Source organism: Callithrix jacchus, chromosome 10 (genome assembly GCF_049354715.1).
Source record: "Callithrix jacchus isolate 240 chromosome 10, calJac240_pri, whole genome shotgun sequence".
NCBI lineage: Eukaryota > Metazoa > Chordata > Mammalia > Primates > Cebidae > Callithrix > Callithrix jacchus.
Window position 1 is genome coordinate 124,165,323 of NC_133511.1, and position 281,956 is coordinate 124,447,278.

General features: G+C 47.7%; 7 protein-coding genes, 2 long non-coding RNA genes and 2 pseudogenes across 38 annotated transcripts in view; 6 read left to right on the top strand and 5 right to left on the bottom strand.

Moving 5' to 3' along the window:
- The first annotated feature begins 34,288 nt into the window (after positions 1 to 34,288).
- Positions 34,289 to 177,657, top strand: KDM2A (lysine demethylase 2A). Of its 9 annotated transcripts, XM_078341538.1 has the most exons (24): positions 36,264 to 36,366; positions 46,756 to 46,877; positions 96,082 to 96,237; positions 98,432 to 98,560; positions 99,061 to 99,160; positions 103,039 to 103,177; positions 103,931 to 104,009; positions 104,465 to 104,511; positions 126,348 to 126,526; positions 134,127 to 134,233; positions 134,807 to 134,900; positions 136,350 to 136,503; positions 138,247 to 138,362; positions 145,165 to 145,291; positions 149,156 to 149,550; positions 162,876 to 162,959; positions 164,816 to 165,085; positions 165,611 to 165,742; positions 167,919 to 168,008; positions 170,150 to 170,862; positions 173,037 to 173,200; positions 173,791 to 173,949; positions 175,484 to 175,699; positions 176,161 to 177,657. In XM_078341538.1, the coding sequence occupies exons 5-24, from the start codon at positions 99,158 to 99,160 to the stop codon at positions 176,340 to 176,342; spliced, it is 3,450 nt and encodes a 1,149-aa protein (XP_078197664.1). In that variant the 5' UTR covers positions 36,264 to 36,366; positions 46,756 to 46,877; positions 96,082 to 96,237; positions 98,432 to 98,560; positions 99,061 to 99,157; the 3' UTR covers positions 176,343 to 177,657. The 9 variants fall into 9 exon arrangements, with proteins under 9 accessions (XP_017833797.2, XP_035119341.1, XP_078197664.1 ...); XM_078341539.1 differs by lacking the exon at positions 98,432 to 98,560; XM_017978308.5 differs by lacking the exons at positions 46,756 to 46,877; positions 96,082 to 96,237; positions 98,432 to 98,560 and adding an exon at positions 34,289 to 35,057 and having other exon boundaries at positions 36,242 to 36,366.
- Positions 101,628 to 102,125, bottom strand: LOC118145538 (ubiquitin-ribosomal protein eS31 fusion protein pseudogene; annotated as a pseudogene).
- On the top strand, positions 140,904 to 140,999 carry LOC118146042 (small nucleolar RNA U13; annotated as a pseudogene).
- On the bottom strand, positions 156,666 to 160,511 carry LOC118145539 (uncharacterized). 2 transcript variants are annotated; one of them, XR_008474848.2, is made up of 4 exons: positions 159,852 to 160,511; positions 159,126 to 159,286; positions 158,848 to 159,033; positions 156,666 to 157,268 (listed from the first exon to the last, which is right to left on the bottom strand). It is a non-coding gene; the product is annotated as an uncharacterized LOC118145539 (long non-coding RNA). The 2 variants fall into 2 exon arrangements; XR_013523528.1 differs by having other exon boundaries at positions 156,667 to 157,268; positions 159,126 to 160,511.
- Positions 177,658 to 187,168: 9,511 nt separating the features above from the next.
- GRK2 (G protein-coupled receptor kinase 2) lies at positions 187,169 to 206,992 on the top strand. 3 transcript variants are annotated; one of them, XM_035263463.2, is made up of 21 exons: positions 187,169 to 187,590; positions 197,690 to 197,766; positions 199,416 to 199,489; positions 199,632 to 199,733; positions 199,840 to 199,914; positions 200,052 to 200,113; positions 200,907 to 200,958; positions 201,260 to 201,351; positions 201,630 to 201,729; positions 201,813 to 201,891; positions 201,985 to 202,115; positions 202,422 to 202,516; positions 202,587 to 202,694; positions 202,905 to 202,971; positions 203,602 to 203,702; positions 204,174 to 204,240; positions 204,320 to 204,415; positions 204,671 to 204,833; positions 205,290 to 205,426; positions 205,514 to 205,627; positions 205,728 to 206,992. In XM_035263463.2, exons 1-21 carry the CDS (start codon positions 187,478 to 187,480, stop codon positions 205,890 to 205,892), a joined length of 2,070 nt encoding a protein of 689 aa, XP_035119354.1. In that variant the 5' UTR covers positions 187,169 to 187,477; the 3' UTR covers positions 205,893 to 206,992. The 3 variants fall into 3 exon arrangements, with proteins under 3 accessions (XP_035119354.1, XP_078197674.1, XP_078197675.1); XM_078341548.1 differs by lacking the exon at positions 187,169 to 187,590 and adding an exon at positions 187,642 to 187,765; XM_078341549.1 differs by lacking the exon at positions 187,169 to 187,590 and adding an exon at positions 196,469 to 196,847.
- A 2,683-nt stretch (positions 206,993 to 209,675) lies between these two features.
- ANKRD13D (ankyrin repeat domain 13D) lies at positions 209,676 to 222,805 on the top strand. Of its 5 annotated transcripts, none has more exons than XM_035263470.3 (15): positions 209,676 to 209,935; positions 210,372 to 210,569; positions 210,646 to 210,801; positions 212,103 to 212,148; positions 212,226 to 212,369; positions 212,616 to 212,805; positions 219,519 to 219,585; positions 219,962 to 220,043; positions 220,259 to 220,320; positions 220,403 to 220,533; positions 221,334 to 221,491; positions 221,612 to 221,728; positions 221,818 to 221,981; positions 222,061 to 222,152; positions 222,443 to 222,805. In XM_035263470.3, the coding sequence occupies exons 1-15, from the start codon at positions 209,846 to 209,848 to the stop codon at positions 222,654 to 222,656; spliced, it is 1,911 nt and encodes a 636-aa protein (XP_035119361.1). In that variant the 5' UTR covers positions 209,676 to 209,845; the 3' UTR covers positions 222,657 to 222,805. The 5 variants fall into 5 exon arrangements, with proteins under 5 accessions (XP_035119361.1, XP_035119362.1, XP_078197685.1 ...); XM_035263471.3 differs by having other exon boundaries at positions 210,677 to 210,817; XM_078341559.1 differs by having other exon boundaries at positions 210,434 to 210,569.
- A 509-nt stretch (positions 222,806 to 223,314) lies between these two features.
- SSH3 (slingshot protein phosphatase 3) lies at positions 223,315 to 232,189 on the top strand. 10 transcript variants are annotated; one of them, XM_078341553.1, is made up of 14 exons: positions 223,315 to 223,501; positions 224,267 to 224,372; positions 225,296 to 225,530; positions 226,586 to 226,710; positions 226,786 to 226,857; positions 227,115 to 227,180; positions 227,291 to 227,479; positions 227,590 to 227,683; positions 227,910 to 228,038; positions 228,151 to 228,197; positions 229,128 to 229,274; positions 229,498 to 229,698; positions 229,781 to 230,054; positions 231,262 to 232,189. In XM_078341553.1, exons 3-14 carry the CDS (start codon positions 225,492 to 225,494, stop codon positions 231,538 to 231,540), a joined length of 1,662 nt encoding a protein of 553 aa, XP_078197679.1. In that variant the 5' UTR covers positions 223,315 to 223,501; positions 224,267 to 224,372; positions 225,296 to 225,491; the 3' UTR covers positions 231,541 to 232,189. The 10 variants fall into 10 exon arrangements, with proteins under 10 accessions (XP_078197679.1, XP_078197678.1, XP_078197677.1 ...); XM_078341552.1 differs by having other exon boundaries at positions 224,335 to 224,372; XM_078341551.1 differs by lacking the exon at positions 223,315 to 223,501 and adding an exon at positions 223,751 to 223,912.
- Positions 232,187 to 236,525, bottom strand: LOC103796408 (uncharacterized). The gene is made up of 3 exons (XR_013523534.1): positions 236,462 to 236,525; positions 232,548 to 232,646; positions 232,187 to 232,324 (listed from the first exon to the last, which is right to left on the bottom strand). It is a non-coding gene; the product is annotated as an uncharacterized LOC103796408 (long non-coding RNA).
- Positions 236,526 to 236,584: 59 nt separating this feature from the next.
- RAD9A (RAD9 checkpoint clamp component A) overlaps positions 236,585 to 281,956 on the top strand; it is a 75,072-nt gene continuing 29,700 nt past the window's right edge. For 2 of the 4 annotated variants that reach the window (XM_078341567.1, XM_054241125.2), the window contains exons 1-2: positions 236,585 to 236,952; positions 239,354 to 239,417. The gene's annotated coding sequence lies outside the window, so the exon portion shown is untranslated. The remainder of the gene's footprint in view (positions 236,953 to 239,353; positions 239,418 to 281,956) is intronic. The other 2 variants (XM_002755579.6, XM_009008554.5) reach the window with 1 other exon arrangement.
- Positions 267,146 to 268,847, bottom strand: POLD4 (DNA polymerase delta 4, accessory subunit). Of its 2 annotated transcripts, XM_035263485.3 has the most exons (4): positions 268,604 to 268,847; positions 268,275 to 268,364; positions 267,972 to 268,083; positions 267,146 to 267,610 (listed from the first exon to the last, which is right to left on the bottom strand). In XM_035263485.3, exons 1-4 carry the CDS (start codon positions 268,698 to 268,700, stop codon positions 267,586 to 267,588), a joined length of 324 nt encoding a protein of 107 aa, XP_035119376.3. In that variant the 5' UTR covers positions 268,701 to 268,847; the 3' UTR covers positions 267,146 to 267,585. The 2 variants fall into 2 exon arrangements, with proteins under 2 accessions (XP_035119376.3, XP_078197694.1); XM_078341568.1 differs by lacking the exon at positions 267,972 to 268,083.
- CLCF1 (cardiotrophin like cytokine factor 1) overlaps positions 278,366 to 281,956 on the bottom strand; it is a 9,321-nt gene continuing 5,730 nt past the window's right edge. For both annotated transcript variants that reach the window (XM_002755578.7, XM_035263484.3), the window contains exons 2-3: positions 281,644 to 281,810; positions 278,366 to 279,818 (exon numbers count right to left, since the gene is read on the bottom strand). In XM_002755578.7, coding sequence (XP_002755624.1) covers positions 279,324 to 279,818; positions 281,644 to 281,810 — 662 coding nt within the window. In that variant the 3' untranslated portion in view covers positions 278,366 to 279,323. The remainder of the gene's footprint in view (positions 279,819 to 281,643; positions 281,811 to 281,956) is intronic.

Sequence of the window (281,956 nt, forward strand, 5' to 3'; positions counted from 1 at the left end):
AGACCCCTGTTCTGAGTCACCTCTCCCCTGGACCCCCAGCCCTAGACACACACACCCCTGGACCTCTTCCCTGAACCCCTGCTTTGTACCAGAATTGCCAGGGTCCAAGGAGCTCACACTTTATAGAGACAAGAAGGCCTAAAATTGTCTTTCAGGGATTGGGAGCAACATGGTGGGTGCAAGGCTGTAAAGACACCAGCAGAGCTACAGCTCACAGGGGGGCCCGCTGGCTGTCAAAATACAAAGTAGGCTGAGCAACACCTGAGGATCCTGGCAGAAGAGGCAAGCAGTGGGACTTACTGGGTTCCCACCCCATGCCAGATGCTTGATTGACAAGATGTTAGACCCATTTCAGAGAAGAAAACAAGGCTCAGAGCTGAAGAGTGGTCTGTGCAGGGTCATGTGGCCAGAGGTAGGGCTGGAGTTCAGCTCAGCTTCTCATTGCACTTCACTGAGTACACCTGCTGGGAGGTCAAGGTCAGGGGTGAACCAGGGAGCTGAAAGATCTGGAGGTGTGCAGAAGCTGGGGAGAGGCGTCTGGGGCTACCACATGAGAGGAGGGAAGGGGGCACCTGCCTGCTGTGCTGGGGAGGGAGTTTCTGGGAGAGAGGCAGTGGGACTCCGGAGCACGCACATGGGACTTTCCCTCCCTGTCGAGGCTGCCCTTCTCTCCTTCTTTGAGAGCTCATCAGCACCTGAAATGGTCCCCTCAGTCTCCCCATGGTCATGCCAGGTCTCTCAGAGCACAGGCTGGGCTTGTTGAAATCCCATGTGCTGGCCAGGTGCGGTGGCTCAGGCCTGTAATCTCAGCAACTTGGGAGGCTGACGCAGGTGGATCACCTGAGGTCAGGAGTTCAAGACCAGCCTGGCCAACATGGGGAAACACTCTCTACTACAAGTACAGAAAATTAGCAGGGCATGGTGGTGGGCACCTACAGTCCCAGCTACTTGGGAGGCTGAGGCAAGAGAATCACTTGAACCCCAGAGGCGGAGGTTGCCAAGATCGAGGCATTGTACTCCAGCCTGAGCAACAAGAAAAAAACTCCATCTCAAAAAACAAAGAAAGAAACAAGCCACCACAAGTCAAGGTTTGGTGACTTCGGGGCTGGGAGCTGTAACATCAAGGGTGGACTTTGGGAAGGGTGGGGACTTTGAGAGGGAGGGAAGAATGCAGGCCTCTCCCACCGGGGGTGGAGTGGGGGAATGCGGGGAGGGCAAGCACTTCTCTCTGACTTGGCACTGGGAGAGGCGGGGATCTGAGTCCAGTGGCCACTTTGTCCCTTTGGCCTCTCTCCCTCTGCCCAGCCTGTGTTTCAGCCCCATACTGCCTAGTCTGCCACACATAGCTCTCCAATGTGTCCAAGGAAGCCACGGGGTGGGGGGATCCTTGGAGACGCCTGTGAGGAACCAGAGTTATTACTATTCTCCTCCTCCTTCTCCCCCCCAACAATCCCCTCTTTCAATTCGTCACAACCCGGCCTGGCAGGGCAGGCAGGACCAGACGAGTGGGAGCTGGGGAAGGCCCAGCCCGGAGGCCAGCCCGAGCCAAGAGCCACAAACCACCATCTTCCTTTCCCCATGCTGCCTCTGCCCAGCCTTGGGGTTGTCTGCTGGGAAGACAGAGGGCAGGGGTGGGGACCTCAAGTCATCTCCTCCAGGACAGGCAACTCCCTGACACCCTCAGGGCAGGGAGGAGGGCGGGTGCACACTGTATGAGTCACAGAGCTTCCCTCTCCCCTGTGCCCCAGCAGCACTCTGAGCCCCTGCCTGGACATAGGGAGAGCGTGGTGGCTAGCAGATCACCCTACTCCAGGCCACCCTCTTTGCTCTCCAGCCTCTTTTTCCTCCTGGAGGCTCGTCCTTCTGAGGATAAGCACTCACAACCCCCCAGGAAGTCATCACTCAGCTGTTGGCCAGGAAACCAACAAAGCATACGGCCAGGCTGAGGGCAGTGAGCGTCAATAGAGTGGAACAGCTGGCCGGGGCGGTGCCTCACACCTATAATCCCAGCACTTTGGGCAGGTCACAAGGTCAAGAGATCGAGACCATCCTGGCTAACACGGTGAAACCCCATCTCTACTAAAAATACAAAAATTAGCCGGGTGTGGTGGTGCACGCCCGTAATCCCAGCTACTCAGGAGGTTGAGGCAGGAGAATCGCTTGAACCCAGGAGGCAGATGTTGCAGTGATCTGAGATTGTGCCACTGCACTCCAGCCTGGGTGACAGAGCGAGACTCCATCTCAAAAAAAAAAAAAAAAAAAAGAGTGGAACAGCTGACCGCCCACCCCTGCATTCAAGGACTTAATCTCCATGGTAATGCTGCTGATTAATAGGTCAGATTGTGACAAGAAGGGGACTTTCCTAGGTTCAAATCCTGGCTCTGCAACTTACCAGCTGTGTGATCTTGAAGGAGACACTAGGGCTTTCTTATGTGTCAGTTTCCTTATTTGTCAAATGTGGGTATGAGTCGTTCTGACCTCCTAGACTGGTTGGATTCAATAAGCAGAGTGTTTATTCACTCCCTCAGTGGTGACTCCTAACTAGATGTATTAAGTGTGAAATGAGGATAATTGTTTACTGTGCAGGGTTGTTGCAGGGCCTGCAAAGCAGAAACAAGCAGGTAAGTGTTTGATGCTGGCCCCTCTTCCAAATCTGGGTCACCAAGCCTGGGAGGAGAAGAGAGGGAAGCCTCATGGAAGAGACGGAATGGAACATGAGGCCAACCGCTGTTTGCAGGCCTGCAGGAGGGTGCTGGACCTTCAGCAGAGCCAAGGAGCATGGGGCTGGAATTTCCTCCAGGGCTCCTGTTTGCACAGGACACACTGAACTGAGCAGTGCTGACAATATTAATATGTCTGATTAGGAAATATGTTGTATCAACTCCTACCAAAAATTTTTTCTTTTCCTTTTTTTTTTTTTGAGATGGAGTTTCTCTTAAAAATATATATTTTTTTCTTTTTGAGCTAGGTCTCACTGTGTCATCCAGGCTAGAGTGCAGTGGCACAGTATCTGCTCACTATAGCCTCAACCTCCTGGGCTCAAGTGATCCTCCTGCCTTAGCCCCCCAAGTAGCTGGGATCACAGGCCCATGCCTTTAAGATGGAGTCTTGCTCTGTTGCCCAGGCTAGAGTGCAGTACCAAGATCTCGGCTCACTGCAACCTCTGCCTCCCAGGTTCAAGTGATTCTCCTGCCTCAGCCTCTCAAGTAGCTAGGATTACAGGGTCCCACCACCACGCCCAGCTAATTTTTCTATTTCAGTAGAGACTGGGCTTCACCATTTGGCCAGGATGGTCTCGAACTCCTTACCTTGTGATTCGCCTGCCTCTGCCTCACAGAATGCTGGGATTACAGGCGTAAGCCACCAAGCCTGGCCTAAATTTTTAATTTTTTTGTAGAGACAAAGTCTCACTATGTTCCCAAGGCTGGTAGATTTTTTAAAAAATTAGTGGAACAGAAAAAAATAAGAAAGATAAAGGGCAGAATCAAAAGCAGTGAGTGACAGAGCTGGATGCTTGGACACAGGACCCCAACTCTCAGCCTCAGCTCCTGGCCTCCCCTGGGCAGTGTACAGGTGCTGGACCTCGACCAGCAGAGGGCAGCAGGGCCCAAGGAGAGGCACCTTCCCCACTCCCTGAGAGGCCCATGGGGGCAGGTGTAGCGATCTGCCCTATTGCTCCTGCCTGGGGCATGTTTAGCAACACATCACTGTCACCTGCCACCACCCACTGAGCCCTGCCTGCCCTACCAACTCTTTATAAAAGAAAAACTGGGGCTCAGAGAGGCTGTGTAAGTTGACCATTCAGTTAGTCTAGGCAGACCCAAAAGAGAATCGTGCTGCCCTGAATCAGTTATGATTCTAAAGTCAGAGAGACGTGGGTTTGAATCCCCGCCCTGCACCTGCCAACTGGCGGAATTCTAGTCAAGCATCAGGAGGGCCGGGCTGGAGTGAGATCAAACGTGGGAAGTGTGATAAGAGAGCTCCTGCTCTCTCCTGACCTCACCCCAGAATTTGCAACACAGTTCAGGGATCAAAATACTTAAGAGCGTTAAGGAACCCTGAGAGAGTGATCCCAGAAAGTGAGGTGCTGTGGGTAGGCACCAGGGGGCATGCCCTGCTGCATATGGCCAGAACAATCCTGGAGGGTTGTCTGAGAAGGGGAGGAGCTGGAGGACCCTGTGGGGCAGGCTGGATGGCTGGTGGGACTTTCCTGCTGGAGAACAAACCCAGGCAGAGACCCAGCCCCCATGTGGGGGGCTGGGAAAGGTTTCGGAGCTCTGAACTCCACCTTGTCCTTCTAACAGTGAAAGGCTGCTGCCTCCACAGGGCTAAGAGGTGACAGACACCTCTCAGGGGCTTCTGTCTGGCTCCGCCCAGCCACTTCAGACACCTCCAACTCTCCAGTTTTTTTTACTTCCCCACCCCAACACCTCCGGTGAGAATCAAAAAAGAAATGGCCTGACCACTGCCCGGCTATTTATTTATTTATTTATTGGGATGGAATAACGCCCGGCTATTTATTTATTTATTTATTTATTTATTGAGAAGGAATCTTGCTCTGTCACCCAGGCTGGAGTGCAATGGCGCAATCTTGGCTCACTGCAACCTCTGCCTCCCAGGTTCAAGCGGTTCTCATGCCTCAGCCTTCCCAGTAGCTGGGATTACAAGCACCCGCTACCATGCCCTGCTAATTTTTCTGTTTTTAGTAGAGATGGGATTTCCATGTCTTGGTCAGGCTGGTTTCAAACTCCTGACCTCAGGTGATCCACCTGCCTTGGCCTCCCAAAGTGTGGTGTCTGGGAGAAGTTTGCTGGGATGACAGGCGTGAGCCACCTCGCCCTCGCCGGCTTATATTTATTTCTTTGTTTGTTTGTTTGTTTACCTATTTATTCTGAGCTAGAGTCTCACTCTGTCACCCAGGCTGGTGTGCAGTGGTGTGATCTTGGCTAACTGCAACCTCCACCTGCCAGGTTCAAGCAATTCTCCTGCCTCAGCCTCCTGAATAGCTGGGACTATGGGTGTGCGCCGCCATCTCCAGATAATTTTTTGTATTTTTTTTTTTTTAGTAGACACTGGCCTTCACCATGCTGGCCAGGCGGCTGGTCTCAAACCTCTGGCCTCGAGTTGATCCGCCCACCGGAGCCTCCAAAGTGCTGGGATTGCAGGTATGAGCCACTGCTCACGGCCTTTTTTTCATATTTTGCAGAGATGGAGTCTCACTGTGTTGCCCAACCTGATCTCAAACTCTTAGACTCAAGTGATCCTTTTGCCTTGGTCTCCCGAAGGGCTGGGATTACAAGCGTGAGCTACTGCACCTGGCCAAGAATTCTTTTCTTTTTTTTTTGAGCCTGAGTCTGTCTCTGTTGCCCAGGCTGGAGTACAGTGGCACAATCTCCTCACTGCAACCTCTGCATCCTGGGTTCAAGTGATTCTCCTGCCTCAGCCTCCCTAGTAGCTGGGATTACGGGAGCCTGCCACCATGCCTGGCTAATTTTTTTTTTTTTTTTTTGAGATGGAGTTTCGCTGTTGTTACCCAGACTGGAGTGCAATGGCACGATCTCAGCTCACCGCAACCTCTGCCTTCTGGGTTCAAGCAATTCTCCTGCCTCACCCTCCCGAGTAGCTGGGATTACAGGCATGTACCACCATGCCCAGCTAATTTTTGTATTTTTAGTAGAGACGGGGTTTCACCTTGTTGACCAGGATGGTCTCGATCTCTTGACCTCGTGATCCACCCGCCTCGGCCTCCCAAAGTGCTGGGATTATAGGCATGAGTCACCACACCCGGCCTAATTTTTTGTTTTTTAGTAGAAACAGAGATTCACCATTTTGGCCAGGTTGGTCTCGAACTCCTGACTTCAGGTGATTCGCCTGACTCAGCCTCTCAAAGTGCTAGGATTACAGGCATGAGCCACTGGACCAGCCTGCCAAGAATATTTTATACCGTTGCCCCTCATCACATCCCCTAGGACCATCTCCCTGAAAGTTCCCAATCCCCTTACCTACATCCTCCCCTCCCCCCGCCCTCAGGCCCACCATCCAGGAGATAGTCAGACCACTCTGATCACATCTTGGAGGGTCTCAGCAGAGTTTAAGCACAGCCTTCACCCTAGGGCATTAACACAGCACCAAGTGCATTGTTAAACTGTATTTAACAATGGCCCCAGGGCACAGTGACGCTGGCAATTCTGATAGCCAAAAAGAAACTGTAGAGAGCTTCCTCTCACTGAAAAGGTGAAAGTTCCCAACTTAAGGAAAGAAAAACGATTGAATGCTGAAGCTGCTAAGATCTGTGGTGTGAATGAATCTCCTATGTGAAATTGTGAAGGAAAAAAAAGTTTGTGCCGGTTTTGCTACTGCACCTTAAACTGCAGAAGTTATGGCCGCAGTGCACAGTAAGTGCTTAGTTAAGATCGAAATGGTGCTGGCCGGGCGTGGTAGCTCACACCAGTAATTCCAGCCCTTTGGGAGGCCAAGGCGGGTGGATCCCTTGAGGTAAGGAATTTGAGACCAGCCTGACCAACATGGCGAAAACCCATCTCTACTAAAAATACAAAATGAGCCAGGTGTGGTGGTGCATACCTGTAATTCCAGCTACTTGGGAGGCTGAGGCAGAAGAATTGCTTGAACCTGGGAGGTGGAGGTTGCAGTGAGCCAAAATCGCCACATTGCACCCCAGACCGTGCAACAACAGCAAAAAACTCCGTCTCAAAAAAAAAAAAACAACAAAGAACCAATGAAAAAATGAAAGAAAGAAAAAAGAAAAGGCGTTGATTGGGCACAGTGGTTCACACCTGCAATCCCAGCACTTAGGTTGATCACCTAAGGTCGGGAGTTTGAAACCAGCCTGGCTAACATGGTGAAGCCCCATCTCTACTAAAAATACAAAAATTAGCGGAATGGGGGCCGGGCGCGGTGGCTCGAGTCTATAATCCCAGCACTTTGGGAGACCGAGGCGGGTGGATCACGAGGTCAAGAGATCAAGACCATCCTGGTCAACATGGTGAAACCTCGTCTCTACTAAAAATACAAAAAATTAGCTGGGCATGGTGGCACGTGCCTCTAGTCCCAGCTACTCGGGAGGCTGAGGCAGGAGAATCTCTTGAACCCAGGAGGCAGAGGTTGCAGTGAGCCGAGATTGCGCCATTGCACTCCAGTCTGGGTAACAAGAGCGAAACTCCATCTCAAAAAAAAAAATTAGCTGAATGCTGGTAAGTACCAGGAAGGAAAAAATTTAAAAAAGAAAAAAAATTAGCTGGACATGGTGGTGCGCGCCTGTAGTCCCAGCTGCTCGGGAGGCTGAGGCAGAATTGCTTGAACCTGGGAGGTGGAGGTTGCAGTGAGCCGAGATTGCGCCACTGCACTCCAGCCTGGTGCCTGGTGACAGAGCAAGACTCTGTCTCAAAAAAAAAAAAAAGAGGCTGAGGCAGGAGAATCGCTAGAACCTGAGGGGCAGAGATTACAGTGAGCTGAGATGGCACCACTGCACTGCAGTCTAGGCGACAGAGGGAGACTCTGTCTTAATAAAAGAGGGGAGGGGGCTGGGCATGGTGGCCCACTGGGAGGCCAAGGGAGGCAGATCACGAGATCAGGAGTTCAAGACCAGCTTGGCCAACATGGTGAAAACCAGTCTCTACTAAAAATACAAAAATTAGCCAAGCATGATGGGGCATGCCTATAATCCCAGCTAATTGGGAGGCTGAGGCAGGAAAACCCTTGAACCTGGGAGGCAGAGGGTCCAGTGAGCCAAGATTGTGCCATTGCGCTCCAGCCTGGGTGATGAGAGCAAAACTCCATCTTAAAAAAAACAAAACAAACGAAGACAAACTTAAGGAAATGAGAATAAAGTAAAGCCTCTTTTTTTTTAAGTTCTGGGATGCAGATTTGTTACATAGGTATACATGTGCCATGGTGGTTTGCTGCACCTATCAAACTGTCATCTAGGTTTTAAGCCTCACATGCATTAGGTATTTGTCCTAATACTCTCCCTCCTCTTGTCCCCCAGACCCCGACAGGCCCCCGCGTCTGAAGTTCCCCTCCCTATGTCATGTGTTCTCCTTGTCCAACTCCCACTTAGGAGTCACAACATGCGACATTTGGTTTTCTGTTCCTGTATTAGTTTGTAAAGTATGGTCTTCAATTAAAAATAATATATCAATATTCTAAGTATCATTACTTTTTTTTTTGAGATGGAATCTCACTCTGTCACCCAGGTTGGAGTGCAGTGGCGCGATCTCGGCTCACTACAACCTCTGCCTCCCAGTTCAAGCGATTATCCTGCCTCAGCTTCCCAATAGCTGAGACTACAGGCGCATGTCACCACAGACGGCTAAATTTTTTGTTTTGTATTTTTAATAGAGATGGGGTTTCACCGTGTTAGCCAGGATGGTCTGGATCTCCTGACCTCCTGATCCGCCCGCTTTGGCCTCCCAAAGTGCTGGGATTACAGGTATGAGCCACCACACCAGGCCTGTTTTTTTGTTTTTTGGTTATTTTTTCTTAGAGACGGGGTCTCACTATATTGCCCAGGCTGGAGTGCAGTTGTCTGTTCACAGGCGCTGAATAGCCAACTTCACTCTGATCAGCATGTGAGTTTTGACCTGTTCTGTTTCTGACCTGGGCCGGTTCACCCCTCCTTAGGCAACCTGGTGGTACCCTGCTCCCGGGAGGCCCCCATATTGATGCCGAACTTAGTGTAGACACCTGATCCACAAAGCGCACTACAGTCCAGAACTCTTGGACTCAACTGATCCTCCAGCCTCAGCCTCCTGAGTAGTTGGAACTATAGGCACTCACCACTGGCCCGGCGTTCCAGGCTTGTTTTCTTTGGACAGAGTCCAGAATTTTTTTGGAGTAGAGTGGTGCAATCTTGGCTCATGGCAAGCTCCGCCTCCCAGGTTCCAGCAGTTCTCCTGCCTCAGCCTCTTGAGTATCTGGGATTATAGGTGTGCGCCACCACGCCCACCTAATTTTTTGTATTTTTAGTAGAGACAGGATTTCACCATGTTGGCCAGGCTGGTCTAGAACTCCTGAGCTCAAGTGATTTGCCCACCTTGGCCTCCCAAAGTGCTGGGATTACAGACGTGAGCCCTTGCACCCGGCCAGGTTTCATTACTTGTAACGCATGTACCACAGCAATCTGAGATATTAATAATAAGGGAATCTGGGTGCAGGCCTATATAGAAACATACTTTTCCTATAAATCTAAAACTGCTCTGGCCGGGTGCAGTGGCTCATGCCTATAATCCCAGCACTTTGTAAGGCCGAGGCGGGTGGATCACGAGGTCAAGAGATCGAGACCATCCTGGTCAACAAGGTGAAACCCTGTCTCTACTAAAAGTATAAAAATTAGCTGGGCATGGTGGTGCACACCTGTAGTCCCAGCTACTTGGGAGACTGGGGCAGGAGAATTACTTGAATCCAGAAGGCGGAGGTTGAGGTGTCTCAAAAAAAAAAAAAAAAAAAATCTAAAACTGTTCTAAAGGAAAATGGTTATTTAAAAAATCAAAGAGGTCACCAGAAATTACAATAGTAGTCAGGTGAAATCCTGAGAGTACGTTGGAAGTCCTAGGACTTCCTTTAGCCCCCTTTTTAGGTTGTCTTCTCTATGCTGGGGTGGATCCATTAATCTTTCAGCACTGAGAGCCGCTAAAGGCCCTAATTTGTTAGGGCCTGAGTCGGGCAAGTCCTTGAGCACCTATTCCCGCCTGCTGCATTGCCCTGGCAGGTTGGGCCACCTGAGGCCTGGCTCTACTGGTACTTAGATGGCATACTGGCTGAGGGTAGGTCCCAGAGACCCAGTGGTGATCCGTATGCCTCCCTCAGTGCAGAGCAGTGTTCAATAAATGGATGTGTGCGGTGCAAGATGTGAACTGCCCCAATTCCAGGCAAGACCTATAGGACGGGTGCAACGCACACCCACTTGTGAATTCTAGTCCAGGGTGGAGCAGCAACCCAAGGAAGACCCTCCCACTTGAACCTGGGGTAACCTGAGGTTTAAACAAACCTCAGCTGGCAGCTGACAATAGAAATGTAAAAAGACAGAAGTGGTGGCATGCACCTGTAATCCCAGCACATTGGGATGCTGAGGCAGGTGGATCACTTGAGGTCAGGAGTTCGAGACCAGCCTGGGCAACATGATGAAATAAAAACACAAAACTAGTGGGACATGGTGACGTGCACCTGTAATCCCACCTACTAGGGAGACTGAGGCAGGAGAATCACCTCCGGAGGTGGAGGTTGCAGTAAGCCAAGATCATGCCACTGCACTCCAGCCTGGGCAACAGAGCAAGACTCTGTCTCAAAAATAAATACATAAACAAATAAAAACAGCCCCTGATAGGTTTGCTCCACATTTTCCCTCCTGGTGTCTGTTCACTCAAGCTTCCTTTGCCCATCCATCCTTTGTCTCTGAGCTGTAAGCAGAGCAGCTCCCAGGGCTTCTCCAAGCACACTGGCCCTTCTTCCACCTCCAAACCAGCTGCATCAGCAAAAGAGATTATGTCAGGTATTAAAAGCCTACCAGGGGGTGGGGCAGGGGGGAGTAGGGATTGCCAGGCCAGTGTGCTGGAGGCCCAGGTACCTGCAAGGACACCAAGCACAGCTGTCCACCAGCCAGAAAGGCCTCTGCTCCCCTCCACATACCCGAAACCTGACCTTGCATATGCCTCTGGCTGAAGTTTGCTCCAGTCCAGCCTCACAGGGCAGTGATCTGTGGTCAGCTGTGCATGGGGCTGGGCAGCGATGCTAGGGTTGCGGTGGAAGCAAGGGAAGGATTCGGGGCTGAGCCAGGTGAGGAAACATTGGAGAATTTTCACAGCTGGGCTGGTCATGGAGCAGGAGTGACAGCAGTGGTGGGATGTGCAGAATAGGCTGGAGGGACCGGCAGACCTGTTTGGCTCCAGCACCCGCTCAGGGTGAAGACAAGCAGGGTTCAGGATGAAGACCCATCACCTAAGCAGCAAAGGCTGAGCCTGCCCCTCTCCCTGTCCTATCCCCTGAAGCTGCTAGTTAGTTGCAGCTGAGGACTGGGGCAAAAACTGTCCTCTCCAGAGAAGTGCTCACACTGCAGGCGACATGCTGGGGCTCAGGGAAGAATGGGGACCCTTGTCCCCCACAAGTAACTAGGGAGCAGTAACTAGGGAGTAGCCTTCATGCAGCAGGGCCACCCTCTGCCCCCTGTTTCTTGGCTGCCAACCTCTGCAAGGCCCTGGCCCATATAGGTGTGACCTGTGAGGAGGTTACAGGAAAGGTATTAGCCCCTGCCTGGTGCTCTCTCTCTGAAGTGTACCTGTAGTCCCAGCTCCTCAAGAGGTTCACCTGAGCCCAAGAGTTTGAAGCTATAGTGAGCTATGGTCATTCCACTGCACTCCAGCCTGAGTGACAAAATGAGACCTTTTCTCTAAAAAAAAAAAAAAAGACTGGGCACAGTGGCTCATGCCTGTAATCTCAACACTTTGGGAGGCCGAGGCAAGCAGATCACCTGAGGTCAGGAGTTCAAGATCAGCCTGACCAACATGGAGAAACCCTATCTCTATTAAAAATATAAAAATTGGCTGGGCATGGTGGCGTATGTCTGTAATCCCAGTTACTCTGGAGGCTGAGGCAGGAGAATCGCCTGAACCTGGGAGGCGGAGGTTGTGGTGAGCCAAGATCGTGCCATTGCATTCCAGCCTGGGCAACAAGAGTGAAAAACTCTGTCTCAAAAAAAAAAAAAAGTGGGGGCTGGGCGTGGTGGCTCACACCTGTAATCCCAGCACTTTGGGAGGCCAAGGCAGGTGGATCCCTTGAGGCCAGGAGTTTGAGACTAGCCTGGCCAACATGGTGAAACACTGTCTTGAAAAAAAAAAAAAGAAAATAATAGAAAAAAGGAAGAAAAGAAGGAGGGCACATTGGCTGAGCGTGGTGGCTCACTCCTGTAATCCCAGCACTTTGGGAAGCTGATGAGAGCAGATCACCTGAAGCCAGGAGTTCAAGACCAGCATGCCCAACATGGTGAAATTCTGTCTCTACTAAAGATACAAAAATTAGCCAGGGGTCATGGCAGGTGCCTGTAATCCCAGATACTGGGGAGGCTGAGGCAGGAGAATCACTTGAACCTGGGAGGCAGAGGTTGCAGTGAGTGGAAATTGTGCCACTACACTCCAGCCTGGGTGACAGAGCGAGACTCTGTCTCAAAAGTAGTAATAATAGTAAATAAAGGGCACCTCAGGCTTTAGGTGGAGACCAGGCTGGCCTGGCTGCTGCAGGGGCCCCATGTGAGCAGGGAGGCCAGGCCAGCAGACTGCCACTGGAGGCCTCCACCCACCTGCCTCCTTCCTTCCCAACTCTGCCTTAGAGCCCAACAGGCTGCCTCCCAGCAGTCTGGCTCCTGCAGTGGGCTATGTCACAGGAGGTTTTCTTTCCAGCTGACTTTCCTTACCACATCTGCAAACTCAATGCCCATGATCCCTAGAAAGCCTTGGTAAAGGATGTCACTAAGTCTGACATTCTCTCAAACTGGTGCCCACCATGCCCTACCCTAGTTCTCTCAGAGTACCCAAAGAACTCTCCACTGCCCTCTGTAGCTCTGGATGTGATGCCTGCAATGGGCTCTTGGCAGTCCCGATTCTGTGTCTCTGCCCAGAGGTTGCTCAGGCCACTGACTCTGCAAACATGTGGGGCAGTGAGTTTGCCTGGGAGCTGACAGCCTCTGGAAGGAGCCCACAACCAATGGCAGGTGGCAGCAGGTGGGTAAGGAAAATGTTGAGACCCATTCTACACTGCCTCCCAGAGGCGTCCGGCCAGACAGCACCAGCCGCCACCGCAGTAGCCTGCTTGGCGATGCACCCTCCACTGGCTCTCTTCCTGCCCTTGTCTTGCTTTCCCACTCCTCTGTCAGTATTTCCTAGGACCATTTCCCAAATAAACTTTTTGTACTTGAATCCTCATCTCAGGGTTTGCTTCTGGGTGAATTCAAAGTAAGACACACTGGACCAGGTACAGTGGCTCATGCCTGGAATCCCATCACTTTGGGAGGCTGAGGCAGGTGATCTGAAGTCAGGAGTATGAGACCAGCCTGGCCAACAAGGCGAAACCCCTCTCTACTAAAAATACAAAGATTTGCCAGGCATGGTGGTGGGCGCCTGTAATCCCACCTACTCGTGAGGCTGAGGCAGGAGAATTGCTTGAACCTGGGAGGCGGATGTTGCAGTGAGCAGAGATCAAACCACTGCACTCCAGCCTAAGCAATACAGCAAGACAGCATCTCAAAACAAACAAACAGACAAAAAAAACTGACAACAAAAAAAAACAAAGTAAGACACACACTCATTGGCCTACATTAAGAGCAGGGTCTGGGCAGGGCACAGTGGCTCATGCTTGTAATCCCAGCATTTTGGGAGGGCAAGGTAGGTGGATCACTTGAGCTCAGGAGTTGGAAACCAGCCTGGACAACATGGCAAAACCCCGTCTCTACAAAAAATATAAAAATTAGCCAGCCGTGGTGGCATATACCTGTAATCCCAGCTACTCAGGAGGCTGAGGCAGAAGAATCTCTTGAACCCAGGAGGCAGTAGAGGTCGAAGTCAGTCGAGATAGTGCCATTGCACTCTAGCCTGGGCAACAGAGCAAGACTCCAACTAAAAAAAAAAAACAACTTAGCCAGGCTTGGTGGCATGCCTGTGGTCTCAGCCACTACTCAGGAGGTTGAGGCGGGAGGATTGCTTGAGCCCAAGAGACAGAGGTTGCAGTGAGCCAAGATGGTGCCACTACACTCCAACCTGGGTGACAGAGCAAAACCTTGTCTCAAAAAAAAGAGCAGAGTCTGTTGTATTTGTCTTTCTTTTCTTTCTTTCTTTGATGAAGTCTTGCTCTGTCACCCACGATGTTATATTTGTCTTTCTTTCTCTTTCTTTCTTTCCTTCTCTTCTCTTCTCTTCTCTTTGCTTTCACAAAGTTTTGCTCTGCATTTTTAGTAGAGACGGGTTTCACCATGTTGCCAGGATGGTCTCAATCTCCGGACCTCATGATCCGCCCGTCTTGGCCTCCCAAAGTGCTGAGATTCTAGGTGTGAACCACCATGCCTGGCCTAACAGGAATGAACTGGGTTAGAGTTCTTGGTTGCAAGCAACAGAAACTAACTCCAGCTAATCAAAGCAGAGAAGAATGTAACTGAAGCACGTGTGTGTCTATGTACATATCTGTCAGGGTGAAGGTGGCTCTCAGAATTGATTGGGGGCAGCCAGGTGCAGTGGCTCATATCTGTAATCCTGGCACTTCGGGAGGCCAATGTGGGCAGATCATGAGGTCAGAAGTTACCCTGTCTCTACAAAAAATACAAAAATTAGTTGGGTAAGGTGGCAGACAACTGTAATCTCAGCTACTCGGGAGGCTGAGGCAGAAGAATTCCTTCAACCCAGGAGGCAGAGGTTGTAGTGAGCCGAGATTGTGCCACTGCACTCCAGCCTGGGCAACAAGAGTGAAACACTGTCTCAAAAAAAAAGAATTGACTGGGGGCTGGAGGACCAGGTTCGGGATGGGCAGAAAGCCAGGGAGTCCTGTAGCCCCACCTGGAAATGACTTATTGGAACAGACTGACAGCCAGAGAGAAATGATGTCCATTTGTCCCCACTTTCTCAGGCTACCTGTTGAGGAGTCAGCACCCTAAAAGAGGAGGTCTGCTGGGCCAAACTGAAGTTGACCCATCTATACCCTGTCAAGAGAGGGAAGATGTTTCTACTCTCCCCAGGACCACCCAGGGAGCATCTTCAAGGGAGCCTGGTGTGGTGGCAGGCGCTTGTAGTCCCAGCCACTCGGGAAGCTGAGGCAGCAAAATTGCTTGAACCCAGGAGGTAGAGGTTGCAGTGAGCCGAAATCATGCCACTGCACTCCAGCCTGGGTGACAGAGCGAGACTCCATCTCAAAAAAACAAACAAAAAAAGCACACAAGTAATCATGCAGTAATTGCCAGGCTGGGTGGATGGATTTTTGGGGCTGTGGGAATTCACAAGGGGCTGCAAAGAAGGCCTATGCATGCATTTGGAGGCAGAGGAGGGAGCAGGGAAGAGAACATGTAGCCAGCGGCTGTTTGAAGGGGAGGACTGCATAGACCTCATTTCACATAGGAGGGTGCAGGGGAATCTCCAACAGCGAAGTCACTGGCCAGGTGGGGGGAAAGTTCAGGGCTGCAGCAGCCACGGAGCAGCCACAGGAGACAAACCCACAGAGAAGACATGAAGTTCTGACAATAAATGATGGCCTCAAGGGAGAGCAGAGCAGAGGGCTGAGGATTAGGTTTTGCGGAAAGCTCAAGGACAGGGGTGGGAGAGAGAGGAAGAGGGTGAGCCTGCACGAGGCAGAAACTCCTGTTTGTCAGCCTGGGCCACTGCGGCCTGTTTGGGACTCTACGCTCTCCTTCCTGTTTAGGGCACCTGTGAGCAGTGCCTGAACCTGCCTTGGTTCTCACTCACCTCTGGCATAATCAGTGTTCACAGAAAGTTGGTTTCCTGTGAGCGTCATGATGCTTCCCGAATTCACCCACTTCTCTCTCCACTTCTGTGGGGTAGAAGACTGTAGACAGAAAGTAGGAAGTTTAAAAAAGGAAAGAAAACAAGAAAGAAAGAAGGCCAGGCATAGTGGTTCATGCCTGTAACCCCAGGACTTTGTTTTGTTTGGAGATGGAGTCTCACTCTGTCACCCAGGGTGGAGCTCAGTGGCACAATGTCAGCTCACTGCAACCTCCACTTCCCAGGTTCAAGCTGTTCTCCTGAGTAGCTGAGACTATAGGAGCGCACCACCACGCCTGGCTAATTTTTTTTTTTTTGATACGGAGTTTCGCTCTTGTTACTCAGGCTGGAGTGCAATGGTGCGATCTCGGCTCACCGCAACCTCCGCCTCCTTGGTTCAAGGAATTCTCCTGCCTCAGCCTCCTGAGTAGCTGGGATTACAGGCACGCGCCACTATGCCCAACTAATTTTTTGTATTTTTAGTAGAGAGGGGGTTTCACCATGTTGACCAGGATGGTCTCGATCTCTTGACCTTATATTTTTATTAGAGACGGGATTGTACCATGTTGGCCAGCTGGTATTGAACTCCTGACCTCAGGTGATCTGCCCACCTCCTCCTCCCAAAGTGCTGGGATTACAGGCATGAACTACCATGCCTAGCCATGCCTGTAATCCCAGCACTTTGGGAGGCTGAGGTGGGAGGATCACTTGAGCCCAGGAGTTTGAGGCTGCACTGAGCCATGATCATGATGCTGCATTTCAGCCTGGTCAGCAGAGCAAGACCCAATCTCAAAAATATATATATAACATCATAAGATTTGGCTTCTGTCAGAGAGAAAGGGGTTACCTTATCCATGCCTGTCCAGTCCCTTTGTGCTGCTATAACAAAATAGCTGAGACTAGATAATTTATAAAAAATAGAAATTTATAGCCAAGAACAGTGGCAAATGCCTGTAGTCCCAGCTACTTAGGAGGCTGAGGTGGGAAGATCCCTTGAGCCTAGGAGTTGGAGACCAGCCTAGGTAACATAGTGAACTCCCACAGCTCTGGAAGCTGAGAAGTCCAAGATGAAGGCACTGGCACCTAGTAAGGGCCTTCGTACGCATCGTCGCATGGCAGTGCACCCACTTTCTTTCAGAGCAGCACCAATCCACTCCTGAGGCCCAAGCCCTCGTGACCTAAACACCTCCCATCAGGCCCCGCCTCCAAACAGTGTTGCACTGAGGATTGTTTCCAACACATAAACTGTGAGGAACACATTCAGACCATAGCAACTCCCAAGAATATTCCAGGGGTTTTCAAGCCTAAACTCTCTCAATCTCTGGTACCTACATCCTCAAAATGATCAACCTGCACACGGCCCTGGCAACCTCTCCCCAGGTTCAGAAGACGCGTCCTCAACCTCAGGGCCAGCTGGCTCTTCTGGCTGTTCCAGCACCAAGCACCTCTTGCTCTATCCCTTATCCCTTATCTCCAGCTTCTAGTCTTCCCACAAAACCCATCTCTACTGACATCTTGTTGCAGGCCACACACGAACTCTTTACGTTCCCACGACAACCCCTGATCCTGTCTTCCCTCTGCCGGAACTTCTCTCCAAAGCCAGTATTGGGGGGAATGGCAATGGAGGAAGGGCTTACAGACGTGCCTACATAAAATGGTTACAAGTACTGGAAACAGTAAACCGCAGCAAACTGCCTCAAGCCTCTGGGGAAGCAAACTTCTGTTCCCAGAGGTTGTAACCATTTTGTGCAGGCACTCTGTAAGGCCCTCCCGCATTGCTGTTCCCCCTACAGCCAGTCCTTGAAAGAAAGATGTTTGTTTGCCTTCCTTTCTTTTCATTCATTCTTGATTCATCTCATCCCGACTCCCCCAAGCCCAGCTTCACTGACACAGCTGTCAGAGGTCACTGGCAATGTCATAATGTCTGTATCCAAGGGTGGTCTTCCAGCTTCATCTTCCTCCCTGACTCCTCTCCTCGGCACGCTCCTCCCTGCTGCCTCCACTCTGCCCTTCTCTTACCCGTCTGGTCTTTCCTTCTCAGCTGCTTTCACAGGCTCTGCTTTCTCTCCTGGCTACTTTGCTTACCCATTCAGTTTTCAAGCATTTACTGGGCACCCACAGTGCAGCTGGGCACAGTTCTCTCTGATGCCTAATCCCAGGGATTCTGGCTTCCTTCTATGTGCCTTCTCTCTCTCTCTTTTTTTTTTTTTTTGAGATGGAGTCTTGCTCTGTCACCAGGCTAGAGTGCAGTGGTTCAACCTCAGTTCACTGCATCCTCTGCCTCCCAAGTTCAGGCAATTCTTTGCCTCAGCCTCCGGAATGGCTGGGATTACAGGCGCCTGCCACCACGCCCAGCTAATTTTTTGTATTTTTAGTAGTAACGGGGTTTCACCATCTTGGCTAGGCTGGTCTTGAACTCCTGACCTCATGATCCAGCCATCCACCTCGGCCTTCCAAAGTGCTGGGGTTATAGGCTCGAGCCACCAAGCCCAGCTCTTTTTTTTATTTGAGACAGAATCTCGCTCTGTCACCCAGGCTGGAATGCAGTGGCTCAATCTCGGCTCACTGTAACCTCTGCCTCCCTCGTTCAAGTGATGGTCCTGCCTTAGCCTCCCGAGTAGCTGGGACTACAGGAGCATACAATGATTGATACCCGGGTAATTGTATTTTCAGTGGAGACGAGATTTCGCCATGTTGGCCAGGCTGGTCTCGAACTCCTAACCTCAAATGATCCACCCACCTCAGCCTCCCAAAATGCTGGGATTATAGGCATGAGCCACCATGCTGGGCCATCCATGCCCTTTCCACAGGCCACCTTATTCCTCCCACAACCTGGATCTGGCACTGTGGGTGCCCATACCTCCGACTCCACTGTGTATTGCTCCCCTCCATCCCAGGCCTCCTAAAGCCAGCAGCAGATGTCTTAGAATCCCTCAGACTCAGCATGTACAAATGTGACCCTGTCATCTCAGTCTGACCCACTGCTTCTCCTGTATCCCATTTGAGGGGATGGCACAGCAAATCAGTCAAGACACACACACACGGCAAACATCCATGATCCCTTCTCCTGCACATCCAACGTATAACCACATCCTGTAGAATGCTCCTCCTATATCTCTCAGCTCTCCTCTCCATACTCTGTTTACTGCCTGAGACCATGTCCTTCTAGCATGGGGATGATAAAACGCCTTAATTTTCTCAACAGTGTCTGCTTTTTTATCAGAGTTCTTTCTGAAACATAAACTTGACCTTGTCATTTTCCTACTTCTATGATCGCCATGGGTGGCTCCTGCCTTGAGAATACACTCCTGGCTTGCCACAAGCCTTGTGTGACTTGGCCAGTGATTCTGTGACTTCATCTAACAGCATTCTCCACTTTGCCCCAGGCACTTGGGCCGCTGCTGTTTGAGTACACCGACACCCATTCCCGCGGGAGGTCTTTGGTCCAGCTGTTCCCTCTACCCGAGAGGTTCCTTTTTGCTATACAATCTCATCTCCAGTGTTACCTCCTCAGAGGAGCTGTCCCAATTTCCCATTTTTTTTTTTTAAGATGAAGTCCTGCTCTATCCCCCAGGCTGGAGTGCAGTGGCAGGATCTCAGCTCACTGCAACCTTCGCCTCCCGGTTCAAGCAATTATCATGCCTCAGCCTCCTGAGTAGCTGGGAATGCAGGCGCCTGCCACCACGCCAGGCTAACGTTTGTATTTTTAGTAGAGACAGTGACAGTGTTTTGCCATGTCGGCCAGGCTGGACTTGAACTCCTGGCCTCAAGTGATCCACCCACCTTGGCCTCCCAAATTACTGGGATTACAGATGTGAGCCACAGCACCTGGCCTGTACCCAATAATTTCTTTTTTTTTTTTTTTTCCCTGAGATGGAGTCTTGCTCTATTGCCCAGGCTGGGGTGCAATGGCACAATCTTGGTTCACTGCAACCTCCACATCCTGGGTTCCAGCGATTCTCCTGTCTCAGCCTCCTAAGTAGCTGGGATTACAGGCACCCCCCACCATGCCCAGCTAATTTTTGTATTTTTAGTAGACATGGGGTTTCACCATGTTGGCCAGGCTGGTCTCAAACTCCTGACCTCAGTGCCCATCTTGGCCTCCGAAAGTGCTGGAATTACAGGCGTGAGCCACTGTGCCCGGCCCATAACCTGTAATTTCTAAATCAGCTCAAGTGCTGCTTCCTCCATGAAGCTTTCCCTGAGTTGATACTCCTCCCAACAGCCGATGTGGCCCCTCCCACCTTTGTGCCCTCACAGATTCCTGTAGAGAGACTGTGCTTTTTTTTTTTGTTTTTTGTTTTTTTTAGGGCAGAGTCTTGCTCTTGTTGCCCAGGCTGGAGCCCAATGGCGAAATCTCGGCTCACTGCAACCTCCGCCCCCCGGGTTCAAGCAGTTCTCCTGCCTCAAGCGTCCTGAGTAGTTGGGATTACAAGCACCTGCCACCATGCCTGGCTAATTTTTTATATTTTTAGTAGTGACCAGGTTTCACCATGTTGGCCAGGCTGGTCCTGACCTCAGGTGATCCACCCACCTTGGCCTCCCAAAGTGCTGGGATTACAGACGTGAGCCCCTATGCCCTCCTTTTTTTTTTTTTTTTTTGAGATGGAGTTTCACTCTTGTTTCCCAGGCTGAAGTACAATGGAGCAATCTTGGCTCACTGCAACTTCCACCTCTCAGGTTCAAGCGATTCTCCTTGTAGCTGGGACTACAGGCACCCCTGACCACACATGGATAATTTTGTATTTTTAGTAGAGAAGAGGTTTCTCCATGTTGGTTAGGTTGGCCTCAAACTCCTGACCTTAGGTGATCCGCCCATCTTGGCCTCTCAAAGTGTTGGGATTACAGGCATGAGCCACTGCACCCGGACCCAGCCTTTTTAAATAAAAAAAAAACCAAAAAACAAAAAGCAGGGTCTCATTCTGTCACTCAGGCTGGAGTGCAGTGGCACAATCAGTTCATTGTAGCCTTGAATTCCTGCTCAGGGAATCTGCCCTCCTCAGCCTCCTGAGTAGCTAATTGTTTTGGATTTTTCGGTAAAGATGGGGTCTCACTATGTTGCCCTGACTGGGAGACTTGCCTATATCCTGTATAGAGCTGATGTCCACCGTGGCGCTCAGTCCTGGTTTACACCTGAGATGCACACATAGTGTCTCATGGTAGAGGCTAATTTCTTTTTTCACCTGACTTCCCCCCGGACAATGTGGCCTCATGTCACTCGCACTGCAATCCCAGTGCCCTGCACAAGCAGGTGTTCTTTCTGGGTAAGGAAGGAATAAATAAACATTTGATCTGATGGTTAAAAAATGCCATCAATTCCCATCTTTAAAAAAAAAGAAAGAAAAAAAAAAAAGGCTGGGCGTGGTGACTCACACCTGTAATTCTAGCACTTTGGGAGGCTGAGCTGGGTAGATCACCTGAGGTCAGGAATTCAAGACCAGCCTGGCCATCATGGTGAAACCCCATCTTTAAAAAAAAAAAAGAAAAAAAAAATGCCATCATTTTGCAGAGTAGCAGAAAGTGCACTGGACTAGCTATCAGAAGACATGGTTTATGGTTCTAATTTCATCACTAAACTAGCTGCATGACCTTGGCCAAGCTGCTTAACATCTTTGGGCCTCAGACTGCCAGTTTTTAAATGAGCAAGTTGGATTAAATGACCTCTGCCCCTCCATGCTGGCTCTAAGAGTCTGAGATTCAGAGTTAACATCCCCTTAATAGACAAGGACCTCACAGACAGTAAATGGCAGCAGCTAGCGTGGCACTGAGTATACACACCAGAAGTCCTGAAGATCCAGAGTGCTGCCGCAGCTCCTGAAGCTGTGCAGGAACCATTTTTATTTCTCCCTCTGCCAGCTCCGTCATGCTGCTGACTCTTTGGTTAATATGCATGTTGGCTGTTTTTTGTTTCTCTCTCCAACTAAACTGTGAGCTTCTTGATGACAGGTTCCAAGTCTTATGCTTCAAATCTTGAGGTCCTTTAAGTTAGAACCTGGAGCTGGGCATGGTGGCTTCCTGTAATCCCAGCACCTTAGGAGGCCAAGGCCAACAGATCACGAGTTCAGGAGATCAAGACCATCTTGGCTAACATGGTGAAACCCCGTCTCTACTAAAAATACAAAAAATTAGCCAAATGTTGTGGCATGCTCCTGTAGTCCCAGCTACTCAGGAGGCTGAGGCAAGAGAATCACTTGAACCTGGGAGATGGAGGTTGCAGTGAGCCGAGATCCTGCCAGCCAAGACTCCATTTCAAAAAAAAAAAAAAAAAGGAACAGGCATATATTTTGTGGTTGATGATAACAGTCATATAGAGATCCAATCAAATCAAATGTTAGACAGCAGGTGGCAGGTTTAATCAGAAATATACCAGAGAAGGCTGGATGCAGTGGCTCACACTTTGGGAGGCTGAGGAGGGCAGATCACTTGAGGTCAGGAGTTTGAGACCAGCCTGGCCAACATAGTGAAACTGCATCTAAAAATATGAAAATTAGCCAGGGCTGGGTGCAGTGGCTCACACCTGTAGTCCCAGCACTCTGGGAGGTTGAGGCGGGCAGATTGCGAGGTCAGGAGATGGAGATAATCCTGGCCAACACAGTGAAACCCTGACTCTACTAAAAATACAAAAAAAAATTAGCTGGGTGTGGTGGTGGGCACCTGTAATCCCAGCTACTTGGGAGGCTGAGGCAGGAGAATCGCTTGAACCTGGGAGGCAGAGGTTGCAGTGAACAGAGATAGCGCCATTGCACTCCAGCTTGGGCAACAAGAGAAGACTCTGTCTCAAAAAAAAAGGAAAAAAAAAAAAAAGAAATACACCAGAGAACAAAGAGAAAGCAGTGGAAATCACAGACATTGTTCTATCAAGAGCATCAAAGTTATATGCCTATTTGCCGTGTTTTAAGAATCAACTTAAATACACATGGAGGCCGGGCACAGTGGCTCCCACCTGTAATCCTAGCACTTTGAGAGGCTGAGGTGGGTGGATCACTTCAGGTCAAGAGTTCGAGACCAGCCTGGCCAACATGGTAAAACCCCGTCTCTACTAAAAATAGAAAAATTAGCGGGGCGTGGTGTTGCACACCTGTAATCCCAGCTACTCTGGAGGCTGAGGCAGGAGAATTGCTTGAACCCAGGAGGCAGAGGTTGCAACGGGCTGATATCATGCCACTGCACTCCAGCCTGGGCGACAGAGTGAGTGAAGCTCCATCTCAAAAAAAAAAAAAAAAGTAAAAGAAAGAAATATGGTCCCATTAAGAGGCACAATGTGGTTTCAAAAAAAGGAAGCTACTGAGGATTCCACTTTATGTTCCAGCAAGTCAGAACCACATATTCCATTTGTCCTTTTCTGAATCTGTTGACAAGAAAAATGCACAAAACATATTGTAGGATATATTACATGAGTAGTAAATAGGAAAATGAAATAGAAAATACTGCCAATGGTGGGCATGGTAGCTCATGCCTGTAATCCCAGCACTTTGGGAGTTCGAGACCAGCCCAGACAACATAGTGATACCATATCTCTACAAAAAATACAAAAACTTTGGGAGGCTGAGGCGGGTGGATCACGAGGTCAAGAGATCGAGACCATCTTGGTCAACGTGGTGAAACCCCATCTCTACTAAAAATACAAAAAATTAGCTGGGCACGGAGGCGCGTGCCTGTAATCCCAGCTACTCGGGAGGCTGAGGCAGGAGAATTGCCTGAACCCAGGAGGCGGAGGTTGTGGTGAGCCGAGATCACGCCATTGCACTCCAGCCTGGGTAACAAAAGCGAAACTCCGTCTCAAGAAAAAAAAAAAAAAAATTGCCCGGCATGGTGGCCCACACCTGTAATCCTAGCACTTTAGGAGGCCAAGGTAGGTGGTCACTTGAGGTCAGGAGTTTGAAACAAGCCTGGCCAACATGGCAAAACCCTATCTCTACTAAAAATACAAAAAAAAAAAAAAATTAGCCCGGCATGCTGGTGTATGCCTGTAATCCTAGGTACTCCGGAGGCTGAGGTGGGAGGATGGTTTGAGCCCGGAAGGCAGAGGTTTCAGTGAGCTAAAATAGTGTCACTGTACTCCAACCTGGGTGACAGAGTGAGACCCTGCCTCAAAATAAGAAAAGAAAATACGGAATACTTCTGGGCATGGTGGTGTGTACCTGTAGTCCCAGCACTTTGGGAGGATGAGCTGCGGAGGTCAGGTGGCCTCACCTGAGGCCAGGTTTTTTTATTTTTATTTTTTAAGATGGTGTTTTGCCACATTGGCCAGGGTGGTCTTAAAATCCTGACCTCAGGTGATCTGCCCGCCTCTGCCTCCCAAAGTGCTGGGATTACAGACGTGAGCCACCACACCCGGCAAAGGCCAGGGGTTTTGAGATCCAGTTGGGGCAACACAGGGAGAATCCATCTCTACAAAAATTCTAAAAAATCAGCCAGGTGTGGTGGCGCATGCCTGTAGTCCTAGCTACTGAGAAGGTTGAGGTAGAAGGATCACTTGAGCCTAGGAGGTTGAGGCTTCAGTGAGCTATGATTGTGCCACCCGGCCTGCCTGGATGACAGAAAGACCTCGTCTAAAAAAGAAAGAAATGTAAAATACTAAGACATATTATAGAAAATACCAACATTTATGCAAAGCATAAACCTTCACCCATGGAAACATATGCACTAAAAGTATATGGAGCCAGGCACAGTGGCCTACTCTTATAATCCCAAGGCAGGCTTTGGAAGGCTGAGGCAGGAGGATCCTTTGAGGCCAGGAGTTCGAGACTGCTCTAAGCAACACAGTGAGATCCCATATTTACAAAAAATTTAAAAATTAGCCAGGGGCTGGGAGCGGTGGCTCACGCCTATAATCTCAGCTGTTGAGGAGGCCAAGGTGGGTGGATCACTTGAGGTCAGGAATTAAGAGACCAGCCTAGCCAACATGGAGAAATCCTGTCTCTACTAAAAAAAAGTAGCCTAGTATGGTGGCGTGCGCCTGTAATCCCAGCTACTCAGGAGGCTGAGGCAGGAGAAACGCTTGAACCTGGGAGGCAGAGGTTGCAGTGAGTTGAGGATTGCACCACTGCACTCCAGCCTGGGCAACAAAGGGAGACTCCATTTATTTTATTATTTTATTTTTATAAACCTTATTTTGTTTTATTTTATTTTTCGAGACTCAGTCTTGTTCTGTCACCCAGGCTGATGTGTAGTGGCACGATCTCGGCTCACTGCAATCTCTGCCTCCTGGGTTTAAGCGATTATCGTGCCTCAGCCTCCGGAATAGCTGGGATTACAGGCGTGAACCATGACGCCCAGCTAATTTTTTTTTTTGTATTTTTAGTGGAAACAGGGTTTCACCATGTTGGCCAGACTGGTCTTGAATTCCTGAACTCACGCTCTGCCTGCATTGGCCTCCCAAAGTGTTGGGATTGCAGACTTGAGACACCATATCTGGCTGAGACTTCATCTTGAGGTGAGGAGATTGAGACCAGCCTGGCCAACATGGTGAAATCCTGTCTCTGCTAAAAATACAAAAATTAGCCAGGTGTGGTGATGCACGCCTGTAATCCCACCTATTAGGGAGGCTGAGGCAGGAGAATTGCATGAACCTGGGAAGCAGAGGTTGCAGTGAGCTGAGATTGTGCCTCTGCACTCTAACCTGGGTGACAAGAGTGAGAATCCGTCTAACAAAAAAATAAATAAATAAATAAACACACAGATGGGTAAATCCTGTCACCAGCTCCAGTAATAAAGGAGTAAGGTGCAGATGCAGGGTCTCCCATTTTCTTCTACCAATAACGTCATGTAGGAATAGAAAGTTAACAATATGCACCTCAACAATAAGAAGATAATTTGATCGACAGTAGAAATAGATCTAGAAATTATGACCAAATCCAAACATGAACTCTAGGCTGTGGCAAATCAAGTATAATTGCAAAAAATATATAACATGAAAATCTTACCTTAAACTCAGTCAATATTTTCTTGCAGCCCCCCCAGAGAGTGCAAAATAGCCAGAAAGAAGGTAAAGCCTAAATACACTTCAGAGTTTAAATATTTAGCAAGCATTTTTTTGGAAAAAAGAAAAAGACTGTCATTTTATTTATTTATTTATTTATTTATTTATTATTTTTTTAAGATGTGGTTTCACCATATTGGTCAGGCTGGTCTCGAACTCCTGACCTCAGGTGATCCACCCACCTCAGCCTCCCAAAGTGCTGGGATTACAGGCATGAGCCACCGCGCCCAGCCCTAAGACTGTCATTTTAAAGTTACACTCTTCAAATGCAATGTACAGTATAATTAAAGAGACCATGAAAAATACTTGATTGGCTATATTAAGCTTATAATATCACATCAAAAGCTGCACTCCTGGCTGGGCACAGTGGTTCATGTCTATAATCCCAGCACTTTGGGAGGCTGAGGCGGGCGGATCAGGGATTTGAGACCAGCCTGGTCAACATGGTGAAACCCTGTCTGTACTAAAAATACAAAAATGAGCCGGGCGTGGTGGTGGGTCCCTATAGTCCCAGCAATAAGAATCACTTGAACCTGGGAGGTGGAGGTTGCAGTGAGCCGGGAGGGTGCCACTGCACTCCAGCCTGGGCAACAGCGGGAGACTCCGTCTCAAAAAAAAAAAAAAAAGTCAGGCACCATGGCTCACACCTATAATCCCAGCACTTTGGGAGGCTGAGGTGGGCGGATCACAAGGTCAGTTCGAGACCAGCCTGGCCAACATAGTGAAACCCAGCTCTACTAAAAATACAAAAATTAGCCGGGCATGGTGTCGCGTGCCTGCAGTCCCAGTTACTCCGGGGGCTGAGGCAGGAGAATCACTTGAATCCGGGAAGCAGAAGTTGTGAGCCGAGATCGTGCCACTGCACTCCAGCCTGGGCAACAGAGCAAGACTCCATCTCAAAAAAAGAAAAAATAATCTTGTGGCCAGGTGCAGTGGCTCACACCTGTAATCCCATCACTTTGGGAGGCAGGCCAATTGCTTGAGCCCAGGATTTGGAGACCAGCCTGGGCAAAAGGGTGAAAAGTCATCTATAATATAAATCCAAATACAATAATTAGCCAGGTGTGGTGGTGTGTGCCTGTAGTCCCAGGTATTCAGGAGGCTGAGGTGGGAAGACTGATCACCTGAGCCTAGGAGGTGGAGACTGCAGTGAGCCAAGACTACACCACGGCACTCCATCCTGGTTGCCAGAGCAAGACCCTGTGTCAAAAAAAAAAAAGCTGCACTCTGACATGGACTCTAAAAATGACATCCTGAACTAGAGACAGTAGAGATAAGTGGAGCAGAAAGACTAGGTCACAAGAAGAGCCGGAATAAAAAGAGAGTTAAGAACTTGGCCTACTGGCTGGGCGTGGTGGCTCATGCCTGTAATCCCAGCACTTTGGGAGGTCGAGGCGGGTGGATCATAAGGTCAGGAGATCGAGACAATCCTGGTCAACAAGGTGAAACACTGTCTCTACTAAAAATATAAAAAATTAGCTGGGCATGGTGGTGCGCGCCTGCAGTCCCAGCTACTCGGGAGGCTGAGGCAGGAGAATTTCTTGAACCTAGAAGGCGGAGGTTGTGGTGAGCCCAGATCGTGCCATTGCACTCCAGTCTGGGTAACAACAGCGAAACTCTGTCTCAAAAAAAACAAAAGAACTTGGCCTAAGATGCACATACCTCCTGGTTTGGTTTGCAGTAGTCTTTGGTTGCTACCACTTCCATTCCAGCTGCAATGACAGCTGCAGGAACAGTTTCTCTGGAACAATTATTATTGCATCAACCTTCTCTGCTCCAGAACATATGTGCCTCTCGTACTCTCACAAAACCAAGCTTCTCTGCAAGGATTCAACACTCTCTAGCCTTCACACTCCTCCTTCCCTCAAAAGCATCACTGCACTACTTTACTGGTGATTCAATAAATATGAAGGAATGAGTGCCAACTTTGCCTGGCACTGCTCTAGGCATTGGGGATCCAGCAATGAACCAAACTTCCTGCCCCATGGGGCTTATTTCCAAATGCAATTTGAAGACTAGTTCTTATGGTCTAAATTATCTTATTGGACTGATAATTGTTTTCTGAGTATGCCACATCCTCATGGTGTCCTTTCATTGATGTGAAGTCTTCAAAGGTAAAAGCCAAGCCTTCTACTTTTTCAAGCCTCCTTTCTCTATCCAAGCACTTAATTTAGCATTGGGCACAGTGTACTCAGGAAGTACCCAAATCCTGAACGTAGAAGAAAAAGAAACTGGAGAATGTACTGTACACTTAAAACTTTGTTAAAAGGGTAAATCTCACATCAAGTGTTCTTACCGCAATAAAATAAAAATAAATTTAAAAATAGGAGAACTGGCTGGGTGCAGTGGCTCAGGCCTATAATCCTAGGCACTTTGAGAGGTCAAGGCAGGAGTATCACATGAGACTAGGAGTTCGAGACAAGCCTGGGCAACACAGTGAGACCGTTTCTATGGAAAAAATGTTAACAAGTAAAAAACTAAAAAAATAGGAAAACCAGCAATCCTTTCTAAAATAAGCTATCTTCTAGTTTCCAAAGGGTGTTCGTGTCTGTTAGTCCATTTCACTCCACAACAATCCTAGGAGGAAATAGGGCAGGAGTCACTACTTCTGTTTTATTTATTTATTTATTTTTTGAACAGAGTCTTACTCTGTCACCCAGGTTGGAGTGCAATGGCACAATCTCAGCTCACTGCAAGCTCTGCCTCCCAGGCTCAAGGGATTCTCCTGCCTCAGTCTTCCGAGTAGCTGGAATTACAGGCATGTGCCACCACGCCCATCTGATTTTTGTATTTTTAGTAGAGACAGACTGTTAAAGGCCAGTCTGGAACTCCTGACCTCAAGTGATTCACTTAGGCTGGACTGAATTCCTTAACTCAGAAGTTGCCCAGGCTGGTCTTGTACTCCTGACCTCAGGTGATCCACCCACCTCGGCCTCCCAAAGTGCTGGGATTACAGGCGTGGACCACTCCAAAGTGCTGGCCTGCTTCTGTTTTATTAAAGAGAGAATTGAAGTTCTGATGGGTTCAGAACCTCTCACAAAGTGGCTGAAGGAAAACCAGCTTTAGCAGAAACTGATGAAAGGTAGTGAATGCCCTTGAAGAAGATGAACAAAGATCAGACTCACTGGGAGGGGCTAAACAGGTCTAAGTGCTTAAGCACTTGGCCCTGTGGGCAAGTGGCTATCACCACCAACCCAAGCTGGGAACTTAGTCCAATGTTGCAAACAGATCCTGAAGCCCCGGGGTGCCAGAAACTTCTAGCAAGCACAGGTGTAGCTAAGGCATAGCCTCTGTATCTTTGAGCTCCAATCCTGGGCATGGCAGGAAGTCCCACCCTTTTAGAAGGGAGAAGTGAAGGTGGCCTGGCCCCAAAGTGAAGCTAAGGCAGCTAAAGAGCAGGTGGGTCCCAGACACTGCTGCAGTTGCCTCAACAGCCAAACTCAACCCCAACACTCAGGAGCAGTGGTTCTGTAAGCAGAAGGTAACATACCTGGAAAAAATGGCAGCAAGGAAGCACGGGGCCAGGGAGGGTCCCAAAGAAAGGTTTAGCCACATTCCACGTAATTTACAAGAACCTCATGTGATATCCATGTTTGATGATACAAGAATCTGTAGGGCATTCCTGGCTTCCTTTTTTTTTTTTTTTTAACCCTCTGATCAATTCAGATACAACTTCCAAACTTAAAAGAAAACTTTCTATCACTTAAAGCTTATATCACCCCACCCAACACCCTTTAACCATAGGAGAAGTTTTTATTCCTTCTAGAAATAAAAGTCCTTGGAAAGTCCTTTGAGGGCTACAAATGTGATCTGGCCCTTGCCTTCAAGGAACTTACAGTCTAGTGGAGGTGGGTGGAGGAGGGAGATGTTCAGTAAATTGTTAAGTAACAAAATCAGAGAGCACGGGATTGAAGTGATAAAGGGCACTGAATGGATGGTAAAGGAAAGTGGGCAAGCAGTTGAGTCAGATGATACTGGGGATAGGAGAGCGAGAATGAACATGGAGGAGGGGGTGGGCCAAATGATGGAGAGAAGGCTGGAGAGAAAGAGACTTCAGGAGGTAGGTGATGATGAGAAAGAGTCAGCTGGAGTCAGGAAAGAGGGAAAAATAGAGACCGGAGACACCAGGGTTGGAGATCTGAGAGAGAAACCAGGAGTTAGGAAAGGGAAGAGGGTGGGGTTTGGTGGCTCACACCTGTAATCCCAGCACTTTGGGAGGCCAAGGCAGGCAGATCACCTGAGGTCAAGAGTTTGAGGACAGCCTGGCCAACATGGTGAAACCCTGTCTCTACTAAAAACACAAAAATTAGCTGGGTGTGGTGGCGCATGCCTGTAATCTCAGCTACTAGGGAGGCTGAGGCAGAAGAATTGCTTGAACCCGGGAGCTGGAGGTTGCCGTGAGCCGAGATCGTGCCATTGCACTCCAGCCTGGGCAACAAAAGTGAAACTCCATCTCAAAAAAAAAAAAGAAAGAAAGTAAAAAGAAAAACCGAGGCTTTAAAGAGTTCATTAAGATCAAATAACTAGTAGGCAGCAGAGTAGCCCCAGTCTCTGATGTTAAAGCTTTTTTTTTTTCTTTTTTTTAAGTAGAGTCTTGCTCTGTCATCCAGGCTAGAATACCACTGCCAGCCTCTGCCACTGGGTTCAAGAGATTCTCTTGCCTCAGCCTCCTGAGTAGCTAGGACTACAGGCGCGTGCCACCATGTCTGACTGTTTTTTGTATTTTTAGTGGAGACCAGGTTTCACCATGTTGGCCAGACTGTTCTCGAACACCTGACCTCATGTGATTTGCCCATCTTGGCCTCCCAAAGGGCTGGGAATATAGGCATGAGCCACTGTGCCTGGCCACACCTTTTTTTTCTTTTACAGGCATGAGCCACAGTGCCTGGCCAAAGCTTTTTAACCACTGGTTATGCTACCTCCTGGGGAAACTTCATGACCAACTTCTCTATTTCAGTTTAGAGCTATACTACTTGGGACATCCTTATTTCCTCCTTAACATTTAAGGAGAAATTGGAAATAGTTTAGCTTAACCAGACTAAAGAATACTCTTCACACCCTAAAGTCTCCCAAAAGAAATGGGTAGGCTGGGTGTGGTGGCTCACACCTATAATCCCAGCACTTTGGGAGGCCAAGGCAGGTGGATCACCTAGGTCAGGAGTTTGAGATCAGCCTGGCCAACATGATGAAACCCCGTCTCTACTAAAAATACAAAACATTAGCCAGGTGTGGTGGTGGACACCTGTAATCCCAACTACTCAGGAAGCTGAGGCAGGAGAATTGCTTGAATCCGGGAGGCGGAAGTTACAGTGAGCCAACATCAGGCCACTGCACCCCAGCCTGGGTAGTAAGAGGGAAACTCCATTCCTTGCCCCCCTCAAAAAAAAAAAGAAATGGGTGACTGGAATTTGACTCTCAGTATTTGTTGGGTCTTAGCTTTGCTCAAAAAGGCAGTGATTTATTAATACCTTGTTAAGATACCAATTTATTCCAGCCAGGGACTGTTCTCAATGCCTCTAGAATGCATTTTCCTTTCCTTCTTCCCATAGGGTTGAAGCCATAGAGTTCATAGTTCTAGTGGCCTTTTTGGGGAATCCCCCAAGCTCTATTCTCCCTGAAAATGGCTCTTTTAGGACGATGCAGCGAGCCTCACAGATCTGTCCTTGCCAATCAGAGCCACTGTGATGGTGGGAGGAATCACTAGCCATCTGTCTATCTCTTATCTCACCCTGCATATCTGCTTTGGAATATTAACAAAGCCTGCCTGTGGAGAAACCATTGTGTATAACTGTTTAAATGTCCCGTTCCCCTAATGCAGACTAGTATGGTTTTCTACTGGAAAAGAGCTGGCTTCAATCTGACAAATTTTGCTCTACTTGCAGTCCCATTCGAAATAAATTCTACTACTACTATTTTAGAGCCTTTTTTTGTGCGGGGGAGGGGTGATGGAGTCTCACTCTGTAGCCCAAGCTGGAGTGCAACGGCTCAATCTCAGCTCACTGCAACCTCTACCTCCTGGGTTCAAGTGATTCTCCTGCCTCAGCCTCCCAAGTAGCTGGGATTACAGGCATGCACCACCACTCCCAGCTAATTTTTTTTTTTTTTTTAGGGGGGTAGAGAAGGGTTTTGCCATATTGGCCAGACTGGTCTAGAACTTCCGACTTCAGTTGATCCACCCGCCTTGGCCTCCCAGAATGCTGGGATTACACAAGCGTGAGCCCCCGTGTCCAGCCTGTTCTAAAACCTTCCTAGGTTTCTTCCCAGCATGACCATTGAGTTGAACTTGGAGGTATCTTTTTGTCAAGGGTGTGCAACTTCCCTCCTTGAGGGTTAATTACCTAAGGGGGTCTGGATGTGAAGCAAAAGGGCAAGGCCAAGTTGAGTTACCCCTAGAAACTTTCTCTTTGCCGCCAAGTTTGCCCTGGGTTATAAGGGAAAGTGGGAAGGAAATAAAGCTGTTATTTTGCAAATAGCAACAAGGCCCTACACTTAATCTGACAATGGCAAAAGCCTTTCTCTCCAGCTTCAAAACCAAACCAAACAAGCTGCTGGCTTTTTCTCTGCCTAGAGAGCTAGATGCCTATGGAACCATACACATCTGCTGGCACCAGTGTGAGAGACTGCAGCTTTTAGGATAGATCTTACTATAGTCGGAAAGATATAAAGAGGCTTTAGATCTGATAGAGTTTCTGTGATTATCTTCTTCGTATCAGTACTTTGAATGTCTAAGAAGTCTGTACAAAACTGGTATCAGAATAAAGAATATTTCCCAGTGACCAGAATGCAAGAGGATGATATATTACCAAACCATTTTGCTGTGTGTGAGATGTTTCAGTCGGCTGTTGGAGTAATTATGCAAGCTCCTTAACCTTTCTAAACTTCAGCTATCTTTCAGATGAATGAAGCGCTAGCAGGTACTTCAGCTTGTCTCCCAAGGATGTTGTGAAACAAAGCAGAGAAATGTCTGTAAACTCCCCAGGTTCTGCATGTGGAAAAACCTCGTGTGGTAATAAATAATAACACCCTGCATTTACGTAGTGCTTTTGCCTTAGAGTTCAAGCCTTCATAGAATTAGAAGGTATCATTATTTTAATCGTCTTTTGCCAACGTCCTCCTCAAAGAGTTGACGGCTGTTTATGCAGGGTCTATGATTCACTCCATGCCCTACCTTTCTGCTCCATTCCCTGCTCCCAGGAGTCTGAGCTTAAACCAAGGCACGGAGAAAAAGATTTGTGTGACACCTCTCAGCAAAGGCGCAGTGGAGCCAACAGTGCCAATTCCGATGTGTAACGCCCCAGTCACCGTCCTTTGTGGGATTTAGAATTTAAACGGGCCCCAGAGCAAGAGATTGGCTGGGGAAATGCCCGGATCGCCGCTGGGTTGCTCGCATGGCATTGCTCGGGTACCTCCGGCCGGGCTCCGTCGACGTTCGGAGCCTACTGGCCCGTCGGGCAGCTGTCGGGCCGCGGGAGCTGGTCCGTGGGCAGGTCCGGCGCAGCTCGGGCGGCCGCTGCCCCGTCGCTGACCCCCGCGCGAAGCTGCGCGCACCAAGAGGAGACATCTTTCCGGCCGGGCCTCCCGCGTCCGCCACGGCCCGGGGCGGCAGGGTCGGGCCGAGGGCTGGGAGCGGCCCGCGCACCTCTCCGAGGGGGGCGCCCCGACTCGTCGGGGGCGGGGTCACCTCCCACCCGGGCAGCCGGGGGCACCGGCGCGGCGGAAAGCTGAGCGTGGCCGAGGAGCGGGGGCTTCCTGGGCCACCTCCCGGGGCGCCTCCGGCCCGCGGTGGGCGCGCCGGCCGCCGCAGCCCCTGGGCCGTCGCGGAGACCGCTCCTGCGCCTGGTACCTGTGGACGTCCTTGTTAACCGCCTGCAGCTCCCCGGGGAGCCGAGCCCAGGACAGACATGCTACTGCTGTTTCCTGCCCCTTCGGAGCGGCGAGCAGTGGGTGAGGCGGGGCCAGGCCGCTGCACCGAGGAGCCCCCGGGCTCAGGGCGGATGGGCCCCGTGGAGGGGGCGCTGGGGCCTGCCCAGGGATAGCGGGCAGGCCGGCCTCGGCCCACCGGCCGGCGCGCGAAGGGAGGGCAGCCGGCCGCCATGCGACCTCTTCCCTGCAACCTCACGCCCTGGGCAGGCTGAGCCGGGAGCCCAAGTCCCGCAGGCTCAGCCCGGCGGCCTGACCCCGGGAGACCCCGCTTTGAGGCGGACATCGGCCGCCCTGGCCCAGGCCTCCCGGCCCTCAGGTTGTGTGACTGTGACGGGCCGCCTGGGGCGGAAGGCGATTGAAGGGGAAGGGGGCGCAGGTCTCCCACTGCTTGGGGGGGTGATGTGCTTTGTGGGGGGTCGGGGGTCACCACCCTCCCAGGAGGGGTGGGGGAGGGCGGCCGGCGCAGCTGGCCGCGAGGGGCGGGGTCACAGAGGCGAAGTGTGTGTGAGCCAGGGTGTGTGGGGGGAGGGCGCGCGGAGGAGGATCGGTACCCTGCGCGCAGGCGCGAGCAGCCGGCCGGGCCCGAGCCCTGGAAGAAGGCCGACTGGGAGCGGGAGAGGGGGCGACGGGCGGGCTGGCGGGCTGACGCGAGGGGGGGCGGGGAGTCGCGTCGGCGTCGCGGGGCGCGGGCGATTCGAGGCCGACTCATTCGCGCGTGCGCGCGCCGGCGGTGTATTCGCGTTAGAGGGGAGTGACGCGTGCGCGTTCGCGCGCGCCCGGGAGAGCGGTAAGAAGCGCAGGGAGGCCTGAAGGGGCTGGGGGGGTGGGAGAGGCGAGCTGGAGGAGGGGTGGGGAGGCGGCGCCTGCGCAGTGCGCCTCGGAGGAGCTGTGTGTATGTGAGAGTCTGACGGGTTCAAAATGGCGGCGGCTGCTCCAGCGGCTCCTCCTGTGTGAGGGAAACAACACCCCTCCCCGGCAGCGGCGGCGGCGGCTCGCGGACCACCTTCCCAGCGGCTGGGCCTGTCGCCGCTCTGTCTTTCCTGGGCAGGGGGCGCTCGGGGAGGAGGGGCAACACCAGGGGGCCCATCCCCCGGAATCCCTCCTGTGCGACTGGGGAGTAGCCGGGGGGCTCGTCCCGCAGCGCAGAGCCGGAGCTGAGCGGGAGACGCGAGGGGAGCTGGGGCCCCCATTCCTGCGCGCCGCGCCGCTCCCGCCCTGTCCGCCCCCCGGGGCCGGGGCCCGCGTTCCGGGGGGCCGGGGCGGCGCGGGGATCTTCGGGCCGGCCGGTCTCAGCTGATCGGCTGCCGCTCCCGGAGGCGACCAGCCGCTGCTGGCCGAGGGCACGGCGAGGAGGGCGCTCCCTGCGGCCGGGGCCGGCCCGGGGCTCGGGCCCGGGCTGCTGACCGCTGGCCCGGGGGAGGCGGGGGCGCCCCGGGCTCGGCGCCGAGGGGTCGCGCTCCCCTCTCCTGACGCCTCCGACTCCCGGTCTCCAAAGCCAGAAGAGGAGGTTTGATTCAGCAACTGTTTGCTCCCTTTTCTGGGCGCTCTGACCCTCTCCGGATACTGGGTTGATCCACGGAAAAACCGAAGACGTTTGGGATTTAATTATTCCTCAGCTTTTGGAGTCTCTTACTTCTCACTTGGACAACTCAAGAGCAGAATCTCCGGTGAGCCTCCCCCTCCCCCCTCATTTGGAAGTTTGGTTGACTGTGTTATCCAGAGACCAAATGCAAAGTTTGTATTTCTTTTTCCGATGGGTGAACCATTGAAACGCCTTTTCCTGGGGGAGTCCGGAGAGATTCGCCCTTTTTCGTCTCCGGCCGTGGCCCGGGCGGTCGTCGCCCAGGGGGTGCAAGCACGGTTTCCCTCTCGACTTCGGGCCGGGGCTTCCTTCGGGAGGGCTCTGCCACCAACTCCTCTCGCAAACTGTGTCATCGGGTCCTCTGGTCTCGTAGCAGTTTTGAAAGGATGCTGTTAACGTGGCTGTAATGTAGTGACAAAAACGGGGGGGAACCTGCGTTCTCAATGGAAGCCATTATCCATGAGAATATTTAGAAAAAAGGAAACCCTTTCTTGGTATTACGGATTGGCCGTCGCGCCGGGCGGTCTCTTATTTAATTTTTGCAAACATGTATTTTACGTGTATCCATACATGCGATCGTTTATTTTGTTAATGTATCCAAAAAGATCAGATGGAATTTTGGTCCCTGATTTGCGCCTCTGAAATTTGTTTCAGAGTTATGCACGTCTTGTGTTGGGGTCGAGGGTAGGTTTGGGAATGAAAAGATCCGGGAGTCTAGAAAGGAAGGCGACGATTGTGCACGGCCTTACAGGAGGGGCATGGGAAATTGTTTTGGGGTCATTTAAATCCTCATTTCTTGTCCTCTTTTTACATAGCCAGTCTGTCCTTCTTTTCTTTAGTTTCTGATTACCGGTGAGAGAGAACTAATTTGGTTAAGATCTGGATTAGTTCAGTGCTGCTTCACCTGGTCAGCTCTCTAGAGATAAAAGCCCTGGGCTTTTTTTTTTTTTTTTGCTAATGCTGCCACGAAGGGGACCCTTGCTAGTTGTAATCCTGTGGGGAGAAACTAATGGTGTGGCCCGTCCTCAATCAAGGAACTGAAATCAACATCTCCTTTTCGCCTAGGCCTTCGACAGTTGTAATGTGATTAATGTTGAACATGACATGGAACCACTTGCTCAAGAGCAGAAAGGTCCCAAACTCATGAAGAGGAACCTGATTTTTCAGAGAGCCTTTAACTTAACACATACCTTAAATACATCCTTCCGTGAACAGAAAACACAAGTTGGAGAATGAGTTCTCATTTCTGCTTATATCATTGTTCTTTAGTGTTGCAATCTGGTTCCTAAGGAGGAAGAGGAAGGCAGCCCTGGAGTGGTTTCTTTACAGTAATTTCAACAGAAGAGTGAGAGATGGAACCCGAAGAAGAAAGGATTCGTTACAGCCAGAGATTGGTTAGTATTTTCTCCCCCACCACACCCTCCAGTTTTGAAGTAGGGTAACTATTTTGTTTCTATTTGTGAATATACTGTGAATCTGATTAGAACTTCTCGGGCAACTTTTTTTGTGCACCATAAGAGGGGGAAAGGTGTATTAATATCGAATTTGGCTTTTGGCCAAAAATATTTAATTTTTATATATGTATCCTGTTTGGAAATGGAGTTATATGTAGCTTATTTTATTTTTTTAATTCTTTTTATTCTTTCAACAATATGTTTCTCCATGAAGGTCTATATATGTAGCTTTTATGGAAACTATTGTATATCAAAGGATTTTGTGAATTACAATGTGACAAAGATTTCTAATTTTACAATACTAACATTGTGATACATCTGATTAAGTTAGATTAGAATATAAATTTTAGGGCCAAAACTGTTTGGGGAAGGATAGTTCAATACGTTAAGATTTTGTTGTCCCAGGATTTGTGACTTTGAGCTTGGTAGTAGAACTATGGATTATTTTCTTTGATTTTATAAATTAATACTTTGGTAGCTTTGAAGGGTTGGTGGGATTGATTGAAGACAGGTAGTAGAATGCTGGATGCTGATAAAGTTCTGTGTTTTTGGAGGAATGTATGAGATAGATATTGTTGAAAGAAATTTTGGACATTTAGAAATGTATACACATACAAGGATTAGCTTACATGTGTGTACAAATACTTGGCTCCCTTAAGCCAGGCTTTCCTCTTAAGGTTTCCCTATTTGAGTTTAAGAATTCAATTTTTATTTTTCTTAGTCAAAGAGAGCTTTATTGATAGCCTCGCAATATTAATAAAAAATTTGAATTTGTGTTTGAAGAGTGTGCCATGAGGAAAGCCACAGAATTGTTTGTAGTATGTGAAATTTGCTGAACTGAAAGATCCAGAAGATTATTAAAGGAATTTATGGTGGTTTTATTTGGCTCTGCATTTTAGACTGAATTAAAGGGAAAGAAGAATGGTTCTCTAATCCATTTTCTGACGATCCTTACTCTTTTTGAGCAAATACTTCTTTATTATTTTTTATTTATTTATATTTATTTGTTTTGAGATAGAGTCTTGCTTTATTGCCCAGGCTGGAGTGCAGTGGCAAGATCTCAGCTAACTGCAACCTCCGCCTCCCAGGTTCAAGTGATTCCCCTGCTTCAGCTTCCCGAGTAGCTGGGACTACAGGTGTGCACCACCATGCCCAGCTAATTTTTGTATTTTTAGTAGAGATGGGGTTTTTACATGTTGGCCAGGATGATCTCCGTCTCCTGACCTTGTGATCCTCCTGCCTTGGCCTTCTAAAGTGCTGGGATTACAGGCGTGAGCCACTGCGCCCAGCCACGGCCTTATTTTTATTTTTTATTTTATTTTATTTTTGAGGTAGAGTGTTGCCCAGGCTGGGGTGCAATGGCTCGATCTTGGCTCCTTGCAACCTCCGCCTCCCGGGTTCAAGCGATTCTCCTGCCTTAGCCTCCCAAGTAGCTGAAATAACAGGCATGCGTCACCACACCCAGTTAAGTTTGTATTTTTAGTAGAGACGAGTTTCTCCATGTTGGTTAGGTTGGTCTCAAACTCCTGACCTCAGGTGATCTGCCCGCCCAGGCCTCCCAAAGTGCTGGGATTACAGGTGTGAGCCGCCTGGCCTGGCCGTATAAAATCCTGTTATGATCATGCCACTAAACTTTATTTATTTATTTGTGACTGCTAGAAAGGTTTGGTGCATTTTGGAAAGTATATGTTTTTATAGAGACAGGATCTTGCTCTGCCTAGGGTGAAGTTTAGTGGCATGATCATAACTCACTGTAGCCTCAAAGAGTCTTCCATTCCAGACTCCTGAGTAGCTGGGACAGACTATAGGTTCGTGCCACCATGCCAGGCTAATTTTCAGGGGTTTTTTTTGTTTGTTTTTCGCAGTCTCCCTCTGTTGCCAGGCTGGAGTGCAGTGGCATGATCTCGGCTCACTGCAACCTCTGCCTGCTGGGTTCATGTGATTCTCCTGCCTCAGCCTGCTGAGTAGCTGGGACTACAGGCACGTACCACCACTATGCCCAGCTAATTTTTGTACTTTTAGTAGAGATGGGGTTTCACCATGTTGGCCAGGATGGCCTCGATATCTTGACCTAGTGATCTGCCCGCCTCAGCCTCCCAAAATGCTGGGATTACAGGTGTGAGCCACCACACCTGGCCACCCCTGCCTTTTTTTTTTTTTGTAGTGACAGAGCCTTGCTATGTTGCCCAGGCTGCTCTTGATCTCTTGGCCTCAAGTGATCCTCCCACCTTGGCATTCCAAAGTGCTGGGATTACAAGCATGAGCCATAGTACCTGGCATTTATTTATTTATTTATTTATTTATTTGTGACTGCTAGAAAGGTTTGGTGCATTTTGGAAAGTATATTCAGCATGCATATATTCTGGTGAGCCTAGTTTCAGAGATTTGTCTCATTTCCAGTTCATGTGCTGAGATTATAATCTTTAACTTTGTAGAAATTAAGCATACTGTAGTGGAATATTGTATCTTTGGGATTTATTTTTATTTTTATATTTCTTTAATTAAACTTTCGGGAACAGAAAAAGAGAAGATGTATAAAACTTTTTTTCCCAGGTAGTTATTGCTATATGGAATTCACTTTTATCATGTCAAGTTGTTAGGTAGGTATTTAAGAGATTTTGCATTCAAGACTTCAAAGGAAGAGCCTTTCCAGCAAGCAAAAGTTTTCACTTTTTTTTTTTTTTTTTTTAATTTGAGACAGAGTTCTACTCTTGTCACCCAGGCTGGAGTGCAATGGCACTATCTCTGCTCACTGCAACCATGGCACTATCTCTGCTCACTGCAACCCCCTCTCGGGTTCATGCGATTTTCCTGTCTCAAGCCTCCCGAGTAGCTGGAATTACAGGTGCCCACCACCACACCCGGCTAATTTTTCTATTTTTAGTAAAGATGGGTTTCACCATGTTGGCCAGGCTGGTCTCGAACTCCTGACCTCAGGTGATCCACCTGCCTTGGCCTCCCAAAGTGCTGGGATTACAGGCAGGAGCAACTGTACCCGGACTTTTGGGTTTTGTTGTTGTTGTTTGTTTGTTTTGAGGCCAAGTCTTGCTCTATTGCCCAGGCTGGAGTGCAGTAGCATGATCTGGGTTCACTGCAACCTCTGCCTCCTGGGTTCAGATGATTCTCCTGCCTCAGTGTTCTGAGTAGTTGGGACTACAGGTGCCTGTCACCACACCCAGCTATTTTTATATATTTAGTAAAGACAGGGATTCACCATGTTGGCCAGGATGGTCTTGAACACCTGACTTCGAGTGGTCCACCCACACTGGCCTCCTGAAGTGCTGGGTTTACAGGTGTGAGCCATTGTGCCTGGCTTTTTTTTTTTTTTTTTTTTAACAAGTTAGGGAAGTGTAGTGGGAAGATGATTGAAGCATTTGTGATTTTTGTTTTGGTAAGGTTTTTTCTTTTTTCCTTTTTTTGAGAGGGAGTTTCACTCTTGTTACCCAGGCCGGAGTGCAATGGCATGATCTCGGCTCACCGAAACCTCTGCCTCCTGGGTTCAGGCAATTCTCCTGCCTCAGCCTCCTGAGTAGCTGGGATTACAGGCACGTGCCACCATGCCCAGCTAAATTTTTGTATTTTTAGTAGAGACGGGGTTTCACCATGTTGACCTCTTTTTTTCTTTAAATTGTGAGGCGATTGCTACCTGTTGCCTATATGAACCCCTAACTAGCATATATTTTCTTTTGCTTAATGTGCTATCTTAGCAGTGTTTGTGTAAGTGGGCACATATATTTGGAAGGATCATTCTTAGTTTTTTTGTTTTTTTTTTGAGATAGGGTCTCTTTGTTGCCCGCTTTGGGGTGCAGTGGCATGATCACAGGTCCCACCTAAGCCTCCCAAGTAGCTGGGACTACAGCCCTTTACCACCATCCCTGGCTAATTCTTGTATTTTTCGTAGAGATGGGGTTTTGTCATGTTCCCAAGGCTAGTCTCGAATTCCTGGGCTCAAATGATCTGTCCCCCTTGGCCTCCTAACAAATCCTTTTGTGGAAAAAAAAAAAATCAGAAATAACTAGTGGTGGCTCATGTGTTTAATCCCAACACTTTCGGAGGCTGAGACAGGGGGATCACCTGAGGTCAAGAGTTTGAGACCAGCCTGGCTAACATGGTGAAACCCTGTCTCTACTAAAAATACAAAAATTAGCTGGGCACTGGTTGTGGTGGTACGTGCCTGTAATCCCAGCTACTTGGTAGGCTGAGGCAGGAGAATTGCTTGAACCTGGGAGGTGGAGGTTGCAGTGAGCCGAGATCTCGTCACTCCATGCCACTGTACTCCATCCTGGGTGACAGAGTGAGACTGCATCTCAAAAAAAAAAAATTAGCCGAGTGTGGATACAGGCGCCTGTAATCCCAGCTACTCAGGAGGCAGAGGTAGGAGAATTACTTGAACCCCAGAGGTGGTTGGAGGTTGCAGTGAGCTGAGATCGTGCCACTGCACTGCAGCCTAGGGGTGACTGAGACTCTTGTCTCAAAAAAAAAAAAAAAAAAAAAAAAAAAAGGCCGGGCAGGGTGGCTCATGCCTGTAATCCCAACACTTTGGGAGTCTGAGGCGGGCAGATCACCTAAGGTCTGGCATTTGAGACCAGCGTGACCAACATGGAGAAACCCACTCTCTACTGAAAATACAAAATTAGCCAGGCGTGGTGGCACATGTCTGTAATCCCACCTACTCAGGAGACTGAGGCAGGAGAATCACTTGAACCTGGGAGGCAGAGGTTGCAGTGAGCCAAGATTGCGCCGTTGCACTCCAGCCTGGGCAACAAGAGCGAAACTCAATCCCCGGGGCGGGGAGGGGGTTTGGGTGGTGGGGGAAGGAATAACTAGTTTAAAAAAGTTGTTTTTGCCAGTTGTGGTGATTCACAACTATACTCACAGCACTTTGGGAGGCCAAGGAGGGAGGATTGCTTGAGCCCAGGAGTTCGAGACCAGTCTGGGCAACATAGATCCTTGTTTCTCACCCCAAAAAATTGTAATTTGGCTGGGCGCAGTTGCTCATGCTTGTAATTCCAGCACTTTGGGAGGCCGAGGTGGGTGGATCACTTGAGGTCAGGAGTTCGAGACCAGCCTGACCAACAAGGTGAAACCCCCCTGTCTACTAAAAATAGAAAAATTAGCCGGGTGTGGTGGCAGGTGCCTGTAGTCCCAGCTACAAAGAAGGCTGATACCAGAGAATTGCTTGAACCTGGGAAGCAGATGTTGTAGTGAGTTGAGATCGTGCAACTGCACTCCAGCCTGGGGGACAAAGTGAGACTCCGTCTCAAAAAAAAAAAAAAATTTTTTTTTTTGCCTTTTGCCCAGCTTTATTATTTATCTACTATGTGTGGAAGAAACGTGCCTTTGAAGGTGGTGTATGTATGTAGATTTGGAGCATAAGCTACACTTTCTGGAACTAGAATATTTTGCAGTGTTGGAGTTGAACAGTTAGGAAATGATGAAGATGGATAAACAATGTTTGGCTTTTCTTAAGCAAGACTTAGTTTTATTTTTTTTTAAGTAATGAAAATATTAGTACTTTTGTATACACATTCCCAGAACAAAGCCAGATCTCTGAGGCAAGTTTATATACCTGAGGAGATACTAAAGTGGGAGGGATAGAAGCTTCCTTTTGATGCTGGAGTGGGTTGTTCTGAGGTAACAATGATTTATTTCTGTATTTCTTTTTCTTTTTTTTTTTTTTTTTTTTGGTGACAGGGTCTTACTCTGTTGCCCAGGCTGGGGTGCAGTAGCATGATCATACCTCATGTAGCCTCAACTGCCTAGCTCAAGTGATCCTCCCATCTCAGCATATAGCTGGGACTACAGGCATGTGCCACCATGGCTGGCTAATTTTTAGTTTTTTCTATAAAGGTAGGCTCTCCCTATTTTGCTCAGGCTGGTCTTGAACTCCCAGACTCAAGTGATCCACCTTGGCCCCCTAAAGTGCTGGGATTACAGGTGTGAGCCACTATGCCTGGTGTGCTTGTCAATCTGATGATGAAATTAAGAGCTTTTAGTGCTTTCACTTAGCAAAAATAAATTAAAATAGAGAGCTGTTCTAAAGGATGTTATATTATCACGTACTCAATCCTGTTAACCTCTTTTACATATAATTCTCTAAGAAATAGCTAAATCATTTATCTCTTGCAAGGAACTGGGGCCACTGAAACTCTGGTAATAGTCCCGCCTTTCCTTGGGTTGCCCTTGAAATTGTCTCCCCAAATTCAGCAGCAATTACCAGATTATCTCTTTTTTTTTAGATGGGGTCTTGCTTTGTTGCCCAGACCTGAGTGCGTTGGCACTACCACTGCAGCCTCAGCCTTCCCAGGTGATCCTCTTACCTCAGCCTCCTGAGTGGCTGGGACCACAGAGGCACGCCACCACACCTGGCTTTTTTTTTGGTTGGGGGGTAATTTTAAAATTCTTTATAGAGATGTAGAGATGGGTTTTCACTGTGTTGACCAGGCTGGTCTTGGAACTCCCGGGCTTAAGTGGTCCTCTCTCCTGCCTAGAGGCCTCTCCAGCCTCCCCAGGTGCTGGGATTATAAGTGTGAGCTCCTTTGCCCAATGCCATTGTCACTCTGAGGTCTTTCTGACTGGGAATAGAGTAGGCAAAATAGCATATTTATTTTAAGACTTTTTTTTTCTAGTATGAAAGTATAATGTTAACAATTAGAAACAAGTGTAGCTGGTCTACATTGTTGAATTAGTTTATTTCTAATTATTTTATGAGATTTAGTATTGAGTCTGTTGGTAGAGAACACAGTATTCTCATTGTTGCAGCCTCCCTCCTAATGATGTAGGGAAAACTTATTATCCATTTTTGAGTGATTCAAAAATGCAGATAATGAAGGAGCTAATTTTTTTTTGAGATGGAGTCTGTCTGTTGCCCAGGCTGTAGTGTAGTGGCACAATCTTGGCTCACTGTAATCTCCATCTCCTGAGTTCAAGTGATTCTCCTGCCTCAGCCTCCTGAGTAGCTGGGATTACAGGTGCCTGCCACCACACCCAGCTTAAGTTTTTATGTTTTTAGTAGAAATGGGGTTTCAACATGCTAGCCAGGATGGTCTTGATCTCCTGACCTCGTGATCTGCCTGCCTTGACCTCCCAAAGTGTTGGAATTATAGGCGTGAGCCACCGCACCTGGCCGAATGAGGATTATATTTAAGCCCTATCATTTTCTGTTGTTTTATTTTGCTGAGCAGTAATCACTACTGTACTTTTGTGTATAGGTCTCCACTGGAGTATAAGTTCCTTGAGAATTGGTACTTTGTTTTTGTTTATACAGTGCTAGATGCTTCAGATAGGGCCTAACACATAGCAAGTGCTGAATAAGTATTTGTTGATACTGTTGAAAGCCCTGATATATGCTCTTCTTTGCTACCAATTTTCTTGAATGCTAGAAGTAAGCCACTAGAATGGAGGAGGGTCTGGATACAGTGGCTCCCACCTGTGGTCCCAGCTACTCAGGAGGTTGAGGCGAAGTATCACTGGAGCCCAGGGATTTAAGGTTGTCATGCTGTAACTGTGCTATTGCACTCCAGCTTGGGCTACAGAGCAACACCTTGTCCATAAAAAAAATTAATAAATTAGAATGGAGGACACTTTGGCATGCAGGGATGAGGAGGATATCTGGATATTAGATCTTGCAGTGTAGGATGAAACAGAAGATCTAAGCTATAACAAGTAGAAACATATGTGTAGCACATATATCAGAATACTACATTTATGGTATCTGGTATTTGGACCATTAGAACAAGTCATAAAGTATCTAGTTGACTTTAAAAGTTTAGTCTAGCTGGTTGCGGTGGCTCACACCTGTAATCCCAGCACTTTGGGAGGCTAAGGGGGATGGATTGGTTGACATCAGGAGTGTAAGACTGGCCTGACCAACATGGACAAACCCCGTTTCTACTAACAATACAAAAATTAGCTGGGTGTGGTGGCACACACCTGTAATCCCAGCTACTTCGGAGGCTGAGGCAGGAGAATCACTTGAACCTGTGAGGCGGAGGATGTTGTGAGTTGAGATTGAGCCACTGCGCTCCAGCCTGGGTGACAGAGTGAGACTCCATCTCAATAAGTAAATAAAATTAATAAAAGTTTAGTCTGGGCCCGCACGGTGGCTCACGCCTGTAATTCCAGCACTTTGGGAGGCCGAGGCACACAGATCACGAGGTCAGGAGATTGAGACCGTTTTGGTAACACCGTGAAACCTCACCTCTAAAAAAAAAAAAGAAAGAAAAAGTTCAGTCTGAATTTTTTTTTTTTTTTTGAGATGGATCCATGTTGGCCAGGCTGGTCTCGAACCTCTGACCTCCTCACCCGCCTGCTTTGGCCTCCCAAAGTGCTCGGATTGCAGGTGTGAGCCACTGGGCCTGGCCTTAAGCTCTCCTGGTCTAATCCTGTCCTAAACTGTGTCTAGGTTTTGGTGACCTTTAGTCAGCCTTAAAGCTGTGAAGCTGCAAGTAATGATGTTTGTGTTATTCTCAGGTCTTGGCTTTGGTTATTAAGTCAAGGGATTGATATGTTATGTATATCATGTCAATAGATAACCATTCTTTATATCTTTCTATTTTTGGGGGAAATGGACACTTAATTATGTTTCATTAATTTTCTCTGTTTATCTCATTTTTGGAATAGTACTTTATTTTTGCATTGCACTTTCCCATCAACAAGGGTTAAAATTCAGTAAACATTTATTATGTGCCAGGTAGTAGGCTAGGTTATTTCATATATATTACCTTATTTAATTCTTAAAACAACCCTGTAAGATAGATGGTATAGTTTTATTTTTATTATTTTATTTTATTTTACTTTATTTTTGAGTCAGAGTCTTGCTTCGTCGCCAGGCGCCAGGCTGGAGTGCAGTGGTGCAATCTCAGCTCACGGCAACTTTCGCCTCCTGGGTTCAAGCAATTCTCTTGTCTCAGCCTCCTGAGTAGCTGGGACTACAGGCGTGCACTACCACATCCAGCTAATTTTTGTATTTTTAGTAGAGACGGGGTTTCACCTTATTGGCCAGGATGGTCTCAATCTCTTGATCTCGTGATCCCCCCGCCTCAGCCTCCGAAAGTGCTGGGATTACAGGCAAGAGCCACCGCGCCCGGCCTTATTTTATTTTTTAATAGAGACAGAGTTTCTCCATGTTGGTCAGGCTGGTCTCGAACTCCTGACCTCAGGTGATCCGCCCACCTGGGCCTCTCAAAGTGCTGGGATTACAGACATGAGCCACCATGCTCAGCCAAGGTAGATGGTATAGTTTTAAACCGTAATTGCTTTTTAAATTATGGAGAGAGAGGCTCAGGGAGGGGCCGTGACTTGCCCGAGATCACAGAGTTGGTAAGAGGTGAAACCAGACCTTGCACTCAGGTGCCCTGACTCCAAACTCCAAGTTTCTTCTCTTACACCATCCAATGTCTCTTGTGTACTTTATACAGAAAACAGACTGGGTGCAGTGGCTCACGCCTGTAATCCCAGCACTTTGGGAGGCCAAGGTGGACGGATCACCTGAGGTCAGGAGTTTGAGACCAGCCTGGCCAACACGGCAAAACTGCATCTCTACTAAAAATACAGAATTAGCTGGGCATGGTGGTGCATGCCTGTTGTCCTAGCTACTTAGGACGTTGAGGCAGGAGAATCGCCTAAACCCAGAAAATGCAGGTTGCAGCTAGCTGAGATGGTGCCATCGAACTCCAGCCTGGGTGACAAGAGGGAAATTCCACCTCAAAAAAGTAAAAATAATAATAACCACTCTTACTGCACTGTGTGTAGACTGAGTATTTTCTCTTTTTTTGATGCTAGTTTCTTTTCTTTTTTTTTTTTTTTGAGATGGAGTTTCACTGTTGTCACCCAGGTTGGAGTGCAGTGGAGTGATCTGGGCTCACTGCAACCTCCACTTCCTAGGTTCAAGTGATTCTCCCACCTCAGCCTCCTGAGTAGCTGGGATTACAGGTGTGCACCACCATGCTTGGCCAATTTTTGTAATTTTAGTACAGATGGGGTTTCACCATATAGGCCAGGCTAGTCTGGAACTCCTTACCTCAGGTGATGCACCTGCCTTGGCCTCCCAAAGTGCTGGGATTACAGGCATGAGCCACCGTATCTGGCCTTCTTTAACATTTTCTTCCTAACATCTGTCTGCTTAACATCCTCAATGAAATAACTATAAATATTTGATAGCCAGTGTTTGATCATGTTTCAAAAAAGGTGGCACATTCTTTCTTTTCATGAACTTTGAACTTATTGCACTTGATCTGTTAAAACAGCAGTATTGTGCAGTTAGTGTGTATGTCAAGGCTTTTATTTATGTGTGTCACTCATATCCTTGTTTTCTGTTTTAAATTTTAGGTTCTTGGGGTTTTTCTCTGTCTGTGAGTACTTGGTAAAAAGTTAAACCCTAAAGATAAAAGGCAGCAAATAGTGACCAAACGAATGTTTTTGGCAAATACATTGGTGAAGGCCTCCTTCAGGTAGGTAGAGAGGAGGAGGGAAGAGGGTGGCCTTTCAGTTGGTAAAGACAGCATAAGCTTTATACTACTATAAGGCCTATTCTGTAGATCTTGAATAGATGAGCATTACTTGAGGGGCACTGCTGATAATGTTGGGTCGAAATTTTAAACAAAGCCAAATATGTATGGACATAGCCATTAAGTTTTGATTTGTCTTTTTTTTTTTTTTTTTTTTTGGATACAGACTCTCATGTCCAGGCTGGTGTGCAATGGCATGATCTTGGCTCACTGCAACCTACCAGCTTCAAAAGATTCCTGCCTCAGCCTCCCGAGTAGCTGGTATTATAGGCACGCGCCATCACACCCAGCTAATTGTTTGTGTTTTTAGTAGAGATGGGGTCTCACTATTATTGGCCAGGCTGGTCTGCAACTCCTGACCTCAAGTGATCTGCCCATCTCAGCCTCCCAAAGTGCTGGGATTACAGCATGAGCCACTGTGCCCAGCTGGTTTGTTTTTAATAGAACAGTGATTTGGCCAAAGTGGCATTTGGGATTAAATCTCCAGTTTCAGGTCAGGGACTGGTCTAGAAGGATATTCAGATAGCTTATCTTTTGAGGTGACAGGAACCCTAAACTCTTAAGGCAGTGGTTTTCAAAGTGTGGCTTTCTCATTAGCAGCATCAGCATTAACTGGGTGTCTAGGAACATGTTAGAATGCAAATTTTTAATCCCCCCCAAGTTACTGAACTAGAAACTCTGGAGTTGGGGCCCAGCAATCTGTGTTTTAACAAGGCAGTTGATTTTGATGCATGCGAAAGTTTGAGAACCAAGGCCGGGCGCGGTGGCTCAAGCCTGTAATTTCAGCACTTTGGGAGGCCGAGGCGGGTGGATCACGAGGTCAAGGGATCGAGACCATCTTGGTCAACATGGTGAAACCCCGTCTCTACTAAAAATACAAAAAAATTAGCTGTGCATGGTGGCGCGTGCCTGTAATCCCAGCTACTCAGGAGGCTGAGGCGGAAGAATTGCTTGAACCCAGGAGTAGGAGGTTGCGGTGAGCCGAGATCGCGCCATTGCACTCTGGCCTTGGTAACGAGCAAAACTCCGTCTCAAGAAATAAATAAATAAATAAAGTTTGAGAACCATTGCTGTAGAGTGGAAATGGAAAGGAGGAGATAAAAGTAAGACATTGCCAGAGAAGGACTGACTTAACTTGGTGACGGATGGATAGCAGCATATTATAATAGAAAAGGGTGCTTAATTGGGGATGTTGAGCCTTGAATTTTGGTATCAAGTCTATTATCAACTGTGCTTTTATTTTTCTTTCTTTTTGAGATGGAATTTTGCTCTTGTTGCTTAGGGTAGAGTGCAGTGGTGTCATCTTGGCTCACTGCAATCTCTGCCTCCTGGGTTCAAGCGATTCTCCTGCCTCAGCCTCCCGAGTGGCTGGGATCACAGGCATGCACCACCACGCCTGGCTAATTTTGTATTTTTTTTTTTTTAGTAGAGATGGTGTTTCATCGTATTGGTCAGGCTGGTCTCAAACTCCTGACCTGAAGTCATCCACCTGCCTCAGCCTCCCAAAGTGCTGGGATTACAGGTGTGAGCCACAGTGCCTGGCCTATTTTTATTTTATTTTATTTATTTATTTTTTTGAGACAGAGTCTCTCTGTTGCCGAGGCTGGAGTGCAGTAGGTGATCTTGGATCTCTGCAACCTCTACCTCCTGGGTTCAAGCAATTCTTCTGCCTTAGTCTACTGAGTAGCTGGGACTACAGGCGCGTGCCATGGATGTCCAGCTAATTTTTGTATTTTTAGTAGAGATGGGGCTTTCACCGTATTGGCCAGGTTGGTCTTGACCTCCTGACCTCGTGATCCACCGCCTTGGCCTCCCAAAGTGCTGGGATTACAGGTGTGAGCCACCGTGCCCAGCCTATTATTATTATTATTATTTTTATTTTTATTTTATTTATTTTTTTTTTTTTTTGAGACGGAGTTTCGCTCTTCTTACCCAGGCTGGAGTGCAATGGTGCAATCTCGGCTCACTGCAACCTCCGCCTCCTGGGTTCAGGCAATTCTTCTGCCTCAGACTCCTGAGTAGCTGGGATTACAGGCATGTGCCACCATGCCCAGCTAATTTTTTTGTATTTTTTAGTAGAGATGGGGTTTCACCATGTTGACCAGGATGGTCTCGATATCTTGACCTCGTGATCCACCCACCTCAGCCTCCCAAAGTGCTGGGATTACAGGCTTGAGCCACCGTGCCTGGCCTTTTTTTTTTTTTTTTTTTTTTCTTTTGAAGACACGGTTTCACCATGTTGGTCAGGCTGGTCTTGAACTCCCGACCTCAGGTCATCGGCCCGCCTTTGCCTCCAAAGTGCTTTGATTACAGCCGTGAGCCACCACTCCTGGCCTGTATTATTTTTTTTTTGAGACAGAGTCTCACTCTGTTGCCCAGGCTGGAGTGCAGTGGCTTGATCTCTGCTCACTGCAACCTCTGCTTCCTGGGTTCAAATGATTCTCCTGTCTCAGCCTTCCGAGTAGCTTGGATTACAGGTGCCTGCCACCATGCCCAGCTAATTTTTGTATTTTTAATGGAGACGGGGTGTTGCCATGTTGGCCAGGCTGGTCTTAAACTTCTGACCTCAGGCGATTTGCCTACCTCTGCTTCTCAAAGTGCCGGGTTTACAGGTGTGAGCCACTGTACCCAGCCTCCAACTGTGTGTGTGTGTGTTTGTGTGTGTGTGTGTGTAATGTTTGTGTTTTAAATGAGCTTCCGCCTCTTGGGTTCAAGTAGTTCTCTTGCCTGATCTTGGCTCACTGCAACTTTCACCTCCTGGGTTCAAGCGATTCTCGTGCTTCTGCCTCTCGAGTAGCTGGGATTGTAGGCACACACTGCCATGCCCAGCTATTTTTGTATTTTTAGTAGAGACAGGGTTTCACCATGTTGTTCAGGCTGGTCTTGAACTTCTGACCTCAAATGATGCACCCGCTTTGGCCTCCCAAAGTGTTGGGATTGCAGGTGTGAGCCACCACAGCCTGGGATTTTAAATCAAACATAAAACATCTGTAAAGTAGTCTCAGATTGTGTTTCCCACATCATGCTTTGCCAAAGTAAGCATGAATCCCTTTTTTTGTTGTTGAATTTTCACAAAACTAACTTCACGGTCATGACAACTGTCAACATAGTTGCATATTTTCTTTACTCCTTTTAACATATGCAGAGATCGACTTACTTCAGTAACATAAGCATTTACTGTCTAGACATCAGTCATTAAGTTATAGCAGATTTCCTTCTGTTATTCTCTCTCTCTCTTTTTTTTTTTTTTTTTTTTGAGATGGAATCTCACTATGTTGCCCAGGCTGGAGTGCAGTGGCATGATCTCGGCTCACTGCAGCCTCTACCTCCCAGGTTTAAGCAATTCTCCTGCCTCAGTCTCCGAGTAGCTGGGACTACAGGTGTTCGTCACCACTCCCGGGTAATTTTTTATATTTTTAGTAGAGATGGAGTTTCACCATTTTGGCCAGTTTGGTCTTGAACTCCTGACCTTGTGATCCACCCACATCGGCCTCCCAAGGTGCTGATAATACAGTCATGAGCCACCACGCCTGGCTTGATACTCTCTTTGAAGGATAGGGAAATGAGAGAAAAGTCGTGGTGCTGTTGTGAGCAAATGTTAAATTATTAATTGCCCTGTAGCTGAGGACTTTATGATCACTCTGAAAAACTATCTTCATGAGCTGGTTGTGGCCCTCAGCCTTAATCCATGTCTTTAGATTCTGGATTACAGATGTTAGGAACTTTTTTGTGTGTCAAGGCAGTAATCTGGCTAACTGACTCATGCCTGATAGTGTCCTCAAGATAATGTATATTCATAAATGTAGTCATTTTGTAGTTTCCAAAGTAATTCTGTGTCTCTTGTATCTTTTTGTCATCTTAGTCTTTTGATCATCACCATTGTTGGGTTGAGGTTGCTAGAATTTGTGGACTGTATTACATGTTGCATAATTCCAAAAGTTTCCGTTTGCATATCTTAATCTATGTGAATAAAGATGCTCTTGGAGTTCTATGGTGCACACCCACTATGCACTGATGTTTCTACTCACTGCTGAAGTCTGGATTCTAGATAGCTTACCCTTTCATATACTTTCATTGCATTCTGTGTTTACCTTTGTAGCCTTCGTGTAACTACAATTAACATTACTAGTGTAAGTATTTGTTTAATATCTGACTTTTTCACCAGACCGGAAACCTTTTTTTGGGGGATAAGGTAAAGGAAAAGTCACACTGCGTATTTGAAACTAGGAGACAAAAGCCCAGTCTCATGGATAATAATAGCACACATTGATTGAATGTTTACTGTGTGCTTGGTACTGGTGTTTTCCATATACTCAACAATTTAATTCTCAAGAACCCTTTGAAATGGATTATTTGACTCCCATTTTACAGTTTTGGAAACAGATGCAAAGTGCAATTAAATAACTTGTCTCAGGTTATCCAGTTAAGAGATAGAGCCAGAATTCAAAGTAAACAGTCTGGTGATTCCAGAGCATACTAAGTTATACTGCCTCTTCATCGACTTTGTTGGGACACAGCTTGTAAGTGTTCTGCTGATGGATTTAGGGTGTTTCCCAAGTCATCTTTTCTCATTCAGGAGATTCATTCACTTAAACAAATGTTTGTTGAGTGCTTATGTTGCACTAAGCATTTTATCTGGGTCTTCCAAATGATGTGGTTTCAGATAATGCTGATTGCTTTGAAGAAATTACGAGGATGATATACTTGTAGGTTGGAGAATTAAGTCATCAGTGAAAGGCTTCTTGAGAAAATGGCATTTTGTACTGAGATCTGAGTGATGAATAGCCAATCTTGTGATGTTCAAGGGGACGGGACCAGATCTGGGCGGAGAGAACTCTAGGTATAGGGAACAGGCAGTGCAAAACCCCAACGTAGGAATGAGAAAATAATACTAAGCATTTAACCATGTTCAGATACCATGTAGGTCTCTGGGTTACAGTAATTAATAAAACAGGTATGGTTCTTCTGTCATGGAGCTTCTGATCTGGTGGAAAAGTCAGACATTGAACAAATACTAGTAATGTTAATTATAGTTACACAGAGGGCTATAAAGGTAAACACAGGCTGCAATGAGTGTATATGATAGAGTGAGCTAATTCAGACTTCGGTGGGTAGAAACATTAGAGAACACTTTCCTGAGAAGGGCTTTGAAGTTGAGACCTGAAGAGTGACTAGGAGGTAACCAGGCAAAGATGCAGAGTGATTAGCACATGCAGAAACTGTTAAGGTTGGCAGGAATTTGCCATGTTTGAGAAACCTGCCAGCCAACTAAATAAAACACTAAAAGGCCATTGTAACTGAAGAGACATGAGTGGATGAGAGTTAAAATCTTGACAAGGTAGGCAGGTCAGATAGAATAGGGTGTTACCCTGAAGCCGTTGGGAAGGCAGAAGTTCAGCAGAGTAGTAATGCGTTTGGACTAATATCAGTGGGCAATGTAGAGAAAGGGTCAGGGAGAGGGCAAGAATAGATTTGGGGAGATTAATTAGGAGGCTACTATAATGGTTCGGATAAGATATGATTTGGTATGATTATGGCTGACAGAATTAGAGAGGAGATTGATTCTATGCTTGAGAATCTATGATTGATTCTATAATTGAGAAATATATATGAAATAGAATCATAGGACTTTTCATTGAACATTTTGAGGGTCAGTGTAAAGGTGGTAATATATGGCCTGGCCCGGTGGCTCACACCTATAATCCCAGCACTTTGGGAGGCCAAGGTGGGTAGATGACAACATCAGGAGATCAAGACCATCCTGGCCAATATGGTAAAACCCTGTCTCTACTAAAAATACAAAAATTAGCTGGGCGAGGTGGTGGGTGCCTGTAATCCCAGCTACTTGGTAGGCTGAGGCAAGAGAATCACTTGAATCAGTGAGTCAAAGGTTGCAGTGAGCAAAGATCGTAACACTGCACTCCAGCCTGGTGACAGAGCGAGACTTCATCTCAAAAAAAAAAGGGGGGGTAAATATAAGCATGACTCCTAAGTTTTCCGAGTTCTTTTATTGAAATAGAGTAGACTGAAGGAAGAGCAGGTTTGAGGACTGAGCAAAGGAGCCTAAGTTCAGTTTTGAAAACGTTTAAAAAGGTTGAATATGAAGTGCTTGTGAAATATCACAGTAGAACTGTTGAGTAGGTAATTGGGTATGATTCTGGGCCTCAGAAAGGACTTATTGGCATATGATTGGGTCTTTTTTTTTTTTTGAGAAGGGGTCTCACTCTGTCGCCCAGGCTGGAGTGCAGTGGTGCCATCTCAGCCCACTGCAGCCTCTGCCTTTCACTTTCAAGTGATTCTCCTGCCATATTCTCCTGAGTAGCTGGGCCTACAGGCACCTGCCACCACACTTAGCTAATTTTTGTAATTTTAGTAGAGACCAGGTTTCACAGTGTTGGCCAGGCTGGTCTCAAACTCCTCATCTCAAGTGATCTGCCTGCCTTGGCCTCCCAAAGTGCTGGGATTACAGGCTTGAGCCACAGCGCCTGGCCCCATGTATCTTTTCTATTATTTATTTTTTCTTAAGATGGAGTCTCACTCTATTCCCCAGGCTGGAGTGCAGTGGTGCGATTCAGCTCACCGCAACCTCCACCCTCCCCACCCCACCCCACCCCCGCAACCGGTTCAAGCAATTCTTGTGCCTCAGCCTCCTGAGTAGCTGGGACTACAGGTGCATGCCACCATACCCAGCTAATTTTTTATATTTTTAGTAGGTTTCACCCTGTTGTCCAGGCTGGTCTCGAACTCCTGAGCTCAGGCAGTCCACCCACCTTGGCCTCCCAAAGTCTAGGATTATAGTTGTGGGCACTGTGCCTGGTCTTTCTTTTTTTTTTTGAGAATGAGTTTCGCTCTTGTTACCCAGGCTGGAGTGCAATGGCAGGATCTCGGCTCACCGCAACCTCCGCCTCCTGAGTTCAGGCAGTTCTCCTGACTCACCCTCTTGAGTAGCTGGGATTACAGGCACGTGCCACCATGCCCCGCTAATTTTTTGTATTTTTAGTAGAGACGGGGTTTCACCATGTCCTGTTGACCAGGCTGATCTCGATCTCTTGACCTCGTGATCTACACGCCTCAGCCTCCCAAAGTGCTGGGATTACATACAGGCTTAAGCCCCCACCCGGCCTGGTCTTTTCTATTATTTCTTATGTTGTGTTTCCAAGGTTGTGATTATGGTGTTCTCATCTTCTGTGATTTTCCCACTCTATAAGGTCACTGATGGGTGGAATGGACACTGGACTTTGGTAATAGACCGGCTTTTGAATTTCAGCCTGTAAACTCTGTAATATTACTTAATCTTGTTGAACTTTACTTTTTCATTTGTGTAATAGTGAAAATAAAACTGTTTGGAAATAGTTGCTAAGTGCTTGGTTAACTTTAAAGGGTTTGCCATTGTAGGCCCCAACTCCTTAGCCTGATACTCAGGCCCCAGTTGACTGTTACATGTTCCAGTCAAACCAAGCTGCCCGCCTGCTTGTTTTTTTCCACATAAATGTAATATCCTGTCTCTCAGTTTCTACCCTAGCTTTCATCCTCTAAAGCCCATTTGAAGTACCGTGTGTTGAAGGAATCCCGTTTTTCTGAGTCCTAGTAGTTTTTTCTCCTTTCCTCTCTTATCTAACTGGATATAAAATAGAAAGTTGATGGCCGGGCACAGTGGCTCACACCTGTAATCCCAACACTTTGGGAAGTCAAGGCAGGTGGATCACTTGAGGTCAGGAGTTTGAGACCAGCCTGGCCAACATGGTGAAACCCCGTCTCTACTAAAAATACAAAAATTAGCAGGGTGTGGTGGTGGGCACCTATAATCCCAGCTACTCAGAAGGCTGAGGTGGGAAAATCGCTTGAACATGGGAGGTGGAGGTTGCAGTAAGCTGAGATGGGGCCACTGCACTCCAGCCTGGTCAACAGAGGGAGACCTTGTGTCTCAATTAAAAAAAAAAGAAAGCCAGGAGTGGTGGCTCACGCTTATAATCCCAGCACTTTGGGAGGCCGAGATGGGTGGATCACAAGGTCAGTAGTTCAAGGCCAGCCTGGCCAATTATGGTGAAACCCCATCTCAACTAAAATTACAGAAATTAGCTGGGCATGCTGGCAGGCACTGTAGTCCTAGCTACTCAAGAGACTGAGTCAGGAGAATCGCTTGAACCTGGGAGGTGGAGGCTGCAGTGAGCCAAGATTGTGCCACTGCACTCCAGCCTAGGCGACAACGGAGCAAGACTCCATCTCAAAAAAAAAAAAAAAAAAAAAAAAGCATGATACTATTCAAATTGTTGAGACTCTTAATTTTACTGATTGGTTAATAATGCATGGTTTCATGACAACAAAGTATAATGTAATAAAATTAATTCACTTTATTCAGTGGTTTACATGCTGATGGTAATACTGTAATTATTCGGAGGGTGTTGGTTAGTTTACAGTCAAAGAGAAGGGGAGCCAAAGACTAAGAATTTGCTATATCTAATTGCCCCACTTACTCTAGTCATTAGTGAAAAGAGGAACAGAATGTCATGTCCCTTGAAACCTTTGTCTTACTCTGCGCTCACTAGACTTCTTTTGTTTTTAAGAGATGGGGGTTTCACTGTTTTCGCAAGCTGGTCTCAAACCCCTGAGCTCAAATGATCTTCCCACTTCAGCTCCAGGCTACTTTCATAATTAGTGTTTGCTTTTTTTTTTTGAGATGGAGTCTCCTTCTGTCACCCAGGCTGGAGTGCAGTGGCACCATCTGGGCTCACTGTAGCCTCCGCCTCCTGGGTTCAGGCAATTCTTCTGCCTTAGCCTCCCAAGTAGCTGGGACTATAGGTGTGTGCCACCATGCTTGGCTAATTTTTATATTTTTTGATAGGGATGGGGTTTCACCGTGTTGGCCAGGCTGGTCTCAAACTCCTGGCCTCAAGTGATCTGCCTTGGCCTCCCAAAGTGCTGGGATTACAGGCATGAGCCACTGCGCCCAGCTTGTTAAGTGCTTACAGTAAAAAATAACTCTTATTTAAATAGCACTTACCAAAGTTGCCATTTTATATTTCTTTGGAGTATTATTTGATTATTCTACTGTTAGGGTATACACATCATTAAAGGCTGCTATCATGTCTTTTCTCACCATTTTATGACTGTTCTTGGTATAATGCCTTATTAGGTGCTTAATATTTTGTTTTGTTTTGTTTTCTGTGAATGTTCACATCTAAAATGTGCTCTTCCAGCCTCATTCTTTTTTCTTGCTAAATTCCTAATTACCCCCTAAAGCTCCCAGAGATTGACCTTTTCTTGCACTCTCCTCCGTTGTATTCCCAGAACATTTTATATGTATTTCTGTTGTGGGACCAGTCACTTTGTATTATGTGTTGGTTAATGATGTGGATATGTCCTGAGAGATGCTTCGTTAGGCGATTTTGTCATGCGAACATTGGAGATATACTTGCACAAATGTAGATGCTCACCTAGACAATGTGGTACATATAGCCTATTGCCCTTAGGCTACAAACCTGTCCAGCATGTTACTTTATATTGAATATTGTAGGGAATTGTGGCACAATTATACGTATTTGTGTTTCCTAAACATAGAAAAGACTGTGAGCCCAGCACTTTGGGAAGCTGAGGCAGGTGGATCACCTGCAATCGGGAGTTCGAGACCAGCCTGACCAACATGATGAAACTCCGTCTCTACTAAAAATGCAAAATTAGCCAGGCATGGTGGTACATGCCTGTAATCCCAGCTGCTTGGGAGGCTGAGGCAAGAGAATGCTTGAATCCGGGAAGCAGAGGTTGTGGTGAGCCGAGAAAAAAATAAGTAAATAAATAAAATAAAAAATAAGCAAAGGCACACTAAAACTATAGTTTTTTTTTTTTTTTTTTCTGGAGATGGAGTCTTGCTTTGTTGCCAGGCTGTAGTGCAATGGTATAGTCTCATCTCACTGCAACTTCTGCCTCCTGGGTTCAAGCGATTGATTCCCCTGCCTCAGCCTCCTAAGTAGCTGGAACTATAGGTGCACACCACCACGCCTGGCTAATTTTTTGTATTTTATTAGAGACAGGTTTCACCATGTTGTCCCGTATGGTTTCTATCTCCTGACTGCCAGTGATCTGCCCGCCTCGGCCTCCCAGAGTGCTTGGGATTACAGGTGTGAGCCACCATGCCCAGCCAAACTATAGTATTACAATATTACAGGACTGCTGTTTTATATATATATATATATGTGTGTGTATATATATATGGTTGTTGACTGAAATGTCATTAAGTGGCACATGTCTGTATTTGACCATGAGTCTTTTTTTACCTAGTAAAGGTAGATTTCTTTCTTTTTTTTTTGAGACAGAGTTTCGCTCTTGTTACCCAGGCTGGAGTGCAATGGTGTGATCTCGGCTCACCGCAACCTCTGCCTCCTGGGTTCAAGCAAGTCTACTCCCTCAGCGAGTAACTGGGACTACAGGCGCGTGCCACCATGCCCAGCTAATTTTTGTATTTTTAGTAGAGACGGGGTTTCACCCTATTGACCAGGATGGTCTCGATCTCTTGACCTCGTGATCCACCCGCCTCAGCCTCCCAAAGTGCTGGGATTATAGGTGTGAGCCACTGCGCCTGGCTGATAGATTTCTTTAAACAAGGAGTATGTCTCATTCAAGTGCTCAAAAAATGTGTATTGAATTGAACAAAAATGTGTTATGTCGTCCTAAAAATACATAAAATATAGAGAGAACATAACAACCAAATTTCAGCAGTGCAAAGAACCTTCTTGATTAGGTTGGTAATCAGGAAGTGTAGATTAGTTATCTAGCTTTATTTTATTCATCTACAAGTTTCTTAGTTTTAACAATTTAAGCCAGTTGTTTTCAGAATGTCCCCAGACCACATTATCTGGAAACTAGTTAGAAATGGAATTCTTGGGCCTGGCATGGTGGCTCACGCCTGTAATCCCAGCACTTTGGGAGGCTGAGGCGGACAGATCACCTGAGGTCAGGAGTTTGTGACCAGCCTGGCCAACATGGCAAAACCCCATGTCTACTAAAAATACAAAAAGATAACCAGGCGTGGTGATGTGTGCCTGCAGTTCTACCTGCTATGAAGGCTGAGGCAGAAGAATCACTTGAACCTGGGAGGCAGAGCTTGCCATGAGCCGAGATTGCACCACTGCACTCCAGCCTGGGTGACAGAGCAGGACACCATCTCAAAAGCAAAAAACGAAAAAGAAATGGAATTCTTAGATTCTATCCCAAATGTACTGAATCAGAAACTCTGGGAGTGGGGACTCAACAGCCTGTGTTTCAGCTAGTTCTCCAGGTGATTCAGATGGTAAAGTCTGAGAACCACTGGAACTGTTGTAGCAGTTTTTCTGTTTGTTTTTAAAAAAAAAAAAAAACTAGAGGTCACTACCTTAATTTGACACTTCACAGATTAAAGGGACTTTAAAATCGTTTCTTCATAATTCCTGCCAGTTGAATTTGCTGACATTTTTCTAAACCACTAATGGTATCTTAGGCACAGTATCCTTGAATCACAGGCAGTAGATTTAAGTTTTTGAAGACTGCTTCTTTCCCCCACACTCCTAAAGTCTTAAGTCTTATTTATTTATTTACTTATTTATTTAGAGATGGGGTGTCACCATGTTGGCCAGGCTGGTCTCTAACTCTTGACCTCAGGTGATCCACCCATCTTGGCCTCCCAAAGTGCTGGGATTACAGACCTGAGCCACTGGGCCTGGCAAGTCTTATTTAAATAACCTTCAGTGAGTACAGAATGCGCCCATTACTATGCCCTTCCTGGTGACACCAGTGAACCAAGCCAGGGCAAGTTTAAGTGCACCCTGCAGCCCTGCCAGTCAAAGGTTGCCTCTTCTCCCCACCTCCCCCCGCTTTCTTTCTTTTCTTTTCTTTTTTCTTTTGAGATAGTCTTGCTTTGTCACCCAGGCTGGAGTGCAGTGGTGTGATCTTGGCTCACTGCAACCTCTGCGTCCCAGGTTCAAGTGATTGTTCTGAGCCTCCCCAAGTAGCTGGGATTACAGGTATCCACCACCACGCCCAGCAGATTTTTGTATATTTGGTAGACACAGGTTTCTCCATGTTGGCCAGTCCGGTCTTGAACTCCTGACTTCAGGTGATCTGCCCACTTTGGCCTCTCAAATTGCTGAGATTACAGGTGTGAGTCACTGCGCCTGGCCTCTTTTTGTTTTTTTAAAGAGATGGATCTCTCTATGTTGGTTGCCCAGGCTGGTCTTAAACTCCTCGGCTCAAGTGATCTTTCTGCCTCAGCCTCCCAAAGTACAGGGATTACAGGCATGAGCCACTATGACTGGCCCAAAGATTGTATTGTAAGGTAGCTGCTGCTGCTGTTTTTTTTTGTTTTTTTTTTTTTAAAGACAGAGTCTTGCTCTGTCACCTAGGCTGGAGTGCAGTGTTGCGATCTTGGCTCACTGCAACCTCTGCCTCCTGAGTTCAAGTGATTCTCCTGCCTCATCTCCCTAGTAGCTGGGATTATATGTGTGCACCACCACGTCTGGCTGTTGTGTACTTTTTTTAGTAGAGTTCTGGTTTGACTGTGTTGCCCAGGCTGGTCTCCTGACCTTAAGTGATCTGTGCACCTTGGCCTCCCACAGTTTTGGGATTGCAAGTATGAGCCACCACACCTGGCCTACTCCTGGGTTCTTAGCTTGAGTTTCTGGTTGATGGGTAGTGTCACCAACTGAGAGAGAATACTGTGGTTTGGGGGTTGGGTGCAGTGGTTCACGCCTATAATCCCAACATTTTAGGAGGCTAAGGCAGAAGTGCTTGAGCATAGGAGTTCCAGACTAACCTGGGCAATAATGGCAAAATCCCTTCTCTCCAAAAAATACAAAAATTAGCCAGCTGTCATGGTACGTACCTGTAGTCCCAGGTACTTGGGAGGCTGAGGTGGAAGGATCACTTGAGCCTGGGAGGTCAAGGCTGCAGTGAGCCATGATTGCACCACTGTACTCCACCTTGGGAGACAGTGAGATCTTGTCTCCAAAAAAAAAAAAAAAAAGAGAATACCATGGTTTTATACAAAAGTATAGGCTGAAAAACCATCCTGGGCAACATGGCAAGACCGTGTCTCAAGAAAACCTTAAAAAAGTTACCAGTAGGCTGGCTTGGTGGTTCATGTCTGTAATCCCAGCACTTTGGAAGGGCAGGGCAGACAGATCACCTGAGGTCAGGAGTTTGAAACCAGCCTGGCCAACATGGTGAAACCCCACCTCTACCAAAAATACAAAATAATTAGCCGGGTGTGGTGGCGGGTGCCTGTAATCCCAGTTTCTTGGGAGGCTGAGGCAGGAGAATTGCTTGAATCTGGGAGGTGGAGGTCGCAGTTAGCTGAGATCATGCCATTGCACTCCAGCCTGGACAATGAGCGAAACTCTGTCTCAAAAAACAAAAAAAGTTACAAGTATACTTTTGATTTATTTATATTAACCTTTATGTCTCTAGTAGTGTATTTATGTCACCAATTATTTTTTGAGTCTACTTTATGAAGATACCAGAGATTCTGGATTATGATTTGGATAGATTCGGATCACTTTTTATTAGGTAGAACTAGTTTAAAAACACTATTTTAATTACTACATGGATTACTTAATTTTTCTTTAGGCCTGTTGCCTCATGCTTGCCCAAGTCAAAAGTTGATAAATACTATTCATTTAGTTTTGGGCACTTTCTCAGTTGATCCCCCTCTCTTTGGACTGTCACTCCACATTGTCCTCTATTTATTTATTTTATTTTATTTTATTTTTTCCGAGATGGAGTTTTGCTGTTGTTACCCAGATTGGAGTGCAATGGCACAATCGCTGGCTCACTGCAACCTCTGCCTCCTGGGTTCAAGCAATTCTTCCACCTCAGCCTCCTGAGTAGCTGGGATTACAGGCACGCACCACCGTGCCCAGCTAATTTGTTGTATTTTTAGTAGAGATGGGATTTTACCATGTTGACCAGGATGGTCTCGATCTCTTGACCTCGTGATCCACCCGCCTTGGCCTCCCAAAGTGCTGGGATTACAGGCGTGAGCCACCGCGCCCAGCCCAATTTTTGTTTTTTTAGTATTGATGGGGTTTCACCATGTTGGCCAGGCTGGTTTTGAACTCCTGACTCAGGTGATCCACCCACTTCAGCCTCCCAAAGTGCTGGGATTACAGGCATCAGCCACCACACCCAGCTATACTCTATTATTATTATTTTGAGAGGGAATCTTGCAGTGCCACTCGGGCTGTAGCGCAAATGGTGCAATCTCAGCTCACTGCAACCTCTGCCTCCCAGGTTCAAGCAATTCTCCTGCCTCAGCCTCCCTGGTAGCTGGGATTACAGGCACCTGCCACCATGCCCGGTTAATTTTTTGTATTTTTAGTAGAGATGGGGTTTTACTCTGTGGTCCAGGCTGGTCTTGAAGTCCTGACCTCGTGGTGTGAGCCACTATAACCAGCTATGTTGTATTATTAATTTGACATTAAAAAGACTCCTTTTGAAATTGTAAATATGGGGATATTACAAAGAACTTGACAAAAATTAAAATAGGATTTTTCCATGCATCAAGTTTTCTGTAATTTTTTTCATATTGATCAGTTTTTTGGAATGTGGGACTGATGACTCTTCCATAACTTTTTAGTATTTTTGCCTCAACTTTGATAGAATCAATATCATGGGCAAGTCAATGAGGAAGAAGCTTTAAGGGCCTAGTGATAAAAGTTATATGTGTTGGTTGTGAAAATACAAGAAAGGTAAAGAAAATGACTACTGGGTATGGTGGCTTGAACCTGTAATCCCAACACTTTGGGAGGCTAAGGTGGGTGGATCATTTGAGGTCAGGAGTTCAAGACCAGCCTGGCCAACGTGGTGAAACCCTGTCTCTACGAAAAGTACAAAAGTTAGTTGGATGTGGTGGCGGGTGCCTGTTGTCCCAGCTGCTTTGGAGGCTGACGCACAAGAATCGCTTGAACCTGGGTGGCAGAGGTTGCAGTGAGCCGAGATCACGCCACTGCACTCCAGGCAACAGAGTGAGACTCTCAAAAAAAAAAAAAAAAAAAATATATGTGTGTGTGTGTGTGTGTGTATATATATGTATGTGTGTGTGTGCGTGTATATATATATATATGTATGTATACACACACACACACACACACACGTGTGGGGAGAGAGAAAGTGTCATCTATAATGCCAGGCCTAACCATCATTACTACTTTAAGCATATTCCTTCTAGTTTTTTTCCATGCATACAGGTATTTTTTTGTAGCTGAGATTGTATTTGGTAAAGTTGTATACCTACCTTTCTAAATTTATAGTCATTTTATATGTCATTAAAAACTCTTGTAAAAGTTGTCCTGTAATTTCCTATAGTTTGTTTTTGTTTCTGTTTTTGAGATGGAGTCTCGTTCTATCTCCCAGGCTGGAGTGCGGTAGTGCAATCTCAGCTCACTGCACCTTCCGCCTTCGCCTCCTGGGTTCAAGGGATTCTCCTGCTTCAGCCGTCCTAGTAGTTGGGACTACAGGTGCGTGCCACCACATCCGGCTAATTTTTTTGTATTTTTAGTCAACGTGGGGTTTTACCAAGTTGGACAGGCTGGGATTTCCTGTAGTTTATTTGCCCATTTTTCTCTTATTAGTAAGTTAGATCTACTTTTTTAGGACATTAAAAATAAAAATACAAGGAGCCCAATTATGTATTTGTTTTTCTGTGTTTCCTATTCAGTTCTTATCATTCCTAAAAATGCAGTAATTAAAATTAGAAACGTTTTTAAAAATTACTATAAAAACTAAACGTGAAGTAAACGATGGTGTAATTAACACCTGTATACCCATTGCCAAGCTTGAACAGTCATCAAAACATAAAATTCTTCTTTTATCTCTATCTTCTACTCCCTCTCAGTTGTCTTGAAATAAATCCTAGATAGTATTATTTCATTTGTAAACACTTCAGTTATATAATAAATATTTTGTTTGTTTCTTTTTTTGAGATGGAGTCTTGTTCTTGTTGAGCAAACTGGAGTGCAATGAGGTGATCTCAGCTCACTGCAACCTCCACCTCCCAGGTTCAAGCAATTCTCCTGCCTGAGCCTCCCAAGTAGCTGGGATGACAGGCGCTTACCACTATGCCTCGCTGATTTTTATATTTTTAGTAGAGATGGGGTTGGCTTGTCTCGAACTCCTCACCTCAGGTGATCTTCCTGCCTTGGCCTCCCAAGGTGCTGGGATTATAGGCGTGAGCCACTGTGTCCGGCTTGTCTGTTCATTTCATAAGCATCTGAGAGGATATTTGTGTCTTTGCTACAGAACTTTGGGAGCACTAGCATCAATATGAAATAGTGTCTATTCAGTTTCTGAAAACTAACTTCTTGTGAAAAAGCACATGCAGAAAAGACCATAAACCATACATTTATATGGTGTAGTGAATAATCATGAAGCAAATACCTGTGTAACGACCACTCATTCAAGATTTGAAATTGCCACCACTTCAAAAGCCTTTTTACAACTTTCCCAATCAATAGTTCCTTTTTTTTAGTGGAATTATAACTTAGTTTTGCTTTTTTTCTTTCTTTTTCCTTCTTTTTTTTTTTTTTTTTTTTTTTTTTTTTTTTTTTTTTGAGACAGGGTCTCACTGTTGCCCACGTTACAGTGCAGTGGCATGATGTTGGAGCACTGCAGCCTCCGACTCCTGGATTCCATCGATTCTCCTGCCTCAGCCTCCTGAATAGCTGGGATTACAGGCATTGACCACCACGCCTGGCTAATTTTTGTATTTTTAGTAGAAATGAGGTTTCACCATGTCCAGGCTGGTCTTGAATTCTTTACCTCAAGTAATCCACCTGCCTCGGCCTCCCAAAGTGCTGGGATTACAGGCATCAGCCACTATGCCTGGCCTTAAAAAGAATTTATGTTTTTTTTGTGAGATGGAGTCTTGCTCTGTTGACTGGACTGGAGTGCAGTGGCACAATTTCGGCTTACTGCAACCTCCGCCTCCTGGGTTCAAGCGATTCTCCTGCCTTGGCCTCCTGAGTAGCTGGGACAACAGGCATGCACCCCCATGCCTGGCTGATTTTTGTTTTTGTTTTTTTTGAGACAGTGTTTTGCTCTTGTTACCCAGGCTGGAGCGCAGTGGCGTGATCTCAGTTCACTGCAACCTCTGCCTCCTAGGTTCAAGCAGTTCTCCTGCCTCAGCCTCCCGGGTAGCTGGGACTACAGGCATGCACCACCATGCCCGGCTAATTTTTGTATTTTTAGTAGAGATGGGATTTCACCATGTTGACCAGGATGGCCAAGATTTCTGGACCTTGTGATCCACCCACCTTGGCCTCCCAAAGTGCTGGGATTATAGGCATGAGCCCACTGTGCCCAGCCTAATTTTTGTATTTTTAGAAGAGATGGGGTTTCACTATGTTGATCTCAAACTCCTGACCTCATGATTCGCCTGCTTCAGCCTCCCAAAGTGGTGGGGTTACAGATCTGAGCTACCATGCCCGGCCCATTTTTGTATTTTTTTAGTAAGTCGGGGTTTCACCATGTTGCCCAGGCTGGTCTCGAACTGACCTCAAGTGATCCGCCTGCTTCCTGAAGTGTTGGGATTACCAGGGTGAGGCATTGTGCTTGGCCCTTGGCCTGTTTTTATTTTTTATTTTTTTGAGACAGAGTTTTGCTCTTATTTCCCATCCTGGAGTGCAGTGGCGCAATGTTGGCTCACTGCAACCTCAACCTCCCGGGTTCAAGCGAGTCTCTTGCCTCTGCCTCCTAATTAGCTGGGATTACAGGCATGCACCACCATGCCCAGCTAATTTTGTATTTTTGGTACAGATGAGGTTTCTCCATATTGGTCAGGCTGGTCTTGAACTTCCAACCTTAGGTGATCTCCCTACCCTGGTCTCCCAAAGTGCTGGCATTACAGGCATGAGCCATCGTGCCTAACCCCCCAATTTTTTTAATATGAAGTTTTTTGAGACAGGTGTTGCTCTGTTACCTCACCCAGGCTGGAGTGCAGTGGAACAGTACTAGCTAACTGTATCCATAGTCTCCTGGGCTCAATTGATCCTCTTGCCTCAGCCTCCTGAGTAACTGGGACTACAGGTGTACACCACCAAGACCAGCTAATATTTGGTGTTTTTTTGTTTGTTTGTTTTTTTCTGTAGAGAGAGGGTTTCTCTATGTTACCCAGGCCAGTCTTGAACTCCTTTTTTTTTTCTTTTTCTTTTTTGAGACACAGTTTCACTCTTGTTACCCAGGCTGGAGTGCAATGGCGTGATCTCAGCTCACCACACGCAACCTCCGCCTCCTGGGTTCAAACAATTCTGCCTCAGCCTCCCGAGTTGCTGGGACTACAGGCGCGCGCCACCACGCCCAGCTAATTTTTGTATTTTTTGTAGAGACGGTGTTTCACCTTGTTGACCAGGAAGGTCTCGATCTCTTGACCTCATGATATACCCGCCTCAGCCTCCCAAAGTGCTGGGATTATAGGTGTGAGCCACTGCGCCCAGCCTTGAACTCTTGACCTAAGCGATCTTCCTGCTTCAGCCTCCCAACGAACTGGGATTATAGGTGTGAGCCATTGTGCCTGACTTTTTGTTTATTTTTTTGAGAGGAAATCTTGCTCTGTCATCTAGGCTGGAGGGTAGTGGTGTGATCCCAGCTCACTGCAAGCTCTGCATCCCAGGTTCAAGTGATTTTCCTGCTTCAGTCTCCCAAGATGCTGGGTATATAGATGCTTGCCACCATGCTCAGGTAATTGTTTTGTATTTTTAGTAGGAACGGGGTTTCACCATGTTGGCCATACTGGTCTCGAACTCCTGACCTTAGGTGATCTACCCACCTCGGCCTCTCAAAGTGCTAGGATTACAGGTGTGAGCCATGGCGTCTGACCTTTCACATGGTTTTTAAAATTTGGTCCTTGAGGCTGGGTGCTGTGGCTCATTCCTGTAATCCCAGCACTTTGGGAGGCTGAGGTGGGCGGATCATCTGATATCAGGAGTTCGAGACCAGCCTGGCCAACATGGTGAAACCCTGTCTCTACTAAAAATGCAAAAAAAAAAAAAAAAAAAAAGCCAGGTATGGTGGTGTGTGCCTGTAATCCCAGCACCTTGGGAGGCTGAGACAAGAGAATAGCTTGAACCCAGGAGGCAGAGGTGTCAGTGAGCTGAGATTACACCAGTGCACTCCAGCCTTCCAGAGCAAGAGTTTGTCTCAAGAAAAAAAAAAAGAAAACTGATCCTTGAGTCATCCCTTTGAGGGGGAATATGGTAGTATTCCAGTTTTTTCATTAGGAAATAAAGGTTCATAGAGGCCAAATTACTTACCCTAACATTATACAACTAGTAAGCAGTAGAACAGAGACTGGATACCAGGTCTTTCTTCAGGTCAAATTTCTTTCCATTATACCATATTTTGCTTTCCTCTTTTCTCATTACCTGAAAATGATACTGTACTTGGCTACTTTGTCTTTTTAAGTTTTATGCCCTCTTATTTACTTTTGGACCTTTGCATATGCTGTTCTTTCTGAATCAAAGATTTTCCTTCCTTTCTAAATCCACCTTTCAGGTTTCAGCTTAAGTGTTATATCTTTTGGGAATTTTTTTTTTCTTTCAATTCCTGCTTTTGATGAGCTGTATGTATCTCTAGGAAACTTTCAATATCTTCCTCTGTTTCTGGTATGATCTCGGCTCACTACAACCTCCACCTCCCGGGTTCAAGCAGTTCTCTTGCCTCAGCCTCCTGTGTAGCTGGGACCACAGGCACCACCACGCTTAGCTAATTTTTTTGTATTTTTAGTAGAGATGGGTTTCACCATGTTGGCCAGGCTGGTCTCGATCTCCTGACCTAGTGATCCACCCACCTCAGCCTCCCAAAGTGCTGGAATTACAGGCGCAAGCCACTGCACCTGACCCCCGTTTCTTTAACATTTGATTTTCCTGCTGTTATAGGAAATAACACACTGATTGTCTTTGCATTTATTTTCTATAAATCCTGAGGGCAAGAATCATGGCAGTCTTTTTTTTTTTTTTTTTTGAGACGGAGTTTCGCACTTGTTACCCAGGCTGGAGTGCAATGGCACGATCTTGGCTCACCGCAATCTCCGCCTCCTGGGTTCAGGCAATTCTCCTGCCTCAGCCTCCCGAGTAGCTGGGACTACAGGCATGGGCCACCATGCCCAGCTAATTTTTTGTAGTTTTAGTAGAGACAGGGTTTCACCATGTTGACCAGGATGGTCTTGATCTCTTGACCTCGTGATCCACCCGCCTCCCAAAGTGCTGGGATTATAGGCGTGAGCCACTGCGCCCGGCATACTTTTGCATTCCTTTAAGAAAATTTTGGGGCCAGGTGCTATGGCTCATACATAGCACAACACTTTGGTCGACAGACCAAGTTGGGAGAGTTGTTTTTAAACTCTGGGGTTTGAGACCAGCCTGAACATAGCAAGACCTCATCTCAGCTGCTTGGGAGGTTGAGGCTGAAGGGTCACTTGACCCCTGGTGGTTGAGGCTGCAGTGAGCTGTGATTGCACCACTGCATTCCACCCTGGGCAACAGAGTGAGACCTAGTTCAAAAAAGAAAGAAAAGAAGATTATGTTTTTTTCATGGGATAAAAATCAAATCATAGCTTACAATTGTGTCCTTTTACCCCATCAGAAAAAGTAATCCAGCCAGGTGCAGTGACTCACACCTGTAATCCCAGCACTTTGGGAGGCTGAGGCAGGTGGATCACCTGAGGTTAGGAATTTGACATCAGCCTGGCTAACATGGTAAAGCCCAGTCTCTACTAAAAATACAAAAATGAGCTGGGCATGGTGGTGGGCACCTATAATCCCAGCTACTTGGGAGGCTGAGGCCGGAGAAATGGTTGAACCTGGGAGGTGGAGGTTGCAGTGAGCCAACATCATGCCATTGCACTCCTTCCTGGGCTTGTAAATTTTGTCTCAAAAACCAAAAAAGCAAAACAGACAAAAAGGATAATCTACACCCTAAAGTACAATTTAGCTGAATTGTCTATGATACGTTGCCTAGAATTAATCAAAAGAACTGGGGTAGGGGTTGGTGGCACATATCTTAGCATTGCAGATCTACCTAAATCTTGTAAACTATTTTTAGGTTTGGGCTGTTATAACATGTTTAGCATAGTTAATAAGCCAATCACTAAATATCCCGAAACATTCATTTTTGCTTCCTTTACAGATGGTGGCAGATGAAAAAGCACATTTTTCCCCCTGAAGCTCTTTAATAATGGCAAAAGTTAAAAAGTGTTTTATCTGTATTCCTGAGTTATCTGAATATTCCCTTCCTAAATAAATGGACCGTTCCCTTAGTGTAGGGCTATAATCTGGTTTTGATGGAGTCCCTTCCAGGTTCTAATATTTGTGTAACCTTGAGCAGGGTACTACTTGACCTCTCTGAGTCTCAGGTTTATTCCTTTCTAAAGTGCGGGTGGTACTGATACCTACGTTTTTGTAGTCGTTTGAGGATTTAATGGAATAATGAATGTAGACTGCTTTGCCAACAGTGAGCTTTCAAGAAAAGGTATCTGTTAGAGTTCTCAAAGCTTAATAAATTATTATATATAACAAGTTAGTTTTATGTCTTTTAAATCTGATTTTTTAGTTAAACAGGTAACATATAGCTGTATTATTGTAGAAATCAACACTTTGCAGACAAGGCTAAAGAGCCCCTTAGCCACCTCAATCCTAACCCCTTCACCAGAGGTAACCATTTTATTAGTTAATATATCCTTCCACATCTCTTTCTTTGCTTTTACACACACACACACACACACACGTGCATTTTTAATTTCATCGATGAAGAATAGAAAAGATAGTATTCTGTAATTTTATAAATATTACTAGGTATTAGAATCTGTTTTTGTTTGTTTGTTTTTGGTTTTTTTTTTTTTTAGATGGTGTTTTGCCCTTTTTGCCCAGGCTGGAGTGCAGTGGTTTAATCTCAGTTCACTGCAACCTCTGCCTCCTGGGTTCAAGTGATCCTCCTTTCTCAGCTTCCCGAATAGCTGGGATTACAGGCATGTACCACCACACCTGGCTAATTTTGTATTTTTAGTAGAAGATGGGGATTTCACTGTGTTGGCCAGGCTGGTCTCGTACTCCTGACCTCAGGTCATCGGCCCTCCTTGGCCTCCCGAAGTGGTGGGATTACAGGCGTGAACCACCGTGCCCAGCCTGGAATCTGTATTTTATATACTCAGTAACCAATCAAAGGATAGCAGAATTCAATAATTGGTTGTGTAATGGCAGATCTTGCACCAAATTACAGAATTTTTTACAACCCTAGACAAGTTTAATCAAAGGGAAGAAAGTAGAAGTAAGAAACAGCTGCAGCTGTTTAGCCCAGAAATATGCATTGGCTTTTCTAGCCAATAAATAGATCAGAACTTACAACATTCACTGCCTCTCAGTTTACCTTAAATTTTACAACCAAGGACCAGAGATCACATTTGTTAGTCTAACAAGTAAAAAATGATGTTTTCTTTGCTCAAAAAATGTGAAAAATTTAACGCTGCCTTACTGAGGCAAGGAAGAGGTTGGGGGAAGTTATTAGAGAAGAGTAATTGAAACTACTTTCTGTATATCATTGATTCTCAAGTGTATTTAAATTACTTTTGTAGTAATCTATAGTATTTTTTGGTTTTTGTTTCTTTACTATATGTACACTTGGGAAGTGGATCCCAGGCCAGTTAAGAAGATTGATTTTGAAATCATGTTAGTTCTCTGGAAACCACTTGTTTAAATAAGGGAATGTCAAGAGGAAAGGGCTGGCCATAGTTATTAATACTTTGGGAGGAGGGATCTAAGAGTTGCAGGATATGTCAGACATGGTCTCTCTTCTCTAGGGAATTAGAGGTGAGTTAGGAGAAAACTGTAGGAGGGAGGGTCAGCAGAGCAGACAAGGTAAGAGGATCACTTGAGTCCAGTAGTATGAGACCAGCCTGGGCAACAGAGCAAGACCCCATCTCTACAAAAAATAAAGGACGGGCATGGTGACTCATGCCTGTAGTCTCAGCACTTTGGGAGGCGAAGGTGGGTGGGTCATGAGGTGAAGAGATGGAGACCAGCCTGTGTAACATGGTGAAACCCTGTCTTTACTAAAAATCCAAAAAAATTAGCTGGATGTCATGGTGTGTCTCTATAGTCCCAGCTACTTGGGAGGCTGAGGCAGGAGAGTTGATTTAACCTGGGAGGTAGAGGTTGCAGTGAGCTGAGCATTCCAGCTTGGCAACAGAGCAAGGCTGCATTTCAAATAAATAAATAAAATAAAAATGCCAAGGTAAATGGTGTTAATTCTAACCATTTTGGAGGTCTGGGAAGGGTAGAGAATGGAGCATAACTTTTAGCACCTCTTATTTCATCCTAGTTTTCAGGCTGAACCTAGTGTTGAAGGCCAAAGGACAAAACTCCCATACCCAGTGTGAGTGGGAGGGAGTATGTAGTAAAGCCCCCTTGCATGGGATAGAGATGTGATATTCTCCTTTGCTTAGAGGATATCATGGAGGATATTAGACGCAGGGGTTCAGTTTAGTTTGTAAGTTATACCTTGGTAAATAATGTATTTGTCTGATTATGCTGAAAATATAGAACTGTTTCCGCATATGTTGCTTTAGGAGATTCACATACATACATTAAGTCAATTTCTTGGTGGCTAGTTTTCTCAGCTTTGGTTTTGCTGCTGCTTCCAATAGCCTAGAGTTGTGTTGTCCACTATGGTAGCCACTAGCTACAGGTTGCTAGGGAGTGTGTGAAATGTGGCTACTGTGAATTGAGATGTAGGTATAAAATATACATACCAAATATTTTATTTTTCATTTATTTTATATTTTATTTTGAGACAGAGTTTTCACTCTTGTTGCCAGGCTAGAGTGCAGTGGTGCCATCTCAGCTCACTGCAACCTCTGCCTCCAAAGCAATTCTCTTGCCTCACCCTCCCGAATAGCTGGGATTACAGGTGCCTGCAACCATGCCTAATTTTTTGTATTTTATTAGAGCCTAGGAGGTGAAGTTGCAGTGAGCTGAGATTGCACCATTGCACTCCAGCCTGGGTGGTGGAACAAGACCCTGTCTCAACAAAAAATTAATTTCCCTGGCCTGGGCACAGTGGCTTGCACTTGTTATTCTAAGCATTTTTCGAGGCCGAGTGGGAGGATCACCATGTTGTCCAGGCTGATCTTGAACTCTTGATCTCAGGTGATCTGCGCACGGTGGCCTCCCAAAGGACTGGGATTACAGGTGTAAGCCACGGTGCCTGGCCTCAAATCTTCAAAACTTGATATGAAAAGGATTAAAATAGCCCAATAATTTTTTACATTGATGACATATTGAAATGGTATTATTGTTATTTCTTATTTCTTTATGCGGACAGGGTTTCACTCTCTTGCCCCAGGCTGGAGTGTAGTGGCCTGATCTTAGTTTACTGCAGCCTTGAACTCGTGGGCTCAAGCAGTTCTTTCACCTCAACTTGCTGGGTAGCTAGGACTACAGGCATGCACCACCATACCTGGGTAATTTTTTTTATTTTTTGTAGAGACAGGGTTTCATTACTTACATAGCCCTGGACTGAAATGGCATTATTGATTACATTTGAAGTGATTTACTGGGTTGAATAAAATACATTATTAAAATTAATTTCCCACGGGTGCAGTGGCTCACACCTCTCATACCAGTATTTTGGGAGTCGGGGCAAGCAGATCGCTTAAGCCTGTGAGTTCAAGACCAGCCTGACCAACATACTGAAACCCCATGTCTACTAAAAATACCAAAAAATAACCAGGTGTGGTGATGTTCACCTATGGTCTCAGCTACTCAGGAGGCTGAGGTGGGAGGATCACTTGAGCCTAGGAGGTTGGAGTGAGTCGAGATTGCACCGCTGCACTGTAGCCTGGGTGATGGAGCGAGACCCTGTCTCAACGAAAAATTAATTTCCCTGGCCTGGGTACAGTGGCTCACACTTGTTATTCTAAGCATTTTGTGAGGCCGAGGTGGGAGGATTGCTTGAGGCCAGTAGTTCGAGACCAACCTAGACAACAGAGCGAGAGACCTCATCTCTACAAAAAATAAAATAAAGATTAGCTGGGCATGGTGGTGCACATCTGTAGTCCTTGCTACTTGCGAGGCTGAGGTGGGAAGATTGCTTGAGGCCATTAGTTCGAGACCAGCCTAGACAACAGAGCGAGAGACCTCATCTCTACAAAAAATAAAATAAAGATTAGCTGGGCATGGTGGTGCACATCTGTAGTCCTTGCTACTTGCGAGGCTGAGGTGGGAAGATTGCTTGAGCCTGGGAGGTCAAGGCTGCAGTGATCTGTGATCATGCCACTGCACTCTAGCTTCAGTGACAGAGCAAGACCGTTATCCCCCCCAAAAAAAATTCCTTAAAAAATTGTCTACTAGGAAATGTTAAATTATATATGTAGCTTACGTTTTATTTCTGCTAAGCTCCACTGTCCTGGAACAACCTGTACCAGGGTTAAGTACTTATTTTTTCTTGCTGTAGAATTTCATGTGGATCATTCCATAGATGTTTAATGATTTTAGTTCAGTAAGAATATTTAAATTAATTTTATAGAATCAGATTTTTTTTTTTTTTTGGTGAGGATCCTCTGCTTTTTAGCATCCTCTGCTCAGAAACAAAAGCATTTTTAACTTTATAAATCAGTGAGACTATAGGATTACAGTGCCAGATTGTGTGTGTGTGTGTGTGATTTTTCAGGAATTCCTCTTGTAGTGCTCATGGCATATCTTTTTGTTATTGAGACAGAGTCTCACTCTGTTGCCCTGGCTGGAGTGCAGTGGCGCAATGTCAGCTTACTGCAACCTTCGTCTCCTGGATTCAAGTGATTCACCCACCTCAGCCTCCTAAGTAGCTGGCATTACAGGCATGTGCCACTATACCTGGCTAATTTTTGTATTTTTAGTAGAGACAATGTTTCACTAAACATGTTGGTCAGGCTGGGACTACAGATGCGCGCCACCACACCTAGCTAATTTTTATATTTTAGTAGCGACGGGGTTTCACTATGTTGGCCAGGATAGTCTCTATCTCTTGCCTTCGTGATCTGCCTCCCTCGGCCTTCCAAAGTGCTGGCATTACAGGTGTGAGCCGTTGTACCCAGTCCACCTATTGTTTTAAGAGTCAGTCTCACCCTCTTGCCCAGGCTGGAATGTGAGCAGTGTCCTCACCATGGTTCATTGCAGCATCTAACTCCTGGGCTCAAGCGATCCCCCTATCTCTCACCCTCCTGAGTAGCTAGCTGGAGCTGTAGGCATGCACCACCTTGTCTGGCTAAGTTTTGAGTTGTTTTGGAGACAGGGTCTTGCTGTGTTGCACAAGCTGGTCTAGAACTCTTGACCTCAAATGACCCTTCTGTCTCAGCCTTCCAAGTTGCTGGGATCACAGGAGTGAGCCACTGCACTGGCTGGGTTTTCATTTTTTAGATGGCTTAAAAAAAAATCACAAGGGCTGGGTGCAGTGGCTTGCGCCTGTAATCCCAGCACTTTGGGAGGCCAAGACAGGCGGATAACCTGAGATCAGGAGTTTGAGACCAGCCTGACCAACATGGAGAAAATACTACTAAAAATACAAAATTAGCTGGAGGCAGTGGCCTGTAATCCCAGCTATTTAAGAGGCTGAGGCAGGAGAATCGCTTGAATCAGGGTGTCAGAGGTTGCAGTGAGTCAAGATTGCACCACTGCACTTCAGCCTGGTGACAGAGCGAGACTCCATTTCAAAAAAAAAAAAGAAAGAAAATATGAAATAGGAGCTTCAGTGCCCATAAATAAACTCACACTCATTCAACATGGTAGAGACTGTACAACTCACGAAATTTAAAATATTTACTCTCTGGCCCCTTTCAGTAAAAGTTGGCTAGTTTTGAATAGTCGTGTGTGTGTGTGTGTGTGTGTGTGTGTGTAATTGACCTTTTAAGCAGTAAACTTTATTTATTTATTTATTTATTTATTTATTTATTTATTTTGCAGAGTTTCACTCTTACTGCCCAGGCTGGAGTGCAGTGATGCGTAATTACACGCTTGTAATCCCAGCACTTTGGGAGGCCAAGGTGGTCGGATCACCGGAGGTCAGAAGTTCAAGACCAATCTGGCCAACATGGTGAAACCCTGTCTCTATTAAAAATACAAAAATTGGCTGGATGTGATGGTGCGTGCCTGTAATCTCAGCTACTCAGAAAGCTGAGGCAGGAGAATCATTTGAAACCTGGGAGGCGGAGGTTGCAATGAGCTGAGATCACACCACTGCACTCCAGCCTGGGCGACAGAGCAAGACTTCATCTCAAAAAAAGAAAATTGCATTAATGTTGTACATTTGTTACAACTTATTAACCCATAATGAGACATTATTAAAAGCTGTGGTGGGGTCATTTGAGCCTAGGAATTTGAGTTTAGCCTGGACAACCTAGTGATACCCCATCTCAAAAAGAAAGAAATGGATATGTTATTATTAACTATAACTATAACCTCATGTTTATAGTTGAAATTAGGTTTCACTGTGTTTTGCAGTTCTGAGTTTTGACAAATGTATCCACCATTACAGTATCATACAGAATAGTTACAGTATCATACAGAATAGCCTTAAAAATCTGTGCACTACTTATTCATTGCCTTTCTTTTCCCCCATACACGAGCAACTACTGATCTTTTTGTTGCCTATAGTTTTGCCTTTTCTAAAATGTCATACAGTTGGAATCATTCGGCCTTTTCAGACTGGGTTTTTTCACTTAGCAATATGCATTTATGGTTCCTCCGTGTCTCTTTGTGGCTACATATCTCGTTTCTTCGTATTGTTGAATAATATTACTTTGTATGGATGTGCCACATTTCATTTATTAATTTACCTAATGAAGGAAATCTTGGTTGCTTCCAAGTTTTGGCAATTATGTATAAAGCTGCTCTGAATATTTGTGTGTAGGTTTTTGTTTGAATATTAGTTTTGAGTTCATTTGAGTAAATACCAAGGAGCACAATCATTGTATTTTATGGTAAGTGTGTAAGAAACTGCCAAGCTGTCTTCCAAATTAGCTGTACCGTTTTGTATTCTCACCAGCAATGAATGAGAATTCTGGTTGCTTCACCTTGTCAGCATTTGGTATTGTGTTTTGAATTTTGACCATTTTAATAGGTGTGTAGTGGTATCTCATAGTTTTAATTTGCAACTCCCTAATGACATTTGATGTTGAGCATCATTTTTTTTTTCTTTTTTTGAAATACAGATGGGATCTCACTATGTTGCCAAGGCTGATCTTGAACTCAAGGGATCCTCTCATCTTGGCCTCCTAAAGTGCTGGGGTTATAGGCTTGAGCCACCGCCCCCATCCTGAGCATCTTTTCATATGCTTATTTGTCATCTGTATATCATCTCTGTTTAGATCTTTTGCCTACTGTTTTATTGGTTTTTTTTATTGTGATGTTTTAAAACTTCTTTGTATATTTTGAATACTGAGTCTTTATATAAAATACGTGTTTTGCACATTCTCCCAGTTAGTCGCTTGTCTTGTCATTCCTTTAATGGTATCTTTCACAGAGCAGAAGTTTTCAGTTTCATTGAAATCCAGTTTATTATTATTTTTTTCATGGATCATGGTTTTGGTATGGTATCTAAAAACCCATTACTGAACCCAAGGCAACTTAGGCTTTCTCCTGTTATCTTTTTTTTTTGAGACAGAGTTTCACTCTTGTTACCCAGGCTGGAGTGCAATGGCAGGATCTCGGCTCACCGCAACCTTCACCTCCTGGGTTCAAGCAATTCTCCTGCCTCAGCCTCCCGAGTAGCTGGGACTACAGGCGCACACTACCATGCCCAGCTGATTTTTGTATTTTTAGTAGAGATGGGGTTTCACCTTGTTGACCAGGATGGTCTCGATCTCTTGACCTCGTGATCCACCCGCCTCGGCCTCCCAAAGTGCTGGGATTACAGGCGTGAGCCACCATGCCTGGCTCTCCTGTTATCTTTTAGAAGTTTTATAGTTTTGTGATTTTCATTTAGGCCTGTGATCTTTTTTGAGTTAATTTTTCTGAAAGGCATAAGGTTAGTGTTTAGATTTATTTAGTTATTTTGCTTATGGATGTTCAGTTGTTCTAGCACCATTTGTTGAGAAGACCACTTTTCTACATCGAATTACCTTTGGTCCTGTGTCAGAGATAATTATCTGTAGTTACATGGGTGATACTGTCTTAAACCCTCCTTTCTGGATTGTCTGTTTTCTTGTTGTATAGATTAATTTGTTTTCCTAAGCTACATTCTTTGTAAACTGATAGTTGGGTCTAGAAGGTTAGATTCATCTTAAACATTTTGGCAAGGATGTTTCCTAGATGATTGAGCACTTCAAATTATATCATGTCAAGTGATTCTCCTGCCTCAGCCTCCCAAGTAGCTGAGATTACAGGTGTGCACTATTACACCCCGATAATTTTGTATTTTTAGTAGAGAAACACAATGATGTTTGATTGTCCCACTGGTGGTGATGGTAAAAACTGATTAAAGTGGTAACCTGAAGATTTTCCCATTGTAATGGCACATTTTGCCATTTGCAATTAGTAAATAATCTGTGGGGTCATAGTTTGGCCATGAACACATAAATATTTCAGTCAGTATTTGTCAGGCCATGTACTAGGTACTAGGAAGACAGTGGTTTAAAGAGATTTCTACTCTCACAGATGTTACCTTTTTTGCTCCAGATTTTGAAGACAGTAGTGGGAATAGATCTGTTTTTGGAGCAGAGAACATTTGTGTTTAGGGTATGTACATATCAGAAAACTAGAATCCACAAAAAAGTATATGCCAGTTAATACAGAATTGTCGCATGGGATGATGAAAAAATTTTGGAGATGGATAGTGGTATTGATTGCATAACAATATGAATGTATTTAATGCTGCTGAACTATATACTTAAATATGGCTAAAGTGGAAAACTGTGTCTCTATATTACCACACACACTAAAGTATATGCCGCTGTGATGGCATACCACTGAATTTAGCCCTGCCTCACTTCCTCTTCCCTGATAATTTTCATCAGGCTTCCTGTTGGTCTATTAGGACTCATTGGGAGAAAAACTCTTTCTGAGATAAAATTAAATAGTTCATTTCTGTTAGGAACAGGCAGTGATGTTATATTTCAACAATTGGCGTCAGTAGAGTTTGTCTTTGTAGCTTTAGGGATCATTATTGATGACTCTGGGTATCTTGGATTATACTCACTCTGTGGTGAAGCTTCAGCTGCTGTGTGCTTTTTCCATTTATTGCGGTTCACCAGATGCTGGCCTGCCTGCTATAATAGATTATAGCTGGAACCATTGTCTGAATGCTGTTTTGACCTAGTAAATCCTAGGTTCAGGTTGAGCGCAGTAACCTTAATGCCAGCAGGAAAGTGATTTTGTGACCAATTTGTTAGGGAGGAAGCCCTTCATTTAAGAAATAGATCTTTTGGGCTGGTCGTGGTGGCTCACTCCTGTAATCCCAGTGCTTTGGGAGGCTGAGGTTGGTGGATCATCTGAGATTAGAAGTTCAAGACCAGCCTGGCCAACATGGTGAAACCCTGTCTCTACTAAAAATACAAAATTAGCCAGGTGTAGTGGTACACATCTATAATCCCAGCTACTCGAGGCAGCAGAATCACTTGAACCCGGGAGGCATAGGTTGCAGTTAGCCGAGATTGCACCATTGCACTCCAGCCTAGGCAAAAAGAGGGAATGTTCCTCTAAAAAAAAAAAGAAAGAAAGAAATAGACCTTCTGATTAATAGCAAGAGGTGGCTAGACACCGAGACATGTGTTCGTAGACCCAGTTACTTGGGAAACTGAGGCCAGAGGATTGCTTGAACCCAGGAGTTCAAGTCCAATGTGGGAAACATAGCCAGAACTTGTCTCTAAAAATAAATCAGTAATGGAAAAAAATAGCAAGAGCTTTGTTTAGATGGAAGGAAAGAACACCTTTATTTGTGGCTGATGGAGCTTGGACTTCTCTTTTCTTTCCTTTTGCCTGAATTAACTGTGGACAAGGTGGTGGTAGAAAAGACTAGTGGCCAGGCACAGTAGCTCACACCTGTATTCCCTGCACTTTGGGAGGACAAGTCAGGAGGATCGCTTGAGGCTAGGAGTTTGAGGCTAGCTTGAACAACACAGTGTGATCCTGTGTCTATTAAAAAACATTTTATTGAGTCCAGGCGTGGTGGCTCATGCCTGTAATCCCAGCACTTTGGGAGACCAAGGCGGGGTGGATCATCTGAGGTCAGGAGTTTGAGACTAGCCTGACCAACATACTGAAACCCCGTCTCCACTAAAAACACAAAAAATTAGCTGGGGGTGGTGGTGGGCGCCTGTTATCCCAGCTACTTGGGATGCTGAGGCAGGACAATCACTTGAACCCGGGAGGTGGAGGTTGCGGTGAGCCAAGATCATGCCATTGCACTCCAGCCTGGGCAACAAGAGCGAGACTCTGTTTCAAAAAAACAAAAAACATTTTATTGAAACAAAAGAAAAAAACGAGACTTTAGTGATGGCTGTGATGACAGCATGATCACAGTAAACCGTGTCTTTTTCAATCTAAGAAATCGTATCCACCTGGTCACCTTTTAATTATCTTCACTTTGGAGAGTATCCAGTGCATCACAAATGTTTAGTTTTCAGTCTACAGATTACAGGTTGTATGCAAAGCTTTTGCTTATAAATTAGATGAGGAAAATTAGCATGTTGTAGTACAGTGTTTTTCACAATTTCTAACTGACCTGTAGCAGGAAATACATTTTGTATTACTACTTATTATATGCACAGATATCCGTAACTAACAAATGTTTCAGGAAATGTTATTTATTCATGCTGTGTTTTCTGATTTACTCTAACTTCATTTAAAAAATAGACACTATTATGACCTAAATTGACTTTTGTGACTCATGCTTTAAGATGGTCTGGAATAGTGATTCTCAACATGTGGTTGAGAATATACACAAGGATTCTTTTATTAGTGGCCTGTGAAGTCAAAACTATTTTCATAAAAATACTATTATTTGCCTTTTTTTGTTGTCATTCACTAATAAGTGTAGACTTTCCAGAAGTATAGTAGAGCTTTCGAGAACTATATCGTGTGATGTTCATGCTCTCGGGACTAATGGAACGTATATTTGTGTATTCTTTCTTTTCTTTTTTTTTTTCTTTCACCCCACTTCAGGGTGAGTATTCTTTACTTTTCTTCTTCTTCTTAGTATTCTTTACTTTCTGGAATTTCCTAAGGTAGTAGGTTTAATGTATAAATAGATGCTTTTGGCCTGGCATGGTGGCTGACGCCTGTAATCCCAGCACTTTTGGAGGCTGAGGCAGGCGGATCACAAGGTCAGGAGTTCGAGATCAGCCTGGTCGGTATGGTGAAACCCTGTCTCTACTTAAAATAGTGGTGGCATGCGCCTGTAGTCCCAGGTACTCAGGAGGCTGGGGCAGAAGAATGGCTTGAACCTGGGAGGCACAGGTTGTAGTGAGCTGAGATCACACCATTGCACTCCAGCCTGGGCGACAGAATGAGACTCTGTCTCACAAAAAAAAAAGGGGGGGCTTTTTCAGAGATTTAACTCAGTTTTCAGTATTTATATTATATCCTTAGTATCTGTCTTTGGTTATATCTGCTGTAATCTGTACCTCACTATAGACTGTACCTCACATGTTCTAGATTACAGTTCTGAGTCTTTACTACTGGTCTGATTCTTTGCTTTGCCTCTCAGAAATTTCCTTCCACTACTGAATAGGCTCCCTAACAAATACAATGATGGATAAATTATAGTTTGTTAAATCATTTTGGTTTATTTAGTAAATCTTCTGTTTCTCTTGGCTGTATGAAATTCTAGTGTAGTTGACATACTTTTCACCAGAGTTTCTCTTATTACATCCCAATCATACAAGAAAATCACAGCAATAGGTGCCAGATAATTCAGGTGAAGTTGATTTAATTCTTTTTGCCTGTAAATATATAATGGTTGCTTCTCCTGAAGCACCTACTGAGATTCACAGTATAGCAACACAGAAAAGTAGATATGATTTTTATTTCTTTCCAAAACAGGATCTTGCTCTTTTGCCCAGGCTAGAGTGTAGTGTGGTGTGATCATTGTTCACTGGAACCTCAAATTCCTGGGCTCAAGCAGTCTTTCCACCTCAGCTTCCCAAATAGCTGGGATTGTAGGCATATGCCACTTTGCCCAGCTAATTGAAAAAGTTTTTTAGAGATGCGGTCTGGCTTTGTGCCCAAGCTGGTGTCAAACTCCTGGCCTCAAATGATCCTCCTGCCCCAGCCTCCCAAAGTGTTGAGATTATATGCTTGAGCCAGCAAATGTGGCCATGAATTTTTTTTTTCTTGTTTTTTACATTCTTTTTTTTTTTTTTTTTTTAAAGACAGGGTTTCACCATGTTCGTCAGGCTGGTCTTGAACTCCCGACCTCAGGTGGTCCTCCCACCTTGGCCTCCAAAGTGCTTGGATTACAGGTGTGAGCCACCACACCCGGCCCCTTTTTTTCTTTTTTTTTTGAGACGTCGTCTTGCTCTGTCGCCCAGGCTGGAGTGTAATGGTACTCTTTCAGCTCACTGCAACCTTGGCCTCCCAAGTTCAAAGGATTCTCCTGTCTCAGTCTCCTGAGTAGCTGCGATTACAGGTTGCATACTACCACGACTGGCTAATTATTTTGTATTTTAGTAGAGACAGGTTTTACCATGTTGCCTAGGCTGGTCTCAAACTCCTGAGCTTAGGCAATCCACCAGCCTTGGCCTCCCAAAGTGCTAGGATTACAGGTGTGAGCTGCACTGGCCTATTGTTTTTTTTAAGTTAGTGATTGAACTGTATCCTACTTTTGTTAGTTATTCCTCTTCTCCTTTAGTTTGTTTTCAATCTTCTGCCTTAAGACTGATACCCAGAAGTGTGTTCTTGTTTTTTTTTTTTTTTATTTTTTTTTTTATTTTTTTTATTTATTTTTATTTTTTTTTTTTAGAAGTGTGTTCTTGTATAACTTCATTGCTACTCTGTCTTATAGCTCTACACTTTCGTATTCATGTTTGACCTTTCCTTAAAGCTCTCTCGAAGGATCAGCAGCTGTATAACCAAATCTACCACTTAGGGCAGGGACTTCTCAAATAATGTCTTACAGAGATGACCACTTCATATTAAATTGCTGGCAGGATACAGTTGTTGAATTTCATAAAATTTCATCTTAGGATTAGACATTTGATATGAGGAGATTTAGAGATGGAATCATAAAAAACTTAATCCCAAACAGTATGGACTTGGAAAATTCTATGACTTGGAATGTTAAAGAAGGACATTTAAAGCCTTTGGAGAAGAGGCAAGTATAACTTGTCTCTAGTCATATAGGCCATTCTTTTTGGGACATACAGTTGATTTCCAGTCCAATGTTGAATCGTGTTCAAAATCACAATTGCTGAGCCAGGCTCGGTGGCTCACACCTGTAATCCCAGCACTTTGGTGGGGCCAAGGCAGATAAATCATGAGGTCAAGAGATCTAGACCATCCTGACTAACATGGTGAAACCCTCGTCTCTACTAAACATACAAAAATTAGCCAGGTGCATGCCTGTAGTCTCAGCTACTTGGGCGGCTGAGGCAGGAGAATCGCTTGAACCCGGGAGGTGGAGGTTGCAGTGAGCTGAGATTGTGCCACTGCACTCCAGCCTGGCAACAGAGCAAGACTCCATCTCAAAAAAAAAAAAAAAATGCCAGTAACCAATCCAAAAAAAAAAAAAAAAACACAATTGCTGATAATTTTTGAGCGTGTGCTAGATACTTTACATCTTTTATTTAATCCTCATACAACCCCATGCAGTGGCTTCTGTTATTATTAGTTAAGTAGGTCAGACACAGTAAGAGGCTGAACTTAGGATTTGAACCCTAGAAACCTGGTCTGGACCCTGCCACTACTCTGTACAGTCTCTTGCCACGTTTGCATAGTATTTGTATATATGTTTTTATTCAAACATCACAGCCCTCCTGTGCATTAGGTGACATTCTTGACACTTTCACATGAGAAAATGGAAGCTTAGGGAATTTGAAGCTCAAAGTGGCAGTGCCTAGATCCAGACCCACTTCTGACCCTAATCCGCTCTTCTGATTATGCAGTTTTGCTAAACATAATAAATACAGGTTCATACCTGAAAGTGAATTTTTGATTTCGGATACGACAATTTTAGTTTGATTGAAGGTGATTTCCTAATGTTTTAGATGGGATACTTAAATCTGGAGAAATTTAGCAAAGATGTGATAATTAACTTACATTTTTAGTCTCTCTGGTGGCTTGAGTATAACTTTGGTTAAGTATTGATTTGGCTATAGGACTTTCTTTTGTTGTTGTTGTTTTATTTTACTTTACTTTTTAAATTTTTTTTATTTTTTAATTTTTTTCCCAAAAGATTTAGAAATGAGGTTATTTTTTGTAGAGGTGGGATATTTCTCTTTTACTCAGGCTTGTTCTTGAACTGCTAGTTTCAAGTGATCCTCTACCATGGCCTCCTAAAGCAGTAGGGTTGCAGGAATGAGCCATTATACTTAGCTGCTATTGGCCTTTTTAATTTTTTCTGGAGACAGAATCTCACTCTATCGCCGAGGCTGGAGTGCAGTGGTACGATCTCGACTCACTGCAACCTCCATCTCCCAGGATCAAGTGATTCTCCTGCCTCAGCCTCCCGAGTAGCTGGGACTGTTTTTTTTTTTTTTTTGTATTTTTAGTAGAGGCAGGGTTTCACCATATTAGCTGGTCTCAAACTCCTGACCTCAAGTGATCCATCCACCTTGGCCTCTCAAAGTGCTGGGATTACAGGCGTGAGCCACTACGCTGGGCCTGCTATTAGACTTTTGATGATGTGGGTCAGTTTACCACTCTTAGAGTAACTTTTCCAGCTAATTTCAGAAATGAAGACATGGTTTTCTCTGCTTTAACTTTAGTTGGTGTGGATGGGGTGACTGAACACATAGAAGAAAAGAGGTCTTGGCAGGACTATAATGTAATAGTGGTAGTGGATCGGGTAGGAATATATGTGTTTGAAGGGAGTGATTTAGGATACCAACTCTTGATCTTATGCCAGTTCCTTCTAAAGCTTCCACCCCTAGATGTGAAATTTCATAAATCTCAAGTTTGACAGTTTGAAATAGAGGTTATTTGTTGATTAAGAGGCTGACCTTTGTCTGTGAATCAAAACATTAATCACAGCTCCAGAGAGAAGGATCAGGTAGGAAAGCTTCCTGATGAGAGGAATGTAGCAAAGCTGGAAACAGGTGCATTTATCAAATATTTTCTGGTTTCAAGTGATTGCTTGGTATCTCCCTTGGTATCATCTCCCTTTAATTCACTTAAAGACTTAGGAGAAGCAGGCGTGTGTGACGAATTTTATGGGTTTTATCATTTACTGAGCAAAGGTCTACAGTTAGTGTTTTTTAAGATAAGTTGTCTTTTCAGGTTCATAGTACCTTTCTGGTCTGGCAAAAAGAATGGTCACTCTTACTTTCCCTTTAGATTTATGGTAAACTTTTAGAAACTTTTTCTTTTTCCATAAATTGTTCTTTGTGTAATAAATACTTTATTAATCCTTATCTTCTAGGAACTAAATTGGCATGACCAGTACCACGTATCATACTGATGACTTAGAGTTGCATCAGTTATAAAAAGTGGTGAAAAAACTAGGCATTATCTTTCTTTATTCTGTGTGTTTGTTGATATAGAAACAGATCAAGCAGTAAACAGAAGTAGTCACGGAGTATTTGTTTCTCAGTACGTGTTTCATTGGCTAATGAAAATCAAGTTAAAAAATCGGGTTGACTTTCAGGAGAAATAATATTATTCTTTTTTTTTTGAGACAGTCTTGCTTTATCGCCCAGCCTGGAGTGCAGTGGTGTAATCTCGGCTCACTGCAGCCTCCACCTCCTGAGTTCAAGTGATTCCAGGCCTCACCCTCCCAAGTAGCTGGGACTACAGGCACGTGCTACCATGCCCAGCTAATTTTCGTTTTAGTAGAGACGGGATTTTGCCACATTGATTGGGCTGGTCTTGAACTCCTGACCTTAAGTGATCCACCTGCCTTGATCTCCCAAAGTGCTGGGATTGCAGGAGTGAGCCACCACCCCTGGCTGAGAAACTGAATATTTCTGAGTTACATTATTGTTTCCATTTTTGGTGGGTAGTATTTGTATATGAGGGGAGAGTGGGGTTGCTTTAAAGATTATTTCTTGCTTGGCATGGTGGCATGGACCTGCAGTCCCCGTTACTTGAGAGACTAAGGCAGAAGGATCTTTTGAAGCAAGGAGTTCTGGGCTGTAATGCAGTATACTGACTCTGTGTGGTAGTACACACCTGTAATCCCAGCTACTCAGGAGTCCGAGGCAGGAGAATCACTTGAACCCTGGAGGTGAAGGTTGCTGTGAGCTGAGATTGCACTACTGTACTCCCTGCCTTGGCAAGAGCGAGACTCCATCTCAGAACAAAAAAACAAACTCCTGTGCTGATCAGTAGTGTGATTACACCTGTGAATAGCCACTGCACTCCAGCCTGAGCAACGTAGTGAGATCCTGTCTCTTAAAGTAGTATTTTAGATTATTTCTTAGTGATGAGGCCTTCTAAAATCCCCTTCTTTTCTGCTCTAGGAGGCAAATAATTAGAAAAAGCAAATATTTTATTTTCATTTTGAGTTATGATTTCATTTAGCTCAGGTTAATTTTAAAATGCCATATATTAAGAGTGCTCATTTTTAAAATTGTTTGGGGGCTATAAAAAGGAAGTGAAGATCTGGAATAGTGGGACAGAGGGAGAGTAAGGAATTATACATGTTTACTTCATAGTTACTTAAAAAAACACAACCCCATGTTGGCTTGGACACTCACAAATGCCATAACTTACCTACTTCTAGTTTCTTTGGTGGTTTGACTAGATTTTCTTTGGCGGGTACACTGAATACTACTTGCTTGTTGGTAGGAAGTTTATTGGCCAGATGTTAGTGGTTCACGCCTGTAATCCCAGCACTTTGGGAGGCTGAGGCCAGAGGATCACATGAAGTCAGGAGTTTGAAAACAGCCTGGTCAATATGGTGAAACCTCATCTCTACTAAAAATACAACAAAAATTCTCCAGGTGTGGTGGTGCACGCCTGTAATCTCAGCTACTCGGGAGGCTGAGGCATGAGAATCGCTTGAACCTGGGAGATGGAGGTTGCAATGAGCTGAGATCACACTGTTGCACTCCAGCTTGGGCAACAGAGTGAGGCTCTGCCTAAAAAAAAAAAAAGTTTAGTATCGTGAGTTACTGCTTTTGGTAGCACCCAAGGCAAAGAGTATGTACATATTCCAGTAAAAACCTTTGGAAAAACAGAAGAATGTGCTCAATTCAGATTGCTTCTCTTCAAGGTGATGTTGAGGTGACTTATCTTCATCTTGAATGGATAGCCACATTTTGTTGTTGTTGCAGAATTGTGATGATATTATAGTTAAATGCGTAGCAAGCATATGAGCGGTTGACTACACCTGATGTTGTGTAGGAAAGCAGGCAATGCCGGGAGAGATCTAGCACTTTTAACTCATTTCTTGGCTAGTTAGTTTTGTGGAGGGCATGTTTGTGGTCAGGATCATTATATATATGTAACTATTTGACACTATTCTTGAGGGAACTTTTTAGGGAATAGTTTACTTTTGTTTTATATGTTCATCTTCTCTTGAGCATTTTGCCTTCACTATCTTTTTTTTTTTCTTTAAAGGTTCTACTGACTAAATATTTTTTTTTATCAAGAGACTTAGGTATGCATGAGCTTCCTGCTGTTAAATTCTGTAGATGATGCCTTCTATTTATGGACTATACTATCTGGTTGTTGGAATTACTGCGATCTCCTAACATTTTTCTTATGTGGAAACTGTTCTGTGTGCTGTTCATCTTGTAGAAGTTGATCTAACTTTTTCCAGAATATATTTGAAGGCTGACCTTTCGATAAAAGAAAAGCAAGTTTTTCAGCCATGTTAATTTATCACTACATCTTCTTTGTAATATATTAGGCAGTTATGTTAAAACTAAACTTGTGTTCTTCCTTATTCTCTGTGCTCAGGCCACTTATCATTTAGGGGGAAAAAGAAAAAAAAAAAAAAACAAAAAAGGCCGGGCGCGGTGGCTCATGCCTGTAATCCCAGCACTTTGGAAGGCCGAGGTGGGTGAAGCACCTGCGGGCAGGAGTTCAAGACCAGCCTGGCCATCATGGTGAAACCCCATCTTATTTAAAAAAAAAAAAAAAAAAAAAAAAACACGTAGGGGGAAAACATTTCACATGGATCAAAAGATAAAAATTGGGGCCCAAGGCTTTGTCATTGTAAGGCAGTGATTCCAACTCTTTTTCTACTTCCTTAGGATATTCTCGTTAAAATCCCTCATGAGATATAATGAAAATTTTCAAACTTTGTAAACAAGTTTAATAATTTATTTCAGAGAAATGTTTTATTATTTATTTATTTATTTATTTATTTTTTTTGAGACGGAGTTTCGCTCTTGTTACCCAGGCTGGAGTGCAATGGTGCGATCTCGGCTCACCACAACCTCCGCCTCCTGGGTTCAGGCAATTCTTCTGCCTCAGCCTCCTGAGTAGCTGGGATTACAGGCACGCGCCACCATGCCCAGCTAATTTTTTGTATTTTTAGTAGAGACGGGGTTTCACCATGTTGACCAGGATGCTCTCGATCTCTTGACCTTGTGATCCACCCGCCTCGGCCTCCCAAAGTGCTGGGATTACAGGCGTGAGCCATCGCGCCCGGCCCAGAGAAATGTTTTATATACATATACATATACATATACATATACATATACATATACATATATATATGTATATGTATATACACACACACACACACACATATATATATGTATAATTAAGGAGATACTGGACTGAGCACAGTGACTCATGCCTTTAATCCCAGCACTTTGGGAGACCAAGGCAGGTGGATCACCTGAGGTTGGAAGTTCGAGACTATCCCAACCAACATGGAGAAATCCCATTTCTACTAAAAATACAAAATGAGCCAGATGCGGTGATGGGCACCTGTAATCCCGGCTACTCAGGAGGCTGAGACAGGAGAATCACTTGAACTTGGGAGGCGGCGGTTGCGGTGAGCCGTGATCACACCATTGCACTCCAGCCTGGGCAACAAGAGTGAAACTCCATCTCAGAAAAAAATAAGATTAAATAAATAAATAAATAAAAGGAGATACCGATAACTCTAGTAGGTGAAGAGAAACCAAAAAAAGGGTTTGAAGAGATCATTGCTATAGAGGAGCAACACAGTCTATCTATAGTCTTTGGAACTTGGTAGATGTCCAGTAAAGTTATATTGAATGAATCAGCATTTTTCTTACGTAACTTCTTACATGGAGCTTCCCCCAATCCCCCTGTGTTAATTGTTCTTCCTCCTGGGCTTCAATACCTGTCTTAATACATAGCACATTAGATTATAATACTATAATTTATTTACATATTTGTCATCCCCTACTGGCCAACAGTCTTCTGGAGTGCTAGGACTGTGTATTTTAATTTTTGTATGTGAATGTCGAGCTATTTTCCTTCCTTTCTTTTTTTTCTTTTCTTTCTTTTTTTTTTTTTTTGAGATGGAGTTTCTCTCTTGTTGCCCAGGCTGGAGTGCAGTTGTGCCATCTCAGCTCACTGCAACCTCTGCCTCCCACGTTCAAGTGATTCTCCTGCCTCAGCCTCCTGAGTAGCTGGGATTACAGGCACATGCCACCATGCCCAGCTAATCTTTTGTATTTTTAGTATAGATGGGGTTTTGCTGTGTTGGGCAGGCTGGTCTCGAACTCCTGACCTCAGATAATTCGCCTGCTTCAGCCTCCCAAAGCGCTGGGATTACAGGCATGAGCTACTGTACCCAGCCATGTCTGGCTATTTTTCTATATTCAGTATGGTCTTGTATGAATTATAGTGTACACATACACACGTACACAGGGTTGAGGGAAGACAGCAATGTCCCTCTTCCACATATGGCCCACTGTGTTACCTGGCAGCAGTGCTGGGTATTCAAAAGGTTGCAAAGAAAGAAAATGAGAGCAACAACATTTTGAAGTTGACTTTTTTTGGATATGTATGCATTTATATGTTGGGGGAGAACAGAATGAAAGCCTGAGCTGCTTCTTTTAAAGTTTATTTATTTAAGTACATATTAAGGCTATGAAGTGGGGATTTGGTATATGTTGCAGAGTTTCATATTTAATCCATGTAGTTTTACATAACTTTACAAAACAATGCCCCAAATATATATATTTTTAAAATGTTATCAGCTGGGCACAGTGGCTAACGCCTGTAATCCCCAGCACCTTGGGAGGCTGAGGCAGGCGGATCACAACGTCAGGAGTTTGAGACCATCATGGTCAACATGGTGAAACCCCATCTCTACTAAAAATACAAAAAATTAGCCGAGCATGGTGGTGCACGCCTGTAGTCCCACTACTCGGGAGGCTGAGGCAAGAGAAGTGCTTGAAGCCAGGAGGCGGAGGTTGCAGTGAGCCAAGATCATGCCAATGCACTCTAGCCTGGGCGACAGTGTACGACTCTGTCTCCAAAAAAAAAAAAGGGGGTATCACAGTGTGAGACATAATTCTAGTTGTCACTTGGTTCCTTCCTCCCTCCCTCCTCTGTCACCAGGCTGGAGTGCAGTGGCACGATCTTGGCTCACTGCAACCTCCGCCTCCCGGGTTCAAGCGATTCTCCTGCCTCACCCTCCTGAGTAGTTGGGACTACAGGCATGTGCCACCACGCCTGGCTAATTTTTATATTTTTAGTAGAGATGGGGTTTTACCATGTTGATTAGGCTGACCATGTAGTCAGGCTGGTCTTAAACTGCCTCTGCCTCCCAAAGTGTTGGGATTATAGAAGTGAGCCACTGTGCCTGGCCTGCCTCCCTCCCTCCCTTCCTTTCCTTTTCTTCTCCTCTCCCTCCCCCTCCCTTCCCCTCCCCCTTCTCTCCCTCTCCCTCCATCCCTTCCCCCTCCCCTCCCCCTTCCCCTCCCCATTCTTCCCCTCTCCCCTTCTCCCCTCCCCTTTCCCTTCCCCTTTCCCCTTTCCCTTGTCTCCTTTCCCTAGGGTCTCACTCCTGTTGCCTAGTCTAAAGTGCGGTGGAGTGATCATGGCTCTCCACAGCCCAGGCTCAGGTGATCATCCCACCTCAGTACCCTGAGAGCCAGGACCACAGGCACCTGCCACCATGCTAGCTAATATTTTGCATTTTTAGTAGAGATGGGGTTTCACCTTGTTGCCCATGCTGGTCTTGATTTCCTGGACTCAAGTGAACCACACATCTCAGCCTCCTAAGTTTTAGAATTATGGGCATGAGCCCCTGCACCTAGAGGTTACTTGGTTTCTTATGCCATCACCAGCAAGAGGCTATTGTAATTAAAAGTTCACTGAAAAGCAGTGGAGTAATATAGATTGGAATTTTTTGTTCCTTAGAGAAAATAGGAGATGAGAAATTATTCTTGATGGAAAATATTGGCCAACTGGACAAAGTGGCTCATGTCTATAATCCCAGCATTTTAGGAGGCCAAGGCGGGTGGGATCACCTAAGTCAGGAGTTCCAGACCAGCCTGGCCAACATAGGGAAACCCTGTGTCTACTAAAAATATCCAAATTAGCCAGGTGTGGTTGGGCATGGGGTGGGGGCTGTAATCCCAGCTGCTGGGGAGGCTGAGGCAGGAGAATCACTTGAACCCAGGAGGCAGAGATTGCAATGAGCCGAGATCATGCCACTACACTCCAGGTTGGGAACAGAGCAAGACTCCATCTCAAAAAAAAAAAAAAAAAAGCCAACCTCATCTTTTTAGAAGATCTATAATAAATTATAATTACAAATATAGGAAGCTAGAGCATATTTTCATAGCATACACACAATAAATGTACTGAGTTCAAACACTTTGTGATACAAAATGCTGATTAGAAATAGCAGTGTTTTCATTTTTGCCAGAGTAGTTCAACGACCAGTTGTCAAAGAAAAGCTAGAATTAGAAACCAGGAATGGTGGAATATTAGATAAACAATGGTATAGCTAGAAATGTGGTATCCCTTAGCAAATATCAGAAATCTCTCACTCCAGGGAAGATCCTTTGCTAATCCTTTACCTACGAAGCATGTTTTTCTCCTTTGTTGCTAACTGGTCCCACCACTGCACCTTCTCTCTGCCAGACCCATTTAAGCTGTCTGAGGTCGTCTTTGACAGTTTCTTCCAGTTGCCTTAAAAGACTGGTCTGGTTGAAGTCTCAACCTAAGTGGATTTTTGTAGTATAGAGTAGTGGTTAGGAATGTCACCTCTAGAACCAAAGTGCCTGGGTTCAGATCCCAGCCACACCAATTACTAGCTTTGTAACTTGGACAGGGTGCTTCTGTCTTTCAATTCTTTGTTTGTAAAGAGAGTATTAATATCTCATAGGGCTGTTGGATTTAAATAGATCAATACATGCATAGTGCTTGTTACAGTACCTGGCAATGGTAGGTACTCAAACACTTTGACTTCTTTGTGCCTCTTAGAATGGTAATTGCTTAGTTAAGCTGTCCAGAAAAAATAGCCTTTAACATCTGGTTGATTGAGATTTGCGATACCTAGAAGTTCAACTTTTTTGATGGTGGAATTAGGGGGTGGGTTGTGGGAGGTTGAATGGAAGATGTGGAAGGCCCTAGGAGAGTTCCCTGCCAACCCCACCACCAGGTCTCCCTCAGTGTTCCTAGTCAGGACGGTGGGGTGGCTGAGTCTGAAATCAGATATTCTCTGAATTGCTAGAGAAACAGATCAGAAGGACAGGTATATAGCAAATTTTCAACATATAATATAAATAGGAATGAGATTGAAATGATCTGAGTTGGAATCAGAGTGTAGAGGACTTTATTTTGAACACAGTGGGACCTTAAGTTGTTTACTTCCAAGGGAAAGTTGAGATCTGAGAGGTTAAATGATTTATTAAATTACCTACAGTTGCACAGCAAAGTAATAGTAGAAGCCACATTAGATATATTTTCCCTTTAGACACATTTTCTTTTTTGTTGTTTTTCTGCTATTAACCCAAAAAGGTTAACTTGGGTCAGTTTTACCTTTGTGTTCATCTGTAAAATAAATCCATCATTCATCCTAATTCTTTTTTTTTTTTTTTTTTTTTGGAGACAGAGTTTCACTGTTGTTACCCAAACTGGAGTGCAATGGCACGATCTCGACTTAGCGAAACCTCCGCCTCCTGGGTTCAAGCAATTCTCCTGCTTTCAGCCTCCCGAGTAGCGGGGACTACAGGCGCGCACCACCATGCCCAGCTAATTTTTGTATTTTTAGTAGAGATGGGATTTCACCTTGTTGACCAGGATGGTCTCGATCTCTTGACCTCGTGATCCACCCACCTCGGCCTCCCAAAGTGCTGGGATTAGAGGTGTCAGCTACCATGCCTGACCATTTTAAAATTTAATTTTTATTTTTTGTAGAGACAGAGCCTCACTATGTTGCCCAGGCTTGTCTTTAACACCTGGCCTCAAGTGGTCTTCTCACCTCAGCCACCCAGTGTTGAGATTACAGGCATGAGCCGCTGCACTTGGTTTTGCAGGAAATTTTTGAATTTTGATGAAATAGCATTCAGCTGTTTTTTTTCTTGATCATCCTGGGATCAAATAATCCTCTCATATCAGCCTCCTGAGTAGCTGGGGACTATAGGCATGTGCCACCATGCCCAGCTAATTAAAAAAAAAATTGTGTAAATACAGGGTCCTGCTATGTTGCCCAAGCCGGCCTCAAGCATTTCTCCTACCTCTGCCTTCCAAAGAGGTGGAATTTCAGGTGTGAGCCACCACACGCTGTATAGGGAGGATTTTTTGAAAATGATACTATATTGGGCAGCACAGATCCAGATGATCATGTAGTTTTTCTCCTTTAATGTGTTTAGGTGGTGAATTATAGATGGAGCTGAAATTCTTATAACAAGCTGCTTTTGCATTCCTGGCATATTATACTAGTTAATTAAATAGAGTACCTGTTTTTTTGTTTATTTGTTTGTTTAATGGCTGTGGAAATTGTCTAGAAAGATTGTGCTTTCTAAAAAAGTTTTTAAACAAGTGTGCCTTCAAGTGTGCCTTCTCTTGGTCTACATCAGCCCTTATTCTCATATTATAAAAATGCATAGCTCTTCTTAAATATATGCATCGCGGCCTGGTGTGGTGGCTCACACCTGTAATCCCAGCATTTTGGGAGGCCAAGGTGAGTGAATCACCTGAGGTCAGGAGTTCAAGACCAGTCTGACCAACATGGTGAAACCTCGACTCTACTAAAAATGTAAAATTAGCCGGGCATGGTGGCACATGCCTGTAATCCCAGCTCTTGGGAGGCTAAGGCAGGAGAGTCCCTTGAACCTGGGAGGCAGTTGTTGCAGTGAGCCGAGATCACACTGTTTCACTCCAGCCTGGACAACAAAAGTGAAATTCTGTCTCAAAAAAAAAAAAATTATATATATATAGCATTACCTTTTATTCTTTTTCAAACTGCCTATTTATGGCTGAGCACAGTGGCAAATGCCTGTAATTCATGCAGTTTGGGAAGCTGAGGCAGGCAGATCAGCTAAGTTTGGGAGTTAGAAATCAGCCTGGCCAACATGGTGAGACCCGGTCTTTACTAAAAATACAAAAATTAGGCCTGTAATCTCAGCACTTTGGGAGGCCAAAGGGTAGGTGGATCACTTGAGGTCAGAAGTTCAAGACCAGCCTGGCCAACATGGTGGAACCCCATCTCTACTAAAAATACAAAAATTAGCCGGGTATTGTGGCTGGTGCCTGTAATCCCAGCTACTCCAGAGGCTGAGGCAGGAGAATCACTTGAACCTGGCAGGCGGAGGTTGCAGTGAGCTGAGATCACACCATTGCACTCCAGCCTGAGCAACAGAGTGAGACCCAGTCTCAAAAAAAAAAAAAAAAAAGGCCAAGCGCAGTGGCTCACACTTGTAATCCCAACATTTTGGGAGGCTGAGGCGGGTGGATCATGAGGTCAAGAGATTGAGACCATTCTAGCCAACATGGTGAAGCCCCGTCTACTAAAATACAAAAAAATTAGCCGGGCATGATGGCACATGCCTCTAGTCCCAGCTGCTCGGGAGGCTAAGGCAGGGGAATCGTTTGAACTCGGGAGGTTGAGGCTGCAGTGAGTCGAGATTGCACCACTGTACTCCAGCCTGGCGACAGAGCGAGATTCCATCTCAAAAAAAAAAAAAAAAAAAAAAAGGGCCAGGCATGATGGGACACACCTGTAATCCCAGGTGTTCGGGAGGCTGAGGCACGAGAATTGCTTGAACCCAGGAGGCAGAGGTTTCAGTCAGCTGATATCATGCCATTGTACTCCAGCCTGGGTGACAGGATGAGACAGCGTCTCAAAAAAAAAAACAAAACAACAACAAATTGCCAATTTTTTACTACTACTATTATTATTACATAATGACTGAATATTTTTAAGTTGCTCAGACTGTAGTGCAGTAGCTATTCATAGTATACTACAGCCTCCAACTCCTGGGCTCAAGCGTTTCTCTTGCCTCATCCTGAATAGCTGGGTCTGCAAGTGCATGCCACTCTGCCTGGCTTGCCATTTATTTTTTGAGACAAAATTTATGTACCATGGAATTTACTTTTTTGAAAGTATGCAGTTCAGTGGTTTTTAGTATATTCATAAAGTTATGCAAACATCAGTCATCACTATCTAATTTCAGATCACTTTCATTACCCCAAAGAAACCCAGTACACATTTAGCATTTATTGCCCATCTCCCTTCCTCCTGGCTCCTGGCAACCACTGATCTACTTTCTGTATCTGTGAATATACTTATTCTGGGTATTTCATATAAATGGAATCATATAACGTGGCCTTTTGTGACTGTCTTTTTCACTAAGCATGGTGTTTTTGGTTGGAGTAGCATTTATCAGTAATTCATTCCCCTTTGTTGCTAAACACTCCACTGTGTGAATAGACTACATTTTATTTATTCATTCATCAGTTGATGGATTTTTGGGTGCTTTCTACCTTTTGGTTATTTATTTATTTTTTGCACATACTTATTTTCCATACCTTTTGGTTATTATAATTATGTTACTGTGAACGTTTATGTGCAAGTTTTTGTTTAGATGTATGTTTTCCTTCTCTTGGGTAGAGACCCAGGAGTGGAAATTGCTGGGTCATATGGCAATTTTATGTTTAAACAATCTGAGAAACTGCCAGATTATTTTCCAAAGGTATTGCTGTGCTATTTTGCATTCTCAACAGCAGCAAATGAGGGTTCCACTTTCTCTACCTCCTCACCAGCACTTATCTGACTATTAGGTATGAAGTGGTATCTTATTATGGTGTTGATTTGCATTTCTTTAATTACTAATGAGGTTGAAAAAATTATAATATTTTATATACTTATTGATCAGTGTTCTTTCAGAAATAGCTATTCAGATCTTTTGCCCATTTTTAAATTGTCCATTTTTTGGTCCTTTCTATTATTGAGGTATAAAAGTTCTTTCAATATTTTGTAGATTCTGGGTCCTTATTAGATATATGATTTGCAAATGGGAGAAAATCCTATTGTATAGATTATCTTTTTACTTTCTTGACAGTGTGTTTTGTAGCATAAAAGGTTTAAGGAAGTCAAAGTTAAATTGTGCTTTTGGAGTCATGTCTAAGAAACCGTGGCATAGGCCAGGCACAGTGGGATACACCTGTAATCCTAGTGCTTTGGGAGGCTCAGGGTGGAGGATTGCTTTAGGCCAGGAGTTCAAGACCAGCCTGAGCAACATAGTGAGACCTCCCCCTCCCCCAAAATAATTAGCCATGCATAGTGACAGGGGCTTGTAGTCCTTGCTCCTTGGGAGTTTGAGGAAGGAGGATTGCTTGAGCCCAGAAGTTTGAGGCTGCAGTGAACTATGATTGTATAACTATACTGCAGCCTGGGCAACAGAGTAAGATCCTGTCTCTTAAACAAAAATCCCAGTACTTTGGGAGGCCGAGGCAGGTGGATCACTTGAGGTCAGGAGTTCCAGACCAGCCTGGCCAACATGGCAAAATTTTTTTCTACCAAAAAATACAAAAATTAGCCAGTGGCACATGCCTGTATAGTCCCAGCTACTTGGGAGGCTGAGGCAGGAGAATTGCTTGAACCTAGGAGGCAGAGGTTGCAGTAAGCTGAGATCATGTCACTGTAGTCCAGCCAGGGCTATAGTGAGACCCTGTATCAAAAAAAAAAAAAAGGAAAGAAAGAATATAAAACCATTGCGTAATCAAAAATCATGAATATTTATAACATAAAACCTTCTAAGAGTTTTTTAGTTTTAGATCCTTCATTTAAACTTTTCATTCATCTTAAATTAATTTGTGTGTGTGTGGTTTGAGGTGGAGGTCCACTTTCATTCTTTGACATGTTCATATCTGGTTGTCCCAGCACAGTTTCTTAAAAATACTTTTGCCATTAAATTGTCTTGGCATGCTTTTTTTAAAATTTCCTTTTTCTTTTTTTGAGATGGAGTCTTGCTCTGTCGCCTAGGCTGGAGTGCAGTGGCACGATCTTGGCTCACAGCAACCTCCGCCTCCTGGATTCAAGCAATTCTCCTGCCTCAGCCTTCCGAGTAGCTGGCATTACAGACATGTGCCACCATGCCTAGCTAATTTTTGTATATTTAGTAGAGATGGGGTTTCACCATGTTGGCTAGGCTGGTCTTGAACTCCTCATCTCAAGTGATCTGCCTGCCTAGGCCTCCCAAAGTGCTGAGATGACAGGCATGAGCAGCACTCCTGGCCTTGGAGTGCTTGTTGAAAATCAATTGACCATAAGTATAAGAGTTCATGTCTGGATTCTCCTTTCTATTCTATCTGTACATCAGTCTTTAAACACCAGTACCACACAGTCTTCATTACTATAGTTTTATAGCAAGTTTTTTTTTTTTTGGAGACAGGATCTCACTCTGTTACTCAGCCTGAGTTCAATGGCGTGAACACGGCTCACAGCAACCTCAGTCACCTGGGCTCAAGCCGTCTTCCTACCTGAGCCTCCTGAGGAGTTGGGATTGCAAGCACACACCAGCATGCCTGGCTAATACTTTATTTTTTGTAGAGCCAGGGGCTGGTCTTGAACTCCTTGACTCAAGTGATCTTCTCAGCTTTCTTTTGTTCTCTTTAAGGATTGTTTTGGCTATTCTGGTTTCCTGGTATTTCCATATGCATTTTAAGATCATCTTGCTAATTTCTGCCAAAAAAAAAGAAAAAGAAAAAAAAAAAAGCTGTGATTCGGTGAAACCTCACTCTACTAAAACTACAAAAAAAAAGCTGTGATTTTGGTAAGAATTGCTTTGAATTTGAAGATCAGTTGGAGAGTATTTTATCATTTTAATAATGCCTTTCAGTTCATGAACACGGGACATTTTTCCATTTAGCTATCATTTAATTTATTTGAACAATGCTTTGTAATTTTCTGGTATATAAGTCTTGTACTTGTTAAATTTATTTCTTAGTTTTTTTATGCTATTGTAAATGGATTTTTAAAAAAATAATATTTGGATTTTTCATTGCTAGTGTATAGAAATGGAACTGATTTTATTAGCTCTTACAGTTTTGTGTATTTCTTGTAGTTTTCTGTGTACAAGATCATGTCATTTGTGAATAGAGGTAGTTTTACTTCTTTCTTTCCAAACTTTTCTTTTTCTTGCCTAATTGCCCTAGCTAGAAACTTAATACAGTGTTGATTAGAAATGGGGAACAAACATATCTTTGTCTTGTTCCTAATCTTAGGGGGAGAGCTTTCAGTCTTTCGCCATTACGTATGTTTTCTTTCCTTGTTTTTTTTTTTTTTTGAGACAGAGTGAGACCCCCATCTCAAAATAGAAAAAACAAAAATGATGCAATATTATAGGTGTAACGTCACGCATGGGTTTTTATTTTTATTTTGAGACAACGTCTCACCCTGTCACACAGGCTAGAGTGCAGTGGCGCTGTAACAATTCACTGCAGCCTCGACCTCCCAGGGCTCAGGTAACCTCCCACCACAGTTTTTGCTTATCTGTTTGTTTGTTTTTTGAGACTGAATCTGGCTTCATTGCTCAGGCTGGAGTGCAGTGGTGCAGTCTTGGTTTACTGCAACCTCCGCCTCCGGGGTTCAAGCAATTCTCCTGTCTCAGCCTCCTGAGTAGCTAGGACTACAGGCCCCTGCCACCACTTGAGGCTAATTTTTGTATTTTTAGCAGAGATGGGATTTCACCTTGTTGTTCAGGCTGGTCTTGAGCTCATGGCCTCAGGTAATCCACCTGCCTCAGCCTCCCAAAGTGCTGGGATTATGGGGCTTGTGTGAGTCGCTCTGCCCGGCCCAGTTTTTTTTGTTTTGTTTTTGTTTTTTTTGATACAGAGTCTCACTCAGTCACCCAGACTGGAGTACAGTGGTTCCCTCTCAGTCACTTCAGCCTTCATCTCCTGGTTTCAAGCGATTCTTCTGCCTCAGCTCCCAAGTGTCTGGGATTACTGTCGCCTTCCACCATGCTTTCTACCTCTCCTGGCTCCTTATTTAGTTAGTTATTTTGAGACAGAGTTTCACTCTTGCCCAGGCTGAAATGCAATGGCACAATGTATCCGCCTCCCAGGTTCAAGTGATTCTCCTGCCTCAGCCTCCCAGGTAGTTGAGATTACAGGCATGCGGCACCGTACCTGGCTAATTTTGTATTTTTAGTAGAGACAGGGTTTCTCCATGTTTGTCAGGCTGATCTCAAACTCCCGACATCAGGTGATCTGCCCATCTCGACCTTTCAAAGTGCTAGGTGGGAGCCACTGCTCCAGCCTAACTTTTTGTTTTTAGTTTTTAGTAGAGAAGTGGTTTCTGTATTGGCCAGGCTGGTTTGGAGCTCCTGACTGCAATGATCAACCTGTGTTGGCCTCCCCATGTGCTGGGATTATAGGTGTGAGCCGCTATGCCCACTCAGTTTTTGTATTTTTAATAGAGACAGGTTTTGACATGAACTAGGTTGGTCTCTAATTCCTGGGCTCAAGTGATTCACCTGAGCTAGTCTCCCAAAGTGCTAGGATTACAGGTATGAGCCTGTAATCCTAGGACTGCACCCAACCCGGTTTTATTTTTATTATTTTTATTTTTATTTAGTTATTTTGAGACAAGTTTTGGTTCTGCTGCCCAGACAGGAGTGCAGCAGCTCCATATGCTAAAAATATTTTGAATGATGATGGCATTGTTGGTGTCAGTGAAGTCTTTCAAAATTAAACCTTCTTTTGGCTTTTGAACTGTGATTTGTGGCAGCCAAGTTACTAGGTAAGAGAGTGTTCTAAGGTTTTTTTACTAAGTATGGAAAATATACCAGATTTCCCCTTTGTGTTTTTGCCTAAAACTGATGAGTTGAATCTTGCTTTCCTCTAGTGTGTAATAGATTTGTTTCTTTTGTTTTTTATGACTTATTTCTGCCCTTTCACAGACTTCTACTTCCTAAGAGACCTTTCTCCAGTGTCTCATTTTCTTATGTGTTTCTGTAACTTCAGGTGCTACATAATCTGTTCTAGACCATCAATATTTAGCTTTAAATTCCAGATTTGGTTGTTCTTAGCACAAATAAAGGTAGGGTGACTTTACCCTTACCACTACCACTGGCACATCCAATTGCCTGTTGGGTATGTATTCGAGAAATTTCGACAAATTTTAACACTGGCTAAAGTAAAATACAGTCATGCATTACTCAACAGTGGGGATATATTCTAAGAAGTGTATAGTTAGGGAGTTTCATAATTATATTAACAATATAGAGTGTACTTACACAAACCTGGGTGGCATAGTCTACTACACCCCTAGGTTATATGGTATAGCCTATAGCTCCTAGGCTACAAATCTGTACAGCATGTTATTGTACTGAATACTATAGGCAGTTATAACATGGTGGTAAATATTTTTGTATCCAAATATAGAAAAGGTACAGTGAAAATATGTTATAAAAGGTGAAAAATGGTATACGTGTATAGGGCACTTCCTGTGATGGACCCTGTAGGACTGAAAGTTGCTCTAGGTGAGTCAGTGAGTGAATAGTGAGTAAATGTGAGGCCCTAGGACACTTTTGTAGATTTTATGAACAGTGTTTTATTTTTTAATTTATAACATTTTTTTCTTCAATAATTAGGCCAGGTATTGTGGCTCATGCCTATAATCCCAGCACTTTGGGAGGCCAAGGTGGATGAATCCCCCGAGGTCAGGAGTTAAAGACCAGCCTGGCCAACATGGTGAGACCCCCTCTCTACTAAAAATATAAAAATTAGTCGGGCATGTTGGTGGGTACCTGTAATCCCAGCTACTCAGGAGGCTGAGGTGGGAGAATTGCTTGAACCCAGGAGGCAGAGGTTTCAGTGAGCCAAGATCATGCCACTGCAGTCCAGCCTGGGCAACAGAGCAGGACTCCTTTAAAAAAATAATAATAATAATAATAAACTAAGCTTAGTCTGTAACCTTTTAACTTTATATACTTTTGAATTTTTTCAAATTTTCCACTTTTGTAATAATACTTTCCTTAAAACACAGATATACCACTATACAAAAGCATTTTCTTTATATCCTTATTCTGTAAGCTTTTTTTTTTGAGACGAAGTTTCACTCTTGTTACCCAGACTGGAATGCAATGGTGCGATCTCGGCTCACCGCAACCTCCGCCTCCTGGGTTCAGGCAATTCTCCGGCCTCAGCCTCGCGAGTAGCTGGGATTACAGGCACGCGCCACCATGCCCAGCTAATTTGTTGTATTTTTAGTAGAGACGGGGTTTCACCATGTTGACCAGAATGGTCTCCATCTCCTGACCTCGTGATCCACCTGCCTCGGCCTCCCAAAGTGCTGGGATTATAGGCGTGAGCCACCACGCCCGGCCCTAAAATCTTTTTTAACTTTTTAAACTTTTTTGTTAAAAACCAAGACATAAACATACACATTAGCCTGCAGAGGGTTGGGATCATCAGTATCACAGAACATCACTATCACTGTCTTCCACCTTCACGTCTTTTCCCACTGGAAGATTTTCAGGTACAGTAACATGCATGAAGTGTTATCTCCTGTGATAACAATGCCTTCTTTTGGATACCTCCTAAAAGACCTGCCTGTGGCTGTTTTACAGTTAAAGTTAAGAAAAAAATAAGTAGAAGGAATGCATGCTAAAATAATAAGTACAGAATAATACATAAACCAGTAACACGGTCATTTATTGTGTACTATTTGTAACGGCATGTGCTACACTTTTATATGACTGGCAGCGCAGTTAGATTTACACAAGCATCACCACAAACAGAAGTAATGTGTTGTGCTATGATGTCCTGATGGCAACAGTGTCACTAAGATATAGGCATTTTTTAGTTCTACTGTAATCTTATGGGACCGCTGTCATATACATGCAGTCTATCATTGACTGAAATGTCATACTGCACGTGACTGTCTTAAAAGGTAAACTTGAAGTATAAGCAACATTTTGAAAGTAACTGCTTATTAGGTAGAATTCTCATACCATACAGTCTACTCATTTAAAGTATAAAAGTCAGCTGGGTGTGGTGACTCACAGCTATAATCCCAGCACTTTGGAAAGCTGAAGTGTGCAGATTGCTTGAGCACAGGAGTTTGAGACCAGCCTGGCTGGCATGGTGAACCCCTGTCACTACTAAAAATAAAAAAAATTAGGTGGATGTGGTGGTGGTGGGCACTGGTGGTCCCAACTATGGGAGGCTATAGGTGATCACCAGAGTCTAGGAGGTTCAGGTTGCGGTGAGCCTTAATCGAGCCACCACATTTTAGCTTGGGCGACAGAGCACAACCCCGTCTCAGAAAATAAAGTGTACAATCCGGTGGTTTTTTAGTATATTCACGGAGTTGTACAAATGTCACCATTATCTGATTCCAGAACGTTTTCATTGCTCTCAAAAAAATGCATACTATTATCAGTCACTCCTTATTCTTCTTTTTCTCCAGCCGTGGCAACTATGAATCTACTTTCTGTCTCTATGGATTTGCCTATTCTAGACATTTATTTTAATGAAGTCATACAATATGTGATCTTTTATGTCTGGCTTTTTTGTACTTGGCATAATGTTTTCAGAACATAACATAAATACTGTTATGTTATGGCACATAGCAGTATTTCATTCCTTTTTTTTTTTTTTGCTTCCACTATGTGGGAGGGGATTCCAGAGAGCTGGAAATCCCTTCATTCCTTTTTGTGGCTAAATAACATCTAATTGTGTAGGTATATCATATTTTGTTCATCCATTCATCAATTGATTGACATTTGGATTGTTTCTACCTTTAAGCCTTTTGTGAATAATGCTAGTGTGAACATGTGTGTAAGCTTTTGTTTTGCAAAGAAGAACATAGGTTTTCAGTTCTTTTGGATATATACCTAGGAGAAGAATAGTTGGGTCTTAGGATAACTTTGTTTAACTTTTTAAGGAACTTTCAAACTGTTTGCCAGTGTCTGCACCATTTTACATTTCCACCAGTAATGTATGAGGTTTCCAACTGATGTACATTCACATCAGCATGTTATTGTTTATTCCTTTGATGATAGCCATTCTGGTGGGTATAAAGTGGTATTTCATTGCGGTTTTGGTTTGCATTTCTCTGATGACTAATGAGAATTGAGCATTTTTCATGTGCTTATTGTCCATTTGTATATCTTCTTTGGAAAGACATGTTATCTTTTTTGTTGTTGTTGTTAGTTCATGTCTTTTATTAACTCAGTTACTTGTCTTCTGGTTTGTTGAAGCAGTAAGTCAGACAACATTTGCCACAATAATGTCTGTCAAAGTGGCTTGCCATAAACACTCCAGCACCACATTCATCAGAAGGGCATTCTCGAGGAAGGCGACTAATTTTGCCATTCTCATCCACCTTATAATATTTCAGGACAGCCAGCTTAACCTTTCTCTTGTGCTTATTCTTCTTGGGAGTGGTGTAAGACTTCTTCTTCCTTTTCTTAGCACCACCACGAAGTCTCAACACAAGATGAAGAGTAGACTCCTTCTGAATGTTGTAGTCAGACAAAGTACGTCCATCTTCCAGTTGCTTGCCAGCAAAGATCAGTCTTTGCTGATCAGGAGGAATTCCTATCTTATCCTGGATCTTGGCCTTTACATTTTCTATCGTATCTGAGGGTTCAACCTCGAGGGTGATGGTCTTCCCCGTAAGGGTTTTCACGAAAATCTGCATTTTGTCGGCAGCCCCACGTGAGGCGCAGATGGCGGATCCAAAAGCGACATATTATCTTTCAAGCTAAATATTGATGGTATGCTGTTTCGAATGCTGTTCATTCTTTTTTTTTTTTTTTTTTTTTTTTGAGACGAAGTTTTGCTCTTGTTGCCCAGGCTGGAGTATAGTGGCACAATCTTGGCTCACTGCAACCTCCACCTCCTGGGTTCAAGTGATTCTCCTGCCTCAGTCTCCTGACCAAGTAGCTGGGATTACAGGCATGTGCCACCATGCCTGGTTAATTTTGTATTTTGTAGAGACAGGAATTCTCCATGTTGGCCAGGTTGGTCCCAAACTTCCGACCTCAGGTGATCCGTCCACTTTGGCCTCCCATAGTGCTGGGATTACAGGCGTGAGCTACCACACCCAGCCTTGAATGCTGTTCTCTAGATTAGCTTTCTTCCTTTATCTGAGACAAGAGTTTTTGATCCATTAATTCAAATGTTTTAGTCTTTTCTTGAGATTGCTTTACAAAGCTAATTTTAAATACAGCTCTCCCCTATGAAAAAATGACATTTTGTATCCTGGCCTGAAATTTCTATGAAGACAGTTTGTCTCCACTCTGATAAACAATGATAGACAAATGAAATGAAAGAGCTACTAGACTGTCTTTGGTCCTGTTGTTATCGTGAATTTGTATATCTAGACTCAAAGAATTAGCAAAGGCAAAATGCATAAAGGACCCAGTGGCTTATTAAAATGTCATTATATACTATGCATTCTGAGAGTATCACCTATCTTGAGAGAAAGAAAGATCCATAGGCAAGGAAAGTAGCAACTGAGTTTGAAAGTAGCACTTTGCACATGTAGGGAAATCTATGACCACTTGTAGGAAGGCATGAAAAAGTGCATGATTTCATCCATATGTTCCCTTCTCTCCCAGCGTGGTACCATGCGACGGCGCTATGAAGATGACGGCATTTCAGATGATGAAATTGAAGGGAAAAGAACTTTTGACTTGGAAGAAAAACTGCATACCAACAAATATAATGCCAATTTTGTTACGTTTATGGAAGGAAAAGGTCAGTATAATTTTGGTTCCAACATAGAGTCCTTTGATGCTCAGATAGACTCTGAGCATTGGGGGTTTAGCATTTATCCAGCTAAAATATTGCCTGTTGATGTTATTTTCTCTTGTTATTCAGTGTCCCTTGTATGTACTCGCCTCCCAGTCCTCCCACCCTCTGCTATATTAGAAGTAATCTTTTATTAGGACAGGAGTATTATTGGAGTTTTTTTGCCTAATGGCTTCTTCTTCCTTCCCTTGGTTTCCAGTTTAATTAAAAACTATACAATAAAAATCATTTTATGTATTTACCTACCCCACCAAAACTGAGGATGGGATTCCATGTGTACCATGCATCTTTAATCGTTGGCAAACTGACAAGGATATCATATATATATTGTAGTGGTCAAAATTAATTTTTTTTACTCCTAAGAGATAAGATGATAATTTCTGTTTAGCATTTATGAGATGACTCATTAATAGTACTACCCCCATATTATTTAAGCTCTAAATTTCCTGTGGAAATATATAGATTTGGCAAACCCCTCAAGCTTTGTTTCTCAATGTGCTCTCCGTATTTTCTAAGAGATCATTCTTAATAAGCATATATTTTATTGTCTAACAGCACAACTGTATACACAGAATAGTGTATACACAGAACTGTATACACTATTTATACCTCAGTACTTAGGATCCTTTTTCTGATCCTTTTATCTATTTATTAACTATACTCCCTGTATTTCTAATAATTATTTTTCTATGTTGACAGATTTTAATGTAGAGTATATCCAGCGGGGTGGTTTGAGAGATCCTCTGATTTTCAAGAATTCTGATGGACTTGGAATAAAGTAAGTGTTTTCAGCCTGGCTGGATATAGTTGCAAAATGGCCTTGTTACACCCAGGACTATAAACAGTGGTGGTACTGATAACCCAAAACAGTAATAATTGAAAATAATTTCCCATTTAGTTTTAAAAGAGTATGTTTTTCTTCTTTTGATATATAGGTGATTCATATTAGAGGTAAATGAGAAAATATAGATGAACCAAAAAAAAAAAAAAACCCAGCAAATTTAAATCTCCTGAAATCTACTACCCTTAGCTAAATCATGCATTTATTTATATATTCTTTTTTCCTATGCATATATGTAAATATATACTCACCTATATTTTAAAAATAATTTTAAACCTGATTGTGAATATTGCAGTGTCTGATTGAGGAGTTCTCAGTACTTCAAGAAAAAAACCTCACATTACTTGAGAAGTTATGTTTTCCATATATACTTACTGGTGTTTGTTTCATAGAATGCCGGATCCAGACTTCACTGTGAATGATGTCAAAATGTGTGTGGGTAAGTATCGAGGTTTTGGCCTCTGTCTTTAAGGCAAAGATTTAAGACTTAGGACCGAATTAAATCTCTGAGATTTAAGACTTAAGAACATTGAAGTGTATATTTGATTAGAAACTACATTTTTGTTAAGAACTGAGAATTTTATCAGAGAGTTACAGAAGTTGCCTTATTTAATACACATTAAACATAAAACATTGGAATCTCTTTTTTCCTATCTACATACTTCCTTTTCTCCATGAAGGGTGTGCCTTCTAGGGCAGCTTATCCCAGAAACCAAAAACTTACATCTCTGAGCTAAGAATGAAGTTTCATTAATATTGTGATTCCCTTTCTTTTTCTAGAAGCAGTAGAGAAATTTTTAGGAAATGCTTACCAGTGCTACATTTGGAACCTTGCCTAAGACTTGAAACTTTACAAGCTGAGAAGTAGATACATTAAAATTTACCTTCATCAGTGACTGGTTAAATTGAGTCTTTAATTATTTTATTATGTTCAACATTTAGGAAAAAGAAAGCAAATTAGATCAATCTAAATAAAGAAGAAAATTCCTGACGTTAGTAAAGTTTCAGCTTAGTTTTCTGCAGGCAGTGGTATTCATTATGGTCCTGAGACACTCCAGCATCCTTAGGAGTTCAGGAATGGTTAGTAAAATGGAATAAAGTCTTTTTTTTTTTTTTTTGAGACAGAGTCTCTCTCTTTCTGTTGCCCAGGCTGGAGTACAGTGGTGCTATCTCAGCTCCCTGCAACCTCCGCCAGCAGTGTTAAAGCGATTCTCCCACCTCAGCCTCCTGAGTAGCTAGGATTGCAGCCACTTGCTACCACACTCGGCTAATTTTTGTATTTTTAGTAGAGATGAAGTTTTACCATGTTGGCCAAGCTGGTCTGGAACTCCTGACCTCAACCAATCCACCCGCCTCACCCTCCCACAGTGCTGGTATTACAGGCGTGAGTCACTGTATCTGGCCAGAATAAAGTCTTTTTCAAATACTTCCAACAAAACTTAAAACAAAGGGACTTTTTTGATTTTCTTCCTAGTACTAGAATTTCTATGATCTTTTGTCCTCTGTACCAGAGTTCCAGTGCCATTCCTTTGCTTTGAAAATTAAATACTGCAGTACGATCTCCTGGCCACTTGAGGGTCCTTGTTAGACTACTGACTCTTCTGTTTATGTAAAAGGTGAAAGTCACAGATACCCCACTTAGAGGAAAGTTCTCAAATCTCAGTTTTATTCATCCCATTACTGTTTCTGTGTTAGATCCTGGCCATCTGCCTATTGCCATGTATTCCCTAGAACTTAGCACAGTCTCTGGAGTATAGTAGGTGCTCAGTAAATCTGTTGAATAACTGAAATGCCCTCCCACTCTTCACAAGACAGAACATTCTGAGGGGACCTCAGAAAACCCACCTGAATACATAATAGTCTATCATTTGACCTCCTTTATTAAAGAACCTCCAGGACAGTAATTCCCTATATTTATAAGGCAATAGACCAATCACCATAGCTAGCCTCTTAATGAGAGATTCTTACAGTTTGTGGTCCACAAATGACCTGCCTCAGAATTATTTGTGATATTGTTAAAAATGTAGACTCCCAGAGAGGATTGTAGGAAGATGGCAGAGTAGCAAGTACTAGGAACTTGTCTCCTTACCTAGACAATAATTGCAGTGGCAGAATCTGTCTGATATAACTGTTTTGGAATCCAGGAGTCTATTCAAGGCTTGCAAATTCCAGGGAACAGCTTGGATGGTAAAATACAGTTAATTTCAGTCAGTTTCAGGCCTTAGCACAGTAACAGCTTCTCCACTCTTCCCTGCCAACCAAGCCCCATGACAAGCAGCTGTGCACATGTTTCTCAGAAAAACCTGTACACAGCTTATGGGAGCCAGGGTGAGCAAAGACGAACCTTTCCTTCAAATAATGGGATCCACCCTGTGATCACTGAGTGCTGCTTCTGATCACAGAAGTACAGACATAGAAGCAAGTAGGGCCAGGCACGGTGGGTCATGCCTGTAATCTTGCACTTTGGGAGGCTGAAGCAGGTGGATTGCCTGAGTCCAAGAGTTTGAGATCAGCCTGGGCCACATAGCGAAACCCTATCTCTACAAAAAATACGAAAATTAGCTGGATGTGGTGGCATGCACTGATAGGCTTAGCTACTTGGGGAACGATTTTTTGAGCCCTGGAGGTTGAGGCTGCAGTGGTCTGTGATGTGATTGTACCACTGCACTCCAGCCTGGGCAACAGAGTGAGACCCTGTACCAAAAACCAAAAAAAAGACAGGTGGGGCAATTGTTGTTGCATCTTCCCTTAATTGTTGCAGGCCCCTTCCCATCAGTTGAACTGACTTCCAGGGGATTTAAAGGGCTATTGTGGCTGGTTGCAGTGACTCATGCCTATAATCCCAACCCTTTGGGAGGCCAAGGTGGCCAGATCATGAGGTCAGTAGATTGACCATTCTGGCTAACCCAGTGAAACCCCATCTCTACTAAAAAGACAAAAAATTAGCTGGGCGTGGTGGTGCCAGCTAATTGGGAGGCTGAGGCAGGAGAATTGCTTGAACCCAGGAGGTGGAGGTTGCAGTGAGCTGAGATTACACCACTGCACTCCAGCCTTGGCAACAGAGCAAGATTCTGTCTCAAAAAAAAAAAAAAAAATTAACTGAGCATGGTCTCGGGCACCCATAATTTCAGCTACTCAAGAGGCTGAGGCAAGAAAATCCCTTGAACCCAAGAAGCAGAGGTTGCAGTGAGCCAAGATTGTGCCACTGCACTCCTGCCTGAGTGACAGAGGGAGACTCTGTCTCAAAAAAGGGTGGGGGGGCAATTTAGTTTTCTCTTTTCCCCTTTGAGAGCCAGATATTAAAGACTAGTACATTCAGAATAGGAAGTGACTGCATATGTACCTGGAAGGTGCAGGCTCAGAAAAGATGTAAGAACCTCAGATTGATCTTTGACACAGAGATAGCCTACACAAAAACAACAAAACACTCAATAATAAAACACAGAAAAGGCCAGGCGCGGTGGCTCACAACTGTAATCCCAGCACTTTGGGAGGCCAAGGTGGGTGATTCATGAGGTCAAGAGATTGAGACTATCCTGGCCAACATGGTGAAACCTCATTTCTACTAAAAATACAAAAATTAGCCGGGTGTGGTGGCACGCGCCTGTGGTCCCAGCTACTCGGGAGGCTGAGGTAGAAGAATCGCTTGAACCCAGGAGGCAAAGGTTGCAATGAGCCCAGATTGCGCCACTGCACTCCAGCCTGGCAACAGAGCAAGACTCTGTCTCAAAAAAATAAATAAATAAAAATAAAACACAGAAAACTCTGGGGAAGAGAGAGAATCAGATTTTGAGAGTTACCACATTATTAAATTCAAATGTTCAGTTTTTAACAAAAAAATCATAAGGCATGCTAAGAAAGAGGAAAGTATGGCCCATTAAAAGGAAAAAAAAAATCAACAGAAAATGTCTTTGAAAAAGTCCTGATTGTGGATCTAATAGACAAATATTTTCAAATAGCTGTCTTAAAGATGCTCAGAAAACTAAGAAATTTGTGGAGGAAGTCAAGAAAGTAATGTATGAATGAAACAGAAGTATCAATAAACAGAAAACTTTAAACCAAAAGGAAATTCTGGAGCTGAATAATACAGTAATTCAAATGAAAACCCGATTCAAAGGCAGATTTGAACAAGCAAAAGAATCAGTGAAAATAGGACAGTGGAGATTAGTAAGTCTAATGAATAGAATGACAAAAATTAAAGAAAAGTGAACATAGCCTGCCACAGTTTAAATGTTGGGCACTGTGGCTCATGCCTATAATCCCAGCACTTTGGGAGGCCAAGGTGAGTGGATCACTTGAGTTCAGGAGTTCTGGACTAGTCTGCCCAACATGGTGAAATCCAGTCTCTACTAAAGATACGAAAATTAGCTGGGCATATTGGCAGGCACCTGTAATCCCAGCTATTCATAAGGCTGAGACAGAACAATCGATTAAACCCGGGAGACGGAGGTTGCAGTGAGCTGATATTGCGCCATTGCACTCCAGCCTGGGTGGCAAGAGTGAAACTCTGTCTCAAAAAAAAAAAGCCCTTCCAATTTCATGTTGAAATTGAAGTGCCAGTTACAGTATTAAGGGGTGGAACCGGCTGGGTGCGGTGGCTCAAGCCTGTAATCCCAGCACTTTGGGAGGCCGAGGCGGGTGGATCACAAGGTCAAGAGATCGAGACCACCATGGTCAACATGGTGAAACCCCATCTCTATTAAAAATACAAAAAATTAGCTGGGCACGGTGGCGCATGCCTCTAATCCCAGCTACTCAGGAGGCTGAGGCAGGAGAATTGCCTGAACCCAGGAGGTGGAGGTTGCGGTGAGCCGAGATCGCGCCATTGCATCCCAGCCTGGGTAATGAGCGAAACTCCGTCTCAAAAAAAAAAGGAGGGGGTGGGACCTTTAAGAGATAATTAGGCTACAGGGGCTCCACTCTCACAGGTGGGATTGGTGCTGTTATAAAAGGGTGAGTTCGGCCCCTTCTTGCTTTCTCTCATTCTCTTACTGTCTTGCTTTTCGCCATGGGATAATACAGCGAAAAGGCCCTCACCAGATGCTGGCACCTTGATTTTAGACTTCCCAGCCTCCAGAACTGTGAGCTAATAAATTTCTGTTAATCATAAATTACCTATTCAGGTATTCTATTAACAGCAGCACAAAACGGACTAAGAACTAAAGGAACATTTTTGACACCATTAAGTATACCAACATATACATTACAGAAGTACTAGAAGGAAAATAGGATCAGGGATAATATGTATTTGATCAAATAATGGCTGAAAATTTCCCAAATTTGATGCAAGACATGAATATAAATATCCAAACAGCTCAATGAACTCCAAGTAAGATGAACTCAGAGACTGTCATGAAGACACATTATAATCAAACTTTAAAAAGCCAGAGACAAACTCTTGAAAGCTTCAAGAGAAAATAACTAAATTATTCATTACATAAAGGTATCCTCAGTAAAATTAGGAACCAATTTCTCATCAGAAACTTTGGAGACCAGGAGGCAGTGAGGCAATGTATTCAAAGTGCTAAAAGGAAAACAAAACAAAACTGTCAACCAAGAATTTTATATCTGGCAAAACTGTCCTTCAAAAGGGGCAAGAAATTAAGACAGTCTCAGAAAAACAAAAGCTAAGGACACTTGTTACCACTGGACCTGCCTTGTAAGAAGTGCTCAGGAGAGTCCTGCAAAGTGAAAGGAAAGGACATTAGATTGTAACTTGAAGCCATATGAAGAAATATCTCAATAAAGTTAAATACATGGGTAATTATAAGAGTTAGTATTATCTTAACAATGGCTTGTAGCTCCTTTTTGTTTTCTCCATAGTTTAAGAGATGAATGTATTTTTAAAAAGATAGTTATTAGCCTAAAAACTAACACTGAAATTTTGAGTGTAGCCCCACATTTTATTGGTACATAATTTAAGAGATTAATACATTGAAAAAAATTATTAGAACTGGGTATGACATTTTGGGCTGGATGAAAAAAAGAAAAAAAAATGGGTATAGTGGTACATGCCTGTAATCCCAGCTACTCAGTAGGCTGAGGTGGGAGGATTGCTTGAACCCAGGAATTCAAGACCAGCCTGGGCAGCATAGCAAAGATTAATTTCTCCCACTCCATGATTGAATGAAATACTAGTTTATGTTTAGGGGCATAAACTAATAATTAATAGGGGCCCAGTATATAAGATGGGTTTTGTGACATCAGTAATGAAAAAGGATAGAGGCAGCTATAAAGGAGCGAATTCTTTGAATAATAGTGAAGTCGAACTGGTATTAATTAAAAATGGAATGTTTAACTTTAAGATATTAGACATAATCTTTATGGTAACCATAAAGAAAATATCTATAATATATATACAGAAGGAAATGTGAAAGGAATTTACACATTTCACCAAAGAAATGTATCTAAAGTCTGGGCACAGTGGCTCACGCCTATAATCCTAGCACTTTGGGAGGCTGAGGTGGGGTGGATCACCTGAGGTCAGGAGTTCAAGACCAGCCTGGCCATCATGATGAAACCCCATCTTAAAAAAAAAAATTTTTTTTTAAAGAAATGTATCTAAATACAAAAGAAAACAATAATTTAGGAAAATGAGGAACAAAGCTATAAGGATACAGAAATAAAGTACCAAAATGACAGAAATTCCTTACAAGTACTCTAAATATAAATGGATTAAACTCCCCAATCAAAAGACAAGAAATTGGCAGAATGGATAAAAATGGCAAGATACAACTATATGCTATCCACAGGAGACTCACTGAAGATCCAACAGACAAAAATAGGGCCAGGCGTGGTGGCTCACGCCTGTAATTCAAGTACTTAGGAGGCCAAGGTGGGTGGATCACCTGAGGTCAGAGTTCAAGACCAGCCTAACCAACATGGTGAAACCCCATCTTTATTAAAAAAAAAAAAAAAAAAAAAAAAAGACAGAAATAGATTGAAAGTGAAAGGATGGAAACAGCTATTCCATGCAAACAGTAACCAAAAGAGCAGGGGTGGGTATACTAATATCAGTTAAAACAGACTTTTGTTTTCATTCATTTATTTATTTAGAGATGGCATCTTGCTCTGTCACCCAGGGAGTAGTGCAGTGGTGCAGTCTCGACTTATTGCAACCTCTGTCTCCTGGTTCAAGTGATTCTCCTGCCTCAGCCTCCCAAGTAGCTGGGTTTACAGGTGCCTGCCACCATGCCCAGCTAATGTTTGTATTTTTAGTAGAGAGTGGGTTTCACCATGTTTGCCAGGCTAGTCTCAAACTCCCAACTTCAAGTGAGCTGCCTGCCTCAGCCTTCTGACGTGCTGGGATTATAGGCGTGAGCCACCGTACTGGGCCCTAAAGCAGACTTTAAATCAAAGAATGGTTTCAAGAGGGACCTGGTATAATGGCTCACACCTATAATCCCAGCACCTGGGATTGCTTGAGCCCAGGATTTTGAGGCCAGCCTGGGCAGCGTACCAAGACCTTGTCTCAGCCAGGTGAGGCAGCTCACGCCTGTAATGCCAGTACTTTGGGGGGCTTAGGTGGGTGGATCACCTGAGGGTCTGGAGTTTTAGACCAGCCCAACCAACGTAGCGAAACCCTATCTCTACTAAAAATATGAAAATTAGCCAGGCATGGTGGTGCACACCTGTAGTACCAGCTACACAGGAGGCAGGAGAATCACTTAAACCTGGAAAGCAGAGGTTGTAGTGAGCCGAGATCAGGCATTGGACCTACAGCCTTAGCAACAAAGTGAGACTCCGTGTCAAAAAAAACTTTTTCAACAAAAGAAGAGAATCTTAAAACTAACACTCTAACCTTACAAATTAAATAACCAGAAAAAAAGGCAAACTAAACCTAAAGCTAAAGGAAGGAAGTAATAAAGATTAGAGCAGAGATAAATGAAATAAAAAATAGAAAAACAATAAAGTCAAAGAAGCAAAAAGTTGGTTCTTCTTTGAAAAGATAAGTAAAATTAGCAAAGCTTTAACTAGATGGACTAAGGAAAGAAAGATCAGATTACTAAAATCAGAAGTGAAAGTGAGGGCCAGGCGTGGTGGCGCACACCTGTAATCCCAGCATTTTGGGAGGGCATGGTGCTTGGATCACCTGAGGTGAGGAGTTCGAGACCAGCTTGGCCAACATGGTGAAACCCTGTCTCTACTAAAAATACAAAAATTAGCTGGACATAGTGGTGCATGCCTGTAATCCCAGCTACTCAGGAGGCTGAGGCAGGAGAATCACTTGAACCTGGGAAGTGGAGGTTGCAGTGATCCAAGGTCGCACCATTGCACTCCAGCCTGAGACAAGCGGAATTCATTTCAAAGAAAAAAAAAAGAAGTGAAAGGACATTACTTCCAATTCTGTAGAAATAAAAAGGTTATAAGGGAATACTATACACAGTGGCTCACGCCTATAATCCTAACACTTTGGGAGGCTGAGGTGGGTACATCGCCTGAGCTCAGGAGTTTGAGACCAGCCTGCGCAAGCAACATGGCGAAACTCTGTCTCTACTAAAAACAAAAAGTGAGTTGGATGTGGTGGCATGTGCCTGTAGTTGTAGCTACTCAGGAGGCTGAAGCATGAGAATTACTTGAATTGGGGAGGTGGAGGTTGCAGTGAGCCAAAATTGTGCTCCTGCACTCCAGCCTCGGCAACACAGAAGGACTGTGTCTCAAAAAAAAAAAAAAAAAGACCAATTGTTCATCAATGAATTGGTTAACCTAGATGAAGTGGACAAATTTCTAGAAACACAAAACTTAACAAGACTAAATCACTAAGAAATAGAAAATTTGAAATTTGAATAGAACTATATTGTAATTAGTGAGGAGATTAAGTCAACATTCAAAAATCTCCCAACAGAGAAAAGCCTGGGTCTGATAGCTTCAATGGTGAAGTCTACTAAACATTTAAAGAGGAAGGAACACCAATTCTGTTCAAACTTTTCCAAAGAATATAAGAGGGAACACGTAACTCATTCTGTGAGGCCTGCATTACCCTATCAAAGCAAGTAAAAGACAGTACCAGAAAACTACAAATCAATATCCTTTTTGAACAATGACGTAAAAATCCTCAACAAAATACATGCTAAATTCAGCAGCATACTAAAAAGATTATACACCATGGCCAAGTAGGATTTATTCCTGGAATAGATGCTCGACATGTGAGCATCAATCAATGAAAATTTCATTAATAGAGTGAAGGGGGAAAAAGTCAGATGATCATTTCAATTGATACAAAGAACACATTTGACAAAATTCATGATAAAAACACTTGACAAACTAGAAATAGAAGGAAACTACTTCAACGTAATAAAAGCTTTATATGAAAAACTCCCAGTAAATATACTCAATGGTGAAAGACCAAAAGCATTTAAGATCAGGAAAAAGGTAAAGATGCCTGCTTTTACTGCCTCTGTTCAGTATAGTATTGGAAGTCCTAACCAGCACAATTAGGCAAAAGAAGGAAATAAAAGGCATGCAAATTGGAAAGGAAGAAGTAAAGTCACCTCTGTTGGTAGATGACATTACCTTTTTATTTGTTATTACTAGTATTTTTTTCTTTTCTCATGTGTGTCTTAAATTACACTTAAGGTTTGCTTTTTATCAAATATTTCAAGTATACATAAAATTAGAGAATATCAGTAACAAAATGAATGCCCATCTGTGAACCCAAAATGAACATCCATTTGTGTACAACTTAGTAAGAGAGTAACCTTTTGCTATGTTTACTTCACCTCTTTTTGCCGAAGTTTATTAGAGTTGACATCCACTGTGTACCATTCTTCCCATCTTCCGTCCCTTTTCCTTCCTCCTCTGTCCAGAGATAGCCACTCCCTTGATTTTTAACACACAGTCTGTAGATAGGCATATCGTTTTGCATGTTTTTAAACATTAACCAAATGATATCATAGTGTACAAATCATTCTGCATCTTGCTTTTTTGCTCACATTGCATTCATTTTAACTGCCATATAGAATTCCATTGTATGAATATACCATCATTTATCCACAATATACCCATTCCCCCTATGATGGACATTTACATTGCTTCCATTTTTTTGGTGCCCTGAATGCAGTGGCCCAATCTTGGCTAACTGCAGCCTCCACTTCCCAGGTTCAAGTGATTCTTCTACCTCGGCCTCCCAAGTACCTGGGATTACAGTATGCGCCACCACGCCCAGCCAATTTTGTATCTTTATGGGTTTCACCATGTTGGGCAGGCTGATCTCAAACTCCTGATCTTATGTGATCCAGCCACCTTGGCCTCCCAAAGTACTGGCATGAGCTACCACACCCAGCCTCCATTTCTTTACTCTTACAAATAATGCTACAATGAAGGCTAATACATTTCTTCCTGAGTACACATCATAGAGGGTATGAGCTTAGAAGTGGGCTGAAAAGTATGTACATTTTCACCTTGTCAAATTGCTCTCCAAAGTGATTGTTCCAGTTTACACTTTGTTCAGGCAAGTATGAGAGTGTCCTTTGTTCCATATTCTCTCAAACACTTGATATTACAAGATATATACTTTTTTTATTTTTATTTTTTTTTGGTGGGGCATAGGCAGTCTCACTCCATTCCCCAGGTTGGAGGAGAGTGGCACAATCTCAGCTCGCTGCAACCTCTGTCTCGTGGGTTCAAGGGATTCTCCAGCCTCAGCCTCCCAAGTAGCTGAAATTACAGATGCCTGCCACCACGCCCAGGTCATTTTTGTATTTTTAGTAGAGACGGGGTTTTGCCACGTTGGCCAAGCTGTTCTTGAACTCTTGACCTCAGGTGATCCACCGGCCTCAGCCTCCCAAAGTGCTGGGATTACAGGCGTGAGCCATCATGCCTGGAAGAGATTTTTAAACTTTTGACAATGATGGTTATGAAAGAGAAACTTGTAGTTTTTAATCTGCATGTTCTGTAAGGATAATCATGTTCTCAGAAATGTTGATTAACTATTTGGGCCATGTATTTTAAAATTTTTTAAACTTTCCCGTTCCCTTTTATTCTGTTAACCACTTTCTCATAGTGACTAATAGCAGAAACTCTAGTTTCAAAAGTTAATACACATAAAGTGCTCAGAAGAATCACAGCCATGTTGTAGGAGATATTATTATTTTTATCCTTTTAAATACTTATATATTCATGGAGACAAGGGTGGTCTCTCTGTGTTAAAGAGGCTGGTCTCTAGCCCCAGGCCTCAAGCAGTCCTCCTGCCTTGGCCTCTCAAAGTGCAGAGATTACAGATATGATCTCACTGCACCTGTCTACCATTTAGATACTAATCTTGCCATATTAATCTTGCCATTTTGGATATTAATCTTTCTTTCTTTTCTAGTATTAGCTTAAAATGTTCCATTTCTATTCTCTTTGTATGTCTCAATTCTTGCTTCAACGACAGCAGATAGGAATCCTGGCCTTGTGGAACAGCTGAGGAGTACATCTTTGCCTAAACTAGGGGAGGGTGGTTGCTTTACCCCCAGCTGTCCCTGCAGCTGCTCAGCCAGATTCTCAGATCTAGCATCCTTCAAAACATCTCAACCTTAGTAACTCAGTTGCATAACTAATATAGCAGTATTCTCCAAGGTGGTTGGATTACTGGTGATTTTCATTTTCTTTTTAAACTCTTGTATTTTCCAAATTTTATACCATGGGACTGTGTTTTAAACTGTTCAGTGTGAAGAAAACAAAGAGCTCAGTTACTATAAAGAAAGTGGTTTTCTGGTCTCTATTCAGTGGCTCTGGTGTAATAGAGCTATATCAAGTCTTTCTTTGCAAAACTCTTCATTTCCTTTTATTTTTATTAGTCGTCTGTGCTCTGTGCAGTCTGTATAACTTTGGGTTTTACATTCATCAAGCAAATTACAGTTTTCTGTTAGAACTTCAGTTATGTTGTAATTATATTCACTAAAGAAAATACTTAACATAAGCCAACAATTGTCAGCCTATTCTAATTTAGTTAGAATTATTATAATGCCTGTGTATTTACCCAGTTCAAAGCTGCTTCCATTGCTAGTATTTTATTTTCTATTTTATAACCAGTTCTCAATAAGCCTCCAATAAGGAATGAATCATTTTTCTACCACTTACAGCAGTTTTCTTTGCCAACTCCACAGTATCTTCTATCAACTCAAGATGTTGTGATTTCTTCAGACTTATCTCAAAAGCACAATAATTGCTAAATTTCTTTTACTTAGATGTAATCTTTATATTGCATACCCACCCCATCACAGTTAAGCTGAGTCACACAAACATAATTGTTGGTCACAAATTGAGGAGCAGTGGCACAATCGTCCACCTTAGGGCCATCTTCTAACAAGACATGATCCACTACAGTGAAACCTCCTTTGGCAGAATCATTCATGGTGCATGAGCAGGGGTTTGCTGCCCATGAGCCTCAGATGCAGGCTGACTGCTGCCACCTCCATTTCTTCATGTCAGCCAGATAGCAGGAGGGAGCAAGTGGGCCTTTTATAGTTTTAAGAGATGAGGTCTCATTATGTTGTCCAGGTGTCGCTGAAATCTTGGACTCAAGCTGTCTTCCTGCCTTAGCCTCTTGCATAACTGGGACTACAGGCACGCACCACAGCGTCTGGCTCAATTAGTCATAGTAGCAAAATGTGGTAGCAACCTAAGTGTCCATCAGTGGTGAATATATGAGCATAATGTGGTATTTTCATACACTGGAATATTATTTAGCCTTAAAAAGGAAGGAAAGGCCAGCACGGTGGCTCACGCCTGTAATCCTAGCACTTTGGGAGGCTCAGGCGTGTGGATCACAAGATCAAGAGAAGTGAGACCAGCCTGGCCAACATAGTGAAACCCTGTTTCTACTAAAAATACAAAAATTAGCTGGGCGTAGTGGCACATGCCTGTAATCCCAACTACTTAGGAGGCTGAAGCAAGAAAATCTCTTGAACCCAGGAGGTGGAGGTTTCAGTGAGCCAAGATCACACCATTGTACTCCACCCTGATGTCAGAACGAGACTGTCTCCAAAAAAAAAAGGAAATGCTGATGTATACCACAAATTATATGAATCCTAAGGACTTAGGCTAAGTGAAATAAGCCAGCCATAAAAAGACAAATACTGTATAATTCCACTGACATGAATGAAGTATATAGAGTAACCAAAATCATGAAGACGAAATAGAATGGTGGTTGCTAGGGAGAAGGGCAGTGGGGACTTAATAGGGCCATAGTTTCAGTTTTATAAGATGAACCGAGTTATGGAGATGGATGGTGGGTAATGGTTTTACAACATTGTGAATATATTTAATAACACTCAACCGTACTCCTAAAAGTGGTTAAGATAGAACATTTTATGTTTTTTGTGTTTTACCACAATTTTTTACAAGTTGAAAATAAGAAACTAGACTGCTGGATACAGTATTCAAATTGCTGAGCTATACACATATATAAGATCTTATTCAGTCATCAGTCTTTCTTTGGTTTTCTTCCTACTTCCTTATCACTTTTTATCTCCTCCGTAATCTTCCTACTGCTAGTAGTGATCTTTGGATCCCTACTAGCCTTTGTAACCTTATATTTTCTAAATAAACCCAAGGATAAACACAGATATCTTTGCTGTGACTTAAAATAAAGCAGCAATTATATCTAACCTAACAGACCTTATCTGAAATGAACTTTTTTTTTTTTTTTTGAGGCAGGATCTTGCTTTGTCACCCAGGCTGGAGTCCAGTGGTAAAGTCATGGCTCACTGCAGGCTTGACTTCCTGGGCTCAAGCAGTCCTTTCACCTCAGCTTCCCAAGTAGCTGGGGCCATAGGTGGGCACCACCGTGCCCAGATAATTTTTGTATTTTTGTGTGGAGATGGGGTTTTGCCAAGTTGCCCAGGCTGGTCTTGGAACTTCTGAGCTCAAGTAGTCAACCCACTTCGGCCCACCAGAGTGTTGGGATTACAAGTGTGAGCCACTGTGCCCAGCCAGTAACTAACTTTCTACCCAGATTTTTAAAGCCTGGATTTTTTTTGTGTCTTGGATAGCTAATCACTGGCAAAATACCGTGAAAAAACTGATCCAGCTCTTTTCAGCCTGTGGTGGAATGTTACTTCTTCAGTGTTACTTTATGTCTCAGACAGAAGTAAGCCATTCTGTCATGTCAATGGCTTACTTCTGTGATAGAATGTATTGGTTGAGAATGGACTCTGGAGCAAAGTGGTCCCCAGCGACACTAATTACTATCTCTGTAATCTTGAACAAGTTACTTAAATGTGAAGTACTTAGAACACTGTCTGGCATATACAATTGACCCTTAACAACGTAAGGGCTAGAGGCACCAACCCCCAACAAGTCAAAAATCTACATGTAACTTGGAACTCCTCAGAAACTTAACTGCTGATAACCTACTGTTTACTGGAAGCCTTACGGATAATGTAAACAGTTGATTAATACATATTTTATGTTATACATATTGTATACTATATTCTTACAATAAATTAAGAGAAAATTATTAAAGTCATAAAAGAAAATATGTTTACTATCTTTTCGTCTTCATGATGAGTGGGCTAAGGAGGAGAAGGTGGGATTGCTTTTGCTGTCTCTGGAGTGGCCGGGGTGGAAGAAAATTCATGTGTAAGTGAACCCATATAGTTCAAACCTGTGCAAGGATCAACTGTGCTGAGTTCTCAGTAAATGTTAGCTATTGCTTTGACCATCACAGAATGTGCTCTGGTCCATACCCAGAGTATGAGCACACCTCATATTATTGCCCTTTGCAGATGGTGTATTTCTTTTCTTTCTTTTCTTTTTTTTTTTAACAAATAGAAGGTTCGTGGCAAACCTGCATTGAGCAAATTCATAGCCGCCCTTTTTCCAATAGAACGTTTTGGTAATTCTCGGACTATTTAAAACATTTTTATTATTATTTGTTAGTGGTGATCAGTGTCTTTTTTTTTTTTTTTTTTTTTTTTTTTGAGATGGAGTCTCACTCTGTCACCCAGGCTGGAGTGCAGTGTCACAATCTTGGCTTACTCTAACCTCCACCTCCTGGGTTCAAGCAATTCTCATGCCTCAGCCTCCCAAGTAGCTGAGATTACTGGTATGTGCCACCATGCCTGGCTATTATTGTATTTTTAGTAGAGATGGAGTTTCACCATGTTGATCAGGATGGTCTCAGACTCCTGACCTCAAGTGATTCACTCCCCTCAGCCTCCCCAAAGTGGGTCACAGGCATGACCCAGTGCACCCAGCTGATCAGTGATCTTTGACATCATTATTACACTTGTTTGGGTGCCATGAACTGCATCCACATAGAAGAGCAGACTTGAAATGTGTGTGTTCTGACTGCTTTGCCAAATTGCTATTTCCCTGTTCTCTTTCTCTCCTCAGGCCTCCCTATTCCCTGAGACACAACAATATTGAAATTAGGCCCTAGGCCCACTATTAATATTACAATCACTTTGAATCAAAAGTTAGAAATGATTAAGTTCAGTGATAAAGGATGCCAAAAGCCAAGATAGGCCTTTTACATCAGATAGTTAACTAAGATGTGAATGCAAAGGAAAGGTTCTTGAAGGAAATTAAAAGTGCTACTCCAATGAACATGGGAATGTTAAGAAAGAAAAATAGCCTTATTGCTGATATGGAGAAAGTTTGAGTGGTTTGAACAGAAAATCAAACTAGCTATAACATTCCCTTAACAAACCCTAAGCCACAGCAAAGCCCTAATTCTCCTTGATTCTGTGAAGGCTGGAGAGGTGAGGGAGCTACAGAAGAAAAGTCTGAAGTTAGGAGAGGTTGGTTTATGAAGTTTAAACCATCTTTGTAACATAAAAGTACAAGGTAAAGCAGCAGCACATGCTGATGTAGAAGCTGCAGCAAGTTATCCAGGAGATCCAGGGATCGTTAATGATGGAGGCTGCACTGACAACAGGTTTTCCATGTAGATGAAACAGCCTTCTATTGGAAGAAGATGCCATCTAGGATTTTCATAGCTAGAGAGAAGCCAACTGCTTCGAGGGACAGGCTGACTATCTTGTTAGGGGCTAATGCAGCTGGTGATTTGAATTGGAAACCAAATTTACCATTCTAGAAAACCTCATTTACCATTCTAAAATCCTAGGGCCCTTAAGAATTATGCTAAATCTACTCCGTTAATGGAACAACAAAGCCTAGATGACAGCACATCTGTTTTACAGTATGGTGTGCTGAATATATTAAGCCCACTCTGGAGATTTGCTCAGGAAAAAAAGGTTCCTTTCAAAATATTGCTGCTCATTGGCAATGTACCTGTTCACCCAAGAGCTCTGATGAGAATGTATAAGAGATTAATACTTTTTTTTGTTTTGTTGTTTTTTAAGACTGGGTCTCACTCTGTTGCCCAAGCTGGAGTACAGTGGTATGATCATGGCTCATGCCAGGCTTAGTGTCCCTGGGCTCAGGTGATCCTTCCACCTCAGCCTTTAGCTGGGCCTACAGGCAGGTGCCAACACACCCAGCTAATTTTCTTATGTTTTAGTGGAGACACGGTTTCACTGTGTTTCCCTGGCTGGTTTCGAACTCCTAGGCTCAAGGGATTTACCTGTCTTGGCCTCCTGAAGTGCTGGGATTACAAGCATGAGCTACCATGCCCTGCCTGAGATTAATATTGTTTTCATGCCAGAAAATAGTATTCATTCTGTGGCCCATGGATCAAGGAGTAATTTCAACGTTAGTCTTATTATTTAAGAAATACATTGCATGAGGCTGTAGCTGCAATAGGTAGTGATTCCTCTGATGGATCTGGACCAAATCAATGGAAAAACATCTGGAAAGGATTCACCACCGTAGATACCATTAAGAACATTTGTGGCTTGGCATGGTGGCTCATGCCTGTAATCCCAACATTTTGATAGGCCCAGGTGGGTAGATCCTTTGAGGCCAGGAGTTTGAGACCAGCCTGGGCAACAATTAGCCATTCTTGGTGATGCATACTTGTAATCCAAACTGTTTGGGAGGCCGAGATGGGAAAATCACTTGCACCCAGGAATTTGAGGCTGCAGTGAGCTCTGATCTTGCTGCTGTGATTCCAGCCTGGGCATGAGAGTGAGACCCTGTCTCTAAAAAATTAATTAAAATGAAAACATTTGTGGTACATGGGAGGAGGTCAAAATATCATCATTAACAGATGTTTCGAAGAAGTTGATTCCCACTTTTATGGATGACTTTAAGGGGATCAAGACTTCAGTAGAGGAAATAACTGCAAATGCAGTGAAAATAATGAGAGAACTAGAATTAGGGAGTTGAAGGTGTGACTGAATTGTTGCAATCTGTAATGAAACTTGAGTAGATGAGGAGTTGCTTCTTACAGATGAGCAAAGAAAGTAGTTGGTTTCTTAAGATGGAATATACTTCTGGTGAAGATGCTGTGAACATAGTTAAAATGACAGCCAGGTATTTAGCATATTACATAAGGTGAGTTTATAGAGCAGAAGTAGGGTTTGAAAGGATTGACTCCAAATTTGAAAGAAGTTCGGCTGTGGGTAAAATGCTATCAAATAGCATCGCATTCTACAGAGAAATGTTTCTGTGAAAGGAAGTATCAATCCATGTTGCAAACTTCATTGTTGTCTTATTTTAAGAAATTGTCAATCTGAGAAACACAGCTAGATCTTACATCTGCAAAAAATTAAAATATTACCCAGGCATTGTGGTGCATGCCTGTATTCCCAGCTACTCAGGAGGCTAAGGTGGGAGGATCATCTGAGCCCAGGAGTTTGTGGCTGTGGTGAGCTATGCATCAGTGTACTCCAGCCTGGGCAACAGAGCAGGACCCTGTACACTTCAGTGAAAGAAAAAGAAATTGTCATATCCACCAGCCTTCAGCAGCCACCACCCTGATCAGTCAGCAGCCCTCAATAGGGACATTGAGGCAAGTCCTCCACAAGCAAAGATTATGACTCACTGAAGGCTCAGATGATTGTTAGCATTTTTAGCAATAAAGTATTTTAAAATAAAAGTATATACCTTGTTTTTGTAGGCACAATGCTGTTGCACACTTAATAGCCTACAGTATAACCTAAATATAACTTTTATGTGCACTGTGAAACCAAAAAGTTTGTGTGTCTTGCCTATTGCAGTATTTGCTTTATTGCGGTGGTCTGGAACTGAGCCCACAGTATCTCCAAGATAGGCCTATACTAAGTATTCTAGTAATAAAAGAATATCAGCCTGGGCAACATGGCAAAACCTCATCTCTACTAAAAATACAAAAAAATTAACTGAGCATGGTGGCATGCACCAGTAGTCCCAACTACTCAGGAAGCTGAGGTGGGAGGATTCTTTAACCCGGAAGGCTTCAGAGGTTGCAGTGAACCTAGATAGTGCCACTGCACTCTAGCATGGGTGATAGAGTGAGGCCCCATCTCAAAAGGAAAAAAAGAATAAAACTTTGCTTTCCTCTACTTTGCTCTACATTCTTTTTCTTTTTGTTTTTTTTTTTTCTTTAAGACAGTCTCACTCTGTCATCTAGGCTGGAGTGCAGTGGTGCCATCTCAGCTCACTGCAACCTCTGCCTCCTGGGTTCAAACGATTCTCCTGCCTCAGCCTCCTGAATAGCTGGGACTATGGGCACGCACCACCACACCTGGCTAATTTTTGTGTTTTTAGTAGAGTTGGGGTTTCACAATGTTGGCCAACCTGATCTGGTACTCCTGACTGCAAGTGATCTGCTCACCTTGGCTTCCCCAAGTGCTGGGATTACAGGCATGAGCCACCATGCCCAGCCTCCTCTGCATTGTTGAAGGAAAGTATTTACTTGTAATTTCTTAAATTAGGGTTAAATACAGATAATATAAAATTTACCATCATAACTATTACATTGTTTCTGTTTCTGCATAAAATATTTCATTGTCATGTACCCATTTTCAAGCATGCCTGTGTCGTTAAGTTTTTTCACGATGTGCCACCATCACTATCTAGTTGTAGAATTTCATCACCCTACAGAAACTCCATACCACTGAGCAGTCATTCCCTGTTTTCTCCTCCTCTTAACTCCTGGCAGCAATGAATCTATTCCCTGTCTTGGTGAAGTTGTCTAATCTGTATATTCCATAGAAAGGGAACTATATAGTATGTAGTGAGAAAACTAGAATTAGCGAGTTGAACACCTACTTTGTGTAGGCTTCTTTGATACGTATGTTTTCTTGGTATATCTCTGTTGTAGCATGTATTAGTACTTCATTCCTTTTGATGGCCAAATATTTTCTTGAATGGATCAACCACATTTTGTTTATCTGTTCATATCATGATAAACGTTTGTGTTATTTCTTTCTGCTGCTTCAAATAGTGCTGCAGTGAATATTTATGTACAAGCTTTTGTTTGAACACTTGTTCAGTTCTTTTAGATATATGCCTAGGGGTGGAATTGCTGAGTCACGTGGTCATTCTGTGTTTAGTTTATTGAGGAACTGCCAACCATAGTGGCTGCATCATCCTGTATTCCCACCAGTAATGTTTGAGGGTTCTAATTTCTCTTCGTTGTTGCTAGCACTTGTTATCTTCCATTTTAAAAATTATAGTGATCCTAGTGGGTGTGAAGTGGTATTTCTTGGCAGTTTTGATGTGACATCCACTTTTTCTTTTAAAATATGATGGGCAGGTTCAGTCTATTGCTTTACATTATTAGTTGTTTTACTATTAATATATATATTCTGCCTTGTCTACTTTATACTGACCATATTCTTCTTCTCTAGGGTATTACCTCTTATCTTTAACTAAACTATAAATTTCTCAAAGGCAGGGAATCAGGTTCTAATGCTATGTGGTGTATCCAGCCATGACAGGTACATAGTGTTATTTATCTTACAAGGCAGTCTCTCTCTCTCTCTCTCTCTCTCTCTCTCTCTCTCTCTCTCTCTCTCTCTCTCTCTCTCCCCCTCTCTCTCCCCCCCCCTCCATCCATATATATAGTTGTTGTTTTGTTTTCAATAGTTTCATGCTGGTTGCCCAGGCTGGAGTGCAATGATGATCTCCGCTCACTCTAGCCTCAACCTCCTGGGCTCAGGTGATTCTTCCAGCTCAGCCTCCTGAGTAGCTGGGATTACAGGCACCTGCTACCATGCACAGCTAAATCTTTGTATTTTTATTTTTATTTTTTTATTTTGTGTGTATGTGTATGTTTTAATTTTTTGTATTTTTAGTAGAGATGGTGTTTTGCTGTGTTGCCCAGGCTGGTCTCAAACTCCTGGACTCGAGCAGTACTCGAGCAGTCTGCCCACCTTTATCTCCCGGAGTGCTGGGATTACAGATGTGAGCCACCATGCCCCACTAGGCAGGCAATATTGTCAACTTTTTATTCTCCCTCCCTTCCTTGACCACCATTTTCTGAATCTTTTAGTTTATGCCTTTATTTCTGCGTGGAATTGTCCCTGTTGAATCATCTCTTGTTAGAATTCTACGTATTCTTCCCCCACTTTTCCTAAAGCCTTTTCCAATCTGTCTAATAAAAGTATGATACTTTCCTTTGGTTTTTACTGCCGCTTGAGCACCTACTTTGTATTAAATATTTTACTTCATCGACTTTAAATCTTCACAGTGGCCCACAAGGTGATATTCATCCTCCACAAGATATTAATGTTCAGAGAAATTACATAACTTGTCTACGTAGTATATAGGAACTGAGATTTAAACTTAGGTCTCAGTCAGGTGCAGTGGCTCAGGCCTGTAGTCCGAACATTTTGGAAGACCAATGCGGGTGGATCACCTGAGGTCAGGAGTTCAAGACTAGCCTGGGCAACATGGCAAAATCCTGACTCTACTAAAAATATAAAAATGAGGCAGGTGTGGTGGCATGTGGCTGTAGTCCCAGCAACTCAGGAGGCTGAGGCACGAGAATTACTTGAACCTGGGAGGTAGAGATTACAGTAAACCAAGATTTCATGCCACAGCACTCCAGTCTGGGCGACAGCAAGATTGTCTCAAATAAATAGCTGAGCGTGGTGGCTCACACCTGTAATTCCAACTTGTTGGGAGATGGAGGCGGGTGGATCACGAGGTCAGGAGTTCAAGACCAGCCTGACCAATGTAGTAAAACCCCATCTCTACTAAAAATATAAAAATTAGCCAGGCGTGGTGGTGCACACCTGTAATCCCAGCTATTCAGGAGGAGGCTGAGGCAGGAGAATCACTTGAACTCAAGAGGTAGAGGTTGCAGTGAGCTGAGATCGTGCCACTGCACTCCAGCCTGGGCAACAGAATGAGACTTTGTCTCTAAATAAATAAATAAAATAAAATGAATAAATAGACCAGGCACAGTGACTCACACCTGTAATCTCAGCACTTTGGGAGGCCAAGGTGGGCAGATTGCCTAAGCTCAGGATTTTGAGACCAGCATGGGCAACACAGTGAAACCTTGTCTCTACTAAAGTACAAAAAATAGCCGGGGGTGGCAGCATGCACCTGTAGTCCCAGCTACTCAGAAGGCTGAAGTAGAATTCTTGTACCCAAGAGGTGGGGGGTTGAGTGAGCCAGGTCTTGCTACTGCACTCCAGTCTGGGTGACAGAGCGAGACTCCGTCTCCAAATAAATAAACAAGCAAACAAACAAACTTAGGTATCTTTGGCTCCAAAGCTATTGTTTTCTCTCCATTACTATTTTATGCTGACTCTCGTGGCCTTCTGCATTTTGTTGTTGTTGTTGTTGTTACAGTCAACAAGAATCTGATACAGATCTTTGTGTCCATCCTGGTATCTTTGCCATTCTATATTTGTGGAATGAATGAAAGGGGACTTTATTCTTCATGAGCTAGGATAATTATCTTTATGGACTAGGATATTATTGACAGGTTTGGGAAATAACCTTGTTTAACAAAAGAATATAAATTCAAAATCAGTCTATTACCCCCTAAATCATGGATCCTTTATTCAAATTATCGGATAGATTAGGTCAGCCTGCATCAAATCAGTATAGCTCAGTAAGTAAGAGCTTGACTCTAGAGTGAGCCTGCCTGGGTTCTTGTCCTGCTTTGTTCTGTACATTACCTAACACCTGCTTTCTCATGTATGAAATGGAGATTAGTATTTAGCATTTAGAATTGTTAGTATTAAATGAGACCTTAGATAAAAGATTCAACAACTGACTGTATAGTTAACATGCCTTAGGGAATGATTATTATTAACATTATCCATTATCTTTTCCATTCTCTGTGATTTGATTATGATTATGTTGAGTGAGAACATTTTGCTTGTCTATTATTGAAAATAAGAAAGGATAGTTTTTTTTTCCTTTCTTTAAAAATATTCTTAGTATATTTAAGGATATTAGTGAGTGGCTTGATAGAGATGATTGATGCATCTTTTATGACAGGGAGTCGTCGCATGGTGGATGTCATGGACGTGAACACGCAAAAAGGCATTGAAATGACCATGGCTCAGTGGACACGCTACTATGAGACCCCAGAGGAGGAGCGAGAGAAACTCTATAATGTCATCAGCCTTGAGTTTAGCCACACCAGACTGGAGAACATGGTGCAGAGGCCCTCCACGGTTAGTGTAATCATTTTCTTCGTATTGTCATTGTGACCAAAAAGGGTTGTTTTTGGCTGGGTGTTGGTAACTGATGCTTGTAATCCCAGCATTTTGGGAGGTCAAAGCTGGTAGATTGCTTTAGCTGAGGAGTTTGAGACCAGCTAGAGCAACATGGTGAAACCCCAAAAAGTACAGAAAAAAAAAATAGCTGGGTGTGATGGCATATGTGTGTAATCCCAGCTACTCAGGAGGCTGAGGTGGCAGGGTAACCTGAGCCCAGAAGGTTGAGGCTGCAGTGACCCATGATTAGAGACAGGGTCTTACTATTTTGCCCAGGCTGATCTTGAACTCCGGGCTCAAGCAGTCCTCCCACTTTGGCCTCCCAAAGTGCTAGGATTACAAGTGTGAGCCACTGTGCCTGGACATGAAATTACTTAATTTTACATAGGGCAGGATTATTCTCATTTGTGTCACCAGTAACTTAATGTAGGAACATTGAGCTTTGCATGTAACAGAAAGGAGTATTAAAATTCACTCTTGTGGGCAGAACGTGGTAGCTCATGCCTGGAATTCTAGCATTTTTGGAGGCCAAGGCGGATGGATCACCTGAGGTCAGGAGTTTGAGACCAGCCTGGTCAACATGACAAAATCCCATCCCTATTAAAAATACAACAATTAGCCAGGTGTGGTTGCATGCACCTTGTAATTCCAGCTACTTGGGAGGCTGAGGCACAAGAATCGCTTGAACCCAGGAGTTGGAGGTTGCAGTAAGCTGAGATCATGCCACTGTATTCCAGCCTGGGTAACACAGTGAGACTCTGTCTCAAAAAAAAAATTAACTCTTGACCAGGCATGGTAGCTCACACTTGTAATCCCAACACTTTGAGAGGCTGAGACCGGAGGATTGCTTGAGGCCAGTAGTTCAAGACTAGTCTGGAGAATGTCTTGAGACCCCAAAAATAAAAAACATTTTTATTTTTTATTTATTTTGAGACCAAGTCTTGCTTTGTCATCTAGGATATGAAGTGCAGTGACGTGATCTTCTCTCTGCCTCTCTGATTCAAGCAATTCTCCTACCTCAGCCTCCTGAGTAGCTGGGACTACAGGCCACCAGCACTGCTAATTTTTGTATTTTTTCTGGTAGAGACAGAGTTTCATCATGTTGGCCAGGCTGGTCTTAACTCCTGACCTCAAGAATCAACCTGCCTTGGTCTCCCAAAGTGCTGGGATTACAGGCATAAGCCATCGCACCCAGCCAAAAAAAACTATTTTTATATTAGTCATCATTGTCTATTTGATCATGTGGAATTAGAGGAAGACAGGTGGCTAGAATTTAGCCTTCTTATTAGCCTAATGTGGTTTGCTAAATAGAAATTTAGTGCGAGAAAAAAAAAAAAAAGAATGGGATCATAAAACGAGCATCTCCTGGCCGCGCCCCTCGGGTGGAAGGGGCTGGATGCAGCGGCTGTTCTTGCATTTCTGTTCCAAAAAAAAAGAAATTTAGTGCGAGGGATGTAAGAATTCCAATAACATTATATTTATTTGTAATTTTACTTCCTTAATATTTTTAGAATTTTTAAAATTTTTATTATTTTTTTTTTGAGACAGAGTCTTGCTCTGTTGCCCAGGCTTGAGTTCAGTGGTGTGATCTCAGCTCACTGCAGCCTCTGCTTCCTAGGTTCAAGCAATTCTCCCACCTCAGCCTCTCGAGTAACTGGGATTACAGGGGCACACCACTACGCCCAGCTAATTTTTATATTTTTAGTAGAGATGGGGTTTCATCATGTTGGCCAAGCTGGTCTCAAACTCCTAACCTCAGGTAACTCACCTCCCTCAGCCTCCCAAAGTGCTGGGATTATAGGCCTGAGCCACTGCACCCGGCCTATTTATAGAATTTTAATTTTAAAATAACAGGAATGGCCAGGCACATTGGCTCATGCCTGTAATTCCAGCACTTTGGGAGGCGGAGGTGGGAGAATCCCTTGAGCCTAGGAGTTCAAGACCAGCTTGGTTAACATAGCAAGACCTCATCTCTACAAAAAATTTTAAAAATTAGCCAGGCATGGTGACATGCACCTGTAGTCCTGGTTACTCAAGAGACTGAGGTGGGAGGATTGCTTTAGCCTGGGAGGTTGAGACTACAGTGAGCTGTGATCATACCCTCTCACTCTAGCCTAGCTGACATTCCAAGACTCTGTCTTGAAAAAATATAAATAGAAGCAAGGCATGGTGGCTCATGCCTGTAATTCTAGAACTTTGGGAGGTCAAGGTAGACAGATCACTTGAGCTCAGGAGTTTGAGACCAGCCTGGGAAACATAGTAAAACCTAGTCTCTACAGAAAAATTAGCCGGGTATGGTGGCATCCCCCCTGTAGTCCCAGCTACTAGAGGGTTGAAGCAGGAGGACTGCTTGAGCCTAGGAATTCGAGACCAGTCTGGGCACCATAATGAGACCCTGTCTTTATTTATGAAGGGGAAAAAAAACAAACAAAAGTAAGCAGCAACAACAAAAATAACATGATTGTAGCTATAAATGTAAAACTTGGCATGGTCAGTACTTTTCCATTATCAAGATTTTGAAATGTATGACTATTCCACATGAAGCCTTTTTTGTGGCATCCAGAATTTATTCACTCTGTCCCTAGTTCTAATGATAAAAATGTGACATCATTTTATAAAAATTAGAAAAACATATTACCATTAAATGGAGGAGAAGAACCTATGAGAGGGCTCAGAAATAGGAAATTATTAAGAGGACAGAGACCACATTACCAATATCTTACAGAGACCTAAAACATGACTAGAAAGATTGAATGAGTTATTACCAAGCTCATATTCTAAAATCAGGTAAGCTGTAATCCCAGCACTTTGGGAGGCCAAGGCGGGTGGATCACAAGGTCAAGAGATTGAGACCATCCTGGTCAACATGGTGAAACCCTGTCTCTACTAAAAATACAAAAAATCAGCTGGGCATGGTGGCATGTGCCTGTAATCCCAGCTACTCAGGAGGCTGAGGCAGGAGAATTGCCTGAACCCGGGAGGCGGAGGTTGCGGTGAGCCGAGATGGCGCCATTGCACTCCAGCCTGGGTAACAAGAGCGAAACTCTGTCTCAAAAAATAAAAAAGCAGGTAAGCTTTTTGTGACCTTGCTATATAAGCAATAACATGGGTATTCTGTTGGTAGAATAAAATAGGAGACTTTGTGTGGAATAGTCACACATTTCAAAATCTTAATAATGGTAAAGTATTTATTGGCCGGGCGTGGTGGCTCATGCCTGTAATCCAAGCACTTTTGGAGGCCAAGGTGGGTGGATCACCTGAGGTTGGGAGTTCAAGACCAGCCTGACCAACATGGTGAAACCCCGTCTTAAAAATAAATAAATAAATAATGATAAAGTATTGACCAGATCAAGTTTTATATTTATAAATGCTAGAGGCCTGGCCTGGTTGTTCACACCTCTAATCCCAGCACTTTTGGGGGGCCAAGGTGGGTGGATCACTTGAGCCCAGGAGTTCGAGACCACGCAGGAGGCTGTGGCACAAGAATTGCTTGAACCCAGAAAGGCAGAAGTTGCAGTGAGCCGAGATAGTGCCACGGGACTCCAGCCTGAGCAACAAAATGAGACCCTGTCTCAAAACAAACAAAAAAACATTTATAGCTATAATTAAGTTATTTTTGTTGCTGTTTCTTTTGGTAGAGTTCTTATTCCCCCCCCCCATTAGTATGTCCCTTCATTTATCTAGGTCTTTTCCAGTATATTTCACTACTGCGTGTTATTTTATTTTATTTATTTTGAGACACAGTTTTGCTCTTGCTGTCCAGCCTGGAGTGCAATGGCACGATCTCGACTCACTGCAACCTCCGCCTCCCGAGTTCCTGTGATTCTCATGCGTCAGCCTCCCGAGTAGCTGGGATTTCAGGCATACACCACCATGCCTGGCTAATTTTGTATTTTTAGTAGAGACAGGGTTTCTGCATGTTGGTCAGGCTGGTCTCGAACTCCCGACCTCCAGTGATCCGCCCACCTCTGCCTCCCAAGTGCTGGGATTATAGGCGTCAGCCACTGCACCCGGCCACACTAGTGCTTTTTAAAAAACCAACTTTATTGAGGTAAAGTTGACATTCAGTAAAGTGGACTCCCATTTTAAATGTGCATTTCAGTGAGTTTTGACAAACGTATTTATTCATGTAAGTACCACCACAATCAAAATATAGAAAATAGGCTGAGTGCAGTGGCTCACCCCTGTAATCCCAGCACTCTGGGAGGCCAAGACTGGCAGATCACTTAAGATTAGGAGTTAAAGACCAGCCTGGCTAACATGGTGAAACCATGCCACTACTAAAAATACAAAAATCAGCTCGACGTGGTAGTGCATGCCTGTGGTCCCAGCTACCTGGGAGGTTGAGGTGGGAGAGTTGCTTGAAACCAGGAGGCAGAGGTTGCAATGAGCCAAGATCAAGCCATTGCACTCCAGCCTGGGTGACAGAACGAGACTCTGTCTCAAACAAATAAAAAAAAAACTAGGTTCCAAGAGGTAAGATGGGCAGCTTTTACATGTCTGTTATAGGAGCTAGCATAACGTAGAGTTCCATGATAAGAAGAGATTACTTAGTGTTGCCATGCTAGCAGTAACTGAGAGGTAGATATAAAAATGGTACAAATAACACACATTTGTTTGGTGATAGGTAAATAAGTTCATGGAAGGCCATGAGTTGTTTATGAATAGACTAGGTTCATGATATTGGACTTCTTACCAGTTTTGACCCTAGTGTTGGTGCAGAAGAGATTGGTGATTGTTCTTACTGGAGACTTGCTCACCTATGGATCAGGGTATTTAGCATAGAATCTATCCCAAGGCTAAAGATTAACCTAAGAAGAAAAGCAGAATGTGTTACAAACTCTCTGTGTCAGAAGATACCTAATAATACCAAAGAAAGGCAGGCAAGAATGACTGATTTTATTGCTGCATTAAGAAATTCTGCTTTCTGCGAGTGAATGCATGGTAAAAAAAAAAAAAATATTCAAGTGTTCTGAACCGTTTCTCTCCCCATTCGGACATGGGGGCTTACAGTGTATTAAGCAAGTCCTTTATCCTTTATTATTCTGTTAAAGGCATTCTCACGGACAACACATGGAGATGGGAGATGGTGGCCACTATGTTAAGAAACAGTAAATTTTATTTGAAGGAAAGAGAGGCAGCCAGGGCTTATTCAATGTTCTAGGACCAGTGGATGCTTGGTTAAAATTGTTGGCTACCTGAACAGAAATTCTTTGAAATGGAGCAGCAGGTTAACCTTAACAGTTACTCCTCGTCTTGTTTGTTTCTTCCATGTCAGTGGTGATGCTTTCTAAACACTCTCCCACAGTTAACATCTGGGTGTCCTTCAGACAACTGCTTCATATCATGTACCGTTGTATGCATTAGTCTTGATTTGCATTATAAGGGAAGTAAGTGATCAAATACATAGATGTTATTACAGAGCTTTCCAGATAAGTCTTTTTTATAGCTGTAAGTTAGATGTTTACCAGGCACTGTGCTGAATTCATGGTTGTTTGGCTCTCAGGCTTTACCTACCTGGAGTTCAGTAGTTGAGTGTAGACACTTGAAGGTACAAGGACATGTTATAATTTAGTGTAAAATGTTGCAATTTGTATTGTTTTCACTTCTTTTTTTTTTTTCAGCCAATATTATTTAAAAGATTCCTGGGCAGGCGCGGTGGCTCACTCTTGTAACCTCTTTGGGAGGCCAAGGCAGGTGGATTAGGAGGTCAGGAGTTTGAGACCAGCCTGGCCAAGATGGTGAAACCCTGTCTCTATTAAAAAATACAAAAATTAGCTGGGTGCCCTGGTGGGTGCCTGTAATTCCACCTACTCAGGAGGCTGAGGCAGATTGCTTGAACCCGGAAGGCAGAGGCTGCAGTGAGCTGCACTCTAGATCACACCCCTGCACTCTAGCCTGGGCGACAGAGTGAGACTTTGTCTCAAAAAAAGAAAAAAAGGTTTCTATACTCTCACAGCATTATTTCAATATTTTAAACGTGTTTACATTTAATCCTTCCAACATATCTTTGAGGTAATTATTTTAGGTTTTTTTGTGCGTTTTTAGGTTTTTTTTTATTGAGACAGAGTCTTACTCCGTTGCCCAAGCTGGTGTGCAGTGATGATCATAGCTTACTATAGCCTCAAACTCCTGGATTTAAGCAAACCTCCCATCGTAGCCTCCTAAGTAGCTAGGACTATAGGCACATGCCACCATGCCTAGCTACTTTTTGTTTATTTTTATTTTATTATTTTTGTTTACTTATTTTATTTTTTTTGTGACGGGTTTTTTTTTTTTTTTTTTTTTTTTGAGACGGAGTTTCGCTCTTGTTACCCAGGCTGGAGTGCAATGGCGCAATCTCGGCTCACCGCAACCTCCGCCCCCTGGGTTCAGGCAATTCTCCTGCCTCAGCCTCCTGAGTAGCTGGGATTACAGGCACGCGCCACCATGCCCAGCTAATTTTTTGTAATTTTTAGTAGAGACGGGGTTTCACCATGTTGACCAGGATGGTCTCGATCTCTTGACCTCGTGATCCACCCGCCTCGGCCTCCCAAAGTGCTGGGATTACAGGCTTGAGCCACCGCGCCCGGCCTGTGACGGGTTTTGCTTTTGCTGCCCCAGCTGGAGTGCAGTCTCAGCTCACTGCAACTTTGGCCTCCTGGGTTCAAGCGAGTCTCCTTCCTCAGCCTCCCAAGTAGCTGGGATTATAGGCATGCATCACCATGCTTGGCTAATTTTGTATTTTTAGTAGAGACAGGGTTTCTCCGTGTTGGTCAGGCTGGTCTTGAACTCCTGACCTTAGGTGATCCTCCTGACTTGGCCTCCCAAAGTGCTGGGATTACAGGCATAAGCCACCACACCTGGCTATTTTATTTTGAAGGGGTGAGTTCTCACTGTGTTGCCCAGGCTGGTCTTGAACTCCTGGCTTCAAGTGATCTTCCCATCTCAGCCTCCCAAAGCTCTGGAATTACAGGTGTGAGCCGCTGTGCCTGGTCTGTCTTAGTTTTATAGATGAGTTTCAGGGCCTTATATATATAGTCTTGAAAAGACATGAAAGACCTGCAGCTTCTTATTCCTAAGCTGGTAGTTTCTATGGCACATTGTCAATGCAAGGCTACGAATCCATACTGGATATATTTATTTATATATATGTATTTTTGGTTTGCCCAACTTTTGGCATCTTAACTGTACTAAAAATGGTATATATTTTGCTGAATTTATAGATACCTTCCAGGTAACACCTTTTATTGGATTAAAAAATAAAGCAAATTATATGAGTTTTGACATAGAAGAGAGGTCATAGTTGTACACTATTGCATCATCAATTATTCCATTTTGACTAGTGCTGTCTCTACTATTATCATTTGATGGAATCATTAGTCTTTATTCTCCTTTAACAATTATTTCTAGGATGGTGTCCTGGTAACCCTAAAATTCACCAACGGATTATTTTAATTTGCTTATAATTATAGTTTTTTGGTGCGTATTTTAAGAAATTCTGTTTTTGTTGACTTTATTTATCTTTGACCCCCAACCTTTCCCTTGGAGCCCAAGTGTTTTCTTCTTCTGTTTAAAGGTGGATTTCATTGACTGGGTAGACAACATGTGGCCAAGGCACTTAAAGGAAAGCCAGACTGAATCAACAAATGCCATCTTGGAGATGCAGTACCCTAAAGTGCAGAAGTAAGTCGTGCGCCCTGCATCTTCGTCAGCATGCTATGGGAGACTAAAGTGATAGTAAGGATTGGGCCGGGCGCGGTGGCTCATGCCTGTAATCCTAGCACTTTGGGAGACCAAGGTGGGTGGAACACCTGAGGTCAGGAGTTCAAGACCAGCCTGGCCGTCATGGTGAAACCCCATCTTAAAAAGAAAAAATAAATTAAAAAACAAAAAAAATAGTAAGGATTGGCTCTTCTCGTACAGGCTTTGCTCTGTGTCTTAAATGATTCAAAAGATGAATTATTTAAAGAACAGACTTTATAATTCCACACGGAAGAGTGTATGTGAGCATACCATAGCACACAATCACATGGTTAATGTGGAAAAAAACTTACATTGTAGTCAATAGGGTAGCCAAAAAAAAATACAAAACTTTTTCTGATAATGTGATGACTTGAAAATGCATTGCTTTTTGTCCTCTGGAACTTGATTAGGTAGAGGATAAAGGGAATATACAAGAGGAGAGTATGGCATTTTGGTGGGTCAGATGCATTTTTTCCATCAGTACACTAATGCTGCTGCTTTTTATTGGGTCAGGTACTGTCTAATGAGTGTTCGAGGCTGCTATACTGACTTCCATGTGGACTTTGGTGGTACCTCTGTTTGGTATCACATCCATCAAGGGGGAAAGGTATGGTCATGGTTTTAATGGGGTTTGGAATCTATATGACTCTGTTTCAGTTCATGTATGCTTAATGTACTCTGGAAATAAATCTGTTAGGGAATTGTCCCCATTCATGTCTGGAAAGAATTATAGATTAAGTTCACCTTCTTTGGCTAGTGTTCATTAGAAAATAGTATTCATCTAGTTTACTCTCATTACACCAATATTGGCACAGTACTTAGTAAATCTCAACAGTCCTGTTCATAGATTCCTGAATCAGAGTTCTTCAAATGAAGCCAAAGAAATGATTTTAGAATGATAAAATAATTTCTGTACTTAGAAGTATAATAAAGAGTGGAAGGGAACACAAATTTTGGATGGATTCACTGTGAAATCAGGAAATTAAGATCTAAATGAACTTTTCCTCTATGTAGGCATTGGTCTGAAATGTAACCAAAGGAAACCTTTAAGTCCATTTTGAGGATGTAAATAGGTTTTGAAAGATTATCTTTATTGATTCAGAATTATATTCCAGCTTGTAAAATGCTTCTGAATGCTATATGAGAATGGAAATCTAGAATTAATATCCGAGGTTTATAGTATTACACTCTTGTTACTCTTACTTGCAGTGAATGCATTTGTAAGAAACAAGTAGCACTAGACTGAGAACAGATAATACATTGTTTAAAACATAAGGTCTTAGACGGGCGCAGTGGCTCATGCCTGTAATCAGCACTTTGAGAGGCCGAGGCAGGCGGATCACCTGAGGTCGGGAGTTTGAGAACAGCCTGACCAACATGGAGAAACCACGTCTCTACCAAAAATACAAAATTAGCCAGGCGTGGTGGCAGATGCCTGTAATACCAGCTATTTGGGAGGCTGAGGCAGGAGAATCACTTGAATCCGGAGGCAGAGGTTGCTGTGAGCTGAGATCACGCCATTGTACTCCAGCCTGGGGGACAAGAGTGAAACTTCATCTTTAAAAAAAAAAAAAAAAATGAGGTTTTAATCAGAACAACTATATCTCCAAATCCAAAAGTCATTTTGTTTACTTCAGATCCCTTTAAGCCCTGTCGATCTTCCTTATAACTAAGGACAAAACAACTTGAGCCAGTCTCTTGAAGATATTGTACCTAATTAACTGGGCTACTTAGGACTCTGGAGGCCAGAGAGTCAGGGGTGTTTAAAGGCCCTGCCTAGGTAATGAGCTGAATGACCTTCTTCTCTCATCCTGGATGGGACCTGGATTCTACAGTCAAACCCCGGGGAAGCCTTAATACTGTTGGATCAAGTGGAAGATAAGAAAGATCTACCGCCTTGAATCTTCTAGGGTTTACCAAATAGTCAACTTGTATAGGCTTGGAAAATTGCCTTTCTTCTACCTGGTGGTCTTAATTTTGTACCTGTTTATCAGTTGAGGGAGACTACTGGGTCATGTCAATGGCTGTTAACAGACTAAAGTTTTTTAACTCACAGGTCTTCTGGCTCATCCCCCCTACAGCCCACAACCTGGAGCTGTACGAGAATTGGCTGCTCTCAGGGAAACAGGGAGACATCTTTCTGGGTGACCGGGTATCAGATTGCCAGCGCATTGAGCTCAAGCAGGGCTATACCTTCGTCATTCCCTCAGGTAAGCAAAATGGGAAGAATGGGTTATTTAGCCACTTTTTTTTTTTTTTTTTTTTTTTAATGAAAAAGAAATTGGGCCAGGTGCAGTGGCTCATGCCTGTAATCCCAGCACTTTGGTAGGCCGAGGTGGGCGGATCATGAGGTCAGGAGTTCAAAGACCAGCCTGGCCAGCATTTTTAGTGAAACCCCGTCTCTACTAAAAATACAAAAATTAGCTGGGCATGGTTGTGCGTGCCTGTAATCCCAGCTACTCAGGAGGCTGAGGCAGGACAATTGCTTGAACCAGGACCCAGAAGGCGGAGTTACAGTGAGCCAAGATTGCGTCACTGCACACCAGCCTGGCTGACAGAGCGAGACCCTGTCTCAGAAAAAAAAAAAGAAAAAAGAAATTGATGGATTACCACCAAGAATCGTTATGATGCTGGGGTATCATAAGGAAGAAGCAAAAAACATTGCTTCTTCCTGTCATTTTGGAGTAGATGCTGAGGTTTTATTTTGTTTTGTTTTCAGTTTGAAAGGCAGTGGTTTTCCACTGAAGTATATCAGAATTGCCAGCTGGGCAATTCTGGCATTTAGTCAGATATACATGTTTGAGCTCTGTGTTAGCCCTAGTAATTCAGAATCTATAGAGAGGACCTGTTCAGCAAGTGATATACAACCTATGTTGAAGAGCTGCCCACTATTCTAGGGAATAGCCCTGAAGGCTAGCATGCTGAATCAAGGATGTTTTTGACCAAGTCATTAAATCAAAAGAAGTACTTATAAAGATCACAGATTTTGGAGTCACAGACCTCTTATTAGGATTCTGACTTTGCGTTTACCTGCTAGATACTACACTTTGAGCAAATATTTAAATCTGTGTCTCATTTTGTTATAAGGAATATAAATGAGGATACATGTAAACAAGCTTGTCCAACCTGCCGGCCACAGGCCTCATGCAGCCAAGAATGGCTTTGCATGTGGCCTAACATAAATTTGTAAACCTTCTTAAAACGTTATGAGATATGGTTTTTTTTTGCAGTTTTTTTTAAGTTCGCCAGCTGTTGTTAGTGTTAGCGTTTTTGTTTTTTTGTTTTTTGTTTGAGATGGAGTCTCTCTCTCTAACCCAGGCTGGAGTCCAGTGGCATAATCTCAGCTCACTGCAACCTCCACCTCTTGGGTCCTGGTTCAAGTAATTCTCCTGCCTCAGCCTCCCAAGTAGCTGGGATTGCAGGCCCATGCCACTATGCCCAGCTAATTTTTGTATTTTTTGTAGAGTCAGAGTTTCACCCTGTTGGCCAGGCTGGTCTTGAACTCATGACGTCATGATCCACTTGCCTCAGCCTCCCAAAGTGCTGGGATTACAGGCGTGAGCCACCGTGCTCAGCCGTGTTAGCATATTTTATGTGTGGCCCAAGCAATTTTTCTTCCAGTGTGGTCCAGGGAAGCCAAAAGATCGGATACTCCTGAATTATAAACTGTCTTCTACAGAGCCTGGTTTATAGTTGGTGCTCCAATAAATGTTTATTATATGCTAAGCATTTGATGTGCATTTTCTCATTTTACTCTCACAAGCAACCATAAGAAGTATTATTTAAACTGGTTTTATAGAGGAAATTGAGGCTTTGAGAGATTAAATAACTTGGCCTACCACTAAGAAGCAGAATCAGAGTAGAGTGTGATCTAGGGTTCTTGTACTAGTTCTCTGAGAGAGACTTACTGTAACATGTACTTTCAGCCACTGCCCTCTGTTCCTTTCCTCTAGGCTGGATTCATGCCGTGTATACTCCTACAGACACGTTAGTGTTTGGAGGCAATTTTTTGCATAGCTTCAACATCCCTATGCAGTTAAAAATATACAACATTGAAGATCGGACACGGGTAAGTAATCTTATGTAACAATTGGATGTGAAGAGGTTTACTCCAGTTACGATAGATGTTACAAGAGATTCATTGATGGTTTGTCAAAACTTCCATTTTTCTTTCAGTTAAAATGCAGTATTGACATTTTGAGGACACAGAAAATTTTAAATTTAATGTTTTTTTTAAAGACAGAGTCTTACTCTGTTTTCCAAGCTAGAGTGTAGTAACATGATCGTGGATGATTACAGCCTCAACCTCCCAGGCTCAAGCATCCACCTGCCTCAGCCTCTCAAGTAGCTGGGACTATGGGTGCACAACACACCTGACTAATTTTTTATTTTTTTCCGTAAAGACTTGGCCTCATTGCATTGCCCAGGCTGGTCTAGAACTCCTGGGTTCAAGCAATCCTCCCACCTCAGCCTCCCAAAGTGCTGGGATTATAGGTGTGAGCCACTGCAACTGGCCAAAACAATTAACAGGATTTACATACTTATTTTTGAGGGACTCTAGTTCTGTGAGGTTTTTGGTATCTTGGATTTCTTTCTTTCTTTTTTTCTTTTTTTTTTAGACGGAGCCTCGCAGTGGCGTGATCTCAATTCACTGCAATCTCCGCCTCCAAGGTTCAAGCAATTCTCCTGCCTCAGCCTCCCAAGTAGCTGGGATTACAGGCATATGCTCCCACCACACCCAGCTAATTTTTTTTTTTTTTTGAAAGAGTCTCACTCTGTTGCCCAGGCTGGAATGCAGTAGTGTGATCTTGGCTCACCACGACCTCTACCTCCCAAGTTCAAGCGATTCTCCTGCCTTAGCCTCCCAAGTAGCTGGGACTACAGGTGTGTGGTACTATACCCGGCTAATTTTTATTTTTTTTAAGACAGAGTCTTGCTCTGTCACCAGGTGCCAGGCTGGAATGCAGTGGCACGATCTCGGCTTACTACAGCCTCCTCCTGCCAGGTTCAAACAATTCTCCTGCCTCAGCCTCCCAAGTAGTTGGGACTACAGGCACGTGCCACCACACCCAGCTAATTTTTGTATTTTAGTAGAGACGGAGTTTCACTGTGTTGGCCAGGATGGTCTTGATCTCTTGACATCATGATCCGTCCGCCTTGGCTTCCCAAAGTGCTGGGATTACAGGCGTGAGCCACCGCACCTGGCCTTTTCTTTTTTTTTTTTTTTTTTTTTTTTGAGACAGAGTTTTGCTCTTGTTGCCCAGGCTGGAGTGCAATGGAGCAATCTCGGCTCACTGCAACCTCCGCCTCCTGGGTTCAAGTGATTCTTCTGCCTTAGCCTCCCAAGTAGCTGGAATTACAGGGATGTGCCACTATGCCCAGCTAATTTTATATTTTTAGTAGAGATGGGGTTTCTCCATGTTGGTCAGACTGGTTTTGAAGTCCTGACCTTGTGATTTGACTGCCTTAGCTTCCCAAAGTACTGGGATTACAGGTTTGAGCCACCGTGCCTGGCCTAATTTTTGTATTTTTAGTAGAGATGGGGTTTCACCATGTTGGCCAGGATGGTCTCGATTTCCTGACCTCATGATCCACCCATCTCAGCCCCCTAAAGTCCTGAAATTATAGGCATGAGCCACGCACCTGGACTCCTTTTTTATTTATTTATTTATTTATTTATTTTGCCAACACCATACTGAATGGGAAAAAGTAACATTTTTTTCTTTTAATTTTTGGGACATAGTCTCACTCTCTTGCCCTGGCTGGTATGCAATGGCATAGTCGTGGCTCGCTGCAGCCTCAACCTTCCCACACTCAGTTGATCCTCCCACCTCAGCCTCCTAAGTAGTTGGGACTGCAGGCACACATACCATACCTGACTAATTTTTTTGTATTTTTTTGGAGATGGGGTTTTTGCCATGTTGACCAGACTTGTCTTGAACCCTTGGGCTCAAGTTATCTACCTGCTTTTGCCTCCTAAAGTGCTGGTATTACAAGCATGAGCTACTGCATCCAGCAGTATCTTGGATTTTTATAAGGCCAGACATGGACATCTGGTAATCTCTTGAGCCAGGTGTTTCATTTTTTTGTGCTCACAGAATAATTTTGTTTAATGAGGTTTATCAACCCAAATTTCAGAACTTTAAATTCATGTATCTTTTCCTACACTGATGACTATACTCAGAGCATCTTGCTTTAATTATATAAATGTGTATACTGTCTTTCTCAATTGAAGTTTCAAGAGAGAATTAAACCCAAAAGAAAATAATTCGTTTATCTTATTTTCTCAGTTTTCCATGGGATGATACACAGCTGATAACTGTTCTAGACACATAGAAAAAAGTTAATTTATTATATACAGTGGATACTTTAAAGCAAGAGTTGACAGACTTTTTCTGCAAAGGACCAGATAGTAAATATTTTAGGCTTCGTGGGTGATAAAGTATCTGTTGTAACTGAAACCCTACCTTGTAGCATGAGATACTTAAATGAGTATGACTCAAATAATATAAAATTTTATTCATAGACAATGAAAGTTGAATTTCATATAACTTAACATGTCACAGAATTCTCTTAAAGTTTTTTTCAACCATTAAAAAATGTAAAAAAGATCCTTTTGTAGTTCATGAGCATGACAATTGGGTGTTCATGCAGAGATATGAAATGTGCCAGTCTTGAACCTTGTCAGCACATTACTTGTCTGACCCAGTGGGGAAAGAAAGGTAAAAAACACACTTAGTTCACAGGAATCATAAAAAGAGGCAGCAGGCCAAATCCACTAAGTGTTGTTTGCTGGCTAGCCTGTGCCTCAGAGAATGGGGGATTATTTTTTAGCAGAATTCTGATTGGTAAGGACTAAATCATATGAAAGTATAAATGACACTGGGATTAAATAGCAATTAGATATTTGGAGGTTATGATATTTACAAGTTACTCTCAAGTAGCTTAGAATACTAAGCTAATATGAAGATCAGCAAATGTGGAGAAATGTTAGCAGAGAATTGCAGAGAAGAGTATAGAAGTATTCATGGTACTGCTCTTGAAACTTTGGTAGAATTAAAAGTACTAAAAATTTTTAAATAGCAATTAGTGAAGAATTCACAACTTTTATAAGGGACGGTCACTGACCTATGTACTGTGATAATAGTCAACCATTATGGTGCCTATTTTGCAACATTTATTTTGGTGTATGAACTATGTATCACTATACACACCGTTGATATTATTGTTGGAGTTACAGGAATTGCCCTACTAGTAGAATTAAGAGAGGAAGCAGTGTTTCTTCAATACATTTTATAAAAATAAATTTCTGTTTATTTATTTATTTATTTTGCCATCAATAAGAAATTTACTTGTTTTTAAAAAATCCAAATGCTGGCATTGTCCAGAAAAATTTAACAGGTTTATTTATAATTATTATAAAGTTAAACCGCTGAAATTTGTTCACTGAAACATTTTAACTTGCATTAATGCTTTATGTCACCGCATTTATATTAAAAGTTCACACACAAATGAAAGTGGAAAAACTGCCTATACCTGATTTCTGTCCCCTATTTTTCCACTCACAATCATATACTTAGGTACCTTTTGACCCCATGGAAAAAAAATTAACGTTTATAACTACCAATAAACAGGAGGAAGAGAATTTTTTTTTTTTAAGAATGAAATGTTTCCCATCATAGTGGATGGATTCTTAAGCACGCTCTCCACGTATGCGGCGTGCTAGCTGGATGTCTTTTGGCGTACTTGTTACACGTTTGGCATGGATAGCACAAAGGTTGGTGTCTTCAAAAAGGCCAACCAGATAGGCCTCACTTGCCTCTTGCAAAGCACCGATAGCTGCGCTCTGGAAGCGCAGATCTGTTTTAGAGTCCTGAGCAATTTAGCACACCAGACGCTGGAAGGGAAGTTTGCGAATCAGAATTTCAGTGGACTTCTGATAACACCTAATTTCACGGAGTGCCACAGTACCAGGCCTGTAACGATGAGGTTTCTTTACCCCTCCAGTAGAAGGCGCACTCTTGCGAGTGGCTTTTTTAGCCAGTTGCTTCCTGGGTGCTTTACCACTGGTAAATTTGCAGGCAGTCTGCTTTGTACGAGCCATAGTATAGAGACCTCCTTACTTACCCCCCTTCTCCTTCGGCTGGAGCTCGGTGAGTGAGAGGGGGTGCTGGCGTTGGAGAGCGATGGCGGTGCGGCGGCGGCTGCGAACCTGTTTATTTGTTAAGAGTAACAAAAGTACAGGTCAGGCACAGTGGCTCACGTCTATAATCCCAACACTTTGGAAGCCCAAAGTGGGAGGATTACCTGAAGTAAGGAATTTGAGACTATCTTGAGCAACAAAGCCGGGCGTGGTGGCACATGCCTTAATCCTAGCTTGCTGGGGAGGCTGAGGTGAGAGGATTGCTAGAACTCAGAACTTCCAGGTTGCAGTGAGCTATGATGGTGCCAGTCTTGGTGGAAGAGTGAGACACAGTCTCTTAATTTTAAAAAAAGGTATATATTCTACAGTAGGTAAAATGTTTCAAAAGAGAAAAAAATGTACGATTCCACAGTAAAATACTCCTGTTTAACTCTGTCATTCTAAGAGGTAATTATGTATACGCTTTAAGATTCAGTGTGAAAATTGGTTTTTAGAGTGCATTCCCTTTTTGTGGTTAAAGATGACTCTTATGGGGCTTAACTGGTTCAGTTTCAGGGAAGAAAAGGAAAATATATATTCAGTAACATGAAGTGACCATCTTATCTCTGAGTGAAGAGTTTTCTGCATAAAGAGAAAAAAAAAAGAAAAACAAAACCAAAAACATAAGCGGGGTGCAGTGGCTCACACCTGTAATCCCATCACTTTGGGAGGCTGAGGTGGGCAGATCACCAGAGGTTGGGAGTTTGAGACCAGCCTGACCAACATGGAGAAACCCCATCTCTACCAAAAATACAAATTAGCAAGGCATGTTGGCCCATGCCTATAATCCCAGCTACTCGGGAGGCTGAGGCAGGAGAATCGGTTGAACCCAGGAGGCGGAGGTTGTAGTGAGCTGAGATCACACCATTGCATTCCAGTCTGGGCAACAAGATTGAAACTTTGTCTCAAAAAAGATAAAAATTAAAAGTAACAATTAGCCAGGTGTGGGGGCACACGTAATCCAGGCTACTTGGGAGGCTGAGGCAGGAGAAATGCTTGAACCTGGGAGGTGGAGGTTGCAGTGAGCCGAGATCTGCACTGCACTCTAGCCTCAGCAACAGAGCAAGACTCCATCTCAAAAAAAAAAAAAAAAAAAAATCATTCCTGAACAGTTGTTGGCCAAAGATTCATTTGATGAATCTGATTTTTCTGAAATAGACGATCCTAATGATTCTCAGACTATTCTGATATTAGTTTTTTGGGTTTCTCCCCCTCCCCTTTGATGTTAGTTTTGTTCAGAAATAACTCCAAGGACAGTTTTTTATATTTTATTCTCACCTTTAAGATCAGAGTTCCTTCAGCATCAAAAGCATGTTTATGTAAAATTTAATGAGCTCTGGCAGTGAGCCGCACTTTTATTTTCTAAAAGGGAAAAGGGTTAAAAAATTAGCCAGGTGTGTGATGGCACACACCCATAATCTCAGCAGCTAGGGAGGCTGAGGTGTGAGGCTCTCGATCCCAGGAGTTTGAAGCTGCAGTGTGCCATGATTGCACCGCAGCAATCTAGCCTGGAAGAAAGAGCAAGACCCTGTCTCTAAAAATAAAAGTTAAAAAAAAAAAGTTTTTAAAAAGGCAACAAAATATATTTAGGATAGTCCTCCATCATTGGTTGTCCTCGCTGATAAATCTGTGCTGATTTGGCCTTTCCTGGAATGCGACACATCTAAAGAGTACCTTTAAAAAATTAGTATCCAGCTGAAATAATAATGAAAATGCTCTTTCGGGGAGAATGGAAAGAAAATTAAAGATAGTGACTGATAGGTCATATGGAACATTAATCTGGTTTGTGAACATACCATCTTGGCAGACTACAAAGTAAGAGACAGGCAAGCTGAGCATTGATACTGGGAAAATACCCAGGCTGGTGCCCTAGTCTAGACATGGTCTCAGAATGAGTCGTTAGTCAAACTTTAGCATATGTAATGAGCTAATACAAACATATCACTTCATTTCATGTTCTGTTTTTCTATGAGATTCTTTGTTCCATAACCTTCTGATTCAGGGGAAAACAGTAAAGCAAGAGTACTTTGCGTGCCTTTTCTCAAGTGTTTTGTGGCTTACTCTTTCATTTTACTCTATCCCAAAACCCAAACTTTGATTTTGATGCTTTCCCATTCAACCAAGTCAGCTTCTTTATGGTTCTAAATGGTCTTTCCCAAGTACCTTTTGTCTTTAGTGATTGTTTCCCAAGACCAACTTTTTCTCCTTTTCTCTTTCTTTCTTTCTTTCTTTCTTTCTTTCTTTCTTTCTTTCTTTCTTTCTTTCTTTCTTTCTTTCTCTCTCTCTCTCTCTCTTCTTTCTCTCTCTCTCTTTCTTTCCCTCCCTCCCTCCCTCCCTTCCTTCCTTCCTTCCTCCCTCCCTCCCTCCCTCCCCCCTCCCCCCCCAGTAGAGATGGGGTTTCTCCATGTTGGTCAGGCTGCTGGTCTTGAACTCCCAACCTCAGGTGATCCGCCCACCTCGGCCTCCCAAAGTGCTGGGATTATAGGCATGATCCACTGCACCAGGCCTAAAACCAACATTTTCTAAGTTGATGGATCTATTTAAGTTTTTGCTTCAAATGCCAAGCTGGGTTTACAGGTTGACTGGTGAGAGTATTTCCTGGGTTAATAATTCCAATAATTTCATTTGTTGTACTCTCTTTCCTTGAAAATTGTCATTTTGCTTTTCTCATTATTGTATTCCTCTGTAGGTTCCAAATAAGTTTCGCTATCCATTCTACTATGAGATGTGTTGGTATGTGTTGGAACGCTATGTGTACTGCATAACCAACCGTTCCCACCTGACCAAGGAATTTCAGAAAGAGTCCCTCAGCATGGGTAAGTATTCTGCCTATAGAACTGAGGTAAGGCCCAAAATAGTAGTCTGTTACTCAATATGTTTTTGGTTTTTTAATTTATCTACTTGGAAGTACCAAATTTATTCATTAGAATTGAATACCAGTTACCTACCCAGATGTGAGTTAATGGCCAAATGAAATACTCTGGAGCTGGTCTTTGAGTTGCTATTAGCTCCTCAAGAAGGATGATCAAGCTGGTCAGGCTGCTGGTCTCGAACTCCCAACCTCAGGTGATCCGCCCACCTCGGCCTCCCAAAGTGCTGGGATTATAGGCATGATCCACTGCGCCAGGCCTAAAATCAACATTTTCTAAGTTGATGGATCTACTTAAGTTTTTGCTTCAAATGCCAAGCTGGGTTTACAGGTTGACTGGTGAGAGTCATGCCTGTAATCCCAGCACTTTGGGAGGCCAAGGTTGGCGAATGGCTTGAGCCCAGGAGTTCAAGACCACTCTGGGCCACATGGTGAAACCCTGTCTCTACAGAAACTACAAAAAATTAGCCAGGCATGGTGGCTTGAGTCCACCATGCTTAGGAGGCTGAGGTGGGAGGATTGCTGGAGCCCAGGAGGTTGAGGCTGCAGTGAGCCAAGATCATGCCACTGCACTCCAGCCTGGGCAACAGGCTGTCACAAAACAAAAAAAGAGAGAGAGAGAGAGAGAAAGAAAGATGATCAGTTGTCTAATATGTTTTTTGTTTTTGTTTTAGAGACAGGGCCTTGCTCTGTCATCCAAGCTGAATTGTAGTGGCATGATCATAGCTCACTATAACTTCAAACTCCTGGGCTCAAGCAATGTTCCCACCTCAGCCTCCTGAGTAGCTAGGGTTATAAACATGCACAACTATGCCCAGCTAATTCCTATTTTCTGTAGAGATGAGGTCTTGCTCTATTGCCCAGGCTGGTCTCAAACTCCTGGCCTCAAGCTGTCCTCCTGCCTCTACCTCCCAAAGCATTGGGATTACAGGTGTGAGCCACCACACCTGGCCCGGTTGTCTAAATATGTTTTATTGTATAAAGAATGGTCTTTGGCAGAATAAAAACTAGGAATATGTCATCAAAATAACCTGTTGTGTTTCAGGCACTATACTAAACAGTTTACATTTATTAAATTCTTATTACTGAAGAGGTAGGTATTATTATCCTCATTTTACAAATGAGTACATTATGGTTCAAGGATATTTAAAAACTTTTCCATGATCTTGAAGTTCATAAGTGGCAAAGCCACAGCTTTTAGTCTGAGCAGCATGGTTCAGCTTCTAAACCAGGTTGGTCAGATTCTGCAGTTTATGCTCTTAATCTTTGTGTTTTCAAGTTTCTCTAACATCCATCAGAGAAATATTTTAATTGGATGATGGAGTAGTTTCAGTATACATTTTTAGACTCTTCTATGTCTGAAATTGGAGAGGACTGAACTCTTAATATGCTGGGATCACATGTTCCTATTTTTTCTTTTCTTTTTTGAGACTTTTCTTTTCTTTTTTTTTTTTTTTTTTTTGAGACTGAGTCTAACTCTATCGACCAGGCTGGAGTGTAGTGGTGGGATCTCGGCTCACTGCAACCTCTGCCGCCCGGGTTCAAGCAGTTTTCCTGCCTCCGCCTCCTGAGTAGCTGGGATTACAGGCGCCTGCCATTGTGCCTGGCTAATTTGTGTATATTTAGTAGAGATGGGGTTTCACCATCTTGGCCAGGCTGGTCTTGAACTTCTGACCACATGGATCACATGTTCTTATGGAATCTTTAATCCAAGCAAGATATTTGCTTTAGCATTTTACTTGTATAATTTTACTCATAGTTTGTATTCTTAGTTGAAAATAAAAAATAGGCTGGGTGTGGTAGCTCACGCCTGTAATCCCAGCATTTTGGGAGACTGAGGTGGGTGGATCATGAGGTCAGGAGTTCAAGACCAGCCTGGACAATATGGTAAAATCCCATCTCTACTAAAAAATACAAAAATTAGCCAGGCATGGTGGCGCATGCCTGTATTCCCAGCTACTCGGAAGGCTGAGGCAGGAGAATTCCTTGTACCTGGGAGACAGAGGTTGCAGTGAGCTGAGATCACGTCATTGCACTCTAGCCTGGGCACCAGAGTGAGACTCCGTCTCAAAAAAGTAAAAGGAAAAATGTTAACTCAATATATTAAAGCAGGATACAGAATCGTATAAACAGCATGATTGTAATCTTGTTTAAAAATACATCTAATAGCCGGGCGCAGTGGCTCACGCCTGTAATCCCAGCACTTTGGGAGGCCGAGGCGGGAGGATCACGAGGTCAAGAGATCGAGACCATCCTGGTCAACATGGTGAAACCCCGTCTCTACTAAAAATACAAAAAATTAGCTGGGCATGGTGGCGTGTGCCTGTAATCCCAGCTACTCAGGAGGCTGAGGCAGGAGAATTGCCTGATCCCAGGAGGCGGAGGTTGTGGTGAGCCGATAGCGCCATTGCACTCCAGCCTGGGTAACAAGAGCCAAACTCCGTTTAAAAAAAAAATACATCTAATATAACCGGGCAGTATGGTGTGTACCTGTAGTCTCAGCTAGTTGGGAGCCTGAGGCAGAAGGATCACTTGAGTCCAGGAGTTCAAGACCAGCTTGGGCAACATAGTGAGACCCCCCCATCTCAAAAAATAACCAACAAAACACATCTTGGGCCAGGCCTGGTGGCTCATGCCTGTAATCTCAGCACTTTAGGAAACCAAGGTGGAAGGCTCATCTGAGCCCAGGAAGTTGAGACCAGCCTGGGTAATATGACCAGACCCAGTCTTTACAAAAATGTAAAAAATTAGCTGAGCATGGTGGCACATGCCTGTGGTCCCAGCTCTTTGGGAGGTTAATGTGGGACGATTGCTTGAGCCCAGGAGATTGAGGCTGAAGTGAGCCATGATTGCATCACTGCATTCCAACCTGGACGACAGAGTAAGACCTTTGTCTCAAAACAAACAACCAACAACAGAAAAAAAACCCCACAAATAATCATAGTTATACACATCTGTTAAGACATGGAAAGAAAATATATTGTATTGTTTGGTTGTTATCGTTAGGGTAGAGGGATAAGAAATGACTGACTTACTACTTTGCAACTTCTTGCATTTTCTAAATTATAATAGAAAAGACCAGTGAATATTATCACTGTGTTTGGACTATCAAAATCTTCCTTTTCAAAAATAGCCACTTAGTTTTGTTATTTATATTGTTAGATTTCAACTCCAAAGCTTAATTTTAAGACCAAACTTTGGACAAAAAATTGTTGTTATTTTGTTTTTTGAGACAGGGTCTCACTCTCTTGCCCAGGCTGGAGTGCAGTAGTATGATCATGGCTCACTGCAGCTTCAACCTCCCAGGCTCAAGCAATCTTCCCACCTCGGCCTTCCTAAGTATCTGAAACCACAGGCATGCACCACTATACCCAGCTAATTTTTTTAATGTAGAGAAGGGGTCTCACTATGTTACCCAGGCTAAAACTTTTTTAAACATGTGTGCTTCATACTGTCTTCTCTTTTAAAAGGTAATGAAGTCATTATCCCAGATTCAAGCTTTAACTTGAAACCAATTTACAGCCACTTTGATAAGTAACTGATTTCTAGTACACAATTCAAAGATTGGGTCCTACCCAAACTTTAAAAAAATCCAATTGACTATTACCTAGATGTCCTCCTGGATCCTGTTTCTACCTGTAACGTGATTTTCATCAGTGGACAAATGGGTTAGAATAAAGAGAGGCCAGTTTTTAAATGTGGTAACTTTGTCATTTATAGCCTCAAGGCCCCTATCATATCACCTATTTCTCTTGCTGATCACGTGGCAAAGTGAAATGTTCTTACTGCATTTTTTTCTTCATATTGGTAGATTTGGAGTTAAATGGGTTGGAGTCTGGAAATGGGGATGAGGAAGCAGTGGATCGAGAACCCCGACGCTTGAGCAGCAGGCGTTCTGTCCTCACTAGCCCTGTAGCCAATGGTGTCAACTTGGATTATGATGGACTGGGCAAAACCTGCCGAAGTCTTCCAAGTCTGAAGAAAACTTTGTCTGGGGACTCATCTTCTGACTCTAGCCGGGGTTCCCACAATGGCCAAGTGTGGGATCCCCAGTGTGGTCCCCGAAAGGACAGGCAAGTGCATCTGACCCATTTTGAGCTTGAAGGCCTTCGCTGCCTTGTAGATAAGTTGGAGTCTCTGCCACTGCACAAGAAATGTGTCCCCACAGGGATAGAAGATGAAGATGCTCTCATTGCTGATGTCAAGGTAAGGGTTTGATGTGTTACATGGCAGCTACCAATCTGGCTAGGACAGTCAGCTTCGGGATTCAGAGGGAGAAAGTATAGGAATTTGGGTAATCTCTGCTTTACCCAGAGAGAAGTTAATATGCATGTCTGTTTGTTAGTGCTGTCCAATGTTTCAGTTCCTAGAGTGAGGTTACATGTGTGTTTTGAAAATACTAACATTTGTGTGTTCATCGAGGACTTAAATTTAGTCTTTAAAACATAGGTTTCCAGCTGACCCCAAAAATAAAGGAGAGCCTTAGAAAGTGTTCATATACAAAATGTTACTTTAAACTTAAGTTACCTTCATATAAAAAGCAGGACAAAAGTGACTGATAGGAGTTTCATCCTAAGCAGAGTGAGAGAAATGAAATTGTTCTATGCTGGGTTAACATTGAGTAGCTTTAGCATCTTTAGTTTCAAATTTATCTAGCATCAAGACTTAAATACACTAGAAAAGTATCATTTTAAAATAATTCATCTCATTGCTTTATCAAGTTTTTTCATATTGTTTATTTTTCTTAAGGAATCCAGACTTGAGCTGTCTTTTTTTTTTTTTTTTTTTTTTTTTGGAGACAGAATCTCACTGTCGTTCAGGTTGGAGTGTGGTGATGAGATCTTGGCTCACTGCAACCTCTGCCTCTCGGGTTCAAGCAATTCTCATGTCTTAGCCTCCTGAGTAGCTGGAATTATGCGCCACCATGCCCAGCTAATTTTTATATTTTTGGTACAGATGGGGTTTCACTGTGTTGACCAGGCTGGTCTCGAACTTTAAGTAATCCACCCACCTCAGCCTCCCAAAGTGCTTGGATTACAGGTGTAAGCCACCATGCCCGATATATTTTAGATGGAGTTTTGCTTTGTTTCCCAGGCTGGAACACTATTGGCTCACTGCAGCCTCCACCTCCCGGGTTCAAGTGATTCTCCTGCCTCAGCCTCCTGAGTAACTGGGATTACAGGTGCATGCCACCATGCCCGGCTAATTTTTATGTTTTTTTTTTTTTTTTTTTTGAGACGGAGTTTCGCTCTTGTTACCCAGGCTGGAGTGCAATGGCGCGATCTTGGCTCACCGCAATCTCCGCCTCCTGGGTTCAGGCAATTCTCCTGCCTCAGCCTCCCGAGCAGCTGGGATTACAGGCATGCACCACCGTGCCCAGCTAATTTTTTGTAATTTTAGTAGAGACGGGGTTTCACCATGTTGACCAAGATGGTCTCGGTCTGTTGACCTCGTGATCCACCCGCCTCGGCCTCCCAAAGTGCTGGGATTATAGGCTTGAGCCACCGCGCCCGGCCAATTTTTATGTTTTTAGTAGAGACAGGGTTTCACCATGTTGACCAGGCTGGTCTTGAACTCCTGAGCTCAAGTGATTTGCCCGTCTCGGCCTCTCAAAGTGCTAGGATTACAGGTGTGAGCCACCGCTACCTGCTGCAACCTCGAGCTATCTAAACTGGAGGAAATTCTTTTAGGTTTTTCTCCTAAGTAACAATTAATGTGAACACCAAGAAGTATAAAGCTGGAAATAGCAATTTTCTTTTTAAATCAGTGTTTGGAACTATGGATATGTATATTAGAAAGCTAGTCTATAAGTTTTAGTGTTATTTTCCTTGTCACATAGATTACTTTAAATTACTTCTAAACCATTTAAAAAACTTACAGGGGGCCGGGCATGGTGGCTCACACCTGTAATCCCAGCACTTGGGAGGCCAAGGCGGGCAGATCAGCTGAGGTCAGGAGTTCGAGACCAGCCTGGCCAACATGGTGAAACCCCATCTTTACTAAAAATACAAGAAAATTAGCTGGGTGTGGTGGTGGGTACCTCCTTAGGTACTTGGGAGGCTGAGGCAGAATCACTTGAACTCGGGAGGCAGAGGTTTCAGTGAGTCAAGATCATGCCATTGTACTTCAGCCTGGGCAACAAGCAAAACGCCATCTCAAAATGATAAATAAATAAATAAATAAATACTTATAGGGAATAATTTTGTGACCTCAATGAAAATGGACCAAATGTCTCATAGTAGGTCTTTTCCATCCTTGATTCCTCATCCAGGTTTTCTGTGGCCACCATATAACCAGATGAGGTGCTCCCCAGTTTCTCCTGGCCACCTCAGGAAAGAATTCCAAAGAGTAGGATAGGACTTCATATTTTATTCGTTTTGCCATTGACATTTTCATTAGATCTGATCATCGTTTATGTATCAATGAAAAGACAAAAAATAACAGAGGCCTAAAAGAGGTGATAACCTGGTGAAGTCGGTTCTCCTTAGTAGCTATAGAAGCTGGACAGTTGGTGTTATAGTTGGTTTTATAATGTTTGCTATAGAAGATGCAGTTGCTGTCATTGTGACTTTTATTTATGGGAGGAAATGACAAAGTTCCAGATAGGTGTGGACCTACTTCTGCAATGATTCATGTGTGTAACAAAACAGATTTAGCCATACTTTCCCAGACTCACTTCATACCCTTAAGTGGACAAAGGACATTTAGATTTTTTAATTAATTAATTATTTATTTAGAGATGGATTCTCACTGTGTCGCCCAGACTGGGGTGCAGTGGCATGATCTTGGCTCCTGAATGCAACCTCCAGTTCCTGGGTTCAAGTAATTCTCCTGCCTCAGCCTCCTGACTAGCTGGGATTACAGGTGCCCGCCACCACTCCTGGCTAAGTTTTTTTGTATCTTTAGTAGAGACAGGGTTTCATCATGTTGGTCAGGCTAGTCGCGAACTTCTGATCTCGTGATCCGCCTGCCTAAGCCTCCCAGTGTGCTGGGATTACAGGTGTGAGCCACTGTGCCCGGCCCAGATTTTTTATTTCCATTGTGGTAGAACTTAAATTCCATAATGGATGCATGTGGGAAACTTTACATTGTGACATTTTTTTTTTTTTTTTTTGGTGACAGAGTTTTGCACTTGTCACCCAGGCAGGACTGCAATGGCGTGATCTCAGCTCACTGCAACCTCCACCTCCCAGGTTCAAGCAATTCTCATGCCTCAGCCTCCTGAGTAGCTGGGACTACAGGAGCATGCCATCACACCTGGCTAATTTTTGTGGTGTTAGTAGAGACGGGGTTTCACCGTGTTGGCCAGGTTGGTCTCGAACTCCTGACCTCTGGTGATCCACCCACCTGGGCCTACCAAAGTGCTGGGATTACAGGCAAGAGCCACTGCCCTCAGCCTGTATTGTGACTTTTGAGATTAGTTAATTTGTATAATTGTTTTAGGAACCCTAAGAAGAAAGACTTCTAAGGTTACACCACATAACATTCTTTTGGCCTGGGTATCTGTATTTCTAATTCATGACTTTAAAAAAAGTCTTTTCAGCCCCAGGGGATGTCTATAGATAGATTTGACTCCATTTAATCCAGTTGTAAAAAGCCATGTTATAATCCACTAATTAGTTATACAAGTGTGGTAGAAATACACAAACTCCCTTAAATGAAACTATTGGAGGCTGAGCCTGGTAGCTCACACCTGTAATCTCAGCACTTTGGGAGGCTGAGGTGGGCAGATCGCTTGAGCCCAGGAGTTTGAGACCAGCCTGGTCAACATGTTGAAACCCCCATATCTACCAAATATATACATCATGTATATATACACATATATATACATTGTGTATATATACATGATGCATATATATGTAAATTGGCTGGGCATAGTAGCACTTGCCTGTAGTTCTAGCTACTCAGGAGGCTAAGGCAGGAGAATTGCTTGAACCTAGGAGGGAAAGGTTGCAGCGAGCTGAGATTGCACCATTGCACTCCAGCCTAGGTGACAGAAGTGAAACCCTGTCTCAACAACAACAATAACAAAAACCACTGGAGTAGTTTAACTAGTTAAAGTAGCTAAATAAGGAGATTTGAGGCAACAGAATGATACAGTGGTATACCAAGGGAAAATGTAGAAAAATTTGGGTCAGATATTAAGCAGAGTCAGCACAAAGAGAGATGAGGACGCTTAGCATTATGAAAAGTGTCCAAAGAGAGCTTCCTTGTGTTTGTCAGGGACCACTGAAAAACATGGCTGCTATCACTGGCTAAGGTGCAGTGGCAAGGGCCAGAGCATGAGGAACAAGTAGCCAGTGAGATGACTACACAGGCTGACAGTGTTTGAATTCTCCCTCCAGGGACTTGTCCACACCTTCTCGTTTACCCAAAACCACAGTCAAAATGTAGTTGACGTCAGAAGAGAACGGATTTAGATTCCAGTTCTACAGGTGTTGAGATCAAATAGATTAATTATTCCTATATTTGATCAGTTATGCTAAATCTCAGGTTCAGCTATATTGAGCTTAGAGCTTGAATACCTTGAGAATCTGAGCATCACTCAAAAGAAAAAAGCATTAGATTGGGTAGGTGGTGAATTACTGCACAGCAAGGGACTGTGCAGTGATGGAGAACTTTGTGCTTATAGCACTTTAGTGGGGGATAAAGCAAGTACAGTTTTACCCTTCCTGCAGACAGAGGAATTGTTTCTTGTTTTAACCTATCTGGCTTTCAGAAATAATTAGTAGAAGAGATGAGGGAAAATGTGGTAGATGAGATATTCATAATATTCCAAGGAAAAAGAGTGCATTTCAGTGCTGTGATAAAAGGGCTTTGAAGATTCTTAAAGGTTAGGTTTTACAGTGTTGAAGAACAAGTCATAGAGTATAGAGTTGGAAGGGGATTAAGTGAAAAAATAGGGCATTAAAAAGTACCAACTTAGGCCAGGCCCAGTGACTTGCACCACTTATCCCAGTAATTTAGGTGGCAAAGGCAGGCAGATCACTTGAGACCAGACCAGCCTGGGCAACATGGCAAAATTCCATCTCTACAAAAAATACCAAATTAGCCAGGTGTGGTGGTGTGTTTGTGATCCCAACTACTTGAAAGGCTGAGGTGGGCAGGTTGAGGCTTCAGTGAGCTATGATCTCACCACTGTACTCCAGCCTGGGCAAAAGAGTGAAACCTAGCCTCAAAAAGAAAGAAAGTAAAATACTGACTTACTGGTGAAGCTATCAACATGTGTGTAAGGTTCTGTTTGGGCGGGGTTATGGGTAATGTTGACACCTGAAAGTGTACATAGGTAGAATGGGGTTCTCTTACTATGAGATATTCTTAACATTTCTAAAATTGAAAAGTTGTATTCTTGATATATGTTGAATAAAAAGGCAGGACATGGGGCTGGGTGTGGTGGCTCATGCCTGTAATTGCTGAGAAGGGCAGATCACCTGAGGTCAGGAGTTCCAGACCAGCCTGGCCAACATGGCAAAACCCCATCTCTACTAAAAATAACAAAAATTAGCCAGGGATGGTGGCGGGTGCCTGTAATTCCAGCTACTCAGGAGGCTGAAGCAGGAGAATTGCTTGAACCCAGGAGGCGGAGGTTGCAGTGAGCTGAGATTGTGCCATTGCACTCCAGCCTGGGGACAGAGCCAGACTCTGTCTCAAAAAAAAAAACAACGCTGGGTGCAGTGGCTCACGCCTGTAATCCCAACACTAGGAGGCCAAGGCGGGCGGATCATGAGGTGAAGTGATTGAGACCATCCTGGCCAACATGGCGAAACCCCGTCTCTACTAAAAATACAAAAATTAGCCAGGTGTGGTGGTGCACACCTGTAGTCTCAGCTAATTGGGAGGCTGAGGCAGGAGAATCGCTTGAACCTGGGAGGCAGAGGTTGCAGTGAGCCGCAGTCGCACGCCACTGCCCTCAGTCCTGGTGACAGAGGGAGACTCCGTCTCAAAAAAAAAAAAGAAAGACAGAACATGGAACAGTGTGTATAGTATGATCCCATTAATGCAAGAAAAATTGTATGTGTGTTTGTGCATTGCAGAGGAACCTAGAAGGGTACACCCCATCCTGTTGATAGCAGGGCACAGCAGCATGGTGGTAGTCAACTGGAAGAATTTGAGGTGTTTTTTTTTTTTGAGATGGAGTCTTGCTCTGTCACCCATGCTGAAGTGCAGTGGCATGATCTAGGCTCACTGCAGCCTCCGGCTCCCAGGTTCAGGGAATTATAGGCGTGTGCCACCAGCCTGGCTAGTTTTTGCATTTTTAGTAGAGATGGGGTTTTACCATGTTGGCTAGGCTGGTCTCAAACTCCTGACCTCAAGTGATCTGACCGTCTAGGTCTCCCAATGTGCTGGTATTTCAGGCATGAAGCCACCATGCCACCCGGCCAGAATTTGAGTTTTTAATCAAACTTGTTTTTGTTGGTATTTATTTTGGTGATAAAGGAGTTCTTATCATATATGCACATATAAAAGAAGCTTTTAATACAACATTATATCTGGCTGCCAAGCTCACTTAATAAAGTGAATTCAGTGTTGTAGAATACTTTTCTACTTTTCTGTTTTCTCTAAAACATTTTGATAAGCCTGCCAGTCATACTTTGTGACTTACAAAAACCTATATTCTCCTCTATAAAATATCTTGTGATATTGTTGTTAAATTAACAAGATTAGTAAAATACTTAATAAGCAGTGCATTATTACAGCCAGTAAAAAATTAGATGTCACAAATCTATGAAATTCACTTATTCCACTGCTCTGAATAATGCCTGCCTACTCTGTGCCAGGAATCAGATTGAGTGTTAAGGAAACTATGCAGACATGCCGTGGTCCTAGCCCTCAAGGACCTTAGAGTTCAGTGGCAAAGCAGACACTGAAGTGGGCTAAGAAACGGGAAATAAGTGCAGTCCAGATTTGCAGATGCCTAGCATGACACAAGGCACAGAGCAAATGAGTAAGGGTGACAGAGTCTATCCTGAGGGAAAGAGATGTTCTAGCCTTCTTCATCACCAGCTAATAAGCTTTCCTGTTACAGGATATAAATTTATCACTACAACATTATTTAAATGGTAAAAGCTCTCAATTTATAAATTGGAAAATTGTTATTTTTGATGTAATAGGCTACTGATACTCTTATCTAAGAATCTAACATTTTATTTTGGAACTATGATCTGAAAATTTACATTAGGCTACATCCTAGGAATATGATGAGATTGAACCAGAAAGAGTTATGGTTGCAAATAACTCCAGAAATACTAATTAGGAATTATCTTCAGCTGACAATGGGGGTGATTCTGACACTAATAAAACAACTAGTAGAAGACCCAATATAGTTAGCTCTTACTCCATTAAGCCAGATTTTAAAATGTTTTAAAATTTTTCTTTATTATTGTTTTTAGCAATGAGGTCTTGCTGTTTTCACCAGGCTGGTCTTGAATCTTGAACTCCTTGCCTTGAGCAGTCTTCCTGCCTCGACCTCCCAAAGTGCTGGGATTACAGGCCTGAGCCACCTTACCCAGCCAAGCCAGACTTTTTGTTTTCTTAAGTCCCAGGTGTCCAGGCTTACAGATTTGTTTTGTTTGTTTGTTTTGAAAAGCGGTCTTACTCTGTGTCCAGGCTGGAGTTTAGTGGTACCATCTCGACTCACTGCAACCTCCACCTCACAAGTTCAATCGACTCTTCTGCTTCTGCCTCCTGAGTAGCTGGGACTACAGGCGCGTACCACCACACCCGGCTAATTTTTGTATTTTTAGTAGAGATGGGGTTTCACCATATTGGCCAGACTGGTCTCCATCTCCTGACCTCATAATCTGCCCACCTTGGCCTCCCAAAGTGCTGGGATTATGGGTGTGAGCCACGACACTCGGCCACAGATATTTTGTTGTTGGTGGTGTTGTTTTAAGATGGACTCTTGCTCTGTTTCCAGGCTCCACCTTCAAAAAAAGATTAAGAAATTAGCTGGGCATGGTAGTGTACACCTGTAGTCCCAGCTACTCAGGAGGCTGAGGGCTAGACTGTAGTAAGCCATCATCATACCACTGCACTTTGGCCTGGGCAACAAAGCAAAACTCTGTCTCCAAAAAAACAAAGGCCAACCTATACAAATAAAACTTCATTTGCAATTTTTACTAACAAGATATTTGTAATAATTCATACATTCTTACTGAATAGAAAGTTTAATATAACTTGGTTATGAAACATATATGGTTACATTAAAGTACACATAATTATTTTAAATATTTTCATTATATTGCATTATGTAATGTCATGTTCTTAGCAGTTCTTATCTTTTTTGTCTTTTGGTTGTTTTTTTTTTTTTTTTTTAGACAAAGTCTGTCTCTGTCCCCAGGCTGGAGTACAGTGGCACAATCTCAGCTCACTGTAACCTCCGCCTCCTGGGCTCAAGCGATTCTCCTGCCTCAGCCTCCCAAGTAGCTGGGACTACAGATGCATGCCACCACGCCCAGCTAATTTCTGTATTTTTAGTAGAGATGGGGTTTCACCATGTTGGCCAAGGATGGTCTTCATCTCTTGACCTCATGATCCGCCTGTCTTGGCCTCCCAAAGTGCTGGGGTTACAGGCATGAGCCACCTCGCCCAGCCTCTTTTTTGCCTTTTGTTCTGAATTAGCAGGAGGGGGAAACGTTAGGCCTTGTTTTTTGGGAGTTTTTTGTTTGCTGATTGGTTTGTTTTTTGAGACAGAGTCTTGCTCTGCTATCCAGGCTAGAGTGCAGTGGCACAATCTCAGCTCACTGCAGCCTCTGCCTCCAGGTTTCAAGCGATTCTCCTGCCTCAGCCTCTAGAGTAGCTGGGATTACAGGCGTGAGCCACTGCCCCCTGCCAGGCCTTGTTTAATTTGTGATTTGGAAACTTACTGGGAGTGAGTTTCCTAGTGCCCTATCTGATTTTTGTCCTTTCCTGGTGGTATCTAGAATTTGCACTTGCTGCAACTTGAACTTATGTTTGTTTTAAAGTAACATGTTTTCTCTTATATATTTTCTACTTCATTATCTGTAGTATAGATAGCACCGAAGATCAAAATAAGCATTTTCCAAGAAGACCTCTCAGTAGCTAGATCACTGTTAAGGAAAGCTTTTCAAACAAAATAAGCTGATTGCACTGGTTCTTGAGCCTTAAGATACAGTGCCAGGGAGAGGTTTAGGATTAGGATGACCATATAGCATTTCCAGGAAGAGCTCAGCCAAGAGCACAAAAGTCTCTCCTTCCCCTCAAACTACCATAAAAATAACATATGTAACCCCTGGCAGCAAAGCCCCAGACTTTAGAAAGCCTGTTTAGCCACTAAATCTGTACCAGAAACAACTGTCCTGGAAATAAATAAGAATGCTTAAGAGCTGGATGTTTAAATCAAAGCACCTGCAGAAAGGCAATTTACATTTATAAGGGTCTAAAAATCACATAAATTGAAACCCAAACTTTCTGCCAAGTATTTGATTCCTACTGAAGTTTTCCCATGATGATGTTTGGTACACTGGATCGATAGAAACTCACCCAGAATGTGCTCCTTCCCTTCCTCCTATAGACTGAAAGGAGTGTGTATGCAGTTTGAGCTTCATCCGAGCCGGTGGTCTGGGGATTGGGGAATCGGTGTGCAGAGGTGTGAGCAATACTTGTTCAAGGGGCTGTCAGAAAGTGGCAGTGAGGTGTCTTGACAGGATGCAGGACTGGCTGCTTCATCTAGGGAATATCAAGAATGAGACAGGCAAACAGACTTGAATAGAAATGGAAATCCAAATGCAAATGGTATTCTGAGGGTGAGATAATCTTACAGGCAGAGGGTACTGCCGGAGTTGGGATAGAGTGTGTTGCCCTTAGGTTGTGCCTCAGTTGTTTGACTTGTTCGTGGTGGAGCGGCTGCAGGATTGCTGTGCAGATATTTCTAGTACTGTACTGTGGGGGTGGAGTCCTTGTCAGAATCAGAAGCAGGCATCTGTTTTGGATATAGTTGATGTTAGCTGTAATTTATTAAATATCTCAATATTGGCTGACATGGGCCATTTCTGAAGGTTTTTTGGAACACATATGCAGATTCTGGATTGTGGGCTGGGAGCAAGTCAGCAAGGGCAGATGAAGCAGGAAGTGTGCCAGAGAGAGACGATAACTCAAGAGGAACTCAGCTTCCTTGCCTAGTTCGTCCAGAGAGGCGGGACTTTGGGCAATCCCCTCTGCTTGCTGAGAGGGGACAGATAAGTGTGTGTGCCGTTAGCCAGAGCGTTCTGGCTTTAACAGTGAGAGGTGACCCTGAGGGGAAGGGTGTGGACTGAGACAAGGACAAATGTGGGCCAAGGTGCCTAGTGTAGTCTGCAGAATGAGTTAAAGCCTTCCGTTTGGCTGGCGCCTTCAGAAGTCTGCCACCGGGAGCCCTCAGGGGGCTGGCCCTAGGTTCTCCTATTGCAGTGGTGGTGGGAGGGAGACAGGGCGGGGGCTGTGGCTGAACTCCCCTCCCTGGCATGGCCTCTTCCAATCGCGAGGAAGAAAGCAGTTGCTGAACACACCCCCTCCCGGCTCTGCAGCAGAACGGCTGGGCCTTCTGCCTGGCTTGCTCACTCTTCGTTCGGCTCCCCCTCCTGCCATCTTCCGTTGCAAAGCATTTCTGGGAGCTGCATGTGGGTGACGCAGCAGCATTGTTCGCAGGCACAGGAAGCCGCGGCTGAGCTGAAGGGCTCGAGAAGGAGCCCAGAGCGCTGCACGCTGCTCCCTCTGGGTAGTCTGAAGGGTCAGAGCTGGACTGCCCTGCCCTATGTGCTCTGGGAGATTCCAGAATATTCAAGTAAATCCGGATTTTCTTAGAGGCAGAATATCTAACTCCTTCAGGAGAACTTCCAATACAGACAACAAAACAAAGACGCTGGGGAAACTTCAAGAGCCTCGGCAGCTCCAGAGCGACAGGAAACGAAAGGTCAGGCGGTCGATCGGCAAACCCTTTCTGGTTTGTGGGTGCGTGTAACTATAGGGACTTCTGTCTCAGTGAAGAGGCAGAAGAAACTGCCTGCCGGGCGAGTCCAGGACAATGCTGTGTTACTTCGTGTTGCTTGAGCCGTCATTGCACTTGTTCCCTCACCTGGTGGGATGTGCTTTTGAATTGGGTTGCTTGGCTTTTGAGAATCCTTTCCCTCTCTCTGCCCAGGCACCTTCTGTTCTCTTTCCCTTTCTGTGATCTGTAGGGTGTGGGCCTGTGTTTAAATGTTCTCCCGAATGCCTGGAGCCGAGATAGGCGTCAGCTTTCCCGCACTCCACCCCCGCTCTCCTACCCCAAACCCCCTCTAGTGAAGGGTGGTGGCTTCTTTATATGGTTTCTTGTAGGGCCTCAGCTTGAGTCTGCCTTTTTTGATGAAAGCAGGGCGTGCTTGGTTGAATGGCCCCAGCAAAATAAGGCTTGGAAGGAAATCTGCATTTCCCTCCACACCCACACATACCCCAGTAACTGAGTCGTGTATGTATGAACAGCTGCCGCCCCCTTCCCCCACACACACACACACCAACACAGTTTTCCGCCTATCCTTCCCTATTCCCCACAAAAATCTTGCAGGTAGAATTAGACTGCTTTTGGTGAAGAGTTAAGTTCCTTTTCTACTCTCTTAATCGCATATCTTACTGTGCAGTCTGTTTTGGTGAAAGTGGAAAGTCCCTGTTTGTGGACAGCTCAGTTCTCTTCGGCAGAGGAAATGGGCAGAGTCCTACTCTGGCAGTGCGAAGTGGGGGAGGGGAGTCATGCACTCCCTAGCACACATTTTGAATGGACCTGAATTTTTCACCCGAGGGAGATTAGGAGCCCATACCAGAGCCTTGTCCCACGTGGGGCACCACACCCCGCCTCTTCACCCCCACGCTGTATGGTGCTAACAGAAAAGGATGCCATAGCAACTTGAAGTAAATAAAACGTCCGCAAATGAAATCAGTTTGGGGGAAGGTGAGAGGCATCTGGAGACTTGGCAAAAGGGGATCTTAGTAGAGGAGTTTCTTGGCTATGAGTTAAAGGGTCTCAACTTTGGAATTTGGAGCAGAATCCTTAGGTTAAGGATGAAAATACACAAAAGTCCTCATCTCCAGGGGCAGAGCACACAGGGTATGAGAATAATTATTAGCAACCGCCCAGACTTGCTAACCTGTCCAGGATCAGAGTTTAGTATTTGCTGAAACAGTTACTATCCTGTACATACCTAAGGCAGCCAGAAAAGGAATCGTGTAACTTGTCTCTCATATTTGAGTTATTTTGCTGTTGGTGTTGCCTTAGGGCTCATTAGGTCAGAGGAAAAAGGATGTCATTATACTAGAAGACTGGGCTTCAGGAGTTTGTCTGTCTAAAACAAAAAGATTTCGCCAAGTGTGGTGGCTCACGCTGTAATCCCAACACTTTGAGGGGCCATGATGAGCAGATCACCTGAGGTCGGGAGTTCGAGACCAGCCTGGCCAACATGGCGAAACCCCGTCTCTACTAAAAATACAAAAATTAGCCGGGTGCGATGGCAGGCTGGGAGGCAGAGGCAGGAGAATGGCTTGAACCTGGGAGTTGGAGGTTGCAGTGAGCGAGATGGCAACACTGCACTCCAGCCTGGGCAACAGAGCAAGACTATGTCTTAAAAAAAAGAAAAGATTTGTTTCAAAATAATGGTCAACCAGTGTGATTTACTTAAGTGGCATTTTCTCACTATAGCATTGTTCCTAAGTCATTTAAATTTGATTGGTAAAGACCTGAGAACTGTTGCCCCTAAGATGGTTCCTTTCCCCATTTAGAGGAATAAAGGCAAACAGCAGATTCTGTATGTGGGTGGGTGGGGGTGTGTGTGTGTATGTGTGAGAGAGAAAGGGAAGAGAGAGAGAGAGATTTGAGATTGAGATTTCTGTTTCAGCCTTAGAAGAAAAGAGCCCTGGGTTGAATCAGCATATTAGTCTGTACTGTTCATCTCATTAATTCTGTATGAGCCAATCATTTTTATGCCAGTTTGCTCAGTCTGAGAAATGAAGGCACTACTTAATTACCTAATAATATTCACTAACTGGTGTAGAAAAGTGAAGAGGCAATAATAATAAAGTTTTACTGTCATGTAGAACTGTATGAGAAGTAACACTTGTCGCCACTGTAAGCTAGTTGCTTCGGTGTGTTAGTATAATGAGTACACAAGTAAGGGATTGGGTGCAAAGGTGAGTTTGAAGTCCTTTCTGCTCCCCCACTACCACCACCACCACCCGCCCCCAGTAGAGATGGGTCTTGCTGTGTTTCCCAGGCTGGTCTCAAACTCCTGGGTTCAAGTGATCTTCCCGTCTCTTACAGGCATGAGCCACTGTGCCTGACCTCAAAGTTTTGATAATACTGCGGTAGCCCAAGTTTGAGTTTTCTCTTTCATCTTTGATTTATTTGTGTTCCTGTGAGTCTCTATATGAAGGGCAAGTATAGACAGTTGCCACCTTGCCTCACTTGCCACTCAAGGGTACTGAGGCAGAGTCTAGATGCTGTTCAGAGTGGTTGGCTCTTTGTTCACCCTGCCCCGCTTTTTTCTTCTTTCCCCTCCTACACTTAGATTTTGCTGGAGGAGCTTGCCAACAGCGATCCCAAGTTAGCCCTCACTGGAGTTCCTATAGTACAGTGGCCAAAAAGGGATAAGGTAAGAAACTATTTTGCTTGATCTTCAGGCTACTTAAGCCTTTTGCTAGTTGATCATTACTATTCTGGGGGAAAAAAGAACTAGAGGCAGATGGCTTTTGGTGCATTAATACAAACTGACAGAAAATCATTACTTGGTTCTGTTTTGACTTGTAGGTCAGGGTAATTGGCTGTCTTTGGAGGTGACTCTCTTAACAGAACTATCAAACTGGGAGGCCTCCTTCCGGATTCAGATGCCAAATTGTGCATTTGTTCACCAAATGCATCAACTCCTCTTCTTCTGACCAGTTACTCTGTTATCTCCACAGATATGATAGAAAGCCAGTTAAAATAATTACATACATATCTAAAAGGAGCAGAGTTTTTCTTTGACATAGGAAGATCATGCTCTCAAAATTCCACTTAACTTGGACTTTTTAGTATAAAATTGAAAAAAGAAGAAAGGGGCCGGGTGTGGTGGCTCACGCCTGTAATCCCAGTACCTTGGGAGGCCCAGGCAGGTGGATCACCTGAGGTCAGGAGTTCAAGACCAGCCTGGCCAAACATGGTGAAACCCGTCTGTACCAAAAATACAAAAATTAGCTGGGCGTGGTGGCGGGCGCCTGTAATCCCAGCAACTCGGGAGGCTGAGGCAGGATAATCCCTCGAACCCAGGAAGTGGAGGTTGCAGTGAGCCAAGAGTATGCCATTGCACTCCAGCCTGGGTGACAAGCAAAACTCTGTCTCAAAAAAAAAAAAAAGAAAGGAATTGGTGTCAGCTAATAAATTGTCAATTATGAATTTTCATGCCCCTTCAGTTTAGATCTTGTATAATTTTTTCCCATACTGTCCTCTATCAAGGTTATATATTAATAAATGATAGCATTCTGATCCTGGCCATGAATTTGGCAAATAAATTAGGCTTCTGTTGTTCCCTAGCTGAGACTTGCAAAGCCATCACATTCCAAGGGTGTTTAGGCAGAATATAAAGGTATGGAGTTGAATAATATATTTAAAGAACCACCTCCTCGTCCCTTGAGAGAGGAATCCCACTCGGCCTCTGTTTGGCCATAGGAGCCTGCCTTAAAACAATTCAGTCATTTCTGGTTGTTGAAAAGTGTCTAAGATATGGTAAGAAATTAAAGTAGTAGAAAACATGGTTCTTGTCCTTGAAACGGTCACCAGCAGGGTAAATATGATTTTAAGAAATGCGTTCCACACTTAAATATTATTAGTGTCTGTTGTGTGTCTACCAGGTCTTATGCTTGGATTTGGAGTACTAAAGAAATGAACAAGACTAGTTTTAACCCTCAAGTAGTTTACTGTCTTCTTTAGGAGTAAAATCTGAGCAGTCAAGATGAAGAAATGTTGGAGGGTTCCTGGAGTGACTATGGTACATGGCACTTAACACAGAAAGCTCAGGGAGTGGTCGATCTTATTATTACTATTACTTTTTAATTAAAAAAAATTTTTTTATTTTGTTTTTTTGTTTTTGTCTTTTTTCTTTGTTAGGGAGTGGTCAATCTTAACAGCTCTGCAACATGAAAGAGAAAGAGCTGAATTAGTAGGCCAAAGGGCTAGGACAAAGGCTAGCAAATTTTTCTGTAAAGATCAAGATAGTAAATATTTTAGGTTTTGTATACCACACAGTCACAGCTTCTCAGTTTTACCGTGGTAGCATGAAAGCAGCCATTGATGATACATATACAAGATGAGTTGTGTGCCAATAAAATGTATTCTAAAAACAGACAGTGGGTGGCTCTGCCCATAGGCCATAGTGGGCCAAGCCCCAGGCTAGGTATGCTACCATGTAATCTTCTACCCTCTCCAGTCTTAAAGCAACCTAATATATTTGACCTCCCTGCTTTCTCTTTCCAGCTTAAATTCCCCACTCGGCCAAAGGTGCGGGTTCCTACCATCCCCATTACAAAGCCTCACACTATGAAACCAGCTCCACGGTTAACACCTGTGAGGCCAGCTGCTGCCTCTCCGATTGTGTCAGGGGCCAGACGGAGACGAGTGCGGTGTCGAAAATGCAAAGCCTGTGTACAAGGAGAGTGTGGTGTTTGCCACTACTGCAGAGACATGAAGAAGTTTGGGGGGCCTGGACGCATGAAGCAGTCCTGTGTCCTCCGACAGTGCTTGGCAGTGAGTGATCTGCTGGATAAAGAATTTGGGGGAGGGGTGATGGTGCCACAGGAACTGAAATACATATACAGTTAAAGAGACTTCAGAGTTGAAAAGAAAAGGTTTATACTCTCTTTTTGGCTTTATTTTATCCCTTTTCCCCCCAGGTTTAGATGGAAAGTATCTAGTAGTAAAAATGATCTGATTTAATCTTTCAGCTTAACCTGATTTTCAAACAAGAGACCAGGATTTGAAGGGCAAATCATTGCCTTCTTTCCCCTCTTCAAGTAGATTAGAAAGGACCCAGGAGGCCAAGGGTAGGCCAACTGAAAATAAACTAGTTTCCAGTGCCCAGGCGGTTGAGTCCTCATCTTCTTCCCCATGTTTCCTACCAAAAACCTCTCTTCTCTCCATCCTGCCTCCATTCTTCCAGGTGTTTACTAGAAAATTGTAGGACCCAAATATCTTCCATCTTCACTTTAAGGGAAACTGAAATGATAAGGATCTAAGTCAGTTCTCTTGGATTCTATCTTTGTCCTCTTATAGCCCAGACTGCCTCATTCAGTCACATGTTCCCTTTGTGGAGAGGTGGATCAGAATGAAGAGACACAAGACTTTGAGAAGAAACTCATGGAATGCTGTATCTGCAATGAGATTGTTCATCCTGGCTGCCTCCAGGTGAGGAGACGTTTAAGGGGTTCCTGAAGTCTCAGCTGATGGAGTGAGCAATGCAATAGAATGAGACACCTGTCATGGGAGTACCAGCATCCCTCCTGTAGGCCATCAGCTCTGTGGTCACATAATGCAGTGGTCTAATATCAGCCCTTGATTCATATATGTACAATGTGTCAGGTACTGCATTAGGCCCTGAGGATAGAAGAGTACACAAAATAGTCCCAATTCCTGTCCTCATGGAGCGTATAGTCTGGCATCTGGACAGTGTGTGTAGAGTCCCCAGGCCATGATGGAACTGCATAGTGTGATTTAGGATGCCTCAAGCCTTTAGGCATCACCGATACGTATACTTGAGTGTACATCTGGATATTAGTTCCTAAGGGAGAGTAAGGGTAATAGTATCAGGTAACATTTAATGAGCACTTGAGTCTGTATCAGGCTCAGTGCAGAACTGAAGAGCTTTGAAAAAAAAATAAAGTAATAAAAAAGTAACAAATTCCGATATCAGCCTCAGAGACTGAGTCCAGCATGGGCCTTGTGTTCCAAAAGCTCCCCACTGATCTGAATTTTGCAGCCTGTGTGGAGAGCCACTGTTTTACATGCATTCTGTGTTTAATTTTTTTTTAAAGCTCTTACACAGAAGAATCTGTGTTTGATTTTTAAGAAAACTATATGAAATTGAATCTACCATCTTTCTTTAAATCTAAAGTACATGGGTGCTGGTACTTCCTTGGCCTTCTCAGAAAGTATCAGCTAAAATAATGACTGTCGCCTAAGAGTGATAAGACACTGTCATTCATGAGAAGCTGCCCAATTTCAGAAAGGTTAAAATGTGAACAGTACACCTTTTATAGATGTTTGGTTTTTCTCAATACTATGTAGCAGCAAATCTATAACAGAAACAATAGTAGGTCAGTATGGAGACATTAAGCATATGTTGAATGAAGAACAGGGTTTTTTTAATTCATTTAATGATTTAAATTATTCTTACTATATTTCTTTTTTGTTTATTTTGAGACAGAGTCTTGTTTTTGTCACCCAGGCTGCAGTGCAGTGGCGCTACCTTAGCTCACTGCAATCTTCATCTCCTGGGTTTAAGTAATTCTCCTGCCTCAGTCTCCCTAGTAGTTGGGTTTACAGGCACGTGCCACTGCGCCCAGCTAATTTTTGTGTTTTTAGTAGAGATGGGTTTCACCATGTTGGCCAGCCTGGCCTTGAACTCCTCACCTCAAGTGATCCACCCAACTCGGCCTCCCAAAGTGCCGGGATTATAAGCATGAGCCACTGTGCCCAGCCCAATTCTTAAAATATTTCAGCAACATTACAATCTTTTTTTTTTTTTTTTTTTCTTTTGAGACATGGTCTCATTCTGTTGCCCAGGCTATAGAGTACAGTGGCAAGATTTTGGCTCACTGAAGCCTCCATCTCCTGGGTTCAAGCAATTCTTCTGTCTTAGCCTCCTGAGTAGCTGGGATTACGGGTATGCACCACCATACCCAGCTAGTTTTGTGTTTAGTAGAGATGGGGTTTCACCATGTTGCCCAGGTTGATCTTGAACTCCTGGCCTCAAGCGATCCACCCACCTTGGCCTCCCAAAGTGCTGGGATTATATATAGGCGTGAGCCACCATGCCCAGCCAGCATTGCAATCTTAAAAGTCCATTTTATCAATTATAACTTGAAGATTTAAATGGTACATATTAAATCTGTTAACATATCTCAAACATACAGAATTAGTGAAATCGGGTATTGATTCCATGATGATGAGAATGGCTAATACAAAGGGTTTGCTGTATGCCAGGTACTTTGTTAAATTCTTTACACAATGAATAATCTTCACCACAACCCTAGAAGGTGGGTTTTGTTGTATCCTTGGCAATTATATTATATCTCTGTGTATTAGTTCCTGAGGGGAGTGAAGGTAATAATATCAGCTAATATCTTACAGTGGAGAACACTGAGTCACAGAGACTAGATGATTAGTTTCTAAACCCAAGCTGTCAGGCCTACTGTCAGGATCAAGTTCAGCACCACTGGCTATTTGGGGCTGAATCTCTCACAGTTTTTCTTCCTTTATGGACCAGTGTGTTTAGAAGTGGGTAACTCTTCCCAACTGTGTTATTGTTTGATAAAGGAAGCTTGAGAGACGGGCTTTTAAAAATATCTCTGTCTTCCTACAGATGGATGGAGAGGGGTTGCTTAATGAGGAATTGCCAAATTGCTGGGAATGTCCAAAGTGCTACCAGGAGGACAGCTCCGAAAAAGCCCAGGTAAAGGAACCTTATCAGATTTGCACTGTGACAGAAAGGAGGCTTCAAATATAGGGGATTCTGCGCATTTGCCTTTGCATTGTTCACATGGTTTCTCTGATATAGAAGATTATTTTTGTCTTATTTGGTATCTATTTTCTTTGGTTAATTTTTAGTATTTTCTTTGTATTTAGTATTAGAGTTTGTAGTATTATCTTCTGTATTACTAAATATTGTTCCACTTGGGATCTGCAAATTCCTAAGGTCCTTTTATACTCTGGGGCCCTACAAAGAGAAGAACCGTGGCTGGGCTGTTTGAGGAGAGAAATTAGGTGAGTAGGACCTCCCCTGAGGAATGTTAACCAGAGGGGAGCCAGTGGCCTAAGGCAGCCAGTGAGTGTAACAGTGTACTTGAGCTTCCAGTTAAGCAGGTTCACATTTTTGTCATCTTCACTTTTGTGGCCTGGCAGAAAGCCCTGCCCTGCCCATCCCACATGCCCAAATGTGTCATGCGGAGGCAGCCCCTCCCCCAGAGAGGACCAGTACTATGACCTTGGCTCAGAGGAGCTGAGGTAGCTGACCAGTGGTTGCCAGTAATGTCAAAGGGCCAAAAGGACTGTAGTTACTCGGGCTGACAAGGCAAGACCTGCTGTGGATACCTACAGGAGGGGATGGCTGTCCTAGTGTCAGTCTTCCAAGGCTCCTTCTGCAGAAGCGGGGAAGGGGGCAGAAGGGAGTTTTCTTACCTTCTTTTTATTTCTGCACACTTGAACTCTAAGATAGTTGAATTTTTCAATCTATTTTTCTTTGAGGGCAAGGATTTTTGAAGTTGACTAGGGCCAACGTTCTCCTCCCAAGTTATTACACTAGTAGCTTTTACATGTGTCTTCACTAGTGATGTTGAGTGTTTGCATCTCTGCTGTAGCAGATGTGTTGGCAGATACTGTGTTTTAGTATTACCTTCTAATACATTGGAAAAGGCAGCACCCAAAGGTGGTCATTTTCTTCCAACCAGTTGTTGCTTAGAGACATAAAATGTCTCCTTGCAAAAAACCTGAACTGGTAATATGGTTCCTAATGGAACATGTTTACTGGGCTTTGTCATAGCATAGTCATAGTGGGCTCCAGGAAAGGACAAGTATCTGGAGAGCACAAATGCCACAGATAAAGTTGGGGGCTTTTGTGGGATTTCTCACCATAATCCTGACTGAATCTCTCTGTAGCAACGCAGTTTCTCAGAAAGGTTCTCGTTCTCTGCTTTATTTTTCACCTGGGGATGGAGTGGAAGATGCAGCCTGGTAGAGTCAAACTTAAGTCTCTGGTAGAACTAGAAGTCAGTGGTGTTTACTGCATCAGACTTAGGCTTCTTAGTTCAGATGGTATATGTGGGCTTTTTCCACTATGAAACAGAGATACATCTCTTGAGTGAAAGAGGTAAGTCAGAGACACTATTAAAAATGGTCAGGCTGCCCAGGTACAGTGGCTCACGCCTGTAATCCCAGCACTTTAGGAGGTGGAGGCAGGTGGATCATGAGGTCAAGAGATTGAGACCATCCTGGCCAACATGGTGAAACCTCATCTCTATTAAAAATATAAAAATTAGCCAGGTATGTTGGTGGGCGCCTGTAATCCCAGCTACTCAGGAGGCTGAGGCAGGTGAATCGCTTGAACCCAGAAGCAGAGGTTGCAGTGAGCCGAGATTGAGCCACTGCACTCCAGCCTGGCAGCAGAGCAAGCCTCTGTCTCAAAAAAAAAAAGAAAAGAAATTAGCTGGGCATCACACCTGTATTCCCAGCTCTGTGGGAGGCTGAGGCAGGAGAATTGCCTGAACCCGGGCAGCAGAGGTTGCAGTGAGCTAAGATCGGGCCACTGCATTCCAGCCTGGGTGACAGAGTGAGACTCTGTCTCAATTTAAAAAAAAAAAAAGGTCAGACCAAGTGCAGTGGCTTATGCCTATAATTCTAGCACTTTGGAAGGCCAAGGCAGGCAGATCACTTGAGCCCAGGAGTTGGAGACCAGCCTGAGCCAACTCTGAGGGAATGACCTCCTCTCCAACAGTCTCTTCTCTCTGGTCCTTGAGAGCAAGGAAGGCCCGCCTTGTCTGTTCAGAGGGTTTGGAAGAAAGGAAGCGCTGATGTTGTTTTTCTGGGCCTGTTTTGCAGAAGCGGAAAATGGAAGAGAGTGATGAAGAAGCCGTGCAAGCCAAAGTCCTGCGGCCCCTGCGGAGCTGCGATGAGCCTCTCACGCCCCCGCCTCATTCACCCACTTCCATGCTGCAGCTCATCCATGACCCGGTTTCCCCCCGGGGTGTGGTGACTCGGTCATCCCCTGGGGCTGGCCCCAGCGACCACCACAGTGCCAGCCGTGATGAGCGCTTCAAACGGCGGCAGTTGCTGCGGCTGCAGGCCACAGAGCGCACCATGGTACGGGAAAAGGAGAACAATCCCAGCGGCAAAAAGGAGCTGTCTGAAGTTGAGAAAGCCAAGATCCGGGGATCGTACCTCACTGTCACGCTACAGAGGCCCACCAAAGAGCTCCACGGGACATCCATTGTGCCCAAGCTGCAGGCCATCACGGCCTCCTCTGCCAACCTTCGCCATTCCCCCCGTGTGCTAGTGCAGCACTGCCCAGCCCGAACCCCCCAGCGTGGGGATGAGGAGGGGCTGGGGGGAGAGGAGGAGGAAGAGGAGGAGGAGGAGGAGGAAGATGACAGTGCAGAGGAGGGGGGTGCAGCCAGGCTGAATGGCCGGGGCAGTTGGGCTCAGGATGGAGACGAAAGCTGGATGCAGCGGGAGGTCTGGATGTCTGTCTTCCGCTACCTCAGCCGCAGAGAACTTTGTGAATGTATGCGAGTGTGCAAGACATGGTATAAATGGTGAGCAGGGATTCAGGGGGTCAGGAACTAGGGGTATGGGAGTAGGTGGCAGGTTTTCCATATGAGAATAGCAAGCACCTTGGCATCTGAAAGCTTGTGGAATCCTATGAGGAGTGAATTGACCCTGTTTCCCAAACTTTGGGTCCTGTTTAAAGATGTGGTTAGTTGTGCCCACAGATGTCATTAGGGAACTTTGGCCATTTGCCTCCTCGCCCTACTCTATACTTTCTCATGTCTCTTTGTTATGGGGAGGGAGACTGATCTGGGAGATAGATTTGTAGTTTGTGCTAAAACTTCAGAGTCCTGTGGGCTAAAAATTTCCTCCTCAAGTCAGCTGAACTCATCACGTATTAAGAGCCTATGATGTTCTAGTCACTCTTCTGGTGCTAATAACACAGTTGACCTCATTTAAGCCCCTGACCACTTACCTCTCCATTTAGTGAGGGTAGTGGGCATGCTTTTCAAGATGAATTTGAAGGTGCTTAGGTTTTTCTTCAGGTTTTTTTTTTTTTTTTTTTTGAGACGGAGTTTCGCTCTTGTTACCCAGGCTGGAGTGCAATGGCGCGATCTTGGCTCACCGCAACCTCCGCCTCCTGGGTTCAGGCAATTCTCCTGCCTCAGCCTCCCGAGTAGCTGGGACTACAGGCACGTGCCACCATGCCCAGCTAATTTTTGTATTTTTAGTAGAGACAGGGTTTCACCATGTTGACCAGGATGGTCTCGATCTCTTGACCTCGTGATCCACCCACCTCAGCCTCCCAAAGTGCTGGGATTACAGGCTTGAGCCACCGTGCCCGGCTTTCTTCAGTTTTAATGCTCATACCCCAAACCTGGATCAGAATTCCCTTTTCCAGTAAGCAGGATCCAGTTTTGAAGCTTCCTTAGTGAAAGCTACCATTTCTTCTTAAATTGGACAGGCACTTGAGGGGAAAAATTCCTAGTGATGATGAACAAGGAGATTCCCATTGGGTGTTGCTGATTTTTCCTTAAGGTGTGGTATACATTTACGCTAGGATATTTCCTTTTTATCTGGGTGACACACACATCCTATTACAGCAGTCTGGTGTCCTGACCAGTGGTATTCACTTGGGAACTTTTAGAAATGTCAACTGTCAGGGCCCTTATAGGCCTCTTAAATCAGAACCTCCTTAACAAGCCCTCCTCCAGGGGACTCCGATGCATGCTCAAGTTTATAGTAGCAAATCTGCTGTATTGTCAGCAGTTTGCTTCCGCCAGAGAAACTTCATGTGCCACTGGTAAAATCTTTTCAGTCTTTAAATAAAGACCCTATTCTTTGCAAACATGAATTTATTTCCCAAATCTGAATTAATGTGTGATGTAGCTAAATCCTCCTTAATATTTCTCTGTGTAGGGCCAGTAGGATTGCCTGGTTCTGCCTCTTTGTTTTCAATGCAATTTTACATCAGATTCGCATTATGTGCCTTGCTAACCAGGCTGGGGAGCCGGGGGCTATAAAATATTAAATGGAAGCCTGTATGATGTGGTTTGTAGCCTGTAGATTTGTAGACTGCAGTGGAAAGGCAGGCCTATCCCTTTCAGTTCTACTCTTGGACTGGCTAGAAAATATCAGGATAGCACTCAGGCAGAACTTGAGGGTGGGAGAGGACCTTCTAAGCCTCTTTTGATGAGATACAGTAACGGGCTGAAGGCATGGTGAATTGTGGATGTGCTGAGCAGCACCTGGCATCTCGGGCAGCTTCAAGTGACTGAAAAGGGAAAGAATGGAGCAAGCCTTCTTAGATTCAGACAGTAAGAAGTCTAGAAACTTTAAGAGGCTCCCTTATATACACTTTAGCAGGAACCATGCCATTTTAATGCAGGTGAAGGGGTTATAGACTACTGCTTGCTGTGTGTCCCTAACAACTGTTGTATTCTCAAAGATTCTAGAGTAAATCAGGGTTAAGTGGTCAAGTTATATACTACCAACATACAGGTTTGCAAAGTATCTAGTCGTAGAGTTCAAGGCAATTTTTTGCCTACTCTGTGAGGCAAAAAATGATAAGGTGTGCTCCCTGAATACTTGTAGAAGAACCTAGGGAGAATGACCCTCCAGGTGCTCTGGTTTTCCCAGAAGCCATCAGCAGCCTGTGATGGGAGCTCCACTGATGGTGTATCAAGTTAATGAAGACGAGTTGTCTTCCCTTCTGTCACAGGTGCTGCGACAAGAGACTTTGGACAAAAATTGACTTGAGTAGGTGTAAGGCCATAGTGCCCCAGGCCCTCAGTGGCATCATCAAGAGGCAGCCAGTCAGCCTTGACCTCAGTTGGACCAACATCTCTAAAAAGCAACTGACATGGCTCGTCAACAGGCTGCCAGGTAGGTGAGCAGCCCTGCCACTGTTTCTGGGGGCCCAGAAGGAGTAGGCCAGAAAAGTTGCATTGTTAGCAGTGCTTCTTAGAGTCATCTGAGGGTAATGTAGGGCAGCAGTCCCATGCCATTGTTGCTTAGCAAGAGATTTACCCAGGGCCATCTTAACTGCCAGTCTCCAAGGCGGCACTCAGCACTGGCAGGCCAGTTACTGCAGTGGACAGCAAAGAAAATGGAACTGGTGCTGCTGCCAGTGCTGCAGTTCTCCTCCACATAACCACTGAAGAAGAAACTTGAGTCAGATGTTACTTTGGTCAGCCCCTTATAAGCCCTTGAATTATCTTCAGCGTTTTGAGCTTAGAAAGAGAAATCACTCATTCTTGTATTGCTCTGGTGGGAACTAAGCAATCACTTTACCACTAAAGCTAGAAGATGTAGTACAGGATACCATGGAAATCTTTTAGCTGAATGACTGAAAGATCAGGCATAGTCCTTTTCTCCTATTAGACTGGAAGTCTGTTGACTTTGCTCAGATTGTTACAGCTCTGAGTATGCTAGGAAACAGTATATTATTATGTGGCTCATTCCATCCATTGCAGGACTGAAAGACCTCCTCCTAGCAGGCTGCTCCTGGTCTGCAGTCTCTGCCCTCAGCACCTCCAGCTGCCCCCTTCTCAGGACCCTTGATCTTCGGTGGGCAGTGGGAATCAAGGACCCTCAAATTCGGGACTTGCTCACTCCACCGGCTGATAAACCAGGTAGGCTCTGGGCCTGACTTCTCTCTGCTTGTCTTAGGGTAACCTTGTCTTCAAACACACCTTGTCCTCAAAAGCTAAGGTAGTCTCAGAAATGATGCTGTGGAAGAACAGAAGAGCACAAAATGAAACAGAATGATAGGCCAGGTGTGGTGGCTCACACCTGTAATCCCAGCACTTTGGGAGGCTGAGGCAGGCGGATCACCTGAAGTCAGGAGTTTGAGACCAGCCTGACCAACATGGAGAAACTCTGTCTCTACTAAAGCTAAAAATTAGCTGGGCATGGTGGCACATGCCTGTAATCCCAGCTACTTGGGATGCTGAGGCAGGGGAATTGCTTGAACCCAGGAGGCGGGGGTTGCGGTGAGCCAAGAGTACGCTATTGCACTCCAGCCTGGGCATCAAGAGTGAAACTCCATTTCAAAAATAAACAAATAAATAAAAATGAAATTTAAAAAAAAAAAAGGAAAAGAAAAAGAAAACAGAATGATGGTGGCCAGGCACGGTGGCTCATGCCTGTAATCCCAGCACTTTGGGAGGCCAAGCCGGGTGAATAATCTGAGGTCAGGAGCTCGAGACCAGCCTGACCAAAATGGTGAAATCCCACCTCTACTAAAAAGACAAAATTAGCCAGGCATGGTGGTACATGCCAGTAATCCCAACTACTTGGGAGGCTGAGGCAGAAGAATTGCTTGAACCCAGGAGGCAGAGGTTGCAGTGAGGCAAGATTGCACCATTGCACTCCAGCCTGGGCAACAAGACTGAAACTCTGACTCAAAAAAAACAGAATGATGGACTATGTACAAGAATAGGGTAACTATTTATAAGCAGATAAGTACCTTCAAACAACAGAGTAAGGTCGGGCACAGTGGCTAACACCTAGAATGCCAGCACTTTGGGAAGTCTAGGCGGCAGATTGCCTGAGGTCAGGAGTTCAAGACCAGCGTGACCAACATGGAGAAACTCCGTCTCTGCTAAAATACAAAATTAGCCAGGCATGGTGGTGCATACCTGTAATCCCAGTTACTTGGGAGGCAGAGGCAGGAGAATTGCTTGAACCTGGGAGGCAGAGGTTTGCAGTGAGCCAATTTGTCCCATTGCCCACCAAACTGGGCAACAGAGCAAAACTTCAACTCAAAGAAGGAGTAAGTCCATTTTGTGAGTCAGTGGAGTTTGGGGACCAGAGAGTATAAGCCTGAAAAAGTCTTGAGAAGCCATTATGGTTGAGGTGGAGTCAAAAGCTATTTACATGATCGTCTAGAAAAGTATAGTGGTATTGGGAGGAGAGGAGCATTATGCGCATAGCCTTTTGCTGTGTGTGTGAGGCATAATCTAGAAGCTTGAGAAGAAAGAAAACTTGTCTGGTTTCCTAGAAACTGCCCACACACATTGCTCACACCCTGAAGGCAGGGCTGGGTGTGGGCAGTTCTACTTAACCCCTTCAGGAGGGCCTAGCCAGCAAGTAGCTGTTGCTGCCTGGAGCCTTGGAGCTGAATTAGAGAATTGAGAGTTTTGATCTAGGCTCTTGACTGTGCAGGTCAGGACAATCGCAGCAAGCTCCGGAACATGACCGACTTCCGGCTGGCAGGCCTTGACATCACCGATGCCACACTTCGCCTCATCATTCGCCACATGCCCCTCCTGTCTCGACTCGACCTCAGTCACTGCAGCCACCTTACAGATCAGTCCTCCAATCTACTCACTGCTGTCGGGTCTTCCACTCGCTACTCCCTCACAGAGCTCAATATGGCAGGTATGCCGCTACGGTTCTTCATCATCAGCAGTGCCCCCTGCCTCCAGAATCCCTTGGAACTTGATCAGTAAACCAGAATGACCTTGGGTCTGTTGGTGGACCCACGTCAGCTCATTTCTTCACATCTGGACAAGGACATGGATTTCTATCCCTTTTTTAACTGACGGGGGACTGAGGCCTTGAGTAGTTAAGTTGGTTGCCTGTGTGCACAGCCAGCATCCAGCTGGAGTTTGGTCAGCCTTGCAGCCCTTGTGCTTTTCAGATGGTGATGGGAGTGAGGAAGCAGGGTCCCTTTAGTGGTGCTGATGGTACTGCTAGTCTCTGAGCCAGGTAGTTGTGGGACAAAGAGGGCTTTTGCTTAGCATTTTGAAGGAAAGACGGCTATGGGAATTGAATGGCTGAGGAAGGCTTTTATGGTTGTGTGTATGTGAGCATTGTCATTATGGGCACTTTCCCGACAGGTTGCAATAAATTGACAGACCAGACCCTGATCTACCTACGGCGCATTGCCAACGTCACCTTGATCGACCTTCGAGGATGCAAGCAGATCACTCGAAAAGCCTGCGAGCACTTCATCTCAGACTTGTCCATCAACAGCCTCTACTGCCTGTCTGACGAGAAGTTGATACAGAAGATCAGCTAAGACACACCCAGCCCAGACTGAACAGGAAACCGATCTTCCCCTGAATCCCCACCGAGGAGACTCTCTCCTCGACCCTGCACGGGCTCTGAGGCCAGCATCACACTCCCTCTCTGCTCTCCTGTCCCTTGAGCCCTTCCTCTACAGGCAGGGCAGAGAGGGTGGTGGACACCAGGCTTATCTGCCTGCTCCTCTCCCTCCTAAGGAAAAGGGAGTAGCAGATTGATCCGAAGGGAAAGCACAGGCTGTGCTGTCGAGGTGCCTGCTTGCTTACTTGCCTGCCAGGAGGCCGGGCTCTCAGTTTGGGGTGTTTGTGCAACCTTCATCTGCACTGGGGCCTGTGCCCTTCCTCCCCACCCATGGTCCCCAGCAGTGCCTGGTTCTGAGCAAAGTCCCAGGGAAGAAAGCAGCCCTGTCTCTACAGCCAGGCTCTCCTTGTGGTGTCCAGTGCACGTCTCTCCTCCATCACACTCTCCCGGCTTACGCAGGAGGGGCCAGCAGCCCCAGGAATCCCAGACCCGTGCCGATCACACTGGTGCTGTTGAGATGTCCCAAACCTCGCGTCCGTATCTGTGCTCTCCCTCCTTTCCTCTCCCTTGAGCTTGATTCTGCCCAGCACTCGTATTCGTTCACATAATGAGGTTTCTTACCCCAGCCTACCCAACTTACCTGCTAGTCTCTATGAGGTCCTTATTGCACTTATTGGGGTTGAAGCTCTTCAGAGGAGCTGGAACTGTCTACCCCAGGGACACACCCATTTTGTTGCTACCCAAGTAGATTCTGAGACAGGCACCATCTCCTTGTTCCCCTCTCTTTTGCCTCCCACTGGCTGCCCTTTTCCATGTGTCTTCATTCTGCCTGAAGAAGGCTTTCCCAGGATGCACGTCCTCAGAGGGAGCAGCCTATCTCCCCCAAGCTGGAGGCGGCAGAGGACTGGGCCAAGCCCCGACCTGCTTCCCAGCCAGGCTCCTCCAGGCCTCTGGTTTAGCGGAGGCCCAGAACCCAGGCCTGTGTCTCGCTCCAGTAGCTCACTGACCTTTCAGGGCATCCAGGGGGTCCTGCTTAGAAGCCAGTCACCTGCCCTCTGCCTGCAGCCATGGAAGGGGGTGTGCATGTGCCTCTGTGTGTGTGGCTGAGTGTATTCCGCGTGTGTGTGGAGGGAGGGAGGGAGGGGAGCATGGTGTCTCCCACTCCACCGCCCTTTGTCGAGCCCCATCAGCTGCCCCCTTTTACTTTGCATTGAACGGCCTGTCCAAAGATCCTCTCTCTAGGGCAGCAGAGAGCTTTTTGCACTTTAAAAAAAAAAAAAAAGAAGAAAGGTCGGAATTTCTTTTGGGTCAATATTTTTAAGTGTGTGAGGAGATGCTCAGCAGCAGCCTATGGCAAGAGCTTATAAATGATAGACGCAAATTTGCACTCTGCTCCCCCTCTGTAAGGATATTGATAGCACAACCTTGTCCCCCCCACCTCTAGTCCTCCAACCCTGTCCCTTTCTGGCCCCTTTCCTGTAGCCCAGTCTCAGGCTTTCCTCCTCCTGAAGCCCTAGAGGGGTAGGGAATGGAGCCCAGGCACCAGGGGTCTGAAATGTGAGCCACCCAGAAGAGAGACGCCAACTGCACCCTTGCCACTTCCAAAGCAATAGAGGCAGAGGGGTCCCCTCTTTGCCACCTAGCCCAGTTTTGACCCTGGCAGTAACTGGCCTTCTTAGAGCAAACTGGGTCCTGGTCAGGGGTGGCATTTTGTCTGTTTCTTCCAATCTGCTGAATCTTTTGGCTGCACCTTATAAACAGCAGTCTGCTCCCATGACCCTCTGCCCCTTCCATTGGTCTCCAGGCCCCAGTAATCTGGGGTTGAAACTTTGAGGAAATGCCAGTGACTTATTCCAGAGTGCCTCAGTTAGGGGAACTTCTCTGTAAAGAACCCTGGGTATTGAGCAAACCCTTATTATTGTTAATGATCTATAATTGGAAGCTTCCTGCCTTTTTCTTTGGTTGCTCCTGTGGAAAATACTGAAAAGATTACTTCGTTTTATTTTGTTGTCTCTTTATAAAAAGGGGAGGTGGAGAGACCCCTTCAGAGCAGGGATTGTGCCGGGAGAGTGCCTCTGACTTTGGGACATTTCATCCACAGAAATTTCCAAGCCGATGGTTTCTTTTGGGTTTTGGTTTTTATGTTTGTTTTTGGGGTTTGGAAAAACATGCATTTTTACCGTGCACATAAATTGGTCAGCAGAAAAGGGAGCCCAGGAGTGGCAGCAGATGGACCATGCCATTACTGGGTTTTACTTTTCTTTGGGACTGTGAGGGGAAATGGTTTTTAGAGGTGAGGGCTGGTCCATGTGGAGCAAAGAAGTGTCTCTGTTGGGGGACAGAGGAACCTGGGGAGTCCATCGCATGTCCTACAATCTGCTCTTAGACACGGCCTTGACAGGAGAGCCTGCCCTCAGACTGCAGGACCAGAACCCCTGCCTCCATCTTTCCAAGCATCGGGGCGAAAAACCACAAAGGAAAGGAAGAAAATTTATATATATATATACATATATATATATATATATAATATAAAATCACTTGGTGATTAAAAAATAACTGCTCCATAAATAAAACTCCTAAAGTCACTTATGTTTAAAGGGTTTGGTTGTGTTGTTTTTTGGAGAAATATTGTAAATATATATTTTTTTGTTGCTGATTTAGAGTCAATCTCCAATGTTGTGCTAAAAAGTTTAAATTAAATGTAAGCATTAAGGGGATAAGTCTTATGCTATCTCAGTTGACACGTTGAGGTTATTTTGGGCCAGGGAAGGAGGAAGCTAGTTGGACTTTGTTTTGTTTTCTAAAAGTACTCCACTATTGGTTTAGAGAGAGCAAGGACATCTTTCCTCTGACATGTGGGAGTGGGTGATATTTGTGTAATAAAATTTTTAAAAGACAAAAAAAGAAATAGCCTCCAATGGGAAATATTTTAATTTAGGTTTTGTTTTTGTTTGGGGTTTTTTTGTTTTTTTGTTTTTTTTTTTAAATAAAAAGCCTTTAAAAACAAAAACTAAACCTTTTCTGCTTTGGTGTGTGTGTGTGAGCAAGTCAGTCAGAAGGCCATGGCCAAGGCCAAGGAGCCCTTGGCTTCACCCTTCAGCAGCAGCAGCAGAACTGTGCAGCATCTGTATTTGGATTTCCTTCGCTTTTTTTTTTAAAAGACACCAAAAAGCAGCTCTTGTTTTAGAAACACAACATTTACTTCATAAAGGTAAACTTTTTTTTTTTTTTTTTTTTTTTTTTGAGATGGAGTGTCGCTCTGTCTCCCAAAATGGAGTGCAATGGCACAATCTCAGCTCACTGAGATCTCGACTCACTGCGACCTCCGCCTCCTGGGTTCAAGGAATTTTTCCACCTTAGCCTCTGGAGTATCTGGGATTAAAGGCACATGCCATTATGCTCAGCTAGTTTTTTTGTTTTTGTTTGTATTTTTGTAGAGGGGTTTCACCATGTTGGCCAGGCTGGTCTTGAACTCCTGACCTCAGGTGATCTGTCTGCCTTGGCCTCCCAAAGTGCTGGGATTATCGGCATGAGCCACTGCGTCCAGCCCCAAGGTGACGTTTTTAATGGATGTAAACAGTTTTAAGTGTGAGATTACCTGACATTTTCCCACCTAAAAAGAGCAGCCCTGCAGAGGCACCCAGTGAAGCATTCCTTAGAAGCAGCTGGGGCATCTCTAATCTTCCATCCCCACCACTGCCAAGCCATCAGCCAGGGCCAGCCTCCTTCTGCTAAAGCTGTAGAAAAGTCACTGAGCTGGGTCTGGCCCAGGCAGGCTGTGACCAGCATTTCTCCGACCTCATCCTACTGCTTATCGCCCAGCATGTTGAGTCCAAGCTTCCAGCCTTTAAATATGTGTACCAGGTGCTGCCAGAGAACTGCCTCCTCAGCTGACTGCTGAGTCTCGGGAGGGCGGCAGTCCCATCTGAGCAGGCTTTCATCACTACCTCCAAAGGAACCTGGAGATCTCTGCCCATCCTACTTCCCAAACTGACAGTAAAAGACCATCTCTGATTCTGCAGCACAGTCTAGAAATGGACAAGGGTGTTGGACAATGAGCTGATTTAATGTTTTCCCCAAGGATGGATATAGATGTGGCCATGTTTGGATGTTACCAGGGAAGGAAGAGTGTCAATTTTGCCTCCCAAATATCTCAGAAACCCATCTGCCTCTTAGCATATCTCATCCCTGCCACCCTAGTAGAAGCCACCACTGTCCAGAACCTCAACCACAGAAGAGCCTCAAGGGTCCCCACCCCAACCCCCTGTCCTCCATGTTAGTAGCCAGACATTTACCTTAAAAGACTGATCTGACGACTTCCCGCCCCTGCTTAAAACCCTTCAATGTGTTCATCTCAGGATAAAGTATGAATATGGCATGTAATGTGACCCATGAGGCTGCCAGGCCCTCAGGCTTTATTGCCCATCAGGTGTCTCTTCCTCTCCACCCATAGCCTACTTTTCAATTAACACCATCTCTGGGCCTTTGCATGTGCTGTTCACTTTACCTGGTACGCCTTATTCCATTTACCTGTTACTTTCTCTGGGAAACCATCTCCTCTACTCCAGACGATCACGACAGGCACAGTGGCTCACACCTAGTGGGAGGGTCGCTTGAGGCCAGGAGTCCAAGACCAGACTAGTCAACATGGCAAAACCCTGTCTCTACAAAAACACACAAACGGTCTGGGCATGGTGGCTCCAGACTGGATCAGGCCAGTCACAGTGGCTCACACCTATAATCCCAGCACTTTGGGAGGCTGAAGTGGGTGGATCACCTGAGGTCAGAACTTCAAGACCAGCCTGGCCAACATGATGAAACCCTGTCTCTACTAAAAATACAAAAATCAGCCAGGCATGGTGGCGTGCATGTGCCTGTAGTCCCAGCTACTGGGGAGGCTGAGGCAGGAGAATTGCTTGAACCCGGGAGGCGGATGTTGCAGTGAGCCGAGATAGCGCCACTGCACTCCAGCCTAGGAGACAGAGTGAGACTCCGTCTCGAACAAAACACACACACACACACCCACACAATTAGCCAGATAAGGTGGCATGCGCCAGTAGTCCCACTATTCAGGAGGTTGAAGCAGGAGAATCACTCAGCCTGGAACTTTGACACTGTAGTGTCACTGCACTCCAGCCTGGGCGACAGAGTTGAGACCCTGTCTCAAAAACAAGACCGGTCTGTTCACCATCTTTCCAGGCCACAACTCTCAGAGCCCAGGTTCAGAAGGAAATAGCGCTAACACCCACGCATGTGCAGGAAACTGAGGGCTGACCCCAGAGGTTGGGGACACCTGGCTTTCCCACGTCAATGCTGTCATCCAGCCTCCGCCTTCCTCTCCCCACCCACGCCAATCCAAATGGGCAGGGAGTTCCACCTCCCCAGAGCATGCCACAGGATAGCAGGCAGAGAGAGGGACAGGGAGAGAAACACACCTTCAAAGAGACCCAGAGGAGGAAAGGCAAAGAAAAAGGTAGAGAGGGACATATAGAAAAAGTGAGAATGGAGAAAGCCTGGGGGAGACATGAATGAGCCCCAGATTCTCTAGCGTGACAGTGGTCACTCAGTAGGCTGTTATCCCAGCCCAATGCTTCACACTTTTTTTTTTTTTTTTTTTTGAGAAGGAGTTTTGCTCTTGTTACCCAGGCTGGAGTGCAATGGTGTGATCTCGGCTCACTGCAACCTCCACCTCGCCGGTTCAAGCGATTCTCCAGTCTCAGCCTCCCAAGTAGCTGGGAGTCACAGGCACGCACCACCACGCCTGGCTAATTTTTGTATTTTAGGAGAGATGGGGTTTCACCATGTTGACCAGACTGGTCTCGAACTTCTGTCCTCAGGTGATCCACCCGCTTCGGCCTCCCAAAGTGCTGGGATTACAGGCCTGAGCCACAGCAACCGGTCCGCTTCACACATCTTATTTTAGTTCATCCTCAAAACAATTCAGTGAGGCCACGCGGGGGCGGGGGGACGCCCTTTGTACAGATTAAAAAGGCCGGGCTCTGAGAAGTTAAGTAACTTGCCTAGGGAACCCACCCGGGTTCCTAGAAGGTGGCACTGCGATCTGACTCCAAGTCTTTCCTACCCCACCCCCCGACACATGGCAAGTACCAGCGGCGACATTGTGGGCCCAGTGGGAGCGACAAGACCGTGCTTCGGACACTCACAGCTGGTTGCGAGCGCCCAGGCGCAAAACTGCTCGGGGAACCGGCTGATAGGCGGCGCCGGGGCGCATGCGCGCTGGGCAGAGCTCCAAGCGGGCGGGGCGGGGCTCTGGGAGGATGAGGACGGATGAGGGCGGAGCTGGGGGACAGGGCTGGGCCTGGCAGCTCGCTGGAGTCCGGCCTCGGCAAAACCTCCGAGGCGGAAAAGGAGCCTGGACACCGGGGCGGTGCGGCGAGTGTGTAAACTTTCCAGAGCGTTCCAGGAGGAGGCGCTGCTCCTGGGAGGCGAGTCGGAAGGAGCTAGGGGTCTTGAAGCCCTGATATGGTTGGTGGGCTGGCGCCTGCGGTTACGGTCCCCGCCCAAGGTCCCTGCCTACTGCAGGAAAGAGCGAAGGGCCCAGGCGTCCTGGTGATGTTGGAGCCTCCCGGATAACCAGGGCCCTTTTTCCCTCGGGGTCTTTGCGTCTCCTGCTCTTTATATGTGAAAAGCTCTTTTCCCTGCCCCTGGCACAACTGCTTCCCTCCCATCCTCTGGCTCTGACAAAAACGCCCGTCCTGAGTTTCCCTGACTTCACCTGAGGAGGCATGTTCTGGGAGCTCAACAAATACTGTCAAATAATGGAATGAATCAATCAACTCCCAGCGTCCTAGCCAGAGCCTGACACTGTCTGGGCACTCGACGTCAGAGGAGCGGCTGTCCATGTTGGGGGGGAAGTGTCCCCAGCTCAATCTGGCACTCACCTGCTGAGGCCAGGTAAGCCCCAAGCTCACCTTCCTGCTCTGTAAAGCCCAGGCTGGAGGCGAGGAAGAGAGATCTCGGCAGGACAGAACTTGCACTCCCGGGCCTTGGCACGTGCCAGGTCCCCACTGCCAGCCTGTCTCATGCTCATGCACACAATGTCATGTTCAAAACTTTTCCCAACCCTCTCCGACCCCTCCCCTGGCCTTCTTCCAAGTGCCCTCACTTCCTTAAACTATAGCTCTTGCCAGGTTAACTGGAGATATGAGTTTAGGGGTTTTCTTCCCCACCAGACTGGGCTAACACTGAGTCTGGATTCTTTGTGCAGCCTTTACTTTGTGCGAGGGGGAGGGGTGCAGCAGTGACCAGGACAAACAGGGATACCAAGGGAGAGACTGTTGAGCAGGAGCTCTTCCGCCCACAAGGTGGCAGCACGAGCAGGAGCCTGCCACTCCGGAAGTGGGGAAGGGCAGTTCAGGCCCCAGAAGTGGAAATGGACTTGGCTTGTTCTAGTGACAGCAGGAAGACCAGAGAGGCTGGAGACTAAGAGGAAGGGGAAGGATGGAGATTGCTGAGTTAGAGAGCTGGGCAGGCCCCAGACTGTGCGGGTCTTACAGGCCACAGGAAGTGGGATGGATTTTATCCTAAGTGCAGGGGCTGTCATTCAGGGTGGGTTTTGATTTAGATCGATAGAAGCTTGAGCTGCACAAGCGGCAGGGCGTGTGGAGAGGAGGCTGCTGCAGGCATGCAGGCCAGAGGTGATCGAGACTCAGACCAGGGTTTCGCAGGACACAGGATCAAGCATGTACTTGAGAGACACACACGCCAGGAATGCTGTATGAGAGCAGGGGTATACCTGGCGGGGGGGCCAGGTGAAGGAATAGAGGAATCGAGGACAGCTCCTAGGTTTGGGGAAAACGGAGGATCCACGCCTGAGATGGGGAGGCGGGAGAGGAGCAGGTTGGACAGCGGCTGGGTAGTGGGAGCAAGAGCTCAGTGTGGGCCGAGCTAACTTAGCAACATCTATTAGTCATCCAGTGGCGATGCCAAGTAATGATGTGTCTGTGCGGCTGCCAGCTGGGCGGAGACAGGGCTCCACTCCTCTTTGCACTCCTAGCATCCTGGCCAGGGCCCAGAGCAGTCTAGGCATGGGACAAAGGTTTGTTGAGAGAAGGAAGGCCTGAAGCTGGCCTGCAAAGGCAAGTTTGCAGTTGACCTTCCTAGGACCACCAGAGGGCAGCACCATCCCAAAAACCAGTCTTCGCCAGGCCTGGGGCTCATACCAACCTCTTCTGAACCTGGGGCTTCCTGAAGCCCCTTTTCCTGGGACCAGGAATCAATAAAAGGCGACCAGCCCCCCTCAAAAGACCCCAGCTTCAGGCCTGACAGGGGGGTGTGGACTGGGCTGTGGGTGGGAGGGGATGAGTTTTCAGGTGGGGGTGGGAAGGTAAGGCCACCTCCTGGAACAGGATGGCTGGCATTTCAGAACCCACACACAGACGCTGGTCCGACAGGTTCATCAGGCAGAATTTTTTAAACAGAGGCTACTCCTGAAAACTCTGGTCGACTGTGTTCACAGTCCAGAAGAGTCAGGGCAGGGCAGTGGGAGAGGAGGTTAGAGGCTTCGTGTTGTGGCATCTGGTCTTGTTCCAACCCAAACTCCATGTGCCCCAAGAGCTGATTCACTCATTCATTCACTCATCAAACATTGATGCCTTTGAGTCAGGTCCTATGGTGAGCACTGGGAGCAAGGGAAGAACTAGGGGCACCAGTGACAGTAGGAGACGGTATGTATTCTTTAAATATATATATATAGATGAGCATTTCCAACATCAGGATGCATTTTCCAATTGATGCAAACATGTAATGAGGCTTCACTCCCCACTGTCAAAACTTGCAACTGGTGTTGGATAATAGGGCCTAGAAAGTGGTAGGTGTAAAATTGGAGATGTACATTGTTGGAGTCAGGAAGTCAGGGAAGACTACCTGGAGGAGGTGAGTCTTAGCAGATGAGTAGGAGTTGGCCAGGGAGGAAGGCACACAGAAGGGCTTCCAGGCCCAGGAAACAGCAGGGGCACAGAAGTGAGAATGGGTAGGTGAGTTGGTGGGGGATGTCCAGGTGCAGAGGATGGTGGCAAAACAAACAAGCTGGAGTGTCCAAGGTCCAAGTCCTTCGAGATCTTGACTTGCAGATTAAGGAGTCTGTTCACCTACTCTGTTGAGTGGGGTGAGTCCGAGAGACCCTTCTAGGTCTCTCACTCTCAGTATCCCTAGAAGGCCTGGAGGGCTGCTTCTTGGTGTCAAGCAGGCAGCGACTCCATCAGATCTAGATCTGGGAAGGGCATCTCTGGTCAGGGCCTGCATCAGGGCAGTGGCCGGCCATGGGGACCCTGAGAAGTAAATAGATTCAAGGAGATTCATAGGAGGTCATAGGCTACAGTGATAGGTTAGAGAAGGGGAGAGAATGAAGGCGCAGTCAGGGAAAGGAAGCCTGGGGCTCTGATGTAGGTATCTGGGTGGCAGATGTCACCCACTGAGAAGAGGGCCTCACCAGCTGCGATGTGTTCCGGTTGCAGCTTCTGCTGGGGCTGATCCAAGAAGGTAGCCTAGAAGTGCACAGAGGTGGGAGTCTTGCTTTGCAAAAAGATCCTGGGTGCTAGTCTGCACACTGGTTATGAGATTTGAGCTCTATGTGCTCAGGGCTGGGAAAAGGGTCCTGTCACTTGGAAAGCAGAGAGGGAGTTGAGAGAGGGGCATGTTGAAATATGAATGCTGCCTTGAGACACTTGGCTTTCCCCACTCTGGGTGGACTCTCAGCAGGGTGGTTTTTCCCTGCCAGGTTTCCCCACAGTGAAACCTCTGTGCCCTCCACAGCTGGGAGAGGTTTTACCCCACATGTGGAACAATCATGAAGGAGCATCTGGAAGGGATTGGGTACAGGGAAGGGAGCTGCCAAGCATGCTGGCCAGGGACCTGGGTCTACGAGCCGGTTGGGGGGTGAGGTTGGGTGCAGGGTCCTTGATCCTGAGTGTGCCTCCTGGGCCAGGATTGGTTCTGGAGTAGGAGGGGTGGGACGGGGGATGGGGGAAGCCTGTAACTGGAATGCAGTTGTCAGGTTCCAGGTTCTGGGCGACCTACTAAGGATTCTGGGTCCCGTGTGGGCCCCAGGTTGGATGTCCTAGTCCTGAGTCCGTGTCCACAGTTCTGGGTGTTGGGTCTAGGACAGTGGTCTGGAGTTGGTAGTCCAAGTCTAGGTCTGAAGCCTGACCCCAAGTCTAGGTTCAGGGTCATGGTAGTGGCCTGGAGTCAGAATCAAGGTTGGGGTCAGTAACCAGGATGGGACCGAGGTCATGGTCCAAAATCTGGATCTGGGACCTGTTGGGAATCTGGAGTGAGTGTCACAGTCTGAGTATGGCGTTGGAGACCCAGGGCTGTGACATGAGGTCATGGTCGGAGTCTGAGGTGGTGGGCCAAGTTTGAGTCTGGAGTCTGGTGTTAGGTCGTGACTGCGTCCAAGGCCAGGGAGTACGGGGTTAAAGCCAGGGTCTGAGATGGAAGCCCTGGGATCGTGTTCCAAGGTCTGAATCTGTGTCTCGGTGAGCGTCCAGGGTCCTTGTGATCCACATCTGGTGTCAGGGCCACGGCCTGATTGGGGAGCCTGGAATCCAGAGATGTGACCCGAGGTTATGGTCAGGGAGTGGGTCTGGGGTCGTCTTCGGTGCCGGGTCCCTGTCGTGTTCCAGGCCCGGGTCGCCGCCCAGCATCCAGGGCCGCGGTCAAGGCCAGGGGCTGAGCCCGCGGTCTCAGGTCTGGTTCGGGGTCAGGCTCCGCGCGGCCTCCAGGGGGCGCCGCCGCCCGCCCGGCTCGGGCCCTAGCGGGCTCGCTGGCGCTGTGCGCGGCAGGCGGGGCCGGAGGCGGCAGCGGCTCCGGGGCGCGGGCGCGCGGGCGGCGGTGGCGGCGGCGCCCCGACTGCAGTCCCGGCGGGAGCGGAGCGCAAGCCGGGGCCGGGCCCGAGCCGGCGCCATGGGGCGGCGCCGCCTGTGAGCGGCGGCGAGTGGAGCCGCGGGCGCCGAGTGGGGCCAGGAGGGAGGCGGCGGCGCCCGAGGCCGAGCGAGCCGCGGCCGGGCCGGGCCGAGCGCCGAGCGAGCGGGAGCGGCGGCGGCGGCGGCGGCGGCGGCGGCGGCGGGAGGAGGCAGCGCCGCCGCCAAGATGGCGGACCTGGAGGCGGTGCTGGCCGACGTGAGCTACCTGATGGCCATGGAGAAGAGCAAGGCCACACCGGCCGCGCGCGCCAGCAAGAAGATCCTGCTGCCCGAGCCCAGGTGAGGAGAAGCCGCCCACGGCCCCAGCCGGACCCCACGGGCGCCCCGGACGCGGCCCCAGACCAGGGACCCCGCGCTCGACCCCGCGACCCGGACTCCCGAGGCCGGTCCTCGAGACCCCCTGTCGGCCTCCCAGCCCGGAGCAGCGTGGCCTTGGCGCCTGCGGATCCAGACCGTAAGCCCCAGACCCTGGCGCCTGAGCCTAGAGCGCCCCGACTCCTGAGCTCTTCTGCCCCATCGGCCCCCGGATCCCCTCGGATACCCCAGGCCGCCCTGCTGCCTCCTTATCGCGCTCCGTCGGCCCCCCGCCCCGCCGGTCGCTGTCAGCCTCTCGCTCCCGCCTTCTCCCACAGGGACCCGGTGCACCCCTTCATCCTCCTAGCAGCCCTTGGTCCCTGTGGGGTCCTCTCCCCTCCGCCGGCCACCATTTACCTCGCCTGACCATGTCATCCACCCTTTTGCTGTCCCTGTTCCCGGGCACCCGCCTTGGGGTTTCTACTACCCCCACCCGTCTCTCCTATCTACACTTATGTGAGGTGTGGGGGGACAGCCAGTCTTCCGGACTCTTCTCCCACCCTCTGGTGGGGTCGCTGTCCTGGAGTTGGGCTTGAGAGTGCTTTCAGGGCGGCGTGGTGTGCAGGACCTGGGGTGCTGCGGGCACCCACCCCCTCAGACTGCGCTCAGGTGGGGGAAACATCCCCTGTGCCCTCTCCCCCACATTCCTTCTCTGGCGGGCCCTGCATATGGTGCCCTGTGGGTGCTGTTAACCAGGGACCCTCCCAGCACACCTGCAACAGCTGGACCTTAGCTGCCACCTCTCTGTAAGTCAACTGACATCACACCTGGTATCAAAGTTTAGACTGTTCAGGATGTAGTTGCAAAAGTACACAGGATGTGGACGATTGCTGCGGTTTGTCCAGCATTTTATGGCTGATAGAGTCTCCACTGTGTGAGCCTCTCAGCAGCTCATGGGGTAGGGAGGACAGGTGTGGCTTTTGTCCCTGTGGAACAGGTGGGGAAACTGAAGATCCAGAGGTGAGTAGCCTGTCCAGAGTCACACAGGTAGTCCCAGGTAGCATCTGGCCAACAGATCAGGGCTTCAGACTTCCGGTTCTACATTTCATTGGCTCCTCTGGCCTGTGCCAGGGAGCAGATGTGCCCGCCACGATTCCTTGTGTCGTGTGGCAACTCCTTGTGCATGCTTGACAGTTAGCCTCCTGGTGCCCACTGGGGCCTGTCCACACTGCTGTGGTCTTATCGTGTGACTCTGGGTCTTATCTTATGACCTACCCTTCCCGCACTGGGCCTTGGTCTTCTCATCTGTGAAATGTGGATGGCGTGAAATAAGAGCTGTGACTCTGCGGTGTCCCTCGGCCTTTGAAGCAGCCATCTCAGCCCCAGCTGACACTGCAGGGCTGCCATGCCTATGGCCTTCACTGGCCCCCTCTGCCATGCCCTGCTCACCGGTGTTCAGATTGCCTGAACATCAAGCCTGAGAGAGGAAAATTGGTCTGCATTTTGAAAAGGCCGTTAGGGCCTTTATTTTTTTCTAAGACATTTACAATCAGATTTCTCAAAACAGGAACCAGACTGACTGTCAGCTGGGGGCTGTCCAGGGAGCAGTGACAGTTAGTACAGAAACGAGTTCAGAAATGACAGCGCCACGAGGGAGGAAACGGGGGAGTCAGCCTCTAGGGCTCGAAACGGCTCTCCTTGGTGGCCGCAGCCTCGAGATCCCCCTGCAGGATGGAGTTCTGCAACGTGTGAGGCGGGGCCTTTTCTGGAACTGTCTGCCTTCGGGTGATCTCTCCCCAGAATGCATTGCTTCAGATGGGGCGCCGCCTTGGCTTGGCTCTGCAGGTGTTGGAACCCTGAGAAATGAGATGTTCTTTCCCTGTCCCCTTGCCTGTCCATGGTAGTGATGACGGTGATAGCAATAATGATAGGAATTATTACTGACTTGCTTATTTTGACATCTGTCATCTCAATTCAGCCAACAACCAACCTGTGAAGCTGGCAAGGTGATGCCTGGCATGTGGTAGTTGCTCAAGAAATACCAGGACTGTGTGATGCCCCATGCAGTCCTGAACAGAAACAAGATCAGTTGGGATTCTAGGAGGACAGCAGGAGGCCGAGCCGGGCAGCCTAGATTTCACATTGGGTCACCATCAGCAGCATGGCTTTCGGCATATTGCCCACATCCACTAGTTCCAAATGTCAGTATGCTGAGGCCTGGGAAGGGCTGCGGGCTGCCCTGCCTGGGGCTCCAGGGCTGGGGCATTGGAGGCAGGCCACCCTTTTCGTAATGCCTTGCATACCCAGGGGTTGCAGAGGCTCCCCCACCCGGGAAGGTGATCCTGCCGTGTCTCACGTTTGCCTGGCACTTTCCTGCCTGGCACTTTCCGGTTTGCAGAGTGCTTTTTACATCATTTTGTCCGTTTGACAACTGTGGGAGGCAGACCCAGCAGGTGGGATTCTCCCCTTTAGCAATTAGAGTCATTGAGACTCAGGGATGGGAGGAGTCGTGTCCTCATCACAGAGGAAAGCTGGAATGGGGCCTTGGGTTTCTGGACCACACAGGCCAGTGCTGTTTCTCTGTTGTGCTGTACCCGCTCCACCCACACCTGCACACCACTGTTGTCGCCCCGTCTGCATTTTGTGGCGTGGGCTGACTGGCACCCCTCATCTGGGGCCATCAGCTGTCACAGTTCACCAGGCTCAGCCTCCTCTGCGTTGACGGATGGAGCTGCCCTGGCAAGGCTACTGCACTGAGGGGCAGCTCCACTTCAGGGCACTGTCAGATACAGGAGCCTGTCTTCCCCATACCCACAAGGTCAAGGGCAGAGGCAGGGAGAGGGGCTGTGGCTTCTCCCTGTGACAGGGTGCCACTGGGAATTGTTCACACCTTGGGGTGGCCCACCTTGGAAGCACCCCCATGGCTGGTGCCTGGAGATGTGGCTTGGCCAGGAGCTGGGCTGGCATCACAGCTCTGCGTTCCAAAGGCTAGGGAATGGGAGTGGTTGGGCACAGTGCTACATTGAGTTGGCACAGGGGCTTCCCCTTCTGTCACTCTATAGAATCCGAGGACTTTCTTGTGGAAGGGGCAGCGTAATGCAGCATTGTGTATCTGGAAGATGGGAGACCGGGCTTCTCCCTCTGTAATACCACCAGCTCACAGGGGACCCAGGCGAGTCCCTTAGCCCCAGTGGGCCTGCCTCAGTTTCCATCTTGGTGAAATGAGGGGCTGCCCCTTCACTCTCAGGGTCTGTGATCTGGGCCTTGCCCTGAAGGAAGTGCTGTCTCCCTTTCCCAGCAGGCAGTAGTCTTGGAATTATCATTTGCTTAATGTGACCACTGAGGCCTCACCTAATTAATCTCTGGGCTCCTAGCTGAGAGAACCCGGCCTGGGCGGTCCCAGGAGATTTCCCTGCCCTCTCCAGTGACAGTGGCAGCCCCAGCAGCAGGTCATCAGAGCTGGGTGCCTCTTGCAGCCACTTTATTTCTTGGCTGTTTCCTGGTCCCTCCCCCACAGAGAGTTTCCTCCTTCCTGCCCCTTTCTGGCTTCCCCGTCTCTCCAGACCCTGCCCCTGTTCCTCCACTGCTGCTGCATTCCTGTTAACTCTTTGCAGCCAGAACTTCCTGCCCTGGATTTGTGGGGGAGGGGGTCCAGCGGGAAGCTTTTCTCCCTCCCTCTCTCCCTCCCTCCTTCCTCCGTTCCTGCAGCACCCGCTGAAACCCTGCTGCTTCCAGCCTCTGTCCCTTACCCAGAAGTTTCCACTTCAGCGGCCGCATTCTCCCGACTCCTTTCCCTGAAAACAAGATGATCTTCCCTGCAGTCACTCCCTCTGGGCCTTTGAAGCCCTGCGGTTCCCCAGGAATGGGGCTCTGGGATGTCTTTGCCATCTGTTTTCCTTTCCAGAGCATGGGTTTCACTTATTTGCCATTAAGTCGCCCGCCCACCATTACCTGGGTAAATGGATTTGAAGGGAGTGTGAGCAATGCAGGTTGGAATCTGTGCAGGAGAATCTGGGATCTGTTCACTCAGAATGAGGTGTCCTATTAATGCACGATCAATTCCTAGTAGTAAGTTCTGGTGACGTCAGGTGAAGGCACGATCCGCAGCCAGCGTCTCCTCCCCATGCCTAGGTTGCGTCCAGGTGGGCTTGGCAGAGGGGCTGAGGGCTCAGGCTGCTGGTGGGTTTGGACTGCGCGCAGTTGCTTGTTGCTTTCGGGATATTATGCTCTTGCCTCGGAACACAGCAGAAACCAAAGCACAGGATAGCCTTTGAGGACGCACAGCCTCCCTCACACCCGTCCTTTCTCCCCGGGCCCCTTCCTGACTCTCCGCTGGCTCCCCATGGGTCAGTTTCTGCTGCTGGATGGAATTATATTCACATTATTTCTGCTCTGCTGCAAACGAAATGCTAAAAATGAGGAGTTTGGCTGCAGCTTTTTTCTGAAACAGTAACATCCCTTCTCTGCCTTGCTGCTTACTGCAAAGGGACCTGTCTATGCTGGCAGAAGTGGGTTTTTCTGGTATTAACATGTTGGCAGCTCTGTTCCATGGCGGGGACAGTTTTCTGTCTCTAGAAACCGTCTTGTGTTTGGGGTGGGGCAGCCTCCTCCTGGGAATTGCAGGGCACGGAGTTCTGGAAGTTTGTTCTTGGTGCATTCTAACGTGATGTAGATTACGGTCTCCATGTCGGCAGTAAATTGCAGGGTGTGGGTGCTCATGTCATATTTGTGAAGAAGCCGTGACATTTGACAAGGCCGCCAGAGTGCCTCTTCCCAATCATCCCCGCAAGGGAGCTGCTTTGTGGCCGCCGCGACGTTCCGGAGCCCGAGCTGCTGCAGATCCTGGCTGCCTGCACGGCCCTGTTCAGGGCTTGCCTTGGACCTGACGGTTTGGGCTGGTCTTTCCCATTTGGTCTACAGGCCCGTCCTTGGTCCTTGAGCTCTGAGGACATTGTTGGCCCCAGGGAGAGTCATTGAGAAATATTAAGAAGCCCCAGGAGACTTCCTCCTGCTGCTGCCACCTTGGTGTCAGGTTTCCCGGAAATGCCACAGGGAGCACCTCCGTGCAGCCACAGGCCCTGCTTGGCTGGCTGGTGAGTGCTGGTCTCCCAGGCCACGATGGTTCCCAGAGTGGCTGCACCAGACCCGCCAGGCTTCGTGCCAGTTCACACCATCCAGAATGAAAGCTTTAGCATCACTGTTGCACGAGGGACACAGAAACCTCGGCCAAGGCTGCCTCCATCCTAGGTTCCTGGGAGTGGGGGCTGCCTGCTCCCTGCAGCCCGTGGTCGGGGTAAGGAAGGCAGTCAGGCCAGAGGCTGGGCACGTGTCAGGGTCCTCCGGCCCCGTACCCAGCTCTTCCACAGAGGTCAAGGGGAGAGTGAAGGGTGCTGTGGTGGGAGGTCATTTCTCAGGGAGCCTTTGGACATTTTCTTTGCCACTCACTCACTGTGGGCTTTGGAGCATGTGGCCCAGTCATCTTCCTCCAGCCTTGGTTTCCTCACTGTCAGCAAGAGTGTGTTTGCCTGTGACTTGTCACCCCCTCTCGTTCACACAGCTGTGGTCTCTGACCCAGAGCAGGAGCCACCTGAGAGAGCCCAGGCCACAAAGCATGGCCTGGACTGCGTTTCTTCCGAACCATGAGGTGCCGGAAGCTACCGGAAGTGCTCCCCTCAGTGCCCACTCCTTCCTGTCACCCAGTGCTCAGTGCTACAGCTGCTCACTGCCTTCTGTCGCCAGAGTCGGGCTGGGCCTGCTCTGGGAGCAGCAGGAGCTGGTGCAGGCTGTCCTCACTGTTGCGGTGCTGGGAGTGGGGCTGACCACTCCCTCCCAGGGCTGGGCGGGCCTCCCGGGCACTAAGCGCCTCTGCGCAAGGAGCCCTTGACTTTGGCAGGGCAGGCTTCAGGCTCTACCCTCTGGGCCACAGTGGAGCCATGCAGTGCCTGAAGCTGTCTATGAGCAGGAGAGTCTCAGTCACCCTGCTCGGCTCAGCCCTAGCCACGGGCCCTGTCCTCCAAGGACATGGCAAGTGTGGAGAAGAGGCTTGAGCGAGACCGGTTACTGGGTGATTCCAATGTAGACTGTTGGTGAGCTGTGGGGTGCTGAGGAACGGGGCTCGGGCCGCTGTCTCCCACGGCCCAGCAGGCAAGGCACGGCGGGCAGCATGGCCAGCCTGGCATCTTAGGAGTCCCCCCTCCTGCCGTGTCCGCCCAGGCTTGTAAACGGCCAGTGCAGCAGAGGCCATTCAGTATCTCGTTGACATCCTCATTTTAAAGGTGGGGAAAATGGACATTTAAAGTTTGTGACCAGGCCTGGCCTCCCAGGGAAGGACGTGTGGAGGGCCATTTGGAACCCAGGCACCCATCCAACAGCCAGAGCAAAGGTGGCTCTGAGGCCCTTCCCCAAAGGCCTTGGGAACCTGAGGGTCCTTCCATCTGGGACTGTTGAGGCCACTTGGTTCTCCTGATGCTCCAGAGTGGATCTTGGGAGCCACGTGCCCCTGAATCTCAGGGTTGCTGACCTGGGTTGGGGCAGGGACACGCTCTGGGCTCACTGCCACTCCACACTCTGCCAGTATCAGGGAGCGGTGCTGGAGACAAGGTGACCCAGCCCAGGAGGGTGCCCTGCCCCCGTGCCTGCCCGTGCTTGCCACCCTGGCAGGAGCTGCCCCCAGTGGCATGTTCTTCCAACCTGCCAGTTCCCTTGGCTGCCAGACCCATGGGGATAGACAGGAAACCCTAAAATTGCCACTTTGGGGCTCCATTCAAGGACTGCCCCTGTCTGCCCTTGTGTTTGGTCTCTTGCAGTGGCGCGGGGTGTGTGTGTGGGGGGTGTTTATTTTATTTAAAAAGCATTTTTTTCTTTTTAAGGAAGAAAGTAGAGTGCTGTGGGGTGGGAAGAATGCAGTGGCCATGCCCAGGGGTGGCTACTGAGGGGAGAGACGGCCTCTGAGCCCCGGGTCCTGCTTCCTGCTGTTCCCTAGGAAGGAGAAAGGCCGTGCCTGGCAGGGTCCCCTGGCTGTTGCAGGCAGGGTCACTTAGTGAGCATGCTTCCCCCTTGGAGATTTTGTGTGTCCAGTTGAGAAGTGGCAGTGGCTCTTCCCTGGCTCCTGCGTGGCCATTTCCTCTGCCAAGCTGGCAGCATTTTTGCAGGTTCCCAGGAAGCAAGTCTGGAGGTCAGTGGGGCTTACCACTGAAGCCCCGCGGCTCCCATTCCTGGGACCATGCCCGGCTCCTAGTGGGTGACCCCCACAGGCTGGAACTGTTTTGCCTGTCGTCTGCCGTGTCTACCTTCTGCCTGACCAGCACCTGATCATACCCACTTGACCCTCCACTGCCCCAGAAGACTGGCATTTTGTGATTTTTTTTTAATTGCTTTTTTTCATCCCCTTCTGTGTCCAAAAACTCAAAATCTGGGTGCAAAAGCAGAGCACCCAGAGCTGGGGTGAGGGGTGACAAAGGCCCTGCCTTCCCGGCCCACCTCCCACATGAGATGTGAGCCTTTGGCCTTGTGGTTTTGTCCACGCCCCCGTCTCCCAGTGCATAACCTGTACCCCAAGGCCGCCCAGGGCCCAGGCCTTCTGTCTGTAGGCACTGAGGGCAGGACTGGGTCTTTCTCAGTGAAACAGATTTTTTATGAAGCCCCTGCTGTGTGAGAAGCACCAGTCTCTGTCCACTGTTTCCTGTGTTCCTGGGAGTCCCACATGCCGGGAAGCATGTCCTTGATGGTGGATGGTGACTGGTGGACATGAGCTGGCGTGTGGCCTGAAGGGGCGGCTGTGCCGGCGTGGACGAGGGGCCCATCCTCAGAGTTCCTGTCAGTTCCTGGAGGTTATGCTCGCTCCCTGGTCAGCGGGGGCGCAGGCTATCCTCTTCCCGGCCCGGCAGGGTCTGTTCCAAAGGAGTCACAGGATGCAAACTCAGGGTCACCTAGGCCCATCCTTGTCTTTAGTGCCCTACTTCCTGTTGGAGACAACTTTGGAAGAGATCACGGCCCCTCCCAGCCTCTGAGGGTGGGGAGCAGGCGAGGGGGTGGCGGTCTCGGACAGTGCTCACGGCAGCCCTGCTGGCCCATGCTATCTCACATGGCCTTTCCTGAGGAAGGCTCAAACCAAGTTAGAGCAGCCCTTCTTGGAAGGACAGTGCCCAGCGGAAATGGATAGGAGCCCCCTCGAACCCAAGGCCAGAGGCCAGGCAGGGTCCACAGGCAGGTCCACTCTGCACAGACTGCTCTTCTGGCTGGAGCTGCTGCTCTTCCAGACCCTCAGGCCCAAAGCCAGGGCTGGCCTCATAACCCTTCTCCCCAACAGCCTGAGCCTTCTCCCACCCACCCTCTTCCCCTTCTTCTTGGCCAAGTCTCGCCTCTGCCTGGGCTTCCTCCGCGTGGCGCCTCCAGTGGAGTGGGGCCACCACCACCCTGGGCCGAGCCCCCTGAGTCCTGCTCTCCCTGCTACTCCTTGGCTCTGAAGCCCCCTGGTTTGCAAGGCCCTGCCCTTCCTCTCACCATGGCCTTTGTGTGCCCTCTCCCCTGCCCTCTTGGCCTCTTGCTCTTCCCTGGGCATACCCTCTCCTGCCTGTTCCCACGTTCACCAGCACTGGCTTCACCACCTGCTGACATTCCATTTGCCCTCCAGGAACCCAGTGGAGTTCACCTTCTCCACGCAGCCTCTCCCCGACCCAGAGGCCTCTACCCCTTCCCAAGCCCTCTGCACATGCCATCTGTCATCACAGCATCATAACCATGCCCTGGGCAGGGCTGCCTGGAGCAGGGGTGGCTTACACATGATGTACATGGGTAGATGTGTAGCTGGTCATTGTGACCACAGCCTGGGTGGCCAGTCTGACCAGCTCTGGGCTGGGCTCCTAGGGTCAGGGCCAGGGGTGCAGAGAGGCAGGGGCCATGCCAAGCACAGAGAGCCTGGACTTGTGGATCCAAGTCTCTACCAGCTGTAGTCTTTTAACAGGAGGCCTGCTGGTGGCCCCATAAATCCTGTAGGGCCACGTGAGCGTGACATGGGCTTAGTTGTATTGGCCCTACAAGCCCCCAGCCCCGCACATGCCCTCAGTATGGCAACTACGCTTTACCCCAGGAGCCCGGACTAGTGAAGACCAGATGCCAACCACCGCTGGCCGTTGGGACAGACAGGGCTGAGCTGGAGATGGCCCAGGAGAGGGCAGGAGGGGACAGTTAGGTGGTATCTGAGGCAGGGAATATGGCTCTCCCAGACAGCGCTCAGTGTGCAGGTGAGATAAACAGGGTGGGGGTGTCAGGTTGGGTTTTGGGGATCGCAGTGGCCAGGCCCTCCTCTACCGTCATACCAAGCAACCCAGGGCAGAGGTCACATTTTATATCTGAGCACTAGGGACACATGAACCAAGACGTGGCCTTTTCTTACAATTTAGAAAATCGAAATGTAATTCATACAATATTCACTTTATTATGCGACGTAGTAGTTTTTAGTACATTTACCATGTTGTGCAACCCTTATCCAAAAAGAAACCCCATTCCCCACCAGCATTCACCCCTCTCCCTTCCCCAGCCCCAGCAGCCACGGATCTGCATTCTGTGTCTGTGGATCTGTTCCCATGAGTGGAATCTCTCAATATGCTACGACCCTTTGTGACTGGCTTCGTTCAGCCTCATGTTTTCAAGGCTCATCCATGTGGTGGCCCGTTGTCAGTGCCTTGTTCCTTTTTATGGCCGAGCTATGTGCCACTTTGTGAAGATGCCACGTGTATCTGTTCATCAGGTCACAAATCAGGCTTTTGTGATTTGGCCAAGTTCCCAAAGCCAGCCAGTGGCAGCACTGGGACCAGACCCCACAGGCCATGGGCCTCTGAGCAGGGGCCACCTGCTGGCCACCCTGGCCTTTGGGGACACAGCCTGGCAAGGGTGGTGCAGGCAAAGGCTTCCTCGAAGCCCTCTGGTCTGACCTGTGGCTGGGATAAGTAAGTAGACCTGACAGGGTGGCCTCCTTCCTGGAGGGGGCAGTGACACCACCAGCAGCGCCCTCAGCTCGTGTTTCTGGGCCTACAGCCCTGACAGGGCTCTGGGGCTTCTGCTTACTGTGCCCCTCATCCCTCAGCATCCGCAGTGTCATGCAGAAGTACCTGGAGGACCGGGGCGAAGTGACCTTTGAGAAGATCTTCTCCCAGAAGCTGGGTGAGTATGGCAGCGGCTCTGCCAGCCACTGGGGTTGACTTCTTGCCCCTACCCCAACCGGCCCACCTGTGCTCCCCACTCTCTGGAGGTTTGGCCTCCCATCCACTCAGTGAGACCCCAGGGGTTGCTCCAAGTCTCGGTGACCCCGCATGCCTCCCACACCCTGGCCATCAGCCCAGGGAGCCCCGTGGTGGGGGTGGGGGCCCAGAGTCTTACAGGGCCGTCAGGGAAGTTCCTCCTTTGGGGTTTTTGTTTTCGAGAGTTGCAGCTTCCCCTTGGCGCTGCCGCAGCTGCTCTGGGTCGTTGGTGGAACTGACAGGAAGAGGCGGGGCCCTTCCTGTGGAGCCTGCTGAGCTGTGGTTGGCCCCGCCCCACCCCATGGGCCCTCTTTGTAAGCAACCTGCCTGGCACTGGCCCTCCATTTCTCCAGCTGGTGTCTGATGCCTGCTGTCAGGAGTCATATGTGACCCACCCTGTGGACCTGGCCCAGAGGGCAGGCTTGGGGCAGGTCTCAAGGAAGCAGGTGCCAGCCGCACATGGCTCTGATTTGGCCTTCCCGAGAACAGGAGCTGAGCTCTGGACAGAGAGTATCCTGGCCCAATAGGATCAGGCATTGGAGATCAGCCCGGGGGAGTCAGTGTATCAGGAAGCACAAAATTTGGGTCCCAGGCCTGTGCCACGTGTCCTTGGGCCAGTTACTTCGCCTCTCTGAGCTGATGGTGTCCTTATCTGGGAGATGGGACTCATGAGTCTCACTGCACAGGCCTGTCAGGGTCAGATGAGAGCACTGTGCCCACTGTGAAGCTCCTCCTTGTTCCTCAAGGACCCTGCCCTAAAGGCCAGGCAGTGATGACGCTCAGGGACCAGGTCCCAGGGCCCAGGCCTTTCATTCAAGCATAAGGACACCCTGTCTCTATCTGGGGTCTCCTGAGAGCTTTCTCACAGCCCACGTTGCCTCTCCAGTTTCCTGTGGCCCATCCCCTTTCCATACCCCCTTCCCTGAGCCCCTAGCCCCCAACCTCTTTCCCTGGGACCTGCTACCTAGTGGAGGAGCCCTGAGTTCCACTCAAGCCTCTGCCACAGACAATGTGTCTGACCAGCTCCCCGAGCCTCAGTTTCCCCAACTGGACCTGCCCTCCCTGCCACTTTCTCAGGCTGCTGGGCAAATCAGCCAGACAATGGAGGGAGGCTGGGTCCAGAGGAGTGGTGTGGCCCCTCAGAGCCCCCTGCTCACCTTCCCCGCATACTGGAGCCTGACCTGGCCCTGGTGGCCACAGCATCGCAGGGCCCCTAGACAGGATCGTGTTGCACCTGCACAGCCCGCCCTGGTGGGGGGTGTTGGCCTCACAGAGCAGGCACAGGGCCCTGCTGTAGTGAGTGGGGGTGCCAACCCTGGTTGCCCGTCGCCATCCAGCTGCCTTCTGGGGAAACAGATTTCAGGAAGAGGGTAGAAACACGGGCCCCAACCCAGAATCCAGGAGTCTTCAAGTTGGCAGCAGCCGCCTGGTCCACCCCCTTCCTGGGGCCGAGACCACTTCTGCCACCTCCATACCCAGTTCTACTCAGGGAGCCCCAAACCATGCCATCTGCGATGATGGGAAGGGCTCTGAGAGAGGCGTGGCTCTGTGACCTGATATGGTTGCCTTCAGGGTACCTGCTCTTCCGAGACTTCTGCCTGAACCACCTGGAGGAGGCCAGGCCCTTGGTGGAGTTCTACGAGGAGGTGAGGCAGAGGTCTAGGCCCTGCTCTGGCCAGAGAAAGGGAAGGAGGATGGGGCAGCTTGGTGGAATCCACAAGTCACCTGGTGTAGGTGCCCCTGTGACCTGCTGGGCTATAGATGACCTGCGGGAATCCCGTCCTCCAGATCAAGAAGTACGAGAAGCTGGAGACGGAGGAGGAGCGTGTGGCCCGCAGCCGGGAGATCTTCGACTTGTACATCATGAAGGAGCTGCTGGCCTGCTCGCACGTGAGTGTCCTGGACTGGCCCTGCGTGCTGGACCAGAGTCACCTGTGTGTTGGGAGGGGAAGAGAGCACCCTGCGAAGAATTCATGGCCACTTCTGTCTTCCTCAGCCCTTCTCAAAGAGTGCCACTGAGCATGTCCAGGGCCACCTGGGAAAGAAGCAGGTGCCTCCGGATCTCTTCCAGGTATGTGCCTCCCAGTCCCCACCCAGGCGAGGTCACCTTGGACAGCCCGGGTCAAAGAGCCTAGTTAGCTGGGGGTGGGGCCTGGGCAGCCATGGTCTCTAGGGGCTCAGTCACAAACTTCCAGTTTCCTCCCTTAGCCATACATCGAAGAGATTTGTCAGAACCTCCGAGGGGACGTGTTCCAGAAATTCATCGAGAGGTGAGCGCGGGGTGGTGTGGAAAAGGAAGGGCGAGGAAGGGGTTGCTTATGTGGCTGGTGTGGAGGGTAGAAGCCAGCCTTCATTAGGCCCTGAGCTGGCAGGTGTCTGGTCCGTCAGTGGCCCCCTTGCTAGGACTCCTGAGAGGTCAGACAGGCTGCAGGTCATCCTCTTTCACTCTGCCCTCCTCAGTACCAGGCAGCTCACAGCCCGTCTCAGGCTGTTCTCTGGGAGCTAGGAGAGCCACACCACCTGTGGCTCTTCCTCTCCCGAGGGCTATATAGCACTTTGCTGGCCCACCTGGGCTGAGAAGCATCAGGGTCAGTAGGGGTGGGTGCAGGAGAGCACATGGCCCCCATGGCCCTCACAGCCAGAGTTGACACAGTGGGTGAGAATTGTAGGCAGATTTTGGCTAGCTTTAGGGAGTGGCTTTTTTAGTGTCACTGCTGCCCAGCCATGGAGTGAGCTCTGTGTCACTAGAGGTATGCTAGCAGGGATGGGAGCAGGAAGTCTGGGTTAGACTGGAAGACCTCCTCTCTATGCTGATCTGATTCCAGCAGGAAACCATAGCCAGGTGGCCGAGGCCCGTGCCGGGCACCCAAGCAGCACTGGCTGGCACTGTGGGTGGGCAGGCCCCCAACATTTCATTCCTGGAAGAGGACATTAAAGCTCCTGATGTTTCCACATCTACCCTGATGGGACCCCGGGGAATGGCCGATAGGTGGGGCAGGCTCACGACAGCATCGTCCTTCCCACACCCTGAGTGGCCCCTGAGTCCAGGTTCTTCTCTTCCAGCGATAAGTTCACACGGTTTTGCCAGTGGAAGAATGTGGAGCTCAACATCCACGTGAGTGGGGCTGGGTGGGGCGTGGAAAGCTGCGCACCCTGCTACTCCCCTCCCGGGAGCCGGGCCTGGGACTTGGCTGAGAGTGGGGAGATCAGGGGGTGTCAGCCCCTAGTGCCATGGCTATGGGGGTCAGGGCTGGGATGCCGGCATGGGGAGGCTGGAGCAGGTAAGTGTGTGGCAAGGACAGCCAGGACACAGGTATAGGGACCTGGCATGGGGCCAGCCCCTGCTGCCCAGGTGCCTCTGCCCCACGGCTGGGCCCAGGCAGCCTGTGGTGATCGCAGCTGTCGCTGCCCTGCAGCTGACCATGAATGACTTCAGCGTGCATCGCATCATTGGGCGTGGGGGCTTCGGCGAGGTCTATGGGTGCCGGAAGGCCGACACAGGCAAGATGTAAGCACCCTGCTTGGCGTAGGGGGATGCTGGGAGAGCAGGGATCCTGGGAGGCCCTGACGACTGGGTTCCGCACAGGGCCACGTGCTGCCCCACCCACCCCTGTCTTGCCTTGCTATTACCCTCCTGCAGGCTTCTCTGGCCCCAGCCCTCCCTATCTCTGATTTGTGTCACAGGCTGGTCCTGGGTCTAGTCTTCCCCTCAAGCACCCCCAGAGGCAGTCCTGGGCCCCTGTGTCAAGGGTGGGTGTTGACTGCCGCCCTCTGTCTGCCTCGTAGGTATGCCATGAAGTGCCTGGACAAAAAGCGCATCAAGATGAAGCAGGGGGAGACCCTGGCCCTGAACGAGCGTATCATGCTCTCACTCGTCAGCACTGGGGTGAGCTGGGCAGGCTGGGCCGCTGCTGAGGCTCTGGAACCCCCATTGCCCCTGCTGACCTCTCCCCTCCCCTCCCCTCCTAGGACTGCCCATTCATCGTCTGCATGTCGTATGCATTCCACACGCCAGACAAGCTCAGCTTCATCCTGGACCTCATGAACGGTGAGTGCTGGCCGAGCCCCAGGGTGGGCTGGACCTAAGCGCAGGAGGCTGGGGCAAGATGCTGAGTGCCGCCTATGGGGCTGCCTCCCTCAGGTGGGGACCTGCACTACCACCTGTCCCAGCACGGGGTCTTCTCCGAGGCTGACATGCGCTTCTATGCGGCTGAGATCATCCTGGGCCTGGAACACATGCACAGCCGCTTCGTGGTCTACCGAGACCTGAAGGTACATGCCCCTGCTGGCCCCAGGCCGCGCCTCTGTGGCTGTTCTCTCCCTCTCGGCATCCTGGCCACCAGGCCTAGAGGAGTGGGGCTCCTGGGACACGACTGCCCTGTGTCTTCCCATCTCCGCCCCTGTCCTTCCCACTCTCTGGGTCCAGGTTATGACTGGGGACAGGAGAGAGGACCCCATCTTTGCCGTTTCCTTGGGGACCCATTGTCGTCTCCAGTGAAGCAGTGACCCAGCTGGCATCTTGCCTGGCTGGGCCCCATCCCGAGCCGTCCCGGGCAGCTCACTGGGCTTCCTTCACAGCCGGCCAACATCCTTCTGGACGAGCATGGCCACGTGCGGATCTCAGACCTGGGCCTGGCCTGCGACTTCTCTAAGAAGAAGCCCCATGCCAGCGTGTGAGTGCCCTGCCACCCTCCCCCTCCTCACCCCTCAATACTCCTGCTCACGGCCCCCTTGCTCCCACAGGGGCACCCACGGGTACATGGCTCCGGAGGTCCTGCAGAAGGGCGTGGCCTACGACAGCAGCGCTGACTGGTTCTCTCTGGGCTGCATGCTCTTCAAGTTGCTGCGGGGGTGAGTGGCCTGTCCCAGCTGGGCAGTTGGGTCGGGTGGAGAGAAGTTCCTCCCCAGTCCAGGTGGGAAGCCAGAGGAAGGGAGCCCATAGCTAGCTGCCTTGGTATTAGGGGTGGCACCATCCCTGACTGCCCACAGCTCATTCACGCTGCCTGCCTCCATTTCCCCATTCCTTTCCTTTGACTTTGGTTTTTGGCCCCTCTTGCCCAGACATAGCCCCTTCCGGCAGCACAAGACCAAAGACAAGCATGAGATCGACCGCATGACGCTGACAATGGTAGGTGCGGGTGTCAGCGTGGGCCTTGGGGGGCGGGGGTCTCCTGTGGGTGATGCTGGCAACAGTGGGTACAGATCTCAGCTCGGGGCCACAGTGTGGCGGGAGATCCTATGGGGCTGGGGTCTCCTGTGGGTGATGTTGACAGTGGTGGGTGCAGGTCTCAGTTCGGGGCCCCGGAGGGCTGGGGGCTCCTGTGGGTGACACAGTGGTGGATGTGAGTCTCAGTGCCATGGGGGGGATGGGAGCTCCTAACACTAATCATGGTGGATGTGGGTCTCAGCGTGGGGCTGCTGGGGGGGCCAGGGGCTCCTGTGGGTGACGTTGACAGTGGTGGGTGCAGGTCTCGGTGCAGGCCACAGTGGGGCTGGGGGCTCTCGTGAGTGTCAGAGTTGTGACTGTTGGTTCCGACCAGCAGGTAGAGATCTCGGCCACTGCCCCTACTCTGGCCTCTGAGACAGACCTCCTGCCCCATAGGCTCTTGCCCTCGCTATGCTGTTGGAGCATGACTGCCGGGCAAGCTAGGAAGCTGCGCCCTGTCTCTCTGTGGGCCTGGGCCCCTCTCTCCCCTGAGCTGGGATGGGGTCAAGTGCTCTTCCTCAGCCCCTGCCTATGTCCCACTCCTCTCCAAAGGCCGTGGAGCTGCCCGACTCCTTCTCCCCTGAACTCCGCTCCCTGCTGGAGGGGTTGCTGCAGAGGGATGTCAACCGGAGACTGGGCTGCCTGGGCCGAGGGTGAGTGCCCTGGCACCTTAGGCATGCTGCTGGCTGTGACCCCCTGAGGATAAGGGCTATGTCCAGTCACCTGGAGCCCCGTCCAAGGTCCCAGCCTCCTTGGAGGAGCTCACAAGTTGGGGCATGGCCAGCTCTGTCCAATGTTCTCAGGGTGCAGGGGCTGCCCTGGAGGTTGCAGCTGCTGGTAACTGGCTTCCAGAGGGACTCTTGTCACAGACGACGATGATGGCAGCTTTTTGTGTTTATTGTGAACATTTATTAAGCATTAGGCACAGGGTTGTAAAATGTACCAGTGCTTAAACTCAGAAGCCTGTGACGTAGGAACTGCTGTTCTCCCATTTGAGAGATGAGGAAGCAGCTCAGGCTTAAGGAACTTACCCAACTTCACACAGCCAGAAAGTGGCTCAACCAGGAGTGAAGCCCAGGGCTGGGGGGAGGTGCTGAGCCCGGATGACCGGCCCCTCCCCACAGGGCTCAGGAGGTGAAGGAGAGCCCCTTCTTCCGCTCCCTGGACTGGCAGATGGTCTTCTTGCAGAAGGTAACAGTCTGTAGCAGGGGCTTGGGGGCTCCGCACCCCCACCCCTAAACTAATGCCCGTGACCCCTGTTCTGCTGCAGTACCCTCCCCCGCTGATCCCCCCACGAGGGGAGGTGAATGCAGCCGATGCCTTCGACATTGGCTCCTTCGATGAGGAGGACACAAAAGGAATCAAGGTACTGGGCCTTGCCTGGCCTCTTGCACCTGGGCTCTGATCGTGGCCTGGGGGTGGATCCCTGTCCTTCTTGCCACCTGTGATTCCCTGTGCCAGGCCTGCCAGCTCGTGAGCCTCAGCTCCTCCACAGCCAACTTCCCTGGGGGTAGCACTTGCCCTGATCATCCCTACCCAGGGCCTTGGGTCTGGGCAGCCTGTGACTGAGGGTATTCCGGCATCTGTCTATCCACGTGCCTCTGTCCTGTCCACCTGGTAGTTACTGGACAGTGACCAGGAGCTCTACCGCAACTTCCCCCTCACCATCTCGGAGCGGTGGCAGCAAGAGGTGGCAGAGACCGTCTTTGACACCATCAATGCTGAGACAGACCGGCTGGAGGCCCGCAAGAAAGCCAAGAACAAGCAGCTGGGCCACGAGGAAGGTGAGGATCACCCGCTGCTGTGGCACCAGGCCCCCACCTGCTTAGGAGTGAGCAGTTGGCTTGGGTTTAAGGAACTCACCCTGGATCACAGCCAGAAAGTGGCCACTTTGGGATGGAAACCCAGGCCAGAGCCAGGCATGATGGTTCACGCCTATAATCCCAGCACTTCGGGAGGCTGAGGACCGTAGATCACTTGAGGTCAGGAGTTCGAGACCAGCCTGGCCAACATGATGAAACCCTGTGTCTACCAAAAAATTACCCGGGCACGGTGGCACGCGCCTGTACTCCCAGCTACCCGGGAGGCTGAGGCGGGAGGATCGCTTGAACCCGGGAGGTGGAGGTTGCAGTGAGCCAAGATTGCGCCGCTGCCTGGGCGACAGAGTGGAGACCCTGTCTCAAAACAACAAAAAGCAACCTAGGCTGGGCCGGCTGAGCCTCCTCTGTCTCTCACCTCAGACTACGCCCTGGGCAAGGACTGCATCATGCATGGCTACATGTCCAAGATGGGCAATCCCTTCCTGACCCAGTGGCAGCGGCGATACTTCTACCTGTTCCCCAACCGCCTTGAGTGGCGGGGTGAGGGCGAGGCCCCGGTAAGGAGCCCGTGCGGGGTCGGGAGCCGGGCTTCCGGGTGGCTGGTGGGCCGGCCCTTACCCGCACCACCATCCCTGGCCCTGCAGCAGAGCCTGCTGACCATGGAGGAGATCCAGTCGGTGGAGGAGACGCAGATCAAGGAGCGCAAGTGCCTGCTCCTCAAGATCCGCGGTGGGAAGCAGTTCGTGTTGCAGTGCGATGTGAGTGGGGTCTGGGACAGGGGTGGGGTGGCCGAGGGGCCGGGCCAGGCTGGGCAGGCTCGGGAGATCCCCAGCTGACAGCTGGGCTTGGTGTGTGCAGAGCGACCCTGAGCTGGTGCAGTGGAAGAAGGAGCTGCGCGACGCCTACCGCGAGGCCCAGCAGCTGGTACAGCGGGTGCCCAAGATGAAGAACAAGCCGCGCTCGCCCGTGGTGGAGCTGAGCAAGGTGCCGCTGGTCCAGCGTGGCAGTGCCAACGGCCTCTGACCCGCCTGCCTGCCTTTTATAAACCTCTAATTTATTTTGTTGAATTTTTATTATTTGTTTTCCCGCCAAGCGGAAAAGGTTTTATTTTATAATTATTGTGATTTCCTGTGGCCCCAGCCTGGCCCAGCCTCCCGGGAGGGGCCCGCTTGCCTCGGCTCCTGCTGCACCAACCCAGCCGCTGCCTGGCACCCTCCATCCTGACCCCAGGGGCTGCCCGCTCCCAGTGTCTTCCTGTGGGGGAAGAGCGCAGCCCTCCCACCCCTTCCCTGAGGGATGATGCCACGCCAAGTTGTGCCACCCTGGGCTCCGTGGGCTGTGCTCTGTGCCAACAGGCATTGCTGGGTGGTCCAGCCTCCCTCATCAGGGTCCAGTGCAGCACAGGGATCCGACTTGAATTTTCCTGCTGCAGAGGGGCAGGCCCTGCACTATCCTGTCCCATGGCGTTAGTGAGAGGAGGGGCCCATTGTCTCTCTGGCCCCCAAGTCCTCCACAGTGACTGGGGCTCCTGTGCCCTTATTCAGGAAAAGTCTCTGTGTCACTGGCTGCCTCCACTCCCACTTCCCGGACACTGTGGGGCTCGGCCAAGAGGGTGGCACTGGCGGCAGGTGCTGCTACCCTCCCTGAGGTCCCCTCTTGCCCCCACCCTCAGCGCCTGGGCTCAGGGACCACAGCAAGGCAACTGCGGATTGGGCCATAATGGCCTCGCCTGGCCTGAGGTCTCCCTGATGCTGGGCCAGATGCCACCCCATCTGCCCACACAGTGCCAGCCAGGTGGGCAGGCAGCACAGCAAGGAGGCCAGCTGGGGCCTGTCAGTGTACCCTCCTCCCCAGCCCATCAGTGTGCCCTCACCCGGCTGGCCAGCCCCACAGCCCATGTCCTGTCAATGCCGCCACCTCGGGGTGCCGCCTCACCCACCGCATGCCCCCTCGTGCCAGTCGCACTGCCTGTGTGGTGTCGCGCCTTCTCCCCCTTGGGGCTGGGTTGGCGCACCCTCTCCTCCCGTCTACTCATTCCCTGGGGCATTTCTTTGCCGATTTTTGAATGTGATTTTAAAGAGTGAAAAATGAGACTATGCGTTTTTATAAAAAATGGTGCCTGACTTGGCTGTCTCAGACTCTTTTTGTACCTAGTGACCGCTTTTCAGCTTCTGCTGGGCAGGGGCCCGTGGGGGAGGGTCTCGGTGGTACCAGGTCCCCTCCACTGCCATGGCTTCCAGAGCAGCCTGCTCAGTCCCAGGCCGTCTTCCAGGTTGGGTGAGGCAGTGGATTCCCCGCTGCGTCCCTCCCTCCCAGCTGACAGTCTTCCTGCTTACTGATTGTCCAGCACCCATCCCTCACCTTTTCCAGGGAAGAGAGGGCAGCTTCTGCCACTTCCGAGGTAAGGAGGAGGAGGTGCCAGCACTGTTATGCCTGGGGCAGTGTCTGGGCTGACTGGGACCATCTCAGGCTCATATAGCACCCCTGCCCGGCAGGTACCAAGCTGAGGCCCTCCCCAGAGACGAGGTGCCTCTGCCCTCCACGTCACATGCAGCCTCTGGGCCCTTGGCCAGCTCTGGCTTTGGCCTCTCTGGCCTCCCTGTGCAGCCCTAGTAGGGGTCCCTGAGGCCTGAGGGGAACCCAGCACCAGGCCTCTCCTCTACTGAGAGGCTGCAGGTCAACTTCCCTTTCCCCACATCCCTGCCTACAGGCCCCTGGGGTGACCAAACAGATAGATACGTGTTGCTGCCCACCCCACAGGGCTCTGCTGGGCATGACTGGGGCCCGTGGCCAAAACACAGCATGCCAGGCAGAGAAGGGAAGCAGGGAGCTGGGCAGGGTACTCTGGGTTGATTACCATAGAGTCAGGGGCAATGGCCTTTGAGCTGAGCCTCCAGCAATGGGGTGGGAAGGAGGGAGGACATTTCTGAGGCAGGGAGGGGCCAGGCACTCATGAGTGGCTCAGGCTGGCCAGAGGACCATGGGAAGGATCATTGAATGCCAGCTTAACCTAGCCCAGAGCCAGGTGTGTGCTCAGGGACTGCAGAATGAAGGTACGAACAACATGGAGTCCAGACCTGCCTGCTTGGGGAGCCCTTGAAGGCACCAAACAGGGCTGAGGGTGGTGAGAGCTCGCTCTAAAGTGATTGCCTGGTTACTGAGTGCAGGATGTGGGGAGGGAGGCAAAGAACAGGAGGCAGGGACACAGACCGCAGCGGTGGGAGAGGAAGAGATGAAAAGAGGTCAGATGGGAAGAACGCGGTCTAACAGGAACAGGGGCTGAGCGAGGTGGGAGTTTGGGGAAAGGGGTAGGTGTGATTGGGTTGGCTTCAGACACGGTGATGGGATAGCATGGCACAGACATGTCCTGGAGTAAGCTGAAATGCAGACCTGGAGGTGGCATCAGGGTGACAATGGGAATGGACAGGCTCTCTGCCAGGGTCATGGGGGTCAGGGAGAGAGAAGAGGCCGTGGGAAGAGGGTTGAGAAGGCACTGACAGAATTAAGGGCCAATGGGAAGCTGTGTTCAAGATGGCAGAAATCAGGAGAGGCTAGGAGCAAGAAAGTCCTGTCAGACTGGGTTTGGAGAGGGCTCAGGGAAGGGACAGCCTCTTTGAGAAAGGTGGTGGCCAGGGAGGCCTGTGGCCGTGGTGAGCAGGTGAGCTGATCTGACAGCTCTGGGCATTCAGAAGCCTTCAGGCTGCTGTCAACCCCAGGACCTCAGGGATGACACCATAGCATGGGGTGACAAAGTGATCCCAGATGGCAAAGGCACCACATGACTACAAGAAGGCGGGGTAAAAGTGGCAATCAGGACTTCCAGCCCAGAGTCTCAGAAATGAGGACGCCCTAGAGCAGGAGGTGACCCTCAAGCTAGCTGGCCCTCAATCAAGCTATCCAGCCATGTTCCACCAGGGAAACGCAGAGCAGAGGGTCAGCCTTAGCCCCCACATTGAAACCAGAGCCTGAGACCCCAGGCTGGGCCTCCAGTAACCAAGGGCCGGAACTGAGCTGACGGAGGCCTGCACCCTAGTTCCGCTGCGGGTGGAAGGGCCAGCCCCGATTTCGAAACTCGCCTTCCTCTCCCGATGCTAGCAGCCGAGAGCAGCCTCTGCAAAAGGGACTCCTGCGTAAGGCCGGCGAAGGAAGCCGTTCACCGCGGGCGGTCCTCCGCCAGGACGGCTCTTCCGCCGCCCGGACCTGCGACCCCTCTCCCCGAACTCCTATCCCTGAATAAGGGCTCCGGGGGCCGCCCCCGGCATCGCTGGGCCTGCAGACACCGGCCGGGTCCCAGGGAAAGGTGCTTCCCGCTCAGCCGACGAGCACTTAGTGGCGTCGGCTAGTGGCTGTGCTCAGTGATACGAGGGGAGTCGGGTCCCCCGACTTCACCCGCACCCTCTGGCAGAGTCGGTGCCCGCGAGACCTGGGGTAGGAAGACCGGGGGAGCGCGAAGGTCCGCGGGTGAAACGCAGATACCTTGGCGGCAGCAGGACGGCGGCCCGCGGCGCACGCGCGCGCACGACCGGAGGCCCAGTCCCCGCCCCTCCCGGGACCCGCCTTCCCCCTCGGGACCCGCCGAGGTCTGAGCAGGGCTCAGGGCGCCTCCTGCGGGCTGCGGGCAGAGCTGTACCCGGGTCCCGCCCTCCAGGCCGCCCCAGCGGACCCGGGCCCGACTGAGGCCGGGGAGCAGACCCAGGGCCGAGCATCTCCTCGGGCGCGCGCGGTTGCCTCGGGCGCGCGCGGTTGCCCCCGGCGCGCGCGGGCCTGGCCGCGGTTGCCATGGTTGCGGGGGGCGGGGGAGCGCGCGAAGCCCCGCCCCGCCCCGCCGCCCGCGCTGCAGCCGCCGCCGCCGCCGCCGCCGCTACTGCTGCGGGGGCCGCGGGGGTCGCAGCTGGGGCGCGGCCCCGAGGGGTGGCGAGGGGGCCGCGCCAGGCCCGAAGCCGAGGCGGGGCCGGAATGAGGCGCTGAAGCCCAGCATGGCCGGCCCGGGCCCCACCTTCCCGCTGCACCGGCTCGTCTGGGCGAACCGGCACCGGGAACTAGAGGCCGCATTGCACAGCCGCCAGGTGAGGCCCCACCGGGGCACCCGGCCCGTCCCCCAGGCTCCCCACCCAAGGCTGTGGTCTCCGTCCTGGAGGCCGCCCGCCCCTGCTCAGCTCCACAGCCACATCCTGGGCCTCCCTCCCTTGCACGATCCGAAGCCCAGGTCACCTGTCCCTAACCCGGAGCCTCTGGCCTCATCTCCACCGCGCTGAGGCTCACCCTGCTCGCCTGCACTCGCTTCTGCATCCCCACTGAGCCAGGCTGAGGACAAGAACTCTGGTCCTGGTCACCAGGCTCCACCAAACTCCTGACATCCTGCACCTCTGCCCGACCAGGCCCCACTGCCAGGCCCTGGGCTCTGCCCCTGCCCTCCTTCCTGCCCTCTCCTCTCCCCTGCCAGGACATTCAGGCCACCCTCTGCCATCTCCCTGGCCAGTCCACCGTCCTTGTTTCCCACAGCGATTCCCAGCCCTGCTTGCCCTCTTCTCTCCTGCCCTTTGTGAGTGTCCCATCTCCCCCAGCACGACATTGAACAGGAGGATCCCCGCGGGCGGACCCCCTTGGAGCTGGCCGTGTCTCTGGGAAACCTGGAGTCCGTGCGAGTGCTCCTTCGGCACAATGCTAACGTGGGCAAAGAGAACCGCCAGGGCTGGGCAGGTACTGCCGAGGACAAGGAGCTCCCCTGAGACTGGCAGGTGGGGGGCAGTGAGCAACCAGGCCTGGGGTCATCCAGGGGGCTCCCCTCAGCAGCCTGGTGCCTGCAGTCCTGCAGGAGGCAGTCAGCACTGGAGACCCCGAGATGGTGCAGCTGGTGCTCCAGTATCGGGACTACCAGAGGGCCACGCAGAGGCTGGCAGGCATTCCAGAACTGCTCAACAAACTTCGCCAGGTACAGCAGGGCACAGGTATGGAGGTGGGTACCATGGCAGGGCACCACCCTGGTTACCGTGCCAGGTCTGGCCTTGGAAGGGCACACAGTTTGTGCGGTGTGCTTCCCACCAACAGCGAGGAGATCTGTCTATCTTGACCCCAGCCCAGGGTCATATAGAAAGAGACACCCAGGCTCACGTGGGAGAGACTGGGTCTTTTGGAAGAGAAGTCTTGCCAGCTATGAGCCTCCTGAAGAATGCAGATTACCTGGAGCAGGGACTTCAGGTTGACTCGGTAGATAATGGCCTGAGCCTGTGGAATACCTGCTACCATGCACCCTTCTGGAAGCACACAGAGGGGCCTGGCTGGCAGAGTATACTACCTCATGCCCCCTACTCCAGGGGAAGGCTCGGAGGGGGCCACTCTAACCCGTTTACAGAGGAGGACTCTGAGACCCAGTGGAAGCAAAAGCTGTCCCAGGGCCCTGCACAGGCTGGTGGTCGGGCTGAGGTTGGCCCTCCACCTCCAGGTGCTTACAGCCTCATTGCCCGAGGACCATTGTCAGGCCTCTCCCGGGCAGAGGTTGGGTGTAGCTGGACCATGGCGGTGCCTCAAGACTTGATGAAGGGCAAGGTGTTGTGGCTCCTGCTGTAATCCCAGCACTTTGGGAGGCTGAAGCGGGTGGATCACTTTGAGCCCATGAGTTCGAGATCAGCCTGGGCAACATGGTGAAACTCCTGTCTCTACAAAAAAATAAAAAAATAATCTGGGAGTGGTGGCACACACCTGTGGTCCCAGCTACTTGGGAGGCTGAGGTGGGAGACTCACCTGAGCCCAGGGAGGCAGATGTTGCAGTGTGCCGTGATTGCCCCACTACACTCCAGCCTGGGTGATAGAGCAAGTCTCAAAAAAAGGAAAAAGCCGGGCAGGGTGGCTAATACCTGTAATCCCAGCACTTTCAGAGGCTGAGGTGTGGCGGATCACCTGAGGTCAGGAGTTCGAGACCAGCCTGACCGACATGGAGAAACCCTGTCTCTACTAAAAATACAAAATTAGCCAGGCATGATGGCATGCGCCTGTAATCCCAGCTACTTGGGAGGCTGAGGCAGGAGAATTGCTTGAACCTGGGATGCCAAGGTTGCAGTGAGCCAAGATCGAGCCACTGTAGTCCAGCCTGGGCAACAAGAGAGAAAACTCTGTCTTAAAAATATATATATATACACTTGATGAAGCGCTGGGCTAGCCATGGATGAGGGGCTCCTGGGCCTGCTGGACCCGGTACCAGGCAGGGCCCTGACAAGCAGCTCTGGTCTCTCTTAGGCCCCTGATTTCTATGTGGAGATGAAGTGGGAGTTCACCAGCTGGGGTGAGTGGGGACCTCGGCTCCCAGGGATTGGGGTGGGGCTTTTGGGAGATCCTTGGTGACCCCCATGCACCCTGCAGTGCCCCTTGTGTCCAAGATGTGCCCGAGCGACGTGTACCGCGTGTGGAAGCGGGGTGAGAGCCTGCGAGTGGACACCAGTCTCCTGGGCTTTGAGCACATGACCTGGCAGCGGGGCCGGAGGAGCTTCATCTTCAAGGGCCAGGGTGAGCTCGGGAGGCACTCACTGCAGTGCCTTGGCCCTCAGCTTCTCCTGAGGCTTGGGAGGACAGTGCTATCCTTTTGTTCCACTTTCCAGATGTGGAAGCTGAGGTTGGAGGTGGAGGGGGATCCAGGGGCCAAGGCCGACCCACTTGGCAGCAGGCGGCTGAGGGTACATGATAGCCCTCTCTGTGCTGCTGGCACCCGACACTGATTGGCACCCCCTCTGTACACCCCCTCGCCGCTGGCAGAGGCAGGAGCCCTGGTGATGGAAGTGGACCATGACCGGCAGGTGGTGCACGCAGAGACGCTGGGGCTCACTTTGCAGGAGCCTGAAGCACTGCTGGCGGCCATGCGGCCGAGCGAGGAGCACGTGGCCAGCCGCCTCACTTCTCCTATCGTCTCCACCCACCTGGACACTCGGAATGTGGCCTTCGAGAGGTCAGTTGGGGCCTGGCATACAGTGGGTGGGATGGGGACAGATAGTAAGGGTCAACACTAATGAGGGCAGGGCTATCCTTGAAGATCCTGGTTGAGGCCTCTGGGTGGCTGAGCCACTCACCGGGGGCTGGGCAGGTGGGTTGTTGCAGCCCGGGTCTCACCCAGACTGCCAGGGTGGTCGGGCTCCTGTGGCCGCCTTTGTGGGGAAAGGTGAGGTCAAGATGTTCATGTGTGTTCCCGTAAAGACAGCGATTTAGGCTGCGGTTCCAGGCAGCTGTTTGCACCAATGTTGGCTTGTCTTTGGTGCGGCTGTGTTGGGGGCAGAGTCCTTTGTGGGTAGCCTGGGAACCTGACCCTTCCAGCCAGAGTTTCTCTCACAACACATGCCCCTGTTGCCTTAACAGTCAGTGGAAGCATTTAAAACGAAAGCAGAGCCCAGCTTTCCGGAGATGCAATCCCATATACTGTGCCGTACACACCACCCGTTTACAGACGTAGTTTCATGACTTCTGTAGATTTATTCACAGGTTCGTGCATCACCACAGTCAACTTTAGAACATTTTTATCACCTCAGGAGGAAACCCCTACCCTTGAGCTAACTCTTCACCAAACTGCTCATCCCTCTCCCAGTCCTAAGCGGCCACTAATCTACTTTTTGTTTCTGTAGAGTTCCCTATTCTGAGCTCTCATCTGAATGGAAGTTTATAACATGTTGCCTTTTGTGTCTGGCTTCTTTCACTCAGTAGAATGTATTCAAGGTTCATCCAAGTTGTGGCATGTAACTACTTCCTTCCTTTCAGTGGCCATTGTGTGAATATATCACACCTTGTTTATTCATGAACCCATCAGTAGACATTTGGGTTATCTGCATTATTTGACGATTATGAATGATGCCACCATAAGTATTCATATGCAGGATTTTGTGTAGACATATGGTTTTTTTTGTTTGTTTTTTGAAACAGAGTTTTGCTCTTGTTGCCCAGGCTGGAGTGCAATGGCGTGATCTCGGCTCACTGCAACCTCCGCCTCCTGGTTTCCTGCCTCAGCCTCCTAAGTAGCTGGGACTACAGGCACGTGCCACCACACCCAGCTAATTTTTGTATTTTTAGTAGAGACGGGGTTTCAGCATGTTGGCCAGGATGGTCTTGATCTCTTGACCTCATGATCCACCTGCCTTGGCCTCCCAAAGTCCTTGGATTACAGGTTTGAGCCACTGTGCCTGACCGACATGTGTTTTAATTTCTCTTTCATGTATTTTCATTTCTCTTGGGTATACGTCTAAGAGTGGAATTGCTAGGTTACCGATAACTCAGTTTTTAATTGAGGAACTGCCCGGCTATTTTCCAGAGGAGGTGTACTGGTTTACATTCCCACCAGCAGTGTGCGAGAGTTCCAGTTTCTCCACATCCTCATCAACACTTACTATTCATTCATTTGTTTTGGAATCTAGCCAGCCTAGTGGGTGAAAAGTGATTTTGATTTCCCTTTCCCTGATGACTAATGAAATTGAGCATCTTTTCATCTTTTCTTTTCTTTTTTTTTTTTTTGAGATGGAGTTTCGCTCGTTACCCAGGCTGGAGTGCAATGGCGCGATCTCGGCTCACCGCAACCTCCGCCTCCTGGGTTCAGGCGATTCTCCTGCCTCAGCCTCCCAAGTAGCTGGGATTACAGGCACGCGCCACCAGGCCCAGCTAATTTTTTGTATTTTTAGTAGAGACGGGGTTTCACCATGTTGACCAGGATGGTCTCGATCTCTTGACCTTGTGATCCACCTGCCTTGGCCTCCCAAAGTGCTGGGATTACAGGTGTGAGCCACCACACCCGGCCAGCATCTTTTCATGTGCTTTGGTCAGTTTTGTATCTTCTTTGTAGAAATGTCTATTCAGATCATTTGCCCATTTTTTATTTAATTTTATGTATTATTTTGAGACGGGGTCTGGCCTTGTCATCTAGGATATAGTGCAGTGACATGATCATGGCTCACTGCAACCTTGACCTTTCAGGCTCAACTCCTCCAAGTAGCCGTGACTACAGATGCATGCCGCCATGCCCAACTAATTTTTAAATTATTTGTAATTATTTTATTATATTATTTAATTACTTTAATTATTTGTAGAGGCAGGGTCTAAAGACTGGTCTTGGGTGGTGGCGGTGGAGAAAAAGAAAAAAAAAGTCTGGTCTTGAACTCATAGGCTCAAGCCATCTCCCTACCTTGGCCTCCCAAAGTGCTAGGATTACAGGCATGAGCTACCACACCTATCCCTTTACCTATTTTAAAAATTGAGTTGTCTTTTTATTATGGAATTGTAAGAGTTTTATAGTTTTAGCTGTTACACTTAGATCTTTGAGCCATTTTAAGTTAATGGTTGTATATGATGGAAGGTTCTCTTGCATGTGACTATCCAGTTGTCCTAGCCCCCTTTGTTGAAAAGACTATGCTTTTCCCATTGAAAGGTCTTGTCACCCTTGTCGAAAATCAGTTGACCATACATAAATGGGTTACTTTCAGACTCCCAGGTTAGTTCCATTGGTCTATGTGTCTGTCTTTATGCCAATACTATACTGTTGTTTTTTTTTTGCCAATCAGTTTGAGCTTATGAGGTTGCTCAGGTTAGCCTTGAACTGATGACCTTGCCTTCGCGAGCACCATGACCTCCGGCGGGAGCCACTTTGGACCCCTAATACTATGCTGTTTTAATTACTGTTGCTTTGTAGTAAGTTTTGAAATTGGAAAGTATAAGTCTTCCTACTTCGTTTACTTTTTCAGAGTTATTTCACTATTTTGGGAACCTTGCATTTTATATGAATTTTCTTTTTTCTCACAACCCATGGTAGGCAGAATATATGAACTCTACATACAGTTTGTCAGTTTCTAGTCAGATGGGCTTCTGATAGGGTTTGCACTGAATCTATAAATCAGTTTGGGTGATAGTGCCATGTTAACAATGTTAAGTCTTCTAATCCATGAACATGGGATGTTTTTCCACTTATTTGGATCTGCTTTAATTTCTTTCAACATTATTTTATAGGTTTCAGGGTGTAAGTTTTGTACTTCTTTTGTTACGTTTATTCCTAAGTGTTTTATTCTTTTTTGTTTTGTTTTGTTTTTCTGAGGTGGAGTCTCACTCTGTTGCCCAGGCTGGAGTGCAGTGGCATGATCTTGGCTCACTGCAACCTCCACCCCCTGGGTTCAAGTGATTCTCCTGCCTCAGCTTCCCAAGTAGATGGGATTACCGGTGCCCACCACCACACCCGGCTAATTTTTTTTTTTTTAGTAGAAACGGGATTTCACAATGTTGGACCGGGTTGGTCTTGAACTCTTGACCTCAGGTGATCTGCCCATCTTGGCCTCCCAAAGTACTGGGATTACAGATATGAGCCACTGCACCTGGCCACTAAGTGTTTTATTCTTTTTATACAATTATGAATCAAGTATTTTTTCATTTTATTTTTTAATTGTGTATTACAAATGTATAAAAATACAATTGATTTCTGTATATTGAGCATGTATTCTGCAACACTGCTGAACTCATTTGTTCAAATAGATTTTTAGTGGATTCCTTTCCTCAGTTTTTTTTTTTTTTTTTTTTGACATATTATATTATCTGGCCAGGAACAGTGGCTCATCCCTGTAATCCTAGTACTTTGGGAGGCAGAGTGGATCACCTGTGGTCAAGAGTTTGAGACAAGCCTGGCCAACATGGCAAAACCCTGTCTCTACTAAAAATACAAAAATTAGCTGGGGGTGGTTGCACACACCTGTAATCCCAGCTACTTATGAGGCTAAGGAAGGAGAATCGCTTGAACCCAGGAGGTGGAGATTGCAGTGAGCTGAGATCATGCCAATTAGATGCCTTTTATTTCTTTTTCTTGCTTAATCGCTCTGGCTAGAACTTTTTTTTTTTTTTTTTGGCTAGAACTTGAAGTAGAATATTAATTAGAAGTGGTTAGAGCAGGCTGGTAGTAGTGGCTGATACCTGTAATCCCAAAGTTTGGGAGGCTGAGGCAGGCAGATCACTTGAGGTCAGGAGTTTGAGACCAGTCTGGCAAACATGGTGAAACAGCATCTCTACTAAAAATTAAAAAAAAAAAAAATTAGCGAGACCTGGTGGTGGTGCCTGTAGTCCCAGCTGCTTGAGAGGCTGAGGCACAAGAATTGCTCGAACCCAGGAGGCAGAGGTGGCAGTGAGCCCAGATTGTGCTACTGCACTCCAGCCTGGGTGACAGAGCAAGACCCCATCTAAAAAGAAAAAAAAAGTGGTTAGAGCAGTATCCTCATATTGTTCCTGATCTTAGGGGAAGAGCATTCAATCTTACCAGTAAGTATGATATTAGTTGTGAGTTTTGGGTAGATATCCTTCATCAGGTTGAGGAAGTTCCCTTCCATTCCTAGTTTGTAGAGTGTTTTTGTCATGAAAGTGTGTTAGATTTTTCAAAATGCTTTTTCTGTGTTTATCGATATGATCATGTGATTAAAAAAAAAATCTATTGATATATTACATCGATTGACTGGGGTATTGAACCAACCTTGCATTCTTGTCATAAGTTCCACTTGTGGATGGTGTGTAGTTCTTTTCATATGATGCTAGATTTGGTTGGGTCATATTTTATTGATGATTTTGTGTCTACATTCATAAGCGATATTGGTCTGTAGTTTTTTTGTGATATATGTCTGGTTTTGGTATCTGAGTGATGCCTCATAAAGTGGGAAATGTCACCTCTTTATTTTTTCAAATAGTTTGTGAATAATTGGTATTAATTAGTCTTCAAAAGATTGGTAGAATTCAGTGGTGAAGCCATCTGGGCCTGAGCTTTGTGTGTGTATGTGTGCATGTGTGTTTGTAGTTTTTGTTGTTGTATTTCTCAATCAATCTCTTGACTTGTTATTCTTCTATTCAGATTATCTGTTTATTCTCAAGTTAGTTTTGATAGCTTGTGCTTCACTAGGAATTTGTCCATTTCATCTAAATTATAAAATTTGTTGGTGTACAGCTATTCATCATATCCTTTTATAATGCTTTTTTTTTTTTTTTTTTGAGACGGAGTTTCGCTCTTGTTACCCAGGCTGGAGTGCAATGGCGCAATCTCAGCTCACCGCAACCTCCGCCTCCTGGGTTCAGGCAGTTCTCCTGCCTCAGCCTCCTGAGTAGCTGGGATTACAGGCATGCGCCACCAGGCCCAGCTAATTTTTTGTATTTTTAGTAGAGACGGGGTTTCACCATGTTGACCAGGATGGTCTTGATCTGTTGACCTCGTGATCCACCCGCCTCAGCCTCCCAAATGCTAGGACTACAGGCATGAGCCCCTGGGCCCGGCCTTTACATGTGTTGCGTAAGTTTTGATATGTTGTGTTTTCATTTCTGTTTATCTCTGAATATTTTCTGATTTTTCTTTTATTATTTGAGACATTCGCTATTTAGGAGTATGTTGCTTACTTTCCACATATTTGTGAGTTTCCCAAGTTGTTTTTCTGCCACTGATTTCTAATTTCATTCCATTGTAATTGGAAAACATACACTGTATTACTATCCTTTCACTTGTATTGAGGGTTTCTCTTTTTTTCTTCCTTTCCTTTCCCCCTCCCCCTCCCCCTTCCCTTTTCTCTTTCTCTTTTTTTTTTAATTCTTTGGCTCTGTCACCCAGGCTGGAGTGCAGTGTCTCGATCTTGGCTCACTGCAGCTTCCGCCTCCCTGGTTCACGTGATTCTCCCGCCTCAGCCTCCCAAGTAGCTGGGACTACAGGCGCGCACCACCACACCTGGCTCAATTTTTGTATTTTTAGTAGAGATGGGGTTTCACTGTGTGAGCCAAGATAGTCTCGATTTCCAACCCTGTGATCCACCTGCCTCGGCCTCCCAAAGTGCTGGGATTACAAGCGTGAGCCACTGCACCTGGCCGCATTGAAGTTTTCTTTTCTTTTTAAAGATGAGGGGGTTTCACCATGTTGGCCAGGCTGGTTTTGAACTCCTGACCTCGGGTGATCCACCCTCCTCGGCCTCCCAAAGTGCTAGGATTACAGGCGTGAGCCACCACACCTGGCCAAGGTTTTCCTAATGGTCTAGTATATGGTCTGTCTTGAAGGGTGTTCCGTGTGCACTGGAGAAGCGTTTGTGTTGTTGGGACTGGGTAGAGTGTTCTAACCTGTTTATAAAGTCTAGTTACAGTGTTGCTCTTATCTTCCGTTTCTTGGTTGATCTTCTAATTGTTCTATCCATTATTGAAATCAGGGTACTGGAGGCTCCAACTGACATACTTTTTTTTTTTTATGAAAAATTTCAAACATATGAGAGAAGAGAGAAGGCACTTACTCATCACTATATCAACATTTTACCAATCTTACTGAATCTACCCTTCCTCACCTTTTTCTTTTTCTTCCCTAGAGTATGTCACAGCCCATCCCAGACGTCCTAATGTTTTAACAGTAAATGCTTCTGCACAACTCTGAAAGACAAGGACATGTCTAAACCCAGCCCCAACGCTGTCATACCTCACAAGTTTCATGCTAATTCTTCAGTGTCTTCTAGTCCCAAGTTCATGCTCAAGTGTCCCCAGCTGTCCAGGCACCCTCTTCAGGCTCCTTCATGTTTCACAGTGACAAAGGACCCTCAGAGTTGGGCACCCAGGGCAGGCTCATCGGAGGGGGTTTGGAAAGGAAGGCTTTGAGCAGGGTGTGAGAGTGCAGGTCCTCACGAGCTCCTGTTTGTTCTGTTTCAGGAACAAATGTGGTATCTGGGGCTGGCGGTCTGAGAAGATGGAAACTGTTAGCGGCTACGAGGCCAAGGCAGGAGGGGCTGGCGGTGGGGGCCGGGGGTAGATGAGGTCCAGGAACTCGGCTGGTCTCCACATCCATCCCAGAGTAGCCCTTGGGCTCTGGAAACCCTGAGCAGTTGTGGGACTCAGTGGGCCTGAGTGCCCAGCCCCTGCGGAGTACGGAGGGCTCACCCATATCACGGGCCCCGCCCAGGGTACTGAGATCAAGTGAGGAGCGTGTTCCTCTTGACCCTGGGCCTGCACCTTCTCACTGTAACTTCCCAGGGTTCAGACCCTGCCACCTCCTCCACCTGCCTCTGGGACAGCGGGACTTGGGTTCTGCATTGGTGAGGCTGTGTGGGGAGCAGGCTCTGAGCCCCCAGCTCCCTCTATTCCCTGCTCCCCAGGTATACAGTGCCACCAACGTGGAGCTGGTGACACGCACACGCACGGAGCACCTCTCTGACCAGGACAAGTCGAGGAGCAAAGGTAAACCCAGGTGCGCCTGCCTGCTGCCCAGTCACACCGTGCAGTGGGGTCTCCCTGGCCAGGGACTAGGGGCCAGAGTTTCCTGGGATGAGCTGGGAGGTCTCCTCATTCCCATCTGCCCCTCTTCCCCCGGACAGGAGGCTCCCAGGGCGGAGGTAGGTAGGGGCAGTGCGAGGGTGCTGGCCCCCTCATGGGCTCCCACCTCTTCTCCATAGGGGGGAAGACTCCGTTCCAGTCCTTCCTGGGGATGGCCCAGCAGCACTCCTCCCACACTGGGGTGAGCCGGGGCTGGGCTGAGCCTGGGCAGGAGGGTGCCCTCTGTCGCCCTGATTGCTGAGTCTGCCCTGGGACCCCCACAGGCCCCCGTGCAGCAGGCGGCCAGCCCCACCAACCCCACGGCTATCTCCCCTGAGGAGTACTTCGACCCCAGCCTCAGCCTGGAGTCACGGAACATTGGCCGCCCCATAGAGATGTCCAGCAGAGTACAGAGGTGAGGTCTAAGAGCTGGCTGGGGACTTGCCTCGGGATGGGGGCCCTCCTGGGACCCCTGAGCTCTTGCAGGCCCCTGTCTGGACCTGTCATAGTGAGGGGCACACTCACTCAGCCAGCTTCTCTCTGGACTCCACTCCTGGAGGGCAGGAGTCCTGTCTGCCTTATCCATGGTCCTCAGCCCTTAGCAGGGGGCTTGGCACAGAGAACAGGTGGCTTGTCCTTGATGAATGGATGGTTCGCTATTTAATTTCATGAGTATCTGCTAGGGCCAGCATGACAGTAGGAAGGGCCCCCAGCAGTGTGGCCTGGGAGTGGAGCATCCGCCTGGCTGGACAGAACAGTCACGCCTGCCTCATGAGGAGCGCTGAGCAGGTGTAGCTGGTAACAGCGGGCACAGCACCTGCACAAGCCCGGTGCTCTCCCAGCCACCTCAGGAGTCTCTTAGCCACCCACGGTCTCTGGGATTTGAACCCTGGACACAAAAGTTCGGCACCATGTGAGCTGGTGGCCAGCTCTGGGCTGAGGCAGAGAACAGGGCTGTGGGCCAGGCCCAGGGAGAAGCCCACAGCCTGGCACCTGGCCTCCTTGTCCAGACCAGATGAGCAGGCGTGAAACCCTCAGGAACCCCAACCTGGGCCACGTAGACAGGACACCAGCTCCCAGGGGAGGCTGGCAGTGGCATCTGAGCAGAGCAGGGCACCTTAGGCCAGGCAGAAGGCGGGTAAAGGAAGCTGCCCACTGGTCAGAGTGGAAGGGCCACCAGCGGTGCCTCACCATGTCCTGTGGCTGGCTGGACAGGTTCAAGGCAACGCTCTGGCTGAGTGAGGAGCACCCACTCTCCCTGGGTGACCAGGTGACACCCATCATCGACCTAATGGCCATCAGCAACGCTCACTTTGCCAAGCTGCGTGACTTCATCACCCTGCGCCTCCCACCTGGCTTCCCCGTCAAGATTGGTGAGAGGCTGGCCCAGGAGGGGGACACCTCAGACATGGCGCCCTCCCCATGGAGAGCTGCAGGGGACGGAGGCGCAGGTGGCTGTCTGCCGAGGCTCAGGCGTGGCTGTCTCCTCACAGAGATTCCCCTTTTCCACGTGCTCAATGCCCGAATCACCTTCAGCAACCTGTGTGGCTGTGATGAGCCCCTGAGCTCCGTGTGGGTGCCGGCCCCCAGCTCTGCCGTCGCAGTGTCAGGTATCCCTGTGGGAGGAAGAGGGAGGCTGCGCAGCTTTCTGGTCACCAAGCCCTGTGGGTTGAGCGTGGCCCCTCTGCTACCTGCCTAGGGAGCCCTTTCCCGTGCGAGGTGGACCCCACCGTGTTTGAGGTGCCCCAGGGGTACAGCGTGCTGGGCACGGAGCGCAGCGAGCCCCTCCGAGATGAGGACGATGACCTGCTGCAGTTCGCCATCCAGCAGAGCCTGCTTGAAGCAGGCACCGAGGCAGAGCAGGTGGGACTCGGGCAGGGTGTGGCTCTGGCCTCTGCAGCCACAGGGCAAAGGTGACAGCTGTGGGCTCCGATGGCTGCAGGTGACTGTCTGGGAAGCCCTGACCAACACCCGGCCTGGTGTCCGCCCTCCTCCCCAGGCCGCAGTTTATGAAGAACAGCTTCAGCTGGAGCGGTGAGGCCCTCATGGTGCTGGCTGGGTCCCTGCCCCCCAGCCCTGGCTTGTGGGGAGGGGGGTAGCAGGAAGGTCCTAGGACCCTAGGCCCTCTGCAAGGCCACCCTCCAGCAGCACTGTCTGCCGCCAAAGGTGGCATGACGGGTGGGGAAGCAGGGCCCTGCCTTGTCTCCTCTCCCTGCCACCCTGTCTTTACCCTTGTCCTCTAAAACCAGTCCCCAGCCCCTTGGCTTCTGCCCCAGCCTTGGTGCTCACCAGCCTGCTCTTCCCTTCCATGCCCTGACTGGAAGGGCCCTCCAGGAAAGCCTGCGGCTGTCCACAGAGCCCAGGGGCCCAGGATCCCCTCCCAGGACACCCCCAGCCCCCGGCCCACCCAGCTTTGAGGAGCAGTTGCGCCTGGCCCTGGAGTTGTCTTCGAGGGAGCAGGAGGAGCGGGAGCGGCGCGGGCAGCAGGAGGAGGAGGACTTACAGCGGACCCTGCAGCTGTCACTTACCGAGCACTGAGCCACAGCCCCTGAGAGGGCGCCCAGCCACTCCCTGCCCGCTTTTCTAATTTATTTATTTATAAACTCTGCTGCTGAGCTTGGGGCCTGGAGCCCCAGGGATGGGTGGGCAGGGGAGACAGAGATGGAAATAAAGAGACTGCTGCAGCAGGGCTGCTCTGCTGACTGGGCTGGAGCCGTGGGGACCCTGAAGGTGGGGCGCCAAGGAGACACTGGGAGGCCGCCCGGACCTGGGCTTGAATCCTGCCCACGGTCCCCTTAGCCTGTCTGAGCCTCAGTTTCTTCAGTTGTAAAGTGAGGCGACCACCCCCCACCCTCTGCCCCTCAGGGCTGAAAGGAGCTGGTGAGAGTCGTGTCCTTACCAAGCAGGCGTCCTGTGAATGTCAGTTCCCCCTCGCGGTCCCACCTGCTGGGGATCCGGTTTGTCCTGCCTCCCAGCCTGGCCTTACTGGAAACCCGCCCACGCGCCCGTTGGAGAGGGAAAGCCTGGGTCCCCAGACCCCATTCACCTCCAGTTGGGAAGAGCCAGGCCTGGCCCTGACTGGGGCGAATTCCCTGCAGGTGGCTTTGTGCAAGTCACTTCCCTCTGCGCAGCTGGGAGCCCCGCCTTGGTCGCCTCCGAGGTGGGCGTTTCCTGGGTTATTTCTAAACCCAAGGCTGATTTCCCCGGAAGCCTGTCTCCCGGTGGGTGCCAGAGGGCCGACCAGCAGGGAGAAGTATTTGTGGTGGCGGCTTTTGGCCGAGGGCGCGCTGTGCCTGATCCTCTCTAGACCTGTGGCCCTGCCTCTGCCTCCCTAGGACCCTCCTCTGCCCCGCACTGGACGCTGGAGGCCCAGAACAGCTCAGGTGCTCCTGCAGGGCGGCCCGGGCCGGGCGCTTCCTGGGAAGGGGATCAAACTCCCGGCCTCCCGCTCCTGCCCTCCCTGTCTCCTGGCTCTGCACCTGCGCTTGCCTTCGACCTGTGCCCGGGGCAGGCCAAACCGGAGACCGGAGGGGCGGGGTCCGGCGGCCCTGAGAAGCTCCTCCGGCTCGGCTGGGCGAGTGTCTGGCCCTTTAAGGGCCGCCCCCGAGGAGGTGCCAGGCCCGGGTAGCGCCGTCTCTCCTTCCTGGTCCTGCGGGGCCGGGACTGTCCGCGGGGCTGAGGGACGGGGCCGTGCCCGGTGCCAGCCCAGGTGCCCCCGGCCTGGCCCTATGGCCCTGGTCACAGTGAGCCGCTCGCCCCCGGGCAGTGGCGCCTCCACGCCCGTGGGACCCCGGGTGAGTGTGGCCCAGCCGTGGTGCCGCCCACGCAGTTGCTGCCCGGGCCGGAGAACCCGTCCTGCCCGCCCGCGGGCTCGCCTCGAGCGGGGATATGCGGAGGGGGACCCGGGACTCGGGCTGGAGGGTGCTGGGGGCCTCGAGGGTCTCTGGTACCGGCGCCAGGGCAAGATCCAGAGCCCTGCGCGCCGCCCGGGCTGAGGAGGCCCAGATCTGGGCACGCCCGCCACCCTCAGCGCCCACCCAGCTGACCTGGCCTTAGGCCAGGGCTGCGTGGGGCCTCTCGGTGGGGCGTGGACTGGGGTGGGAAGACAAATGGCATCTGGTGCCTTTTCTGGCCTTCCTCCACCCCAGAATTCCTGAGAGAGGGGAGAGGACAGCGCTCCCCGCGCTCACCCTCCCCTGGGCTGCTCTCTCGGCAGGACCGGGGGGTCCAGCGGAGGAGTCGACTCCAGCGAAGGTGAGCGCTGCCACCCGCACGCAGACACTTCCATCCGCCTGGGACCTGGCCACGGCCATCCTGGACTCCGAGTGCAGGGACTGAAGGCGCCCCGGAGGACGCGCAGCCGAAGCCCACTGCCAAATTTGTGGGGCAGTGTTCCTGGTGGCACCAGCTGGTGGGCTAGGCAGCCAGGCGGCCTTGGCCTTCACCCGCCCCCTGGTCAACTGGGGCTTCCTCACCCACTGCCCTGGGCTTTGGCTCAGGCAGTGGCCATGGGCCAAAGGGCAAGAGGCGTGACGGGCCTGAGGACTCCTGGGTCTCCAACCACGTTCCCAGCAGCCCCTGAGTTAGGCAGGTGGGAGGAAAGAGAGCAGGCCCCTCACCCAACAGACAAGAGGAGAGGGGCTGAGAGCTTGGAAACCTACAAGACTGGTTCTCAGCGTGGTGGCAGCATTGCCAAGGAGCCAGTTAAAAGTGCAGATGTGGGCCGGGCGCGGTGGCTCATGCCTGTAATCCCAGCACTTTGGGAGGCCGAGGCGGGTGGATCACGAGGTCAAGAGATCGAGACCATCCTGGTCAACATGGTGAAACCCTGTCTCTACTAAAAACACAAAAAAATTAGCTGGGCGTGGTGGCGCGTGCCTGTAGTCCCAGCTACTCAGGAGGCTGAGGCAGGAGAATTGCCTGAACCCAGGAGGCGGAGGTTGCGGTGAGCCGAGATCGCGCCATTGCACTCCAGCCTGGGTAACAAGAGCGAAACTCCGTCTCAAAAAAATAAAAAGTGCAGATGCTCAGGCCTCTACTCCAGACCTATTGACCGCGTGGGGGCCCATGAATCCGTGTGGACAAGGCCTGCAGATGAATGTGATGCATGCTGGACTTTGAGATCCCCTACCCTAAGGGGGATGAGGGGCCATGACAGTTTCCCACTGCCCCACCAGGCAGAGCTTTGCGGTGCTCCGAGGGGCTGTCCTGGGACTGCAGGATGGAGGGGACAATGATGATGCAGCAGAGGCCAGTCCTGAGCCATCAGAGGAGCCCCCAAGTGAGGAGCAGCCCCGTGGGGACCAGACAGACCTCGGGCAAGGACCCCAGAGTCCCCAGAAGCAGGAGGAGCAGAGGCAGCACCTTCACCTCATGGTGCAGCTGCTGAGGGCGCAGGACGACATCCGACTGGTGAGGGCCTATCTGGAAGAGACATGCCTGAGGGCAGGGGGGAGAGGGCAGGATGGAGCCCTGTGTGTGTGTGTGCTTGTGGAACAATGGTGTGAAGGCAGAGGGCAGCCTGGGGAGTGCTGGGGTTACCCATACTCCAGTGATCCTGCTGCTTTGGAAAAGGAACAGATGTTTTGACCGGGTGAGGCCGTGGCTGCAGGTCTCTGGAAGGGAAGGAACAGGGAGGTTTGTCCTGTGTGAGCCAACAGGGACAAATTAGGTCCAAGAGGTGGGGATTCCACAGAGGCAGGTTTCTTCTCAACCAGTAGAGGACGTTCCTGATGGCATGAGCTGTCCCGAAAGGGACCAGTGCCCAAGGCAGGCTTGCTGGACACCCACTGGGGGGCGGTGTGCTGGAGGGGCTGGGCAGATGGGAAGAAGATTCCAGCCCCATGGAGGAAGGGAATCCAGGTAGAGCCAGAACCGGGGCCCAAATGCTTGTGGGGACAGCTCACTGTCCGCAGCAGACGTGGCAAACAAGATGCAGTGAATCTTTTGTAAAGCTGAATTGACAACAGAAGCTTCATCCCCTTTTGGGAGAGTACATCCTCAATATTTCTTTGGTGATAAACATTTCTCGAATGAAACGATAGCACTGGCAAGCGAACAGGGTTTAAAAAAACCAAACCTCCTCCTTACTGGGCACAGTGGCTCACTGCTGTGACCCCAGAGCTTTGGGAGGCTGAGGTGGGAGGATCACGTGAGCCTGGGAGTTTGGGGCTGCAGTGAGCTGTGACAGTACCACTGCACTCCAGCCTGGGCAACAGAGACCCTGTCTCAAAACAAAAACAAAAACAACCTCCATCCTTGGCAGAAATAAAAAATGGGCAAACTGCGTCACTCCCGTTCCCTGCTTTTTTCCACACAGTCCCTCTTTGGCCACTGATTTTATATCTGGAAAGAGGGGAGATGGGAAAGGAGGGAGCAGGGTCAGCGCTGTTCTGGACTTGGGGGTATCCAAGTGGGGAGCAGGGTCCTTGGGGCCACTGTGACCCTGGGCTCCTCATCCTCCCCAGGCAGCCCAGCTGGAGGCAGCTCGGCCTCCCCGGCTCCGCTACCTGCTGGTAGTTTCTACACGAGAAGGAGAAGGCCTGAGCCAGGATGAGACGGTCCTCCTGGGTGTGGATTTCCCTGACAGCAGGTGCGAGCAGGGAGAGGAAGGGAGAGGCAGAGGTGAGGGACGGGGTACAATGGCTCTCCCTCTGTCCTCTGCCAGCTCCCCCAGCTGCACCCTGGGCCTGGTCTTGCCCCTCTGGAGTGACACCCAGGTGTACTTAGATGGAGATGGGTAAGCAATGGCAACCAGAGCGGGGGGCAGGAGGGTGGAATTACCATGTGTGACAGGTATGATGGGGCCTGGGCACCGGGGTATAGTAGAACTTTAGGCTGGGACTCTGGTACCTGCTCCCAGCTCCACCTCAGATTCACTGTGATCCTGAGCAAGGCACCTGACTCCCGGGCCTCAGCTCCCTGTGTCTGGCCAAAGGGCAGGTTCTCTGTCACAGAGGCTGGAGTCTGGCTTCACCGGCACCTGCTCTCCTGCAGGGGCTTCATCGTAACGTCTGGTGGGCAGAGCCGGATCTTCAAGCCCATCTCCATCCAGACCATGTGGTAAGGACAGACGCTGCCTGGACTTGGTCCAGCCTCTCTTTCTAAGAAGGCTGCAGGGCCTGGGGAAGGCAGCAGGGGACAGAGTGACCCAGCTTCTCCTCCTATCCCAGGGCCACGCTCCAGGTATTGCACCAGGCATGTGAGGCAGCTCTAGGCAGCGGCCTTGTGCCCGGTGGGAGTGCCCTCACCTGGGCCAGCCACTACCAGGAGAGACTGAACTCCAACCAGAGCTGCCTCAATGAGTGGACGGCTATGGCTGACCTAGAGTCTCTGCGGCCTCCCAGCACCGAGCCTGGCCGGTCAGTGCAGGGAGGGGAGGGCCTGGGTGGAGGGGAAAGCAGGACAAGGGGGAGCAGAGGGGCATGGCAGAGAGGGGAAGGGGCCCCTGACTGAGGGGCTCTGCTCCCAGGCCCTCAGAACAGGAGCAGATGGAGCAGGCGATCCGTGCTGAGCTGCGGCAAGTATTGGATGCCAGCAACCTGGAGAGCGTCACTTCCAAAGAGGTGAGCAGGGGGCCTGGGGCAAGTCCCCTCCAGCAGGGGCCGCAAGCTTGTCTCTCCTGGGAGCCCTCCCCACTTTGCCAAGTCCTGACCGATTCCTGGGTGCCTTGGCCTTGGCCCTAGTCTGTCTAGATGGGACAGGGTGCTGTCCTCAGAGGCCCCAGAGGGAAGGTGGGGGGTCAGGCACTTGGAGAGCCCAAGCCTCTCCTGCCCTGGGCTCTGCCTGCAGATCCGCCAGGCCCTGGAGCTGCGCCTGGGGCACCCACTCCAGCAGCACCGTGACTTCATAGACAACCAGATGCTGCTGCTGGTGGCACAGCGGGACCGGGCCTCCCGCATCTTCCCCCACCTCTACCTGGTGAGCTGCCGCTGGGCCTGGGCCATGGGGACTGCTGGCAGTTGCGAGGGCAGCGGGGTGCCAGGAGCAGAGGCTGGAGAAAAGGGAGAATGTGCTGCTCCCTCTCTCCCAGGGCTCGGAGTGGAATGCGGCAAACCTGGAGGAGCTGCAGAGGAACAGGTGAGGCTGTGAGCCCCTCGGGCCACCCACCCCACCGTCCCTTCTCCTGGCCTCCCTGCATTGGGTGGTAGCCAGCTTCAAAAACTCCCCTCAGCAGCTGCTAGCTCTGCTTCCAACTCTGTCCTGGGGCTGTTACCCTGGTGTGGGTGCCCAGGTCGGGACAAGAGACCCACTGGCCAGCCCCACCCACTCTCCTCCCCTCCCCCACTGTGAAACAAGGACAGAAACAAAGGGCCTCAGCCACGCCCAGACGGGAAGCAGCAGAGCCCACTGCTGTAACTGCCTTGGACAAGCCGAAAAAGGCTCCTCTTGGCTGGGCGTGGTGGAGCACACCTGCAATCCCGGCTACTCGGGAGGCTGAGGCAGAGAATTGCTTGAACATGGGAGGCAGAGAGGTTGCAGTGAGCCAAGATCACACCACTGCACTCCAGCCTGGGCAACAGAGAGACCCTGTCTCTAAAAAAATAAGAAAAAAAAGAGAAAAAGCCTCTTCTCCACCTGGCCCTTTCCCAGGGAAGAAGGAACTGGCCTTCTCCCTGTGGGGACCTGGCTGCCTGCTCTGACAGGTACTTGTCATCTGTCCACCACGGGCTTCTGGGAGACCTGCTGTATCTGTCACCCCACTGCTGCAGACCCACCCATGCTCAGCTTAGCTCCAAAGCTGTCCTCTAACTTACTTCTGAGAGGAACGGAAGGGCTGGAGTTGACCCGGCTGACTGGACTAGATGGGGAAACAGGCCTAGCAGGGTCAAATGACTGGTTCAAGGTCTCAGCCACCTGACAGCTGAGTCACTTCTCCTCCCACTGTCACTGCTGCCTCCACCTGACTTGAAACTCAGCTAAACAGAGGCCCAGGTTCTGCCAGGCCCGATGGCCGGTGGCCCTGGTACCTTTGCCCACGTCAGCCTGGCCTTGGGCCCTCTGGGACAGGGTCACCCATATCTTGAACATGGCCCGAGAGATCGACAACTTCTACCCTGAGCGCTTCACCTACCACAACGTGCGCCTCTGGGATGAGGAGTCGGCCCAGCTGCTGCCGCACTGGAAGGAGACATACCGCTTCATTGAGGCCGCAAGGTCAGCCCCCCGTCTCCCCTGCCTGCCCCGCTGTGGTTTCCCTTGGCCCCCAGTGCCCTCCTCTTGCCCACTCTGCCATCGACTCTGCCATTCCTTCCAGCCCCCAGTGTCCTTGCCTCCTTCTCTACTCTCAGCTGCTTGTGAGCCCTCTACCTGCCATCCCCCACAGCAGGCGAGTCCTTCATGGTGAGGGGAGGGTGCTGACCCTGTCCTGCCTCCACAGAGCGCAGGGCACCCGTGTGCTGGTCCACTGCAAGATGGGCGTCAGCCGCTCGGCGGCCACGGTGCTGGCCTATGCCATGAAGCAGTATGGTTGCAGCCTGGAGCAGGCCCTGCACCATGTGCAGGGGCTCCGGCCCATCGCCCGCCCCAACCCCGGCTTCCTGCGCCAGCTGCAGGTCTACCAGGGCATCCTGACTGCCAGGTATGGGATGGGGTGAGTAGGTTGGTTTGTGGGGTGTGGCTGCTGGGTCACTCAGAGCTGACTCAGGGCCACCTCCTCACAGTCGCCAGAGCCATGTCTGGGAGCAGAAAGCGGGTGGGGTCTCCCCAGAGGAGCACCCAGCCCCTGAAGTCTCTACACCATTCCCGCCTCTTCCGCCAGAACCTGGGGGTGGTGGGGAGGAGAAGGTTGTGGGCATGGAGGAGAGCCAGGCAGCCCCAAAGGAAGAGCCTGGGCCACGGCCACGTATCGACCTCCGAGGGGTCATGAGGTCCATCAGTCTCCTGGAACCCTCCTTGGAGCTGGAGAGCACCTCAGATGCCAGTGACATGCCAGAGGTGAGGCTGGGACTCGGGGAGCTCAGCCTGCAGGGATGGGGACCAGAAGGAGGGAGGTGGGGAAAGACCAGGATGGTGACCATAGGCCTGAGCAGAGCATACCTGGGCTCGGGCTGGCCCACCCATGCAGGGTGTCCTGGGAGGACCCTGGGGGCCTGCTCCCAGCCCCCTTCACAGTCAGCCTAATACCTCTCAGCACCAGGCATCTCCAGCCCATCCCATGAGTATCCCTGAAGACAGGGACCAGCCCTGTCCTGGGCTCCTGAGAGCAGCTGAGACCCGGTGAGGGCAGGTGGGGGCACTGCAGGCACAAGCTGGAGAGGGGCCACAGGGCAGGGCAGGAGGTAGCGCCTGTTCCCAGGGTTCCTGGGCGAGCCAGCCCCGGCCAGGGTTGCAGGCGTGTTCCAGACTGACCACAGGACTAGCTGTCTAAGGGGCAGGGCTGCCTCCCCAGGCCACAAGCTCCACAGCCACCTGCTGGCCCTGGGGGTGTCTCTAACCCCCTGGTGAGGGGAGGGTAAATGAATCTCTGGAGCCTCTCCTGGGTCTGAGGAGCAGCATCTCCAAGCGTTCAAGCAGGTGAGGTGCAGAGGAGTTTGTGCGCTCACGCCACCCAAGTCCTGCCTAAGTGAGCACCCTCCATGCTCAGTGCTGTGGGCACAAGCAAAAGACTGGGAGCCAGGCCCTGTGTGGGACTCGAGGCCAAATGGCTGACTTGGAAGAAGGAGCGTCCACTGAGGGCAGGAACATTTGGGAGAGGCTTCCTGGAGGAGGTGTGGGTGGGGAAGAATAGGGAGGCATGGTGGGTTGGTGGGTGTGTTGCTTAAGGCGGGAGGTCCTCACCCAGCACTGACACCCGCATCCACCCAGCCCAGGTCAGGGGCTGGTGCAGGCGTGGTTTCACCTGCTGGCTGCCTGCGCAAAGGCAGAGGAAGGATAGGAGGAGCGGAGGGCAGGGAGGCCTGGGTCTCAGGGGAGCTGAGGAGGGCTGCTGGGGGCCAGAAGGAAGCCATAGGCAGGTAGGATTCAAGGAGCAGGGCAGCAGGGCAGGGGTGTTGTTCTCCCCACTGGGGAAGCATGGCTGTGAACAGCTTGGCTCTTGGTCTGTGTGCCGCAAACATTCCGCCCCTCTCCTCTTCCCAGCTCTGCTTGGTGCCCCTGCCTCGCGAAGGCCTCCCATGGCATCTGTATTCTCGCATCTGTCCAGGTTTTCTCTTCCCCTGAGTCTTCACATGAAGAGCCTCCGCAGCCCTTCCTGCAGCTCGCAAGGACCAAGGGAGGCCAGCAGGTGGGCCGGGGGCCGCAGCCGGCCCTGAAGTCCCGCCAGTCAGTGGTTGCTCTCCAGAGCGCCGCCCTGGTGGCCAGCCGGACGCAGGCCTTCCAGGAGCAGAGGCAGGGAGAGCCCAGCATTTCCTCTACGCCCAGGTTCCGGAAGGTGGTGAGGCAGGCCAGCGTGGATGACAGTGGAGAGGAGGGCGAGGCCTGAGCCCTCACACACACCCATGTTCTCCTAGACACTAAATCGAGGGTCCACAGCTCCTCAGGGAAACGCCCCTCCTGTCCCCAGCAGCGCCCATTCTTCTCAGCTCCTCCCGTCACTACAGCCACACCTCCCACAGCCCTAAGTCCCAGACCCAGGTCCATCTGTCGGGGCTCAAGACTTTCTAACTGGGATGCGGTAGAGGGACTGAAGGTGCCACTGGCGGCAACAGCGTCCTAGTTTCATTCTCAGTTCTTGCTCTGAACATTCACCTGCAGTCACGGAATAAAAACGGAGCTTCCAGTGCAGAAGGCTCCTGTCCCCCACTCCTGCCCCATCCCTGTGCCTCCCATCCCCCCCCAGATCATTCCTGGAACCAGCCAGGCCAGGCAACCCCTGGCCCCCAAAGGCAGGCAGGACCCTCAGCCCCAGCTGCAGGAGGTTTGAGGGGTGGCAGGTCGCTGCCCTCATCCACCTCAACCTGTCCAGGTCTTGGCTGCTGTCCCCAGACCTCCTGCATCACTGCGCTGGATCACAGGGCACCAGGCCAGAGAGAGTCTTCTTTTTGTCCTTTATGGTATTTGGCTAGTCAGGTTTTCATAGTCTTAGAGTATCTGGCTTTGTACTGAGAAATAAAACACATTTCCATATTCGATTATTTTCAATCTGATGATGATGATGAAGCCGTCTCTACCAGTCAGACCCTTCTTAGCTGGCCAGGGAGGGCAGCTGCGCAGCAAGGAAATCTCCCAGCAATTGCCTCACAATTCCCAGGTGTCTCGATACAGACCTATTTGGGGGGAGCGGCGTGTTTGGGCGTGGTGTGGGCGGAAGATTGGGTAACAGAAGAGAGGAGGTCAGTGCTGTCTCCTCATCTCCTGGGGCAGGGCTGGTGAATGTTAGCTGCCTACACCCGCTCAGGCAGGTCGGGCAAGGGAACAAGTCCTCACCGGACAGCAGGCATGTGCTCTGCTGCGAGAGCTGGAGGGAGTTACTCATGAGGAGGTGCCTACCTGGACAAGACCAAGCCTGTTCCAAAAGTGAAGATGCCTTCTGGACAGTGATGCCAGCTCTATAGCATATTTTGGGCCCCAACACTCATCTTCCTCCTGCTACAATGCAAAAGGACCGGATTTACAAGCCAGCCTATTGCTACCTGGGAAGAGGGACCCTTGGTGACCTTCTTCTCCTGCCTACAGGTTCCTTCTGCTCAACTTTAGTGTCCAAGAAAAGTCAATCATTCCATCTTTTTTTTCTTTTTTTTGAGACAGTCTTGTTCTTTTGCCCAGGCTGGAGTGTAGCGGCGCAATGATGGCTCAGTACAGCCTTAAATTCCCAGGCTCCAGCGATCTCACTTCAGCCTCCCGAGTAGCTGGGACCACAGGCACGTGCTACCACACCTAGCTAAGTGGGGATATCTTTGTCATTTCTTTCTTGTTTTTTTGAGACAGGTCTTGCTCTGTCACCCAGAATGCCCAGAATGGAATGCAATGGTATGATCTTTGTTGTTGTTTTTGAGACGGAGTTTCGCTGTTGTTACCCAGGCTGGAATGCAATGGCGCGATCTCAGCTCACCGCAACCTCTGCCTCCTGGGTTCAAGCAATTCTCCTGCTTCAGCCTCCCGAGTAGCTGGGATTACAGGTGTGTGCCACCATGCCCAGCTAATTTTTGTATTTTTAGTAGAGATGGGGTTTCACCATGTTGACCAGGATGGTCTTGATCTCTTGACCTTGTGATCCACCCGCCTCGGCCTCCCACCGCGCCCGGCCAGATCTTGTTTTTCTATAGCCTTAACCTCCGGGGCTCAAGTGATCCTCCTGCCTCAGCCCCCTGAGTAGCTGGGACTACCTGCACACACCACCATGCCCAGCTAATTTATATATATATATATTTTGTAGAGGCGGGGTTTTACCATGTTTCCTAGGCTGGTCTCGAACTCCTGGGCTCAAGCAATCCACACATCTCAGCCTCTCAAAGTGTTGGAATTACAGGTGTGAGCCACCGTGCCTGGCCCATCTTTCCTATTTCTATCCCTCTTCCTAAGATTATGCTCTCTGCCCTGTGATACACTACCCTGATTTGGGGAAGGGGCTGGATTCTGCTCCTTCCCTCAAAGCTGTCCTCAGAGATGGGAGCTGGCACCAAGCATTCTCAGTGATTGAGACTTCATGCCCAGTTTTAAGAGTGAACCTCTCACCCAGGCCCTCGTGTCCTCAGAGATGGGAGCTGGCACCAAGCATTCTCAGTGATTGAGACTTCATGCCCAGTTTTAAGAGTGAACCTCTCACCCAGGCCCTCGTGTCCTCAGAGATGGGAGCTGGCACCAAGCATTCTCAGTGATTGAGACTTCATGCCCAGTTTTAAGAGTGAACCTCTCACCCAGGCCCTCGTGGGACTCCCAACACTGCTCTAACCCTGAAGTGCCCGGGGGCGGGGACTTGGATTCTAGCCCCAGCTACAGTCTCTGTTTCTTTCTGTAAAGCAAAGGGATTACACCTGAAATCCCTAAGTACCCCTCTTCACTTTGATGCATTTTATTTTATTTTTATTTGAGACTGGGTCTCACTCTGTCACTCAGGTTAGAGTGCAGTGGGGTGATCTCGGCTCACTGTACCCTCTGCCTCCCAGGCTCAAGAGATCCTACCTCAGGCTCCCGAGTAGCTGGGACTACAGGGCCACCACGCATGGCTACACTTTGATACTTTTAAACAATACATGAGGCCGGGTGCAATGGCTCATGCCTATAATCCCAGCATTTTGGGAGGCAGAGGTGGGCAAATTACCTGAGGTTGGGAGTTTGAAACCAACCTGACCAACATGGAGAAACCCCATCTCTACAAAACAAAACAAAAATTAGCCAGGCACGGTGGTGGGAGCCTGTAATCCAAACTACCCAGGAGGCTAAGGCAGGACAGTTGCTTGAACTCAGACGGTGGAGGTTGTGGTGAGCCAAGATCGCACCACTACATTCTAGCCTGGGCAACAGAGCAAGACTCTGTCTAAAAACAAACAAGCAAACAAAAACATGCTATCTAGACATTGTGAGAACTTAGCCTGTACCTCCCTTCCAGAAGAGGAATGGGTGGCACCTATCTGGGTGGTATGCCTAAGGGTCACAAGATGTGGGGTACAGGGAAGCTAGTTCTGACTCCTGATCTATCCTGCTGAGCAAACATTGGGGGCTGCCTCCTATTCTTTGGCCAACCAGGAGTCCTACCCAGGCTGCCCTTTCCATATTCCTAGGGCTGCAGGTGGGTGGGTGGTGGCGAGAGTGTCGGGGGAAGCCAAGGCCAGGCCCTGCCCTCCTGCAGCCTGCGCATCTCAGAAGGCAGATCCCATCAGGAACTCAGATCCATGGGACTCACTAGAATCCATGAGGATTCCAAGGAGTAAGAAGTCAGCAATCAGGAAAAGGAAGACTGGAGGGGAAACTGCATCAAAAATGCAGACAAGAGGGTGCCAGGCATGGTGGCTCACCCCTGTAATCTCAGCACTTAGGGAGGCTGAGGCAGGTGGAATGCTTGAGCCCAGGAGTTGGAGACCTGCCTGGGCAACACGGTGAAACCCCATCTCTACAAAACAAAATAAGAACCCTATGGGCTGGGCGTGGTGGTTCATGCCTGTACTCTCAGCACTTTGGGAGGCTAAGATGGTTGAATCACCTGAGATCAGGAGTTCGAGACCAGTCTGGCCAACATGATGAAACCCCATCTCTACTAAAAAAAAAAAAATTACAAAAATTAGCCGGGCATAGTGGTGCGTGCCTGTAATCCCAGCTATTTGAGAAGCTGAGGCAAGAGAATTGCTTGAACCGGGGAGGCGGAGGTTGCAAGATGGAGATGGCACCACTGCATTCCAGCCTTGGTGACAGAGGGTGACTCTGTCTCAAAACAAAACAAAACAAAACAAAAACCCTCTGTGTACACAAAGCTCATAGAAATTGCTAAAGGGTCAAAAAAATAACAAAGAAACATATAAAACGAAAAGTAAACTGACTCCTACTCTGTCTTCCAGTCCTTCATGTCTACTCAGGCAATGACTGCAGCTGCCTTCGAGGCCCTCCAGGTATCCCATGCTTACGTAATCAAATATATTGTTATGTGTATTTTTATTTTTATTTTTGAGACCCAGTCTTTCTCTGTAGCCTAGGCTGGAGTGCAATCTTGGCTCACTGCAACCTCTGCCTTCGGGGTTTAAGCGATTCTCCTGCCTCAGCCTCCTGAGTAGCTGGGATTATAGGTGCCCACCACCGCACCTTGCTCTATTTTTAGTAGAGAAGGGGTTTCATCATGTTGGACAGGCTGGTCTCGAACTCCTGACCTTAGGTGATCCACCCGCCTCGGCCTCCCAAAGTGCAGGGACTACAAGCGTGAGCCACTGCGCCCGGCCAGATCCTAGGTTTCTAGATTGTCATTGTTTGAGCCTAACTCGAGAGTGGGGAAGGTGGCTCCCGGGCAGTCAACTGAATGCACAGTTCCGCCCAAGGAAGGCCCTGGGTCCGGAAGTGCTCGGAGCTCGCGAGTGCGAGGGTCCGGATGGCTGCTGCTCCCGGAGCCCGCTTTCAATTCCCACTGGGCACAGGAGCCCCTCAGCAGCGCGAGGGGTCGCCCAGCCCGGACCCGGAACACTTGCTGCACGACCGTGGCGCGCGTCCCTCTGGAACCAGCTCCCACAGTCCGAGCGTCCTCCCTCTTCTGCGTCCGGCTCTGCCCAGGCTGGGGCGGGGCCTCAGAAGCGGCCGCCTTCGCGCTAGCCAGCACAGTCCCTCGTCATGCCAACTTTTCAAACGGCAAAATCAACCGCGCTGAAGAGACTGTGCCTCCGTCTCCTCACTGCGTATCTCAGTTGCCTCAGAGAAACTATCTTTCAGACCTTCGCGGTCTCTCCCGCGCCCGCAGCGCCCGGGAGCTGGGGACCGGGACTTACCCACATCGACTGCGACGTTTGGGCGCCACCTTGCGTCCGTTCCGTTAGCCTCCATGGACAACCCGGAAACCACATTTCCCAGCGTGCCTAGCGCCTCTGAGCAGGCGCAAAGAGTGTCCCCTCGTTGCCATGGGAACCTCGCCCCTACTTAGAGTCCCGACCGCTTGACTCCACGAAGCGCGAACGTGTTGTTTCTTCTTGAGGTGCGCTGGGGCTGGGACCCGGTTTGCAGAAGGTCCGGGGGGCGGGGGGCGGCGCAGGGGACTTGAGGAGAGGAGACCAAGCCGGCCTTGCCTCCGAGACCAGCGCTTCCCAATTCTCGGCGGCGTCCCGGCGTCCACACGCTGCTGAGGCCTCGGCGTTCTCAGGAGAGGGACTGGCGAGGCGACCCGGGTCCGCGAGGCCGGGGTCCGGTTGTGGCCCGCGGAGCCCCGCTCGCCTGCACCAGCGTCTGGTCACTTCGAGCCGAGGGCCCTGAGCGTGGCGGACAGGTACTCCCGGGCGCTGGCAGCCCGCGGGGAGGGTTCGCGCCGCAGGTGAACGCGGAGGTAGAATCGGGCAGGGCAGTGAGTGCGCCCGAGGCTGGATCTGGCTCAGCCGCTGGTGGATTCGGAGCCCGGGAGGCCCCCAGGCGCTGTGGGCTTCAGCTCCCCGGCTCTGTAAAATGGGGCTTGGACTAGAATTCTAGTGCCCGTTGCGATTCCGTTGCAGAGCAGGCCCAGGCTCTGTGCGACCTACCAGTTCCTTCCTCTGTAGAATAAGGGGTCTGAAACAGAAGCCTCTTCTGAGGGTGCAGTATGTCACACACTACTGGCCTCATTGCTCCATGTTGCACCCCAAGTGCAAGAAGAAAGAAGAGTCCTGAGATGATCTGAGCAAGACTCTCAGCTTGGGATCTAGAGTCAGAGAAACTTGGGTTTCTGACTTTGGACAAAGTTAGCCTCAGCCTCTTCATCTGCAAGACTGGGGATAATGGTAACACCGCCTCGGATTTTTGTGGATTAAATGAGATGATGCATGTAAGGTGTTTTTGTTTTGTTTGTTTTGTTTTTGAGACGGAATCTTCCTCTGTCGCCCAGGCTGGAGTACAGTACAATGGCGCGATCTCGGCTCACCGCAACCTGTGCCTCCAAGGTTCAAGCGAGTTTCCTGCCCTAGCATTCCGAGTAGCTGAGACTACAGGCCTGCGCCACCACGCCCGGCTAATTTTTTGTATTTTTAGTAGAGATGGGGTTTCACCGTGTTAGCCAGGATGGTCTCAATCTTCCTGATCTTGGCCTCCCAAAGTGCTGGGATTACAGGCGTGAGCCACCTAGCCCAGCCCTACCAGCTCCCCCGCGACCCCCCCGCCCTCTCAGACATTGTTTTGCTCTTGTTCCCAGGCTGGAGTGCAGTGGCACGATCTCAGCTCACTGCAACCTCTGCCTCCCAGGTTCAAGCGATTCTCCTGCCTCAGCCTCCTGAGTAGCTGGGATAACAGGCATGCACCCCCATGTCCAATTAATTTTGAATTCTTAGTAGAGATGGGGCTTTTCCATGTTGGTCATACTGGTCTCTAACTCCTGACCTCAGGTGATCTGCCCGTCTTGGCCTCCCAAAGTGCTGGGATTACAGGCTTGAGCCTGGCCACATGTAAGTTTTTAGTCCAGGGACTGCATAGAGGGAGTGCTATCCCATGTCCTAGCTCTCATTTTTGATAATTTTTACAACAGTCCCTAGCCACTGTAAGACCTTTTCTTAATATTTGAAGTCATTTTATTTCTGGGCAAATCCATTTTCCTAGGCAGGACAGTTTTTTTGTTTTCTTGTTTTGAGACAGGGTCTCTGTGGTCCAGGCTGGAGTGCAGTGGCATGATCTCTGCCCACTGCAACCTCCTCTGCCTCCTGGGTTTAAGCGGTTATTATGCCTCAGCCTCCTGAGTAGACAGGACTACAGGCATGTGCCATCACGCCCGGTGAATTTTTGTATTTTTTGGTAGAGATGAGCGTTCACCATTTTGGCCAGACTGGTCTTGAACTCCTGGCCTCAAGAGATCTGTCCGCCTCAGCCTCCCAAAGTGCTGGGATTACAAGCATGAGCCACCTTGCCCAGCCTGAAGTTATTTTATTAGACATACATGCTGTCTCAGAGCCATTCTTCTAGGGGAAGAAGGCGAATGGGCAGATCATTATGGGGCAAGGGCCATATTGTTGGCATCTTTAGTATAGTACCAGCTAATTGAGAGCCAAGGGAACAAGGTGCATAAATGGATAGGGGGTTTGTGAGCCTCTTTCCCTGGAGCTAAGGTGAAGAACCATGAGGGAAAGAAACTGCAGCACAGGATCATGTAGCAGTCCTCAGGACCAGTGATGGCAGTGATGGGTAGTCCCTTGACTCCTGTGTTCATTCTTGGCTTTTTTTCTTCTATGGCTCACTCCTTCCTAGGGAGGTTTCTCTCCCATCTGTGACCTAACTGGGAATGGGAAACTCTGTCCACCATGCCAACAGATTGCCAAGGCCTGCAGCTGCTGCACAAGAAGGAAGCTGGCTTCAGTAGCACCATCTTCAGGCTGACTTCCAGGGCCCTGCCCTTCTCCAGTTCTGTCCAGGGCTGAACCTGCACTAGGAGGTAGCCTTGAAGGACGCCCCTTAGAGATGGGTGTCTAATGGCCTGGAGAGGGGAGAACTACCTCAGGACCTGGGACGGCAAAAGTGGAAAAGGTTGAAAGGAGAAAGGCCTGAGGACAAGTCCTGTTTCATTCATCAAAGGTCTTAAGGTCTTAATTTCCTGCTGGAATCTTCTGTTGCTCAGAAGGTGCAGTCGTCCTCAGAACAAGGAAGCTGGGGAGAAATTAAGCAGGTGCAACCAGAGAGGAGATAGAGCACAACTGACTGTCTTTTTTTGTCCCTAGATTTGGGAGGCTGGAGGACATCTGGGGGCCACAAATGCTCCTTTTACTAGAGACTCAACTCAAGGTGAGCCTTTACACCATCCTTCTGGCAGCCTGTGCTCCCATCTCAGAACAGTTTTTCCTTTTCATCCTTCTTTCCCAGTTCACTCCTACTCCACAGGCCACAGGTAAGTGCCTGCAGGGTGCATCAGGATTTCCTTATAGCTAAATGCCATGTGAAGCCTGAGGAACTCCAGGCCTGGTACTTGAGAAAAGGTTATGGCAGCCCAGTGCCCACCACAGAGGCTTCTGTCTGCCTGCTTCAAGGGCATTATGGTCCTGGACGATTCACTAAGTGCTGGCACTTACATGAGATCTCATTGGATCTCAACAGCTGTAAGGTCTTGTGTTATGACTTTCACTTTTCCACATGAGGGATCTGATTTCTTAGGTTGTAGGTCAAAGAACTGAATGATGCCACTGAGACCAGTGATCTTTCCACTGCTTCCATTATCACTGATAGGATGCCATCTGTCTCCTAGTGAGAGCACTGTCCTAGGAAAACCTGAAACTAGACCAAGACTCTCCTTTTCCCATTTCAGCTAGAATTTCCTGCCCATTTTCCTCAGTGTTCTAACCCAGCACAGCTTCTCCCCGTCATTGGACACATTTGATCCAAGTTTCTCACTCTTATGCCCTCAGTGATGCTGACTTGTTCTCAGGGCAGTGGCTCCCATCAGAGAGCTCGTGCTCTTCGCCTTGACTCCTCCAGGTGCACTCTCTCCCAGGTAGGCGTCCTGGGTAGCTGTGAGTCTCTAGGGAATTCTGTTTCTGGGTTAGAGAACCAGGAATGGGAAAAGTGTTCCCCCACTGGGTGGGGAAGGAAGTTGGCAAAAATTTGCCTGATGGGATTGGCCTGGGTAGTAATGCTATACCCTATGTGACCCCATCTCATTGGCACCCCTGACAGAGCAGCTCAGTGAGCTACAGAGGTAGAGGTAGAAGGTGAGTGTGGCAGGGAAGCTGAAAGCCCAGGCTAAAGGCTAAAGCAGGACCCCACCTGCTGCTGGCATAACTCAAGCCAGAGCCATGGAGGTGAGGTGGGAGACAGGTTTGGGTAAAGGAGGATGCCCCTGGGGAGAGGGAGCTGGTTATATGCATCCTACATAATCGATCTTCACATGGCCTGAGAAGGCTTGGGGCTGGTCTGGTTTGCCCATAACAGCAAACCCAGGCAGCGCGCACTGCTATGCAGCTCCTCTCTTCGTTTGGTGGACTGACTCCCATCCTTTCATGGTCCTCCACCCTCTCTGGTGGCTCAGCTAGGTGCCTTCTTTAGCTTTGTCTGCCATCTGAGTGTTCCTATAACAGGCTGAACTCTGCCTTCTCAGAATGTCCTCACTCCTGCCAAACCAAATCTCTTATTTTCAACACAGAAATGAGAAATTGGGAGAGAAACCGAGTGCCATGGGGCTAGAGTATGTGGTTTGGAGGCAACCAGTGGAATAATTTTGGGGTCAATGGGATGCTGAGCTGATAAGCAGAGATCCTCCCCACCCCTACTGTGGTGGGTGGGGCTGTGTAGAGCAAGGCCTATATACAACAAGATCCGCAGGTGGTCCCCACTTGCCCGCCTACCATCGTGCGCCAGCTTCACCCTCCACCTTGGCCCTGTTCATTCCTCTCTTCCCTCTTTCCCACTTCTTCTCCCTCTAGGTAGTGCAAACAGCAGCTGTTGACCACAGGGGCACATATGCTTGCCTTGCCTGTCTGCACTGGAGCTTCCTGCGGGTGCCCATCTTGGCCTGCATGTTGCAGGACTTGTGCTTCTGGGCAGATACCTCTGATTCTCCTCCTCTTTATGCAGTTGTTTTCTTTTTTTTTTTGACACCGAGTCTTGCTCTGTTGCCAGGTGCCAGGCTGGAGTGCAGTGGCACGATCTTGGCTTACTACAACCTCCGCCTCCTGGGTTCAAGCAATTCTCCTGACTCAGCCTCCCGAGTAGCTGGGACTATAGGAGCGGGCCACCACGCCCAGCTAATTTTTTTGTATTTTAGTAGAGATGGGGTTTCACTATGTTGGCCAGGATGGTCTTGATCTCTTGACCTCGTGATCTGCCCTCCTTGGCCTCCCAAAGTGTTGGGATTACAGGCATGAGCCACTGTGCCCAGCCGATTCTTCTCCTTTTAAAGAGGAAAAAAGACTCAGATAAGAGAGGAGGTTAAGGAAAGAAGACTTGGAACTCTATGGAGGCTAGATAGGAACTAGGTTGAAGGGACACTGTCAGAGAAGAACTGAAGGTGCCAGGAGCCCAGGCTAGCTGTAAGGACCTAACCCTGGAACTGGGTTGTGGAGCCAGGTGAGGCTGGTCTGATGGAGGAACTGTCCTTGGAAGGAGAATTCTGTTTCTGGCTGGATGCTTGTTGAGTACAAGGGACTGTGAAGGATCCATTTTACAGGAAGCCAGGGATGAAACTAAACACATTCTTTTTTCTTACGGCTCACCCCTGAGTCTTGAGCTTCAAACCAGTCCCTCCTGCTGATTTTTCCATTACTGCTAGTCTCCTATACCCAGGTGTAAACCTCAGGGTAACTCTGACTTTCCACATTTAAATAATTACCAGATTCCCATGGTCCTTCACAAAACAGTTGCCTTTTGCCCCCACTTCCTTCACCCAGCCCAAGTCCCTGCTCCCATGCCTCAGCTACTGTGACAGCCTTCCAGCTGGCTATGCCCTTCAGTCTGTCCAGAGCATCTTCACTGCACAGAAGTATTAATCACTTTGCACGTGTTATTCCTAACTAAATGCCTTTGGTGATGCTTTCCATTGCCTGCCATGTACAACACAGACTCTCTATTCTTTTTCTTTTTCTTTTTTTTGAGACAGAGTCTCACTCTGCCACCCCAGCTGGAGTGCAGTGGCATGATCTTAGCTCACTACAACCTCCATCTCCTGGGTTCAAGAGATTCTCCTGCCTCAGCCTCCCAGGTAGCTGGGATTATAGGCATGTGCCACCGTTCCCGGCTAATTTTTGTATTTTTAGTAGAGACAGGGTTTCACTGTTGGCCAGGCTGGTCTTGAACTCCTGACCTTGTGATCCGCCTGCCTTGGCTCCCAAAATGCTAGGATTACAGGCATGAGCCACTGTGCCTGGCCCAGACTTGATTCTTTTGCTAAAGGCCTTTATCAATCTGATGCCAGCCTACCTTTCTGGCTTTATCTCCCAGAACATCCTACTAGACTACCGACTGTTTCTTGAAAACACTTTTTCCACCTCTTCACCTTTGCTAATGCTTCTCTTTTCGGTCCGGGAGGGTCTCCTCCATCATTCATCTCTTCATTTAAAAATATTTTTTGAGCACTTTTTAGTTTGAAAAATTTCAGTGCAGAGAAGTTGAAAGAGCAGGACAGTGAACAGCTATGTAACCTACACCTAGATTCACCAGTTGTCATTGCCACGTTTCTTTTCTCTCCCTTTTTTTCCTGGACCCGTCGAAAATAAGTAGCGGGCATTATGACATTTCACCTCTAAATATTTTGGTCTGTATCTCCTCACAAGAAGGACATCATCCTACATAACCACAATCTTATCTTTTCTTTTCTTTTTTTAAAGAAAAGATTGCACCCAGCCAATATTTAAAAAAAAAAAAGTTTGGGACTGAGTGTGGTGGCTCATGCCTGTAATCCCAGCACTTTGGGAGGCTAAGGTAGGAGGATTGCTTGAGGCCAGGAATTCATGACTAGCCTGGACAGCATAGTAAGATTCCCATCTCTACAAAATTATTTAAAAATTAGCCTGGGTTGGCCAGATGGTGGTGGCTCATGCCTGTAATCCCAGCACTTTGGGAGGCCAAGGTAGGCGAGTCATGAGGTCAGGAATTCGAGACCAGCCTGGCCAACATGGTGAAACCCTGTCTCTACTAAGAACACAAAAAATTAGCTAGACATAGTGGTGGGTGGCTGTAATCCCAGCTATTTGAGAGGGTAAGGCAGGAGAATGGCTTGAACCTGGGAGGCAGAGGTTACAGTGAGCCGACATCGTGCCACTGCACTCCAGCCTGGCAACAGAGCAAGACTCTGTCTCAAAAAAAAAAAAAAGATAATGTGATTTTTAGGCCAGGCATGGTAGCTCATGCCTGTAATCCCAGCACTTTGAGAGTCTGAGGCAGGAAGAGCACTTGAGCCCAGGAGGTTGAGGCTAAAGTGATTAATGTTCTTGTGACTACACTCTAGCCTCAGCAACAGAGCAAGACACTATCTGAAAAAAACCAAAAAATTAAAAATTAACTGGGCATAGTAGTGTGTGCCTATAGTGCTAACTACTCAGGAGGCTGAGACAAGAGGATGGCTTGAGCCCAGGAGTTTTAGAGGCTGTGGTGAGCCACGATTGCACCTCTGCACTCCAGCCTGGGTGACAGAGAGACATCATCTCTAAAAAACAACAAAAAATAAAAATGTGGTAAACGATACATAACATTTACTATTTTACCATTTTAAAGTCTATCATTGTGGCATTACGTGCATTCACAATGTCGTGTAACCATCATCACTATGCGTTTCCAGAACTTTCTCATCATCACAAACAGAGACTGTGGACCCACTGAATGATAGCTCTCCATTCCCCCTGTGTAACCTTGGTTCTGCTTTCTGTCTGTGAATTTGCCTCTTCTAATTACCTCATAGAAGCTGAGACCTACATTATTTGTCCTTTGATGTGTGGCTTATTTCACTTAACATAATGATTTTAGGGTTCAGCCATGTTGTAGCACATGTTCAGAATGTCAGTCCTTTTTTAAGCCTGAATAATACTTTCTTGTATGGATAGACCACTTCTGTTTATCCGTTCATCTGCTGATAGACATTTGGAATGTTAGCCTTTGGCTGTTGTGAATATGCTGCCGTGAACATTGGTTTACTAGTATTGGAGTCACAGCTTTCAGTTCTTTTGGGTACATACTAAGATTGGAATTGCTAGATAATATGGTAATTCTGTTACCTTTCTAAGGAACTGCCACACTGTTTTACAAAGTGACCAAGAGATAAAAGTGTGATATTATTATCTAGACTGCAGATCATAATTACATTTCTCTGAATATCCGTATGTTTTCCATTACAGCTTTAAAAAATATCGGATTCAGGATTAGATGAGGGATCACTGATTGTATTTGGTTGCCATGTCTCTAGATTCTTCTTTAATTTAGAGTAGTCTTCCTGTCATTTTGTTTTTCATGACGTTGACATTTTTGAAAAATCCAAGCTAGTTGTCTTGTGGACAACTTCTTCAGTTGTCCTTCAGTTTGACCCAAATCCTTCACTTTGGGTCTCTTTGAATGTTTCCTGATGATTAAATTCAGGGTAAGCTTTTATGCAAGAATGCTGCATAATACTACATAACAGTACAAGAATACTAAGGATGTTACGTAATGTGTTCTTCCTATTCGTTGCATTACTTTAGTCATATAATGTTGCTTTATCCCATCGTTGATGATACTGACTTTGTTTTATTTTTTACTTATGTATTTATTTTTTTGAGACAGAGTTTCACTCTGTCACCCAGGCCAGAGTGCAGTGGCATGATTTCAGCTCACTGCAACCTCCACCTCCCGGGTTCAAGCGATTCTCCTGCTTCAGCCTCCCTAGTAGCTGGGATTACAGGCATGCGCCACCACACCCAGTTAATTTTTGTATTTTTAGTAAGACAGGGTTTTGCCATGTTGGCTAGGCTGGTCTCAAACTCCTGACCTTAGGTGATCCGCCTGCCTTGGCTTCCTAAAGTGCTAGGATTACAGGCGTGAGCCTCTGTGCCCAGCCAGTACTGAGTTTATTTACTCGGTTAAGATGGTATCTGCTAGATATCTCTATTGTCCAGGAACTCTTTTCCACATGTGAAAACAATTTGCTGGGTGGTAAATTGAGACTATGTGAATATCCTATTCCCCAACAGTCTGTCAGCCATTGGTCTTAGCATCAAGAATCCTTGCCTAAGTTATTTATTTCACTGTGTTTTTAATTTAAATTTATTTGTTTATTTTATTTTAGAGACAGGGTCTTGCTGTGTTGCCCAGGCTGGAGTGCAGTGGCTATTCATAGGCACAGCCAAGCAATCCTCCTAATAATACATAATATTTACAGATAGAATTTTTTAAATTTTTTTTTTTGCCACAGAGTCTCACTTTGTCACCCAGGCTGGAGTGCAATGGCATGGTGTTGGCTCACTGCAAACTCTGCCTCCCCAGTACAAGCGATTCTTCTGCCTCAACCTCCCAAGTAGCTGGGATCACAGGCATGCACCACCACACCCAGCTAATCTTTGTATTTTTAGTAGAGATGGGATTTCACTATGTTGGGCAGGCTGGTATCAAACTCTTGACCTCGTGATCCGCCTTCCTCAACCTCCCAAAATGCTGGGATTATAGGCATGAGCCACCATGCCTGGGCTACAGATAGAGTTTTTACAGAAGGTGGTTTTTGTTTTTTTGTTTTTTTTGAGATGAAGGCTTGCTCTGTTACCCAGGCTGGGTAATAGGCTGGAGTGTCTGGCCTAGAAGGTAGGGTCTTTTAAGGTGTGTTTAGATTGGGGGGGTGGGGGGGTGATAAAAAAAAAAGATGTGTTTAGATCATGAAGGCTTCACCTTCACGAATGGATTAATAACCACTATAAAGAGGGCTTGTGGGAGTGGGTTCGCGCCCTCTTGCCCTTCTGCTTTTCTGCCACGTGAAGACACAGAGTTCATTCTCTCTTGTTCTTCTGCCTTCTGCCATGCAAGGATGCAATCAGAAGACTTGACACTTTTGGAACTGTGAGAGAATACATTTCTGTTCTTTGTAAATCATCCGGTCTCAGATACTCTGTTGTAGCATCACATAACAGACTGATACAGGTTGCCATAACAAAGAGCCACAGATTGGGTGGCTTAAAAAACAGAAATTTATCTCACAGTTCTGAAGGCCAGTAGTCTAGGTCAAGGTTTGACAAGGTGGACTCCGTCTGGGAGCCATGAGAAAAGGACCTGTTCTAGGTCTCTCCCCTCAGCTTATACATGGCTGTCTCCACATCATCTTCCCTCTGTACTTGTCTATGCCTGAATTTTCTCTTATGAGGACACCAGTCATAGTGGATTAGGGTCCACCCTAAGACCTCATTTGAACTTAAAACCTCTGTAGCCAGGTTCAAGCAATTCTCCTGCCTCAACCTCCCGAGTAGCTGGGACTACAGGCATGCACCACCACACCTGGCTAATTTTTCTATTTTTAGAAGAGTCAGGGTTTTGCCATGTTGGCAACTCGAACTTCTGATTACCTCAGGTAATCCACCTGTCTCAGCCTGCCAAAGTGCTGGGATTACAGATGTCAGCCACTGCACCTGGCCTATCATCTGGGGAGGCTGAGGTGGGCAGATCACTTGAGGTCAGGAGGTGGAGATCAGCCTGACCAACGTGGAGAAAACCCATCCCTACTAAAAAATACAAAAATTAGCCAAGCATGATGGCAGGCACCTGTAATCCCAGCTACTCAGGACCCTGAGGCAGGAGAATCGCTTGAACCCGAGGTAAATGTGGTAGTGAGCTGAGATCACGCCGCTGCACTCCAGCCTGAGTGACAGAGCAAGACTCCAACTCAAAAAAAAAAAAAAAAAAAGACCCCACCTTCTAACACTATGGCACTGGGGCCTGAGCTTCCAACACATGAATTTTGGGGGACACATTCAGACCATTGTACAACTCCAGCAAACTAATGTAGAATTATGCCCAATCATATTAACTACTTTAGCTGGGCGGAGTGGCTCGTGCCTGTAATCCCAGCACTTTGGGAGGCTGAGGCGGGTGATTCACCTGAGGTCAGGAGTTTGAGACCAGCCTGACCAACATGGAGAAACCCCATGTTGGTCATACTAAAATATACAAAAGTAGCCGGTCATGGTGGCACATGCCTGTGATCTCAGCTACTTGGGAAGCTGAGGCAGGAGATTCCCTTGAACCCGGGAGGCGGAGGTTGCGGTGAGCCAAGAACACACCATTGCACTCCAGCCTGGGCAACAGGAGTGAAACTGTCTCAAAAAAAAAAAAAAACCTACTTTAAACATAAACAGTCCAATTTAACACTCCAACTAAAAGACAGCAGCGTGGGCGGCAGTGGGAGACCCTGTCTGAAAAAAAAATCAAGATCCAACTACATAATATCTAAAAGAAATATACAGTTAAGGCTGGGCACGGTGGCTCACGCCTGTAATCGCAGCACTTTGGGAGGCTGAGGCGAGCGGATCATGAGGTCACAAGATTGAGACCAGCCTGGCCAACATAGTGAAACCCTGTCTCTACCAAAAATACAAAAATTAGCTGGGTGTGGTGGCACACACCTATAGTCATGGCTACTCAGGAGGCTGAGGCAGGAGAATCGCTTGAACCTGGGAGGTGGAGGTTGCAGTGAGCTGAGACTGCCATTGCACTTCATCATGGGTGACAGAGTGAGATTCCCTCTCAAAAAAAAAGAAAAAAGAAATAGACAGTTGACCCTTGAACAGCATGAGTTTGAGCTGCCTGGATCCACACAGGTTTTTTCAATAAATATATTGGAATATTAGTTGGAGATTTGCAACAATTTGAAAAATGCACAGATAAACCACATAGCCTAGAAATACTGAAAAAATTAAGAAAAAGTTAAGTATGTCATGAATGCATAAAATATAGCTACTGGTCTATTTCATCACTTACTACAATGAACTATAGATAAATGTATTATAAGAAGTTAAAATTGGCTGGATGAGGTTGTTCCCGCCTGTAATCAGAGCACTTTGGGAGGCTGAGATGGGAGGATCACTTGAGGGACGTGCTTACAGTCATAACTACTCAGGCAGTTGAGGCAGGAGGATCACTTGAGCCCAGGAGTTTGAGGTTACAGTAAGCTGTGATCATGCCACAGCACTCCAGCCTGGGCAACATAGCCAGACCCTGTCTCTACAAAAAAGTCGTTTAAAAAATTAGCTGGGTATGGCAGTGCACACCTGTAGTCCCTGTTACTTGGGAGATTGAGGTGAGAGGATCACTTGCGCCCAGGAGGTTAAGGTTGCAGTGACCCATGATCATGCCACTGCACTCCAGCCTGGGTGACAGAGGGAGACCCTGTCTCAAAAAAAAAAAGAGAAATTGTGATGCAGTCATAACTGCATAAAATTAGTACATACTGTACTACTGTAATTTTATAACCGCCTCCTGTTGCCATTGCAGTGAGTTCAGTTGTTTCGAGTATCCACTTAAAATGCTGTGACACTAATTATCTCTGCATGAGCAGTTGTCTCTCTAGTAAATTGCCTATTGCCATAAAAAAGGGTGATCTCTCACAGTTCTTTTGGATTCTTCATTGTCTTGTGCAATGACCTAAACCTAGAATTACAGCATAGGATCCATGTGAAGTGCCAGTACTCACGCTGGGAGCATTCCCAGGAAGCAGAGAAAAGTCATACTATTTCAAGAAAGCTGAATTGCTCGGTATGTTCCATAGATTGAGGTCTGTAGCTATGGTTGCCCACTATTTCAAGATAAACGAATCCAGTGTAAGGACTACTGCAAAAAAAAAAAAAAAAAGAAAAAGAAATTCAGATTTATAGAAATATAAATCTACTGAAGCTATACCAGTAGATGTGAAAACCTTGCACTTTTTGCAAAATACTTTTTTTTTTTTTTGAGGTGGAGTTTCACTCCTTTTTGCCCAGGTTGAGTGCAATGGTACAATCTTGCCCACTGCAGCCTCTGCCTCCTGGGTTCAAGCAATTCTCTTGCCTTAGACTCCTATGTAGCTGAGATTGCAGGTATGTAACACCACGCCTGGTTAATTTTGTATTTTTAGTAGAGATGGGGTTTTACAATGTTGGTCAGGCTGGTCTTGAACTCCTGACCTCAGGTGATCTGCCCGCCTTGGCCTCCCAAAGTGTTGGCCGCAAAATATCTTTTTATCTTACATTCAAAATGCAGCTTTTATGTGGGTGCAGGATTGCTGTAAGAACAGAACACATGCAGACTCTAATATGATTTGAGACAAAGCGAAGTGAGTTTATGACAACTTAAAGCAAAAGGAAGATGAGGATCTAGCGCTAGAGAATTTAATGCCATCAAAGGGTGGTTTGATAGTTTTAGAAAGAGGTTTGGCTTTAAAAATGTCAAGAGAGGCTGGGTGCAGTGACTCATGCCTGTAATCCTAGCGCTTTGGGAGGCCAAGATGGGAGGACTGCTTAAGCCCAGAAGTTTGAGAGTAGCCTGTAAAACATGGCAAAACCCTATTTCTACTAAAAATTAGCCAGGCGAGGTGGCATGCACCTATAGTCCCAGCTACTTGAGAGGCTGAAGTGAGAGAATCACCTGAGCCTGAGAGGTGGAGGCTGCAATGAGCCATGCTGGTGCCACTGCACTCCAGCCTAAGCGACAGGAGTGAGATTCTGCCTCAAAAAAAAAAAAGAAAAAAAAAAAAAAAGGACAAGATAACAGGAAAAGCAGCTTTTACCTACCATGCCAATGAGAAAATAATTGAGGCTGGGTGTGGTGGCTCACACCTATAATCCCAGCACTCTGGGAGACTGAGGGTAAATTGCTCGAATTCAGTTCAAGACAAGTCTGGGCAACATGGTGAAACCCCATCTCTACTAAAAGAAAATACAAAAAATTCACCAGGTATGGTGGCAAATGCCTGTAGTCGCAGCTACTCAGGAGACTGAGGTGGGAGGATCACCTGAGCCCAGAAGGTTGAGGCTACAGTAAGCTGTGATCATGCCATTGCACTCCAGCCTGGACAACGGGAGTGAGACCTTGTCTCAAAAAAAAAAAGAAAAAGAAAAGAAAAGAATTGAGGAGAAAAGGTATCTGCCTGAACTTTAATGTAGAAGAAAACAGAAAACCACAAAAGACCTTTATTAGTAAGGAAGAGAAGTGAGCAGTAGGATTTAAAGCAAGAAGAGATAGACCAACTCTCCTGTTTTGTGCAAATGCAGTCAGGTTTATGATAAAGACTGCCCTTATCTATAAATCTGCTAACCCCCAAGCTGAAGGGAGAAGAGAAACACCAGCTGCCAATCTTCTGGTTGTATAACAAGAAAGCCTGGACAATGAGAACCCTTTTTCTGGATTGATTCCATTGATACTTTGTCCCTGAAGTCAGGATGTACCTTGACAGTAAGAGATTGCCTTTTTTTGTTGTTTTTTTGAGATGGAATCTTGCTCTGTCACTCAGGCTGGAGTGCAGTGGTGTGATTTTAGCTCACTACAGCCTCCACCTACTGGGTTCAAGTGATTCTTCTGTCTCAGCCTCCTGAGTAGCTGGGATTACAGGTGTTTGCCACCACTCTTGGCTAATTTTTGTATTTTTAGTAGAAACAGGGTTTCACCATGTTGGCTAGGCTGGTCTGGACCCTTGACCTCAAGTGATCCACCCGCCTTGGCTTCCCAAAGTGCTGGCATTACAGGTGTGAGCCACCACATCTGGCCTGGGATTGCCTTTTAAAACTCTCGTTATTGGACAATGCCCTTGGCCTTGAACCCCATCAGTTCAATACTGAAGGTGTCAAAGTGGTCGACTTGTTTCCATGCACATTGTCTCTAATTCAGCCTCTAGATTGAGGGATCATAGGGACATTAAAGGCTCATTACACATACAGATGGCACTCTATTGAAAGGACAGTCAACTCTACAGAAGAGAACCCTGATAGAACATCGTGAAAGTCTGGAAGGATTATGCCATTGAAGATCCCATCATTGTTATGGAAAAAGCCATGAAAGCCATCAAGCCTGAAACAATAAATTCTTAGCGGAGAATACTGTCCAGATGTCATGCACGATTCCACAGAATTTTTGATAAAGCCAAGCTAGGAAATCATGAAAAAGATTGTGAATATGGCAAAAAAGATGGGGATGAAGGGTTTGATAGGGATCTCAGAGAAATTTAAGAGCTTAATAGATACCACACCGGACGAGTTAGCAGAAGATGACTCGATAGAGATGAGTGCTTCTGAACCTGTGCCAGATGAAGATGTAGAAGCAGCAGCGGCAGAAAGTAAATGAACTGAGATGGTCTGGAAGGAGGATTCTGATTATTCAAGACCACTTTTGACATTTTTTATGACATGGACCCTTCTGCGATGCAGGCACTGAAACTAAAGCAAAGAGCAGAAGAAGGATTAATACTATATAGCAGGGGTCCCCAACCCCCAGGCCATCAGAACCAGACCATACAGGAGGAGGTGAGTGATGGGTGAGCAAGTGAACACAAGCTTCATCTGCATCCACAGCTGCTCCCCATCGCTTGCATTGCTGCATAAGCACCACCTCTTGTCAGCTCATAGGCGAGCGAACCCCATTGTGAACTGTGCATGTGAGGGATCTAGGTTGCCAGCTCCTTATGAGAATCTAATGTCTGAATCTGTCACTGTCTTCTATCACCCCAGAAGGGACAATGATTCCACATTATGTTGAGTTGAATAATTATTTCATTATATATTACAATGCAATAATAATAGAAATAAAGCACACAATACGTATAAAGTGCCTGAATCATCCCGAACCACCACCTTAACCCCTCTATGGGAAAAAAGTCTTCCGTAAAACCAGTCCCGGGTGCCAAAAAGGTTGGGACTGCTGCTATATAGAAACATTTTTAGGGAAATAGAAATTACAATGTATTTCCGTAAGGTTACACCAGAGTGTGCCGGCCTCTCCTGCCTCCCCTGCCTCCCCTTCCACCTCTTTTGCCTCTGCTGCCCCTGAGATAGCAAGACCAAACCATTCCTCTTCCTCCTCTTCCTCAGCCTACTCAACTTGAAGGCGATGAAGATAAAGACCTTTATGAGGATCCACTTCCACTTAATGAGTAGTAAATATGCTTCCTCTTATGATTTTTTTTTCTTTTTTTGAGACAAGGTTTCCCTCTCATCCAGGCTGGAGCATAGTGGTACAATCTCAGCTTACCGTACCTCAGCCTCCTGAGCTCCCAGGCTCAAAGGATCTTCCCTCAAAACCCTATCTCCAGCTGCGCATGGTAGTTCATACCTATAATCCCAGCACTTTGGGAGGCTGAGATGGTTGGATTACCTGAGGTCAGAAGTTTGAGACCAACCTGGCCAACACAGTGAAACCCCATCTCTACTAAAAATACAAAAATTAGCTGGGCGTGGTTGCGCACACCTGTAATTTCAGCTACTTGGGAGACTGAGGCAGGAGAATTGCTTGAACCCTGAAGGCAGAGTAGACTAAAGTCTACTAGACTCTGTCTAAAAAACAAAAAAATTAATTAATTTAAAAACAAAAACTTGTCTCTACAAAAAATATGAAAAGTCTTGCTGGGCATGGTGGCTCATGCCTGTAATCCCAGCACTTTGGGAGGCCTAGGCATGTGGATCACCTGAGGTCGGGAGTTCAAGACCAGCCTGACCAACATGGAGAAACCCTGTCTCTATTTAAAAAATACAAACTTAGCTGGGCACAGTGGCGCATGCCTGTAATCCCAGCTATTTGGGAAACTGAAGCAGGAGAATGGCTTGAACCTGGTAGGCAGAGGTTACAGTGAGCCTAGATCTTGCCATTGCAGGCCAGCCTGGGCAACAAAAGCAAAACTCTGTCTCAAAAAGAAAAGAGAAGAGAAATCAGCTGGGCACAGTGACAATTTGGGAGGCCAAGGTGGGTGGATCAGTTGAGGCCAGGAGTTCGAGACCACCCTTGCCAACATGATGAAACCCCGTGTCTAGTAAAAATACAAAAAAAGGCCGGGTGTGGTGGCTCACGCTTGTAATCTCAGCGCTTTGGGAAGCCGAGGCAGGCAGATCACTTGAGGTCAGGAGTTCAAAAGCAGCTTGGCCAACATGGTAAAACCCTGTCTCTACTAAAAATACAAAAAAATTAGCCAGGCGTGATGGCGGGCACCCTGAAATCCCAGCTACTCACGAGGCTGAGGCAGGAGAATCGCATGAACCTGGGAGGTGGAGGTTGCAGTAAACCAAGATCGTACCACAGCATGCCAGCCTGTGCAATAGAACAAGACTTCGTCTCAGAAAAAAAAAAATTAGCTGAGCATGGTGGGTGCCTGTAGTCCTAGCTACCTGGGAGACTGAGGGATTGCTTGAGCCTGGGAGGTAGAGGTTGCACTGAGCCAAGATCTCATCACTGTGCTCCAGCCTGGGCAATAGAGCCAGACCTTGTCTCAGTCAATCAATGTAACCAACAAATACACAATTATCAGAGATTTGAAACCCTTTTATTGGTAATTGATAAAACAACTAGACAAAAAAGCCGCTGGATATATAAAACCTGAACAGGCCAGGCACAGTGGCTCATGCCTGTAATCCCAGCACTTTGGGAGGCCAAGACAGGCAGATCACCTGAGGTCAGGAGTTTGAGACCAGCCTGACCAACATGGAGAAACCCCGTCTCTACTAAAAATACAAAATTAGTTGGGTATGGTGGCACTTGCCTGTAATCCCAGCTACTCAGGAGTCTGAGGCAGGAGAATGGCTTGACCCTGGAAAGTGGAGGTTGTGGTGAGCTGAGATCGCGCCACTGCACTCCAGCCTGGGCAACAAGAGTTTAAAAACTCCGTCTCAAAAAAAAAAAAAGTAAAAATCTTAGCTGAGTGTGGTAGCACGTGCCTGTAGTCCCAGTTACTTGGGAGACTGAAGTGGGAAGATTATTTGAGCCCAAGGACTTGGAGGCTGCAGTGAGTATGACTGTGCCACTGCACTCCACCCTGTCTCTAAAGAAAAAAAAAAAAGGGCCAGGCAAGGTAGCTCACACCTGTAATCCCAGCACTTTGGGAGGCTCAGGCAGGTGGGTCACCTGAGGTCAGGAGTTCAAGACCAGCCTGATCAACATGGTGAAACCCTATCTCTACTAAATATACAAAAATTAGCTAGGTGTAATGGTGGTGGTGGGTTCTTGTAATCTCAGCTACTCAGGAGGCTGAGGCAGGAGAATCACTTGAACCCAGGAGAAGGAGGTTGCAGTAAGCTGAGATTATGCCACTGTGCTGCAGCCTGGGCGACAGAGGGAAACTCCTCAAAAACAACAACAAAAACAAAAAACCCAAACAACCTCACAGAATATATACTCTCTGATCATCTGATCACAACGAAATTAAATTAGAACAAATAATAGCAATAGTAACATATCTAGAAAATCCCCAAATGTTTAGAAATTAAATAATATATTTCTGAAGAATATATTTTTAGGCCCGGTATGGTGGCTCACACCTGTAATCCCAGCTCTTTGGGAGGCTGAGGAGGGGGGATCGCTTGTGGCCAGGAGTTTGAAACCAGCCTTGACAACATAGCAAGGCTGTCTCTACAAAAGATAAAGAAAACCAGGCATGGTGGCACATGCCTGTAGTTTCAGCTACTCAAGAGGCTGAGGTGGGAGAATTGCGTGAGCCCGGGAGGCAAAGGCTGCAGTGAACTGTGATTGTGGCACTACACTCCAACCTGGGTGACAGTACAAGACCCTGTCTCATATGTACACAGAAGCGTTTCTGTATAATTTATTTATTTTTTAAAATTTCTTTCTTTCTTTATTTGAGGCAGAGTTTTGCTGTTGTTACCCAGACTGGAGTGCAATGGTGCGATCTCGGTTCACCACAACCTCCGCCTCCTGGTCTCAAGTGATTCTCCTGCATCAGCCTCCTGAGTAGCTGGGATTACAGGCATATGCCACCACATCTGGCTAATTTTTTATATTTTTAGTAAAGATGGGGTTTCTCCATGTTGGTCATGCTGGTCTTGAACTCCACCCACCTTGGCCTCCCAAAATGCTGGGATTACAGGCATGAGCCACCACACCCAGCCAAGAAAATACTGACTGATTGATTGAGACAGGGTCTCACGTCACCCAGGCTAGAGTGCAGTGGCACAATCTCAGCTCATTGCAACCTCTGCCTCTGGGTTCAAGTGATTCTCGTGCCTTAGCCTCCTGAGTAGCTGGGATTATAGGCATATGCTACAGTACCCGGCTGTTTTTGTTTTTTGGGTTTTTTTTTTTTTTTTTTTTTTTTTAGTAGAGATGAGGTTTCACCATGTTGGCCAGGCTGGTCTCAAACACCTGATCTCAAGTGATCTGCCTGCCTCAGCCTCCCAAAGTGCTGGGGTTACATGTGTGAGCCACCACACTGGCATAAGAAGAAGAAAATAAAATAAGCTAGAGAAAGAACAAGTTAAGTCCAAAGGAAGGAAATAATGAAGAGCAGAAGTTAATGTAATAGAAAATACACAGAGGTTGGGAGCAGTGGCTTATGCCTATAATTCCAGTACTCTGGGAGGCCAAGACAGGAGGATCGCCTGAGCCCAAAAGTTCAAGACTAGCCTGGCATAGTGAGACGCCATCTCTACAAAAACTAAATTAAAAAAATTACCTGAACGTGATAGGGCATGCTTGTCATCACAGCTACTTGGGAGGCTGAGGTGGGAAGAATCTTTGAGCCTAGGAGATAGAGGCTGCAGTCAGCCATGATTGCACCACTGCACTCCAGCTTGGATGACAGAATAACATCCTGTCAAAAAAAAAAAAAAAAAGAAAATACACACACAGAGAGAGAGAGAGAGAGAGAGAGAGAGAAATAGCAAAGCCAAAAGTTTATTCTTTGAAAAACTAAAATTGATAAAACCATGTCAAGACTGATTAAAAAAATATACAGGCCAGTCATGGTGATTCATGCCTGTATTCCCAGCACTTTGGGAGGTCAAGGCTGGCGGATCACTTGAGACCAGGAGTTCAAGACTAGCCTGACCAACATGCTGAAACCCCGTCTCTACTAAAAGTACAAAAAATTGCCAGGCATGGTGGCTTGCACCTGTAATCCCAGCTACTCAGGAGGCTGAGGCACAAGAATCACTTGACCTTGGGAGGTGAAGGCTGCAGTGAGCTGAGATCGTGCCACTGTACTCCAGGGCAACAGATTGAGATCCTGTCTCAAAAAAACAAGCATACAAACAAAAACCAAATTACCAATTATTAGTAATGAAAGAGTAGATGTCAGTTTAGACTGTTAAGTATTAAGATGGTAAAAAGGAATATTGTGAACAACTTTATGGAAATGAATTTGACAACTTGAATGAAACAACCCCCTTTTTGAAATTTTTTATATGTTACTTATTTTTGAGACAGTCTCACTCTCTTGCCCAAGCTGGAGCTCAGTGGCAGTTATGGTTCCCTGCAGCCTCCACCTCTGGGGCTCAGGTGATTCTCCCACCCCAGCCTCAGAAGCAGCTGGGACTAGAGGTGGGTGCCACCATGCCTCGCCAATTTTTTGTACTTCTTTGTAGAGACAGGGTTTTACCGTGTTTTGTAGGTTGGCCTCGAACTCCTGAGCTCAAGCAATCCACTTTCCTTGGCACTCCCAAAGTGCTGGGATTATAGGCATAAAGTACTATGCCTGGCCAGAATCTTTTAAAAACCGCTAGGATAAAGTGGATTTACCAAGGTAACAATACAAAGTGAATATACAAAAATGATTTGTATTTCTGTGTTCTAGCAACAATGGAAAAATGAAAAAAAAATTTTAATCCACTTAGATTAAAAACATTATCAGGAATAAATTTAGCCAAAGACAAGCAAGACTTTTACACTTAAAACTAGGCTGGGTGCAGTGGCATGTGACTGCAGCCCCAGCACTCTGGGAGGCCGAGGCGGGAGGATCACTTGAATACAGGAGTTCCAGACCACAGACCAGCCTGGGGGACATAGTGAGACCCCGTCTATAAACAAGACAAAAACACCAGTTTTTAAAAACTGACTAACTATTCGATTTCAAGCTTTATTTTGAAGCTACATAAATCGAGACAGTGTGATGTTGAGATAAACATATCCATGTGAAAGAATAGAGAGGGTAACAGTAGTCTCAAACTTATATGGCCAAATTATTTTTGATGACAGTGCCAAGGTAATTAAGTGGGTAAAAGGTCTTTGAATGAATGGGGCTGAAACTGTATATCCACATTAAAAAGAAAAAAATATTTTTGCACCTTGAACTCTACCTCTAAATGAAATAGAAAATACACAAAAAAGTGGAGAAAATTAGCAAAGCCAAAAGTTGGTTTCTTGAAATAAATTAATAAAATGAATGAGTCCATAGTAAGACTAAGAAATAAAGAGAGAAAATACAGATCACCAATTATCAGGAATGAAACAGTGAAAATTAATTCAAAATAGATTTTAAACCTTTAGGTTTAAAAGCTAAAACAATGAAATATCTGGAAAAGAAATAGAAAGTATTTGTTACTTTGAGGTAGCTAAACATTTCTTAGGACATAAAAAGAGTAATAATTTTTAAAAATGATAAATTGGATTTCATTTAAAAACTTTGGGCTGAGGACAGTGGCTCACACCTGTAATCCCAGCACTTTGGGAGGCTGACATGGGCGGATCATGTGAGGTCAGGAGTTTGAGACCAGCCTGGCCAATATGTTGGAATCCTGTCTCTACTAAAAATAAAAAAATTAGCCAGGTGTGTTGGTGCGCCCCTGTAATCCCCACTACTTGGGAGGCTGAGGTAGGAGAATCGCTTGAACCCACTAGGTGGAGGTTCCAGTGAGCTGAGATTGTGCCATCTGGGCAACAAGAGCAAAACTCCATCTCTCTCTCTGTCTCTCTCTGTCTCTCTCTCTTTCTTTCTCTCTCTCTCTCTCTCTCTCTCTTACACACACACACACACACACACACACACTCTTACTTTAGAACTTTGGTTCTGCAAAAGACACTATTAAGAAAAAAATTCCTAGCCAGTGCGGTGGCTCACGCCTATAATCCCAGCACTTTGAGAGGCCGAGGTGGGCGGATCACCTGAGGTTGGGAGTTTCAGACCAGCCTGACCAATATTGTGAAACCCTGTCTCTACTAAAAATACAAAAATTAGCTGGGCATGGTGGCACATGCCTGTAATCCCAGCTACTCAAGAGGCTGAGGTGGAAGAACCTGGAAAGTGGAAGTTTCAGTGAGTTGAGATTGTGCCACTGTACTCCAGCCTGGGAGACAGAGGGAGACCCTGTCTCAAAAAAGAAAAGAAAAGAAAAGAAAAAAATTCCTGGCCAGGTATGGTGGCATAAGCCTGTAATCCCAGCACTTTGGGAAGCTGAGGTGGGTGGATCACTTGAGGCCGGGATCACCTTATATGGAGAAACCCTGTCTCTATTAAAAATTCAAAATTAGTTGCATGTAGTGGCACATGCCTGTAATCCTCAGCTACTGGGGAGGCTGAGGCAGGAGAATTGCTTGAACCTGGGAGGCAGAGGTTGCCTTCGGTAAGCTGAGATCATGCCATTGCACTTCAGCCTGGGCAACAAGAATGAAACTGTCTCAAAAGAAAAAAAAAATTCGAGACCATCCCGTCTCTACTAAAATTACAAAAATTAGTCAGGTGTGGTGGCACGCACCTGTAATTCCAGCTACTCGGGAGGCCAAGGCAGGAGAATCCCTTGAATCTGGGAGAAGGAGGTTGCAGTGAGTTGAGATCACCCCACTGCACTCTAGCTTGGGTGACAAAGCGAGACTTTTGTCTAAAAAAAAAAATTCAAAAATTTTGTATGGAACTACTAAAGACCCCAAATAGCCAAAACAATCTTAAGCAAAAATAACAAAGCTGGAGGCATCACACTACCTGAGTTCAAAATATACTACAAAACTATAGTAACCAAAACAGCGTGGTACAGGCATAAAACATACACATAGACCAATGGAACAGTGTAGAGAACCCAGAAATAAATCCACACAACTGATTTTTGGCAAAGGTGCCAAGAATATACGTTGGGGAAAAGATAGTCTCTTCAATAAATGGTGCTGGGAAAACTGGATATCCGCACGCAGAAGAATGACAAAAATTAACTCAAAATGGATTAAAGACTTAAATGTAAGACCTCAAACTATAAAACTACTAGAAGCAATCACAGAGTAAATGCTTCATGACATTGGCCTAGGCAAGGATTTTTGAGATAGGACCTCAAAAGCACAGGCAACAAAAGCAAAAGTAGACAGTGGATTACATCAAACAGAAAGCATCTGCACAGCAAAGAAAACAATAGAGCATGGCCAGGCACAGCGGCTCACACCTCTAGTCCCAGCTACTCAGGAGGCTGACGTGGGAGGATGGATTGAGCCCAAAAGTTTGAGACTGCAGTGACCTGCGATTGTGCCATTACACTCCAGCCTGGGCAACAGAGCAAGGCTCCATCTCAAAAAGGTAAATATAAAATGGTAGAACCACTTTGGAAAACAGCAGTTTTACTCTAAATTTAAATATATTTATGGTATACAACCTGGCAATCTGATTCTTTGGCATTTAGCCAAGAAAACCGAAAACCTGCCCACACAAAGACTCATACATGAATGTTTATAACGGCTCAATCCATCAGAGTCTAAAACTGGAAACAACCCAAATGTTCATCAACTGAGAAATGGACAAATACATGTTAGTAGAGTCACACAGTGGAATATTATTCAGCAACAAAAGTAAATGAACTTGACTGGGCATGGTGGCTCATGCCAGTAATCTCAGCACTTTGGGAGGCTGAGGCAGGAGGATTTGCTTGAGTCTGGAGTTCAAGACCAGCCTGAGCAATATAGAATTAACGTTTTTATTTTTATTTTTTACATAGAGATGATGTTGCACTCTGTTGCTCCAGCTGGTCTCGAACTCTCTTGGACTCAAGCGTTCCTCCTGCCTTGGCCTCCCAACATGCTGGGAATACAGGCATGAGTCACTGCACTTGGCCCTTATTTTTTTTGGAGACAGAGATTTGCTTTGTCACCTAAGCTGGAGTGCAATGGTTCAGTCACAGCTCACTACAGCCTCTACCTACCAGGCTCAAGGGGTCCTCCCCAACTTCAGCCTCCCAAGTAGCTGGGACCATAGGTGCAAGCCACCACAGTGGGCTAATTTTAAAAAATTTTTCCAAAGACAGGATTTTGCTATGTTGCCTGGGCCAGACTTGAACTCCAGGCCTCAAGCAACTCCCTGCCTTGGCCCCCCAAAGATTTGGGATTACAGGTGTGAGCCACTGCATCTGGCTCAGTCCCTTATAGATGATAGATTTTTAGGCTAGTTATATTCTTTGCTATTACAAAGAGTTTTATAATAAATAACCTTACATGTGTTATTTTACGCATACTAACGTATCTGCAGGATAAATTTCTAGATACAGACTGAAAAGGCTAGTTGCATTTGTAATTTTAATAAATAATGCCAAATTAGTGTCCTTGGAGTTGTACAAGTGTATACTCCAGCATTGTGGGGCTGTGATTTCAGATCCTGGCCAGCCATCCTCCCAAGAGGAGGATGTTGAGAAATGGGCTGGATGGCCCATTGTGATGATGGACGTCTCTACTCTGCACCTCGAAGGGCCTCAGCTGAGCACTCCACGGCCAGCCCAGTGGAGGCACAGGCTTCAAATCAGGAAATGAAAAGGGCCTGCTTCTGCAGGTGACAGCTTTGATGCGTTCCTCACTGAGAAGGTCCTAGGAAAAGATGGCTCCTGCCATCAAGACCATACAACCCCCATGTCCCCCATGGAGAAGCGACTTAGAGCCCAAATTTGTGTGAGAATTGCATTCACAACTCTCTTACGGGCTAAACAGGATCAAAAAGTAGGTATGAGTGAAGTAAGAAGGTTCAGTCACCTTTTTTTTTTTTTCTTTTTGTAGAGACAGGATCCCCCTTTGTTGCCCAGGCTGGTCTCAAAGTCCTGGGCTCAAGTGATCCTCCTGCCTCAGCCTCCCAAAGTGCTAGGATTATAGGCGTGAGCCACTGCACCCAACCTCAGCCACCTTTGAGCGCATACTATGTAGCCAAGCTTGTGTTAGGTATACACCAACAGAGATAAAAAACATTCTCTAGCATAGGAGACAAGCTAGAATATTGTTGTGGCAATGTGACATGCTGTAATAAAACAGAAACAAGTTACCATGGGGAGCAGAGTGGGGATCCTTAACTCTCTTCAGGGAAGGCTGCACAGAGGCAGAAACATCCTGCAGCCAAAGGCAGGGCCTGCAGGCATAGGAGCCATTGGTGCCTTTGGGTAATACGAAGGGGTGTCCACAAGGTCAGGACAGGGAGGCCCATATCCCAGAGGGAGTTCCTAGGAGATACCTTTTCCTTCAAGGAACAAGGGACCAAGTTGGGCTTGAGAAGCACTCAGACCCCAACACATGGTGTACTGTCCCTTGTCTACCTTGTGGCAGCCCCACTCATCCTTACATTCTCAGCTGAAGGGTTGGCACTGGCCAGGCCAGTGCCTATCTTGCAGCATTGTTTGAAATTCACCTGCATGTCTGTTTTCTGTCTCCCTACTACAGTGAGCTCTTAGTGCCCAAGGCCTGGGGTTCTAACCATTTGCATCTGCCATGACTAGCACAAAGTTACAGTTTTCTAGTTTAGGACTCACGTGGATAAACTGGAGACCTACCTGCTTGGAAAACTAAGAATCATTCTGAGAATCTCTTGAGTCCCAGAGGTGGTGGTAACCCAGATTGGCCTCAAGCTGGCACTGTTGTAGTTTTCTTGTTTCCAGACCAATTCAGAAACCTGCTCCTTTCCCATGTTGACTTTAGTTTCTTGGTAAATTAGCTCCGTAAACCTTCAGGCCACTAGTGAGTTTGTCTGAGGGTGGATAAATGTTGCCACACCTGAGTCAATAAAGAATGAATCGGTGTAGCCTTCATGGAGGGGGGTGGTACCGGTAGTTACCATGGCAGCCCGAGACACCAGAGAGAACTACGAAATGGGGATAGAGGGAAGCAGGCAGTGTAGGAATGGAGTGAGGGCATGTCCCCTCCATGCTTCCTGACAGCATCACACCGGTGGCCTCTATGACACTGCTCTGCCTTGGTTCTCCTGCCCTCTCAGCACTCTTCCCCTCTGGTTTGCTGGATCTTCTTCCATTGTTTTCTAGAGAAATTTTCCCAGCGCCATGCCTGGTCTTCTCTTTGCCTGTGTCTCTTTAACCTCTCATCTGTGTACATAGGTCAGTTCTGTGCAGGTGATTTCCTTGTCCCCTGGATACTGCCCCTCCCCTTACCTCTCTGCTGGACTTGAGCTCTCTTTCCATTTCCAACCAGATGTTTCCATTTGGGTGTCCTGTCGTCATCTCAAACCAAACATGTTGAAAATTGAGCCTGTCTTCCCCCTCCCAGTTTCCATTTTTCTTCCCATGGCATCAGCGTTCTCTCACCCACCCAAACTCAAAACCTGAGTCATATTTGACACCTCCTCCCCATTCTTCCCTTCCCAAATGCAAGTTTTGCCAGCTTCCTTTGCAACATCTCTTATAGTTCTTTGTCCTTTCTATTCTGTCTGCTAATCTAGCATCTCAGTACCCCATGTCTTGAAGATTTAAATGCTTCTGGCTTGGTCACCTTGCCTGCTGTGTCTTCTCCAGCTAGTCTCTCTCATACCTAGCTAGACATAATTTCCAGGATGATTACTTCTGCCCACTCTCCTGCTCAGAAACCTTCAGGTGCTCTCATCACCATATATGAAGTCCAGACTCCTTAGCCTCAGGCCCAAGAGCCTTTTTTCTTTTTTTGGCCCCAGCCTGCCTCACTTAATCCTACATGATTAAGAATACAGGGACTCTAGGATCAAACCCTATCTCTGACTCTTACATGCTGTGTGACCTGGGCAACTACTTACCTGGTCTGTGCTGGAGTTTCCTCTTTAAGTGTTTTTTTGTTTTAGAGATGGGTTCACCACGTTGGCCTGGCTGGTTTTGAACTCCTGACCTCAAGTGATCCACCTGCCTTGGCCTCCCAAAGTGCTAGGATTACAGGTGTAAGTCACCACGCCTGGCCTTTTAAAAAAATTTTTTTGAGATGGAGTCTTACTCTGTTACCCAGGCTGGAGTACAGTGGCATGATCTCTGCTCACTACAACCTGTGCCTTCCGGGATCAAGTGATTCTCCTGCCTCAGCCTCCTGAGTAGCTGAGATTACAGGTGCGTGCCACCACACCCAGCTTATTTTTGTATTTTTTAGTAGAGATGGGGTTTTGCCAGCATGGTGAGCTGAGACCGCACCACTGCACTACAGCCTGGGTAACAGAGCGAGACCCTGTCTCAAAAAAAAAAGTTCTATATTCATTTCTAGGGTTTTGGTGACCCAGTAAGCACTTAAATGCTATTTTTTTTTTCTGATTTTATGTGCAAACCTCTGTGGTTTTCACAGAGGGAGTGGTATATACTTCACAGCTCTGCATACCTAGCCCGTGGCACACACATCATTCCCTCCTGCTTGCCTTTGTGCAGCCCATTCCCTCAGTCTGGAACACTGTTCTCTGGCTGGGCGTGGCAGTTCACTCCGGTCATCCCAGCACTGTAGGAAGCCAAGGCAGGAGGATTGCTTGGCCTCAGGAGTTTGAGACCAGCCTGGGCAACATAGTGAGACCATTTCTAAAAACAGAAAAAAAATTTTTTTAATTAGCTGTGAATGACATGTGCCTGTAGTCCCAGCTGCTTGGGAGACCAAGGCAGGAGGATGGCTTGAGCCTGGGAGCTTGAGGCTGCAGTGAGCCATGATTGCACCACTGTACTCCCGTACAACAGAGCAAGACCCATCTCTCTCTCTCTGTCTCTCTCTCTCTCAATCTGTGTGTGTGTGTGTGTGTGTGTGTGTGTATTTGCTTTTTGTATTTCTGAAGTGCTGTTCAAACTGAATGAGGTGGCGGTAGATGTTTCAGGGGTACTCGAAAGCAGCCATAGTCCACACACGGCACATCTTCCTGGAAACCTCATTTACTTAATTATAAATAATTTCACCTACATTTATGTTAAGACAACTACTCCGAGCTGGACGTGGTAGCTCACGCCTGTAATTGCAGCACTTTGGGAGGCTGGAGCAGGTGAATTACCTGAGGTCAGGAGTTCAAGACCAGCCTGGCCAACATGATGAAACCCCATCTCTATCAAAAATACAAAAATTAGCCAGGTGTGGTGGTGGGCACCTGTAATCCCAGCTGAGGCATGAGAATTGCTTGAACCCAGGAGGCAGAGGTTGCAGTGAGCCAAGGTCATGCCACTGCACTCCAACCTGGGCGACAGAGCGAGACTGTCAAAAAAGAAGTACAACTACTACAGACATACAGAGGAGAATGCAAAATTGGTGAAAGGAACCGCTAAGAGCAGTCCCCATGGCGCTGTCCCCTGCAGTGGGAAGGTGGGAAGGTGAGAAGCAGGGACCCCTGATTAGAAGGGGATAGGTACAGATGAGGTACGGCAGCGGTAATAGCAATGCAGTTGGGGGGAGGTGGCAGTCCTCGTCACCCGTGGTGCTCTCTTCTTTCTGAGAACTCAGACAATTCAGTGTCTCTGCCACTCCTAGGTTGCCTCGGAAAAGCACTCGTATTACATGGTTTTCTAACTTTCCACATGTGTAGTCCTTATCTTCTCAAAAACATTCTTATCCTACAACATCTGGAGTGCAGTGTGGGGTGAGTTCAGGCCCTGGTGTTTGCTGATTGAGCAAGGCATTTTTCCTCTCAGCCTTGGTTTCCTTATCTGTAAAGCATGGAAAAGACTTCCCTAATGAGGTTGCTCTGAGGATTCAGCTAGATAACGTGCCCAGCATCTAGCACAGCAGATGGCTTGGGTAGGCACTTAGTACACGTCAGAGCCCTCCCAGCAGTGCCAGGCTCTTAGTCAACATCTGGTTCTTGAATATTCCCATCCGCAAATTATCCCCCTACCTGCAGCTCCTCCCACATTCTCTGCCTCCCTTCCTGTCACAGTGCATGTGTCTACTGGAGGCCACCCTCTTCCCATGTCCTGGTTTCTGGCCCTCCTCACCCTCACAAAGACCTCACTCACACAACTGCCTCCTCATCTCCTGCAGCCTCCGGTTCCCTCCCTACTGGATCTCTCAGAGCACTTCATCTCTGTCTACACTCACTCAGGGCATCTCATCCACTGTTGCAGCTTTCAAGGCCATCTAAAAGATTCCCAAGTTTGTATTTTAAACCTAGAATGCCTCAGAATCCGAGACTTACATATCCATTGCCTACATCTCATGTCCCCTTGGAAGTGGCGCAGATACTTCAGCAAGTCTAAAATGGAGCTCCAGATTCCTGCCCCACCCTTCCCACAAGTTTCCCATCTTAGTAATGAGACCTCTGTCCTTCCAGTCGCCCAAACCAAAACCTCTGGAGTTATCCTTGGCTCCTCCCTCTTAAATCTCACAGTCGACCAGTAGGCTAGTCCAGCCAGTCAGCTATTCCTTCAAAATACAGAGAGCATCTGACCACTTCTGAGCAGCCCACCTCCCCACACTGGTCCAGATCACCCTCATCTCTCACGAGGCCGACTTCAGTAGCCTCCTGAGTGGTTTTGCTATCTCTGTTTTCCCCAACTCCACAATCTATTTTCCACCAACAGAGTAATGTTTTCGAAACATAAGCCTGACTCTGTCATTTATTGGCTTCAAGCCTTCCAGTATCTTCCCCCTCACTCAGAATCAAATCCAGATTTCTTATCATGGTCTGCAAGGCCCTAGGGACCAGCCTGCTGCCTGTCCTCCTTCCACTGCCACTACCGTCCCTCGCTCCCTGGGCCCTGGCCTCACTGGCCTCCTCCAAGCCTTTCCTGGAACAGGCTGGAGACACTCTTCCCTCCGAGAGCTTCTCCTTGTTCCTTTTGTCTGGAACACTCAGGTGCAGACCTTGCTCCCTTCCTTCCTTCAGGTCTGTGCTCAAATGCCACCTTAGCAGAGGGCCCCCCTGACCACAGGGGGCAGTGTGGGGCCACAGGTAACCACAGGGGGCATCGTGTGGCACACCTGGCATCCTCAGACCCCTTCTGATCCCAACTCTGATTTGGCTTTACTACGGACGCTACCTTATGTGTTTGCTTTTGTCCATCTCCTGACCACCAGTAACACCCCAAGGGGAACTTTGGTGCCTGGCACATAGTGAGTGCTCAGCAGCTGGGCAGGAAGTGCGGCATAGGCTGGAAGAGCTTAATGCAGTGGCCCCAAGTCATGCCCTGCCTCTTGCCTGCTGTGTACTTTTGGGCAACTTTACTTAGCCTTTCTTAGTTTCAGATTCCCTCTCTGTAAAACCTATCTGGAAGGTTTTCTTAGGAGGATTAGGGATAATACATTTAAAGTACCCGAGACATGATCAGTGCTCAGTAAGACAGGGACTACAAAGGCTGCTTAGCTGCTCTCTCGGCCTGTTTCCAAGAAGTTACTAATGCTGCCTCCACCTGCCCCCAGGATGGAGGGCTACAGTACTAGAAGCGGTTACTGACTCTACTCTCTGTGTCATCCCCTGACCGGGGTCCCCTGAGCATTGTCTCTGGCTCCAACCAGTTCTCCTCCATCCCCCAGTACCATCAGTTTCTTACAAAAGCCTCTTAGATGATAGCCATGTCTGAGCAGGTCCTGCAAGTTGAGACCCTCCTCAGCCCTGCTTTGGATCAAGGTGGCCCCCAAAGTGGGAAGCTGAGGTGCTTGCTGGGAATGTATAGATATGTTTTGGTTTTATGAGCCATGGGCCCCATGGGTCCTTCTCTGGCAAAGCATCCATGTTTGTGAGGTGGGCACTGCTTAGCAAGCCAGGTCTCTGGCCAGTCAGGGAAGTTTTTCCCCAGCTGTTCCGGGAAGGTGAGTCAAGAGTAGTTTCCCTCTGGGCCACCAGGGGGCACCAGAGGTTGCTTGGCTCTTGGCGAGGACTTGATCTGTTTCTTAAGGTATCTGTCTCCTCCCTCTCAGGCCTAGGACTTTCTTGGAAAAGCGATGTGGTGATGGCTCTCCCATCTCCTAAGCTTCTAGGGACTACCAGTCAAAGCAGGGCCACAGTAAAGGACTGAAGGTCCGGATTCCAGGCTCAGTGTTCTTTATTGATAAGCATTAGTGAACCCCTTGCCCTGAGAGCTCAGCCAGTCCTGCTCTCAGATTCCTAGCCTTAGGTGGGACAGCATCTTTCCCTCATGGATCAACTGTCCATGTCTGGCTGTGCCTAACTTGCCACACCATGGGTCAGGGAGGCAGGCAGCAGGTATTGGAAGGCAATGGCCAGGTCCTTTTCCCCAAACCACTCTCCATCTAGGACCGCCTTGCTTCAGATGTGCTGGCTCCCCCAGGGGGCTCTGGGAGCCTGTTGGTTAGATGGAGGAGCTGAGCCTTGATCACCTCCAGGTTCCGCCTGCCAAGGGTTCCTCCACAGTGGGGCTGAGCTGAGTAGGAGCAGTGGGCTCTCGCTTCTGTCCTGTGGTTCTTGGGTGGTGAGCAGGAGAGCCAAGGGCAGGAGGTCCTGGCCTCATAGGGGATAGAGATGCCAGAGGCTGCGGAAGGCGGGGTAGGAGGGAGGGATACCCCAGAAAGAGGGAGAGAACCAGTTGAGTCCCTGGATCTGATTTCACCAGCTCATTCTTGGCCATGCCCATAGTCCTTGGGAAACCCCCCAATTCTAAGTAGATAGTTCCTTGGGTCCTGGGTGTGTATCTTTGCCCCCGACTAGCTCGTATAGGTAAGAATTATTACAGCAACATGTCCTTCTGAGCCAGGCACCTTGTAGAACCTTCTTGCCTACTCAGCAAGGCCCTGCAACCCTGCATCCATTTCTCCCTCAGGTCAGGGCAGCAGGATGGTGGTGCCTGGAGAAGGCCCTGGCTTCCCTGAAAGCCCTCCCGGCCTGTCTCTGACCTGCACTGGAAGCGGGGGTCTCCGGGGTGGGTCTTCAGCACCTGCCACACCTCTGGGGGAGGCTCCAAGCCCAGCTGCTTGGCCCGACACCAGCGCTGCAGCCGTGTGATCCCTGCCAGGGTGGGAAGAAGACTCTGGAGCCTCTTGGCGGGTGGGGTAAAGTCTGAGCTGGAGAATGTGTGTGTTGTGGGGGAGACAGTGCCCGAGGCTCACAGTCACACAGGCGCTCGGGTGGCTTCAGAGACATATGGGTGACAGGACTGGCTGGGAGAGGTGCCTCCGTGAGGCTGGGTGGGTTCTCACCGGTGCAGGGCCCATACTGCCAGGCCAGGTCAAACTGCCTCAGCAGCTGCAGCTCCACCTCGTCCTCCTCAGGGGGCTGGAGCTCCTCCCCTGCAATGACAGCTGCTCCTCAGTGCGAGGCTGGCCTCAGTCTCCTGTCCCTCGCCTCCCAGCCGTGCCATGTCCCCAGCCTTCCTCACCACCCCTTTGCCTCTGCCGTCCCTCATCTAGACCTGGTGTTGGGAGGGAGGGATGGACATGCCACCCTTCCCCTTCCATCTGCCCCCTCCGCCCACGTCCTCTAGGCACCTCCGTGTCCACTCCTCCTGCCTCCCTCACACCCCAGAGACCTAGCTCGGGTGCCAGCTCCCCCTTGCTGTGCCCAGCGGGGTCCTCCCTCCTCTTCACAACCGGGTAGGAGTCAGTGATGAGCCGCTTCCGGCCCATGGCGGCCACCCAAGCAGGCAGAGAAGGAGGCGACTGCGGGGAAGAGGAGAGACCGGCCAGTGGGCGCGAGAAAGACAGCTGCTGAGAGAGACAGACGGGGCCAGGCCAGCGGCGGGCAGACGAGATGACCCAGACAAGCCGAGAGAGGAAATCGCTGGGGTCCAGGGAGGGATACCTCCCCCACCCCCACAAGCACGCAAACAGCAAAGACTTCACCCAATGGCAGGCCGCCTCTGTGGGGCGGGACCCTGGCTCTAGCCAATGGCAGACAGTACAGGGTGAGGGGCGGGGCAGCGCCGCAGCTGTGGGCCAAGGCAGGAGGGGCAGGCTGGGGGTGGGGGGGACCTGTCAGGATGCCCCGACTTTACCACCTCCCCCGGCCCCCATTGGTCTGCTGTGGGTCCCGAGAGACTTGAAGAGAGTTATCCTCAGCCTCTCACTTCCCGTTTTCCCTTCCTAAGCAAATGTTCTTTTCAGCTTCGCTAATCCCCGTGGCCAGTTTGTAACTCCCCAGAGCCCAGCTGGAGCCTTCACTCGGTCCTTTGGCCCGCCCAGTGTTGTGGGGGCAGGTCTGGAGGTCTGAAGCGAGTTTGGGCTAATCCAGGCCCCTTCCCTGCTCCCACCCAACCCCCACCGGCCCCGGGAGACCTGGCTGGAGAATCCCAAGGGCTGTGAAACCTCCTTTCTCACAGTCTGTGCCCAAAGATGCTGCCCATTCTTAGTCCACGTAAGCGTTTGCCTTTTTGCCTCTCCCGGGGTCCCAAGTCCTCCGCGGCCCACCCCATCAGTCAGGAAGATTCCATACTGAGTAGGAAGGCAGAGCAAGGGTCTGCTCCCCCCATCACAATATGTTTGGATGCCCAGTTAGTTCTTCTTTGGCAAAATCTGCCCTGTCTCTCACAATCGTGTGAGTCTGAGAATGAAATATTAACAATAAACCTAACACTCATATTGCACGCACCATGTGCCAAGTTCTGTTCTAAGCACTTTCCCACATATTAACTCAATTAAAATAGATGTCAAATAGTTTTTGAAAGTAGGAAGTATAGCTAAATGATTCTCACTGCGGATAGCCACAGGCAGGCATTGTAGGGCCCCAATCAAACTAGTTTCTCTTGCGCCCCAGGAGCTCACAGTCTTACAAGGCAGACGGATGCACAGTTGTAAAAGAGAGGCTATATAATTCCTACCAGAAGAGGGAAAGGGTGGGTCAGAGATTGGTTAGGACCACAGGGACGATTAGCATTGGAAGGCCTCCTGGAGGAGGTGGACTGCTGTAAACAATGTCTCTCAATTCTCCACCCATGACCTTTGTCCCTTGGGCTCCTGTCATCACTGACTCACCCCTACTGTTGCCTCCCCCTCACCAACTTCCTGGCAGCAGGCAAAAGTACTGGCCAGTGGGAGTCTGGGAACCAGCGCAGGGGCCAGCCCAGCTCTAATCACCCTCCAGAGATCCCATCCGGTTCTTCCTTCCAGGGATACCGAGAGGGTGGGGCACAGACTCCTGGGCTACTGATTGCTCAGAGGCCTCTCCCTCCTCCTTGCCCTGCTCTGGGGTCTGGGTGCTCTGCACTGGAAGAGGGCTAAGCCCTTGGTACAGGTGGGAACAAGAAGGGAAGCTGCTCTGGAGAGGAGACCACCAAAGAGGAGGCAGAGGAGCAGGCTGTGTCTTCAGGGTCCACATCCTGCCTGGCTCTCCCCATTGGTTTTCTGGAGGAGAGTTGGTGGAGGAGGGATCTTGTGGGGGCACTACATGGAGCTGGAGGGCCCTTTCTGCTGTCTCGTTTGGGCTGGGCCTGGTCTCATCCCCCCATCTGCCTTGTGGACTAAGTGGGGCCCACATTCAGGGAGACATTGTCCCTGTGGAGTTGAGGATGGAAGCAGGGAGGCTCTCTCTACCAGGGCTGGGAAGGGTCTAGGTGCTGAGTCTGGGTCAGGCGCTGAGCATGCTAGGGAGGGATGGTGCCTATGCTCTTCAGGATTGACTACCCCCTCCCCAGAGGGCTTCAGCCAGGGCTCCTGGGTCGTTTCCAGAAGTGTGTGGCACCCTCCTCCCGAGGCCACCAAGCCTGAGGGAGTAGGGAGCCATGGGTGTGGCAGACCCCTCCTCATTCCTAGTCCCTCCCACCCCTGAAAGCTGATAGCCGTGGGGCCCTGCCACCACCCAGGGAGCGTGAAATGGGGTGTACCCCCAGGCAGCCACAGCAGCTCCTACTGCCGCCTGGGCCTCTTGCCTTTTCTCCTTGGGCAGACTCTGGCATCCTGAGCTGCTGCTCTGTGGATGTTGGCTGGGCCATCTCCATCAGCTTCCCCAGCTTCCGCCTGGCCCAGGCCCCCACCCAACCTGGACGATGTCTCCCTCAGCCTTCAGCTCCTCCCAGACCTGAGAAAAAGAGTCAAGAGTGGTCAGCTCAAGTGCAGGCACCCTATGCCTGGCTTTCCGGCTTGGCGTTGAGGGAACTCTCCACAGGCAGCATTGCTCCTCTCTTGTAAATGGCAGTGAACTTGAGCCCCTAGGGAAGAGTTGGCAGCCAGGGATTTTGGAACCATCCCTGTCCACCTGGCATCCCCGACTCAGCACCTGGATTCCCAAGGTGCACTGATGATGGGCTGGAGCTTGGCCTGCCCATCCTCAGGTCTTTTCCTTCTTTGCTCTCTGACCCCTTCTACCTTCTGTACTTTCTTGCCAAAACCCCTTCCCCTACTCAGGCAGTTTTCTGGTGTCATTCCCTAAACTGCTGTCCTGGAGCCTGTTCAGGCTGGATGGTCAGTCAGTCCAGAAGTGTCGGTTGGGTGCTGAGTTCTCTCTCCCTGGGGGAATCTCCTGAGACCCTTGTGTCAGCCCTCACACCCAGGCTGGTGATGAGACTAGTAGGAGTGGCCTTTGCACCTCAGCCTGGTAATAATACCCAAGGCCTTTGCTTCAGGGCCAAGGCCAGAGTCCTGGGGAGTCCAGGAGAGAAAAGAACTGAAAAAGGAACCCAGCACCTTCCTAGTCGGGCAGAGGCCCACGATGACTGCTCTCAAGGGAAGGGGGGTTAGGTCTGACTTATCTCAGACAATGTGGCAGGATGGGGGCCTCAGCACTGCACCTGCGCTCCCCACGAGCCCCTTCCCTTCCCTTAGCTCACTATGAGGTTTGTTGGGGAGAGCCAGGTGGAGCTGGGAAGGTGGAGGCAGATGGAGAGATGGGAGCAGCTGTCTGGTGCCCAGTGGGCTGTGGGTTGGATCCAGCTCTTCTTCCTTCTCCCTAGCACCCTCCTTCCTCAGGCCCTCAGGCCCTGCCACCCATCCTGAGCTGGAAATCAGTCTCACTCAGGAGATTCTGGGCAGCCAGACTACCCCCTGCTCCGGCCCCCAACATACTCATACACCCTGGGCCCCATTCCTCACCCAGTGGGCCAGAATTCTTTCAGGCAGCCCTTCCTAGTCCCTCACTGCCCTCCCAGTCGCTCCTTCCTGCTGGTTCAGGTTCTCTTGCCTAGTGTGCCTTTGGGGCCTGAGCTTGAGGGGAAGGAAGGGGTCTCTGAGTTTTTCTGCCACTGTTGTCCTCTGTCCTGACCCCCCCACCCTCCACGCCTCCTCCTCTGGTTACCTCCCCTGGTCACGTCCTCTAGTCACCTTAGTGTGGCCCTCCAGGCTCTGGAGCCGTTCCCGGAAGACTTGAAAAGAGGCCTCTGGCCATTCCTCACCTTGGCCACCAGGTGTCAGACTTTGCCCAGCTGGGAAGAAGGTTCTAGTTAACCATTTCCACCCCATCAGCCAGGCCGCTGAGAGAGACAAGCAAGTTGGGGAGGAGCCTAGAGGTGACCGCTGAACTAGTGAGACCCTGAAGGTTGAGCCTGGGGAAAGGACCAGAACTCTGGCTCCACAGCTTTCCCTCAGATTCCCCTCACTGCCACAGCTCCCACACCACCCCAGGCAAGGGCTTTGTCCCCTGCTGGGAAGTTCTGGAACCAGGCTGAGTCAGGGAGCTTAAGAATTGAAGGAACAAAGGCAGGGGCAGTTGTTAGCTCCACAGCAGAAGGGGACGCTAAGACGGAGCTGCCCATTGGAGTGCCAGCCAGGCCTGAGTCACTAGCCCTTGCCCTCTAGGTTAAGGGGAACAGAGGGCCTCCCTTTGCCCTTCCCCATTTGGGGTGGCTGTGGCAAGTGAGAGTGTGTGTGTGCATGTGTGTGTGTGTAAGCTCAGTGCTTGGATGAGTCTCTCATGTCGTGAGGGGGCCTGTAAGTCTTGGATGTTGGGTCAGTCTTTGCAAAAGTGGAAAACTGGCAAGTTCTGAGTATTTTGCCATATCCCATCAGAGCCTCCTCTAGCCTCACTTCCTCTAGAGGTTGCCCCTGCCCCAAGTGACAGTTCTCTATTTTATGCTCATTCTTTTTTTTTTTTTTTTAAAGATGGGGTTTCACCATGATGGCCAGGCTGGTCTTGAACTCCTGACCTCAGGTGATCCACCCACCTCGGCCTCCCAAAGTGCTATGATTACAGGCGAGAGCCACTGCGCCCGGCTGTTTTATGCTCATTCTTTGAAACATAGGTATGTTTCCAAGCACCCAAGATGATGAGGAGATTTCTAATCTACACATGCTATCTGGAGATGACGGAGAGGAGGGTCTTCTCTCGCCCATTCTCCCTATCCTTGTGGGGACATAAGGACTTCCAGAGATAACCCACCCTCCACCCCTTGACATTGCAAGGCCTTAGATTCTGATGTTGGCTTCTGGATACCTGGGCCTCTAATTCTGAGGCCATACTTAAGAGGTAGAACCTTGATAACCAACAAAACTCATCAGATCTCCTGACACAGCTCTGGATGGAAAGCCAATGACTCACTTACAGAAAACACCGAAGCCCTGTGATCTCTCAGGTGCTCCCTGTGCAGTCCTGCTGGCAGTTTTTTTTTTTTTTTTGAGACGTAGTTTCGCTCTTGTTACCCAGGCTGGAGTGCAATGATGCAATCTCGGCTCACCGCAACCTCTGCCTCCTGGGTTCAGGCAATTCTCCTACCTCAGCCTCCTGAATAGCTGGGATTACAGGCATGCGCCACCATGCCCAGCTAATTTTTTGTATTTTTAGTAGAGACGGGGTTTCACCATGTTAACCAGGATGGTCTCGATCTCTTGACCTCGTGATCCACCCGCCTCGGCCTCCCAGAGTGCTGGGATTATAGGCGTGAGCCATCGTGCCCGGCCCCCTGCTGGCGTTTTTACAAGATGCCCGTGGGACATAATACCAACACCTGGCACCATCATTAGGAGCTATATTAGAGAGAATTCAAGAACTCACACTCTGAAGTGCCCTCTCTGATGGTCGGTCCCTCCACTGACCACTCTGTGCAGTTCAGTGGCTCCCAGCCAATTCCAATAGCTTCCAGCAGCCTAGAATCCCCCACCCCTTGATTCTCTGCCGTTCCTGCCTTGCCAGTCCTCAGCCTTGGAAAATGCCCTCTTCTCCACTCTGTCCCTGCCTCTGGCATGCTAAGGAATATCACCGCCCATGCTGAGAGGTGCACGGCAAAGGTGTCTGCTGATATCACCGGGTTCTGTTTGGCTGCCCAGACACACTGCTGTCCTCCGGTTGTCTAAGGAGACCACAGGTGCACCATCACGCCTGGCTAATTTTTGTGTATTTTATAGATACAGAGTTTTGCCATTTTGACCAGGCTGTTCTTAAACCCCTGGGCTCAAGTAAGCCTCCTGCCTCAGCTTCCCAAAGTGCTGGGATTACAGGTTGAGCCACTGTACCTGGCCTTTTGTCTCAATTTCCAAAACACTATTTCTTGACACATTTAAAAAAATTTTTCTCTAACATAGCAACCTTATTAACTGATGTCTTGACACTCTTTAAATCAATACAAGGGCCAGGCACAGTGGCTCACGCCTGTAGTCCCAGAACTTTGGAAGGCCAAGGCAGGAGGATCACCTGAGGTCAGGAGTTCGAGACCAGCCTGGCTGACAGTAAAACCCTGTCTCTGCCAAAAATACAAAAATTAGCCTGGCATGGTGGTGCATGCCTGTAATCCCAGCTACTCGGGAGGCTGAGGCAGGAGAATCACTTAAACCTGGGAGGGGAAGTTGCAGTGAGCCAATCGCTTCATTGCACTCTAGCCTGGGCAACAAAAGTGAAAAACTCTGTCTCAATAAATAAATAAATAAATAAGTGTTGGGTCAGTTAAATTTAAATCAGATTATCAAGGTTTGGTTGTGTGCGGTGGCTCACACCTATAATCCCATCACTCTGGGAGCCTGAGGCAGACGGGTCACTTGAGGTCAGGAGTTTGAGACCAGCCTGGACAACATGGTGAAACCCCATCTCCACTAAAAATACACGCACACACACACACAAAATTAGCTGGGAGTGGTGGCACACACCTGTAATTCCAGCTACTCGGGAGGCCGAGGTGGGAGAATCACTAGAACCTGGGAGGCAAAGGTTGCAGTGAGCCAAGATCGCACCATTGCACTCCAGCTTGGAGACAGAGCAGGACTCTGTCTCTAAATAAAATAAAATAAAATAAAAATCAAGGTTTTACTGTGCCAGGCATTGTACTAAAATGCTGTAGGGGTTAGGCGCAGTGGCTCACACCTGCAATCCCAGCACATTAGGAACCCAAGGTGGGCAGATTGCTTGAGGTCAGGAGTTTGAGACCAGCATGGCCAACGTGGTAAAACCCTATCTCTACTAAAAATACAAAAATTAGCCAGGCATGGTGGTCAGTGCCTGAAATCCCAGCCACTTGATAGGCTGAGGCAGGAGATTTTCTTGCACCTGGGAGGCAGAGGTTGCAGTGAGCTGAGATGGTGCCACTGCACTCTAGCCTGGGCAACAGAGAGAGACTCCATCTCAAATATAAACCAAACCAAACCAAAACACTAAAATGCTGTAGGGATGCACAGATGAATAAATCGTGAGCCTTGCCCTCAAGATGTTATTTGCTTGAAAAAGACAAATATACTTTACTAATTCTGCCCCATCTCCATCTGTCTAAATTCTGTCCATCCTCCAAGAAGAGTGTCAAATCCCACTACATGCACTTATGCAAAAGGTAACTATTGAGCCCTTGCTGTGTGCTCTGCACTGGAAATAGAGCCATGGAAGTCAGCAATAACTTCAGATGCTGTTTTCTCCCCTAACAGGGCTCGCAGCCTAGAGGGCCTTCGCTAACTAGATGCAGTCTCTCCTTCCTAGTCTTCTATAGTATTTTGCCTGGGTCTTTCTGCATTTATCGAATTCTGCCTTGTATTCTAGCATTTGGAGGGAGGGGTTTCTATACCCTTCAACACACTCATTGAGCACCTTCTTTAGGCTGGAGTCTAAGCTGGGTGCTGGTATACAGAGAAGAGGAAGACTCAAAGCTACTCCCAAGAAACTCAATAGGATAGTGCTGTGTAAGTTCTCAATGACAGGAACTCCACCCTACTTATCGCTGTATTCTTTTAGCCCGCTCTTAATGCTTTGCATATCATAGGCCACAACTAATTTTGCCTGTGAAATGGAGACAGCCCTGACACCCTCTCTTTTATATCTTGTTAGGCAGGGGGCAGGGCCTGCAGATGCCCCTGGCCATACCTAGGCAGATGTCTCGACCTGAGGAGTCTGGACCCCTCAGGGTGGGGCGTGTTCCCTCTAACTTGGGCCAGATGATTCAGGGACATTCAGCAGAGCTGGTTTGCCCTACCCACAAGCAAGTCAATAGCTCCTGCACCTACACCTGACTTCTCCCTTTCCTAGTGGTCTTGCACTTGCCAGCACCTCCGTGTCTGCCTCGCACAGGTATGCCTCTGGCCCTTATATTTCAGGTACATTGATCTTTTCTTCCCAAGTAGATCATAAGCTCCATAAGGGCAGGAGCCAAACGAAGTTTGAGGCTTCTTTTGGCTTTTCTACACCAGTTGGCACAGTGCCAGGCAGGTGATTAGGTCTTTAAAATATTTGTCAACTGATTGACATTGCCATCATTTCTTACTTCCTTCACTTAAGGCATTATCTCCAGGAGGCCCTTATAAAATATTCATGTAGGATGTGAGGGCGATCTAGCTGCGACATCTGTCACCCCATTGACCTCCAGGGTTGATTCGGCTGATCTGGATGGCTAGGTGGGTGTCCCCTTCCTCCATCACTGCTCTGTGTGCGTCCCTCCCGAAGCTGTGCACTCAGTGGAAGAGGACAACCATCCCGGGTAGAGGAGGATCAGTCTTTGATCAAGGCTCTATGAATAGCTGCAGTCCCCTAGAACCTCCAAACAAGCTCTCAAGGTCCATAAAATATCCATGTATTACCTGGGAGCTATTCATCCATGAACTAACCCAGTTGTTCTTAACTAAAGTGTCATGACATGCTGCTGTGGCCTAAGTCATCTGTAATTACGACAGCTGCTGCTGTAGCCAAGCATCTCACCTTTGCTGTTCCCGTTATCCTTCCCAGCAATCTTAGAAGGGCATTTAATTATCCTCACGTTACTCCTGGGGAAACTGGAGAATGGGAAGCTTTCATTTGTCTAAGGTTGCTCAGCTAGTAGGTTATGAATCTGAGATTTGAGCTTAAGGCATCCCTTGAATAGCGTCTATCCCATTCTCTCCCAATCTGAGCTTTTCTCTTTTCCACCCAGAAAGGTGAGGAAGACCTGGGATGGACAGAAGCTGTGCGGAAGGACTGAGGGATCATGGGGTTGGTGGTGGGAGCAGGAGTGGACAACTCCGAGTTGTGGATCTTGCCCCAGTGCAGGGAGGGAGATCACCTCTTCCCAGAGCTCTGTGTAGCTCTATATGCTGTCTTACACATATTGGAGAGAAAGCAGTAGAATTACAGCTGAGGATTGTGACTTGGTCACAGTCTGTCTCCCTTCTTAGGAGACGCAGGGTGTTGAAGTGTGAGGGTTATCACTCTCGAAGCCCCAGTGGACAGAGACAGACGGGAGTCCTGGGGAAGCTGGGGAGTGAATGCCCAGGAGCTGACTGCTCAGGGTAGAGCTCAGAGAGGCAGATGAATAGCTTTGCTCATCACATGGAGGCTGGGCCAGAGGGCAGACAGAAGTTCCAGGCGGGAAGACAGACCTGTGAGACCATTAATGCAATCGAGAAAAGTGAAGATGGCCAGGCGAGGTGGCTCACACCTGTAATCCCAGCATTTTGGGAGGCTGAGGTAGGTGGATCACCTGAGATCAGGGGTTTGAGACCAGCCTGGACAACATGGTGAAACACTGTCTCTACTAAAAATACAAAAAGATTAGCTGGGCACGGTGGCTTACCCCTGTAATCCCAGCTACTCAGGAGGCTGAGGCATGAGAATCACTTGAACCCAGGAGGTGGAGGTTGCAGTGAGCCAAGATCGTGCCACTGCACTCCAGTCTGGGCGACAGAGTGAGACTCTCTCAAAAAAACCCAAAACCCAGAAAGGTGAGGAAGACCGAGCAAAGGCAGGTTGAGGAAAACCTGGGATGGACAGAAGCTGTGCGGAAGGACTGAGGGATCATGGGGTTGGTGGTGGGAGCAGGAGTGGACAAGTCCGAGTTGTGGATCTTGCCCCAGTGCAGGGAGGAAGATCACCTCTTCCCAGAGCTCTGTGTAGCTCCATCAGAGTCAAGCAGGGAGTGGGAGCCAGGGACAGCAAGAGAGCCTGAGGAGCACCAGGAGGAGGGGTGAGACCGGGCAAAGACACTAAGTTCTGGGGCAAGCATTTTATTTGTTAATACAAGAATAGAAATTCTGCAATAAATATCATCTAATAAATAACATCTCCAAATAAATAAATATTAATACAACACACTTAAGAGTCATGAGTGGGTGGGGCTGGGGGCAGGGCCTGGGGGAGCTGCCACCCCACACCCCAAAATGCTACTGCAATGTAAACTTTCAGATCCTGTGGTGTGGCTATGGTTGCCCTCCCCAGCCTGGGCAGCCCGCAGATATCCTGGGAAAGGGGCAGAGAGGAGGCACTATAGTGCTGAAGACAACTCGGGGCAAGGTCCTGACGCTCAGCTCAGCTTTTGTTTGCCACTCTGTGCTTTGGAGACTCCTGGGTCTGGTCTGGTCTGTCCCTGCCCCTCTGCTTTCAGTATTATCTCTTCTGGTTTATAGGGCACCTCCAATGCAGACCCCAGCCCTGCACTGTCAATCTCATCTCTTTTTATGTAGAATTACCATCATGTTTGTTTCCTGAATTGGATGTATAGAGTGATTTGGGGGTAAAGGAGCAACATCCATCCAAGGACAGTGGGGCAGCCAAAAGGCTTCACCCCAGAAAGGCATGTGTGGTGGTGGCCCCTCGCCCCCTGCCCCCCTGAGAGGCTGGGTGGGCACTGGCCAAGTGGTGGGCAAGAAGCAGGAGGCCATGAGAGCCTTTGCACCAACTTGAGCGACTTCAGACTCCCTTGAGTATGACTTCCTGTAGAAACAGGACAGGACAAGGCCTAAGGCACCTCCTCCCCAGCTCAGTAGACCTTTGGGAGGTGGGGAGGAGACAGGGCTGATGGCATCACACCCCCAGCTGGTCCAGGAGAGGGTCAGAGGCTCACAGCTTCTGTCTCCTGGCTCAGCAGGTGTTGGCATACAGGGCTGGCTCTCCCAAAGTGGGAGCAGGGTTTGAAGGGGGAGCAAAGAGGAGGTGGCAAAGGTCAGAAGTCAGAAGCCATGAGCCCCCAGGTGCAGGGTGACTGCAGCTGCTGGAGGCTGCATCTTCTTCTTGAGCCGGTTGAAGTCCTTGGCCGAGCGCCACAGCCAGGTCTGCAGCTCCTTCAGCAGCCAGAAGTCATCCATTTTCTGGAGGAAGTCACTGTGGGCAGGGCCAGGAGTCCAAGTGGGTTCAGTCCCAGGCAAAGGCTGGGGCAGCGGGTAGCCCAGAGCTGCCATGACACCCGCAATGCTACCCAGCAGGCCCTGGAGGCTGGTGCAGAAGTGGGCCAGGCTGCGGCGCAGCTCAGCAGTGGCGGCTTGACGGTTGAGGCCACGCAGGTAACACAGAAGGTGGCTGTAGGCCTCATAGTTCTGGGTCAGCCGAAGTTTGTCATTGAGGCTTCGCCATACCTCCAAGTCAACAGTGGCCCTGGGCAGAGTCTCTGCCCCCAGGCGGGGAGGGTTGAAGTCAGGCTCGTTGAAAGGGGGGCCCAGGTAGTTCAGCTGTGAAAAGGAGAGCGTGATGGGGAAGGAGGAGGGCAGAGAAGCCGGGTCACCACCAAGGAGATATCGGCTCTCAAAGTTTCTATTTTTTGTGTCCCCTGACACTGGCCCTGTCTCCACACTAGGCTTCTCTGTTCATGGGTCTCCCTGAGTTTCTCCAACAAGGACATCATTTGTGTGGAGGTGACAGTTGAAGCAGTGGTGGTGATGAGCTCTTCTATGGAGAGGTGTCAAAAGAGGAGGAGGAGACGCTCAGGAAGGACGTGCTGATGGACTGGGTGGGCAAACCTCGGGAAAGTGCCCACTGTGGGGGCAGGACAGAGAAGAAGAGGAGCCTGGAGGAGCCAGGGCATGAGGCTGGAGAGGTAGAAGGTGGCCCAGGGGAGTGCAGAGGCCAAGGAGGAGGAACTGGAGAAGGCAGCAGTGCTCAGCAGTGTGGCTGCAGAGCAGAGAGCAAGGAGAGCGAGCCCTCAACACTGTCAGGCTTGGCAAGGAGGTGCCTGGCGACCTTGGAGAGAACCGCTGCTGGGCCTGGAAGCCAGATTGCAGGGGGTTAAGAAGTGAGTGGGTGGAGAGGAAGTGGAGGCAGAGGGTGTAGACCACTCCTTCGAGAAATTTGGCAGGGAAAGCCAGGAGAGAAAAAAGGTCGGGAATTAGAGGGGGCAGTGGAGTGAAGCAAAGGTTTTCTGCACAAGCAACAAGTGAGAGATGAGAGGGGGCCGTTGGCACCAGAGCCCCATTTGCCTCTGACACACCTGGGCATACCAGCTGAGGGGCTGGGGAGAGATGGGTACTCATACCCCGAAGGAAGGGTTCAACTGATAGGAGCAGGGCTGCAGAAGGAAGGAACGGAGGCAGTCTCATGAGTAGGACAGGAGGCAGGCTATGGAAGACAGCATGGTGTAGGGAAGAGGGCAGAGTCCTTGCCAACCCTCAGGGGAGCGGCTGGGGCCCAGGGAAAGGGGTGAAGGAGATGTGTAACTGGGAGAGGAAGGGAGAAGCAAGGGGAGAGGCCTGGGATAGGCAAGGGCCCAGGGGGAGGTTCACACGCTGACAAGCACAGAGACAAACTAATTTCCTCGGTGTATCCTGGGGCTGGAGCCAGCTCCCCCGCCACCCTCCTCCCTTTTCCTTCCCTGGCTCCAGAGTAGGGTCTGGGATGTGGAAGAGGAACACGGGAAGAGGGGGCCGGTTCCCCATGGTCCTCGGCTCCTCTGACCCTCCTTCCTTCTCTCCTGGGCTCTCTGAACACCTCTGGACCACCCCCAGATCCTTACAGCAAAACCTCCGTCCACATCCTAAACCCCCTGCCACTACTGCCTGGGTTCCCTGCAGCCCCCTTCCCCCATGACCCCCCTAGGAGGCTCAGCTAGGATGGGAGAGGCAGAAGGAAGGGAGGCCCCTGGGTCCAGAGCAGCAGGGCCCCAGGTCTGGGGGCAGAGGCGAGCTGGAACGCAGGGATGGGAGGTGGGGCCCCTCCATCCCCACCCAACCTCGCCCTCGCAAGAGACACCACAACACGGTGTAAACAGAGGAGACTTCCCCGGCCCCCAGGGGGAGGCGGGCGGCTGGGCTGGCAGCCAGTGGGGCAATGGGCCAAGGCGGGTGCTAGGCCTGCCCACATGCCTAGTCCCGGGGCCAGGGATGGGGAGGTGGGGGGGCCACCTAAGAGGGAAGGGCAGATGATAGGCAAGACAGGGGGACTGGTGGGAGCCAAAGAGCCCCTCCTCACCCCATCATTTACTGGGACCATCCACGGTTAGGATTCCCCTCCCCCAACTCCTCGCTGCTCCCCAACTCCCAGACTCCTATGCTGGATACTCACATAGGTCCCAGCCAAGCTTCGGAGTTGGTGCTCCAGGTAGCGGGTGAGGTCATAGGTTTTCTGGATGGAGGGACCAGGCCCTAGGTCCCCTGTGCGATTGAGAGCTGGCACTGCAGGGAGGTGCCAGAGCACCGTGCACAGGCACGCTAACATCCCCCACGAGTCCCCTGTGGGCAGGACGGACGAGAAGCATGAGTGCAGCCCAGGACCATGCAGGGAAGCAGCTGGCAGCCCTTCAGGTGTCTGTCCCCATGTTGGGCTGGGATCGGGTGAGGGTGGGACACCAGATGGGAGGCAGAGGGGATGGAGGAGG

Coding starts and splice junctions, on each gene's coding strand:
- KDM2A (XM_035263450.3), top strand. CDS start 36,325: ATGGAACCCGAAGAAGAAAGGATTCGTTACAGCCAGAGATTG. Junction 104,512..126,347: donor TGATGTCAAAATGTGTGTGG/GTAAGTATCGAG, acceptor CTTTTATGACAG/GGAGTCGTCGCATGGTGGAT. Junction 168,009..170,149: donor ACAGCTCCGAAAAAGCCCAG/GTAAAGGAACCT, acceptor CCTGTTTTGCAG/AAGCGGAAAATGGAAGAGAG.
- GRK2 (XM_035263463.2), top strand. CDS start 187,478: ATGGCGGACCTGGAGGCGGTGCTGGCCGACGTGAGCTACCTGATGGCC. Junction 201,352..201,629: donor AAGGCCGACACAGGCAAGAT/GTAAGCACCCTG, acceptor TCTGCCTCGTAG/GTATGCCATGAAGTGCCTGG. Junction 205,427..205,513: donor GGGGTGAGGGCGAGGCCCCG/GTAAGGAGCCCG, acceptor CTGGCCCTGCAG/CAGAGCCTGCTGACCATGGA.
- ANKRD13D (XM_035263470.3), top strand. CDS start 209,846: ATGGCCGGCCCGGGCCCCACCTTCCCGCTGCACCGGCTCGTCTGGGCG. Junction 212,149..212,225: donor GTGGGAGTTCACCAGCTGGG/GTGAGTGGGGAC, acceptor TGCACCCTGCAG/TGCCCCTTGTGTCCAAGATG. Junction 221,492..221,611: donor TGGCTTCCCCGTCAAGATTG/GTGAGAGGCTGG, acceptor GTCTCCTCACAG/AGATTCCCCTTTTCCACGTG.
- SSH3 (XM_017978311.4), top strand. CDS start 223,847: ATGGCCCTGGTCACAGTGAGCCGCTCGCCCCCGGGCAGTGGCGCCTCC. Junction 226,711..226,785: donor GTGGATTTCCCTGACAGCAG/GTGCGAGCAGGG, acceptor GTCCTCTGCCAG/CTCCCCCAGCTGCACCCTGG. Junction 229,275..229,497: donor CGCTTCATTGAGGCCGCAAG/GTCAGCCCCCCG, acceptor CTGCCTCCACAG/AGCGCAGGGCACCCGTGTGC.
- POLD4 (XM_078341568.1), bottom strand. CDS start 268,700: ATGGGCCGGAAGCGGCTCATCACTGACTCCTACCCGGTTGTGAAGAGG. Junction 268,365..268,603: donor GGAGCTGGCACCCGAGCTAG/GTCTCTGGGGTG, acceptor CTGTCATTGCAG/GGGAGGAGCTCCAGCCCCCT. Junction 267,611..268,274: donor GCAGTATGGGCCCTGCACCG/GTGAGAACCCAC, acceptor CGCCTTCCGCAG/CCTCTGGCATCTCTATCCCC.